The 288358-nt window shown below is 38.7% G+C and overlaps 1 protein-coding gene across 1 annotated transcript; it reads left to right on the top strand.

Annotated features, from left to right (window-relative positions):
• The first annotated feature begins 75708 nt into the window (after positions 1–75708).
• Positions 75709–270203, top strand: LOC105490425 (phospholipase C like 2). The gene is made up of 6 exons (XM_011756026.3): positions 75709–76121; positions 188641–191127; positions 193674–193877; positions 221734–221809; positions 247653–247762; positions 269330–270203. The coding sequence occupies exons 1-6, from the start codon at positions 75795–75797 to the stop codon at positions 269507–269509; spliced, it is 3384 nt and encodes a 1127-aa protein (XP_011754328.1). The 5' UTR covers positions 75709–75794; the 3' UTR covers positions 269510–270203.
• The last annotated feature ends 18155 nt before the right edge of the window (positions 270204–288358 follow it).

The following is a 288358-nucleotide window of genomic DNA, read 5'->3' as shown; positions in this document are numbered from 1 at the left end:
GCTGCGAATAGTAGGTGATGTGGTTCATTGGGGGCCACCAATGTAGCAGTTTACCACAGCCATAATTTACCCAGGGTTGCACAGCTATTAAGTATCAAGGCAGAATCTGTGGTCTTAATCAACATTCAGCTGTCCTCAAGTAGTGTTTCAATGATCTATTCTCAAACTAGGGACTTAAAGCAGCACATATTGTATTATGCTCATTGATTTTGTAGGCTGTAAATTCAGATAGCTCACAGCAAAGATGGCTCATCTGTACTTCATAGTGTCTAGAACCTCAGCTGGGATGGCTTAAATTTCTGAGAGCTGGCTGAGATGGTTCAACCAGAGTCATATGTATGGAGTCTCAGTTCTCACTGCCTGGTGGCTTCCTCAGTTCTCCTCCATGTGACCTTCCCACATAAGCCCTAGCACCTGGGCTTTTTCACAGCATGGTGGTCTTGAGTATTCAGATTTCTTACGTAGTGGCTGGCTTCTCTTTAGAGAACAAGGTGAAAGCTGTCAAGCCTCTTAAAGAGGTCATATTCTATTGGTCAAAAAATGTCACAAGACCAACCCAGAATCACAGAAAGGAGAAATGGACTCTTGATGACAGAAGTAGCATGAATGTTCACAGAGGGAAGGAATTGATGGTGGCCATATTTGGAGACTTTGTACCACAGTATGCTTAAGGACTAAAATCCTTAATACTAATTTAAGACTTTTTAAAAATAGAGTTTAGTTTTTAAAGAATTATTAGATTCACAGAAAATATTGAGAGAGAGGTACAAGGATTTCCCATATATTCTCTGTTCCCACACATGCATAGCCATCATCAGCATCCTGAACAAGTGGTATATTTATTACAGTTGATGAACCTACACTGACACATCATTATCATTCAAAGACCAGAGTTTACATTAGGATTCACTGTTGGTGTGCATTTGTTTAAAACATTAGATAAATGTAAAATGACATGTATCCACCTTCACAGTATCATACAGAGTAGTTTCACGGCCCTAAAAATCCTCTGTGCTCCTCCTATTCATTCCTTTCTCTCTACTAACCCCTGGAAACCACTGATCTTTTTGCTATCTCCATAGTTTTGCGTTCTCCAGATTGTCATGTAGTTGGAATCATACAACATGCAACCTTTTGTCTTCTTTCACTTAGTAATATGCATTTAAGTTTCCTCCATGTCTTTTCATGGCCTGCTAGGTCATTTCTTGTTAGCGCTGAATAATATTCCATTGTCTGGATGCACAGTTTATCCATTCACCTACTGAAAGACATCTTGATTGCTTCTAAGTTTTGGCAATTGTCAATAAAGCTGCTATAAACATTTGTGTGCAGGTTTTTGTGTAGATAAAAATTTCAACTCTTTTGGGTAAATATCCAAGAAGCACAATTGGCTGACTTGAATTTAAGGTTTTAAAGTTAGTCAGGCTGAAGAAAAAAATAAGTTAATAATGTGAGACTGAGCCACTTGAAAATTTCTACAAAACTGTTGGAAATTTCTGGTTTTGTAGATCAGGTTCCAATATTGGTAGGTTTATATGGTTCAACCTGGAAGTACAGGGGTCCTAGGATACGGCAAAGATCTCAGTAGTGACATGCAAATAACTAAAGTTTGGGAAACATCTCCTAATTGAAGTATTTTACCTCCTAGTGACTTTTATTCCCTCACGTGTGTTTGACTAAAACTTGGAAGATGCCTATTTGGACAATGTGTTTTGTTGTTGGTGATGGTGGTGGTGGTGGTTTAGAAAAGGGGTGATGTAGACTACAACATGTCAGGTGCCTATTGAACATACACATTCATCAAAATGTCCTTGGCCCAAGGGACCACAGACTTCCCTGGGTTTGCTACAAGCCAGACACCTGAGACAGCTGGCAGACTCTTTGAACTTCCTGGGGAAAATGTCTTTGATTCTTTTTGGTTCCCAATTTTCTACATCTTCAGATATGTCAACAGAAACTCCATCAACTTGGTGAGACATGAAAACCATTTTCTGGCATAAGCAGGTGCAAGACATTGGAAAATGAATCATTTGAACATTTGGTTATAAGGGGTGTGCATCTGAGGAGATTATTCTCCAAAACAGACTGCCCAACAGTTGAAGAGACTTCTCAGACTAGGCTCTGACGATGAATCAGAACTTCAGAGATTGTGAGGGTAGGATTTAGACACTTTACAGAATTTTACTCTGTAGTTAGTCTCTACTAGGTTAAAAAAAAATTTCCCTCATCACCATCCTCATTGTTTTTCAGCCTGGCAGTCCATCGTCATGGAAAGAAAGATTGTAACCAAATACGCTGTGGATCTTCAATTAAAATATTCCAATATTGTTTGAAGGTTTGGAATTGGTAAAATAATTTTAGGGTTGCTTTCTTTCATCTCAACTCTTTCTGAGTGAAATTTGTAGGAGAAAATTTTTATTCAAAAATAGTATCCAGAATATTTCAATGTTCCAAATAAAGTCAGCACCAAGTCCACAGCCCCCTCCAAAAAGAAAACAAAAACAAAACCCCAAAATACTCCAAACCGTTTTTTCTAATGGAATTTCCTGAAGAAAGACTTCAAAAGGTCTAACTACCTCCAAGACAGCTTAAGTCACACTCTTCCCTTAAGTCTCAGTAATGTACTTGCCTCATATTCTCAGTTGCTTCTCAAGTTATTTTGGCTGCTCAGCTCTGACAGTTAAATAAAAACTTGATGATAGAAGAGGTTTCGTTATGTGTGTGAACGTATTTTCTTCAGCTAATCAGTGAACGGCAGACTAGAAGTCATTCAGAGGCAGGAACAATAACGTCAAAGCTAATTCAGTCCCTCACAGGTCAAGACTGTGACCATAGCTATAACCTTTGTCAGACAAACAAATGCATAGCACTTCTGTGCGCATCTTTCCTGTTCAGAAAATCACACCTTAAAATAAGTGGGCATTGATTTCTCTTGCTCCCATCTGTGTTTATCTTAGGTTCTTTCACTGGGGGTAAAGCAGAGATGGTGTTGTTCCTGCCTGGCCAGTAACTCTTCCACACTTTTCACTCCTACAGCATTTCAATAGCACATGTCAGGATCACACTTGTTATTACATGCTTATTACTCATCACTGATACATTTAATTTTATTTTTATTTTTATTTATTTATTTTTGAGACAGAAGCTCACTCTGTCACCCAGGCTGGAGTGCAGTGGCACAATCTCAGCTCACTGCAACCTCTGCCTCCTGGGTTCAAATGATATTCCTGCCTCAGCCTCCCAAGTAGCTGGGACTACAGGCGAGTGCCACTACATCTGGCTAATTTTTGTATTTTTTAGTAAAGACAGGATTTCTCCATGTTGGCCAGGCTGGTCTCGATCTCCTGGCCTCAAGTGATCCGCCTGCCTTGGCCTCCCAAAGTGCTGGGATTACAGGCGTGAGCCATCACGTCTGGCTGATATGCTGAATTTTCATATCACATTATTTTTCTCTTATATGAACATCCCCAAATATCAGAGTCTTTGTTTAAGGATCTTTATCTTTTCAGAAAGATAAACTGATTTTACAGTTAAATTCTGGAACCAGTTATTCTTAATTTTTCTCATTTTTGATGCAAGTTATATAGAGATGACAGATTTTATTGTGATTGCCCTGGACTGTCAAAATGGTCTTAAATTTAATAATTCCTTCATCCAGAAGTTGTTTAAATATATATTTATTTAGCAAACAAAGCAAGAGTATGCAGAATAACAATAAAGCTTCCTCAGGGATTACACACGACTAATTTTTTTCCAGTGAATGCCAACTAGAACTAAAATCGCCTAGTGAACCATGTTCTGCCTGTGTCATCATCTTAATTGCCAAATCTTGAAAACCTAGCAAAGAAAAATGATGTCTGTAATTTCTAATTATAAACATGTAAGGTGGGGTGACCTTGAATGCTAAATTTCCAATTAAGAGATGCAAATAAACAGTCACATCATGTTTCACAATACCAGCCATCTGTTCCCAGAGACTCTAGGTTCTCCCTTGCTGTAAGAAATAGTTAAGTAAAAGAGAGAGTGAGATATCTTCTTTTATAGCCAGTATAGATTAGAAATCATACCACACATATTTTAATGAATATAATTTTATTACTCTAAGAATATTTTATTGCTTTTTAAAAATGATGGCCAAAAGATCCTTGTTTAATATTTAGAAATGTATGAAGTAAAAAGTGACAGAGTACCCTGTAATTTCTCTATCCCCATCCCTACTTCAGATAGAACCACTTTAGACTCTTCAGAAAATTTATTTTTCATCCTTTTGCTCACTTGAAAAAATGAGTTCTGCCTTCTTCCTTATTGATTTCCAAGAGCTCTTTATATGTGGCATTTAACTACATGAGATTTGTAGGTGTGAGACTAAATGCTGTGAATAATAAACAAATCTTGTGTAAATAGGAATAGAATAAACTCTCTACTAAGCAAAATGTTTTGTGGAAGATCCTTTATGTGTTTTAATTTTGTATGGAAGTTTACCCTCGTTGTTAGAGAACACCCCTTCCAAAGACTGGACACAGTGATTACATTTTGTTAACATCTTGGCTTGGCTGTTTTGGGGATAATAAGGTTTCGAATTGGAATCTGTTCCCCAGCAGTTATTGCCTGCATGGTTATACTTTACAAAATGCATGCTCTGCCATCAAGGAGTTGGAGGATAAGTCCCATCTTTTATATGTGTGCTACACATAGGGACTGCCTTCCAAAGAGTACAGTATGGACAGGGAGATAATGTAAATTTTCAGTGGAGAAACATGGCCAGCATGACCGCCGCCGTGTAATCAACGTTAATATTAGTAGTGGTAAGTCATGCTCACAGTATACAGCGTAGATATGATGTGATCAGAATGGCACTTTACTTCTGTGGTCTCTCTCTCCAAAACTGATAACCACAGTCTAACCATGAGAAAAACACACCGAACAAACCCACACTGGCAGATATTGTACAAAATATCTGATTAGTACTCCTCAAAACTGTTAAAACAGGTCATCACAAACAAGGAAAATCCAGGAAACTGTCACAGCCTAGAGGAGTCTAGGGAAACATGACTACTAAGTATATATAGTACAGTATCCTGGATGAGATTGTGGGGAAGAAAAGGGGCATTGCTAAAGTTGAAGGAAATAAAAATAATGTGTGGAGTTTCATTAACAATAATGCATCATTATTGGCTTATTAGTTGTGACAAGTGTACCATAAAATATAAGATGCTAATAACAGAGGAATCTGGGTGTGGTAACTCTGTACGATCCTTGCAAATTTTCTTTAAATCTTAAACTATGCTAAAATAAGTGTGCTACAAAAAAGAATGGCAAATATTTGAACTGACTCATTTCCCCAGTGAAGCTATAAACCTGATTTAGACTGATTGTGACTATGACACCCTCCAAGGCTGACCCTGAACTTTATTAATTTAAGAGCAGGAGCAACGAAACAAAATCGAACTTTGGAATGATTTTCTAGGGAAGCTGAAGTTAAGGTTAGTAGTCAGTGTGGCCGTATGGCCAGACCAGTGAAAATACTGAGCTGGTAGAGACCATAAAGGTGACTCCACTGAACCATTTCATTTTGTAGGTGAAGCAATTGAGGCCCAGAAAGAAGGCATTCACCTAGGGTTTTGTGAACACTGACATTGAACCCATATTTTCTGCCTCCTATTTCAGAGTTCATTCTCCTCCCTCATGCTTCTTCCTGAACCCTTCTGCTCAACACAAAAACTTGCTTTTGCTTTCCTCCTATTTTATCCAAAGAGTGATGGGGGTGCCACATATCCTAAACATTGTATTTAAAAAAGAGAGAAAAATAAATGAAATTTGGGATTAAGTTGAGACGGGTCTGAATACCAGCACTGTTTTGGTCTCTGAGCCTATTTTCCTCACCTACAAAAATGACTCCAATAATCCCTGCCTCTCAGGATTCAGTGAGATTCTGTACATAAGACCTAGTACAGAGTCTCGCCACCCAGGACCCTCAATAATTGATGGTTTCCATAAAAATACATCTTTGTATACCAATGGCAGTGATAAGATGCCATGGGCCCTTAAATAGCACATATGAATTACGTACTAACTGTATTCATGGAAGCTTTTCCTAACCAGGGATCTTCCATAAAGCCAGCTACTTCTGCAGGCCTTCCTCCTCACCACAGTGTTCTCTGTTAGAATCAAGGCTAGTGAATGGGGAGATTTACATGGCAAATTAGTGCATGAGTTTCAAGAGATAGCCTCCTCCTGCATGGGGGCTAGGAGACAGCAGTTTGACTAAATGCATCATTATTAGGATATATTTTTTAAATCACAGGTTGGAAGCAACATAATTTGAAGCCTTGGAATGTTCAGCTTGGTCTCTAAATATTACATTGATATTGAATTGTCTCTTTTCCTCACAGCTGATAAAAAACTGAGACTTGTGTTTCAGATGGCAATTAATAAGGATAATCTCCATTCTTCATTTGTATTTTAAAGCAAAAAGCAGCGTGTGCATTCTATGAGTGATCTTGTGGCTTGCCTTTGATGGCCAGCCCCAAACACTCTTACTTATCGTAGAGGCAGGCAAGGAAATGTGGCAAGACAAACAACTATTGCATAGTTTGTCAAAGCTTAAAATATTTTTAAAAAGTAATGGATTAGCAGCTTTCATCATGGAGTTCTTTAGGAGAACATTTCTAACATTGCAGAAAGGTCTTATGAGCTGTTCCAGAGGATAATTTCCTCAGGCTCTTCTGTTCTGTAGATCCCTGAAAATCTTGTCTAGACTGAATATCTATTAGTCAGGATAGGCTAAGTTTTGCTGCAATAACAACTTCCAAACCTTGGTGACTTCAAACAACAAAGGTCTATTTCTCAGTCATATTACATGTCCAGTGCAGGACCTAGGTTGAGAAAGAACCCACCATCTGGAAAATTGTCAATCACTCTGGCAGAGGAAAAGAAAGTTCTGTGGGTCTTGAACCATCAATTGATGCCCCAGATTAAATGGCATGTCATTTTCATTCACAACTCATTGGCCAGAGCAAGTCATATAATCCCACCTAACCACTAGGGGAACCAAGAATTTCAAAGAGAAAACCTGGATATTAGTGAGCTGGTCTGTTAATATCAGTTGACATGATCACTTATTCATTTTTGCTCATGAATTTATTCAACAGATGTTTTAATATCTTCTGGTAAGTCCTGGGCATATAGCGATGAGCAAGAAGGCATGATTCTTGTTCTTAGGGAGCTTACTTACTATTTGCCAGTAAATGACGATTAAAAGAACAATGACAGTGACAAGATATAAGTGTTCTGATAAGGAAAGAACAAGATGCTTCAACATTAGAAAGCAAACAGTTTTCATGGGTATCAGGGAGATAACCAGAACCAGAGTATTTGTTTGAGTTAAAGAATCCGGAATCAGCACTGGGATAGGAAAGCAGGGGCTTTTGTTTATTCCTTCAATCTCTCCATGTGCAGATTTGCTCCATTCCTGAATGAAGCCCAAGAGAAGCGTTTAGCTAGCCCTCCATGCCAAGTGGTCATTCTGACTGCAAATGCCTTGGGCAGGTTCCTGGAGGTTACATGGACACTTGCCTATGTGGTCACACTAGCCCATGCTCACAAGATTCTCCATGGTACCCTGGGCTGGTGTTCCTGACACAGAGGCCGAGCTGGGCAGCAGGTGTGCAGGCCCGTCTGGATTTTCACACTGGAGCAGCCAAGAGCCCAGGGTCACTTCAGTGAGTCTCCATGGCATTGTGGATGGAGGCAGCAGGGAGGTGCCTCCAGATCCTGCCTGGATCGCTCTTGCTCCCTTCCAAGTTCCCTGGTACCTTGCCCTTATCTTCTGACCTGCCCATCCACAGAAGAGGACATGTGGCTGAGTGTCACAGTTCAGTTCCTGTTATCTGGTTTAGGGGGTGTCTACCAAGTACAAATTCATTAAATCCCCATGATGTGATTCTTTTTCTTTATCCTTCCCTTTAAATTCATTAATTCATTTATTCATTCAAAATAGACATGCTGGGAGACAGCATGACAGTTACAAGCATGGACTCTGAGGTTGGACTTCCTGAGTTTGCATCACAGCTCTGCCACTTGTAGCGTGTGACCCTGAGCAAGTTACTTAACCCTTCTGTGCCTCATCTACAAAGTGGGAATAATAATTTACCTACCTCAGATGCTTGCTGTGAGGATTGCATTTGTTAATAGAAGTAAAGTGCTTTGAAAGGTACCTGGCACATAGTAAGCACTCAAATTAGCTGTTATTATTTTCAGTATTGTCATTATTATTGTTCCTAAGTACCTGCTGAAGAGCTCAGCAGCACACTTTTTAATTAGGGCTGAGGAAGATACGAAGTCAGTGAAGCAGCTGTGTAGCATGGTGGCTAAGGTCCAAGCTCTGCAGTCAGCCAGACCTGGATTCAAGTCTGGGCTCTACCATTTACTAACTGTGTGACTTTGGGTAAATTATGAAGCTCGTTCATGTGTAAAATGTCGATATTCTCATGGTTTTCATGGGAATTGGCTGAGATGATGCATGTACCTCAGCACTTAGCACCTACTGACCACTCAGTCTGGCTATAGAAGCAGCACTAGGGGGCAAAGAAGACAGTTAGTGGATGCTAGACAAGGAAAGAAGCACGTAATAGATGGCTGTTCTTGAGATGCGGAGGACAGTGAGTTGGAACCATGCAGGGCAGAAGTATGGGCTCCAAAAAGGAAGCAGGGATTTCTGAGGGGGTGATCATAGAAGGTTTTTTGTATGAGATATCATGGAACCTGGGCCTTGAAGGGTGGGTAGGGATTGGTCAGGCAGGAAAGGAGGAAGCAATCCACATATAGGAAGAGGCAGGCCTTGAAGCCCAAGCTAATGTGATCTCATCTTATTGGGTAAACAATGGGGAGCCATTGAAGGATTTTGAGTTGGAGAGTGACTTGGTCACTGAGATCAAAGAAGGAAGTGGGGGAGTAACTTCACAGAGCAATGGGGCAATGGGGCCAATTGACATGTATTCAAGTAGAGCAGATACAAATCATAACAGTGGCATTTAGAGCACTTACTGTGGGCCTGGTGCCATCCTAAGCCTTTACTTGCATTAACTTGTTAAATCTTCATAGCAATTCCACTGAATGGGTATTCTTACTATTCCCAAGTTACAGATAACACAGAGTGGTTAAGTGACTTGCTTAAAATCACACAATGCAAAAGTCTAGGTCCAGGATTCAAACTTAGATAGCCTGGCCCTGAGCCCGTGAGATGCCTGCAGTTTTGTGGGCACCAGAAAAGGACAGAGCGAAAGGGAATATACAGATGTTGGGAGATGTTGCTTCTCCAAGGAGGACTGATGGGAAGAGTGATTTAAAATTCATCTTGGGATATAGGAGAACCCTGTTTCTCTGAAACGTTGAAGAAAGGGGAATTATGAGTAGAAGAAGGCAGTGTAGGATGAGGGCAATTGAGAGACCTCCTGGGAAGTAGCTTAGATGTTCTGACTCGAGGAAGAATTGAGAGGGAGGTGGCAGAAGGGTGGTGCTTATTGGGGGCTTATTTAAAAAAGGGAGCTTTTGAAACAGAGCCCCTGACCATATAACCTAACAAAAGGTTTGTTGTGCCAGACTAGGCACTTTCTGAGAAGGCAGTGCAGCCAGAACTGAACTGGCTGCCCAATTCCAAGCTCTGTCATTTTCTAGCTGTGTGACTTCGGGCGTGTCACTTAACTTCTCCATGTCTCAGTGTCCTCATTTGGAAAATGAAGCTACTTACCTCATAGGGTTGTTGAGAGGATTGGATCTGCTAGTTAATGGAGATCACTTAGGGCTTAGGATAGTTAGCCCTGTGCAAGTAGTAGCTATAATTATGGTTATTGTTATTTTTTTCTACCATGTCAGAAATATTTTTAATAGCTTTACTGAAGTATAAGTGGTATACAAAGAACTACAGATACGCAATATGCACAATTGATGAGTTTGGACATATGCAAAAACCTGTAATACCACCACTGTGATCAAAATAATAGTCACATCCATTACCTCCCAAAGTTCCCTTGTGTCCGTTTGTTTTTGGGGTGTGTGTGTGTGTGTGTGTGTGTTAAGAACATTTAGCATGAGATCTTCCCTCTTATCAAAATTTGAAGTGTCTCATACTGTATTATAAATTATAGGCACTATGTTGTACAATAGATCCCTAGAACTTAATCATCGAGCAGAACCAAAATTTTACAGCCATTGAACAACAACTCTCCACTTCCCCAATCCTCAACCCCTGGAAACCACTATTGTATTCTATGCTTCTGTGAGTATATTATAGATAGCTCATACAAGTGGAATCACTGGCAGAAATCCTGACAGCTCAGGGCAGAAAGGAAATAGTTGTAGCTGGTGGCCCAGGGCTCTCAGGGCGAACCCCACAGCCTGGTGGCTGGAGTACAAGAGCTTCCATGATGCTTCAGGTTGTAGGTGTGCAATGACTACCTTTGGTCAATGCACTTTCTTCTTTTTCTGGTGACAAATTCCAGAATCACCAAGGAAGCCTTTTGATTCTAATTCCTGTCGTGAGAACTGATGTGTTCAGTAGCATGCTTACAAATAAGATACCAAGCCCAGGGGAAACATGGAGGCTTATGAAAAAATGCCAGATACACTAACAAAGGAACTTGGGTAATCTGTGCTTCAAACCACAGATGCTACCACCCCCTCATCAAGGTTTCAGTTGGTTTAAAAGCCTTCTCCTCAATTTCCTGTTTCAGGGCAGATCTTCTATCTTATTTGCCTTTACCATCTGCCATCTCCCCGCCCTCACTCCAGGGGCATTAGAGATTCTGATCACTAACAAAACTGAAGGTGTTGGGACAGGTGACTTACAAGGCTTACAGACAGCAAACCTTCTGTGAGAGATGGAATTCAAAAGGATTCCATTTTAATTTGAGAGCATACTGTGTTACATCTGTAGGATGTGACACACTCAATTGATAACTACTCACTATATCAGCAATATTTTGTACTCAATCTGCCAGCATCTCAGATGAGATTAATTTCAGAGGTACTGTCTTTTGATGCTGGGGAGCCACATTGGCGACCCCAGTTCACCTATTGACTTGGGTCATTGGAATTGGCAAGAATCAGGCAGGTGGAGAAAATGTACCTCTCAATTCTCCACTAGATACTCCCATGCAAACACACCTCCACAGGCTTATTCCACTAATTAAAAATTATTTGGATTTACAAATACCTGTGTACCTTATGGAATTCTTACCATTTGTCTTTCATTACCCAGTTGAATCAGAGTCTCTAGGGGCCACCTGAATTTCCTAAAGCCAGGGCAGAGGTGAGAAAAGAGGTGAGGAGGTTTTCAGAAGCATTTGATCTTCTTTGAAAATTTGCCCAGGATCTTTTGGCCTTCTATGCTGAATGCCACTGAAAGATGACCACAAAGAAAATGTCATAAAGAAGTTACAGAATGAGTACTTATGTGCAGAAGAAAGCATCTGAATTTCTTTAAAATTCAGTCACTCAGAGGACCATCATTTATTTAATAAGCATTTATATTCAATGCTCTCAGCCTTGTCTGCACATTGGAATCACCTGCCAATATTTTAAACACTCTGATGTCCAGGATACACCTCAGACCAGTTAAACCAGAATCTCTGGAAGTGGGATCCAAGCATCCATGTTTTTGGAAAGCTCCCCGCTAGGGAATTCCAAGGTGCAGCTGACATACATGGTGCTGAGTCCTTTTTTGCATGTATTAATCCATTTAATTCTCACAGCAATCTTATAAGAGAGGTGCTGACGTTGTTCCCATTTTACAGATGAGGAGACAGAGGCACAGCAAAGTCTCATGCTTTGCCCAAGAACACACAGCTGATAAATTTCAGAGTGTGGATTTGAACCCAGGCCATCTGGCTCCAGAGTTCATGCTCTTAGCCAACAGGTTCATTTCCTCTCACTACATGAGAAACACAAGTTCCTGGCAAAGCCTCTTACTGTAAAGTAGCCATGGAGCCAGGGATGGAGGCCCTGATCTGTTTTCCGGGAAGCCGAGCAAAAGATCTTACCAAGCAATGCCACATTTATAATTAGTGGTTTCAAAAAATTTCTACCAGAAACTGCAAACTTTCCCATTCCTCCCACAGACTGAGGGTAAAATTTCCAACTTTTCCTTTCCTTTCCCATATCCACCCAAAAAAAGGTCGAGAGCTGGGATCCAGCCGGAATTAAGTGGAGCGTGGGTGTAGTTCGTCAGCTGGGTCTTCTATTTGTGGTTGAGGTCCAGCCCATCAGGTTGAAGGCTTACTGACATGTGTGTGGGAATGAGAGGCTCATCATATGCTTGTCTTAAATTAGTCTGCTGCTTCATTAGATGGACTAAAGAGCTAAGGAAAGAGGATGGGGCTGCAAGGGGAATGGTATCTGGTCCCAGTTCCTCCCCCAAACCAGCCCTGGGACCTTAGTGAGTAACTTCACTTCCCTCTGGGTTTGGCCACCTCTTCTGTAAAATTAAGAGTTGGATTCTATTCGAAGTCACATCTCAGTTCAGCCAAGAGACATGCTTTTCTTGGCCCCACAGTGTTTTCAAATTTTTTGAATTAATTGCCAACATTAAACAATTGGAATCATTGACATAAAAATCTAGATTTCCAGCTTCTTTTGAAAAATTGGAAGAGATGTTCTTGCCACATTGGGTCCTATAGGGCAACCATGAACTGAAGTTGAGAGCCATCCATTCTCTTTAGATGGGACATACTCTCCCCAGGTTTCCATTCCTCACGTAGCCAATGTCATTGTTTACTTACCTGCCTGGCCCCTATAGACTACAGGGAAATCTGATCATAGTCCCTTCCAGAAGTCGAAATACCTTTATCTGTGGGATCTTATAACCTGTAAGGCAGGGATGAAGTCTTATAGATTCGGGCTTAGTCAAAATTTTCATATAAAGATAAGGACGATCAAAGGAAAACTAATAAATGGTAATGTTCTCTCTTAGATACTTGCCTATGCTTTATCTTTAACCTCAAAACATATAATTCATAATGTTTGGCATACTTTCTGTGTATTTTTATATTCTGGCTCACTTTTGGAAGGCATAAGCAGAGGCAAAACAAAAGCCATAAAAGGTTATAAAGAAATTGCGTGGTCAAGAAGAGAGAGGACACCAGGATAATGTGTTCACAGAAGAACAGTCTGAAATTACAGAGGAACTACCCGTTCTTTAAAACAAAATAATCTGAAATAAATTCCAAGAAAATATGCCAGGTGGGTGCTAAATCTGATGTTTACACACAGTCCACATTAAATAAAATTCTATTCTCTGCTAGGATGTGAAGTTTTTAGGGAGCTAGGCTATTTATTTAGAAGCTTTCATTTGACCAAAAGTCACTAGAAATCACACATAAATTTAATTTTGTTGACTCTTCAAGCTCTTCAGATGGACAATAATAAAAATACAGCTAGATGCAAATAAATTACTGTAATGTAGCCTGACCACTCACAACTTTGTTTTATGAATTTTGTTTATTTTTATTGAATATTTGTGAAAACAAAAGTAATATATACATACATAAAATACAGTAGAAAGGCAAGAAATGAGAAGTAAATGTCTCTTCTCCTTTATCTTTTATTATTTATTGTAGTAAAATACATATAAAATTTACCATCTGGACCATTTTTAAGTGTACCATTCAGTAGTTAAGTATATTCACATTATCATGTTTTCTCTCTTATTTTAACCCTTAATATTAACCCCAGTTATATTTTTCTATATTATTTCAGAAAAATATATGCACATTTTAATTATTCAGACAAATAAATTTCCTTGAATCTTCCAAAGCTTTGACATCACCATAGACCAATCTTGCTTGTTCTTTGCAATGACTACAGAATACTCCGTTTTTATAAATAGAACACAATTTACTTAACCAATTCTTTATTAGTGGATACTTAGGCCATCTTGAGATCTTGGCTACTACTGAAAAGAAAAAAAATCCTATAGTAAACATATTTGGTCCATACATCTTGACCTATGTACAAGTATGTCTTGTGGATAAATTCTCAGCAGCCCATAAACTGAAACATTTGTTTGGTTGAAACTTTTCTATCTGAACATGGATATAGTTGCATAACACTTTTTAGAATGGGTAGAATACTCATCATAAACTATAACGACATAGGTGATAAATTTCAGTGGTAGCTTGGACCCTGGGATTAGATGACTTGCCTGCAAATCTAGGCTTTCACAGACTAGCTGTGGGGCCTTGGAAAACTTGCTTACAACATCACTTGCTTCAACTTCCTCATCTGAAAAATGGGATTAATAATACTACCTGCCTCTGAGGGTTGATGGAAGAATTGCTGAATGAACAATACCTGGCACATAGTAAGCATTATATGCATTAGCTATTATTTTAGGTCTCTTAATCATAAAATTTGAGCTTGATATTTTAGACATGATAGCTCATCAGATATTTTCAATTAAAAGTTTTCAAGATCCCAGCATTTTATTCTATAATTCTATTCCCAAGGCATCTGTAAAATAGATAAAACCTCACAACATGCAAAAACTAAATGGCCTTACCTGTACTCAATCAATTCTTGTTTTCTTATGTTTCTTTAGGAGTACTTTGATTTCTCTTTCTTTTTTCTTATATTTGGCATGGAAATTGCACTTAATTTTCCTAAACTTACTCTGGGTCAAATGAAAACCCAGGATGACTTTTTGTGAGAACAGTTCTTTACCATACCCTAAATGTCTGATAATCTCCTCCATACTTTGCATAATAATTTTGACTTTGTTTTGTTACTTATAATGACTCATTTCTTTTCATAATGAGGATACAGCCAAAAGAATACCTATGATGTCCTTCTCCTCAGTTTCCCTGAGTTGGGTGGGTGAGAGAAGAAACCTGCAGATTTACCAATAGCTCATCTGATGGGTGCCACTGGCTACCTGCCCGGATTCTGAAGGTCTTACTTTGTGTCACGGAGCCCAAACCACTCACTCTTTGTTCCAGACTAGTTCTTCCTTGCTTATTTTTATCTTTACAGAAAGCCTCTCCTGTCCCTCTCTATTGCTCTGATTAATGGTCTTTTGTTAGAGTGACAAGGATGATTCAGGTGAAACAACAGAAACACTGGCCAAGAAGAGGTTGGTTGGCAGGAAAGATGGTGGGATGGCATGTGGACAGGTCTTGTGCAGATGGATTCTGTCCAGTGTAGTGGCCGTAGCTGGGTGCTGTGGTGTGCACCTGTAATTCCAGCTACTTGGGAGACTGAGGTAGGAGGATCCCTTCAGTTTAGGAGTTCAAGGCCAACCTGGGCAATATAGTGAGACGCTGTCTCAAAAAAAAAAAAAAAAAATTCAAAGGCCTCTTAGCTCCTGCCGTTACTTTGTGGCCACAAGGGGTCCCTCTGCCCTAGATTGTCAGGTGATGGCAAAACATATAGTCTTTTTAAGGTCAAAGAAACAATAAGGGATTTTGTAGACCTCCATTTTAAAGCCTCAGATGCAAGCTGACTTGCTGTGAGTAATTACAGTTGGAAAGAAGTTTTGTTGCTGTCCTTTGTTGTTTCTTAGTAACAATGCTTTGAACTGATTTCTGAAAAGGTGCATATCCTAGGGCAGTGGCCCTAATGCCCTGAACTGCTCTGACTGAGCTCTGGCCTCAACTCCAGGCAGAGCTGAAGGATTCATGCTGAAAGCTAACAAAGAACCTAAATATTTTTTGAGCACTGATTATGTGCCAGACTTTGTTCTAGAACCTGAGAAGACAGTGAACAGAGTGGAGAAAGCACCAGTGTTCAGGGAGCTTACTTAGTGGTAAGAGCAGTTATAGACAGATAAATAGCCAATAGAATTGGTAATGGTAAAGAACAAGAAAAATAAAGTGGGATAAGAAAGGTCAAGAATGACAGCAATAAGAAAATGAAGTAAAAGACATCATATTGAAAAGGAAGGTTTGAGATGACATAATTTTATATGTAGAAAATTCTAAAGAATCCACTAAGACACCATTTGAACAAATAAGTTGTTCAACAAGTTTGCAAGATACAAGATCAATATACAAAACTCAGTATATTTTTATATATTTTCAATGAACAATATGAAAAAATAAGAAAATAATTATATTTATAATAGCATCAAATAGAATAAAATATTTAGGAATAAATTTAACAAAAGAATTACAAAATATGTACTCCAAAAACTGCATAATATTGTTGAAAGAAATTAACAAAGGGCTAGATAAATAAAAAGGTGTTCCATGTTCAGGAATCAGAAGATTCATTGTCAAGATGGCAACGCTCCCTAAACCGATCTACAGACTCAATCCCTATCAGAATCCCAATTGGCTCCCTTGTCATCATTTACAAGACAATCCTAAAATGTATATGGAATTGCAAGGGACCCCCAAATAAATAAAATAATCTTGAAAAACACGAACAAAGTTGACTTTCTGATTTGATTTAATTTGATTTTGAGATGGAGTCCCTCTCTGTCGCCCAGGCTGGAGTGCAATGGTGCGATCTTGGCTCACTGCAACCTCCACCTCCCGGGATCAAGCAATTTTCCTGCCTTAACCTCCCGAGTAGCTGGGATTACAGGCATGTGCCACCATACCCAGTTAATTTTTATATTTTTAGTAAAGACAGAGTTTCACCATGTTGGCCAGGCTGGTCTTGAACTCCTGACCTCAAGTGATCCACCCGCCTTGGCCTCCCAAAATGCTGGGATTACAGGTGTGAGCCATCCTGCCTGGCCCACACTTTCTGATTTTAAAACTTACTACCAAGCAACAGTAATCAAGATAGTATGATACTGGCATAGTATAAACATACAGGTCAACTGGATAGCCATTGCAAGTGAATGGATTTGGATCTTTACCTCTCACTACATATGAAAATTGACTCAAAATGGATCAAAGGCTTACATGTGAGAGCCAAAACATAAAACTTTTAGAAGAAAACCCAGGGGTAAATCTTGATCTTGAATTTGGCAGTGGATTCCTTGATATAACATTAAAAGCACAAGCAGCAAAAGAAAATATACTTAAAATGTACTTCACTAAAGTGAAAAACTTGTGGGCCTTCAAGAACCTCAAGAGAGTGAAAAGACACCCCCAAAGAATGGAGGGAAATATTTACAAATCACATATCTGATAAGGAACTTAAATCTAGAATACGTAAAGAACTCTTGAAACTGAGTAAGAAAAATCCAATTAAAAATGAGCAACAGATCTGAATAGGCATTTCTTCAAGAAAGATGTACAAGTAAGCACACGAAAAGAGGTTCAGTATCATTAGCCATCAGGGAAATGCAAATTGAAATCACAATGATGTGCCACTTCACTCCCACCAGGATATTTATAATTTAAAGTCAGATAACAAGTGTTGACTAGGATGTGGAAAAGCTGGAAAAAATGTTAAACAAATATTAGTAATTAGACATTACTAGTGTGAATACAAACTGGTGAAGCCACTTCGGAAAACAGTTTGGCAGTTCCTCAAGTGATTAAACCTACTTACATTTGGCACAGCAATTCTCCTAGGTATATACCCAAGAGAAATGAAAACATGTCCACACAAAAACTTGTGCATAAATATTTATAGCAATATTATCCATAATAGCCAAAAGATGGAAACAACCCAAATGTCCATCAATTGATGAATAAACAAAATGTGATATATCCATACCATGGAATATCATTCATGCATGAAAAAGAATGAAGTACTGATACATGCTACTATGTGGATGAACCTTGAAAACATTATGCTAAGTGAGAGGAACCAGTCATAAAAGGCCATATATTATATGATTTCATGTATATGAGATGTACAGAATAAACAAATATATGGAAACATATATAGAGACCTAGTGTAGATTAGTGGTAGCTTAGGCCTGAGCTTAAGGCTGGAGTGAATTTGAGAGTAATAGCTATAGGGGACAGGGTTTCTTTCTGAGGGGACAAAAATATTCTATAATTGATTGTGGTGATGTCTGCACAACTGTGAATGTAATAAAATACCATTGAACTGTGTACTTTTAAAATGGGTGACTTTTATGGTAGATGAATTATATAAATATAAAGCTATTATAAACAGAGAGAGAGAGAGAAAAGGAAGAAAGAAAGAAAAAAGGGAGGGAAAGTGGGAGGAAACATGTCAGCATCAGAATTTGAGGGAAGTACCAGTAGCTTGAAAGAAAAAACTAAGGGAGTGACAAGGGTAGAGAAGAGGGGACTCTTTCAAAGGGGAATATGCATCTTAAAAACCTCTTTAATAGGGCGACATTTATTTCAGCTGAGACTTTTAGGAAGGGAAGAAATGAACCATATGGATATCTGGAGAAAAAGAGTTCTGGGCGAGCGATTAGCAAGTACAAAGGCCCCTTGGCAGGCATGTGAGTGGTGCATTTGAAGAGCAGCATGGAGATGTAGGTGGCAGAGGCAGAATGAGTGAGCGAGGCAGGGAGCATGATGAGGTCTAAGGAGCAGCGGGGGCCGGATAATGTGGGGCTGGCAGAGCCCCATTGGGACGACTTTGGATTTTTACTGAGTAAAACGGAGAGTAATTGCAGGGATTTGAGCAGATAACATGCCCCGATTTCCCGTTTACAAAGATAATTCTCACTGCAGTGTGGCGAATAGGCTGTAAGGGATGGAATGTGAGGGAAGTGGCAAAGCCAGGGAGGATGCCATTGGCACAGTTCAGGTGAGATGGCTTTCTGTTTCTATGCTGTGCTTTAGTTTCTCTCTTATAATTAAGGGGACAATAGAAACAGAAATTTAGTAGGAACAGAACCTACAGTCTGAAAGCACACACCACTTAAAAGCAAAATTTCCTGGAAGAGTGTGGACAAATGGCCATCATTCACAGTGCATAAAAATGTTTGCTTCCAATTTAACACTCTGCATGATGTCAATTAATGGCATAAGTATGTGTTTGATGTCTTTCTCCCCGATTAGGCTGAAAGCTTCACAATGGTCAGAACCATGTCCATTGTGTTCTGGGACATTGTGCTAAGTCCCTGGTGACTAGGAGACGGTCTGACACAAAATACATACTCAAAAAACAACAACAACAACAAAACGAAAACAAAAACAAAAAACAAAACTCATTGAATGAACCAATAAACGAGCAGTTGTCAATCATCTTGTCCCTAGTTATTTCAGTGTGTTCTAAAGGCAGTAGGTGACCACCAAGCATCTGTGTCCTCCTCTATATTTCCCAGCCTTCCTTGCAGTTAGTTGTGGCCATGTGACTGTTGATGGCCAGCAAAAAGTGAGCAGAAACAACAAGTACTAAGATGGTAGCTGGAGTGTATTCCGCATCATTCTATTCTCTTAGGAGACGGTCTTGCAGGCTACGAATTCTAGATGGCAGAGCCACAAGATGGAGTAGGACAACCTGACCTATGTAAGATTTAACAAGCAAACTTTTTTTCAGTTTGTCCAGTTAGATTTTTCTTTTGTGGCAGTAAATATTATTGCTTTAACATATTGTTTCCCCCACATTTTCCGAGTACAAACCTTTGTAGTATATGCCAAACTGCTGGATTATTTTGGATAATGACAGTTGGAAATTGCCTGCTGCCTCTCAAGTTTAATTTTTCTTGCCACTGTCTCCTTCTTACAGGGCAAGATGTTAATGCTTTTCAGATATTCGCAACACATTTGGAATCACAATAGTAGCAGAGTGGCATATTTCATAATTTCTGTAAGGCACTCAGTGGAGCTGGACCCAAGGCCCTGGTGATAATAATGGAGGCCACCTAGTCAAGTTCTAATAAATAGGGATGGACATCCTCTCATAATTTTTCCAGCAATTGGAGGTGAAAGTGTGAAGTCTTCATTCAGCTGGGAAAAGACATTGGCAGATGTTTGGAAGAGATGAACTTTGGCTGAGCTCCATTGTAAATGTTCTTGGCTTGATTTGTTCTCTTCATCTCTTTATTCTGCCCACTCAACTCCTTTCTCAGTTTCTTGTTACCCAGAAAGTAGTCTGTGGGATCTAGTGATTAGGATAACTAATGTTTTGTGTTTTATTTTTAACACTAAGCCAGCAAATCCACTATTTTTACCTATTATATCTGGAATAAAAGAACACAATGAGAAGTTCAATAAAAATAGTTTATTTTAGTAAGAGAAGGAACAGCCAGACAGGATAGAATTCACCCCCGAGAGTATTTAGAGTTCTACGTTAATCTTTTCATCTACTAGTTACCGTGTACTGACCCAAGTACTGTAAACAGCTTTTCAACAGTAATAGCAGTTACCATTTTTAAAAACTTGCATACCTCCTCCTCTGTACAGAGCAGTTCACTCAAATAGTTCCTAAGGGACAAGTGGTTTCTGGAAGCAGCTGAAAGTGGAATTAGTTCTGGTAGCCTCAGGACTACCCCAAGGCACAGAGAGGGTGACCCAGGCTGCGGTGGCACTCCATGCTGCGGCACTCCGCTGGCTGCTGGCTTTTTCATATCCCTGCAGGATACTCTGAACCATGGAAGGAGCCTATGCAAGTGAAGCATGCCCTGAAGCTTAAGCTTAAGCTTATTAGTTTCCAGGTAAATTCACCACTGCTCTCAACACACAAGGATCCGTTGATCCTATAAGGCAGGGACAAATTGTTCACCTGAAGACTTTGACCCACAGGACCAAAATATTTGTTCCTGTAATCCTTCCATGGCCCAGACAGTTCATATTATTACCGACACTTACAGGTCAGGAAACTAAGGATCATGGAGAGAGGTATCTTTTCCCAAAACCCACAGCCAAACAGTGGGTAGGAGTGCCGAGATTCCCACCAGCCTCGCCCTTTGCACACACTGAGGTTCGCCGTCACTAGTTCCATTGTTGGTCTTTCTGGCCAGGAGAGGACGTGAGAGAGCAGAGGAGAAGCTTTGACAAGGGAGGTGATAGAGAACCTTGGAAGTTCCTCCTCACAGCCTTCCTCCTGCCCTGACTTCCCATCAGCTGAAGAGTGTCTCCGCTTCTCCACATGCATATTTGTTTGTGCTTTATGAATTTTTTCCTTCTGATGAGGTCCTTTGTGAAAAGTTTACTTCCTTTGTTCCTGTAAAATTGGTAAGGGTGACATGCCCCAACTGCAAACCCAACAATCACCCACACTCCTGGGGCTCCCCTGGGTCCTTCAGCCAATGTGATTTGGCCCAATGCCTCCCACCCCCTCACCCAGCAATGGGTTTAGGCCCTGTACCCTACATTCCTGTCATGATCTTATTCACTCATTCATTCATATATTCAAAAATATTTACTGGCTGTCAACTTTGTGCCTGGCACTATAACAAGAATAGCTGGGAACACCATGACACTTCTTCAGTGTGGAAATATTTCACCCTCCTCTGTGATCGTCAGGTTTGTATGCGTATGTTTGCTTGTTTGTTTTAGAGACAGGGTGTCTCTATGTTGCCAGGCTGGAGTGCCGTTGCTATTCACAGGTGCAATCGTAACACGCTACAGCTCCAAACTCCTGGGCTCAAGCAACCCTCCTGCATCAGCCTCCCAAGATGCATACCACGTCACCCGGCTCTGTGATGGTTAGTTTTATGTGTTAACTTAGGCCCAGTCCCCTGTTACTCAATCAAATATTAATCTAGGTGCCCCAACAAAGGTATTTTACAGATGGTAGTTGAAGTCCAAAATCAGTTGACTGTAAGTAAGGAAATTTTCCTCAATAACCTGAGTGGCCTGATTCAATCAGTTGAAAAGTCTTAGGAGCAAAGCTGAGGTTTCTTTGAAGAAGAAATAATTCTGCCTAAAACTGTAGCTCCAGCTCCTGCCCAAGAGTTCAGCCTGCCAGTCCTCCTGGACCTGTGGATTTTAGACTTGCCTACCCAGCCTCCAGAATCACATAAAGCAGGTCTTTGCTATAAATGTCTTAATATATGTCTCCTATTGGTTCTGTTTCTCTGGGTAATCCCCACCAATACACCTTGCTTGACACCTATGAAGTTATCCATTTCGATCGTGCTCACTTTGTCAGTCTTTGGCTTGCAGAGAAAGATAAGCGAAGTGTTAAAGTTGGCAAAGTAACTTGGTTGCCTTCGATGGTGATCTCACCTCAGTAAAATCTGAGGCAGGTCACCATTTTAGGTGACTTCAAAGTTTCTGGGATAGGATGGAAAATGGGACGGGAGCTTAGAATGGGAAAATCAAATGCCATGCCATTGCTGGCCCTAGTTTGATTAGCCACCAAGAGGCCACTGGGCCTCCCAAATCTGTTCCAGGGAAGTCCTCTCCCATCAACAAAGCAAAAGTATGTGACACAAAGTGTGGATTACTCCCTGAAAGGCCCATCTTAGTTGCTTTTAAGTAACAAAGGTGTCTCTACTTAAGACTTTAGTTGGTGCCTGGCTCATACATTGTTAATGTCTTTGAGGAAAACAACTGAGGAATAGTATTGTCAAAATCTGTCATGGGCTCTAAAAACTCGGATTTCTATTTCCTGGTGTATAAAATTTGAGGAGTGGACTTCCCAAGTTCCTTTCCAATGCCAACATACTTATGTTTCTCTTTGATAAACCTGTCAGTTTTTATTACCAATTAGAATAGTCTACAAAGTAAAAAATGTTTGGCAATGGATTTGAGTGGGCACTCCTCAGAGAACCTGAATTGTGGAAAATCAGCCTTATCAGGAGGCCTATGCCAGAGTGGGAGAGCCAGCCACAGTCCCCTAGAAAGTTACAAGCCTACCTTCTGAGAGACATTTGCACAGTTACGGGAATTCTTCTGAAACGGAGAACTCTGCCAGTTGCTGTTTATCACAGTTTCTCGGTTTGCTTTTCAAGTACGAGATTGTGAGAGAATTACCTTCATTGCTAAGACAATATTTGTTTCCTTAGATTCTCAGTGAGTGAACCCAAGACCTGGGGCCAATATGTACAGGACTTTGTAGAAAAGAAAGATTTTGTGAGGGAAAGGAAAAGGGGGTCTTCTAAATTTGGATTGACATTAGTTTGATGAGTAATGGAAAACAACCAAAACCAAACTAATTCTTTGTCAAATCCTACCACAGAGGCACATTTCAAAAAAAAGACATCAATGCTCCTGAAATCGGGGAAAGCGCCACCACAGGAATTTCAAATTTCCATCACCACAAACATCCTCCAGCGGTCAGCACCAAAGCCAGATCACATGACCTCCAATCCATCTGTAGCCTGAAAAAATAACTTGTTTCAGTTATTACAAAAATTTAACAGACTTTATACGACTTGTTCCCAAATCTATATAGATGGTGTGATAAGGAACCAAATATAAATTATATTTAAAAGCCCTACTGATCCCTAGTAGCTTTCAGTCTTTTGACCACTCAGATCACTGAAAGCCTAACTGCTTGTACACCAAGAACCATTTTTGACTTTGAAAGAAGGTCCTCTGAGCACAAAGTGAAACTGCCTTTGCAAAGATTGTAACTGAGGAGATTATGACAGTGAAAGAGATCAGACCTAACCGACTCCATCTTGCTTCTAACCTTTAAACTGTCCTTGTTCATTCCTGGGCATAGGGAAAACTAACCTTAGAAAGAAATGTAGTTGTTTATAGTTTAACTCTGAAACAAACTTAATAATAGCCCTTTGCCTGGAACCAGTCTGCCTTTGTAGGACTAACAGATTAGCTACAAGATGAGAAATTACGGTTTAGGGACGATGCAACCTCTGACTACAAGAGTCTGAACCTCCTCAAATTGCTCCTGGGAATACCATCAGTATTGTAAAAGTTAAGATTAGTGCCCGAGATATTTTGCAGACTCTGTACTTCATGCACCAGCTGATACCACCCAGACCAGTAATCTGGCTCAACCAGTTCTTTGATCCCACCCAGGAACTGAAGACAGCAAGAAATACTTACTTCAACCCCCTATGATTCCATCTTCAACCTGACCAGTCAGCACTCCCCACTTCCTGAGCCCCTGCGTCCCAAATTATCCTTAAAAACTCTGATCCCCAAATGCTCCGAGAGATTGATTTGAGTAATAATAAAACTTCAGTCTCCTGCAGAGTGAGCCATGCGTGAATTACTCTTTCTCCATTGCAGTTTCCCTGTCTTGATAAATCGGCTCTGTCTAGGCAAGGTGAACCGTTGGGCAGTTAAAAAAAGTTGGATCCATTGTATTGTAAATGAGGAAGAAGCAGCTATGCACTATCAGGCTTGCCTTGCTGGCCGGCCCTTGGCTTCGTGGAGTCCCGCCAAGCCCACAGTTGCTGGTTCTGTCCACACACTCTCCCACCCCAGTTGTTAGACATGAAAGACATCCCCAGCTGTCTAGGGCGAGAGGGGACACAGAGAGGAAGCTGCAAGGCCTGCCTGTGTTTGTGCCTTAACCTTTAAAAGCAGGGCCCTGCAAAAGGACAAGGGCAGTTTAATTTAGATCTTTCTGGAGCTTAAACTCAGCTCTTTTCTTTTGTTTTTTGGATTCCACCTTGTTGCTCTTTCCTTTCTTGCTGGGTTGTGTTTGCATTTTCTCCTGAATGTGTGGTTTCTATCTCATCCAGCAGATCTAAGGTAATTTCAGTTTTGTTTCTAAAAATGTCATTGTCTGCTTCTTTCCCACCCTCTGTCTTTTGTCTTTGGATTATGTGAATATTTAGCTGCATAACACATAGAGATTCTCTTCCCAGTGCTTTATTTTAGGACTACCCGGATCAGATGTAGTCAATAAAACACTCATCTCTCAGTTTTTAGCTCTAATATGATGTCTAATAAATAGGTTAAGTGACATTACATGAAGCAGAATTGTGGGCTACTGCCTTTTTTTTCCTGCATATTTTTTGGTACAGGAGAAGTAAGACACTAGATTTTGGATATGCTTTCCTATTTTCTTAAACAAACTCTAACAGTTGTTATCTGTCAAACCTAGGGGACTTCAAATGCTGATACTTTGTGGCTTCAATATGACTACATACATAATCTGGAAATAGTCTAACCTTCATTTAGTAAAAGCACACATTGTTTTTTTGCTGCAGCATCTCAATGTTGGAATAATCTCTTATTCTTAGACTTTATGTCTTTCCATTCTTAAGTCATCCTGAAACTAGCTCAATACATTGAGCTGGCTATGTTGTTTTTCAGATGGATTTCCTGAATTGCTAGCATCAAGTACTTTGCTCTCTTTTCATGACACCCCACTTCTATTTATAGCCAACAGATGATCAGAAGCCAGGGTCAAGGACAGTTGTTGTTTGGTCGAGCCCAGCTGTTGAACGCTGATTGGTAACTGGCAAGGTGTGGCAATTGCCATCTGGCCATGCCAGGGTCCTGATAGCACTGCCAGCATTTGTTTAATTCAGGCAAAGCAGCTAACTTCAGCTTGCTCTGCCGAAGCAAACCTGTGTTGGACATCTCAACCAGTAAAATTGGTTCCCAAGCTTAAATCCAGCTTGAAAATTTAAAGCAGCACCATATGCGTCATTGGGGTCTATCATGACACACTTTATGTACCCCTTGGTTAGGATTCAGAGACAGAAGCATGTAGTCTCAATTCCTTTCTGACAAACAGCATTGAGTACTTTTGCAGAACGTAAACTAGAAAACCAATTTCTGTAGCTCAGAAAGATGAGTATTTTTATGGCTTTCCATACTGGAAGGGAGAGATGCATTAAATCAATCAAATGAATTAACATGGCATCGCGGAGCAATATCCTCCAGAAATTAGATCAGCCCCTAAAAGAAATCAAGTCATTGTTAAATGGTGGAGTGTCATTTCTGTTAGTGAGTGACCTGCCACTTGTGAGGGTTGATGGACTGGTGGGAAAAATGCCACTCTTGGTTTAAACTTTACTGGAATTAGTATTCAGAACTCTTGGCAAGATTTATGCAGATCCTTCTTTGTACTTGCAAATTACTTTCACAATAATTTCAATCATTATTAATCAGCAGGCATTGTGTGAATGACAGATGCTATATAATCTCTACAAAACAGTCCTCAGGATCTGATATTCCATAGTCATTTTCCCCATGCAAGGACCAACAAAGCCCAGCATCTTCACCATCTTTCTGAGTGAGGTTGGAATGTTTTCCCTTTTTTAGGGGAGGAAATTGAGTCACGGTAAGAATAAATGCCTCTCTGGGAGCCAGGATGACACCTGACCTCAGTTTCTCTCTTAGAAGTAAAGGACCCAGGCAAGTGTTCACAAGGAAATGCATTTCCTTCCTGGAGACAGTGATTTTACTTTGAGGATAAAAATTAGTAAGATGTCTTCCTCATAAAAATCTTATTGAGGCTCTCAGAATATAAACCTTGATATTCTCATGTTCAGAGACCCTGCTTTTAGGGACCTTGTGTGGTTTGGTGGCCAAGAGCATCCACTTTGGGGCCCACGCAGTCCAAAGTTGAATCCTAGCTCTGCTACTCACTTTGTGACCAGATGCTAGCTGGGAGAGGTGGGTGTCCTTCTGAGTCCTGAGTTTCTGTTTGCATGGCCTGGGCTCAGAGGCTCGCTTAGGGCAGAGCACAGGTCAGATGGGCTGTGGGTTACATCTGCAGCCTGGGCTCTGGTTGTTCCCACCCCTTTCTTTCTCACCCATCCAGGACAGAATCTGTGGTTAAGAACCGCTGTGTGGACACATAGAGTGAATCTTTGTCAAATATAATATTTAGTAGCTGTATAATTAAATTTAAAGGCATCTCTGACAAAATCCCAAATAGTCTTACCAGTAGCCTTTCCAGTTGTGTGTAGGAAGTGATTGTGTTTTTGACTGGTTTTGATATGAGAAATATCACACACAAAAGAAAATCCCAACCATTAGGGTATTTGACTGATAAAATATCTTACTGTAAGGATCATGAAGAGATAATTCAATACAGATGGTTAATGAAGATATTTTTACTTTATTGGTAATTTCAAGAAATACAAATTCAAAGAACTACAAAATCAAATTTTCACCTGTTACGTTTGTAGATTTAAAAAAAAATTGACTACTGGTGAGGATGCAGAAAGATGCACAATCCCGTTCATGGTTGGCCAGAAATTTGATACAATTTTTATTATACATTGACAAATAACTAGGAAGTTATCCTCCAGAATATACAGAACAAAATAGTACCAGAACAAAAATAGTACCAAACTTTCTTCCAGTTATTAATACTGAGTGTTATTAATACTGGGAAGTTATTTGTCAATATATAACAAAAACCCTTTAAAATGTTTATATCCTTCAACGGAGTCATCTATTTTAAAGAAAAAATAATTTTATAAAGGAAACAAAAAGTTATACTCAAATGTATCCATTGCAGTGCTACAATTTTTAATGGTGAGAATTGGAAACAAGCTGAGAACAATAAAAGCGTGGGTGGTTAAATATGCTACTTAGAATGAAATATTATGCTGGCATTAAAATGAAATTTTAATAATAATCTGTGGTCATAGCTACCATTTATGAAGGGTTTACTATATGCCAGGCCCCAAGCTAAGCACTTTGAATATATATTATTTTATTTAAATCTTATTACAACAGATTAATTACCTCCCAACTTCCAACAATTTTATTTATCACCTCATTTAAACTCATTGACAAATTAGCAAATGGCGAAAACAGTGTTAACATGAGTGAATTCTCTTGATATTCCTTTAAGCAAAAAAAAAGAAGAAAGTATACAAAGTTGCATGCACAGTAGTCCCCTCTTATCTGCAGGGGATGCCTTCCAAGACCCCCCACTGGATGCCTGAAACCTCAAATAGAACTGAATCCTATATATTCTCTGTTTTTTCAAACTGACAGCCACAACAACTACTAAGTGATATACATCATGGATACTCTGGACAAAAGGATAGTTCACATCTCAGGAGGACCTAGTGGGACAGTGTGGGAGTTCATCAAGCTCCTTAGAATATTGCACGATTTTAAACTCATGAATTGTTTATTTTTAGAATTTTTCATTTACTATTTCCAGACTGCAGTTGACTGTGAATAACTAAAACCTTGGAAAGTGAAGTGCAGGTGAGAGGGGACTGCCGTAGTTTCAGCTCAACTACAGAAGTACAATAAACCCACTCATAATCTTATAAGTAGGGATAAAACTCCAAACTGCATACAGTGTAGGTTTGTATTATTACCAAGTTCCTGAAGTATCAGTGGGGGCTGGAAGGTAGAGGACAGCCACATCGCTAGTCATGTTTTGTCCAAATGCATTATTCTACAGCTGTGGATACATGAAGTTTAGTGAGAAATTTACCGAGATGTTGAGTGATTTTTTCTCTGTATTGTAGCATTATGGGTAATTTATGCTTTTCTGGCTTTTCCAAATTTTTAAAGCATTCATTAAAAATGCTTTGAAAAGTTTAGAAAACTTAAAGCAATTTGTTTTACTAATTTTTTAAAATAAGGGGGCAATGGCATCTGTATTCTTTACAGTCCTTTTAGATCTGACAGCTCAGTAATTTAGACAGGAGAGGGAAAAGGCAAAGCCCAGTGGTCAGAGGGAGATGGGAGGCGTGTCCCTTTCCAGCTACAGTGAGGGGGCACGTGACGCCTGTGGCAGCATCTGTGGTCACATATGTTACAAGTGAAAAAAATATCACAATGCGGTTGGTAAAGCCTTGGGCATTACCCAACCTCATGTAGCTACCAAAATGCTTATTAAAAAACTATTTACAAGAGAAAGAAAGACACTATTAAGGGGTAAAACTAGTTTTCTGTATTCTCTATGAATAGAGATGCTCCCCCAAGTCAGCATGAGAGGCTAATTAGGGAACAGCGCTCTTTGACAAGAAACAAGAAGCAGGCTGGTCTCCTTCTGCTGTCTGCAAGATCTTTGAAAACTGAACTGAAGTTAACTTTGAGGCCGGCCCAGCATTTGTTAAATCTGAGGTTCTGCAGCTGCCCCCGCTGCAAGGCGTGCTTCCAGCTCCTGCAGAAACCCAAGCAACCAGGGGAAAGTGCCGGAGGTGGTGAGCAGAAGCAGGAAGAGGGGCGATCCCCCTGCAGGATGGGATGCCAGGCCCAGGGCTGGGCCTTACAGGAAGTGCCCAGCTTTTGTTGAGGTGGCTGTGCCAAGCAGCAGAGGGCCCGCCCTTGTTTGCTGGGGTTTTCCTACTGGGTTCCGTAATGAGGTGGCTTAAAAGCAGAAGAGTCAGAGAACCCTAAACCCTGGCTCAGGCCTGAAGGCTGAAGTTAGGTGCATTTAGAGAAATCGTTCATGTATGCAGGGGGCAGCTGGAGCAACTGGGAGACAGAAATGCCAAGTATTAGGTTCCAGATGGGCTCCTAGCAACATCATGTTAACTTTCCAGAGTGCTTTCACCTTTCTTCAGAGCCACTCATTCATTCCTTCAACTGATGTTTACTCAGTATTGTTATAGGCAGTGGAGAAGCCAAGAGAAATAAGACACCTTTGCTGCCCATCCAGGTAGGAGACAGAGAACCAACAAACACATTTCAGTGTGGTGAGTGCTGTGGTGGGCCCAAGACCAGGGCACTGTGGGCACTCCCTGGAGAAGAACCTCGCCGAAGCCACGGGTTCAAAGAAGTGATAATATCTGAGCTACGTCTTACTTTGATGCATCCCGGACTGTAATGGATGCAAAAAGCACTTGCGCATCTTGTTAAAATGCAGGTTCTGATTCAGCAGGATTGGGGTGGAGTCTGAGATTCTGCATTTTTAACAAGCTCCCAAGTAATGACAGTGCTACTGGTCCAAGGTCCACACTTCAAGTAGCAAAGTCCTAAATGGTGTCTAAGAAGGAGTTAGCCAGGTGGAGAAGTGGGAAAGGATATTCCTAAGAGAAGGAACATCCCATGCACTCCACTTAGGAAGCAGGAAGGGTTGCCCCTTGAGGGAAGCTGGGGTTTTGCTGCATAGGCTTGAAATTGCCCTGGGCTTGCCTCTTTATTCTATTAGGGGTTTAAGTCATTTAAAGTTTGAATCATTCATTCGAGTCTTTAAGGCTCAGCCCTAAACCTGATATTCTGAGAAATATATTCCTAACACTCACCTGACATGTGTCCTTATTGGTGCCTAAAGATCTTTTTTCCTTAGTGATCTTTTCCTATCATGTAGATGATAAGATCCTCGGAGCAAACCCAGTGGTGATGATCCATCAACATGATTGAGTTCTCAGGGTCCTAGGCTATAGCTGCACAAGGGAACTCATTGCCTGTTCACACCATAGCTAGCACCGTGCCTGCTACACACAAGAAGCTAGTGCTCATTACATACTGAGTTTAAAATGAATGGATGAATTAATATAAATACCTCAGGCAGAGTTCAGTAAGAAAATAGCAGAGTGGTTGGGAGTATAAGCACTGGAGTTACAATGCCTGGGTGCAATCCTGGCTCTGCAAGTGCTAGCTTCATTAACCTGGGCACATCCTATAAACCCTTTGTGCCTCAATTCCTCATCTGCAAAATGAAATTGATAGTAAATGCTGCCTCAAAGGATTGTTGAATGCAATAAATAGCATAATACATATTGATTACTTCCAACAATTATAAACATTCAATAATTGTTATCTGTTATTTTTGTTAAGGGCTGAAGTTGACATTAGCCAACCTGTCCACATATTGACTGGGATAGCTTGGTGAGGATGGAAATGTTTGTCTGAGGCAGGGATTATGGGTGAACTTATGAATCTTTGCCATGGCTGCCCTTCATTAACACATATTATGTATTATTTTTCATAAAATACTTATTTGAAGCTAAAATAGGAAATCACATACATAACGATAAAAGCAGAGGTCTTGGCAGGATTCTTCAAACGGGACCCTCAAGTATGAGCTGGTTTCATGAGACCACCTCTAGTTATTAGGGGTTGCTGTGTGGGAGAATTTTATTCTGTCTGCCTGTGTAATCACCTGAGCTGGCCTTTTGGAATTTTAGATGATATAATAAAAATGAGAATGTTTGGTCAACAGGCAGCCAGTAGATATACACCTGGCTGAAATTGTATGTCATATGGATGAGAAGGCTATGGAAACTTGTGACTTCACAGCTCAATACTTTTGTGGATTATTTACAGTTTAGAGTGGCTATTGAAAGACTCTAGGGTTGACACTGTCTTATCTTCTTTTCTTTTTTTATTCATAAATACTTAGACCTGCACTGTCCGGTACAATTGTCACTAGCCACCTGTGGCTATTTAAACTAATGACAATTAAATAAAATTAAAAATTCAGTTGCACTAGACACAATTCAAGTGCCCAATGGCCACATGTGGCCAGGTGTCCCTAAACTGGACAGCACAGATAGAAATATAGGACATTCCATTGGACATTACTGTCAGAGTGTGAGCTGTAGACTTTGAGAGTTGCAGGTTGTAACTGAGTTACCCAGAGATGGCAAAATCCCAGAACTCATGCAATAAGGATGTTGCAGAATCAAATACGAAAATTAGGAAATGTAAAGGGCAAGTTTGTGTTACCTTTAGACAATAAAGTTCGACTCTACAGAGTTTTGTTCAATAGCTATTAAATAACCAGGCACTTTATGTAAACTAAACAAAGGGCTCTGGGGAAGAAAGCAAAGCCTGTCAGAGACAATCACTGGCCCTAAACTGCTTGCTGGTGAGTTGGATAGATACTGAGTGCATAGAACATAGTCCAAGGAGGTATGTGAGGAAAAGCTGATGAAATACTGAGACTGGAGTGAGTTCAATACAGGAGGTGATGCTTGACTTTAACATGATAGGAGGCACAAGTGGGACTGAGTCAAGGAGACGGTAATGGGTACAGCATGCTGGGGAAACAGAGAATAGGTAACTCCAGATGAATTAAAAATATTAATAGGACTCGAATGTCAATCTAAGGTGATTAGACATCACTCTACACAAGGTGGGAGCCATAGAAGGATTGGGAGCACACGAGTGCCATCATGCAGGTAGTATTTCACCAAGTTGAGTCTGGCACGGCTAAAGAGCTGGACTGGAAGAACCAGCCATCTTTGCTGGGATACCAGCCCAGAGGTTGTAGAGCAAATGCAGGCAAGAGGTGAGAAAGGCCTGACCAAGGTCAATGGAAGGGAAAATGAAAAGGGAAGAAATAAAAAGGAAAATTCAAAAGGTTTTGACTGATTGGAAAGATAACTGGCAGAAATGTAGCCAAAATGGCTTACCTGTTTTGGATGTTTAGGGTTCAAGAAATACCTGATGGTTTGGAACTTGACAGGTTGCTTCTCAATGCAATTTCACTGAGTCCTATTACACCTTCTTAGACTGCTATCTAATGTTGTTGTGTGCATTTGGTGTCCACCTAACTCCAGAGTAAGCAATTTGGGGCCAGTGATTATGTTTGCCAGGCTTTGCTTTCTGCCCCAGAGCTCGTAGTTTAGTGCCATGCGTGGAAAAAGTGCCCAGTTATTGAACAGCTGTTCTACAATTAACTATAGTCAAGCCCTATTGTCTAAACTTATCCTTTAAATATACTGAGGTAAAGAGAAGGAATTACTCATTTTAAAATAAAAATTCTGATAAAATATTCCATTATTTTGGTAAATAGAGATGATTGTCTATGAAATGCCAGTTTTCTGAAAAATGGGGGTACAAATACCTACCTCATAGAGTGCTGAGAATTACATGAGATGCATGCAAACTAGCATGTGGTGAGCTATCAGTAAGTGTTGGTTCATTCTAATCTAATGAACTGAATTCTGCATGGGATCGAAAGACCCACATGTGATTTTATACCTGTTATCTCCCTACTCACTCGTTTGTTGGGTGCCATAAAATGAGGGATGTTCTGGGGTTCTTCCAGATCACTCCAGGCAGAATTGTTAAACACCTTGTTTGCTCAGTGCTGCAGAAGCCAGGGAGGGGCCCCAGAGATAATTGCTCACCCCAGTGTCTGGCTTTCCCCTCGCCTGTTCCTGCTTTTGTTACTCTTCTGGAGTGGGATAGTTGTCAGGGGAGCACCACGGGATAAGAAACATAACAGTAATAAAGAAAACTTTCCAGGAGGAAAGGATGCAGTTTTTGTATGTGATGCGGCTGGTTTTCATAAGCATCAGAAAAACAGTGTCATTGCCCTCAAGTTCAATGTCAACTTCTGCCAGAACCCACCCCAGGTAGGGCCATGGCACTGTGAGAAGGGCCACAGCTTCTTCCAATCACTGGAAGTTGGGTGCCTTCCAACTAGTTCTCCCTTATCTTATATATTGAGGTCAGACAAAGCTATTTCATAGACTATCTTCAGCTTGTCGAGAACTCTCGGGGGCCCCCTTTTGCCTAAACAGGAGGCCTGAACTCCAAAGCTTTGTTTCTCTCCAAAAACCTCATCCACCATGTAGACTCAATCTTACTTTCTCATTTTCCAAGTCCATCCCTATCTTCCATAAGGAAGAAGTTCACTATTTCATGTACCGAAAGATCCAATACCCACTGCCCTTCTGGCTTTGGCCACAGCCCTCACCCCGGATGACTTCTCTTTTGCCTTCTGCTTTGCTGCATTTCACTCATCCTTCTACAGAGCTAAGACCCACTTCTTTCAAGATGCCTTTTAAAATTATTCCAGCCGGTAAGCATGTCACCTTTTTCTGGATTCCTACTGCACTTATTTACAGTGACAAAAATTTACTACTCTCTAATTGTCTCTTGTTTCTTACTGCTGTTTTTTCCAACTAGATTGAAGTCAGGGTTTATGTCTTGCCCTTCGATTCACATTATCAAAATTGAAGGTGAGGGCCCTGTGGCATTTAAAAAATCTTAATTCTCCTTTAGGGCTTTCAAAGCGACCTCTCAGAGACTTGGCCACGGGGCAGAGCTTCCATCTTTTCTCTCCTTCCCCCACCTATTCCCAGTCTTGGCTTCTCTCAAGTCCTGATTTTAGATGCTTTACATACTGAGTAAACTTTTGTCTGAAGAAAGGCTTCCTTCGCTAAAGCTTGAGAACTACACAGGTCCCAGCCATTGGAAACTTGAGAGTTGGCTGACTAGTTATAGTGGTGAGGAGTATTCTAGATTGACCCATTCTGCCTCATGTGTATCTAAAAGCTCAACTACTTCAGGGAAGTAAAGTAGAGAATGGGGCTCAGCCCTTGGGAGATGTAACCCCACACATAGAAAAAGTAATTTGTTGCTTGTAGTAAAAGTTGGAAAGCACAAAAAAGTATAAAGAAAATAAAAACAATCTCGAATCTTCCTACCCAAAAGGAACACTTAATCTTGGTGTACTTTTTGGTTTTTCAGTCACACACATTTCACATCAATATAATTTGTCCCAGTTGGGATCATCCCACATATTGAATTTGGTGTCCTCCTCTTTTCCCATACAATTATACCACGATCACTAAAATTCCTCTTAGACATATTTGTGATGGCTCATTGTTGCAGATTGGTTCACCAGGAGGCAGACTCTGAGATACAGACTGGCATGGAGGATGTTTATGAAGGACCGCCCTTGAAATCAACATCTGCCAAAAGGAAGAGAGGAAGAAGGGTTAGACAGAGGGAGAGGCTGAACTGTGATGTAGGCCTTACCCAACCCCATAGGGGAACTCTGGAATTGGGATGGCCCTCTCAGCTGTCCTAGATTGGAGCAAAGGGGCCAGACCTTTATATCTCCAGATGGACTTCTCATTGGTTGCTGCCCCAAAAGAACACATGCTCTTGGATGAGGCAGTCTCCAAAGAGAGTTCACAGCTGAACTCCATTTGGGGCAGCAGTCCCATCATCTGGGAGAATAGTCCCTTCATTCCTGAAGGGGGATCAGAGCAGCATGTCACAGCCTCCACCGCACTCATAACACTACCCGTTAACATAACACTCATAACGCTATGCACTGTAGTGCATAGTGTAGTTTACTGTGCTTTCCATAATGGCTGAAATTGAGGACTTACTATACAGCAGCGTTGTGCTGGGTGATCTCACTTAGACCCCAGAACTGCCCAAAGAGATTATTGTTAATGGTATCCCCTTTGACTGATGTGGAAATAAGACCAGACACTAAGTGGGTCCCACAGCTGATAAGTGCGAGAAGCCAGGACTTGAACCCTAAGCCCTAGCTTTATTTGTTTTAGTAAGTACCTAAATGAATGTTTCTAGGTAAGAATTTCAGTTTCTATGCAAAAACGTTACTGCATATTAAATGAAAAGATGCATACTGTTCTGCATTTCCCTTTTATCTTCAGAACAGACTAGATAGATGATTTTCAGAAATGGTAAACACGATCATTGCTAGTCCAAGGTGAATTAGAACACTTAAATAACATGAGGGCATACTTTCAAAAGTTGTGAATAAATGACAATAAGAACTGTAAGGGTTTACTTACATCACCTTTGATTTAAACTGATTTATTCAAAACACAAAGCAGCAACTGCATGTCGATGTGAAACCTCAAGCTCAACCTGCCCTTTTTTTTTGTCTACTTTGTGTGTAAATTATTATTTCTACTACATGTAAGCAGGAAGGGTAATGCTAGGCCTTCTATGTGGCTGTCTAAGAGCCATTTATGCGCATTGCAATTAGTGTCATTTTTGAAAAGCTATTTCAATTAAGGGATGATAAAAATTACCATTTTATTCTTCATATTATTGTAGAATTTAGGATTTTTTGGGTTAAGTTTACTTTCCATTCTTACCTTCATACAACAATTTTATTAATTTTTTTCAACCAGACTACCTAGATTTTTAAATATTTTTTAAAGAAAATCTTCCAAAATAGAGGTTTTACCAATTTTTTGCATTGCTCTATTTGCCATACTATAATCCACACGTGCTGCTGATGAGTCAAAATCAATACTCTTTCAGGGTAATTGCATTTATTTATTTATTTATCCCACTTATGCATCAGCACAAAAATTAAAATTCAGGGTCAGTTATTGCTGGGGAGTGTTCTCCGCAATGTAATTTGGTTGCTAGGCAACCTGTGGGCGGGCGTTAGCAAGAGGAAGAGAAAGCTCCTCCGCCAGCAATTCAATAGCAGTATTGGCTTTCATTTCAAACGTGCTAAATAATAGGGCCCTGCAATTTGCCTCCGTCAGCCCAAGTTGCTTACTTTTCTTCTTGAATGGAAAATTAATCTGGTTTAGTGCCGGGTAACATTTGCAACAATACTTCCTCTGCCAGGCATTACAAGTTTCCCACTTTGGGAAATAAGAAAGTTCTGTGTCTTTCTTCATGTTTTATCAGGTTTTGTTCCCCCTTTCTTTTCCTTTTCCCCCTCTCTCTCTCTTTGTTAAGAAAATGCATCTGTTAACAGTCTTGTAGCGCAAGATCAAGGCAAGATGTAGCAGAGCTCAGGAAAAAGAGATCAGGACAGCCCTTTATTTCTGAGGTGTAGGTAGGGTTGGGTATAAGGAGTCCTCCTAGGGTCTGAGGAGATAAGAGAATTGACCTAGGCATAGAGAGTGCTTGGGGAACTTGGCCAGAGGTCAAAGCCGACCACATTTCTATATCAGCTCAGGTCCGGCATATCCTCTACTTGACCCCCGTCCACACATAAAGCAGAACATAACACCTGGCACAGAGTAGGTGCTCAAGAAACATGTGTTGGCAACACACAAATCCTAATGGAATGAGCCTGGATACAGGAAGTTCTATCAGAACAGCTGCAGTCAGTCATGGCATTGTTGGGGAGCATGTTTTAGGCCTTATGTAATTTCCTGTCTCGGGATGAAAAAAAATGGACTAACAGCCAAGGCTGGCAAGCTGTTCCTGATTGAATGTGAACCAGGCTCCAGTTCTGCATCACCAAAAACCCTCCTATGCTTTCCCCCTTTTGAGTAAATTAATTTTCATCTGCCTGCTCTGAGTTTGCAAGAGCTATTGAGAATGGGTCAGGGTTACCTTCAGAACAGATTTAACAGGATCTCTATGCCTTTGCAAGATTTAAAAACCTGGTCCAGGCTAGGGATACCAAGACATTATCTTGAGGTTCTTTGGAGACGTGTCTTCTCTCCTTTCTTCCTTTCTGTTGCCGTAGGTAATTTAGAGCCTTATTGTCTTAGGGCTAGCTCAATCCAGCCTACTAACTAGGCTTCCTCCTGGGACACTCCTCTTCCAGTCTACCCACTGTGTCCTCACAACCTTCTTCCTTCCATATGAGGTCGTTGGTAGAATCTTCTCCAATCATTTGTCTTTTCTCTTGATACTACGTGCATCCACTGTTGTTTCATAAGATCATATCAGCTCTTTTCAAAACCACAGACGGCAGAAATCCCAGGTCAGTGTGCCTTAAAATGGAAGCCAAGCCACCTTGGCGGTCTTCAGAGATTTTCTCTAGGGGCTGGGAGCTCTCAAAGTTTGAGTCCCTGTGCCCTTGTAGTTTTTCACTTGAGCAGCTCACCCTCTATAGTGCTTGTATTATTGAATTTTTGAACTCAAGCTTGTGGTTTACACTGATCTTATAATGGGCAGTCAGAGGGGAGAGGCACAAATAGGAGAAAGAGAGAAGAAATCAGAGTTAGATTTTTAGAAGTTAGGCATGCAAGGAAAGAGAACAAACGGAACCATCAGAAGAATAAAGAGGAAACAAGATGGAAGAAGCCAATTAGGGCCACTGTAAGGACTTAGTGATCTTAGAGCAAAAACCATGCTTTCAGATGATTAAAGAGAAATAGATGGCAGAATAAGAGAATCAGGAATGCTGAGAAGAGGTGAAGGCCCTGACCATATGGATTTGGATAAGCCTTTTGGGGAGAGGGGAGTGCATATTACAATTAGCAGGCATTGACCGGGGCAAGACAGATCACAGCAACTGGAATCTCTCTTCCTCTCATCCTTTCTTCCACTTCTGACATTTTCCATTCTTTTTTCTTCTCTTTGGGGTATCTTACATTTCTTTTCTCTTCTGTGAATGAATCAATTAATCAATCATCCTCCCTTCTCTCTTAAACGTGTTTTTGTGAACTGTAGGTCTTGACCTATTAACAGGTGATGAAATCAGTTTTGAAGCATTTTCAAAACATTGAAATACAATAGAATAGTAGGCTAGGTGCGGTGACTCACGCCTGTAATCCCAGCACTTTGGGAGGCTGAGGTGGGCGGATCACCTGAGGTCAGGAGTTCGAGACCAGCTTGGCCAACATGGTAAAACCCTGTCTCTATTAAAATACAAAAATTAGCCGGGTGTGGTGGTGTGCACCAGCTACTCAGGAGGCTGAGGCAGGAGAATCACTTGAACCCAGGAGGTGGAGGTTGCAGTGAGTCGAGATGGCACCACTGCACTCCAGCCTGGGCGGCAGAATAAGACTCCCTCTCAAGAAAAAAAAAAAAGAAATAGAATAGAATATAGAGAATAAAAGACAATAAAATAGAAAATATTTGTGTGCAACTTAGGGTCAGGGTAAACTTGTTTCAGTTATGTGTGTGTAAAATTATTTCAATCAGTCAAGAAAAGTTTGAAGGCAATGATATAATTTACAACTGAGGAAATTTCTTTATTTTTTGGTGTAATTAGTAATGTTTTCGATGAGAACTTTTAAGAGGGTCATGTTGATAACGTTTTAATATTTCTTTCTCTCAACTTCCTTCCCAAACAAAAATAATCTTGAATTTTTAAATTACTTTTCCCTGAATTTTTTTTTTCTTGTGTATTAGCACCCCTGGAAAGAAAATATGTTTTGTAGGCGAAAAACGTCCTAACACTCAGAGTTTACACAGAATACGGACTTCAGTTAAACCTGTAGGCAATCTCCATTTGCTGGATACAAATTAACTGCAATGGGTGGGTTGTTGGCTCAGAGAAGGTGAGTTTTATTAACACTCTCTTGGATGCAGTCATGGCAGGCAACAGAATGTTGAGACATGCAATCAGTTAATTTTTTGTAAAATATGGCAGGCATGGCCTGGAACTAGGAGAGATAAGTGGAGAGTAACCAACCCTGCCTTCAAGAAACTTTCCTCCTTGACCACAAATCTATATTTTACTTCTGGTTTACTTGATATGTTCCTTTTCACTAAACATTTTAATAACATACACCTGTATAGTAATTTCACCATCATTTTAAATTTTTTCTGTTTTGTAAATTATAAAAGTGATATGTAATATATAGAAATATATATATAACAATTTGTTATATATATAACAAATATATATATATTTGTTGAATCAAAGTCAAACAATACAGACGTGTAAAGGAAAAACTCAAAAAATCCTCTTCTCACTACTTCACCACTACCACTCCCCCACCACACACACATACATAGCCCCCTGTTTCATGTCTCACTTCAATATCCTTTTGGCTTGTATCCCTCTAGATAGAGACAAATGCTATGAACATTTTAATGTGCACACAAGTCACCTGGGATCTCGTTAAATACAGGTTCTAACTCAGCAGGTCTGGGGTGGGCCCTGACACCCTACATTTCTAACAAGCTCTCAGGTGATGCTGATGCTACTGGTCCAGGGATCATGCTTTGAGTAACAAGGGGCTAGACTGTTGCACTGTCCTATACAGTAGCTAATCACCACACACGACTATTTAAATTTAAATTTCAGTTACTTAAAAAGGAGAGAAAGTATTCTTTTACAAGCTGCCTCTTCTTTTTCTTCTTAAGTTGTATATATTACCTTCTAATCTCCCCCAAATGATTTTTAAATTTTATTTTTATTATATGTTTACATACAGTATTTAACAGAAAAATTGAGATCACACATAATTTTTGGTGCATATCTAATTAAATATTTATAGTGAGAGAAGGATGATTATCTGCTTATCATTTATTCAATTATTCATTCATTCAATGACAGTTGTTGAGTATCTACTATGATCATCTAGACAAAACACAAACCTTGACATCAAATTATTTTCAATCATAAATTGAGAGCTCAAAATTTGTAGCCTATCTCCATATCAGTAAAACTACCCACAAACTATCTTTTACCCATAACTGGCTATCCTCTGTTTAAGGAACTGATACGCTCATAGAATAAGATCCCGTAGTCTTACAAGGATGGATATGATTTAAACCCAAGTGATCTTAACTGGATGAATTCCTGAACCCTGATTTGTGCCCAGGCCAAAAAAGTTCACTTTAATCAGTTGCTTTTATGGAAAGAATATTCTTGTTGCTTTTGACTTATAGAGTAATGCAAGTTTTCTTTTTAGAAAGCACTTAAGAATTTTTAAAATTTGTTATTAATCAACTTATTGAGGCATGATTTACTTACAATAAAATGCACAGCTTAAAGGTATATCATATGATGAACTTTAACAAATATATACCGTTGTGTATATTCTGCACTATCCTGATGTTGAATATTTTTGTCACCCAGTATAGTTCCATTCTGCCTCTTTGCACTCAAGCACAACTTCCACTCCTACTCTCCCTCCCTGCCCTAAGAAACTGCTGTTCTGATTTCTATCATTATAGTTAAGTTTTGCAGGTTTTAGAACTTTTCATAAATGGAATCATATTACAGTGTATACTCTTTTTTTTGTCATTCAGCATAATGGTTCTGAGAGTCATCGTGTTGTTGTGGTGTTGGTACTTTGCTCCTTTTTATTACTGAGTAGTATTTCATGATATGAAGGTATTACAATTTATTACTCAACTGTGATCAACATTTGACTTGCTTCCAGTGTGAGGCTATTCTGGATAAAACTGCTATATACATCAATGTACATTACTTTTTGTAGATATGTGTTTTATATCTCTTAAACATCTAGAAGTAGCTGAGTCATAGAGTAGATAAACATCTACCTTTAGAAGAAGTTACCAAATTACTTTCCAAAGTGGTTGTACCACTTTACATACCCATTGGTAATGTACCAGCGTTCATTTCTCCACATCCTCATCAACATTTGGTGTTGTCAGTCATTTTAATTTTTACCAATTCTAGTAAGTTTCTCATTGTGGTTGCAATTTTCATTCCCGTGATAACCAATAATGTTGAATGTCTTTTATTTTCGAGCTCTTTAGCATTTGTATAATTTCTTTTTGAAACGGCTATTCCAATGTTTTGCTCATTGGTTTGTTTCTTATTAATGGATTGTAAGAGATCTTTTTGAAACGGCTATTCCAATGTTTTGCTCATTGGTTTGTTTCTTATTAATGGATTGTAAGAGTTCTTTTTATATTCTGGATACAAGGCCAGGGTGAGGTATGTGTATTACTAATGCTTTCTCTCAGCAACTGGTTTATCATTGCATTTTCTTAATGGTGACTTTTGAGAAGCAGAAACTTCCTAATTTTGATGGAATATAATTATCTCTTTTTTCTTTTATGGCTAAAACTTCTTATTTCTTAAGAAATCTTTGCCTACCCCAAATGGCAAAGATATTTTCCTGGAGTTCTTCTAGATGTTTTATAGTTTCAGCTTTTACATTTAGGACTATGATCCACTTTGAGTTAATTTTAGTGGATGGTGTGAGATAAAGGTTGAGATTCAGTTCATTCCACATAGATATCTAGTTGTTCCAGCATCATTTGTTTAAAAGACTATCCTTATCCTTTTCCATTGAATTATCTTGGCGCTTTTGTCAAAAATCAGTTGATTGTATATGTGTGGCATGATAGGTATAGTTAAGCACTGGTATATTTAAGCCCTAGTATATTTGTATATTTTTTTTCTGTCTTAAAATCTTGAATGTATTCAAGCCTGGGGTGATGACTGGAACTGACCTAGATGAGAACAGTCAAGCAGTGTGCATTGCAGGACATTTCCTACCAAGCTCCTCATTTTCTGATGCTCCTCAGTGCTTCCACATGGAGATTCTACAACAGGCAAAACCCTGAGCTCAGTCTGAGAGGGGCCTCTTAAAACTCTGTAGTCCCATTCCCTCACCCATCACCTCATCCTACCCCTCCTTCAAGTCCTGAGAGTACTAGAGGAGAGGACCTCTCATGCTTTGAGGCAGAACCCAGCACACCGGTGGCAATGGTCTGGATGGAGCCTTCCTCATGGACCTGGAGACTTCTCTCTGAACCACCCTTTCTGGCCCTTTCTGTTGGGTTTAAGGGGGGCCACAAGTTGTAGGAGACAGTTGGGGTATATTTAAATCCTGCTCTATAGTAAGTCCTACTTGATGAGGTTGTAAATCGTGGTTCATTGCTTCAGTTGCTTTGTTTGTGTTAAAATACTCACTAATTTCATTCAGCAAAGAAGAATGATCTAAAGAAAGAAACTGAAACTTGGAGTTAGATTCCAAGACTTGGATTGGACTTCCAATTCTTTTACTTTCCTAGTGTGCACTCATCATAAATAATAGGAGTGCTGTTAGTGACACACAGGATTGTTGTGAACATCAAATAAGAGCACTCTGCAAACTGTGTATTCAAATGATATTTTAAGCATCTTTCCTTCAGTAGCCCCAAAAGTTGCTATATTCAAATCTGAGTCATTACTTAAATAGGCTTTGTTGAAATAAAGTGCATAATGACTTTGAGTGGATCCACTCTCTTTAAAAACTCAGCGAACATTTGCTTCCTGAGTGATTCCCCTGGAACCTTGAAATACATGAGAAATGATTCTACAGAGGATAACTGCTGCAAGCCTAGGTCATAGTCAACTTGTCATTTGTTAAGGATTAATGCTTTTGCTGAAAAAGTATCAAAAATATTGGCAAGACCATGGGCTGGACATAGAGTACTTTCTTTATGGCATATAAACAAAAACAAAACTTTTCCCCAAAAGGCTACATAATACCTTACTTCATGTATTATAAAATATGTATCATTATATTTCCCCGATATTAATTAATTTCAGTAAATATTTTGTTGGTAAACATTTTTCCCTAACTATAATAGTGATGCAAACTCATTATAGAAAACTAGGAAACTATAGACACGTATAAAGTTGAAATTGAAAATTGCCTAGCATCTTCGCACTGAGAGGTAACCATTACTAACATTTTAATGAGTATTTTTGTAGCCATTTGTACTCACATATACACGCATTTTTAGAATTCATATTTTTGATATAGTTTTGCACATTGCTTTTTTTCTCATTATAAGCAGATTTCAATGTCAATTAATATGTTCAGAAAAATAATTTTGAAAGCTGCCAAATATTTTATCTATACTTAGAATTTCTAAAAATTATTTAAATATTGTTTTTTCTAATTATTGTTAAATTAAATTTATCAAAATTACATTTTATCTACTTAAATTTGTAACTGTTGAATTTCAGTTGCTGAAATAATTCTGTTTACAATAAGAAAAATAAAATATGTCCACTCAAATACACACACTAATTTTAAAAGTAGATCATGCATTCTTAGCAGGGACAATATCAACTAAAAGGAAGTAAAAAATTGGTTTTGAGTAAAAAGAGCTTTCTTTTTTTCATGGATAAAGTATAGATATAATGTACATAGAGCATATAAACAGATATGCAATATATCAGTAGTATTAAAATTTTGTGGAGGAGAGAGATGATTAGGAAAACAAAGTCTAAAAAGATTTCTTAGGATGTGATAATGAAAGATAGATTGAGAAACACAGATAATCTGGTAGAATTAAAATCCTGTAGGGCAATGCAATTGCTTTAAACTTATGCTCATTTCAAGGAAATAAGCTTCCTCTCTAACATACAGAAACTTCTGATATTCTATCTGGTAACAGGTGGTCATTTCTTTTTGAGTACAGGATGCAGAAAGAAGAAAATATTCAAGTTAAATTAAGGTTGAAATTTCACACGTTGTAATTCCATTTAAATAATAGCACTACATTTTAACACACTATTCATTGTCAAATGGAAAACTCATTTTCTTACCTTAAAACCCAGAATCAATCATTTGCCTCTTAAAACAAAGTATTGTGGTTATTTTATTTGTATTTGAATTTGACAAACTTCAGTGGTTTTCCAAGAGTATCAATTGTAGTTTTATATGCAAATCTAATAATTGAAAAGACACAATCACCACAGGAACAAAAATGGTAGCAAATGACTTAGGTTGTCTTTTAATAATAGCTTTATTGAGACATAATTCACACCTATAAAATTCCACCTTTTAGAATGAACTATTCAGTGGTTTTTAGTATATTTACATAGTTGTATAATCATCAGCACTATCTAATTTCAGAACCTTTTCATCACCCTAAAAAGAAAGCCCACACCTATTAACAGTCACTCCCCATTTCCCTTTCCCCACAGCCCTTGAAACCATTAATCTACTTCCTATCTCTATCAATTTTCTATTCTGGACCATTCATAGATTTGGAATCATACAACATATGACCCTTTGTGACTGGCTTCTTTCACTTAGCACAATGCTTTCAAAGTTCATCCATGTTGTAGCATCCATCAGTACTTCATGCTTTTTTTGCTCTGAATAATATTCCACTGTATGGTTATACTATGATTTGTTTATCCATTCCTTAGTTGGACATTTGGGCTGTTTCTACTTTTTGGCTGTTATAAATAATGCTGCCATGAACATTTATGTATTAAGTTTTGTGTGGACATATGTTTTCAACTTTCCAGGTATATACCTAGAAGTGAATTGTCAGGTCATAAGGTAATTACGTTTATTTTGAGAAACTATGAAACTGTTTTCCAAAGCAGCTGTAACATTTTACAATCCCATCGGCAATATGTGAGGGTTCCAATTTCTTCACATCTTTATCAACATTTGTTATCGTCTTTTTAATTTTAATTACCCTTGTGGGGCTGAAGTAGTTTTAATTTGCATTTCCCCAATGAGCAATAATATTGACTGTCTTTTCATGTGCTTATTGGCATTTCAAATGTCTTCTTTGGAAAAATGTCTATTCAAATCCTTTTCCCATTTTTAAATTGGGTAATTTGTCTTTTTATTGTTGAGTTATAAGAGTTCTTTATATATTCTGGATATAAGTCCCTTATAAGATATATGATTTGGAAATATTTTCTCTCATTCCTTGGATTATCTTTTTACTTTTTTGATGATGTCCTTTGAAGCACAAAAGTTTTAAATTTTGATAATGTCAAATGTATCTATATTTTCTATTGTCACTTGTGCTTTTGGTGTTATACTTAAGAAAACATTATTTAATCTAATATCATAAAAATTTATTTGTTTTATTCTAGTAGTTTTATAGTTTTGCTTTTACATGTAGGTCTTTGATCCAGTTTAGGTGACATTTTGTGAAATATGGCATAAATCAGGTGAGAGTCCAACGTCACTGTTTTTCATGTGGATATCCAATTATTGCAGTGCCATTTGCTGAATAACTTAGGTTTTGAATCAAGATATAATAATGGTCGATTAACAGGTTAAGATCCTTGTCTGAAACAACCTTTCTCTTTTTCAATTCTATCACCCTTTTTTCTTCCTTTCCTTATGTGTAAAATGCCATTTATTGTAATAATATTTGGAAGTCATATCTTTTACTGAAGACTATTATTACCAAAGATGGGAAAGTGAAGTGTTCTGGCTGGTTATTTCCTCATCTACAAAATTCAGGGCTTGGGCCTAGATTTTTGAGCTCACCGATACCCTGATTAATATGAATTTAGCATACATCTCATCCACATATTGTCACTTTAAAAATAATTAACATGTTATAAAATCCTATAGCATTAAAATTGCTATCAAGTAATATAATGTTTCTTCAAAAGGACTAAATTTAAACTTGGAAAAAAAATAGGATTCTGGTGATGGTGAGGGAGGGTTTTTAAGGGAGAGACAGTGAAACTTATCAGGTGCAATAGATAATAATCTCCAATAAAGGAGCTCTGGATTTAGCAGCAAGGACATCATTGGTGACCTTTGAGGGAAATCTCAGTAATTGGTGAGTGAAATGAGTAATTTTACGTGTCAACCTGGCTAGACTGTAGTTCCCAGTAGTGCCCACCTAATCTAATTGTTGCTCTGAAGGTATTTCGTAAATGTACAATCAGTTGACTTTAAGTAAAGGAAAATTTTTTTGATAATCTGGGTGGTCCTCATCCAATCTTAAGAGCAAAGCTGAGGTTTCTCTGAAGAAGAAGAAATCCAGGCTGCTGGCCTGCCCTGCAGATTTCAAGCTTGTCAGATTCCACAACTGCATAAGCTAATTTCTTGAAATCTCTCTCTTTGTATGCAAATACATATATATGAATGTACATACACACATAAATGCTATTATATAATATAATATACCTAATATGCAAACATAATTATATGTAATATATAATTATATATTATGATATATTCCATACACACATATATACACACTGATTTTATATATCTATAAAATATATCTGATTTTATATATTTATCTATAGATATTATCTATCTATCTATCTATCTATCTAGACAGAGAGAGAGAAATGTTTGCCAGGAAAATAAAGGGGAGACCAGAGGGCAGCAAGTAAAGCATTTTGGTTATTTGGGAGAGTGAAGGGGTTTCAACTAGTTGAATGTAACAAAGTATTGTATTTAGACACTCCACAATAGAACCCTTTGGTTATATTTAATAAAGGTTTTTTTAATAGAACTAACTTTTTTTACATTTATCTCCCTTCTTTTTTGTAAATATGCATGGAGTAGTTTAACTTTATGATCTCATGGTATAATTTTAGGATCTGGACTCCCATTAAAAGTTTATCTTTTTCACTGAGTGCCAACTACTTGGATTGCACGCTTAGTAGCAAGAAATGATCAGTCAGGCTCCATAACATTTTCCTTATAAATTCCCCCTTTTTACATGTTAGCAGGCATCATTAAAAAAGTCACAAAAGAATCATCGGGGGAAAATCATAAAAACAAAAACTAAAAATTGTAACTTGTATACTAGCCATGGAATCATGGCTATCATGGAATCATAATTAATCATGGAACAACATAATTAGAAGTTCATTGGATAAAGTCAAGGAAGTATGTTCTTTATAAAATGTAAGGAAGTACTGATAATGCCAGAGAAGTAAGGATTTTGCCTTCTTTTTTTTTTTTTTTTTTTTTTTTTGAGACGGAGTCTCGCTCTGTCGCCCAGGCTGGAGTGCAGTGGCGCGATCTCGGCTCACTGCAAGCTCCGCCTCCCGGGTTCACGCCATTCTCCTGCCTCAGCCTCCCGAGTAGCTGGGACTACAGGCGCCCACAACCGCGCCCGGCTAATTTTTTGTATTTTTAGTAGAGACGGGGTTTCACCGTGGTCTCGATCTCCTGACCTTGTGATCCGCCCGCCTCGGCCTCCCAAAGTGCTGGGATTACAGGCGTGAGCCACCGCGCCCGGCCGGATTTTGCTTTCTTGTCTAAGTCCACAAAATGATACAGTCTTCTAATTACACGTTACAAGCGTAAATTTACATTCTAAAGTGCATGCTGTAAGGGAAAAAAGAAAGGATTTGGCTTACTTTTGTACAGAACTGGATACAGTAGTCTACAGACAAGCTGGCATATGTTGACATAATTTGATTAAATACTGTCTAGCTATAATTTAAGTCCTGTTACACTCTATTGATTGCATCCTAGGGCTATGCTGGCTTTGAAAAACTTCAGCTTTGTTGATGAGCATCAGGTTTACTGGCTACTAAAAAAAATGTAGTTAATAAACCGGTGAAACTGCCTGAGTCTGGTCGTGGAGTTTTGTTCCAGAAGAACTCCATGAACATATTATATAAGCATGAAATCTGAATTTTCTTGAGTCTAGTGACTTTCAACCTTTTTGATGTCTTAGATATTGTTGTGTCATGCTTAGTTCTCAGCATGAGAGTAGAGTATTTGTCAGGGAAGACTATGGCAATAATGTGTATATAGATCTCCAACTGATTTTAAAATTTGAAGAAAGCCTCCATTAATTTGTTGAGATTATATGTTAACGGATATAATTCATAGTAATCTGGGGTCTTTACTTTTCTTGAAAATTTTACTTTTTACATTAAACATCATATAAATCACTGAGTGGTGTGTACTATCATTAGCTAAGAGGTTACTGGTTAGTTAGGTTATATTGTTAAGTGCATTCTTCTTAATAATTTTTAGTGTTTATCCTTTGGGAGGACAGAAAAACAAACTGCATATGATAGAAGCCCTTTAGAAAGGCTGATTTGTGTTGTCATGGTTTGATAAAATGGATTTTAACAGACAAATCTGTTAAAGTAATAGATTACTGAAAAGTAATATATTAGTATCAAAGTTTTTCTATGAGTAGCTGTATAGAAACTTGTTGCTGCTTGATATCTTTTAATTGTGACAGTTGCTATAAATAATATGAACTAAACCACAAAATTATGCTGAAATACAATTTGTTAATTTCTCATGAGAGAAGGTGGAGATTATAAAGTTCTTAATGGAAGGGACTCTAATTTACCTATTATTTATTGTCACTGGTAGCATAGGAACTGGTACATAATAGGCATTATACATTTTTATGAATAAATTAATAAATTGTTTTTTGTTAAATCACAAATAATAATAAATTTATGAATAAATTAATCAATTGATTGGAGCCATTGGCTGAGGAATATTTATTCTGATCCAGCATTGGCCCTAATAATTAGTTTTTAATAAGGTGATGGGTTGATATAAACTCTGGCTTTCAACTATGAAACTGTATGCACTCTTAGCTCAGAGGCCAGATTAAAATTCAATCTGATGAAATTGGACACCTGTTATGAGGTAGTGAGAACTCAACTGTAGACATATTGGAGAGTTGACTGATTAAAGGTAAAAAAAACCTCAATAGCCTCATCCAGTCATCCTCCTATTGTAAAATAGAGGGGATTTAATGACTGTGTGTTTGGTGTTCTCTTGATGAAGAGCAGATATCCATTGTTTGACAGACTGAATATTATGCTCATTTGGTCAACCCACTCTTTTCCTAATTTTGCAGGGGGTAGATATTATTATGACTGCATTCTGGCTTATTCTTAAGATATGCTACTTTCATCAGTCTGCTAATATTCCTCTCTCCTAAGTTCAAGCCCCAGAAATGGGCAGTTCACAGTAAGTTTTATTAGATTTTACAAGAGATGTTAAACACTTAGAGAGCAAGCTTTCCAGCTTTCCATCTGGCATCCTTATTTAGGCAAATTATTATATGCAGTTGCCTAATTGTTAGTCACAGCAGGCCTAAAACTACAAAACCTGCTTGAGATATGTTTGTCTAGAAGCTGTTCAATTTCAATTGTCAGCCTCTAACAGTAATGTTGGTAGAATAATCATGATGCATTTCTAGTATACCAAAACTAATCTGTAGTAAAATTAATCTACTTATTTTATTTGGTCCTTTCACTCAACAAGTACAAATGGCACACATGCATGGCTAAGTCCAAAAGGAGATACAAAGTACGAGAAACAGTTCCCGCCTTTCAAGAATTAAATTCTAATTGGTTGATTTATCTTACCTATTGAGAAGCTAGGGTAGCCCCATTAATGAGAGTTTATTTTGGCAAAAACTACCAAAAGAAGTATAATTTAAGTCTTAGAATATAATTTTAAAGAGAGAATCAAGAATAAAGATATTTGCTATTTTTGCTAATTTACGTTGTTATAGAGATACAAACCAATGTAATAAGATAAGAAAAAATATTATATAATACAATTAAAAAAACAAAATAGAAATAAACATGTATCTTTGAGTATGGATAGAAAACTATCTGAGAGAATAAACTAGATGATTAAAAGTGGTTGTTTTAATAAGTGGGGCTGTGAAGTTAAAAGGAAATTGACTTTTACTTGTTCTCTCTCTTCGCTTCAGTAAAGTCTGAATTTTATGTTCTACCACAAATATGTATAATTGATTGCATTTCTGAGTTAAAAAATCAAGGAATTAACATAAGCATGAAATGGTAAGCCAGAAAGAGAAAGTGGGTCATAAAAACTGAAGACAGGTAAGAAGCAGATTTTTTTATTTTTTTATTTTGTTTGAGACAGAGTCTCGCTCTGTTGCCCAGGCTAGAGTGTGGTGGTGCAATCTTGGCTCACTGAAAGCTCTGCCTCCTGGGTTCACACCATTCTCCTGCCTCAGCTTCCTGAGTAGCTAGGACTACAGACTCTCAAACCACCCCAACTGGCTAATTTTTGTATTTTTCAGTAGAGATGGGGTTTCACCGTGTTAGCCAGGATGATCTCAATCTCCTGACCTCGTGATCCACCTGCCTTGGCCTCCCAAAATGCTGGGATTACAGGCGTGAGCCACCGCACCCAGCCAGAAGCAGATTTTAAGGGCTGGCGGATGGAGTCAAAGAGTGGAGAGCTGGTAGGGCGAGAGCAGAAAATTATCACTAAAACGGAAAGGGTGACTGGGGACCATCCACCTGTGACAAAACTAGGACAATGAGCTTTTATGTGCATCATGAAGTCTGGTGTGCTTATGTGTTTAAATGGTTAGAGTAAGGCTGAAAATGGGAATGTGCACAAATTAATCTATTTCAAATGCTTAAGCATGGAAAAGTACAATCTGATTTACATTTTCCTATAACCTCTGTATTTAAAAATATTTTAAACATATAGGAAATTTGAAAAAAGGTACAGTGAACATCTATATACTCTTCATCTAATTGCACTAAATGCAGTTGCCTAATTGTTAGTCACAGCAGTTGTTAATATTTTGTGCCCTCTATGTCTGTTGATACACATTTTTCCCAAAAACATTTGAAAATAGGTTGCAGACATCATGGCATTTCACCCCTAAATATTTCTTCATATATATAACACATATAACTGTCAAATAGTAATACTATCTATTGGTTTTACGCCTCTTAATGTGTTCCTGACCCTGTAATAAATACTTTGCATATATTAGCTAATTAATCCTCATAATAGTCCCTTGAGGAAGATCTGACTGATGTCCATTTTATTGATGAAGACCAAGATGAGAATCAAGCTGATCCCTGACTGACTCCAAAGTCCCTGCTTAAAAAAACAAGGTAGAATATAGTTGAGGCCTTAGTGAGTGAATTGACACTAAGTTTCCATTGAATTTCAGAGCAGGGAGCAATCATGGCAGACCTCAGTGAAGCATTGTTACTGCTTCATCCTCAGATTCCACAGTGGTTTAGAAATGTTTTCCAGAAAGGGATACCTTAAGCTGAACTGACACAGACGGTTTTCTCTCTTTTACTGTTATTAGGAACTTATGGCCTGAGATCACTGACATTTAGATATCTATTTTCCCTTTTCGTTTCCAGAAGTAAAATTAACTCTATGTAAACATTTTCTTCACATCAGCTTCTCCTTATGTATAACTGCAATTACATGCTCCCAAATCAAAGGGAATTACAATACATATTATATGAAATTTATGTTACTCTGATGGCATTAACTATTTTCCTGGGGAAAAGTAATAGATTACTATCAAACATTTTCTTTGAATAGCCGTGTAGAGACTTTTTAAATCATAGGAGCTGTCATAGCAGGTCTCTTTCTAATGTATATAGTAATGTTATGTGTGCAAATATATCATCTGGAATGTACAATATCATAAGTGCGAAACTAAACATGGTTCATAACTCAACAAATCAAAAGTGAGACTGTGCCAAAACATCTTTGCTCTTCACATTTCCCATTGCAGAAACATTTAAAGAAAGATTATTTCTGAAAATGTTCGTGAGTCAGAAGTGGGGAATGAGTAATTCTGTGCTTTGGACTTTATTAATGTTTTACTGCTGAAGAGATATCATCCAGTTTTTTCAGTAAAGTGCTGAGTGACTGCTTCATCCTCAGATTCCTCTGGATTATTTAAAAAAACTTGAAGATAATTTGAACAACTGAGTTACTGTTATCCTCTGAATTTAGCACTGAGTTTTCTTGATATGTTCTAATAAAGTGAACAATTATTTAATCTAATTTTTTCCTGGGTGGAAATGACTACTAGGGGCTGAGGGTTACAATAACCTTAGAATATAATAGGTCAACAATATTCTTTAGCAAGTAGAAAACAAGGTTAGGTTGACTCATTCAAAGTCAGAATATGCATAAAAATATATTAGTTTGTTGACATTTCAGCTTTTTTGGTGGATTTTAAGAAATCCATCATAATGAAAAGGTCAACAAAAACTATTCATGAGGCCCATGATGGGAATGAATTTTATGTCTTATAATTTGTACATTCTAATGGGATTTAAAAGTCTCTAAATCTCATTCTTCTGTATATTATTTATCCCCATCCTCATATTTCCCCCATAAATAATAGCATTTTTGGCTCTTCTTATAAATGAGTCAAGGAATTTTTTCAAAGACCCACTTTGAGATTCCATATTTTAAGACAGTAGGGCCATGCTATTTTAATTCCTAGTTAACCACTTATTACTGGGCATCAACTGTGGTTCCAGCATTGGAATTGGAAAAGAAAACAAATCATCTATTTTTTTCCCTTTTCATGCTTAGAGCTTACAAATGGACCTCATTTTCCCATTTGGCACACCCAGGCTTTAGTACAGTGATCCTGGCTTGCTAATAGCAATGGCAAGAATGAACACAATCTTTTCAGGGAAGCCTTACTTTTAAGGTGCTGAAGCAGAACAAGGGTTTTCATGTTAGAGTAAGAGGCATCTCCTAAATTGCATAGTGGGGACTAGATTTTAATCTATAACTTCATCATGCCATTTTGTTATTGGGAAGAGCTAAATAACACAAAGACCTATCCCTTGAGAGTTATGTTAAAAACAAAATGTTTTCCCTCCAAATACATAGCCTTTGAAAGCTGAAGCGGGTCAGGGCTGTCATAGAACTGAAGAACCTATTCCTTCTGCTGTTGAGAGCACTATCAGCAGATGGCCCTTAGCCCTATGTAGAGTTGACCTTCGTTGGAGAGAGTCACCTCCCCCAGGTCAGGCTATCTTTCTAGGGCAAACCATAACTAATAATTGGCCAATGGAGAAGTATAAAACCTGGCACCATTGCCTGCTCCAACTTGGGACAACTCTGAAGGGCCAACTCTGAAGGAACTCTGAAGGGGAGTCAGCTCCTGAACTCCCCAAGGAGAACTCAACCTCTCCTCTTCTGCCCAATCCTGCTGTTTTTTTCTTCCCCTTTTACAGTTGTTTATCCCAAGAACACTCCTAGTAAACCTCCTACACATTAATTTCCATCTCAGAGTCGGTTTCCTGAGAATCATTCTCAGACAATGACTGTGTGAATGAGAATTCATTCAATTTTTGACAGAATTTTGTAAAACACAAAATGAAGGATCCTTGGCTATCAACAGCTTTGATACATATTTCTTCATTCAACTTCTTCACAGTGGACATTTCCTTTTTATTTGAGTTTGATATGAATAAAACCCTTTTCATGATGTGGTACTGACAACCTCCCCCACCTCCCCACCTCCAGTTTTCTTATGTTTTTCACAATGCTGAATACTGTTTGATGTAAGATTCAAGGCTAAACTTTCAGAGTATGTGATGATTTGAGGCTTGATTTACTGCTCTTTGGCCTTGGTTTGTTTCCGTTTGATTTTGGAGGATCATTAATCTTCCCGGGAAAGCCTCCAGGGGTGGAAGGTGCCCTGGCCATTCGTTGATGTAAGCAGAATTATTCAGATGCTCATGTATCTTCCCCTCTTCTGACAATCTTTATCTTGTCTCCAAATGTGGCAATATTTAAAAGGAGAAAAATAACGCTAGAGGGCAAAGGCATAATTGTTTGAGGTTTACCACAAGGATGTAACTGGGGCTACCACTAGTTTGTTGGTGAGATGACAAAGGCCGCTGAGCTCTGGCTCACTGGCAGTTGTTGACCCAAGGCTGGAGAAAGTCACTTCACAGGGCACTGGAATTGCTCATCATGCAGCGAATCCCTCACAGCCCGTGGACCCACCAGTGTGCTGATATGCCGGCTCTAGAACCTTATAGGTGCCTCTGCCCTCTCCAGATTTCTCCCCTGTGGACGCTCTTACACCTCCACATGACCTCAGTCCTGGAGTCACACTGGGAATCTGAACCAGATTAGTGGGACCCTATACACTGAATTGTGGGGAACAGCATAGCACAATGGTTAAGTGGACATACACTAGAGCCTTGTTTCAATCTTGGCTCTGCTCCTAACTGTGTGATCTTAGAAAAGTTATGTAACCTCTCTGTGCCTCAATTTTCTTGTCTGCAAAATGAAGATGATAACTGTCTAATTTACAAGGTTGTTGTCAGGATTATATAAGTTAATATATGTCTAGTACTTAGAAAGGCACCTAGTACATATTCCTCACTGAATGTACTTTTTGAAATATAAGTAAAAATCTGTATAAGTGATAAAATAATGCAGCAAGAGGTACATTTGATGTGGAAATATAATCATAGAACTAGCTCTATCAACAAGCCCAGAAGTCTCCACTGATAAATTCTAAATAGAAAATACAGACATAAAGTAGAATGTGGACCCTAATACTCTGAAGTTCCTCTACTAACTGCATTTGTAATAAAATATAAATCAGAAAAATAATTCTAGGGGAATGGTGGATGCATGGGCATTCTAATGTTGGCAACATGGCCAAATTTATGTAGTATTAAAGTTGGACTTTAAGAGCTAAGAAATATAATGACATCCAAAGAAAATACAGTTTTTCATAGCCAACAGAAACACAAGTATAGAATGATTAATTTTGGTATATCTCAAACTTGCTTAAATCAACATATCTTCTACTCCTGTTAATGGTATGATTAAATATCATGATGCAAATCACTTACCCATGAAGCAAATGAATCCCAGCTGGTGACAATGAGCTGGACAGTCATAATAATTTGTTTAGTATATATACACCCATTATGTTTTCAGACAAAGGGAGGAAAATGAAGCACAAATTTTTCTTCTTAGCAAGGCATCATTTAAGCATAAACTAGAATATTCAAGATGTTCAGGCTTAGAAAACATGAGTATGTCTTGGGAGGGTGTATGTGTCCAGGAATTTATCCATTTCTTCTAGATTTTCTAGTTTATTTGCATAGAGGTGTTTATAATATTCTCTGATGGTAGTTTGTATTTCTGTGGGATCGGTGGTGATATCCCCTTTATCATTTTTTTGTGTCTATTTGATTCTTCTCTTTTCTTCTTTATTAGTCTTGCTAGTGGTCTATCAATTTTGCTGATCTTTTCAAAAAAAACCAGCTCCTGGATTCATTGATTTTTTTGAAGGGTTTTGTGTCTCTATCTCCTTTGGTTCTGCTCTGATCTTAGTTATTTCTTGCCTTCTGCTAGCTTTTGAATGTGTTTGCTCTTGCTTCTCTAGTTCTTTTAATTGGGTTGTTAGGGTGTCAATTTTAGATCTTTCCTACTTTCTCTTGTGGGCATTTAGTGCTATAAATTTCCCTCTACACACTGCTTTAAATGTGTCCCAGACGTTCTGGTATGTTGTGTCTTTGTTCTCATTGGTTTCAAAGAACATCTTTATTTCTGCCTTCATTTCGTTATGTACCCAGTAGTCATTCAGGAGCAGGTTGTTCAGTTTCCATATAGTTGAGTAGTTTTGAGTGAGTTTCTTAATCCTGAGTTCTAGTTTGATTGCACTGTGGTCTGAAAGACAGTTTGTTATAATTTCTCTTCTTTTACATTTGCTGAGGAGTGCTTTATTTCCAACTATGTGTTCAATTTTGGAATAAGTGCGATGTGGAACTGAGAAGAATGTATATTCTGTTGATTTGGGGTGGAGAGTTCTGTAGATGTCTATTAGGTCCGCTTGGCACAGAGCTGAGTTCAATTCTTGGATAGCCTTGTTAACTTTCTGTCTTGTTGATCTGTCTAATGTTGACAGTGGGGTGTTAAAGTCTCTGAAGAGACCAATAACGGGCTCTGAAATTGAGGCAATAATTAATAGCCTACCAACCAAAAAAAGTCCAGGACCAGACAGATTAACAGCCGAATTCTACCAGAGGTACAAGGAGGAGCTGGTATTATTCCTTCTGAGACTATTCCAATCAATAGAAAAAGAGGGAATCCTCCCTAACTCATTTTATGAGGTCAACATCTTCCTGATACCAAAGCCTGGCAGAGATACAACAAAAAAAGAGAATTTTAGACAAATATCCTTGATGAACATTGATGCAGAAATCCTCAATAAAATATTGGCAAACCAAATCCAGCAGCACATCAAAAAGTTTATCCACCATGATCAAGTAGGCTTCATTCCTGGGATGCAAGGCTGGTTCAACATATGCAAATCAATCAACGTAATCCATCATATAAATGGAACCAAAGACAAAAACCACATGATTATCTCAATAGATGCAGAAAAGGCCTTTGACAAAATTCCACAGTCCTTCATGCTAAAAACTCTCAATAAATTAGGTATCGGTGGGACATATCTCAAAATAATAAGAGTTATTTAGGACAGACCTACAGCCAGTATCATACTGAATGGGCAAAAACTGGAAGCATTTCCTTTGAAAACTGGCACAGGAGAGGGATGCCCTCTCGCAACACTCCTATTCAACATAGTGTTGGAAGTTCTGGCCAGGACAATCAGGCAGGAGAAAGAAATAGAGTATATTCAATTAGGAAAAAAGGAAGTCAAATTGTCCCTGTTTGCAGATGACATGATTGTATATTTAGAAAACCCCATCATCTCAGCAGAAAATCTCCTTAAGCTGATAAGCAACTTCAGCAAAGTCTCAAGATACAAAATCAATGTGCAAAAAACACAAGCATTCTTATACACCAGTAACAGACAAACAGAAGCCAAATCACGAGTGAACTCCCATTCACAATTGCTTCAAAGAGAATAAAATACCTAGGAATCTAACTTACAAGGAATGTGAAGAACCTCTTCAAGGAGAACTCCAAACCACTGCTCAATAAAATAAAAGAGGACACAAACAAATGGAAGAACATTCCATGCTCATGGATAGGAAGAATCAATATCGTGAAAATGGCCATACTGTCCAAGGTAATTTATAGATTCAATGCCATCCCCATCAAGCAACAAATGAATTTCTTCAGAGAATTGGAAGAAACTACTTTAAAGTTCATATGGAACCAAAAAAGAGCTCACATTGCCAAGTCAATCCTAAGCCAAAAGAACAAAGCTGGAGGCACCACGCTACCTGACTTCAAACTATACTACAAGGCTACAGTAACCAAAACAGCATGGTACTGGTACCAAAACAGAGATATAGACCAATGGAACAGAACAGAGCCCTCAAAAATAATACCACACATCTACAACCACCAGATCTTTGACAAACCTGACCAAAACAAGAAATGGGGAAAGGATTCCCTATTTAATAAATGGTACTGGGAAAACTGGCTAGCCGTATGTAGAAAGTTGAAACTGGATCCCTTCCTTACACCTTATACAAAAATTAATTCAAGGTGGAGTAAAGACTTAAATGTTAGACCTAAAACCATAAAAACCCTAGAAGAAAACCTAGGCAATACCATTCAGGACACAGGCATGGGCAAGGACTTCATGCCTAAAACACCAAAAGCAAAAGCAACAAAAGCCAAAGTTGACAAATGGGATCTAATTAAAGAGCTTTCACACAGCAAAAGAAACTACCATCAGAGTGAACAGGCAACCTACAGAATGGGAGAAAATTTTTGCAACCTACTCATCTGACAAAGGGCTAATATCCAGAACCTACAAAAAGCTCAAACAAATTTACAAGAAAAAAACAAACCCATCAAAAAGTGGGTGAAGGATATGAACAGACACTTCTCAAAAGGAGACATTTATGCAGCCAACAGACAAATGAAAAAATGCTCATCATCACTGGCCATCAGAGAAATGCAAATCAAAACCACAATGAGATACCATCTCACACCAGTTAGAATGGCAATCATTAAAAAGTCAGGAAACAAGAGGTGCTGGAGAAGATGTGGAGAAATAGGAACACTTTTACACTGTTGGTGGGACTGTAAGCTAGTTCAACCATTGTGGAAGACAGTGTGGCGATTCCTCAAGGATCTAGAACTAGAAATACCATTTGACCCAGCCATCCCATTACTGGGTATATACCCAAAGAATTATAAATCATGCTGCTACAAAGACACATGCACATGTATGTTTACTGCGGCACTATTCACAATAGCAAAGACTTGGAACCAACCCAAATGTCCATCAATGATAGACTGGATTAAGAAAATGTGGTACATAAACACCATGAAATACTATGCAGCCATAAAAAAGGATGAGTTCATGTCCTTTGTAGGGACATGGAGGAAGCTGGACAGCATCATTCTCAGCAAACTATTGCAAGGACAAAAAAACCAAACACCACATATTCTCACTTATAGGTGGGAATTGACCAATGAGAACACTTGGACACAGGAAGGAGAACATCACACACCGGGGCCTGTTGTCCGGTGGGGGTATGGGGGAGGGATAGCATTAGGAGATATACCTAATGTAAATGACGAGTTAATGGGTGCAGCACACCAACATGGCACATGTATACATATGTAACAAACCTCCACATTGTGCACATGTACCCTAGAACTTAAAGTATAATAAATACATTAATTTCAAAAAAGGAAAAAAAAGGAAACATAAGTGTCAGATAATAATTATTTCCAAAAACTAATCCCAAGAAAAACAGACTTCTTGTTTTTATCTTCCCTTGCTTGGTGAAAGAGCTGCAGTTTAAATTATTTTAAAAATAGCAGGTGTGATGAATACTCCTACTGACTGTTAATCTTTGAAGAGGTGCAGGTGCTGGCCACTGGTGGAATCAAAAATATGCTCAGAATTGTTTTGACATCTGTATTTATAAAACAAACGGTGGCAGGGAATTGGGTTTCTGATAAAAGCAGCTCTTTTTTGTTATAAGTTGCATGTATATTAAATATTTGTTTACAGTCTTTGTTTTTTATGCATTCAAGTTTAAGTAAAACCAATACAAAAGAAATAGATGAATGAACATATGACTTTAAGATTAAAATTAGTATTAAAATGTAAATAAAATGTGGAAAGTGTTCTAAAAAGAACAACAACAAAATAAGAGGCCTCTTAACGTCCTTTGAAACCTTCAAATGCCCTAGATGATAATGGTGGGAACTCACCCATCATCATGTTAACTATATTAACCATACTCCCAGTCAGTGATAATAACTTCACTTCTACTGAAAATTAAGTGAGTTTCTAACAAATTTGCAATAAAAATATTCATTGATTTTGTTTTTCCCTTTTTATATTTTTGAACCAATATTTTATTTATTTATTTAAGATCTGAAACATTTTCTATAGCCTGTGAGAATCCCCTAGCGTTTGGGCATTGCATCTATGGTGTCTACGGAATAAAACAGCCCAGTTATGAAGGTTTCTGGATCGTGGTTTCCTCATCTGTGAAGGGAGTGTTTCTCAAACTGAAATATAAAGCAGCTGTTAGCATGTAGACTCTATTGTGGGCTCTTGATGAGGGGTCAGTGGAGGTGGGAATGAGGTGAGTTGGCATTACAGCTTCTGAAGAAGTGTAAGGTAGAGAATGTGACTTTGGTGAAGTCAGTGTCTCTAGGACTCTAGTATAGCCAATGTTTTCCTGAAAAAAATTCTGAGAGGTCAATTCACACCCCTTGATGACTCTCCTTAGGTGAGACCCTAAAATTCTCTGTGGCCACACTATCTGATGTGCTAGCCACTAGCCACATGTGGCTAGTTAAATTTAATTAAAATAAAATAAAATAAAAAATTTAGCTCCTCAGGTACACTACCTAGGCAGATTTCACATGGTGATAAGCCACACCAACCAGTGTCTACAATATTAAAGAATGCAGATACAGATCATTTCCAACATGGCAGAAAGTTCTACTGGACAACACTGTTCTACAGTCTTGGTGTCTGGTTTTCTTTCAGAGGAAACCACTTGCTCTTTTAACAGATAAATAATTTTTTTAAAAGAATTTCATTGAGGTATAATTTATACAACCTAAAACTCACCCATTCTAGGTGCATGAGTCAATTTTCAGTAAATTTACTAGGAATCTTCTTCTGAACCACAGAACACAGAAAATGATTGTGGTGACTGTTTTCCCAATTCTCCCAAAATGAAGAAAAAAAAATATGATAGCTAACACAATCCTAGATCCCAAGGTAATAAGTTAATATTAATACATTACATACTATGAATGGATGTCTTAGTGAATTGGGACTTATTTCTCCTGGACTCCTAGGTGAGAAAGACAAAACACAATTTGGCAGCATTTAAAATTACATCAAATAGAGATGAGAGTAAGTACAGCTGAATTTTCCTAAGTGATAGCTGTGGTGCAATTGCACTGTATAACCAAAATTTGGTAACTGTTGTGGTCATGTTGCAATATAGCATAGCATTTCCTTTTCTTTCTTCATAAACAGAAGTATCTTTATAAAAAAAATGAGACTTTAAACCCATTCAAACATGGCTAAACTACTTTGAAACATTTAATTCATGTAATAGTATTTAGTGTAATAGTACACTACTGTATGTACATACTGTAATAGTACAGTATACTATCACTTAATATAGTATGTAACAGTATCCCACACTATACCATTATGGCAATATCAATATTGCATTCTTTAAAATTCAGGTGTTTTCTTTGTCATCTTTTCTAATTTTGCACCTTCCAAATGCCTGATTTTTGCTTATTATATATTCCTTTATTTTTTCATCTGGGTTTTACTTTTTTTTTTTTTTTTTTTTTTTGAGACAGAGTCTCGCTCTGTAGCCCAGGCTGGAGTGCAGTGGCCGGATCTCAGCTCACTGCAAGCTCCGCCTCCCGGGTTCACACCATTCTCCGGCCTCAGCCTCCAGAGTAGCTGGGACTACAGGTGCCCGCCACCTCGCCCGGCTAGTTTTTTGTATTTCTTTAGTAGACGGGGTTTCACCGTGTTCGCCAGGATGGTCTCGATCTCCTGACCTCGTGATCCGCCCGTCTCGGCCTCCCAAAGTGCTGGGATTACAGGCTTGAGCCACCGCGCCCGGCCAGGTTTTACATTTTTTTTAGTCAATCTATTCTGAGTTGATTTTTGTTAACTTTTTTCATAGTTTTAATCAAAACTCTGTATTTTCTACTGGTATGCCATTAGTATAAAGAAATACCCTTGGGGTTGGGTGTGGTGGCTCACACTTGTAATCCAGCAATTTTGGGAGGCCAAGGCAGGTGGATCTTGAACCAGGAGTTCAAGACTAGCCTGGGCCGCATATCAAGAATCCATCTCTACAAAAATTTTTTGAAAAAATTAGCCAGGCATGGTGGTATACGCCTGTACTCCCAGCTACTTGGGAGGCTGAGGTGGGAGGATCACTTGAGCCCAGAAATTTGAAGTGGCAGTGAGCTATGATTGCACCGCTGCACTCCAGACTGGGCAACAGAGTGAGATCCTGTCACTAAAAATTAAAAAGTAAAAAAAAAAAACAAAAAAAAATGGCACTGAATTTTGTGACTCTGTTAAACTGTCTGATATTTTTCTGAATTCCTTAATGCTTTTGTGGCTTGTTGTTTATTTCTAGTTTTTAGACATAGCTGCATTAACTTGCTAAAACAGAATTTATAACAAAATTTTGTTCATTGTATTTACATATCATTGTTTCCTTTTAAAGTACATTATGCTAGTATTTATATTTGGCTTTTACTGTTAACGCATTTATGCTCTATTAAGGCAGTAATCCTTATTTACTTTGCTGTATTTATTTTGCTTATTTTTGGTGATTAATTTTATTACATATTTTATTCTAATATACTAATGATACATTCTTGGGGTAAATCCTGCTTTTTCCATATTGGACAATTTTTTAACCTATTACATTTCATTTGCTAAAATTTTGCTTAAGGTTTTGCACCTTTGTTTCATTAATGATTGTCTAGCCCTGACAAGCTTGAGGCTCAACAGATTTACTTTAGAAACATTGTTCCCTAAGGAAACCTAACACCTTAAAAATATTTTTGGAGAGCAATTTAAGCAGCATAAAGCATTATTTATTAAAATTCTCCAGTTACTGCATCAGGGTCATAATATCTAACTTTTCCTATGTATGTTTCAGGAATTGATCATGTTTTTAAATTGCATATGCTTTTATTACCTGTTTGTGAGAAATCATATGAACATGATCACTCAATTAGCTATACACTTATATCTAAGAACAACACTCTTTAACACCTAATAAAATCTATGCTGTTTTAATTGTCTTTTCCCTGATTTCACTAACTTGTAATTCCTTTTTCATTGGGTCAATATATCAATTTTGTCCGTTTTGTCAACATGCAAACTATTGTTTTGTTGGTTTATTCCTATTGTTCCTCCTTTATATTTAAAATGTCTGTTGTATTTTTATATATTCCTACTTTGTTTTGGTTCATTACATTGTTCCATTTTAGAATTCTTTAATACAGAATTTATGAATGATATTCTTATTCTCACTTTCTTATTAATGTATATCTAAGAGACAAATTTCCTTTTTAGTACATTTTTGCTAGCATCTCAGGCTATTTAAATTTGTTGTTACTATAGCTTTACACAAATTAATATGAAATTTTTAATGTTTATCTCTGTGTAATTTGTTTCTGTGCAATTCCATTTTTCCTATTTAAGTATAATTATCTTGTTATGTTGTCATATGAGAATACGGTTTTGTAGGTTTCATGCTATTGTTTCCTGCACTAACTCAAGTGCATTTTTTCTCTCCCAGTATATGATTAATTTGTATAAGTAGAATCTTTACAATCCCTTGCCCTATGATTCCATAGTTTCCATGTGTCTATTTTTCTACTTTATTCCTAATATTTGTCTGCTATAGTTTCTCTTTTATTTGAGCACAGATTCTACCATTATAGCTTTAGTACTGAGAGCTGCAATTACAATTCTATGAGTTTCTTTTTATACTTGGCGAGCTTCTCCCAGACATGTCTTGAACAAGGACTGGCTTCAAGGGTGACTCATGTGGGCGCACAGGGTCCTGCTCTCAGAACTCGGTTTAATGCTCTATTGTTACCTTCTTGAAATTCTCAGTAATTTCTGAACAAAAGGCCCTGAATTTTCATTTTGCAAAGGGCTCCTGCAAACTACGTAGCTGGTCCTGCTCATTCCTTATGTTCTGTGACTATGCTGAACTCGTTTTTATCACAGGCTGATTGGGGAGGATTTGTTGGGTTTTCTGGATAAGTCATTCTATCATCTAAAACACAATCCTCTTCTAGCCAGGCAGCTTTGAGAAAGTCCCCTGGTGAGCTCTTCCCATTTCCTCATCCCCAGGGTGAAATCGCTGCTAAAAGTTCTCTTCTTGTGTCTCCTTCGCTTCATGTCAAATGTTCCTTTACTACAGTAGTCCTCCCTTACCTGAAGTTTCGCTTTCCTCAGTTTCAGTTATCCATGGTCAACTGCAATCCAAAAATATTAAACTGAAAGTTTCAGAAATAAACAATTCATACGTTTTAAATTGCACAACATTCTGAGTAGCTTGATTAAATCTCTCAACATCCCCCTCCATCCATCCCACGGGAGACATGAATCATCCCTTTGTCAAGCATATTCACACTGTATATGCTACCTTTCCATTAGTCAGTAGCCTTCTCAGTTATAAGATTGAAAAAAATTGTGTTATATATAGGGTTCAGTACTATCTGCAGCTCAGGCATCCACTGGGGACTTGGAACATATCCCCTGAAAATAAGGGAGTACTACTCTTCTTCCAGGGCAGCTTGAGGTCAGGTGCTAAACCCATGAGACTCACCTCAGGCTCCGCTAGGGCTTTTGCCTGGAGCAGCAGCAGCAGGAGCAAAAGTCAACTCTGCCCCAACCTCTCTCCCACAGCCAAGAATCCTCATCCCCCTCAGCCTCATAACACAGAGGACTGGGTTTGCTCCTGTGCACTGCATTTAAGGCTTACGACCTTTTCTCCCATACTCCTCTCTGCCTTAGCTTGTCTTCACTGTGGTTAGATCTTGGGCAAGTCACTTCACTTTTCTGTGCCTCCTTAGCCTGTCCATCTGTAAAATGGAGAAAATAAAATTAGCTGTTTATCAGAGTTTCTGTCAGGGCTAAGTGAGGTGAAGCATGAGAAGCTCTTGAAATAGTGCCTGGTGCATATTGAATGTTCACTGATTCTTCACTGTGATACATGGTTAACCCTCAAGGATACCCCAAGATGGCAGTACTATTTGAACACCGATGTGTTTTTTTGTCTTTTTGTACAGGGACCTTAGGAAGGGAAGCAGAAAGGAAGGGATTCGTGGAGTGCAATTCTCCAAGCCCAGGTGCCCCGAGCAAGGGAATAGCTGACCAGGATGACTGAACTGGGTCTCAATCTGCTGAAGATAATAGAGATGTAGAGGTGTTCACATAGCTACCATTCCTTTTGGACTGGACTTTCCAGGAGGGTGTCCTGGCATTTTTTTCTCCTCAGTATTCCACAGTGGTAAAGTTAATGGACTTCGGAGCCATACTTGGCCCTGAGCAAGTGATATAACTTTGATTATGCCTCAGTGCCTCATCTGTACAATGGGAATAAATATGTTCCACCTGCTCCTCTTTCTCATCTCAGCACGGCATTCCTCCTTCCCTCTCGCTCACTGAGGGAGACAATGTGGCTCAGAAGAAGGTGAGCGTTCTTTGTTATCACTGATAGACCAGATACCCTTTGCTTCGCTTTTCTATCTTCAAACTTCTCTATTTTAGTATAGCTGCTGCTGAAGGCTTACATTACACTCATAGGAATCTCACCTCCAAATCCTGGAAACACAATTTTGATGAAATAAGTCTGTGAAACCTAAATCTCAAAGCAGGCCCACCCCAGAGTCCCTCTGTACTCCCTCTGAAGGGCCTGTGTTCAGGGATGTGAGGCTACCTCTCTGATACCCTGCTTAGCTCATGATGCCTGCATGTCCCATCCTGAGGGCTGGATTACTATAAATTGACTCACACAGGGAAACAAAATAAGTTTTTGTTGTTTCATCTCTGCCCCGTATTCCACGCATGCCAGAAACAAGTAGGGCTCCCAAGCCAGCCACACAAGGAAAGTCCTAATTCTCCTGATACTTTCTTTCATTTTGATGCTTATGAATAATCTTATTTCCAACCCATGAGCCCTATTACTTGCCCACCTTTCTGGATTCGGAAATGGTTTTCCCCATTACAGTCTCCGGTTCTTGAGCTACCCCAGCTCTTTGTTGATGAGATTATGATTTAGGTTTTGTATTCTCGATGTTTTACGTTTCATTGTCTTCAGAATTATCAGCTTGTATTTAAAACTAAGACTTTTTATAATATGCTGTGTGCTGAGGCGTGAGTGGGTATACAAATAATCCCCCAAGCCAACTTAATACACAGGAATCAGTTGCCAATAGCACTGCAAAGAGAATGTAGTTGGTATGTACTAACAAATATCCATATTCTGTGATTGAACAGACATTTTATTATATTCGAAATGGAAATAAGGGGGTCACTGGCTGGGGCTCTGGAAAGTGGGTACATGGACATTTTTATCCTGAAATATTTATTGCACCCCAAACTCTCCTTTAATGGGACCAGGGAGAAGGGAATTACAATAAATATAGATGAGGCCGATACTTCCTATGTGTGCCAGAGATAGCTTGTGGGTCTGTCTAATTGACCTTTGGGGAAATTATTTGTGAGCTCCAGTTGCTGTCTTTCCAATCAGCAGTCACACTGTCCGTTAAGGTTTGCAAATGTTGGTCTGCATCCACCCTGGCAGGCAGATCTGGCGGCAGGTCAGGAGACAGGTCACCATTTTTATGCCTGTGTGGCCAAGGAGGAAAATGAAATCGCAAAGGTTTAAAGTATTTGCCTTATGCCAAGCAATGACCAACTGGCAAGGGTTCTGATCCATACTCTCAGCTAGAGTATCTCGGGTCTGGGGGCCAAGTCACATAGCCAGGCTGCTTCCTAACACCCAAAATTAGACAGAAGGTTTGAATTTCTCTACAAGTAAGAGTGAGAAGAGTAGACTGTTGGAATGAAATGTTTACTCACCACTGCAGAGAATAGAGCTTATGAAAGACTTAAGATTTAAGCTGAGTGTTTAAAAGGAAAAGAGAGACAGAACAGAGATAGTTGAGATCATTTTTATGGCTGAAATGTCACTGTAGATTAGCAAGGTCTTCTTAGAGGAACAGATGAATAAAATAACATAGAGATGGTTCAGTGTACAAAGTGTTTATGGAAGCAATAATGCTGAGTTTGACACTGGAGAATACGATGATAAAAAAAAAAAAAAACCAAAACACTATTTTGGATACAACATAGAGTTAAAACCCCAAGGTACCCATCATCAGAATTGGAGATTGAGGGTGATTTAAAATTTCTCCATGTACTCTAACAGCATTAATATTGTACTCTACCAGACATTTTACTTGCCCCTAACTATTACAAACACAGCAAATGTACAGCATCAAAGAAGTTACCATGTTAGGAAGAGGGTCATTCTATAATTCTTTTTTTTTTTTTTTTTTTTTTTTTTTGAGACGGAGTCTCGCTTTGTCGCCCAGGCTGGAGTGCAGTGGCCGGATCTCAGCTCACTGCAAGCTCCGCCTCCCGGGTTTACGCCATTCTCCTGCCTCAGCCTCCCGAGTAGCTGGGACTACAGGCGCCCACCACCTCGCCCGGCTAGTTTTTTGTATTTTTTAGTAGAGACGGGGTTTCACCATATTAGCCAGGATGGTCTCGATCTCCTGACCTCGTGATCCGCCCGTCTCGGCCTCCCAAAGTGCTGGGATTACAGTATAATTCTTCAAGTGGAAAATCTACCCCAAGTAGAGAACATCCTGAGATCTTTGGCTCAATGATAAAAATAAACTAGTGAACCTAATTTAAAAGGTAGAAAATTGGACCAGCTAGATGAAACATGTGAACTCAAACTGCAGGAATATATGATTACAAAGGTATTCCATTTCAAAACAGTATATAGGCAATTGAACACCCCCGTGAGAAACACGTGTTTGGAAGAGGGCTGAAATGTTTCATTACACCACACCACATAGTAATTCCACGAAAATGAAGAGTAAGAAAACTGAAAAAAAAAAAAAAATTCTAACATCTAATTTGACTTCAAAAAAAGTTTTTAAAAATCTGTGATTAAACACCCAGAATCAGCAGGTCAAAGGGAGCCATTCATTATGACCTTTGCCTTCAGGCTGGAACTTTTTATACCATCCCTGTAGATAATTGTCTACCTTCTTAAGGTTCTTGTGAAAAGGAAATTCCAAAGCCTTGTTGGTAATGCATATCAGTGTCTGATGTCAGAGCAGGGACAATTTCCTTTATGTAGCGCCCAAAATCCCTGTGGCTACAGCTTATCCACTTCCTCCAGTTCTTGTCCTTGTCCCAGTTGAGTTCAAGATCCTCTATTTACAGGGTCACACGATTTTAAAAGAACATTTAAGGCCTCTTCTTCTTCATCTTGTCTTAACTAAGGTTTAATAGTGCAAGAAACATTTGCATAGGGACTAGTGAGTAGAAGAGGAACTTAGATGTGTCTTCGCTTGGGCTACCCAGCTTCCCTGGAATGACCTTCTGACCCCTGTCCAGCAAGCCATCTCCATCACTTTCTCCAAGGCCTAGGTTCTCTCAAGTCTCATTGCCCTCCCAACCCTTCTCTTAGGTATTTCTCTGTCTCAGGGCAGACATTGAGCCAGACTATAAAATCGCAATGTGGCTTGCAACCTCTCCTCACTTACCCAAGCTCCCCTCTAAGGTTTTTTGGAATAAGGGTTTGGAGGCAGCCCCCCTGAACCTTGTCCTGCCACCTTCTGGGTAGCAAGATTAACCTGTCTTTTCTCTCTCATGTGAGTGCCATATGTCTCTGCCAAAAAGAATAGGGTGACATTTAGCTCATTTTTTGCTAATGAGCGTAAGTGGGAGCTGTCTAGGGAAGCTTCCTTTTGCCAGGTAATTTGTACATTTTAACAGCAACCTTCTGGAGATTGTGTCGTCTCTTGTGTTGTGTATTGTTGATGGTTAGAATTTCCAACTAATTAAGAAAGGAGTCGGGCAGTGTGCCAGGCTGAAGGGGTGATGTTTTTGGTCTGGTAAGGCTTTGTTAATCTTACGTCTCAGAGATAGGTCACAGTTTTTACGAACTCATAGCAGGGCCGGGACTGTTCCCTTTATTATTTTTAACTACTTTAAAAACTGGAACTGTAATGCATACATAATGAAAAATAAGCCTCCCTTCTCCTACCCCAAACTCCCAGTCACCTTCCCCCAACAGCATCAAATACAGTCCTTTTCACACAATACATATATAAATCATAAATACTAGCAACATGATATACTTATTGGTATTAGTTAATAAGGAAAAACAGGAAGAAAAGTTGGAAGGGACAGAATAAAACATATTCAGCTGAACCAAAGAAAGAGGCCTTATGAAATAAGAAAGGTTTTATAAGCATATGAAAGGCAAAGATGGATTTTAAAACAGGCTTATTAATTAAAATCAACAAATGTATGGAGGATATATGATATGTCAGGTCCTAGGCTGGTGTAGAGAGTTTGAGGATTAATCCTATGTAGTGTCAAACTCTGATGAGCTCATTTAGTATGGAGAAAAGATTTGTAAGTTATACTCTGTTGATCTCAAGCTCATGTGGGGAAAAAGACTCATACATAAATAATTGCAATATATTATAATGAGGGCCATTGTTGAGGTATGTACTAAGTGCTTTAAGAGCCTAGAGGAGCAATTAATTTTCTGGAGTCAGAAACATCTTATCAAAGGAGGAAGCATTTGTGTTTTTTTGAAGGATGCCTCTGAGTTCTTCCGATGGAGAGAGGGAAACAGGAATTCTAAACCTAGCAAACACCATAAGCAAACACACTGAGGTTGAGACTGCATGGCCTTTTCAGAGAAGTAGATCGACATGACTAGCATTTATGGAGCATATCTAGGTAGGAGACCATGCTAGAAAGGAAGATTGGGCCAGGTTATGATGGAACTTGTGCATCTCCTAAAGGGAACCAAGTTTGTTTTAAAGTGAACTGTTGGAGACTTTGGGGTTGAGTAGTGATCCTCCAGGACAATGCAGATGGTGGTTTGAGAAACAGATTGAAGCTGGGAGGGAGTAGAGGCAGGCAGGGTTGGGAGGTTATTGCAGAAATTCAATAGACAATAGTGCAATGAGACAGTAAAGCAGGCCATTCTGGTGGGAATGGGTTTGAAAGATACTTCTCAGTTGATTTACAATGCCTCAATGGTTAACTGGAATAAGAGGCCCTGGGAGTGGAAGATGATGCTAAGTTCTTCATTCAGTCTACAGCATGGATAGCATACCAGGAAAACAGATGTTTAAAGGGCAGATTCAACAAATTAAAATGAAGGTATGTTGAGTTTAAGATTCCTGGGGCACAGTCAGGCCAAGAATCTCATCAGGGAAAGAGAGAGTTTCAACAATAAAAGGAGAGTTAGCAATACTAAATGTTCCCTAAACGCCAAGACAGGTAATGACTAAAAAGTAGCCATTGAGTTTGTTGATTAGGATTTTAACCATGATCTTTGGGAGGACAGTTTCCGTAGAAGGGGATGGAAGCCAGTTACAATAGGCTGGTAACAAAAAGATATAGTGAACATCAGAGAGAAAAGAATTTTTTTTTTTGACAGAAATTTCAGTGTGAGGAGCATGGAGAGTGAGAAGGTGTAGCTTGAGAAGGAAAGAGAGTTGAGGAAAAATTTTTATGAAGGGATGTCTAGAATGTATTTATATGTGGAAGGAAGCAAAAAGCATAGAGAATGGACCAAGAGAGGTGACAAAGCAAGGCAGAAGAGCTGGAAGAACTGCCTTGGTGCTTCAAGGTTTACAAAGGAAAGAGAAGCTCCCTGAGGGGTTGGTCTACTCTGCTTACCACTTGCCTCTTTAACTCAGAGACTTACTTTCCCCTGGAATCTCACGCTGCTGCAGCCATCACACTGGCTGTGGGGGTGGGAGAACGAGTTCCTCTGTCTTTCAGAGGCCGTCACTTTATCCATGATGGTACAGCTGAGAGGAGCTATTAATACCTAACTCCTCTTTATTAACAACTTGGGGGAATTAGACCATAAAAGCACATTTAAACACAAAGTCCCTATCCTCAAAGCCCACAGGCTCAGCTTCATGGGGTTTCTGATGAAGGCAACTTCTTCCCCTCCTGGCTCTTGGAGGTCCCAGTCTTCTCCTCAGTCCCTTGGATCACCCATGAAGACTCAAGGCACCAGACCCGAGAGACAGTGGTCTAAGGCTGTCTTCCAAATCCCTGACTCCTTCCTGCCCTTGTATGATTGAAGCTGGGATTGGCCACTCACTCAGGGTAGACCCCATTCCAGCTTCTGCCCACTAGAGGGTAACAAAACCCCTTGTTCCCAAAAGATCAATCACATCAGAGCAGAAGAGTCCAATAATCATAGAAAACATACATAGATGGTTTCTGATTTAGGGTTAACCTTAGACAGCAGGGGTGGTGGGTGAAGTAAGGATAAGTGGAATGGAAAAAAGTTAAAGCAGTTTATTTTTTGCTGCATTTTGTGAAGCAGAATCCTAGGACAACTGGTGAGATTGAGAGCCAGTGGGTTAGTTGGGATTTGAAGAGTAACAGTTTGGAGAATAAAGATTTATGCCAATTAGCAAAGGATAAAATATTGTTCAATATACCAGAGGCTCTGCTGAAGACAGAAATCATACAGATGTAACACAGCCTAGCTATATGATTTTTTTTCCAAAGCAGAGTGGCAGCTGGGGGCATGCATGGAGAAAGCCATAGTTAGATTTATTCAAAGCTGTATATTGTCAAGGTGGGCACAGCAGAAGGACAAGAATGTGAGGGATCTATGATGCTAGTGAGAATGTGGTTTAATTGAAGGTCTTGGTCATGAGGCCCAGGCTAGGCTGGGGGAAAAAGTATAAAAAGGGGTGCTGATAGACTAAGGGATTGGGAAGGCGTGGAGAAAGTACAGGTCTTGCTAAGACTGACAGGTGGGTTTGAGGGAAGTAAGAGAATGGGACTGATGAAAGCGCAGAGTTTCTGGCTAGACAATCAGTCCCTGAATTTCAGATTTCAGAGATGAAATATTCCTGGGGTTGGGATTTGGGAGTGGGTAGATGAAGGGAAGTAGTTTGGGAGCAACACATCACATATTGGGATGTGTAAAATGATGTGGTCATCAGATATTCTGACTTCTTAAAACTCATGAAAATAAACCTGTCAATAAAAAACAGATTGACAAGACCCAAAGAAATGCAGAATTTGGAAGGCATTTGCTAAGCTTTGCTTATCATGCCATTTGGAGGTGGGACAGGAAAAAAAATAGGTCTCTCTATAGAATTCATAAAGAACAATACGTGAAGACCTCAATTTGTGGATGTCCTTCCCTTAAGAGAATGAACTAACTAACTAAATAACACGTTTTATGTTCCAGATATCTGGCTTCTCTAGAAAAATAAGATGGTCTTGGCAGCACTTAGCCAAGATTCCCTCAAAGTAGCAATAAGATTCCTCACCAGAATACCTGAATCTAACATTCCATGTTGCCATACTACACCTGGCTGGGTATCAGTTGCTATTTATCAGTACGTTCACACATCTTTTTTAGAGTTAAGAGGAAAGTGAAATATTTCTTGTAGCAAGGCCCTAACAAAATTAGAAAGCCAGAAGTGAATCAGGAAGAGTATTACTCTGATATGCAAAGTATATCGTTGTTGAAAAAACATGAATTATGATGCTATTATGAAACAAATCCCTCCAACTTCATTTATTACATTACCTACCTGGCCCCCATACACATTTGAGTTTGCAATGACTCCTGTAATAAAATAATGGTAGACATACAATCAAATACATGAGAGAGAATTTATAAAACCAGTGTAATAAGTAACAGTTATTTTTGAGGAACTCATTAATACAGTCCCTCATATTGTATCCTTTTGCTGATAGAATGATCTTTTCAAATTCCCATTGATTAACAGATTCCCTCAAAATGCTACCAATAGCCACTGAAAAAACTTAATGAACTCACAAAGTAGTTTCTCAGTGGCTGAAAAGCATAGCTGTAATTCCCTGAGTGCCTAACTTCTTGGCAGCCATAGACACTTGTGGAGGATGGATCCAAGGAAAATGGGTGAAGGATCTTTAGTGTCAGAAGAGAGGAAAATATGGAAATGAAAACTTTTGGCAGTCCTAACTTGCCACATTACTGCTCAGGAAAAAAGGCAATCAATTGCTACATATTTCTTGTTGTTGAGGATCATGATAAAATAAATATAATTTAAGCTGTAGGAGCATAATAGATTAAAATCAGCCCCTTGGATTGACTCAGGAAGCAAATGAGTAGCCAGCGTGGACTAGTACATTGATATAATCTGCTATTTCCTTAAAGCATTTTGGTCATCTACTTTCTGCTCTAGTTAGCATTTATGTTAAGCATATGAACAGCAGTTGAATATGAAGGCTCAGAGGTTGAACTGCATCTTTGGAGAAATAGAGGAAATAACATGTGATTGAGGTTTGAGAAATGAAAATTGTCATCATACATTAAGGAAGAAAATAATCTGAAAGCCAAGTACTTACTGAATCAGAAAAAAAAGTTGGAGAGTCCTAATATTGGAGCCTGTGAACTGGAAACTAGATATGAATTCATAACCTACAAGGGTATAAATGATGGCAAGAAGTCAGTAAACTGAGTCAGTGTTATTTTGAGAGACTGAAGGAAGGTTCTTATGGAACAGGGAGTCTGAATAGTTCAAGTTCTGGGCATTAAATTGATGATGCAAATAGAAGACAGTTTGGTGAAGAGTGACAATGATTAAAATCTGAGATGGATTGAAATATGAAGAAAATTTAAAAGCGACAAAGCCATGTACTGTTGGCATGATACAGTGAGATTTTAAAGGTATCTACTTTAAATATTATGAGCAGGTTGCTCACCAGAATCCAACCATTAGCAAATAGATAAAATAAATTGGCATAAGCATCATGGAGCTATTTAGAATGGGCATTTTATTAATGTCTTGCCTATCTTTTATTGCCCTGCTCTGAAATGTCTGAGGGAACCATTAGACAATATTTGCTGAGGAGTGACTATTATATTTTGGCTCTTTTTCTAACTCCAACTTCTATGAATTTCACAATGCCATGAAAACACTTCAGCAAGAATTTTGGCAAAATAGTTACAATTTCTTCAATAATATTGCTTGTGTAATATGAGGAATGGACAGCAACCACTTAGTGACTGCAGAGAGACAAGCAGGAATGAGGAAAAACAATTACTTACTACACTATTTGTGATGAAAAATCTGAGTTTAGCTTATTAAAAAGACTGTTGTGAGCCAAGCATTGCACATGTCAGAAGAACATGCTGCTTCCCTTCACCATGTCTGAGATATGGTACCTACAGTTGGGCTGTTTGTGGGATAAAGAAGTACTGCTATAACATCAGCAGGTGTGTGACCAGTGGCTTGTGGGAGACAAGCACTTATGGGGATAAAAAGGAATCTGGCACAGGCCTTGGGCCTCTGGCATCATTGGTTACAGGTCTGCCAAGATGCTTTGGGAAACATTTTAATTTAAATGTCAAGTCTATTTCAACGAAGCTCCCTGGTTTGACCTGTTAGGAGTCCAGAGTGAGATGGATAGGTGCTCATTTTGGAGGGCACTGGTGAATCAGCTGGTGCTTCTATAAAAAAGCATCCTGGGGGTTAAACCTCTGTTAAGTCCCTACTCAGCCCAGGAAACTCACAGTGAGAGCCACCGGATCTATGGCTGTCATAGCATTTTACTAGTGACTCCTAAATGCAGGAAAGATTAGATACTAACAGAAAAGGCAGAGACACCTCTGGGTGTTTATTAAAAATATCCAAATTAGGGAACTTGAAGAATAAAGACGCCAGCATTCTTTTTTTTCCTCCCCCGAAGCATACTCACAGGCTACTATGACTATAAATTTAATAAAGCAGAGTTAAGAGCCTGATTTGAATTATTTCAATATTTTTTCCTCCAAAACTATCACAAGACAGAAAAAGAAAATTTTTTTGAAACACAACTAGAAAAAAAAAAAAAAAAAAGAAAAGAGATGAGACTGAATAAAACACTAAAGCATTGTCCTTCGATGTAAAACTATTTCTGTTAGTGTGTAGGCCCAGGTTGGAAAGAGATGTACAAAAGCTCGTCTGATGGGTTACAAAAACACGAATCCAGAGGATCTGAAGAATTAAAACGCCCCCAAGAATAATATGAAAGTATTTTATGTCGCTTCAGGGGCAAGGGCGAGTATGTATAAAGCCCATTTCCTCAGAGGCTCCTAGGCAGTCTGTTACAACACCACGCTAATGAAAGTCAGGTCTTTAAGTTCACTCTACTGCGGACTATCAGTTTCTCCTTCGCGCCCTGCGGGGACTCCATTTCTGGAAAAGAAAGCACACGAGTTGGGGAAGGGCTGGGGTGCTAGAGAGGGTAGGAGGCTGGAGCCCACGGAACCTGGGATGGAGAGGTGGATGAGCCCAGGCCTGGGGCGTGGGGTGGCGCGGGGGTGGTGGTGGAAGGGCTGGGGTCTCACGCTTCGGAGTTTTGGGTCTTGTCTGGCTCCAGGGAGGGAGATCCAGGGGAGATATTTGCGAGCGGAAGCCACACGACCACTGTGGACTTTCAGGCCAGTCACTCCGCCTTAAGTGGGTGCCGGAGAACCAGAGGAGGGGCTGACTGTAACGCTGCAAGTGGGATCCTGTCCCAAAAGATGAGCCTGACCTAGGCTGGGCCCCGCAGGCAGGCAGGGCCAGCCGGCATCCCTGGTAGGGGAATCGGGAAGGTCTCAGTGATAAATCTCTGTGTGGAGACTCAGAGGGCACGAAATAGGCTCTGCTGATGTCCTCTGCCTCTCACAGCCTGCCAGCCACCCCAGCCTTCACCCCTGCCTCAGCATCCTTCCAGCTAGTTGAATCAATCAGGAGCCCAACAGAACGGAATTGGTTTCAGTGTATGAAATGGGTCTGACCCACTGGGGAAGTCAGAGAGGAGCGTCCCGAGCTGGGTGGGAAGGAAACGAGTTCAGTGCGCGGGGCTGGGGCAGGAATGAGGCGCAGCGGCCGAGATCCTAAGCCCCAGGACCCTGGTTCCGGACTCCGAGGCCTGCGCGGTAGTTGCCCCTCGGGGTTCCGGGCGGGTGACTGACAGTTGCAGCAGCTCGGGGGAGGCGAAAGATAGGCAAGGAATTGGGTCTCCAGTCCACTCGGCTTTGAGGTACCCGCGGCCCGATGACCCGGCCTCGGTGACAGCAGCCGCGACGGCGGCAATCTAGAGCGGGAGCTGGGCGGCTCGCGGTGGGTCAGGGGGCGACCGAGGAGGGACCACGCGGCCTGTAGGGGGCAGCGCCGAGCTCAGGAGGAGACAGCAGCCGGCGGGTGGGGTGGGTCTGGGCTGCCCCCTCCGGGAGCTGCCCTGGGGCCGCACGGCGATTGTCACACCCGGCCGCCCCTGTCCACCGTGCGCTTCCTCTCGGCGCCGCGGGCCTCAACCGGGGCTCTGAGGGACGTGACAGAGCTCGGCACGCGGCGGCCTTTGGGGAGTTAGGGTCCGGAGAGACCCGCGCGTCGCCCCCCGCCCGCCCGGGCCGGGAGACCTTCGGGAGCCGCCTCCGTGTGTCCAGAGAGCGTCGGGGCGGCCGCTACTTCCCCTCGTCCTTCGCCGGAGGTGGGCGCCTTTTCCTGCGTGGCGGGTGCTCCGACCCCAGTTGCTCTGAGCCCCGGGGGAGCGCGCCCCGAGCCCCTGACGTGGGCGCCCTGTTACTTCGAGCTGGGTGCCTGGGGCCCCTGAGGTGGGCGCGGGTTGCCCCGGGGTGGGCGCCCGGCCCGCGCGGGTTATTTTTGGCGCCCGCAGAGGCGCGTGTGTTGGGGCGTGTTTTCCTTCCCCAGGTGCCGGGAGCCGGGGCTCCGCCGGCGCCCGAGCTGACTCGTCTCTCTCTTCTCTCCGCTGCAGGAATCTTTCGATAATTCTGTCGCCGCGACTTTAACCGTGCACAAGGCGAGAGCTCGAAACAAACATCACATCTAAATTAAAAAAAAAAAAAAAAAAAAAAAAAAAAAAGCGGAAGAAGCGGCCGAGGCGGCGGCGGCGGGAGGAGGAGAGGAGGAGGGGCCGCGCGCGGCGGCCCGAGGCGGCGGCGAGGACGCGGGGACGCGAGGACGCGGCTTTGTGCAGGCGGGTCGCGGGGCGCCCATGGCGGAGTGCGGCCGGGGGGGCGCCGCCGGCGGGGCCCTGCCCACCTCCCCGGGCCCGGCCCTCGGCGCCAAGGGCGCCCTGAAAGCCGGAGTAGGGGAAGGCGGTGGCGGGGGAGGTCGCCTCGGCCACGGGCGGGCGCGCTATGACAGCGGCGGGGTTTCCAACGGAGACTGCAGCCTCGGCGTGTCCGGCGACGAAGCCCGGGCCAGCCCTGCCAGGGGACCCCGCGGCGTTGCGCTCGCCCCGACCCCCAGCGCGGTTGTCTGTCCCGTCCCCCGGGAGAGCAAGCCGGGCGGCCTGCCCCGCCGGAGCAGCATCATCAAGGTAGGTGGGAGAAGGGCGCTCATCGCCCACCGTCAGCCGTCCTTGGGGTCTGTTTTCCCCCCTGGGGGAGTGGTGGTGGAAGGAGGAAGCCCACTGCTAACAGGAACCACTGGAGCATGGGTGCTTGGGGTGGTTGAGCGGGGATTGGATGCAAATGGTATGTGGAAAGAATGGAGAGGTGATCCCTAATGTGCAGGGGGAGCTGTGCTCAGACATCCTCAATTGAACTTGGGGCTGTCACCTCTTCCAGGATTGGTCTGGCATTAGGGCCTTGTACCTGCCTGGGTAGGGCATACTCTTAGGTGTAGCCTAGTCTGGTTAACAGACTCCCTGTAAGATTTCTATTGTATCTTAAACACAGATAGGGATTATATGAAATGTGTGAACGTTTTCTTAAAAATCCCAGGCGGCGAACACAGGGTGAACAGAGATTATTTAATAGGTTTCTTCTGATCTGTATCTAGTTAGTTGTCTCTTACAAATGTTTACACTTGGAGGGTGCAAAATCTCCCAGTCTCCGGTCACTAAGTCACAAAGAAAAATAGACTAGATTTCTGAACATAAATGCAGATTTCCGCTTTCTTCGGCTCGAAAGCTCTGAGAGATTACAGTTCCACATGATTTAATCTTTTTCCTTGCTGCAGTAGGCAGGCCTCGAGTTCTGTGGAAGTTCTTTTGGGCAGTTTGCTTGGTTTTGCTTGCACAGTGTTAGCGGAAGAAAGCCAGCGATTGTTTTGAGCATTTTAAACTCAAGAAGTGATATTAGGAACTCCCGAGTTTGTGTTGGTTTCATTCTAATGTTACATTTTGGTCCGCTAGGTAAAAATACTTCTTGTGACGTGAAGTGCAAAAAAACCCAAAAAGTTGATGAGCTAAGAAGAGCAGAGCCTTAGGCAAGACCAGCTCATTCTCAAGTTTGGAGCAAATGAAAACATTGCTTTCTGAAAATCAAGGAGCTATCAGGACAGGGAGCAGCAAAGCAAATTGACAGGCTGCACCCACCCTTCCTGTGGCTGATAAGTGGTGGGAGAGAGGGCAGAACGTGCTACAGTGATATCTGAAATTTCATTGGACCTACAGAAATCGTCCAAGTACTGTGAAAATGTCTGATGGTGTTATCAACTTATGCAGTCATCTAGTGAAATATACCATCTTGCTACTCTATGTAAGAGGCAGTTGTGAAACTGCATTTCGCTTTGTCATCTGTTTGCACAGTTTATGTCTGGGCAAGGACACAATTTGAAGGGCTTGGAGATCAAGTGTATTAACTACCTGCAGCACACACTTAGAGAGAAACTAAGGAAAGTAAAGTGTCTTTTTGCTGCATACATAGCTTTTAGTGACTTAGGTTTTCTTTTACTCTGTGGCTTATGTTTCCATGGATGTTGCTTTCAACTGTGCATGTTAATCCTATTGACAGAGTTATGTGACATTTCTGTTTTTATTTGTCATAAAATATTTGTGGTGATTTTGCATTTTGGTGTTAATAAAATTTGAGGTGAAAATTCCAGAGAAGATAGATACCAGCCTACCTAATTTTAACCCCTTTCTTTTAATTGTTTTGAGAACTTTTTGCATTTAAAAAAAATCAAACTTTATTAGTGAGATTCATAGTGAGATTCATAGTGTAACTTACTGAATTACAAAAACGTTTGTTTTAATTTTACATTAATGGGCGATGAGCAAGAAGTATGATTTGTTAGTATTTCTGATATGTGGAATTGGGAACTTGTCAATGGATATCATTTCTTCATTGAAGGCTCTAGAAGCACATGGGGGAAATGATTAATTGTTCAAAAATCACTGATTTTAGAAATGATATCGACAACTTACGTTGAATTCTGAAACTTTCAAAAATACTTTGTCATTTTTCTTCTTTGTAAAGAAGGCATTTGGCTTCTTGTTCACCAGTGTACCCCTAGATACAAAGTGCCAGGAACGTAGTAGCAGCTCAATAAATTGCTTATTGAATGAATGGAGAAAGTACATATTTTCTCTGAGTTCTGTTAATTTATAAAATAATTGTTTTTGGATTTACCAGTGTCATAGTTTGTTCATTGTATTGTACCTCCAAAGAAGGCTTGACATACTCCTTTTTCTTGCCTCTATTTTCACTTTGCATTTTCTTAAACTTTTGAAAATTATGGAAGTAGTGTTGAAAGTTGATCAAGACTGGGTTACAGGAAAGAGAGGATGTTATATTTAAATAGCTAACTACTTGGTATATTTCCCCTTGAATTGGTGCCTTGGAGCATCAAGATTTTTGGAATGTATTGTGGTATTTTCTGAAGATAACTTCCAGCATCAGGACAGTATCCTAATAGAAAACAAAGTCTTTAACATCAAATTTCATAAAGCAATGAATACTGCACAGATAGTTTTGTCATGTGAATGGCAGAAATTACGTTTCACTTTTGTTTTTTTTTTTAAAAAGAGAATAAAAAGCTAAAGCCCACGTGAAAAAGCGATAGTGACATGTTTCCATGGTTTCCTTCTTTTTTTTTTAATATAAGGGATGAATGCAGTCAGGTGGTCTCTGAGTAGAGGCAGGAGTAGATTAGTAAGCAAGGTGGTAATTGGGGACTTGAGGGAATAGCAGGGAGTGAATGCTACCTGGGGAACTGAGGCCAGTATATATGGGGTCGTATTAGTTGAAATGTTGGGCTTCTGAACTGTGCTTCTCTCCTAGCTTCCATCTTCATTACAGTCTTGACATCCCTCTTTGATGGAGATCCTTAAATCAGAGGGAGAAATAATGGCCTAAATGTGATATAAGGTGGGCAAAGAAAAGGGACTGTTGCTAAAGTGCAGGGCATATGCAGAAATACACTGCAGGCTGACCCAAATCTTATTCCTCCTTTAAAATAATTGATTTGGTACTGCATCTGTTTTGTAAATGTGGTGTTGAGTAAGAAATTGTTGTAAAACCATATTTTCTGCCAAAATAGATGCACAGATCTATACTAAAAGAGCTCCTTGGTTATGTTAACAGTGTTGATTAAAATTCAGAGTGAGCAGCATTATAGAACCTTTTACAAATACCTTGAGATGATAAAGAAATCATGGAAATCATCACCAGACTTTTCTACTTTTCCTTAGCTTATTGAAAATAACGGTAGACTTTTGCGATTATTTACAAAGGCCCATTACTGGATTTTAGAGAAGAAGCCATTATGTTTGTCCTCTTAAGTAATCTAGTAAATGAAAACATCACTTTCATTTTCTCTTTCCATAATTGATTTCATCACTCTATTCAATATAATCTATGCTTTATTTTGAAACAGTTAATTTGGTTAATTGTTCAGATGGCATCCATTATTTGCAAATAGCTCAATCCTTGAATTCAAGAGCTTGGTCTAAAAATATGAAGTAGCATTTTAGGCCTTAGATTTCTGTTTAAGTTTAGAAAGAAATGAAGTTAAAATGTCTATTGCTGTGGATGATTTATTTTAGTCAGAACTAGTTAAATACTTTGGTTGATACTTTAAAAAATGAGGTATGATTTATATACAGTAAAATTCACACTGGTTTGTGTCCAGTTTTGTGAACTTTGACCAATACATTCAGTCATATGATCACCACCATCATGAAGATATAGGGCACTAACATCACCTCAGAAATCTCCCCCAGGTCTCTTTGTGGTCCTCATCCCCAGAAAATGGCAACCATTGATCTTTGGTTCTTTTTTAATCAGTAGGAAATTCAGCCATTGCATTATTTTGGTATTTAGAAGCAATAACAGTAGCCAACATTTGTTAAACACGCACTACATGCAAAACATGTGAAAAGTGCTTACCGTAATTCTCTGACTTGGTCCTGTGCTAACCACAGAGACAGGAGGAAATCAGAGTTCAGAGAGGTTAACCCCGTGCCCCAGGTGCTGGAGCTACTTCTTGTATCCTGCTTGGGTATGGCTGTACTCCATTGCTTCCTCACATTGCAGTGGCAGTTTGAATTTTCTGTGTAGTCAAGGCAGCATCAGTGACTTGGGACCTCGGATTTGATTGTCCTCTTTAAATGTAGGAGATATTGGAAGAAGGAAAAGAATCTCTGTTTCTGCTGGTGGAAGAAGTTGGCAGATAATATAGCCAGGCAGCTGTTTAGTCACCTGTTGTGGCTGCTTGACCAGGGCTTGCAGCTTCACAGGGACCAATGGTCTGACCTTGCCCAAGGTGGCAGCCCTTATTTTTCTTAATGTAATTATTGCCATTATCATGGTATCTTGTGTAGGAGAAACACTTTTACTATCTTTATACTAATATGTTTACCTATGTCTTGACACTGAGCTCTCCAACATGGACAACAAGCAGCCTTTTCACATCTCTTATACACATTTAAATGAAATAAAAGTTTTATATGTGTCTTGGCCCATGATTTAAGTAAACTAGGCTCCTTGCAGGCAGAAGTTGGGCTGTATTTACCAGTTCTTCACAGATAACAAACACTCAGTAACCATTTTTTAATTGGATCTTAAAAATAATATATGCATTTGACTTTACACATTTTTTTTTTGAATGGGGGGAAACAAAGATACCATATGCCCAGCAAACCTGTGGGCACATCGTAAATAATTAAACAGGCAGTAGCTGGATAACAAAATGAATTTGTCTGGATAGATAGGGAGCCTGGATCATTTAGGTCAGAAACATCTAATGGCCAATCAGCAACTCCCCAATTTACTTTGTGCTAATACATTTTAGACTACACAAGATAACTGTTGAAAGACCAAAGCATAGTTGCTTGTTTTAGCCCGCTCAAAGAGCTTCTGTCACAATTCAGTTTAGGTTTTCAAAAGCACAGTATGTTAATTTTCATACCCTAAAATCTACTTGCTCCCTATGGCTTTCCTCCTTCTCCATTTTCCAGCCTCCCCCAAATGGTTGTATTTGATTTACATTGTTTTTCACCAAATCCAAATAGGCAACTAACAGGAAATTGTTTATTTTGTTAATTGCTGATTTCCGCCACTTAAGTTACTCTCTTAGAATGCTCTATCCCAGAATCTATTCACCTCCTTTTATAGTTCTTTGTGCTCTGCAAGGAGCCTAAACTAGAATGTTACTTTCTTTTTTAATGCTTAAGTTACCCAGGCTTCAATATTCAACAAAATAGGGCAACATTATTTACAGCCTAAATGCAGATATAAATGAAGTATGAACATTTACAGTTTTTCTTCATACTTTATACTTATGTGTTCAAGAATAGATGCTTCCTTCCTTCTTAATACTAAGTTTTGGATGCCAGTTATTTACTTATCTACCAGACTTCTGGATTAGTTTAACTTCTTTTCTGTTCTGTATTGGTGAGATTCAAATATTTTTACCAGTGGTCCACAGGATCTGCGACTGTTATGTTTATAAACTGCCTGCCCAGCTTTTTTCTGCTGATAAGAATGGTAAATCGAGAGGGTTGTGCTTAGCATGAGTGTCATTTGTGACTCAAACTGAAGTCAGAGCCACTAGAGCCAGCCACTATTCTTTGTATCAGAATAATTCCATAGCTTTAGGGTGCCCAAAGTGTATAACTCATTGCATTGAGCTTCAGCAACAATTATGTGAATGCTCCATACTTCTGGCAGGACACTTGTACCCACCCATTCCAGAATGGCAAACCAGGGCAGGTTTTTAGGCCCTCTTAACACTAGCACTTGGTCTCGTTACTGGGGTAATTAGGTAAAATGTGTTTTAGCTAGTAATCTCAGCTGGGCTGCATCCTGGGGTCGAGGGCTGCCCCCAGGCCATGTGTTGCATATCTGGATTATTCAGGAGGCAGAATAGTGGTGGGAACAATAGAAAGTCTGTAGTTAGGGGCTTGGATTAGATCCCGGCTTCCCCGGTTCCTTTCTTTATGGCCTTGGGCAAGATACTGAAGTCTGTATGTCTGGTTACTCCATCTCTAAAACAGGTAGAGTAAAACCTCCTCTCATAGTATTGTTGTGAAGATTAAAAAAGATGATGTGTGAGCAGTGTGTATCACTTAATAAGCATTAGTGTGTTTTTCTGATTTTTAGTTTCTGTTGTTTAGAGTTACCCTGAGATGAGCAAACTCCTTTAGAGAGATGAGCAGACTAACATGGCCATGCTTGTTTTGGAAGTTTTGTCTTTTGAAATATGCAGAATGTGCCTAGGGAAATTTCTCAGACATGTTCCATAGATGCTCTCAAGAATTGTTTTGGTGCCCTTCTAAATCTGATACCTCAGTACAGCTGCGCATACATGTAAATAGCCCCAACTATGAAATCAGAGGGTATTGAACATACAGTTTCATTGTGCCAAGCACCAACTGTCTTGCTTTGCCCAGGACAATCCAGATTTACATCTTTTGCTGTGACAAGATTATTAATAGTGCCTCCTTTAACTCTCAAAGGCATCTCATCTTGGACGATAAATAATATGGTCATACTTGTAATCTTTTCACAAACTGCCTTACAGCCTATGCTGGAGCGCCATGAGGTTCCCCTGTGTGCCTAAACTTAGCCTTTATGGTGACGCCTCTCTTTCCTCAGGTTTCCTTCTCTGTTAGTCATCTTTAAGGTTTTCCTCAGTTAACCACCTCCCAGTTAGAATGAACTATTTCTCCGCCTTCCAGGCACCACTCTCCCTGTATCTCTATACAGTCCTTCTGCCTCTTAGGCAACTACATCTTATTCATCCTGAATTTATGAAAACACCTAGTTTAATGTCTTGTGAAAAGTATGTGTTTAAGTATATATTTGTTGAATAAATGTGTGAATGGATAAATAAGGGGACAAGAATGAGTCTTAGGAGTTGGATGAAGATGTTACTTAGACTTAACTCCAACTGGTTTTGATTAGATTATAAAAGTCAGTGGGATGTGTGCTTCAAAGAAGAAGTATATTCATGTACATAGTTTTGAAAACAAAGGAAATACCTTCATTTAAAGTTGAATCTAGGAATTTAGTTGATTCTGTAACTGTTCTGTAAGATGTTAATATAAATGATCTCTCCCTTTTGTGCCCTGAAACAAGAATAGGCCTTTGAAATTTTCTTTTGATTTATATTCTACTGTCAGAGTTTACAAAGGATGGCAAGAGAGCATTATTGTTTGCTAAGGGATTTAATCTCTTTTCTGGTATTTGGTTTCTTTAAGTGATACCTGTAGTTTTTGCTCAGTTTTTGTTTATTTTTGAGGAACTAAATTACTTAAACTTGATTGTCATTAATATTGGCTAGTCACATGGTATTCATTGGAAGTGCTATAAAATTAATAATTAGAAAGAAAATACATAAGGAATCTGGAGTACTGATAGAGTTGTACTCTATGACAAAACATCCCTCAGCATGTTTTGTCACGTAATGGTAGAAATTCTGCCCTTTGTTGCAGTGCAAGGATTGGGTGAAGAAGAGATGCTAGGAGATGCTTTGTATGCATTATCTCATGCAAGTCTCACCAGAACCTGCAAGGAGACATTATCATTCTCCTTACAGACAAGGAAACCCATTCTACGAGGTTTGGGAATTTCCACGCAAGGTTAGAGGCAAAGCCAGCTGCAGACCAGGTTTGACTGTCCACGTTTTGAACTGCTCCATCACCCTCTCCCACTCCATCCTCTGGATTACTTTGATTTTTTCTTTCTTCTCCTACTTGCCCAAGCCATTTTGACTTCTTGATCTTAGCAATTTCTACCGGTACTAAAATAGACAACTAATTTTTAATGAGAAAAGTTTAGCTTTTTGTGGCCGAATCTTGCGATGAAACCAGTGTGTACCTAACCAACATGAAGCCATAGCCATAGTCCTGCCATCATGCCTGAAGTTTCTGTCGGATCCACAAACTAAGACCTTGTCCTTTTCCTCTCTACTCTCTGATGGATTAGAAATTCTTTAAGGAGGGTCAGTTTCCATTTTTGTTTCTTTTTTAACAAAAAGTCAATTTATAGTTCTATGCATTTTAGGGTCCTGGAAGGTAAAGCAGGTAACAATTAGTAGCAGTTTGTTTTTTAGGTGGGCTTCTTATGGTATCTATTCCAATTATTGTTTTGGAATTGTCAACTAATTATAGAATTTTAGAATACAGTGATACAACATATTACTGTGTAGTCAATATTCAGTATATTTTTGGAGTGTGCTAAATGTACTGATTTGGATATTGCAGATATTAACATCCCAGAAACCAAGCAGCTGGGTTTTAAAGTGATTAATAATGGAGATTCATGAGATTTTCACAGCGGAAAGAGATCATGTAAAATTCTTTTGTAGTTAGAGATACACAAGGCCATACTGATTAGTACATTTAGCTCCTAGCTATGGTTGAATTCATTTATTTGCATATCAGCATAACAGAATTGGAAAAATTTGTTATGTAATACTGCAGTATGTGAGTATTAATAGAACAAGATGTGGTCTTCTAGACAAAAAAAAAATAGACAGCTATTTTTTGTGAATTTGTTTTTTGCTATAGATAGCTGCATGTGTACACATGCTATACCTGTGTATGCATATACCCTGAAGACTGTTTATAAATAGTAAAGATTAAGAGCAAACCAAATAATGTAGTGGTAGGTTGACACAAATCCTGTGTCTCTCTCAGAGACTGATGGACTGATGGGTAGCAGGCGTATGCTCTTTAAGTTGAAAATGCCCAGGAGTGGGTAGGCTGTTTCCTATGAGCATTGCTGATGAAGGCTCTGTTGCTTTTGACCAATTAGTGTGGTCACAGAGGGTTAAGTGACCTCATTTGCAGCATCAGAATTACAAGCCATATGACTCTCTCCATATGGTTTCTTGCTGCCTTTTATTTTTTATTCTAAACTCTGATATTCTGTAGGCATAGTAAATGTATTTTTTCAAGTTATTTATATGGTTTAATGTTTATTATTGAAAAAAATAAAGGATATTGCTTAGATTTTTATTTCTGTCAATCCATGCTAATATCTTATATTAAATGCCAATAAAATTATTCAGATGTTTTCATATTGAAGCCAATAGAATTCCTGTTGAAATACTGGTTTTGAGAATGTCTTCATCTGTGGAGTATTTGATGGTTTGTTGAAAGAGATCTGTATGCTCTTTCAAAGCTTTCCCTGGTTTATATATATTTCCAGAAATAATTTTCTATACATTAAAAATATTATTAGCAGTAGAATTATTGTATCATAGGACATGTGTATATTCAGCTTTAGTAGATACTATTAAGTGATTTTCCTAACTGGTCCAGCCAATTTACACACCTATCAGGTTATATGAATACTAGGTGCTCTGAATGCACACATTTGGTATTATCAGTGTTTCTTTGTCTTTTTGCCTTTTGATTGTAACTATTGTGATGGTTAAAGAGTCAGATTGTTTTTATTTAAAAAAAAAATGGTATGTAGGGCTTAATTTACATTTTCTGAGTATGTGTTTTGTGATATATGTATATTCAAGTTGTTTATATGGTTTAATGTTTATTATTGAAGAAAAAGCATATTGCTTAAATTTTTATTTCTATCCATGCTAATAACTTATATTAAATGCCTATATAAGTATTCAGATGATATGTATGTTTTGTGATATATATATCACAAAAGACATTTTCAAGATGTATAGATATGTTGAAAATGCCTTCTCCTATTATGTGACTTGCCTTTTCACTGTCTTAAAGGATATATTTTAATGAATAACAATTCTTAATTTTAGAGAAGTTCAGTTTATCGATATTTTTCTTTATGGATATTATTTTTGTGTCCTTTTTCAGAAATGTTTACTTAGCCTAATTCTATGAAGATAGTCATTTATTTAACCACTAGAGTCTTATTGTTCTATTTTTCATGTTTAGATCTGGATTTTATTTTGTGTGTGTGGTGTGAGGTAGGGTTAAAGATTTTCTTTCCATATAAATATCCAATTAATTCAGTACCATTTATTTGAAAATAGAATCTCTTTCCCACTGCACTGCATTGGTCCTTGGTCCCAGATAAAGTGGCCATTTATGTGTGGGTCTGTTTTTGGAGTCTATTTTGTTATATACACATAAAGTCCTTATGTACTTACCACACTGTCTTTCTGGCTAGGTATATACCTAACAGAAGTTACTCCATATGTATATTGAAAGACATTTCCAAGAGTCCTTAAAACAGCATTAATTCTAACAGTCCCAAATTGGAAGCAACAACTCAAATGCGTATCTTATAAAATAGCGTATCATACAGTGGTATTCCTTTTCCTATGAGGAAAAGGAATAAAGAACACAAACAGCAGATGACTACCCCATGCACTGATTGAGTCTCCCAAGCATAATGTTAAGGGAAAGAAACCAGCCACAAAAGAATATATATTTTTGATTATACTTATATAAAGTTCAAAAGCAGCTGAACTAATTTGGAGTGGTAAAAGTTATAATAGTGGTTACACTTGGGAATAATAATTGATGGGGAAGCAAGGGACCTGCTGGGTACCGGTAATGTTTGGTTTCTGCATCTGGTTGGTGATTCCAAATGTAGGTTCACTTTGTAAAAATTCATTAAGTTTTACACTTAGGATTTTTTTCTGGAAGTCTATCATATTGCAACAAATTAAGTTTATTCAAACAATTAAATTGTGAGCATTAATCAAACTCAGATACCAATTGGTTACTTCCTCCTCCTGCACTATTTAGGGCCGTGCCTTTTACAGTTTTCTGCTGTCTGTGGATCAGCATGTGAAATGTTTCTGCTGCTGTGGACACTTGTACATGGTGAGACCTGCTAAAGCCCTGCGCTGGTTGATGGCCTGGAGAGGGGTTGGGTGGAGAGAGGGGCAACTTGATGGAAGAACCTGAGGACTGGATCTTCCTTGGAATATACTGAAATCAACAAAGTAGCTGGGCCTGGGTGGAAAGTTGGCACAGTAGTGAAGAGTGTGTTGGTCACTGTAGTCGTTTTATACTGCAGGTGTGATTGCTTGGAGTTTTTATGATTTGTTCACTGTAGTTTTCAGCTTCAGGTGCATTCGAAAGTTTTAATATTTGAAAATATGCTGCTCATAATAAAACTTTGAGAACCACTCATTTGTGGAGCATCTGCTCTTCACATAACAGTTTTCTAGACAGAGCTTTTTGGTCTCAAAAGCAGTTAACAGACCAAAAACAGTTATTCAGATATATGGACAAAATGGAGAGTTGTTTGATCACCACTGAGTAATAGCATCCTAGGATCTCAGGTTGTCGGTCAACAGAGAGTTTTAGCTTTACTGAACACTTATGCTCTCCAATCTAAATATTCTTTTGGGTAGGAAAGGAGGAAGGGAAAATAATAAATCTTCAGATGGGTCATTTTAAGACACTGGAATTACCTGGATTCTAAAACATAGTAATGTGAAGACCCCACCTGGCTGCAATTGAATCAGAACCTCTGGGAGTTTCCTAAAGTGCCCTGGGAGATTTTCAAGTATAGCCAGGGTAACAACAGCTGTGAAACCTTTCTTATCCGTTGAGTTCTCGACTTCCCTGTGTAGCTCTCTTAGCTATGAGAGAACAAGCAGCTCCCGGAATCCTGCAGATGGTAGTTGGTGACCATGTGGCTGGTGGGGTGTAGGGGGCAGGATTAAACCTTAACTTGCCTCAGTGGAGTTTTTCTTTAAGGGAGTCGAGCTGTCCTTTTTTGGAGAGGATATAAAATGTCAATGAAGGGGAACAATTCCTTAGTCAAATTTGGAGAAATAGATTTTATATGTGAAAATGACAGTCTGCCCTGTGTGTCATATAAATGTATTTTTGATCTAGGTGAAGGTAAAAATTATGTCAAAATTAAAAAAGAAAACAGCCCTGGGTTGGTTATTTGGAGCCTTAATCCCCCTGGATTAATCATCACTGTGCAGCTCCTAGTGCCTGTAGTTCCTGGCGAGTCCCTGGGCCCTTGTCCATCCCTCACAAGAGAAAATATATCAGTGTACCCATGGCATTCTGCAGCATGTAGGAGGAGCTTCCCCAGGAGAAATTGTCTTTGGAAAGCATAGGTTGACAGAGGCACGAGCACTATTTCTAGAGAGAGGTGATTGGATGTTTCACTTTGCTAAAAGAGTGTAGTAAAAACGCTGTTTACTCACAGAAGATTATAAATCGGCACTTGCCAGACAGGTGTCTGTTTGTAAGGGTGATTTATGCGGGGAGGATGTGACCCAGTCTGGTGATGCTCCAATGCCCCTCCTGAGGGTGGGCTGACAGCCTGGGTTGGCACGTCATGACCTTTGTGTGAACGTGTACTTTCTGAATTCTAGAGCATTTTCCTCTTGCCATACCGACCTTTGCGGTAAGGAGGAATGAACACTGAACTCCTGAAGCATCTATAAAACACATTTTATCGGCTGCAAAGCAGTAACATGAAGATTTCAGTCATTACTTGTTTGTAACCTTAATTATACGGTGTGTACTCATTTTCTCCTCAACTGGACTGCACAAGTTATTAGAGGTTGTCATTCCCATTTATTTTTTTAGGTTGGTTTTTTTTCTCTTCCGCATTGACAAAGATGAGTCTTCTAGCCAAGAAGCTTGTGCCCCTCACTTGTCTTGAGTAGGCACCAAGGAAGAATAGTGCCCTGCGGGGAAGGCCAAGTCCTTGGAGACTCCTGTTTAGAGGCTGGAGAGGCACCAACAGTTTGGCAGCAGCAAAGTTTTCTGAAGCTGTCCCGCTCTTGATTGTGACCCAGTTGTTAACATATATGCCTTTGACAGGCAGTTTTATTTATGTATTCTAAATGGGAGGCATAGTAGAAATGAACTTTAACATTCTTTGGGGAGAGAAAATCTACAACCTTTTTTTTTTTTTTTTTTTTTGGAACATTTAGTACTCAGTAATATTTACCAAGTGAAGAATCAGAGAGGTTTCCTTTCCTACAGCATAATTAGCCAGATCTTCTTACCCATCTTCATTGTTAGGAAAAAAAGTATGGTTGAAAAAGATTTTAAAATAGTTAAATAGCCCTTTTGTCCTAAAGAATAGCTGCTGGGTATGAATGCTACCCAGAGGGGTCTGGAAGCAAGAGAGTGAAACAGTGCAAGAGAAACAGGCACATAGCCACCTAGCGAGCGTTCTGCTGGGCTCCTTACTGGGAAGTTGGTGAGACGTGTGGCCTCTGTGGCAGTGGCCCTGACCTGTCCTCATCATTACTGGTTGCCAGACAGTAAAGTAAGACAAGGTGGAGGATGGCTTAGAAGATATCACCAAAATAACAGGGCTTCATAAAGCTCCTGTCCCCAGATACAGTTTGGCAACTCTCAGGGCCATCATTCCTGGGAACAATAGGGCCACAGGATCTATTATGTTCTAAAATGGCACTTAAAACCTTTCCACACCAGGTCACACATGGAAAATGATACAATTGTCTAGATAACATGAGGAGATTGCTTGGGGCCAGAGGCCCCAACCAGCTGTGGCAGGGGTTGGAGGGTGGAGGGGGAGGGGGCTGCAGAGACCCATACCTTGGCAGGCCACTTGGCAGTAATACTTGGCAGTAACCACTAGTGCTGTGCTGGGGCGTGCTTGTCAGGAGGTTGTGCCTTAAAGGTGGTAGAGTGAAGAACGGAGGAAAAATGAAAGGTACATTAAGCTGCAGAGTGCTATGTATCTGTCACTGTCGAGGGGATGCCCTTTGCACCATGATTCCAGTGGCTAACTCACTTTAGTGGTGAGTTGAAGCTTGGCCTCAAGGCATGTCATGGAGCTGTAGCCACTGTGGAAACAATACTGGCGAACAGGTTAGCCTGTATATGGATGGAGCATCTCAGCAGGGAGAGGAACAGTTGAGCATCTACCTTCACAAGAGGACTGCTTTCCTATATAGAGAGGACTGTTAGTCCATCCTTGGGCTTTTCTGCTGTATCTAAACAGAGCAGACCATTGGGGTCATGTTTGAAAACAGCAACAACAGAGTATCAAGTAGGTACAGAGGCTGAATTCCCTGAATTTTTGTGCGGAAGTTCATACCAGAGACCTGGACACTAGTTGGAGAGCTGGCCTGTGGAGACCAAGAGCTGCAAGTTGAGAGTCATGAGTTCTGATTCGGGTCTGCACCTCTGCTTGGTTAAAGTGTTAAATGTGTCAAGAAGACTGTGATTTCTCCTCTTTTTTCTGTAAAAAGTGTATGAAATCTTGTCTGCCTGATTTCTTGTATGTCTTTTTGGGACCAGGGCAAGTACTTTTTGCATGACTGACATGGTAAGTAAAACCTGTATGGATCTTGGGAAGAGCTCTTGGTCTGAATGAATCAGTTTTTGCTATTTTACTATTGATTTGATCTTTGTGTGAGAAAGATCTGTGCTGTTCCTGAAAATTCACTTATAAATCCATTAAAATATCCCCCCGTCAAAACACCCTAACAAGAAACTCTATCCTATTTTAGAGGGCACGTTTACTTTTTCCCATCTCTTATTTGAAATATTGTTTTCAATATTCCCTGCTTTGCTTTTTAAAATATCATGTTTTAGTTTTTTATTTTTATTTTGGTTCACTCTGGCTTTGGTTTAATTACCCTTTTAAATGGAAACATGTAACTGCAGGCCCAGTCCATCGTTTGTATTAGTTTTCAGCACTCTGAACTTGGGTGGGTTGGTCATGATTGTTTTAGTTGCTACCGCAATAAGACTGTTGAGATCTTAATCTCAGAGTCTTGAAGGATTCTGTTACTGAGGTAGCAGCGACTGTGATACTAAAGAAAATAGCCTTCATTTTTTCTTCTAGACAGAGGTAAAAATTCAGAGAAGAATTCAAGGAGTTAGGGCAATAAGATTAATTTAAACAGTTATTTCTATATGTTGTTTATTGTCACTAGACTTAAAAAGACAATAAAAATTTTAACTGATAAAATTACACATTATCTTTGTTTTCTTCATAGAGCATATCAAATTCAGATGAAAGAAGATATAAACTTTCCATCTAGCATGTATTTTGACTTTTAAGAAAATCAGTTAAACTCTCTATCTCACCGTGTTCTCTCTACAGTATATTGAAATAAAGCTATATGTTGATTTGCTCATTTCATTAGGATTATTATCCTAATGTTTTAAAAGGTTTTTAAAGCTCCTGAAGCAAGATGTTATAAAAATGCAAAAAACTTCATAACCAAAAAAAGTCTGGGAAAGTTCATTTGTATGCTAATAACAGCTCATATTTGCATAGCTCTTTTATCCCTACAGGCCAATTTTAACATCAACTCAGTGGGCTCTCACAATGCTCCTGTTCAGTGGACATCATCAGTGGCCTCCATTTTACAGGTGAAAAAGTGGAGGCCCATATAAAATACACGTGGTCCCACTAGACTTTGGCAAGGTTGGGCTTTGGACTCAGATCTGCTGGTTACTCTCCAAGCCACTTGGGTACCTTCTCACATTTTATATGTGTAAATTGGGAAGGTAGCAATTCATTTCTCTGTCACTTTAAAAATAGAAACTCAGTATCATCAAAAGATAATCTTGGGGTGGCACTGTTTGAGGTGGTGAATTGTTTGCTAGTTGAGAAACCAAAGAGTTGTTTTTCTTCTATGAAAGGAGCTGAAGTTTAACGCCTTGATCATGTGTTGCTGGCCCACTGGTACTTAGAAAAATTAACTGCTCCACTGCTTATTTTGATAAGGCAGAGCATCTGTTTGTCCTTGAAGTTTCAAAAAATTATATTTATGCACTAAGTTTATTTGGCAAGTCAGACCTGTTTGTTCCAGTAAAGCAACAGTATCTCCCCTGGCCATTCTGGAAGCCACCTGTTGCTTTCAAGAGTTACATGGAAGGGGCTGCTCCTGAGATACTGAAGACTCTTCAGAATGTCGGGGCCACATACTGGGGCCATGTGACCCAGTGGGGAGCTGGTGCTGATGAGGTCAAGGTCCCAGGCTGTCCTCCTCTGTGCAGGGAGCTTCGCAGAGAGCAAGACTCCACTCCATAGTCCAAGTCTGCATCCTCGACTTGGGCAGTGTCCACACAAATGGGCAACTGTTGGCAAGGGCATCTATGTATGTCCAACCTGTCACCACTCCCTTACCATCCTTAGCATATAGTCTTACCACTTGTGTCTCAGAGAAGCCCTTTAGCCTTTGTCTTGAGACCTGTACACTGGTCTTCCTCTGTTAATTAACAGGCAGGGATCTGCCTCTCCTCCCAGTTGTCCCTGCACTGTGGATCGCATCCTCTCCCTCCTGTGTCTTTAACTTCTCTGTCTGTGCTGTGTTTCCCCCATCAGCCTGTAAGTATTCTCAGGTTCTAAAAAACAAGAAAGGTAGCAGTAGCTTCCCTCCACCCTCCTGAGCTCTCTGTTCAGCGATCTCCTAAACTCTCTTCTCCCTATTTTCAGCTGTATCTGAAGAGTATCTGTGATCTCCTTCTCCGTTTGCTTTCCTTCCATTCACCCCTCCACTCTGCCCTGCTTGTGAAGGTCATCAGGGCTCTCCATGCCACACAGTGAATAGGCCTCTTCTCTCATTCCTTGTCTTATTCTGGACAGCTCTTCCATAGCCTTAACTGCAGTTACCCATGGATTCACTGGTGACTCTCACATTGATGTTTCCAGCTCAGATTTGCCCTCTGAGCCCAGACACTGCTGTCTGCTCAGCATCCCCTCTAGCATGCTCCCAGCCATCTCACTACAATATATTCACATCCAGCCTTCCCTGTCTTATCCTGCCCCCTCCTCCTATCTGGTCCTTTTCTGAAGTTATTTAGTTTGGCAAATGACACCACCATCCATTCTGCTTTCTTTGTGGCCATTGAATCGGACTAGATGAAAGAGAGAGTATTTTTTAAGGAGTTGGCAAGGTTAAGAAATTATAGCAAGCTCTTCTTTCATAGGCGAAGTGCATTTACGTTTTTGAAGAGAAATGATCAGTTCTGATAGGGGCTGCTATTAAAATTAAACAATCGCATGATTTCCATGCATTTACCTTTTTCTAGGAGAAATGATCAGTTCTGATACATGCTGCTATTAAAATTAAACAAGTGCACAATTTCTATAGCAAGAACATGGGCTGAACTGAATTAAAGTGATTTAACTCTTAAGTGTAACTTTCTCTCTAAAATGCTTTGGGGCCAGGCACGGTGGCTCACGCCTGTAATTCCAGCACTTTGGGATGCCAAGGCGGGTAGATCACTGAAGATCAGGGGTTTGAGACCAGTCTGGCCAACATGGTGAAACCCTGTCTCTATTAAAAATACAAAATTAGCTGGGCATAGTGATGCATGCCTGTAATCCCAGCTACTCAGGAGGCTGAGGCAGGAGAATTGCTTGAACTCGGGAGGCAGAGGTTAGAGTGAGCTGAGATCACACCACTACACTCCAGCCTGGGAGACAGAGCTAGACTCCATCTCAAAAAAAAAAAAAAAAAAAAGAAGGCAGTGTGTGTGTGTGTGTGTGTGTGTGTGCACGCGTGCGTGCATGTGCATGCTTTGGAAGGAATCATACAAGTATGTAGGGGTTAGCCTGCCTCTACCCTCAACCTTCGTTAATCTTTGAGTCTCTCTTACCATCATTTGCCATGCATTGGTTAATTTGAAATACAAAGCAAATGTAATTGGGATCTGGCTCAGATGCATTTGTTTTTCATAGGAAAGGTATTATAAGTTAGGAATTGGGCATTATTTGCATGCCAGAGAGGGACGATTTTTAAGTATTTTGAAAAGGAGTATTCAAGTGTAGCAATTATTTTCTTTTAAGATTTCAATTTCAACTGTGATCATCTTTAGACTGGGATATCAGTTCTCATCCTGGTACCCATGATTAACAGTTTTTTCCTATTGACTTCTTTCTTGTTATTTTGAAGTTTATTTGAAAAAAATTATTTTTTATGCCAAAGATGTTACTAAGGTATTTTGCTGCAGGTGAGTATTGGGTAGGATGCAATGACACTATGTGTGGTCTGTAAGTTGTCATGGGGGTGACTTTCATGTTATGGACTAGTTTAGTTCCTCTTCGATAGGCACTGAAACAGGCCTGTCCTACCATATCATCACAGACATCTGTCTCTTATATTGGAAAAATGCTAAGAAGGCAAAGTATACCGGAGCTCCTGCCCTTAAATTTTACTTTCATTGCTGAATATGATGAGGCACAATAGCCCTGTTGCTGGTTTTACAGCAGGGTTCTTGCCAATGAAAGTGTGGAATCGGTAGGAGTTCTGATGTGTCCAGCAGTGAGTGCTCAGATGTATGAGAGGACCGAGCCCCAAAGGTTCAGCAAAGTCATGTGTTATATGGTCAAGTGGGAGAAGTCACACCTAGTTGGAGAGACCCCGTGAAGCTTTATTTCTGGGAAATGGTCAGGTTGGTTTTGTGGCTGAGTATAGAAGGAAAGATTTGAAGCAGTTTCTGGCACATGATATCATACACACTCAAGGTTGCTGGCATTTCTTCTAATATTCTTAAGCAGGTTTTGGCAGGACAGGTCCCTTCAGCCTGCACGTGGGTGAGCCCACTGGCATTCTTCATTACAACCACATGGTAGTTTTTGTTGATTATGTGCATGTGGAGACTATCAAAAAAATTCAGCGTTTGTGATCTTTTTTTGGGAAGTACAGTGGCAATGGATATCTTTGAACTCTAACATTGTGATGGTAAGAAAACTTTGGTCCTGTGAAGGAGGAGCACTTAGATGTTGGGCCGCTAATCTGGCTTTGCTGTTTTGGTGAAAAAAGTCCCAGGTGTTGTGGGAACTTGGAGCTTTCTACATCCCTGCTTAGTTTTGTTAAGCCTGCTGGCCAGTAATCCTGAAAAACATTTGATGCGTTGACTGCCTGCACAGTTGTCAATTTGGCCAGAGTCAGAAACATGAATTTTAATCCTTAACCTTTTCAGGAGATCTTGACACACACACACACACACACACACACACACAAAAAAGCAAACTTTGGAGTTCATTTTGTTAACACTTAGGTTTACTGGTTTTCTAGAGAACCGGTTTGGGGTATGTGTGTGTGGCGGGGGTGGGGAGAGAATGTGCTTGTGTTTTAAAAAAGGGAAAACTGTTTTCACAGGGAGGAGTTTACCGGTGGGTTGGCTTATTTGGTGCCTCTCTTCCCTTTGAATGAGGCTTGTCTTTCAATTCAAGGCTTTGCCATCAACATGATGTATGCTGCTGAGAAAGTAGGAATGCTTTTGCCTGGCTGCCATCCTGGAAGCACAGCCTGAGAGCAGACAACCAAGTGCATCTGCTGGCCAGTCAGAAATTGATATGGTTTGGCTGTGTCCCCACCCAAATTTTGTCTTCAATTGTAGCTCTCATAATCACCACATGTCATGGGAGGGACCCGGTGGGAGGTAATTGAATCATGGGGGCGCTTACCTCCTTGCTGTTCTCATGATAGTGAGTGAGTTCTCACGAGATCTGATGGTTTTATAATGGGCTTTCCCTCGCCTTAGCTCTGTACTTCTCCTTGCTGCCGCCATGTTAAGGAGAATGTATTTGCTTCCCCTTCTGCCATGATTGTAAGTTTCCTGAGGCTTCCCCAGCCCTGCAAAACTGTGAGTCAATTAAACCTCTTTCTTTTATGAATTAACTAGTCTCAGGTATTTCTTCATAGCAGCATGAGAAAAGACTACTACAGGAATGGTACAACTCTGGCGGTCTTTTTGCAAGCAGAAGCCTGTATACTCCAGGAGAAACTAGAGAATGCTTTTGAGGGTTATTTTGGTTCTGAGAGTCCCATTGAAATGTGGACTGAATCCTCTCCTTCATGACACAGACAGCATCAGTGGTGCTGTCCTTGCCACAGAAGGCCCCAGGGTGTGTGGGCACAGCGAGTGATGCAAGTGATGTAACCAGAAGAGGTTTTGGGGGATTTTCACACTTCTTTACACATGCTATCCTAGCTTGGCAAAGTGGTCTGTGATTCCCCCACTCAGTACTACGTCTCTGTCTTTTATCATTAAAAGAAAAACTAGAAGTCAAAGCTGATTGGCTGTCAAACACCAGGCTCCAGTTTCAACCTCCGTATCAAACCAAAATAGCAGCCTTCTAATGGAAATTTTCTTTTAGTATAAAATGTACTTTCTTTTTTATCTGTGCTATTTACATTCATTTTAATTTTTTTGAAAGCAGCCAGTTGATTTTTGCATTTAAATGAGAGAAGTGTAATTATTTACAAAAATTTAAAATTTTCTATGTAAAGGAAATAAATTTCCAATGACGAAATTGTGTACCAAAAAATTAATTGCAAAATTTTGTAGTTATGTGCCTGTGTTTCTGAGAGGTTTTCATCAGATTTTCAAAGGGATCTGAAATTAAACAAGCAGCCAAACAACTGATTCAGAGCAAGCTTCTGCTGTTGCAGCAGCTCTAGCTCACAGTTTAGACCTCCTCAGAAAAGCAACAGCATACAGGGAACCTATTAGTTGTGTACCCCAATCTTTGGTGAGCCTGGAGGGAGGTAATTGACGGGGAGGCAGGGGCCCTGAAAATGGAGTAGGTGTTGATGAGTGCCCATAACTCTCCAGGCCCAGCCAGGGCACCACTAACCATCTTCTGCTTTGGCAAGAAATCCAGATCCACCTGGAGAGGCTTTTGGGGTAGGGAGGACTTTATATGCAGCAGGACTGCATTAATGACTTTCAGGCCCTTTTCCTTTGTAGGCTCCTTCCTCCATTAAAAAAAAATTGAAAATTATGACTGTGTTAGTCAAATCTGTTAATATTATGTATTAAAATGCTTTATCTGAGCTAAAGGTCCTTTTTTCCCTTCTGATTTTAAAAGAAATTAAAACGTTTTTGTGAGCCCCTAAAAACATTGTGGGGCTGTAAGCATTGTGCCTGTTGTACCCAGTGAATAAGTTGGCCCTGAAGTATGCAGATCATCCCTTGATTTTTTTCTAAAATGTATAAGGAAGATGTGGAATATACAAGCGAATATGTTCTTTTTACTCTCAATCTATTATTTTTGAATAAAGTTGAGATAAATCATTAGCATATTATTAATTTGCATTTTGAAGAATTTTGAGTTAATATGGAACTTATATCTTTGATATAGATTTCTTATATTGTTAATTTTTGCAAAGGTAATCATTTCAAAATTTTAATCAAATTTGAGTTTTTAAAACTAAAATTTTACTGTATTAGTATCAGTAATGAATATTCTACAGTTGGAAAATATTTACTCTTCTGAGTGTATTTGCAATGAAAAATATTTTAAGTGTTCTTTCCAGTTTATTTGTTTTGTGAATATATGTAATACTTTTTACATAATACATTATTTTCTAAAATAAAGGTTCATAAATTAGTTTTATATAATAACTTATATGTCTTTTCCTGATTCTGAGAAGTTTTCTATGAATTCTTTGAGTAAAAATCTATTTTAAAAAATAACAGGCAATAATTTGTGACTAGGAAATTTCAGAGTGGCCAGGAAAAGCATGCTAAAAATAGAAACTGTTTGTTTACTCTGTGCTCCACCCATTCTAAAACACAGCCGTGTGGTTGCAGACTTGGGGAAGGCCCTGTGGTAACTTGGAAGGTGTTTTTCCCCCACCGAGTTGCAGAGTTTAAGAGATCATTCTTATAACTTCTGAATCCTGTTTCCTTTGTTTAGCAACTCAGATAAATGACTTTTGCAAGCTGTTATTTGAAAATGAGTTTGACCATATTCATTCAGTTTTTAGTTTCTTATCATCCTCCTTTCTTCTTATATATTTAATTTAAGCCCTGTTTCGTGAAAGGAAATTTTGAGATTGGAGGTTTTACCAATAAGTTATACTCTCAAAATTTGTCAGTTTATAATTTAAACTTTCAGGTGTTTTTCATTATAGTCTAAAAAAATAGCCACTTATTTGTTCATTTTGTTACAAAAGGGGCTAGATTATGCATTTAGTTCTTGGGTAGGCTTATCACCTAGGAACAACACAACTTTATAGGACTGAATGTTAACCAGACAAGCCTGTGATTTATGTGCACAGAAAACACAAACCATAACCACCAAAAAGGCAGCCCAGTGATATCAGTGTTGGGTCAGCCACACATTTTATTAGTCAGATGCTTAGAGCATCTACCACCATTCAGGACTCCTTGCCCAAATGCTGCTGCTTTATTGACTCTGTGCCAAGGTGTTTGGGCACTGTGATGCCCAGTTCCCCAGAGCACTCCATTAGGGGCTGGTGTGAATAAGACTGGGGGGGGGGGGTCACCTATAGGCCTTAGTTTCCTTATCTCTAAAATGTATATAGTGATGAGATTAGCCTCACTGGGGTTTTGAGAGAATTAATTGAAGTCATGCAAGTAAAGCTCAGCTTTCAATAATTAGTAGCGTTTTTTTGTTTGTTTGTTTTGTTTTTTTTTGGTATTAACTTACAGCATAGCAAAAGTCTAGATTTACTTTAGGAGTTGTGCCCTTGAAGTAGAATTTGGTTGTTTGCTTTACCTGCCTTCATGATGACTGCGCAAAAGAAATAAATATCAGTTCATTTCATTGTATTCAATTTGTTTTGTTTCAAAACAAGTTAAATGAATCTTCAATTTTTTTGTTCCAATGATATCTATTCATGTCAATATTTTATTCCAGATGATGTTTAAGCAAATATAAGTGAAAATACTGTGTGGGCTGATTTGACACTGTTTGTCATTCCTATTGTATGTTTGACTCCCGACCTCCATTTCATGGGTTTTCTGTCTCTCTATTTAAACTTTTTATTATCAGAAATGGACACAAATAGAGAGAATAGTATGGTAAACTCTTATGTACCCATCTCCCACCTTTAGCAGTTAACAGCTCATGGCTAATACCGTTTCCTCTGCGTTCCTATCCACTTATCCTCATCCTGTGTTATTTTAAAGCAAATTCCAGACACCATATTATCCATAAATATATTTTTTTACCATCCACAATATTATTATTATACCTGTAAAATAGTAGTAATTCCTCAATATCATCAACTATCAATAGTGTTCCAATTATTTTTAAGAGACATAGCTTAAAAATTTAGTTTAATTTAGGGTCCAGTTAAGATCCCATACATTACAATTGGTTGACGTGTCTCTTTTTTCTTTTAATGTACCCCAGTCAGTTGCTCATTGCCTGTGGGCAGGGGGATATAACATCCCTGGATTAGCTGAGAGCTGTTAGTAGCTAACACTCAGGGCAGTTGCAGGGATTTGGACAGGGCACCCACCACATGCACTGCTTTGGGGGGTGGTGGGTAATTTTCAGGCACAGGGAACAGCATAATCAGAGACCCATGAATGCACAGCACAGCATGTTTGGTGGAGTGACAAAGGTTGGCAGTGTGGGAGGTGGGCAGCTCAGGTTGGGGTGTTGGGGATTGAGGCTGTGTTCCAGGTGTTTTATTATACATTTTTGATGGTGGGCTTAAAAATAGCTTGTTTGTTCAGATGAAGATGAAATTAATAAAAGTGTAATATGAGTAGAGACTATTGGAAATATATAATGTATCAACATACATTTATTTTCTGATGTGTAATTTGGAAAATTATGGTAGTACTTGAGAAGCATCATGACATCTTAAGTTAACTAGATATTTGGAGCAAAGTATGCTTCAGCCTTCTTTCTATTTTTTCTCATATTATAAAAGTAGCATTAGTATATGATGATATGCCAGAGGGCAGACCATGGTTATCAGTGTGTCTCAGGAGTGGTATAAAAGAGCTTATGTTATCTGCCTGCTGCACTTACGTAAAATAAACATTTTGCTTACTCAAGAGAGCAGTATTTTAATGTTTTTTTCCAGTACATTTAAAATACTTGAAATTGTTATCCTTGTTTTGAGTTTCAGTTCTTGGTGTGGTAACTTAAAATGTACACTCTCAATATACAGGTTTTTGCTGTTTCTTAATAGCAAGGACCTGTGTTCAAATTTTAGCTCTGACACTTACTGTTTGTTGAGCAAGTTATATAACTTCTTGTAGCTTCCTCATCTAGGAAAAGGGAATCATAATAGTGTTCCTACAGAGGACTGCTGTGCTGATTAAATGAGAGTGCATCTATAACATTTAGCAAAAGGTTTGGCACACCAAAGCACCCAATGGTTTTAGATATTGCTGTTTTTACTATTAGTGTTTTCTTATTAAATATATTTCAGGATCATTGATTTAAGGTACACTAAGCAGATAATGTCTAAGGTATTAAGAGGATTAGGAACAAAAATATTAACTTGTATGTGTCCTGGGATTGAAATTTGCACACCACAACCCAGATATTCTTTTATTAATATATTCTGTAACTTCCTTTCTATTCTATAACTGATATAATATTTCTCTGGAGTCCCATTTCTGTTCAGCAAAAGCCAGGGAGATGTTAAAAATAATTCTGTCTTTTTTGGTTTAAAACAACCTCCATTAGCTTAAATGCCGTCTTTTTTGAATAATTCAGAAATTTAAAGATCAGGATGGTTTCTTCCTACTTTAAAGGCTCTTCCCCTCCCTTCCCTAGGAAACAATATAATTGGTCTGACTGATTACCATTATTGTTATTTGGCTATGGCCCACCATGATCACATCACACCCACAGATTCTGCTTTCTGTCACCTTACCAAGATGAATTAGCAGCTAATTCATAAGCAGCTCTCCCCACCTCTCCTGTAGCACCAGTTTTCACTCTCCACTGGATTATTCCCATCAGCATCAAACATTCTGATATTTCTTTCATATATTCTTGATGCGACTTCTCCTGCTGGCTACTGCACAATTTCTTTGCCCCCTTTGCAGCAAAAACAATTTGAAGAGTTGTCAGTGCTCACTGTCTTCAATTCCTTGCTCCTGTTTTTCTTAAAGCCACTCCCTTCAGGTCCTCACTGTCACTATTCTCCAAAGCCACTCTTGTCAAGGTCACCAATAACCTCCAAGTTCCTAAATCCCTCAAGTCAGTTTGCAGTCCTCCCCTTACTTCACCCATCAGTAGTGTTTGGCCTGGCTGATCATTCCCCATCTTGGTACACTTACTTTGCTTGGATGCCAGGGCTCTCTACTCTCCCAGTTCTCCTCCTGTCTCACTCATCAGTCTTTTCAGTCTCCTTTGTTGACTCCTTCTCTTTGCTTGCAGCATTGGAGTGATCCCAGCCTTCTTTCTATCTGTTCTTTTCTATCTGTTCACACTACCCTGATATTCTCATCCTGTCTTGTGGCTTTAAGTGCCATTTATATGCCAACCACTCCCAAATTTACATCTCTACCCCGACTCTCTTCTATGATCCAAGCACATATATCCTACTAGATTTTCCACTATATCGCACTAGATCTTTCCACTTTTCATACCTGAAACACAACCCCCCTCTTTTCCCCACCCAGCCTGCTCCCATCTGTAGCTTTCTTTCTTAGTTTGATGATATCCTTTCAGTTGCTCAGGCCTTGGAGTCTTCCCCACCCAGCCTGCTCCCATCTGTAGCCTTCTTTCTTAGTTTGATGATATCCTTTCAGTTGCTCAGGCCTTGGAGTCATCCTTGACTCCTTTCTTATCTCATGTACTACATCAAGTCTATCAACAAACACTTTTGGTTTTATCCTCAAGATTTACCTAGTGATAGCGTACTGTAGGTATTATTCCCAATATAGAATTTGTAATGGGGCCGGGCACGGTGGCTCACCCTGTAATCCCAGCACTTTGGGAGGCCAAGGTGGGTGGATCACTTGAGGCCAGAAGTTCAAGACCAGCCTGGCCAACATGGTGAAACCCTATCTCAACCCAGAATACAAAAATTAGCTGGGCGTGGTGGTATGTACCTACAATCCTAGCTACTCCGGAGGCTGAGGCAGGAGAATCACTTGAACCTGAGGGGCAGAGGTTGCAGAGAGCCGAGATAGCGTCCCTGCATTCCTGCCTGGGCCACAGAGCAAGACTCCGTCTCAAAAAAAAAAAAAAAGAATTAGTAATGGGCACAGCTCTGATTTGAATACAGGTCTGTCAGGCTCCAAAGTTTTCTCCATGGTTTTGCATTAATATATTTTTAATTTTATATTTGCAAAGTTATTTTTATTTTAATATCATAGCCTAGTGGGAGAGTAGGGACACTATTTAAAACCAAGGAGCAGAAAAAGAATACTCCAGAGTATCTTTAGAATTTACTTAGTCTCCCTAGTTCTAGGAAATCTGAATCTAACTCATATATTAGATTGTATTTTCTTTGGAACAAACCCAGATCTTTAAGAAAGAGGAGTTCAGAGCCTCCTTTCTCAATTAACTAATCATCTATAAGCTTTACTTTTGTCATACAAAGGTGCTGGACTCCCAGAGTTCATGCAGTCACAACTCAAATGGTGAAGAGGAAACCTGAACTGTCTCTAGTTATTTTTAGGTGTTCCTGATAATCAATTTTTATGCAAAATGCAAATTATCATTTATTTGTCCCTTTGTTTTCATGAATGCAGGTTAAGCATCTGTAATCCAAATATCCAAAATGTTCCAAAATCTGAAACTTTTTGAGCACCAACATGATGCCACAAGTGGAAAATTCCTTACCTTACAGCGCCTTTGCTTTCAGTGTACATAAACTTTGTTTCATACATGAAATTATTAACAATATTGTATAAAATTACCTTCAGGCTATATGTATAAGATGTATATGAAACATAAATGAATTTCTTGTATAGACTTGGATTCCATCCCCAAGATGTCTCATTAGGTACATGCAAATATTCCAAAATCCAAAAAAATCTGAAACACTTCTGGTTCCAAGCATACCAGAGAAGGTATACTTAATATGTAGCAGTATATGGATGCCTTGCCTCATAGTCAGCCTCCCCAGTGGTTTAATGCAACCGTTAAATTATTTTTGTTTTAAAATATTTGATCTGGGTTAGAATTTATGGAAATACTTCACGTCAGTTTTTTGTTTTTTTTTTTTTAAATAGCCAAATAGTGTTTCAAAATTGTATCAAGATTGTGATTGGTGTTTAACTTTAGAAGCAAAACTGACATGGAAGGAAGAAAAAGGTAGGTAAAATGGTGAATTTTGGTATTGATGTGTTTGGACATCTGCATCCTTATCAAAAGAAAGAATGTATATAGTTGGACAAAATTGAAGGTCCATATGATATATTTAGAAAATATCACTTGTTAGTGGTTTAACATGTGTATAGTGGTTTTACTTCAAGCACTTTCAAAGATTTGAGTTTGTTTCTCCCCTCATAACTCTTCAACAGTCATATTAGTTTGCTTTACCATTTTTCTTTGAAGGGAACTGAGACTGATTCAGTTGTGCAAGGTGATGAGCAACATTGCTCAAAAAGCCAGAAATAGATTTGTGGGCTCCTGACTGTGAGACCAGGTGCTCTCTCCACTGAGTTATTCTGCTTTCTTTGACTGTTTTCTTTGCTTTAAAAAATATTAATGCACAATTCTGAATTACTGTTGACTGTGAGATAAATTCATGTTAGATCTATAAATAATGCACTTTCCAACCAAACCAGTCAATGGAACAAAAACCTTTTTGAGACATTGGTGTTGAAAGATGGCCTCCTCCCACCAGCTGACTGTATTCTCATCATCCCCCACATCTGTCCCATTGTTTCTGATGCTAGTACCAGGCTCCTGTCTCCAACACGTGCTTAGATAATTACAAGAATTAACCTTTCTGTTCTTCTCCCTTTCCCCCAAATCCTTTTTCACAGTTTCCAGAATAGTTCTCCTACAGCACTACTTTGTGAAATTCTCTCAACATGTTCTATGATACCCTTTGCTCTGAGGCTGAAGCTTTAACCTTCCTCTTGGTTTCCAGGACCTCCCATGTATCATCAGTGCTCCTGTAGCATCCTCTTCCACTTCCCACCAACCTCTGTCTTGGCCAGACTGGGCCTCGCAAGCTGACATTACTTCACCTCCCTTGTAGTCTTGTAATCTGTACCCTATTCCAGAATTACTCTCCCTCTCCTTTTGGTTAGCAAGCCCAGCTCTTCTCTAGGGACTTTTCTTACCCATTTGCTGGAATTTGGGTTGTAGGTGTTGTAGGTGTGCCCTGTATCTTTTATCTGGTAAGAGTCTTCTGTGGGTTTACTAATATTTTCATTTAGAAAATAGGATCACTACCTAATGATGTAAGGTGTGGTGTAAAATTTTTCTCAATTATATTTTCAGATTATTGCTGGAATTCTGTTATGATTAGTAAGCAAATGAATTAATATTTTAATGGTTGACTGCCTTCTGATATGTTTACCTCAAATATTTTAAATTATAGATTTAAATTTTAAGAAAAACAGATATTTACATTTAGTCAAAGATTTTGTGAAATGTAGTGACCTTGTTTTGAGAAAGAGAAATGAAGTGCAATTACTGAATGGAATATGAATATATAAATGTATACATATGTGTATATATGTAAAAAATAGCTGTCATGTAGTCACTATTTTTGTGAAGTGTGTTGATAAAAAATCTTCATAATAATTTTGAGGAGAACACTAGAGGTGCTAGATTTAGAAATCAATGATTTTATGGAAGAAAGGTCTGCCTGTAAATTTTGCTCCTGTTATGAAAAAAAGGGAGACCCTTATTTCAGATTATTGAAATACAAGGGACTGTAGCATTAATGTAACACCCACTATAATTTGTTTTGTTTAAAAATGTTTTCTTCAATACCCTGTGATATGTAACTTGCAATTCTCTGATCCTGGGGACCTTTAGCAACCATGCTCTGTGTTGTCATGTTTTAAATTTGTGGCTCTAAAATGCAATTCAATTGTGTTTAGCCAGTGTTGATCTTTTTCTTTCTTCTTGTTTAATTTGGGACTTTCAGTGTATGCCATTATTTATGAGAAATGCTTTAGTTCTGAGTTGTGGAGAAAGTAGTTGGAGATAAAATTAAGGTAACTCTAACATAGATCTTAATATAGTCTATAAAGTTTTCATGAGGATAATACAGTGAGTTTTATATGTGGAGAAATATATAGAATAGTGAGTGGAGGAATTAGGGAGCAACATATTCAGTTTAATTGTCTTAAGCACTAATATGATCCAAGAGAAAGGTGAGTTTTCAAAAGATGTATTTCTTAAATTCATCTGTCATTAAAATTAGTATGTTGAATTGGATTCTCAGCTCATGAATTAAAATGTAAGTGTACTTACATGATAAATTGGATTTAAATTTCAAGGTTTTTTTTTTTCTCTTGGTGGTCCAATTTCATTGTGTTAAAATATGTAGGTATCTGTCTTTTTGAATAGATTTGGTAAACTTTGGTTTTCATGAAGTTAAAATGAATGATTAAAAATTTGTATAGAACTTGTTACAGTCTTCCTGTTACAGGATTTAGGGGGTAGGTGTGATTTAAAGATTCCCAAAATATTCCTTTATTTATTTTATGTATTTTTTATTGTTTTTAGAAACAGGGTCTCACTCTGTCACCCAGGCTGGAGTGCAGTGGCATGAACATAGCAGCCTCAACTTCCTGGACTCAAGTGACCCTCCCTCCTCAGCCTCCTGAGTTGCTGAGACTACAGGCAAATGCCACAATGTCCAGCTAATTTTTAAATTTTTCTGTAGAGAGGAGATCTTGCAGTGATGCCCAGGCTGGTCTTGAACACCTGTCCTCAAGTGATCCTCCCACCTCAGCTACCTAAAGTGCTGGGATTATGAGCCACTGCCGCTGGCCTAAAATATTTGTATAAATTGAAAGACAATACTTTTGAGTTTAAGGAAATGAAGATTTGATCTGCTTATAAAGCTGTCTTAGTAGATGGATGTTGGAACAAAAACATATCTTTTATAATGTGGTAAAGAAAAATTAACGTAAGCTGAACAATGCATAACATTAGTGAACATTCTTCTCACTATGAGGTTCATGCTTTTGATAAAGGTCTAGAAGTTGCTTCAGACGTCATTGAAATTTGTGTATTTACTCTCACCTTGCCTATTTATTTATTTATTTACCTTGCAGCCTTTTTTATTTTTAAGGTGAGAGATTCTGGGTGCTAATATCCACACATTCACTGTACACTGATATTTAGCCAAAACATGAAATAGAAAAAGCTGGCATATATTTACTGTTAGAATCTTTGAAATTTTTCAGTATTTCCTATTATACTTATTCATGCTCCATAATTTTTTGGCACTGGAAACAGTTACTTCCCTGTGGTTTAGATATATTTTTTGTAGTATAGGTAGGTTTCTTTGCTGCTCTAATATTTTTCCTTTTAATTTTATTATTTTTTTCCTCTTCTTATTCAGATAGTGTTTCATCTCTGTCATTAGGAAACTACTTCTCATAGATTTATTCTGTTTATGCGTTTTTTCCTTCCAAATTTATCAACTGAACTATGAAAACATTGTTTCTTAAAAGGTTATTTTGACATTATTTGGGTCAGGCCAGGTTTGACATAGGGAAAAGGACAGTGCTTCTCCTTTGCCTTCCCATCCACCACTAATGAAAGGAGAAAGAAGTAGAGGGAAAGGATAGAGAGAGGAGGATCACCTCGTTCAGCTTACATTTCAGATGCAGGGAATGCAATAAATAACATGAAGAAAGTCCAGGCTCAACTCACTCACACCTCAGGAGGTGATTCACAAGCATGTAACACAGCCTGCTATGGTTTCCATTATTCATAAATAATCAAATCAAAGCATGCTTAGTAAGGGCCCATAATCTTAAAAAGCATTCTGTGTTTTCATCTGACTAAAAGTTTTTCCTTTGCTTGTTGCAGATGACAGCCTACTTTAATATTATAGCACCAGCACAGTACAACTGACTCAGTAAACCTGCCACACTGTGGAACAGAGGTTTGGGGAAGAATGTGGAATGTGAAATCTAAGCTTATTCAACCTCTTAAAACAATGACTATCCATATATTTTGCTTTTGAGCTAGTAGTTTCTCACTTATTTTGGTTAAAAAAATATAACATCCTTTGTTGGGTTATAGGTTTCACTGAGGCAGATGGGTTTCTGTAGAGAATTAGTCCCGACATCTACTGAGAGTATCTTCCCTCCAGCATTGAAGAAGGGAAATAAGAAAATGGCCCATAGCATAGAGGAAGGATCAGGTGGGAAGCAGCTTCTCCTTAAATTATTTCTTATGGAAAAATATATTTTGGAGCTTGGCATTTGAGTTACTTATTGCCAAAACTCCAGGAATAACTTACTGTCAAGAGCACCCAGTATGTTAAAGAAAATATTCTAAAATAAGTAAATTAGTACCATCCATGTAAAGAATCAGTGGTGTTGTGGCCTCAAATGAATGTGCTTCATATGATGGTATCATCTTTTTAATTAAGAGGAAAAGTCGAAATAATTGATGAACATTTGCAATTATTTTGATATCAATTACTTAAAGAGACTTAAACCGTAAATATATTATCCACAAAATTTTGAAAGATAAAAGATAAAGATAGTTAAAATCCTTGATTTTTCCTCTTTGGTATTCAAGGCTGTGTGGTAACTTATATCTTTGGCTTCCTTTTCTCTTTTGTGGTCGCACATTATCCATGTGTCATCCTGTACCTCAGAGGGTAGAGGAACAGCTTGTGTGTTCTTTATGTCCCCCCTCCCCTAGCCTGTGTTCTTTGTCTTACAAGCCCCTGGGAGACTCATAGTTTCCTCAGTAGGTTGCCTGGCAGTAACCGGAGAATGAGATAGCTATGCTATAAAAGGCTCTTCCTTCCTTCGCCCATCCTTTTCCTGGTACTTAGCCCCTTTCTGTCCTTCACATCCGGATGTACATAGGACACGGTCCCATTTTGTTAAGGACACACATCCTCTGTGTAGCAGTGGATTCCTCTTCCTTTCAATTAGAGTCACGTCTGAAGTATCTTTTTAGTTTTCTGGACTATCTGGTTACCTAACCAATAAATTAGAATAATTAGTCCTATTACTAGGCTCAACAGTAATGAGGAGTCTTAATAGCTTTTGTTTTAGGTCAAAACTTGCTCATTTGGTTATCTACAAACTATATAACACACCACCTCAAACTTAGTGGCATAGAACAGTGACCATTTTATTATGATCATGGATTCTGTGGATTGACAGTTTGAACAGGACACATCAGAAATGTCTTGTCTCTGCTCTCTGATGTATTCTGATGACTAGAAACTGGAGGGTTCACTTCCAGGATGGCTTCCATACTCACATGTTGGGCACTTTTGCAGGGACAGCAGGAATGTTGGGCTCAGCTGAGAATGTCAGCCAGTGTGTCTATGTGTAGCCTCTCCACTTGATGGTCCCAGATAGTTGGATGTTCCCCAGAGTAAGCCTTCAAGGAGAACTAGATAAAAGCTGCATGGCGTCTTCTGACCTAAGCTTAGAAGTTACACTGAGTCACTTCGACTGCATTCTTTTAGCTACAAATGAATCATAGACCAGCACTGATTCAGAGAGATGGAAATGAGACCCCACTCCTTGATGGGGGAGTGGCAGGTGCACACTGAAGAAGATCATGTAGGATGCAATATTGTGGTGGTCATCTTGGGAACTTATGCAAAAGGGAAACTCAGTCATCTTGATGTTTTGATTCCATAATGCCAGTCTTCTATTTTCTTATGCGAATCATTCAAATGTCTCATTATTTGAAAATTTGGTATTATGTAGAAAAAATTTGGATGAGTACCTGAATATTCCCCTTTTTACCTATGTGTATTACCATCTGACAGATAACTTTTGTATTACTGCATGAATCAAAGGAGCAGTGTTCAACACAGTCTTGGTTCATACCCTTAATCTGAGAAACTAAAATAAGACTGTAAGATTGTGCCAGGTTATTGTAAGGAAGAACAGATTATCACTGTGAACTTTACAGTCAGCAAGGCATTTAAACCAGGAAGACAAAAGGAGAGAGATGTTAAAACAATAGATTTTGTGCTTTATATGAAAATCTCATCTTTTAAGTAGCTGGTTATTGAAAAATTACATATTTATGACAGAGAAGACTTTTACCTGTTAATAACAAAATTCAATTTGTGTCTCAGCGATAAAACAGTTTCCTCCTCTTCTCCTATTTATGATAGATTTTTATGTATGAAAATGCAATTAATTTAAAAGAATAATAGGTGAGTCTGGTAACTAAATAGGAAAATAGTCTCTTTTTACAATGGAGGGAAAGTCCCCTATTGCTAATGGCTGTACTGTAAATAGCCACAGAGAGATGCATTTTAGGGTTTGAACATTAGCTTCATATTACTGTAATAGTTAAGGTAATGGGACAGAATTGTGTTCCATAGGATGTAGAATTATAATAACTTTATGTGTTGAAGGAAGAAGTCTAAGCCAGTATAATGACCTGGGCAAGGATTTCACTTTGCTGGGTCTCAGTTTCTTCATCTATAAAGGGCTGAAACCTCACCTAGTTATATAATTCTTTGACTTTGTTGCTCTTTGCACTCACTCACTGGAATAAAGCAGTCAAAGTTAATGTTAAATATAGGAGTACAAAGGTCATTCAGCTAAGTTTCAGAAAGTTAACAAATCCTTATCACTTTACACTTGACAGCATATATAAACTTGTATCCATTAATCCCAAAAGTTAAACAGAAGTACTTCAGGAAAACTCTGGATTAAATAAATTATTTTAAAATATATGGACATCATTCTTAAACTTAGAGCAGTTGTTAACCATAATACTTAGCTGTGAAATATTGTAATTAAAATTTTTAGTTTTATTCGTTTGAACCAAAAAACTGAATTCACTCATTTGGAGCCAAAATTTAAATTACTAAATAATAATTTAATAGGATATATTACAGATGAATTTCTGAAACTTGTTCTTCTGAGTTTAAAGTGTCTTTATATACTAGCTAGTTTGAAGTCTAGGGGCTGCGATATTTTTGTACTATTTGGTTATAAGATGTTAGGAATTTGTCCATTTCGCCTGCGTTTTCCGATTTATTAGCATAATGTTCATCAAATTATCTCGCCTTTTTACAACCCACTGCATATGTAGTTTTGTTCCTCTTTTCCTTACTAGAATTGTTTGTCCTTTTTTACTGATCAGGTATGCCAGAGATTTATCAGTTTCATAATCCTTTTAAGCATCAGTTTGTGGCTTTGTTGATTTTATGTATTGTTCTGTTGTATCCCTTTTCTGTTTCATTAATTTCTGTTTTTATCTTTATTATTTCCATTATCCTTATTTCTTTACTTTTTATTTCTTTGGGTTTATTCTTTTTGCTATTTTTTTGACTTTTAAAGTTGTATGCTTAGCTCTTTAATATTTAGCCTTCCACTAGCTTATGAATTCTGCGCCTATATAGTTGGCTTACAGAAAAAGTATACTCCTTATGACTGGCCTTTTTTGGAGTCTGATTAAGGGGACACCTGTTTTCTCGGAGGTGCTTCCCTCCGAGTGAGGAAGAGTCACCTGAGGTATTGGCACATGAATAAGTGTTCTTCTTGGGAATCCTCATCGCAAAGATTCTGTGAACATGGACTTCTGAAATGGTATTTTCTGTAAGCTGTGGGGTCAGAATTAGAGTATAATCTTGTCAACCCCAATTTTATTTTCCTGACTGCCTCTGAGAGTAGAAATCAGTGAGGCAAATATCCTGTGTGTTTTTACACAAATTGAAATTATTTTTCCATAATATTTTGTTAATGGTACTAGTTGTGTTTGTAGTTGAGTTACTTTGTCACCTCTAAAGCATCTTCCGCACTGTAGCATGTGAATGGAACAATAGGTACTTGAGTCACTTGATCATGGATTCCAGATTCTGGAACAGCCTCTTTAGAAGGCAACTGAGGATATTATTTACTGATTTGAGTGGCTTTAGAATATCATTTAACTTTTTAAAATTATATTTATTAGATGTGATCTTAATCTTTACATGTTTTTCTTTTATAAATGAGATAATAATAAGGCATTATTAGTGTTGTATAATTCTCAAGGGTATTCCACATAAACATTAAAAGTTAATTTATAAAACTTAATTTTATTGCTTACTATGATTATATGATAAATTCTCGCTTATTGAGAATCTGAACCGGAAAGGTCAACCAAAAATTTAAAAGCAGATATGTAAATTAGGGTGAGAGATAACAAGAGCAAGTGCTTTGAGCCCTGTAAGTGGCTATTACATACTAGCAAGGCTATTGATGAGGGTGGAGAGGACCTTTAGGGAGGGCATGCTTAAAGAATGCAGGAATGAAAATGCTTGTATGGTGTTTTAATTCATTTTAAAACTATATTTTCTTCTCATTTAACCATAGGCCACTCAGTTCCTCAAATACTATGAATAAATAGGATTTTATTGGATTGATAAGCACTGTATTACAACCACTACGAGATGAGAATACAGTAAAACAGTTTGAATACTAATTTCTCGCACCAAATCATAATCTATAAACGTGTTTTGGTAATTCCACATTTATAACTTTCCTTTATTTTTGTCCTTTAAAGGAAGTTTGGTGTGGTAATGGCCATTAAAACTATTTCTCATTTCAGTGAAAGTTTGAATTAGGAGTTTTATGCAGATGAATCAAATAGATTAAGGCCATTTCTTAAAAAGGTGCTTAACATTTTGACTGAAAAGCATCTTTAAACATTACAAGTTTTATTTTATTTGTGGGCCCAGCTCATATGATAAGTTTTCCTAAGGACATGGAGCAGAGCTCTCAGCTTCTTAAGTGTGTTTATAGCAACAAATATATGCTCAATGGTAGGGAGAGAGCTAGTCAGATGTTTTAGTCATATATTTTTTAAATGGACAATTCCAGAATAAGGTTGCCTTTGAAAAGTGTCTTTCAAATAATTAGTGTCAAGTACATTATTTTAGTTTTAATGTAATCATCTGTTTCATATATAAGAAAGCTCTCAATATCGTGACCAAGGGATTGGGGCGGTCTGATGTATTGGAAATGTGACTTACTTGCTCCAGACACTTTGAGAAAGTGTGAGTTGGTGAATTTCACATCCATTCTTGGCAAGCTGATAGAATATCTAGGAAAGGGTAAGATTATTGAACACATGAGCTGAGAATAATCTTTTGAGGGAAACAGTATCTAGATTTTCCTAAAAGGGGATCTTATTTCGGCAGACTTTCAGCATTCTTCAAAGGCTGGGTGAGGATGTGGATGAGAAAAACAGGAGATGTACTGCTCCCTGTATAATACAACAATGTGAAATAAAAGTATGGCAGACTTTGAGGGAACAAGATTCTAAATTCCCAGAATATCACTAACTTATTTTCATATACAAGTGCAAATTTTTTTTCTAAAGACAGGTGTAAATCATTCTAGTATGATCTTTATAACCACCACCTTTCTATTAATCAGGCAATCATCAAGAACGAATTTGATTGTGAAGGGTACAGGTTGAACTGTTCTTTAAGTAAGGACACAAGAAATATTAAGATAACTATGGAAAAATCTCATCCAAGAAACTGGAAGCTATGGGAAAAAGAAAATTAAAGATTCTTTGATTTTAGTAGGTTGGTTGAGTTATACTTATTTTTAGCAGAGCAAAAAAAAAAAAAAAAAAAAAAAAAAAGAGAGAAAATAGTTGCATGCTACTATTTAAAAAGAATGTGATACAACTATTTTTAATCTATGTCAGGGTAGGAGGAAAATTTATACTTTTTAATAGTTATGAACTTTTAAAATTCCTATGAAGCAGAATCTTTACTGCTAGAACAATTTGGCTCTGCAGTTTTTGTTATGTTAAAACTTATTCAGGAAGAATTTCAGTATTCAGAATTCAGCACTCTGATTTACAGTTTTAATAGGAATGCAAAGTCAAACCTATTTTAAGCATATAACCTCCCTCAAAGCTTTAAAACAATTCTGAAATTTTATAGAGTTCTAAAATTGGTAACTTTAAAGATTTAAAATCACTTCATGCTTTTCTAACTGGATGGAACTTTCTTTGATACATTGTGTATCAACTCTCATGAAAGATTATTTCCTTTCTCAAAAGAAATCATTCCTAAGATCTCATAATTCCACCATATATAACTATGGAGGAGGCCAAATTAGGGAAATACGTCTTCCTATGCATGTATGTGTTTATACTCTAATATTGTTTAATACAGGGCTTAGAAACAATATTAGGTGCTGTTGAAGATAATCCTGTACGGGATATTTCTGTCAGTATTGTACCAAATATCATAATTGGGAATGGGCAAATGAAACTCTACCTGTGAATGGGCATAGAGTATTTTCCTAGCCCATAGTAATTAAAATAGAAATATTATGTTTTAAGAAAAAAATGTTAGAGACAGCTAAGTATACCACCTCAAGAGGGTAATCATAGTACAGGGTTTAATAAAAGACAATCCTTCCCTCACCCACCCTCCATCAAGGCACCCATTAATACCTTGGACAAACAGAAAAGCTTCTGGAGGCAAAATATTACATATCAAACCTTGATTTCCCTGTCAATACTTACTGTAAAGGTGAAAAAAAGGATTCATTAGAGAAAACAATAACCCCTCTATAATACATATTTAAAATATAGCAACCTCTTTCTAAGAATGAATTTAAAAGATCACTAAGTATAATAAAATATTTTTGAGTGTCAAAATAAGCTTGGCTCCCCCACAACCACCAACCAGCCATTAAAATGTGATTTGTGTTGGAATCCCTGACCAATCAGAGTGACTTAGACTCTACAACATCTAGGGTAGGGGTCTCAGTCTTTTGTCTCCTGTTGGAGGGATAAGGGAGAGCTCAGTCCATAACAGTGGCTGTTCACCACCCTGGTGATTTGAGAGTGGAGGTGGGGGCAGTCAGCTGGTCAGCTGGAGGGCAGATATCACATCAGGTGATCTAGCAGTGAGGAGAGGGGAAGATCAGGGAGGTAGCAGCATAGCTGCAAAAGGAGCAAGGGAGCAATGACAGCAGAAGGCTGAAGGCCGGTGAAAGTGGCCAGGGTTGCACAGGTAGAGGCTTGGATTTCTACCTGCCATTTCCTCTTGCCCTCTTCAGGGTCTTTAGCACAGCACCCACCTCTCAGTGGACTTTTATTGACAAGGAATTCTATTCTTTCAGACTTTCACTCTTCTTGTGTCAGAAACACCTGGTGGCATGGGGTTTGGTTCATTTGCCCTCATACACTCACATAACCACTTCTGTTAGTACCACCCTTAATTAAATATTTTTTTCATTTGTCATCAGATTTGGGGAGTTTTCAGCCATGGCTTCTTCAAATATTCTTTCTGTGCCTTTCTCTCCTCTCATTATGGAACTCCTATTATGCATATATTGCTATAATTAATGGTATCCTACAACTTTCTTAGACTACTCATTTTCCTTCATTTCTTTTTCTTTCTGCTGCTCAGATTGGGTAATCTTAATTGACCTATCTTCACGTTTGCTGATTCCTTCTGCTGTTGAGTCCTTCTGGTGAAATTTTCTATTAAGTTATTATACTTCTCATCTCCAGAATTTCTGTTTGGCTCCGTTTAAAAAGTCGTTTTGATCTATTTATTGATCTTCTCTATTTGGTGAGACATCATTCTCATGATTTCCTTTAGTTCTTTGTGCATGATTCCGTTTATTTCTTTGAGTGTATTTAACATAGTTGATTAAAAATCTTTGATTAGTACATGCAATGTGTGGGTTTCCTCAGGCAGTTTTTACTAGTTGCCTTTTTTCCTGTGTACGGGCAATACTTTGTTCCTTTGCATATCATGTAGTTTTGTTGAAAACTGTAATTTTTAATATTATAATGTGGCAACTCTGGAAATGAGATTTCCCCCAGGGTTTGTTGCTGCTTATTGTAGTTGTTGTTTTTGATTTGATTAGTGACATTTTTATACTAATTTTATAAAGCCTGTATTCTTTGTCATATAGGTCCGTTGAAGCTCCTGTTCCATTAGCTTAGCAGTCAGTTAGTGATTGACAGAAATTTCCTTAAACACCTGGGACAAAATACCACAAACAACTCCTAGTCTTTGTACTTGGCTTCTGTGTATATGTCAAAACATGTTTTAATACAAACCAGGCAGTTTACAACTCTGCCTTAGCCTTCACTTCCTATTTGCACAGAGCCTGGAGGTCAGCCAGAGGTGAGAGTTTAGGGGCGTCTCAGGTCTTTCCTGAGCATGCGCTTGGCCCTAGCAAGTTAACTTTTCTACAACTTACAGTCACTCTCTGCTGGACTATACCAGTTAAAGGTCATTGGAAGAGAAAATGCAGAGTGATAGATTTCTCCTTTTACTCTATAAGGAACACTGCCCTGTTTCCAGCAGCAGCATGAAGGTAGTTTACTAGCATTGTTCAGTATAAGTCAGTGATTGCAAATAACCATGATATTCTTAAAGCAATGATTTTTACTAGGTATTAGAGTATACCTCTAGGTCAGGATTTTAGATTTTATTCAGCTTGATTTCATGTATATGGAATTTAAACCTACAGAATACAGGGGTTTTTTTTTAATGTAAAATGATTTAGGCCAGTATGGTTAACCAGCATGTACACTTAGAATTCCAAAATTCTGTTTGCACATATATTTATCTTAGTCAGTTCGAGTTATAAACATGAGCTCTATTGCTCTTTTTCTTTATTGCTGCTATCTAATATGATGTTTTTAATTTCTTGAGATGCAATTCTCATACCATACAGTCTATTTTTTAAGAGCATACAATCCATTAGTTTTATTGTATTTATAGTTATGCAACCATTACCACTATCTAACTGCAGAACATTTTCACGTCTCTTTTCATACCTTGCCCAATAACAGTTACCCCCAGTCCCTGGCAACCAGTAAATTACTGTCTCTCTGAATTTGCCCTCCCTAAACATTTTATATAAATGGAATCATACAATATATGGCCTTTTCCAACTGGCTTCTTTCATTTAGCAAAATATTTTTAAAGGTTCATCCATGTTGCAGCATGTATCAGTACTTCTTTCCTTTTCATGGCTGAGTAATATTCCATTGTGTGGGTATGCCACGGTTTATCTATTCATCAGTTAAAGTACATATGGGTTACTTCTACCTTTTGGCTATTACGGACTATGCTGCTGTGATCATTAATATACAAGTTTTTGTGTGGATGTATATTTTAATTTCTCTTTGGGTATATATCTAGAAGTGGAATTGATGGTAACTCTATATTTAATTTTTTGAAAAACTGTGAGATTGTTTTCTAAAGCAGCCCAATCTGCTTTTAGGTGACAAGTTCAAGTTCACAAAGAAAAGGAGTGGGCCATATTGACTTATACTTCTATAAATGAAGTGTTTCAAATATTGACAATTTGCAAGGAGAATGTCTGCATGAAAACAGCTAAAATTATTTTTTTTGATCAGCTTCCCCAGGGCTTCTGAGTGTTACTGCCATGCTCATCAGAATTACGTCTTTTGCTGATTCTTCATGATAATTGATATTTCTATTTAATCAACTTTAAGTTGCTGTCAAACAGAAAAAGCCCATTATTCATAATCAAATGCTCCAGAGTCAGACAGATGCAAGGGCTGGCTTTACTACTTCATAGCACTGTCACTTTGAGGAATAATGCCTTTTCTTGAAGAAAAACTTCATTTTCCTCCTCTATAAAGTGGGATTAACAGTATCTACCTCTAGGTGTTCCTGTGTTAGAATGAGGTCATGTATGCAAAGCAGTTGCCTGGCATTTCCTAAGTGCTAAATAAATGTTAACTATTGTTGTTATTATTAATGTTTTGTCATTATTTAAATGTAATTTTTGAAAGATAAATAATGTCTTAAAATACTCTCTGAAACTACTTAGAGACAAAGCCTATTTTAATATAGTGATCAGATTTTTAATCTAGCAAACAAAATCATTTGTAATCAAAACCTTTTTTTTTTTTTTTTGAGACAGAGTCTCACTCTATCACTCATGCTGGAGTGCAGTGGTGCAATCTCGGCTCACTGCAAGCTCCGCCTCCCGGGTTCACGCCATTCTCCTGCCTCAGCCCCCCCAGTAGCTGGGACTACAGCTGCCCACCACCACACCTGGCTAATTTTTTGTATTTTTAGTAGGGACAGAGTTTCACTGTGTTAGCCAGGATGGTCTTGATTTCCTGACCTTGTGATCCACCTGCCTCAGCCTCCCAAAGTGCTGGGATTACAGATGTAAGTCACTGCGCCTGGCCACCCTTTTTTAAGGTGAAGGAAGAATGGGATGTGGGTGGCTGAAAAAAATCAATTTAAAATATTTCTTTGCTAGTTATTCATTTTGTCCTTGATATGTATTTAATTTAAAGCAATTTATTTTTCTTTTCTTTCTTCCCTGAAGCAATGTAATTTGAACACAGACTTATTTTTTTTATTAGCTAAAGTGCAATATTAAACAAAATCGTCATCCCTTTTAGCACTACTTTTAAGTTACTCTTTAAGGAAGAACTGGGTAAACCCTTCACAGAATGTTTGCAAAACATCTGATTGCACAATATGGTGTAAACTGTCGCATTTCTCTTTAATTTTTTAATAGTGACCAAAGTGAATTTTTTTCCAGTGATTGCTCCATAATATTATGCTAAAAATGTGTTGTAAATAAAAGATTGATAATAAAATACAAAAAGCATGAAATAAACAATAGAAGACAAATATGAAAATAGTCAAGAATGGTTAGCAAACATTCTGATTAAACCTTTTTTGTTAGTTTAAAAGGAATGCATCATTGCTTAGTCTTTGTTCTAAATGAGATGTCCCATTATCTGTATCTGGAGCATCAACAAGTTTTTATGGCTTGGTGGCATCAGAAGTTTAAGAGCTAAAAGGGACTTTGGTCGTAAAGGTTGGTCTAGCACAGGGTTTCTCAGCCTGGGCACCACTGACAATTTTGCGTTGATAATTATTTGTTTTTGGGGCTGTTCTGTGCATTGTAAGATGTAGGCTCTACCCACTAGATGTCAGTGGTGCAGGGTTCCCCCTGCCTGCCCATTTCCCCTGCTCCCACCACACACAATGAGAACCACTGATCTGGAGTTTGTCAAAGTGTACACTCCATGCAGCACCACTCATGTTGGAGGGGCTGAGATACTCCAGGAAAAGATTCTGTTGTCAACTAAGTTTAGGAAACCCTTATTTAGACAACAACAAAAAATTGTCAGAGCTCTCAATGTGATATGTAAAGTGAATTGCCAAGAGGCGAACATGCAGCATGTCTCAGCTTATTTGACAGCAGCCCGTTTTTCAAAGGCAGCTTGCAGGATGGAACATACTCCCATTCCTGTGCTCCAACTCTCATTTTCCAGGTGAGGAAATTGAGGTCTAGGGAGGTTATATGACCAACCAAAGACTCTGCATTACCTAATTTCATAATTGCTGTGTGAGCATGTACTGCACGCTAGCTCCTGTGTTAGGCACTGGAGAGGCAACGGTGATACACAGGATAGGCAGACAGACCCAGTAACTACAACACAATGTGGTTAGTGCTAGGAGGGAGGCCCTCCAGGAGGCTGAGAGAGCACCTCGAAATGGGCACTTCATTCAAATTGAGTAGATGAGCTGAGTCCATGTTGTGCATGTTTTAGCTGAGGCATCTGTGGAGATAGACCAGTTTGGGAGACCAGGCAGTAGACTGCCTACAGAGGCCGATTTTGCATTTCTGTGTATAATAATTGAGGCAAGGGACCATAAGAGAGCCCTCTAGGGATGAGAAGCTGAGGGTAGAACCTTGGGGAAATCCATGTTTAAGGGTGCACCAAGGAAGAGCAGCCCCAGATAGAGACCACAAAGGACATAGGAGAAAGTACTGAGCCACGCAAAGGGTGCAGTCTGATGTTGCAGAGAGGAAGCTGCAACCTGCAGGGTTGAGGGCCTGGGCTCTGGAGCTGAGCTGGTGTTTGAATCCTAACTGCCTAGCTCGCAGGGTGTGTGATGTTTGTCACCTGTTGCATTACTTCCCAAAGGCTCAAGTTATAAAAGGGGTGTAATTGTAAAGCCTACTTCATCTACTTGTTGTGAAGCCTAGCTAAAGTATGGGAAGTATGGAGTACCATGCTTGGCATATAAGAAATGCTTAGTAAATATTGGGTGATGCTATCCTTATTATTATCAAATGACATGAGGACTCAGAAACATTCATTGAATTTGCTATCATGGAGGTTGTGGGTGACCTTGGCAAAAATCCATTTCTGTGGAGGGACAGATGGTTTGAGAGTGAGTGGGAGGTGAAACAGCAGAGGCTGTGAGTTTAGAAATTTTCTCAAGGTTAGTTGTGAATGGGATTGGGCGGGGGGGTGGGGGTGGTGGTGATTGCTGCACGACAGACTTGGAATTTGAGTGCTGGGTTAAAAGAATGCCACAGGGGAGGCTTGGGAAGTTTAAATCTGAGGGTAAGACGCCGGGAGAGATGAAGATGGTGATGCTAAGCAAGGAGTGAGAGACAACTAGGAAAGCAAGGAGCTTGGGAGGGAGGGGAGGAGGGAATGGGGCTCAGGGAGGAGGAAACAAACTGCCCTGCACTAGGACTTGCCTCAGAGCCTATGGAGGCTACCAGAGTTAAGATTTGTAGGTTCCTGAAAATGAGGATTTAGTGGACCATTTTGACCTTCTGTCCTTAATGATAACATATTTTTAAATCCTGAAAGGCAAGAAAAGAGAAATTTCCCAAAAAGACTTCTGAGAAGGCGGGCAAGAATCAGAGCCTCCTGGTGAAGTTATCAGACAGTCTGGGAGTTAGCTTGGAATGCATACTCAACTCACTTGCAATCATTCTTAACTTTTAGAGAAAGCCTCCCAAATTTAACTTTATTGAACAGCAGCCATTGGCTGTTTTCCTGATTTCTCTGTGCACAGATAGAACTTCCAGCATCTCCTCCTTTTCTGCTGACCCTTGATGTGCTGTTTTTCTGACCAGGAATAGCAAACTTTCCTCTTTCTCAGTCTCCTGTACTGGGCAGGAGGAATTCTCGCCATCTCCAAATCTTGGAGGACTGGGGAAGTTGAGTCCTTCTGAAGCTTGAAGAGAATGCTCTCTGCATCCTGACATAGGAACTATTTGAGTATAAAGAAGATGCTGCATGCATACATTCAAAGGAACTAGTGAATAGCTGGCATGCATTTTGATACTGTGCTAATTGGTAGCCCTGAGGTCTTTGGGCTTTGTTTAGAGACTTCTCCCAAGACCCTCCAAGTAAGGCCTGCATGTTACTTCTCACAGGCTCTCGGAGAGTCTTGGAAGACAGAGGCCTCTCTTTTAGACACGGAGAAGTATTGTGGGAGGTGACTTGCCCAAGGACACACAAGACTCCTGTGACTTTCAAGTTAGAGTGGTATTATGCAGCCAGAATTCGCCTGGTGTGACTTCTGTCTCAGAACCTAGAACAGTGCTCTTCTGCAGTAAAGATTCCTACTTTATTCCCTTTTCTCTTAGTATAAAAAATTTAATGTGGGTTGGAGGTTTTTATTATTTCTCCATTTAACTTGAGAAAGCAACCTCATGGGTTCATATTTTTGTTTCCCTCCTTTTAAAGGCAGGCGAGATTTCACGAGTAGATGAAAAAACACCCAAATTTGAGGGAGTGTTCCAAGTACATAAATACTTGTGGCTGAGAGAAAACAATGGCCCTCCCTCAAATACTGCAGGGAAGAACCAGTATTGGGAGCAGCTGTGTTTGAAAGTCTCCTAATTGTTATTTATTCTATCTGTAGATCTATAGTCCAACCAATGTATGAATAGGGCCTTGGCTGATTATATCTCTGTTTTGATCAGAACTGCTATAAATAAAAGACTTGTAGTATACTGTTTTCTTAAACTCCTAGGGTTTTACCACAAATCAGAGTTGTTTCTTGTGATTCAGCCTTCTTCAGCCTCTGTTCATCTCTAAGAAATTGAACCTAGAGTAGTAAACAAGTGATACTTCTGTAAACTCCCTAAGGGATGACTCCTCAGATCTGTGAACCCCATCATCCCTCCTAATCTCAAGTCACTTATTTTCTTATGCTTTGTGGAGTTCTCCTATAAGCACCTGAACTCCAGCATGTCCCAAATGATTTTCTCCTTAAGTCTGCTGCTCCTGCATGAGTTCCTATGTCCATTAATGGCATTCTTTATGACACAAGCAAGAAATCTTGGCACCATCTTTATCTCCCTTTTTGCTTACTCCAGTGTACATTTGACTACTCCATTTTCCAAGATGATATTCTAGGCATGTCCGTCTTCTATTTTTTCCTCTGTAAAGGCAGGTAGTAGGGTAGGATCCATATCTTTACCTTCAGTGCCTTTTGCTTGGAAGATAATGCTTCCTGCTGGCCAGTTCCCATTCCTCAGCCCAAATACTACATCTTTGGCAAGCCATTCCTCTCTGAATCTCCTTCCCAGGAAGATGCATTCACTTCTTCCTCTGGATTGCCAATTTTTTTTTTTTTAACTCTAATGCTCATGAAACTTTGTGGTAAATTTTTATTTGAAGGTCTGGCTCTTCTGCTACATTCTGAGATCTTTGAGAGTAGGAACAGTAGATCTGTGTCTGGCACATATGTAAGCACAAAAGCTATTGACTATATTTAATTGACTTGAATTAGAAAAAGATGTGTGAAATAAAAGAGGAACAATTAAATGCTTATTTGTATTTGATCTCATTTTAGTATTTTTCTCTTCCCATTTCATTCTCTCCTCTCTCTTAGAAAAAAGCATGTAAATGTTCTGTTCCTATAAAAACAATTTAGAGACTTTCTTTATCAGCAGACAGAATAACCTGGTTACATTGTCAATGTTCTGTCTAAATGAAGTTTAACTAACAACTGTTAAACAGTTAAAAATATTTAATTAACAAATATTATTTATAGGGAGCAGGCATTGGTCTTGGAGTCTGAGGGTCCAGGTTCCAGTTTGGTTGCTGCCATTTATTACGTGAATGACCCCAGGCAAGTCTCTTTTTCTAAGGTTCAGTTTTCTCCCTTGCAAATGAGAATAATACCTCCCTGACAAGATTATTTTAAGAACTTAATGAGACATTGGATATGAAAGCATCTTGTATAGTGTAAAACACTAAATTCTGAGATAGAAAAAACTTATGATTGCATATTTGTGTCCCCCCAAAATTCATACATTGAAATATAATCCCCAGTGTGATGATTTGAGATAATTAGGTCATGAGGGAGGAGCTCTCATGAATGGGATTAGTGCCCTTATAAGAAGAGGCCAGAGAGCTAGCTCACTGTCTTTCTGCCATGTGAAGATATAAGGAAAAGGTGGTCATCTGCAGCCTGGAGAGGGCCTTCACCAGAACCCGACCACGCTGGCATCCTGATCTCACACTTCCAGCCTTCAGAACTGTGAGAAACAAATTTATGTTGTTTTAAGCTACCAGTCTATGGTAATTTGTTATGGCTGCCAGAATTAGGATAGCTCTTAATTTTCAGTTGAATCTGAATTTATATGTATTTCTTAGGCCTGGATTTGAAAACCATTCTGCTATATGGTTTAGGTAGTATCAGCTGTTAGCATATGCATTGTCTCAAGGACTGACTTTTCAATGTCTATCTTTATTTCAGGTTAGTAACATCCTTTGTTTGGTAATAACATGCATATTATTTCACCTGATGTTTTCCTAAGACAATTAGATTGAATTTTTTTCTTCTCACTTAAACATTTTGGAGTACTATTAGTCCACTTCCATGTTTCAGATAATATTGAATTCAGGGTGTACTTTTTAAAATCTTGGTAATTAAATTTAGCAGTTTTGTTTGGAGGTATTTATTTTCATCTTAGTAATAAGACAAGAAATAAGATGTTTCATAATTATCATATTTTGTTTGGGATTTCTTCTGAATTTTCTCTCTCTCCATGACAGTTCTCTTTTGGGAGAGGGCCTTCTCTCTACAGTCATATGCTGGTAGATAATGCATGGTAGCTGATCGGTGCTAGAAAATACAGGAGATCCAGAGCATCTTACTCCCTTGAACGTATCTTTTAGCCGCAGGGAACAAATCGAAGGCATGAATGACAACTTATTAGCTGTAGATGGAATCCGTAGCCCAGTACTGCTTAAGAAGAAACAGCCCCACTCTGTCCTGCCATGATGGCTATTCCAAGTCAAAGGAAAGGAGAAGTCTGTTGGAGAAGATTTTCTTTCTTTTTTTCTTTTTCTTGTTTTCTTTAGTTCATCCATTCATTTTTTTTCTAATATTATGGTACCCAAAAGCAGAATTTGTAGTTAGTACTCTTGGCTGTAGAAATTCAGTTTTGCTTTTCCTTTAAGGGTGATTCCAGCACCACTTTATGAGAAAAAACTGTCATAGTTTCACATTGCCTCTAAGAAAATGAAACGCACCTAAGTATTATTGGACAGCAAGAGTATTTTTACAGTGGTTACTGCTCAGGAAATTTGAGTGAAGGACTGCAAAAGCGGAGCAAAGCAGACCTGAGAGAGAAGGCAGCAGTGCTCCCCTGCGACATGCTCTGTTACTGGGCAGGGAAGACGCTGCTGCTACGTCTGCATAGCTTCGTTCAAGAGCACTGGAAATTGTAAGGTGTTTGTTTTGTTTCATTTTGGGAGTGGTGGAAGATTAGCCTTTGTGCTTCTCCTCTAAAGAGTTTTGTCAAACACTTACAACTACTTAGTTAAACAAAATCCAAAGTAAGCTATCATTGAAATATGAAATATACTAACTAAGCCAAACAATGAAAGATTATACAGGGAAAGGCCTTCCTCCCCATTTTGACTTCAGCCACTCAGTTTTCCTTCCCACAGGTGTGTCCTTCCAGAGATATTTGACTCAAGAATCACCACATATATTCATGTGCCTGCTTTTTCATACACTGTAGCAGCATATTAGAATATTGTTCAGCATTTTTTCTTTCTTTTTTAACCTTACACTATTTCCTGATGTTTTCCAAGTAAATATTTTATTCTTTTCTTATGATTGTGTAGTAATCCATTGTATAGATGTATAATTTATTTAGCCATTTTCTTGAGGAATATTTAGGTTGGTTTTCATCTTTGATTATTACCAAAGTTCATGGAATGAAGGAGCTGTTATAAAATTATCTTCTTGGTGAAAGCTGCCCTTTAATGTGCTCTGTTGACAGGATTGATAATTTGTCCTAGATAGAAGAATAAAGAGAACTATGCAGGAGCTCTGTTTCCAAAACAAGTAAAAATTACATCTGATGAAGCATAAAGGAGACTGAACAAGGACACAAGAACCACACAAATTGTGTATAAAATATGCAGCTTCAGTACATTGCTGCCTGGTGTCTTGCCCTCTCAGACAACTGACCCCAAGGGTATGTCTTACAGAATAGTTGAACATGTTTAACAGAAACGTTCTTGGTGTTGTGGACCTCAAAAGACTTGATGTGGCCGGCGTGGTGGGTCACACCTATAATCGCAGCACTCTGGGAGGCCGAGGCAGGCAGATCACCTGAGGTCAGGAGTTCGAGACCAGCCTGGCCAACATGGTGAAACCTGTCTCTACTAAAAATACAAAAATTAGCCAGTCATGATGGTGGGTGCCTGTAATCCCAACTACTCAGGAGGCTGAGGCAGGAGAATCGCTTGAACCCAGGAGGCGGAGGTTGCAGTGAGCCAAGATTGCACCACTGCACTCCAGCCTGAATGACAGAGTGAGACTGTTAAACAAACAAGCAAGCGAAAAAGGTTTGGTATATGAATAAGGAAAGGAGCCCTAGATATTGGGCATGCAAAGGCTTTTGTGTTCTCTGAAAAGGTCATGCAATGATAGAAGTTACCTGAGACACCTGTAAACTAACGACCCACAGTTAAATCCACATAGTGTGGCTAGTGCTGTGGTTTTGGGTAAATGCAGGATGCTGTGGACAGTGGGTGCCTAGAGCTACATTTCATTCAAGTGCTGGAGAAGCAGGAGAGGTTGACCCTCAGGAAGTGCCTGCTAAGCTGAGCCCTGGAGAATGTGAGGAGTATAAGTTAGGAAAGGGTAGGATAGTGTGAGGAACTGTGTTCTAGGAGAGGGAACAGCAGCATGCCCAGAGATCATCATGGCCCATTTGAGCTTCAGAAGTGTGCCTGTTGGGGGTCCAGAGAGGAGACTGGCAAGGTAATCAGGCATTGGAATCACCATAGTTCTCAACAAGTGTCAAGGAGGTTGGACGTAAGGCTATGGGAGGCCAGTGAAGACCTTTATCTGGAGTGGGAGATTATTTGATTTGTGTTTAAAAATCTCATCCTGCCTGCCAGGTGGAGAATGAACCAGAAAGGGGTGGGATGCTATGTAGGAAGCTGTTGCAGTAATCCAAGTGAAAGGTGATGGTGACCTGAATTAGGAAATGGCAGTGCAAGTAGGAAGAAGTAGACATAGAAGAGCTCTTCAGACAGTGGAATCAACAGGAGTTAGCAATTTTGAGACACGGGCATGGAGGCAGAGACCCTCAGCCCTCTGGTGGTTCACTTTTAACAGAAAGATTATGTGCAATGCATTTAATATTCATGCATGTTTATGAAACCATCCTTGCTATTTCTTTTGGACAAACCTGGAAATAGACTTGCTGAGTCAAAGGAAAGATTTTGAAATCTTTCAATAATGTGGTCAAATTGCCTCCAGAAAGGCTGATATACCAATTTACATGTCCATTACCAATTAGGGCACTAACTTCAGCCTCACTGAGTATTATCACTTTGAATTGACACCAATCTGATAGGCAGAAAATACATATCTTTTCTTTGTTTTAATTTGCATTTCTCTGAGTACTGGCAAAGTTGAAGTTTTTTTCATGCTTATTAAAACTAATTATATTTCCACAAATTACATATTCATATTTTTGCTTATTTTCCCCCTGGGCTGTTTATCTTTGTCTTTTTTATTTCTAAGAGCTCTATTGCTGTTTAGTTGCCTAACCCTGTGTCTTTTTTAAATTTGTTGCAGGATTGCTCTCATTTATTTATGCTTTTGTTTATGTTTTGTGGATCGGAAAGATTTTTTTAAATGTATTAAAATATTTTGTTCATGCTCTATGCCTGTAGTTCAATGTCAAGAAAATTATTCCTCAACCCCAGGTTGAGGTATAAATATTGAGATTTTTATAAATATTCACATTTATTTTCATTTTTTACCTTCAGGTCTTTAATTCATCAGGAATTTTCGGATATAAGATGTGTTATAGGAATCTATCTCTTTTTGTTCCGAATAATAAATTTTTTTTTCTGAACCAAAAATTGGGACAGCCTAGTCTATGTAACAAAGAACATTTATGCATTTGTGTGGCAGAAACAGTCTTAGAGAGTAGATGCAATAATATTGGAACTTCTGGAACATTTGATGTTATATATGTTGATAGATTATAGAGAGATAAGATTTAAGGACTAATACTTATACCTGGGCAACATCAGGGAACCTGTGCCATTATTAAAAAATGAAAAAAGAAAGAATGGCTCCCAACACCCATTCAGAATAGAATGTTCGAAATCCAGAGTGCATGAGAAAGTTCAGGATCCAGATCGTAAAATATTGCCAATGGTTTATGTAGCGCAACCTGCATTTCACCGATAGCTCATCTTATCCTTCCTATCTGAAGCACTAGTTCACATCAAAATGACTTTTCAGGTCCGTGGTGTCTCTAATCTTTGTATGTTCGTAGGTTTCTTTCTATGTAGAACATCTGAAGACAACTCATTCTCTTGAGGCCGTCAGAGCAAGACCAAAGGTTGTAGGGCCTTGACCACAGTACTAAAGCAAAGCCTCAAAATGACTTAAGGAATCGTAGGAAATAAAATGCCACAGTCCTGGACATTTATCATTTGGCAGCAAGCTAAACATTTCCTAAAACTTTTAGAAGTAATTTAGGTGCCTAATGGAAATTTTCTATTTTCAAATTCTGGAGTTGCTTAAACTGTTTAGGAGAAATTTAGCTGGAGTCTGGTGATGGGACTGTTTGTATGTGCTTGACTGAGAGTGGCTGTGTTGTCCACATTAGCATGACCGTGGGCTCTTTATTGAAGCCCTGGTTCCGGTTCTCAGTAAGGGCCGTTTGCAAGAGTGAGGTGGAGTTTGGTGGCTTTCAGGCCACCCAGAGTGCCATGTGTATCTGTTTGATAAACTCTGTGGTTTGTCTTTTCTATGTGTTTTTGCCAGATTGTTTAAAAAAAAGAAAGAAAGAAAAAGCAAACAAGCAGGCATCATATGTTAAAAGTTTATCTTTTAGTTTTGGAAAATCTAAGTGTAATTTTATTCCTGAAAGAAGAAAAAGTTGTTTCCCTGGGGAGATAATTTTGGGGTGCATAGATATTTTTAAGGCTGTAGATATGAAATGAAAATGAATATATGACTTTGTCAATACTTTTTTTCAGTAGGGTAAGCCATATTTTTTCAAAAAAGCAAGGCTGGAATCAACTACTCTTAGCATATCAGAGATCAGGAAAAAATGAGTATTGGAAGCCATTCTTTTTTTTCTTCATAACAGCATAGGCTTTCTGATGTTGTCCAGGTGTATGTATTAACCCTTCAGTCTTATCTTTATAGTCCAGGATTTTTCAACCTCAGTACTGTGAACATTTTGAGCTGGATAATTTTTGGCGGGGGGAGCGGGGACTCTCCCTTTGTATTATAGGATGTTTAGCAATATCTGTGGTTTCTACCCACTAGCTAGTCTCTACCCACTAAATGCCAGTGCCACCCCCATCAGCCATGACAACAAAAAAGTGTCCCCAGGCATTGCCAAATGTCTCCTTAGGAGCAGATTATACCTGGTTGAGAACCACTGGCATAGCCAATGCAGAGGAAGCAGGATTGGTCAGATTGGAGTTTGTATTTGACTTTTATATGGTCTATTTTCAAGTAAATTGTCTTCAGAGCAAGAATAGGCTACCAGGAGGAAACCTCTAACTAAACTTCATGAAAATATAATTAAATTTCATAGCATTCCAAGGCACTAACTAAATTTGTTATATTGAAATGGAATCAGTGAACTGAGACCTGAGGACAGGTTGAGAACCTGGGAGGTTATTTTCTAGAAAGACTGATCTCAGTTGATTTCAAGCAAAGGGCAGGAATCATGTGGTATTTCTATGGTGAGTCAGTTGTGGTCATTAAATTTAGTTATTTGCTGTGCTAATAGCATAAATCAAAGAACAGGAAACTTCCTTCCTAAAATATCCGCCTGCCCTGCGAGGTTGTGCTGGCTGCATCAGATTTGCTGTTGTGGCCTTCTGTGGATGGTTGACCAATTCAGATGAAGCATCCCCCTGCTGTGGAAAATCTGGAAAATCAGCCAAAGTTTGTTTCAGAAACCTTACTTGACTACATATTTTAATGACTCCACGTTATACACTTGACTAGAAATTAGTGGTGTGTGTTTTCCTTGCATATGGTTGAATTTCCCCCTCCCCGTTGCTGACTTTAAAAGATGTTTCTTTTTTATGAACACTGAGAGTACAAATCAAACAAAAGCCAAAGGAGCCACATCACAGGCTCAGTCTCTAGCAGCATATGTTGTACTTGCATTAATTTTGGATAACAGGTTACAGTTTTAAATTGGATTTTTTTTATAATGCAACAGAAATTACTTTATGAGAAGTTGGTTTGAAAGGTGGCAATTTATGTGTAATTTGATGTTCCATATTAAAATATACATGTCTTACATAATTTTTAGTACTACTTTCAAGCATAACTACCCATATAATGCAATCGTGGTAATTCATTGTTACATGTATTTTTACTAATTACTGAACTGGAGTGAATTATAAATCTCTGCCAAAAACATTGCCTTGCTTATACTGGGCAAGCAATTAATCATGTTTGGATCTGTTCTTTAAAATTTTTGATGATTTTATAAAGCTTTTGGATAATTAAATTAAGATGAACTACTTCCACGCTGTGTAAAATACCTTGTAATGCAGTTTTAAAGGGCTATAAAATAATAATTAAAACTTAGAATTACCAGCTTCCAATGATCATTTCAATAATCATTGCTGACAGAGGAAAGAAGAGGTATTATACAAAACAAGAAAGCGTTTGGAAAGAAATACAAGAAGCCTCAGCTATCCTCATTTTCTTTCTGTTCAGCCTTACTGTGTTGTATCTGCAGTAGGAGTTGACTGGATGGTAGAAGGGGAAAGCCATAGGCTAAGGGAAGACAGTACACTTATGGAAGATTGTGTATTAACCATTTTCTTTCCCTAACAGATTTTGATTGTCCCTTATTTGAATACATTTCTATGTGAAACCAAGAAATAGTAATCTGTTTTTTTTGTTGCATGTATAGTGCAAAGGTAGCTTGAGAAGCAGTATGATAGGATGGCCACCAGGATGTCATAGCTGGAAGCCTTCTTGGAAGTACAGGGAGCAAGAACGTCTTTTGAGCTTCTTTTGCCTGTACCTTTTCTCCCTTTGTTTTGTGCCCCACCCAGGCATGAGTTCTTTAAATCAAGGATTTCTATTCAGTTTACTGTTTTCATATTTTTACCTGAAACAGAGAGAGATAGCTAGCACTGTTACTCTAAAACTAGAGCAAAAGAATTCAGAAATATGAAGAAAATTTATGTAAGTGTTTGAGGGAGAATATTAGTTTTGTTTCTGACTTTTATTCAACTTTAAAAACTTAACAGCTAGCTGTATCATCTGACCTTGTCTCCATCTAAGTATAGAGATTCCTAGAAATATTGTGAATCCATGCTATATATTTTGGTTTCCTGAAAATCAACTAAGGCCCATACATGCTGTGCAGATGTTGAAAGTACAATTCTCCCTGTAGATAGTGAAGGGTAAGCGGGTAATCACACACTCTTTCTTGTCATATTTTCTTTTAGGGCGAGAGTCTAGTAGCCACTGGAATTTGGACTAGTAGTCCAAACTACTAGTGTTTAGTCTTCTAGAGTTTAATAGGTCTATCGATATAGAAACAAATATAAATCTTTAGTCTGTGCATTATTATCTTTAAATGCTTATTTTAGAAAAATCTGCTGGTTGAGTTTATTGGGACATGGAACTAATGAGGTCAAAGTCATGGGTATGAGCTCTGCTGCTAGCACTTAGCTTTGCCAGATTCTGTGATTACATAGACTGCCTTGAAAGAGGTGGTCTTCAAGGGAGCAGGTTTAAAGAGAGAATCTTTCATTCCACAGTTATTTGTGAATGTTGTGCTGGACAGACACCTGTAGACAAAGCAGACCACAAACACATAAATGTGAAAACTATCAGATATGAGCATGCAGAGTATTAAAATTGGGTGAAACAATTAAAAAGTAGTTATTTCTATAATAAAATTTATAAAGATGGATTAAGCTTCAGTGGAACAAAAATGAGGATACAGTTATAGAGCCTCTGAATATACACAAATCCAGGTCTCATTCTGTTTACACTGCACAAAATATTGGGGACAGCTTTTCTTGGGGAGATCCTTTTCATTATTTCCACTCCATGTTTTCCTACAAAGTAACATATTTAGAAAACCTCAGAAAAACGTTTGTTTCTAGGACAGCATAGAAGGGGAAGAAACAGTCTATTTTCCTTGTGGGGCATTGGGGGAACAGAGGGAAGACCCAGGCACATGAGTGGTGGGTGGTACCTGAGGGCTTGGGGTCTAAAGAAGAAGAGTCATACTATTAAAAAACATCCATATTTGAGACAGTGACATTCAAAGCCCTAAACGAGTGGGGTTTGGAGGAGACCATGGAAAGTAAGAAAAGGACACACAAAATGACAGGAAGTCATGGGATGTCTGGATTACCATCTTGTGTGAAGTTCCTAGGCAGCACCCTCCCTCGTCCAGATGTCCCTCCCGGCGGGCCAGCACCTCCATTGAGTTCTGGCTCCTGCCCTTCCCCATTGTCCTTCCTGCCTCTTCTTCAAAAAACTTTCACTAGAATGACTTTCCTTGCAGCCTCTGAATCTGTTCACTTCTCACATCCGAAACCAGCCCTTTCTTCCTCTGTTTAGTTTCTCTCGTGTCCTTTTTAATCAAAAAAAGGTCAACTCTCTCTCTCCTTACTCTTTTCCTGTGTTCCCACAACTGTGTAATCTTGCGTTTGCTTTTGCAAAGGCCACAGCTAAGTTCCATGTTGTAAACTGAGTTATTTTAAAATAGACCTTGCAACAGTAGGCACTGGGGGCTACTGGGTGGAAGAGGGGCGTGGGTTGAAAAACTACCTATCAGATACTGTGCTCACTACCTGGGTGACAGGATCAATCGTGCAGCAAACCTCAACAACATGCAATTTACTCATGTCACAAATGTATTTCCTAAACCTAAAATAGACGTTGGAAAAATAAAAATAAAATAAAATGAAATAAAATAGGTCTTGGCATCAGATAGGATAGAGGTTCGAATCTTGGCTCTGCTACAAACTGAGTGATATCAGGCAAGTTATTTAACATGTCTAAACCTCACATTATGAGATATGATAATAGCTTCTTTTATTATAAAGATCAAATGTGATGAGTATGTGATATATCATAAATTGTCCAATGCACTTAGCATTGTGCCAGCCCACAGGAAGTGCTTCATGAGGGATGGCTGCTGCTCCTACTTCTACTAAACAGTGTTGTTGCAGTTACTACTAGTGGACCTGCTGCTGCTTTTAATTTTGTAGGCCTGCAGTCCTCTTTATGCTATGAGCCCTTGGCTTCCACGTCTGTACTCTATAGACTTGCTTATTCTAACCCTGCCTGCAGCTTTCCTCTCCTTCTGACCTCCTTGGCCTTTTCCCACTACTGAGAGAAGGGGGCTCCCGTGAATTCAGTTCTTGGCCCCCTGTTCTCACCACTTTGCCATCCATACTCACCGCTTTAACTCCCTTCTGTATGCTTATGACTCTCATGTTTATCTCTATTGCCTGCTGACATCATTACTGGGATATCTCATGTCTCCTTCACTCATCACATGTTAAAAACCCCCATCACTTCTCAATTCCACTGTTGCATTAGCCTCCTGACTATTCTTTTTTCTTCCATTTTTGGCCCTTTTTAAACTAAGTTGCCCCATAGCCAGAGTGATTTCTGGAAAAGGCCAATCAGATGATTCTCTTTTAAAAACTGTTCAGCCAAGCACCCCACTCTAGCCCCAGCCTTAGCAGTACCAGCTCCAGAGTCTCTCCGTGATAGTCACGACGCCACTGTCTACTTAGCACCCCATGTCACAGTATGTGCTGTGGAAATATCCATGCCAGTAGGACAACTGAGTATACTGCACGCTTTTTGCCTCGAAGCCTCATAATGTTGGCTCTGCCTGGAATATCTTTCCTCCTCTCTACTTAGCTCACTGTGATTCTTCTCAGCACAAACTTCATTCATAAGGCCCTTTCTAATCTTAGTTGGGCTGAGGGCCCCCCTCTGTTCTCCCACAACACCTCAACTATCTCTCAGCCTATAATTGTGGCCCATTTTTTTTTCAGTTAAATAAAACCCAACAGAATGGACTAGAAGAGAAAATGCTGTTTTGTATATTTGTCTGTACTTGTATACAGGATTGTGGTATAAGTTTTTTCAAGGTCACAGTGAAAAAAAAAAAAAGGGCTTGGAAAACAGATTTGTGATGCTATACTGAGATTATCTGTTCATGTTACTCCATGATTTGTAAACTCCTTAAGAACCAGGACCATTGTTATCTTTTTAGCCCTAGTGTTAAGCAAAGCTTTAGTCAATAAAAACTTGTTTAATGGAATCTGCTAATTCTTGAATAAGCAAAGATGAGGAGAAATCGTGAAGTATGTGAATACCTAGGATGAAATAAATGATTTGTGAAAAGTTACTTCTCTGAGTCTAAATGGGTTAGTAACTGTGGGCCCCCAGACTGAGCCTCCTTGTCCGGTGGACCAATAGAACCCTATATAGGAAATCTGGAGTGAGAATCTGCTGAGGAGAGTGCCTCGTTCTCTTTTGTCAAATGTGTGTATGCAGATTCTGCAGTTACATAGGGGAAAGTCAGCTGTTTTTATTTGTTTAGAGAGACCGAGCTCCTACCACATTAGACTGTGTGAATGGCTTTTCCTGCAACCAGGATGGTGGAGGAAGGAAAGGGTGACAGGTGAAAGGTTTCATATCAACTTCCCCTTACCTTTTCCTGCGGGCAGGCTAGAAAACAAGCTGTGAAGGAGAAGGAGTGCATCCTTCCCTCTCGGGCTCACTGATGCATTTTCAGCACCGAAGCATGTGGCAGGAGATGCAGGATGCTCCTTTAAGAGGTCACCACATTTCTTCTTTCCTAGCAGGGAGCCAGACATGACTCGAACACGCTTGCCACTTTTCCATTCTTCTCATTGTTCTATTCTCTTTTTCAAATTTTTATTTGTTCTTAATACTTTTATTGCTTTCATGTTTTCACTGCTACTATGCCTTTTTCTTCCTCATTTCATCCCATTCCTCCCTTCCACCTCCCTAAAAGCAAAGAATAAAATAAACAACTGTAAACAACACTTGTAAAAGAGAAATTAGTTATCAAATGACTTCCACTTAATTTGGGGACCTCCACTTAATACAGGGAAACAAGTTTTAGTGTCATAGACCACGTATCTAAAAATGATAGTGTTCCTTAAGGGGTCATGCCTAACTTATCTTTATCCCTGTAGGCATAGTATGGTGCTCTGCATAGAAAAATTAGCTCAATAATTGTTTGTTGTCCAGCTAGATTGAATTAATAAAGATTAAGTGTGATGCTACAGCTACATTCTGTTTGACTTGCCCTGAAACAGTTTCCTTGCTCTCTCTCTCATGTCCTTATCTGCCTCCTTCTTTTAAACATTGTGAGTACTTTATTTTATACTCCTGACACGTTGACATAAATGACAGTCTTGACAGATTTGATATTATTAAAAACACTACTGAATAATATGCTTGTGCTTCTTGAAGTCAGACACTTCATTTGTGAAAAGTTGATTCTCTATTAACTGTGAGAACAATTATCCTCTGTACTAACTCTAAAACCCTTCCATTGACAAATGGCCTCCTGAGTGTTGCTTTAGGTATCCTCAAAGCCACCTAACAGGAATTGCCCCAAGAAGACTTGAGTGCCAGCCTATCCTGAGGCCCCAAGCTGGGAGAAGTTTGAGTAGCAAATTATAAAGGAAACAGTTTTCAAAGAACTTTCTCGATTGGCAATAGCATTATTTTCAGATTTTACAAACAATGCATATTTACTATAAAAATCATACTGCAGAAAGGCATATAAAAGAAAGTGAAAATTACCTGCTTTCTATGATCTGTCCTTTTTAGTGTATACTCATCTCTGTTTTTGCATACATATATATTTTTTAAAAAACATTGTTCTAAAATGTTATTATCTGCTTAAAAAATAACACAGATATCCATGTAATCAGTGTAGCTCTATATCCTTGTTTTTAATGGTTGTAAGGTGTTTTATTGTAAGGTTATTCCATAATTTTTAAACTATGTTTAGGTTGTTTCTATTTTTTCAGCATTATAAAATAATTTTCTAATTAAGATCTGTTCTAGGTAGCTTGATTTGTGCAAATAACTTAATCACCATTTGGATCCTTGCTTACTTCTGTGAAAGGTGGAGTTGAGCTTGAGCTTGATGATCTCTTAGGTATTATGTTTAAGGTCACTTTTTATTACATATGGTTTCATGCCTTTAATTCATAGCTTTCCTTGGCAGAAGTGGAATAAGCAGTGGTTAAGGGCATGACTGTTGTAATCACAGTGCTTGGATCCAAATTCTTTTTATTGCACTTACTAGCTGTGTGACCTTGGGAAAATTGTACAACCTTTTTGAGCCTCAGCTTCCTGATCTGTATATGGAGATGGTAGTACTAACATTATAATGATGATGTAAGGATTCAATGAAGTGTAATGCACATAAAGTGCTTAGCATGGTGCCTTATATACATACTAAACACTCAATACAGGTTAGTCAATCTTTTTATTATCAGGATTTCCACTTCTAATGTGTCAGAAGCCTACCCATTTTTCAGTGGGGAGCCAGATGACTCTCCATCTTTCCAGGTGGTCAGGCCAAGAACATTGGAGTCATCATTGACACCTGTTAATGAGCTGAACTGTGCCCCCTCAAAATTCATCTGTTGAAGTTTTAACCCTTAGTGCCTTAGACTGTAACTGTACTTGGAGATAGGGCCTTTAAAGAGGTAACTAAAGTTAAATGAGATCATTGGGGTGGGCTCTAATCTAACATGTGTCCTCATAAGGGAGATTAGCACAGGCACACAGAGATAAACAGACATGTGAAGACACAGAGAGGAGATGGCTATTGGCAAGCCAAGGAGAGAGGCCTGGGAAGAAACCTGGAGCACCTTAATCTTGGACTTACAGTACCAGAACCATAAGAAAATAAATTCATGTTTTTATTTTTTGAGGACTTTAGTTAATAATAATGTATTCCAGGTTTTTGTTTTGTTTTTTTGACAGAGTCTCGCTCTGTCACCCAAGCTGGAGTGCAGTGGCATGATCTTGGGTCATTGGAATTTCCACCTCCCGGGTTCAAGCAATTCTCCTACCTCAGCCTCCTGAGTAGCTGGGATTACAGCCACCCGCCACCACACCTGGCTAATTTTTGTAGTTTTAGTAGAGACAGGATTTCACCATGTTGGCCAGGCTGGTCTTGAACTCCTGACCTCAGGTGATCTGCCTGCCTGGGCCTCCCAAAGTGCTGGGATTACAGGTGTGAGCCACCGTGCCCAGCCTATTCCGAATTTTTTAAAAGCACACATTGCTGTGTGCTTCCCAGTTTCCTCTGCCTGGAACACTCTTCCTGCAGATAGCTGTGGTGCTCAACCTCACCTGGTTCAGGTCTTTACTCAAAAATCATCTTCTCAGCAAGACTTTACCCTATCACCCTGTTTAAAATTACACACACACACACACACACACACACACACACACACACACACAGCACTTGTCTTCTCTTTCTTGCTTTCCTCCATAGTATTTATATTATATATCTTACATGCCATGTATTTTACTTGTATTTTTAAATATTGTGTTGGTTTTTTATTGTAAGTGCCCTGAGGGGTGAAGTTTTTTTCTGCTTTGTTCCTTGTATATCCACAGGATCTAGAACATTGCCTGGCACATCGTCAGCACTCCATAAACATGTTTGGAATGAATGGACTTGTTTTTTGGCTCCCTTCCAGTCTCCTACTCTCACTTTGTGTTCCTATAGCACCACCTCTCTTGTGGCTTTTCATATATTCTGGCTTTACTATAGTGTGTTGTCTGCCCCAACCCCAGACTGCAAAGTCCTTGATCAGAAACAATTCCTCATATTCCTTCTACTGTCCAGTGGCACACTCTGTATAGGAGGTGCTCAATAAACAGTGTAATGAATATATTAACATCAGCAGTCAGCAGGAATACAGTCACTCCGTTTCCATTTCTTTCCCCCACACAGCAAATTTGTAGACCCTGGGGTCATGGTTCCACTTTATGAATGAAGTAGAGACCTTTCTGACCCAGCACACATTTACCCATCACTTCGTTTTATCTTCTACAGGTTTATTCACATCCTCTCTACCTTTCCCTCCTTTCGCTTTCTCTTAGAACTCTTCTCTAGTTATGTCATAGATTTCACTACTTTTCTTTTTTCCGCCCTCACATTGGATCCCTTTCTTAGCTAACAGATGCCTATTACTAAAAAGAACAAGAACAGTGGTGGTCCATAAACGTTAATCACCAGAGAAACAGTATAAACTTTTGAGAGCAGTAGGCTTTTGAGTCCAAGTCATGAACCTTCCAGACTGAGGTAGCCTTTGTGGAAATAGAAAGACTTAAATTGGATGTTGGAAATGGGAAGGATTTGGATAGAAGAGAAGAAGGGGAAAGGTGGTTTAAATAGCGGGAAATGAGAAGCAAAAAGGAGGCAGCGGAGAGCGCACCTTGTTCACCAGCTTTCCCAGTGCCTCAGTGGGCCTAGCGGACCCTTCAGAATTCCACAGGAGAGGATTTCCAGTCTTCACTCTCCTTCAGTTACTATTATTTTTCTTCATATACTAGATGGAGTAGGAGGATCAAAATGAAAGCTTTAAAATTTATTTTTAATTGAATTTAAATTGTTTTCTGTTTGGTTTAACTACTAGTATTTCAACAGTAAGTTTCCCTTACTTTTAAGTTGTCTGCCTACATTATTTCAGCTACATTGTGGATTAAATAGGCTTTTCTGGGTTGGTCTGAGATTATAAGGACTATTTATATTACAGCTTTTATGGGAGAATGAGTTCAGGGTTGCAAACAACCGACCTATGTATAAACTTTTGGAATACAACTTAATGGCAGACTGTTTTCTTATAACTGTTTTAAATTTTGTTTTGTTTTTTTATTTTGCTTTTCTAGTCTATAAATGGAATATGGTGTGTCTTCTTTCCTTTGATTCCATTGTTACTCTGTGCAGCTAATTAGAAAGTTTATAGAAGTTATAAGCCCTGTCGTAAGTCATTTTACTTCAAATTTCTTATATTGTAATATTTTAAAATAATTAATACTTTCTTTCCGCCTTTTAATCAGATAATCAGGGAGAGCTTTTCTTTTATATTAGTTTTCCCACATAAGAGTAAATGAATGAATATAAATTAAAGTTTTATTCTTTTTTTTTTTTTTTTGAGACTGGATTTTGCTCTGTTGCCCAGACTGGAGTGCAGTGGCACGGTCATGGCTCACTGCAGCCTCGACACCCTGGGCTCAGGTGATCCTCCCACCTCAGCCTCCCAAGTAGCTGGAACCACAGGCACATGCCACCACAACTGGCTAATTTTATTTTTTTATAGACAGGGTCTCAGTCTGCCCTCAAACTCCTGGCTTCAAGCGATGCTCCTACCTCAGCCTCCCAAAGTGCTGGGATTATAGGCGTGAGCCACTGCATCCAGCTAAAGTTTTATTCTTATGAGTCATCATTATTTTGTGTGGGAGCTCAACCTAAACTGCTAAAAGAGCAGTAAATAAAGATTTTCTTAAACTCTCACAGTTGTGAGATTGGACGACAGAAGATTTGAACTCCTCAAGAGAAGTGATGGTGTGGGTTCCTAAAACCACACTCAGAAAATGGGGCTGGAGGAATAACGATTCCTACTGTGACTGTCAGAAAGGCCCATCTGCAAAGCCTTTGGGTTGACACTTCCTGTCTGTTTGGTGTTTTGCTCTTTTGGGGAGTATTCCATCACATCCATGGGGTAGGAGTGTTTTAGAAACAGAATATCCTCTGCTTTTCAACAGTTTCGTCTCCATTTATTTTAGTATTCCAAATAATTACAAAATTTACCCCAAGTCAGAGAAGAAACTACCTTTGCCACCAAAATGTTCATGATTACCTCAGTGACTGGCAATATTTTAATGCTCTACCCACCCTACTTTCCAGAAAGCCCTTTCATTCTTTCTCTAGAGAAATTCTAATCAAAAAATTAATTGCTGGTTGAGAGTATTTCTCCAGTTACAAAAACTCATTTCTTAAAATTTAGCATTTAAGAGAAGGCTAATTTGGAAGTTAATTATGGTTAATATGATATCAATAATTATTGTCTTTTCATTAGTTTTATAAAATAGCTCATTTGATTCATTAAGGATTGTTAGGGATGAATAAAGAAAAACATGTATTTTAATTGTCCTCCTTTCTAAATCATCCAGCAGATATTTACATTGCGTTGTTTTCCTTAGAAAGCATTTGAATTATGCAGGAGTGTTTGTAGCAGCATGATTGTTAATATCTCAAAAGCAACCCAAATATTCATCAACTTATTAATGGATAAATAAAATGTGATACATCCCTACCATGGAATATTTGGCCATAAGAAGAAATGAAGTACTGATGCATGGTACACAGTGGTTAAACCTTGAAAACATTATACGAGGTAAAAGAAGCCAGACACAAAAGGCCATATATTTATAAATCCATTCATATGAAATGTCTACAATAGGACAAATCTGTGGGGCAGAAGGTAGATTACTGGTTGCCTATGGCTGGGTTCGGGGTTTCGGGGGACAAGGGGAGTGACTGCTAATGGGTGTGGAGTTTATTTTTAGGGTGATAAAAATGTATGAAAATTGATTATGGTGATGATTGCAGAACTCTGTGAATATACTAAAAGTCATTGAATTGTACACTTTAAATAGATGAATTGTGTGGTATGTGAATTATATCTCAATAAAGCTATTGTTTTTAAAAAGCATTTCTTAGTATTCATTCACTACTTTCATTTAATGAAATGGAAGAGACTTTAGAGGTACATAGCATGGTCAGTGAGAGAAGTAAATATACAGTGAGTACATGAATTTACTAATCTGAGGAAAGTTCTCAGCATCTCTTTGAAACTCTAGTTAGGTGGGAATGAATAGAGAACAAATTCCCTATTCCATGAATTTGAAAATATCATTGTACTTGTCTACCAGAGAGAAAATCCCAGAGTTCAAATGTACTGAGAATTTTTATGTAAAACCTGAATGAAATGTTAAAAAAAATCCAATGTATTTAATGAAGGTACATAAACTATTTCTGCATCTGATTTAAGATGCTATGCATTTGTCTCCCGGCCAACTATAATATCATAGTTTGCCATAAGCCATAAAAGGCAGTTCAGACAACACAACTGTTGGGTGCATTTTGGACTGCTACATAGCATTTATTATATGCATGTATGACAAATAATATGTATATATCTTAATTTTTTAACCATTCCCCTATTGATGGTCATTTAGGTTTTTACCTAATTTGGGCTATTATGAGTGGTTCAGTAGTAGAATCCTAGTACACGACTCCTTGTGAACATGCATGTGTAAAGCTCTTCTCTATAATAGAAAATGAAAGAATTGCTGGGTAGAAGCTATGTCCATTTCTACTGCCAGGTTACCCTCTCACAGATGCCAATGTGCTCTCCCTCTGGCAGCTTCCTTACACACTTGCCAACGCTTGATATCGTCAAACTTTATCTGTGGTATAAAAAAAAAATCTTGTTTTGATTCGCAATTGCCTTTGCATGAGTATTCATGAGGTTGTTTAATGGCACTTCAATTTCCTCTTCTACAAATCATCCTTGATCCTATATCCATTTTTAAATATGGGTTTATCTTTTTCGTATTGATTAGTGGGCATTCTTCATATAATTTGGATATTAATCTTCTGTCTCATAGGAATTGTAAATGTTTCTTCCTCTGTGGCTTGCCTTTTAACTTTGTTTATAGTATCTTTTGTCAGGCAGAAGTTTTAAATTTAGATGTAGTCAAATTTATCTTTCCTTGTGCTCAGAAGCCCCTCCATCCTCCTCCCACTTTGTTTAATTCTCTGCTGTTGCTGTCTTGAAAGTCTTGCATTTTCATTTTTCACTGGGCACACAAGTAATGTAGTAATTTCTGCTTCTATGTTATTTTAGGCTTAGGTCTTTAATTCCTCTGGAATATTTTGGCTGTGTGTTGACTTGTGTGGAAAACAGATCAATTATTTTGTATTTTTTGCAAATGGACAGCCAGTTATTTCAATACCATTTGTTTCGTAGTTTATCCCTTTCCCATCATTTGGAATGCCACCTTTCTTATATTTTGAATTCCCTTGTATTCATTGGACTGTCTCTGGAATATGCATTTTGTTCTATTAATCTGGCCATCTATTCCTGTACCAGTATCATGATGTTTTAATTACTGTATCTTCACAATGTTTTTTGGTATCTGGTAGGACAAGACCTTTGTTCTTCTTTTCTAAGATTACTTCAACTATCTTATATTTATTTGCTTTCCTTTTTGGTATCAACCTCTCAATTCCTTGCAAATTCCATTTGGGATTTTGTTAGGGATTACATGAAGTTTATAAATTAATTTTGGGGAAAATAACATCTTCATAATACTTAGTCTTCCCTTACAGGAACAAGATATGTCTCTTCTTTAATTACCTTTTGTCCTTCACTAAAGTTTTATCTAGTTTTTCTTGATAGGCTTGCATACCGAGCATTTTAAATTGTTATTTTGAATGGAATTTATTTCTAAGTTTTTTAAATTGGTGGTTGTTGATGTATTTAAGAGCTAATAATTTCTGGTTTTTGTTTTGTATTTGATCTCCTTGCTGACATCCTTGTAGATCTAATGTGGATCTCTTAGCCTGTTGATTCTCTTAGCTGTTCATGTAGAGATTTTAAAATACTGACAGTGTTGTGTCTTTATTGCTCATATTTGTTTTATTTTGCTTTTTTTCTGATACTGCTTTGGCTAGAATAAGTCTTATTCTTCAACTGGGAAGCTTCTATCATCTCATCATTAAATAAAAAGTTTACTATTGGTTTCTCCTAGATTCTCTTTTTCAGATTAAAGAAAACTTCTATTTCTAGCATGTTGGAGTCTTACCATGAATGTGTTTTGCATTTTATCAAATCCTTTTCTCTACAATAATTAATACAATCATATGGTTTTTATCTTTTAATTTGTTAATGTAGTCATGACCTTCCTAGAATTTTTCTCTTCTAAAACCACCATTGTATTTCTGCTTGTTCTTGATATATTGATTAGCCAGGATTTTATTTAGGCCTTCTGAATCTTCGTTCATAAGTTTGAATGATCTATGGTTTTCTTTTTTTTTGTTTTGTCATTGTCTGGTTTGGGTATGAGGGCTATGATAAACCAAACAATACACATGACAGCCACTCCTCCACCCCAAATAATGATTCTGTCTAAAATGTCAACAGTGCTAAGTTTGAGAAACCCTGTGCTAGACTCAAAATAAACTGAGTGTGTTTCTTTTTTTTCCTGAGTAGTTAATGTAACATAGAATTTACCTACTCTTTCAGAATATGGTATAATTCGCCTAAAATGACCTGAGCATTGTGCCTTTTTAAGAGGTAGATCTTTGAGCACCTTTTCTATTTTTTCTTGGATATCCATCTCAATGGTTTGCTTCTTGAGTTAATTTTGGTAATTATATTTTCCTGGAAAATTGGTCATCTTTTTTATTTTTTAAATTCATTTATATTAAATTTTAACATATTATCCGAATTTCGAAAGTAATAATTCTATCCTTTTTCTTTTTGAAATTCATTTTGCCAAAGATTTGACTGGCGTATGTGTCTTTGAAATCACCAGGTTTAGGTTTTATTCAACTCTACTATTTTCTGTTTCTTGATTTCTCATTCATTTTTTATAGCTATATTAATTTCTCTTTTCTATATATTTCTTTCCCTTGTTTTTAACTTTTTGAATTGAAAATTTTGGCCACTTTTTATTGTTCTCATTTTCTAAACAGGCATTTAAGGCTATAAATTTTCCTAACTGCTACTTTTCTAGTAACACATAGGATTTAGTGTATAGTGCACATATATCATTCATTTTTAAACTGCTGGTGATTTTCATTTTCACTTTTTTACTTTGACCTAAACATTTTTGAAGTGTTGTTAAATTTCCACATGTATAGAATTCTTTGAGTTGTTTAGATCTGTCAGGTACTTTGGCCTGTATGTTTTCTGTTTGGGAATGTTTTTGAGTGTTACTCTGTGGCCTAATACAGTATCATTTTTTTGTGAATATACAAAAAATTAAAGCTTGGCAAATTATTATTCAGATGTTTCTCATCATCTGATGAGACCCTGGTGCCTGCCATGGCCTAAGTGAGAAGCCATCTATGTAGATGGGGTTCTATGTGACAGATGATAGAAACCTGAGGACTTATGAATATATCATCCATTCATTTAAAGTAAAGAACCACACACCGCATGTTCTCACTCGTAAGTGGGAGTTGAACAATGAGAACACATGGACACAGGGAGGGGAACATCACACACCAGGGCCTGTCGGGGGTGGGAGACAAAGGGAGGGAGAGCATTAGGACAAATACCTAATACATGCAGGACTTAAAACCTAGATGACGGGTTGATAGGTGCAGCAAACCACTATGGCACATGTATACCTGTTTAACTCAAGGAAATACAAATATAATCAAAGACGCTTTTATGCATTATTTGTAATAGTGAAAAATCAGAAGTAAATGTCTAGTGGTTAAATAAATGAATAAATATGTGGGCTTTAAAAATCATATTTAAAAAGAATATTTAAGATTATGGGGGAAATTGTTCCTGGCATCTTTATTTAATAAAGCAGGATACAAATTTGCATATGGAATGATCACATGTTGAGAAAAACAATACATGTACATTAAGTATATGCATACAATAAAAGGTTATTTTTGAGTTATTTCTTGAGTGATGATATAATTTAATTTTATTTATATTTGTGTTTCTGAATTTTTACAATGATTATTTACGTTGTAATGAAATACATGTAGTTGGAAGCATCTTTTGCGAAACAATTTCTTTTGTCTATCTTGTGTATAATGCAAAATTGCAACTTGCAGAGGGCAGCTTAACAGGATGTGTTAAATTTTGAGTATTTATATTCTGTGACCCAGGAAGTTCACTGCTTTGAATTAATCAGAAGTTCCTATAAAAGTACAGAATGATTTTACTATCTTGTTTGTAATAGTGAAACATTGAAAAAAAAATGTAATTCTAATACTCAGTATAAGCCTAGTCAAATAAATTGTATTATATATAAAAAAGGAAATAATAAACAAGTCTTAAAAATAAATTGGAGCTTTATGGGTAATGACATGAAAAACTGACCAAGATATATTATGTGAATGAAGCAAGGTGCAAAACACTATGCATAGTATGATTCCATTTGTGTAAAAATGGGGTGGTTGTGTATGCATACATCACATGTAATGCATTATAATTTTCTGGAGTAATACATAGGAAATAGCAATACCTACCTGTGAGCAAAGGGCTGAATATGTATCATTTCACTTCATGTATTTCTATCATTTTGAATTTGTACAGAAAACATGAATTACTTCAAACAAATTTTAATAAAAATTAAATTTAAAAGGTAGAAAATTATATCACTGTAATACTATTTATGTATTTCCTTTCTGTGTGTGGTAGTAGGCCCACCTGTGTAATGAGCATGTAAAATAGATAGGATCACTGCCCTTGAAGAGCTTGTCCTCTAAAAATCTCTTTTTCATGGATATAAGATATTAATGTTATTATTTTTGTGATGGTAACATGATAATTTGCTAGAAGTCAAATGGTTGGAATTTAGTCGTTTCTGACTTCAGTAAACAAATGCTGATTTCACTGAAATTTATCGTGTACAAGTTGGATAATCCCAAAGTGGGTGTTACTTGTCTGAGAAAGGAATTTGATGAATTAAAATTAGTACCATTAATCCAGACTTTAAAAAACTCCATATTTTTTTTTATCAAACATAATAGAACTTGTTTGCACCATTGTATCTTTTATAGTAGACACAGAAATAAGTTTTAGGAGAATTTGTTATTTATGATGGGTCATAAGTATCATATAAAGTTAAAAAGAGCCAATGTAAATATTTCAATTTTGAGTTGATTTGATGTAATGTAACTGATGAATTTTAAAATACCTGCTATTTCACACAATATTAAGATACAATTTTTACTCAGTGACATATACATTTTTTGAGCAGTACTGTTATCCTTTCTTTAACGTTTATCGTAAAATTTTAAGTGAAAACCAAGCTTAGAAAAGGATGAACAATGAACCATTAATTGTAGATAATTATGAAACTAGATTTTTAAAACAATGTTTGTAAAAATGTCCTATCAATTCAGCTTATATACCCAGCATTTGCATATTTCCTCATTTTATTTCTGGTATCTGAAAATGCATTTTGAATACAGTAAATGTGGGTGGGTACAACATTCAAAATAAGACTGTAATAAAGCAAATTAAAAGTGCAAGCAAAAGAATTCCATCTGCTATTTAACTTAGTAGATAGGTTAAAACCATTGTTTAGGATCATTGGCATGTAATTGAAATTAGTGACATTTTGAATGATGATACAAATATTAGAAAGAAAAAAAAACTAATGGACCAATTTAATGTGTCAAACTCTTATATATAAAAAATAAAGTCACTGTGAGTAACTGCAAACCTTCCACTTTTACTCCCTTTTCAATTCATGCATTAGATTTTATCTGACTCTTTTTTTCCACACCTGGAAGCTCTACATTGGTATTTGTTTTCTATAAGTATTTGTTTAACGAACTGTTGAGAATGCACAGCTGTGTCAGGAGCAATGATGAAGGCTGGGTTTACAGAATTGCCAGATCAGGCTGCTGGTTCCCTTTGGCTTTGCCCTCTGTGGAGCTGGATCCTATGACTGTTGTAGACCTTTCCCCTTAACTTGTGTCCCTCTTTTGAGATTAGTTATCTTTGCACTCTGTTTTCCACTACCAAAGCTACATTTCTACACTTTGCTCATCAACACCTCAGACCATCTTTGGCTTTATATTAATAATCTTCCAGCTTCCCAACCAGTCGTGGAGCAAAGGGTGCCCCAACTCTGCTCCAGTGCTAACCCCTTCACCTGTGTTTGACAGTGTCACCCTTTCCACTGCAGCTCCTGCTTCCACATTTATCCTCACCCTCAAAGATCTCTGGCCCATTCTCTCTGAATTCTACCATACACCCAGGCTTCCCTGTCGTAGTATCTTGTGCCTCTTGCCTCTTAGTCTCTTTTGCTCCTTTTTACTACAAAACATGTTGAACAGGTGGTCCACTCCCCTATCTCTGCGTCTCTCCAAACCAATTTTCATTTCCACCAATTTACTGAACAACTTTCTTCACTGTTACCCTTGATCTTTATTTTATGAAATTCAAAGGTCTCTTGTTCATTATTTTTTGCATTGGCCTTTCCACAGCACTAATGTTGCTGACTGTGCCCTTTATGAGAATTTTTGTTCCTTGTGGCTTTTCTCGCATTATCTGTCTCAGTTCTCTTCCACCTTTCATAGTCTTCCTAGCCTTCCTTGCTGGTTACTTTTCCTTCTCTCTGACTGTGCATGCGTCACAGACCTTCCCTCCTGTCCGTGCTCTTTTCTATCAATATGTTCCCCCTTGGAGAGTTCTCACAAGCAGCAGATATCATCACCTCCACACTGATGGCTTCCTCATTGTAGTCATATCCTCGAACACCTACTTGGACATCAATACCATATCCCATCTGTATTCAGAACTTTTCAACCAGATGTCCCACTACAATGTCTCTTCCAGCTTGAGAACCTGTTATTCTTTAGATATAAGAAGGTCGGCTGGGCGCTGTGGCTTATGCCTGTAATCCCAGCGCTTTGGGAGGCCGAGGTGGGTGGATCACGAGGTCAGGAGATCGAGACCATCCTGGCGAACACGGTGAAACCCCGTCTCTCCTAAAAATACAAAAAATTAGCTGGGCGTGGTGGCGGGCGCCTGTAGTTCCAGCTACTGGGGAGACTGAGACAGGAGAATGGCATGAACCCGGGAGGCGGAGCTTGCAGTGAGCTGAGATTAGGCCACTGCACTCCAGCCTGGGCGACAGAGCGAGACTCCGTCTCAAAAAAAAAAAAAAAAAAAAAGTTCATCTTCTCCATAAAACTAGTTCATTCATCAAAATTCTTTCCTTCAGCATATCACCACCATCATTCAGATATCTGTAAAGAGGACAACCTTTATTAGTGATTTAGCTGCAAATCTAGAAGTCTCACATAAATCAACCCACTCCATTGTCCTCTATGGAGTCCCTTGCAGATTTATGTCAGCTCCCCCAGCACAGTGCCGCCACACTGGTCCATCTTACCTCACCTGGCCTTCTGCCTGTTAACTCCTGTCCCCGTCCCTCAGGGTCATCACTGCCTAGTGACAATTTCTAAACACCATCGAGAAGCACTAATCATCTAGCTGTTCCTTATTTGCTTTGACATTTGCTTAGCTCCTGGACCTGACTCTCAGGGCCCTTGGGAGTTTGTCCCTCCCTCTGTCTCCCACCTACTCAGCACCACTTGACATTTGGTGAGCTGCGTTTTTTCTTTTGGTAATTTTACTTACAAAAGCCCTTCTTGTTTGTATTGCCTGCTTCACTCCATTCTTAGTCCTACCTACCTTTCAGGGACCACCAAAATATCTCTGAATCGACAACATCTAAAATCAGTCCTGTAATTGAGTATTTTTCATTTATGTCTTGTATGTGGATAAATAAATGGTCCCCTCACCTTCCCTCAGAGGCCTTTCCATATACTACCACTTCCTAAAAAATATTATAGTCTCCATTTTCCTTACTGTGCTTTAAACTTAAGGGTGAGATTATATTTCATCCCCTTCTCTGTCCCCTCTGGAGTGCAGTGGCGTAATCTCAGCTCACTGCAAGCTCCGCCTCCCGGGTTCACGCCATTCTCCTGTCTCAGTCTCCCCAGTAGCTGGGACTACAGGCGCCCGCCACCACGCCCAGCTAATTTTTTGTATTTTTAGGAGAGACGGGGTTTCACCGTGTTCGCCAGGATGGTCTCGATCTCCTGACCTCGTGATCCACCCACCTCAGCCTCCCAAAGTGCTGGGATTACAGGCATGAGCCACAGCGCCCAGCCCGCCTTCTTATATCTAAAGAATAATTTCAGTAACTACTTCATGGTTATTAATTGTTGAGTATCAGTTTAAATACTTAGCAAGTTGAGAAAATATAAAGAAAATAAGATTTCAAACAATCCAGTCATCTGTATTCAGCAAAACACAAAAAGTCTCTGTGAGATATGACAGGGCCTAGTGTTCATGGAATGAAAACAATGTTTTCTAAATGAAATATATGCTGTTGAGGTATGTGTCCTCGTGTTTCAGTGGAGACGGAGACCCCACACTTTCCTTAGGATAACCTTCTAACATTTAAAACATAAGATGATTTCATTGTATACTCATGGTATTTAGTTTATACCACTAGCAAATGTTGAGACTGGGACTAGAAGTTGAAGTTCTTATATCAAATCCAAAGACCTTTCCACTGCACATTTCCATATATTCTATTCACTCATTTATTTATTCAGCACACACTTAGTGAGCACCTACTATGTGTCAGGCCATGCTGGGCAATGAGACAGCCTTCAGAGAGCTTAGTCTACCGATAGAGACTGAGGAGTCAACATAAAGTTGAAATGCAGTGGGATATGAAGTGGAGAAAAACTTTATCTTAATGTTTTGTTTTCAGACAAGGATTGAAGGAAGTTTAATGCTGAGGGAAAATGCTAATAAGGGAGATGACAAAGATTCAGGTGAAAAGTAGCTGGCAGAGTGGTGTCCCTTTGAAGGCTGTGTGAAGGGAATGGGGCGCAGGGCGCAGGTAGGGACATTAGCTTCCTGCCAGAGAGGAGTGGCATTTCCAACCAGAGTGGAATTCAGAAAGCAGCACCAGAAGCGGAGGAAGCATTCTCATTTGATGCCTTCTATTATAGGTGAAATAAGAGACAGGCTCATTGAATAGCAATGAGTGGTGGGACAGGGAGGAAGGTAGAGTGTGTGAAACCCCCATGTAGGAATTAGAAGAGTCTGACCTTCCCAGGACCCAAGAGGGGCAAAGGCAGGGAGGGAAAAGGGCCTGAGACAGCTCTAGTGCATACCTGGCAGAGGAGTAACACCAGGTGGATAAGGGTTTTGCTTGGTAAGAGGTGAACACCCCTTTCATGTTTGGAGCACTGACGGGTGCCCAGCATTTCAGCTTCTGCCAGGAGGAATCTGGGACTGATGAGCAAGTTGAATGGCAGTTGAAAGATCCAGTATCTGCAGGGGTTATGGGGAAGCTCAGGGAGCATGCAAGCCCAGGAGTAGGTCAGGATAGCACCAACTGCAGGGATAAATAGACATTTTCCTCTTACGGCAGTAGATGTCTAAGGAATAGACAGTTAGTTGAAGGAATAAAGAGAAAGGGATATTAGAGAACATATTATTTTAGAAGAGATTTATTTTGAAAGGGCATGGTCAGTTGATTTAGTATTGAAATGGAGAGCTGAGCTAGCAGAGATATCCTGGTAAGTTCTGGTCAGTACAAGATGCCTCTCTCCTTGAGTGATGACCAACCTTTGCTGCTCAGCCTGCCCCATGACCCACCTGTTAGGTTCTCTGGAGTCTCACTGCAATCAGGAGCCCCATCCAGGAGCTTTCTTTTTTATTCCCAAGGACCTTTCATGTTTGATTCTTATGCTATTATAGTTCTCCGTATTAATAATTCAGAGTCAGTTGTTTTTAATAACCTAACTATAAATAATTTGTGAAGATAATTAAAGGAATGGATATACTCATTGATATTTTCATAATCCTTACCCTGCCCTGTGGCATTGTCTGTTACTGATAAAACTTGATATTGTAAAAATTTTGTATGATGAAATTCAAATGAGAAGGGGGGAAAAGGATTACAACTGCTTTGAAAAAGAAAATGAAGAGCACAAAAAAGAATTACTAGGGCCTTTCTAAACCAAAAAGAAAAATTCATGAATAAAAGATTTGGAAAAAATCCCTCAAAGTATTAAAATTTCCTTCTTATTCCCAAAGATAATTGGAGCTAGTAGTAAAAAGCAAAGAATATATGTGTGTTTATATATACACATACATACATATGTACATACACACATTTGTATGCATAAACACTTGCAAGTATTTGAACCAATATATCTTTTCAAACTTAAAAAAACTAATGGGAAATTACGATCAAGATTAAATAAAAATAGCTTCTCTTGAATTAATAGTATATTGGGTAGATGTAGCTAAGATATTTTTTCAACCATGAAAAGCAGTAAGGAATAGTTTGGAAAATAATTGGTTTTGATTGTTTTACATATTTATGTAAAGATTTTCATTATCACAAATTTTAAATACTATAAATTTGAAATTTTAAAAAGTTTTGATTATTTAGTGCTAATGAAGGGTAGAGTGACCTAATACATAGGTAATGCTAAAAGATTTCTATTTGTCTTTGAATTAATTACATTAATTTAAAATGGATCACACATCTATGTACATATATACATACACACGTTAGTATTTTAAGCAATGTATTTTAAACTTTGAGAAATATAACAAGCCATCATAATCATGAAGATGAAAAAATAGCTTGAGAAGCTATTGAGATATTTAATAGCTTATCTTGAGAGAAAATGTGTATTAGTAATTCATGAATTATGTTAGTAATTCATGAATAGATATTATAAAATCAAATAATAAAATTGCATGTTCTGATCCTATGCCAGCAAGTATACATACCTGAGTATAGCATTTATGACTTTAGATTAAAATTATGTTTACTAATCATTTTCTCATCCTTGTGACTGAATTCTTTGAAAGTAGGATAGAGAGCAATCTTATTTAACTCCCAGCATATACTCATAAAAGTACTCAAAAGGCCCTGTGATTATAATGCTTACACTTAGAATATCAAGTGTTAGACTAACCTATGACCATACTTTAATTATTATCACCATTCTACAAATGAGTTGAGGCTTGAGAAGGTTAAGCAACTTTTTTTTTTTTTTTCCCCCCAAGTCACACTGCTCCTAAGTGGCTGGTCAGGAATTGAAACCTAAATGCTGGAACTCCAAAGCCCACACTGTTAACTACTGAGCACAGGCAGGAAATGTGTTGGCTTATTTTCTAATACCTGGCACTGTGCTCAGACATTGTAGTCAGTCAGAGTGTTTGAAATAAAGAATGTAACAGTTATAATAATTAAAGTTACCCAGGATTAGCAAATGATTTTTTTTAACTTTTAAGTTCAGAGGTGCATATGCAGGTTTGTTTTATAGGTGAATTGAGTGTCATGGGAGTTTGATGTGCAAATTATTTCATTACTCAGGTAATAAGCATAGTACCTGTTAGGTAGAGTTTTGATCCTCACCCTTCTCCCACCCTCCATCCTGAATTAGGCCCTAGTGTCTGTTGTTCCCTTCTGTGTATCCCTCTGTACTCAATGTTTAGCTCCCACTTATAAGTGAGAACATTCAGTATTTGGTTTTCCTGAATTAGTTTGCTTAGGATAATGGCCTCTGGCTCCATTTATGTTGCTGCAAAGGATGTGATCTTGTTCTTTTTTATGGCTGTATAGTATTCCATGGTGTATATGTACCACATTTTCTTTATTCATTCTACTGTTGATAGGTATTTAGGTTGATTCTGTGTCTTTGCCATTGTGAATAGTGCTCCAGTGAACAAACACATGCATGTATCTCTATGGTAGGACAATTTGTATTCTTTTGGGTATATATCCAATAATGGGATTGCTAGGTTGAATGGAATTCTGTTTAAATTCTTTGAGAAAACGCCAAACTGCTTTCCACAATGGTTGAACTAATTTACATTTCCACTAGCAATGTATAAGCATTCCCTTTTCTCTGTAACCTCAACAGCATCTGTTATTTTTTGGTTTTTTAGTAGTGGCCATTCTGACTGGTATGAGATGGTATCTCATTGTAGTTTTGATTTGCATTTCTCTAATGATTATCGTTGAGCATTTTTTTCATATGCTTGTCGGCCACTTATGTATGTCTTCTTTTGAAAAGTGTCTGTTTGTGTCCTTTGCCTACTTTTTAATGGGGTTGTTTTTTGTTTGTTAATTTGTTTAAGTTCCTTGTAGATTCTTGATACTAGACCTTTGTGGGATGCGTAGTGTGCAAATATTTTCTCTCATTCTGTAAGTTGTGTGTTTATTCTGTTGATAGGTTCTTTTGCTGTGCAAAAGATCTTTAGTTTAATTAAGTTCCATTTGTCAATTTTATTTTTTGTTGCAGTTACTTTTGGTGTCTTCATCATAAAATTTTTGCCAAGACCTGTGTCTCAAATAGCATTTCTTAGGTTATCTTCCAGAATTTTTATAGTTTTAGGTTTTACATTTAAGTTGATTTTTGCATATGGTATAAGGAAGGGATCCCGTTTCATTCTTCTGCGTCTGGCTTGCCAGTTATCCCAGAACCACTTATTGAATAGGGAGTCCTTTCCCTATTGCTTGTTTTTGTCTACTTTGTTGGAGATCAGATGGTTTTAGGTATGCAGCATTATTTCTGGGCTCCGTTCCGTTCTGTCGATCCATGTGTCTCAAGACAGCCAGTACCATGCTGTTTTGGTTACTGTAGCCTTGCAGTATAGTTTGAAGTTGGGTAATTTGGTGTCTCCAGCTTTATATTCTGTTTGCTTTGGTTCAACAATCACCTTGGCTATTCAGGATCTTTTTTGGTTCCATACGAATTTTAAAATAGTTTTTTTTCTAATTCTGAGAAGAACATCATTTGTAGTTTGATAGGGATAGCATTGAATCCATAAATTGCTTTGGTCAGTATGCCCATTTGAATGATATTGATTCTTCCTATCCATGAACATGGAATGTTTTTCCATTTGTTTGTGTCATCTCTGATTTCTTTGAGCAGTGTTTTGGAATTCTCATTGTAGAGATCTTTCACCTCCCTGGTTAGCTGTATTTGTAGATATTTTATTCTTTTTGTGGCTATTGTGAATAGGATTGTATTCTTGATTTGGCTGTCATCTTGGTTGTTGTTGGTGTATATAAATACTACTGATTTTTGTACATTGATTTTATATCCTGAAATTTTGCTCAAATTGTTTATCAGATCAGGGAGATTTGGGGTAGAAGCTATGGGGTGTTCCAGGTATAGAATCGAATGTCTGCAAAATTTGGATGCCTTTTATTTCTTTCTCTTGCCTGATTGCTCTGACTAGGACTTACACTACTGTGTTAAATAGGAGTGGTGGGAATGAGTGTTCTTGTCTTATTCCAGTTCTCAAGGAGGGAATGCTTCTAGCTTTTGCCTATTTAATATGATGTTGGCTATGGGTTTGTCATAGATGACTCTTACTATTTTGAGGTATATTCATTCAAAGCCTAGTTTATTGAGGGTTTTTAACATGAAGGATATTAGGTTTTATTGAAAGCCTTTTCTACATCTAATGAGATATTCATGTGGTTTTTGATTTAAGTTCTGTTTATGTAATGAATTGCATTTACTGATTTGTATATGTTGAACCAACCTTGCATCTCAGGGATAAAGCCTACCTGATCATGATGGATTAGCTTTTTATGTGTTGCTGGATTCAGTTTGCTAGTATTTTGTTGAGAATTTTTGCATCTATGTTCATCAAGGATATTGGCCTGAAGTTTTCTTTTTTTGTTGTGTCTCTTCCAGGTTTTGGTATCAGGACGAGGCTGGCCTCATAGAATGAGTTAGGAAGGAGTCACACCTCTTCAGTTTTTTGGAATAGTTTCAGTAGAAATTATACCAGCTCTTCCTTTTGCATGTGGTAGAATTTAGCTGTGAATCTATCTCGTCCTGGGCTTTTTCTAGTTCATAGGCTTTTTATTACTAATTCAGTCTTGAAACTTCTTTGGTCTGTTCGGGCATTCAATTTCTTTCTGGTTCAATCTTGGGAGGTTGTATATGTCCAGGAATTTATCCATTTCTTCTAAGTTTTCTAGTTTGTGTGCATAGAGGTTTTCATAGTAGTCTCTGAGGGGTTTCTTGTATTTCTGTGGTGTCAGTGATGATATCCCCTTTGTCATTTCTGATTGTATTTATTTGGGTCTTCTCTTTTCTCTTCTTTATTAGTCTGGCTAGCAGTCGATCAGTCTTATTTATTCCTTCAAATAACCAACTCCTGGATTCATTGATCTTTTGTATGGTTTTTCATGTCTCAGTTTCATCCAGTTCAGTTCTGATTTTGGTTCTGTTCTTCTGCTACCTTTGGTGTTGATTTGCACTTGTTTTTCTAGTTCTTCAAGGTGTGATGTTAGGTTGTTCATTTGAGACCCTTCTAACTTTTTAATGTGGGTGTTTATCTGTGACCCAGAGATTCTGGTATTTTCTTTGTTCTTATTACTTGCCAAGAATTTCTTGATTACTGCCTTAATTTCATTGTTTACTCAAAAGTCATTCAGGAACAGTTGTTTAATTTCCGTGTAATTATATGGCTTTGAATGATTGTCTTGGCTTTGACTTATATTTTTATTGTGCTGTGGTCTTGAGAGTGTGGTTGGTATGATTTTGGCTTTTCTGAATTTGTTGAGGTTTGTTTCATGGCTGATTTTTGTTGTGTGGTCAGTTGTAAAGTACATGCCTTGTGCAAATAAGAAGAATGTGAATTCTGTTGTTTTGAGGTGGAGAGTTCTGTAGATGTCTGTTAGGTCCATTTGGTTAAGTGTCAAGTTCAAGTTCCAAATATCCTTGTTAGTTCTCCGCCTTGATAATCCAACATTGTCAGGGGGGTGTTGAAGTTTCAGTGTTGGAGTCTCCCACTGTTATTGTGTGATTATCTAAGTCTCTTCATAGGTCTCTAAGAAATTGCTTTATGAATCTGGGTGCTCCTGAGTTGGGTGCATATATATTTAGGTCTTCTTGTTGAATTGAATCCTTTACCATTATGTATTGCCCTTATTTGTCTTTTCTTGGATCATTATTGGTTTAAAATCTGTTTTATCTGAAATTATAATAACAACTCCTGTTTTTTTTCTGTTTTCCATTTGCTTGGTAGATTTTTTCCATCTGTTTACTTTGAGCCTATGGATGTCATTGCATATGAAATGGGTCTCTTAAAGACAGCATACAGTTGGTTCTTGACTCTATCCAGCTTGCTACTCTGTGCCTTTTAATTGGCGCACGTATCCCATTTACATCCAAGATTAATATTGATATGTACAGATTTGATCCTGTCATCATGTTATTAGCTGATTATTATGCAGACTTGATTGTGTGATTGCTTTATAGGATCAATGGTCTATGTATTTAAGTGTGTTTTTGTGGTGACCAGTAAGTCTTTCCTCTCCATCTTAAGCACTCCCTTAAGGACCTCTTGTAAGGAAGGTCAGGTGGTAATAGATTTCCTTAACATTTGTCTGTCTGAAAATGACCTTATTTCTCCCCTGCTTATGAAGCTTAGTTTGGCTCTGATATGAAATTATTGGTTGGAATTTCTTTTATTTAGGAATGCTGAATATAGGCCTCCAATCTCTTCTGGCTTATAGGGTTTCTGCTGACCTGCCCCTTCTCTCTAGATGCCTTTAACTTTTTTTTTTCCCCTCATTTCTACCTCGGAGAATCTGATGACTGTGTCTTGGGGATGGTCATCTTGTATAGCATTTCACAGGGATTCTTTGCATTTCCAGAATTTGAATGTTGGCCTCTCCAGTGAATGATCTCTTTAAACTACATAAATTGCTAGGAATCTCTGTATTCCTTAAATACTTTAAAATTATGCTTTAAGATAGTAAAGTGGAAAAAATGAGTTTTAAAGAGTATTGCTCATGAAAACACTGAGAACCCTACAGGGTGATCAGGAAGAATCACCAGGGGAGTGAGAAGACTGCTAACTTAAATACCTCTGCTGCTGCTGTCAGTATTCTGTTGTGACCTTGGACCATTTACTTTCATATACTCATTCATTCAGCAAATTTTTATTTAGGTTTGCCCGTTTTCATTTAGGTCTATACTGGTAAATAGAAATCGTCATGATTTTGCTCTCAAGGAGCTTGTAGTCTAGTGGGAAAGACAGACATTCATTATATAATGAGAGAAATAGATATAGAATTGCAATGATGACAAGTATTACACAGAAGAGGTATATGGTATTGTGAGAACATGTAGTAGGAGAGTTAGACCTTATTATGGAGATCCAGGTATTGACAATTGTTCTGAAATCTGAAGATTGAGTAGGAGTTGAACTAAGCAAAGAGAGGAGAATAAGGAAAGGGCATTCTAGGCAACTAGAGCAGCACAGGCAAAGGCTCAGTAGATGATGGGCCTTGGGAAGTATCAGGGAGAGTGGTGGGGAGAGTGAGGCAGGGCATGAGCCAGGACTTGGCAGGTAGGGACCAGTCCTTGCGGGGGCTTGTGGGCTATCTTAATGAGGGTTGTCTCTATGATGAGAGGGGAGGAAAATGTTAAAGAGTTTTAAGCAGGCAGGAATCAAGATCAGATCTCATAGCTGAAGTGGAAAGTGGACTAGAGGGCAGGACTGGGTGACACTAGCAGGCTAGGAGGCCATTGGAGGACCTCAGAGACATAACGTCGTAGTGGAAAGGATAGAAGTGGATGGGTTTCAGCAGGATTTAGGAGGTAATGTCAATGGAAGGAACAGAAGGAAGAGTGGGTTAGTCAAAAATGCACCTAGGCTTTAGAAAAATGGATAGTGGAACTCATACTGAGATGGGGAACTCCACCAAAGACCAGCTGTGTCTAGTTTACTATATCCTGAAATTGAGGTGACTTTGAGACTAACAAAAAGAAATGTCCAGGAGGCACCTTAACACACAAGTCAGATGTTCTTGAGAGCTCCAGACTTACATTTCCCAAAGGGACATGATCTCTCCTGCCTGGGTCTTCACAGCACTTTGTATGTCTCTTGCTGCCACCATTAACGATTTCTGTTTTGGATCATGATTATCTTTCTGTGCCATCTATTATTTACCAAGTGAAGTCTAAGTCCAAAAGTGTTTTCCTAGTAGCACTAAGATTTAGTACCTTTGAAAATACAGTTATGTCTCACTTTACATTATAGATGAGTATTGGGTTGTCTTGAAATTGACCTTACAAAATTGAATATTTGTAGAGGGGAAGGGCTTAAATCCATGGCCCAGACACTTGGAATTCCTCCGGAGTCTCCTGCTTCCATTTAGTTTCAGTTCTGGTACTGGCGCTTTTTCCCAATTACAGGCTTCTAAGGTGAGCAGGTCTGCTCAAGTAGAGGAAAGGTTGCTTACTTCAGGTCTGGCCTGTCTAGATGGGGCAGTAAGGCATGGAGAATTTCAATCTGAGCTCCAAGACTATTACCTTCCTCTAAAATGTCTCAAAGAACAAAAAAAAGTTCTTCCCTTGAGCCTCAGATTAAACTAAGGCAGAGATAGAAAGATGGACCCTTGACATACAGACTTGTCATAGGGTTTGTTTGGGGCCAGCTCCCCAGGGAAGTCTTGGTGACCTTTCTAAGTAATAAGAGAGATTGAATCTATGATTTGGTTCCTTATTCGCTTACTCATGGCATAGCTCAGTGAAGTCCAGAATCACTCAGATTTCAGGCCATTGCTCTTTTAATTAGTAGGTTCAGCTGCTTTGAAATATCTAGTTTAGAGCATAATAGCAGCTTATTAGGCACTTCTGTTATCATAGTTTGGGACCCTTGTGAGGGATCAGAATTCCTAATTACAGAATCCAGAGGATGTAGCTTTCTTGACTGTTCAAACTGGCAGAAGGCTCTGAGAGGCCCAGATGGGATAAGACTTGTTGGTGGGGCTTCTAGGTCATGGTGATGTCAGACACAGGCCCATATTGGAATTATACCATGGAGGTTATTCCAAGTGGTTGGGGGATGGGGTGGCAGGGGTGTGTGTGTGTGAGGAGGTGTGCCCTTAGCTGAAAGGCTGGAAGACTGGTTGGACCGAAGTCCAGGATGACTGCATTGGGAAAAGGAAGTCACTGGACTGAACTCCTCTGAGTGCATGGGGCAGAGTTCATCCTGAGTGCCATCATGCCCTGCCTGAGACAGCAGGACTCTGCTAGGCCCCATTTGCCAGAAGGGAGGCTTCTGCCAATCTCTGTGGAGGCCTAGCTCTCCTTGGCTCAGGTCTGGTATGGTGAGGCTGCTGGTGGTACTCTGTATTAGGTTGGCTGAAGCAGGCAGTGCCTGGTAGTGCCTTAATTCCCATTTTAGAAAGAACTGGTAGGACAGGGAGGGAAGAGTTCAACTTTGCCCATCCAGATGATTGCTTCTGAGAAAGAAGTGGGCAAGGAAACAAAATGAACATCTCAAACAGCTGTTGAAAAAAGGAGGGATGGCTCTAAACGAAGTCACAGTCCAGATCACAATTGTATTAGTCACAGTTCTACAGTAAAACAGAACCAGTATGATATTTGCACATGTATATATGTGTGTGTGTCTGTGTATGTGTGTGTGGAGAGGGGTTGGGGAACATGGAGAAATTTTTAAGAAATTGGCTCATGCAGTTGTAGGGGCTGGCATCTCCAAAATCTGTAGGGAAAGTTGGCAACAGGCTGGAGATTCAGGTAGGAGTTGATGTTCTCTTAAATCCAAAGGGTGGAAATTCAGGCAGATTTCCTGTATTTCATCTGGAGGCAGAATTCTTTCTTTTTAGGAGAAACCTGTTTTTGCTCTTAAGACCTTCAACCAATTGGATGAGGTCCCATCCACATTTATGGAGGTTAATCTGCTTTACTTAAAGTCAATTTATTTACTGTAAATGTTAATCCCATCTAAAAAAATACCTTCACAGCAACATCTAGACTAATGTTTGACCAAAAAAATGCACACCATAACCTAGCCAAGGTGACATGTAAAATTTCACAACAATGCCCGTGGGACATTGTCATCTCTTAAAGGAAGAAGGGTCATTAGGTAATCATTTTACCCTTGAGAGAGTGGGGAGATGGAGGAAGGGACAGTGTTGTCCTTATTTGTGGGGCTTATTTATTTCAATCTTTAGCTACTTTTTGAACTTTGAGTCTTCCATTGGCCTGCACTAGGGTGGCATTTTGGTGGCTGGCCTATCATAGATCATTCCCTTCTTAAAGGCTGCTATCATTGATATTAGCCAGAGTCCTAAACTCCTGGTCCTTGGTTGGGGCCCATCTATATACATGAAAATACCTTAAGGATAGAATCCACATCTGTTCATCTTGGTAGTCCGTGTTGCCTAGTACCTTAGTACTGAGTCTCATATATAATGGACATTATTCATTAAAAAAATCAAAGTCTTCCAAGTTCACACAAGGCACTGTGATAAGTGTTGGAGTAACCATTGAATACACACATACACACACAAAATACATATACGTATATATACACATATACACACATATATACACACACATACTTCTGTATTTATTTATCAAGTGAATTATTTCACACCACTTTATGTTATGATTTGTATTTTCTTTTTCTCCTGAGTAGTGGGGAATGATTTCAAGCTAGTATATCCTAGAACATAGTCCTGTAAGTACTTACTCCCTGGCTGGCATTCATAGTTCCTGTGATTTGCCTCAGGTTACTTTTCAGCCCTCACTGTTCCCCTGTCAGAGCCTGAACTCAGACCACACCACACTAGCCTCCCTTCATAGTCACTCTGGAAGCATTTTCACTCTCATGACATTCCTTTTACCTGAAATGACGTTTCTTGCCAGTTCCTTCCTTTTTTAATCCATTCAGATCTATTATTCCATAGAGGAGTTCAGGTATCCCACTCTTTCTGAATTCTGTACATCACAGCCCTTTCAGAAACCTCTCTTACTTATGTTAGACCACTTAGATATTTCTTATAGCCTCTATAAGCTTCTAGAAGACAAGGCCTGTGTCTCATTCCAGATTGTAGCCTTGCTCAGTACTTTGTACTTGGCAGGTGTTAATGAAGTAAAACTCACTGGAGCCTGCAGTAGTCCTTGTATTATGTTTGATACATGCTTAGTCTGCTCAGGCCACCATTACAAAATATCCTTGACTGGGTAGCTTATAAACAATGAAAATTTGTTTCTCACAGTTCTAGAGGCTGGGAAGTCCAAGATCTAGGTGTCAATAGATTTAGCAGAGGTCAGGACTGCCCTCTGCTTCATAGATGGCACCTAATCTTGCTGCATCCTCACATGGTGGAAGGGACAAACAAACTCCTTCTTGCCTCTTTTATAAGGGCACTAATCCCATTAATAGGGCTCTGCCCTCATGACCTAATCGCCTCCTACAGGCTCCACCCTTTAATATTATCAACTTGGGGATTAGGTTACAACATCTGAATTTTGGTGAGACATAGACATTCAGAACATAGCAATATGTAAGTTAGGAATCTGTTCAGCCAATACATATAATTTTGGACTGATTACCCAGTTTCTGGACTATTTCAAAGTTTGCTTTTCTTTGTGTATTTAAAATGTAGTAAGAGGACAGGAGAAGAAATGAATACCCTACCCTTTTTATTGTTGAGAATGGACAACTTAGAAAAATTAATCACAGATTTAAAACAAATGATGGCAAGACAGATTAAAAGATATTGTGACTTATTTATCTGTTGTCCTCAATTTCATCAACACTCACAATTGATTAAGATGCTTTGCTCTGGAGGCTGGTAACAGCAATCCGAAACTTTATTTTTCTTATAAATAAAGTGTTTCAGTTAGCTGCCACTTAGGAACTCATTGTCTGGTGAGATGAGAGGACAGAAAGAGAAAGGCATATAATGGGAAGTAGCAAAGGGGTAGACTGAAGTCTGCCTTCATTTTTTTGCAGTTTAGCAGGTTTGGGTCTAGACTAGATATCACCACTGAAAGGGAGATAACTGGTCTAACGGTGGGGAAGTTCTGGCGTCCACAGTGTTCTTGGCGATGTAATGATGTAAGGACATTCTTAAAAGCTCATCAGTTTTCTTACCATAGAGGCATTGGCATGCTCAGATGCCAGAGGAAATTGTGTCAGTGCAACAGGCCCAAAATCCTGGCAACCATTTTAAATGTCGGAACCTTATTGAAAATGACTCTTTTCACATTAGGAAGTTTTGTTGGCAGAGAATGAAGCAGACTTTGCCCTTTGCCAAAGCATAGGAAAACTTGTGCGCAATTTTCTTTTAGTCAGCCCTTGTTGTTCTTTTAGAATCTTCGGTAGATGTGGAGATACTTGCCCAAAGAGAATAATTGTCAAGAAAAGGTAATTCTAAGGAATTATGCCTTGTTTTTGGAATGTTTACTCATTCACAGCACCAGCAATTTGTTTTTGTTATTGTTGTTGCCTTCCTGACTTTTGGATGGTAGTGCTGGACCATTCTAAGCCCAAGTAGGGATCTCTAAATTTGATTAGTATTTCAAAATCACCTCATGATGTGACTTATGCATTATAGGCCACATGTATTTTGTAGTTAAAAGCCTCAATTAAATCTACCGCATGAACTGTCAGTTTCTTTTCATTCTCATGGCTATGTTCCCCTCATCCCCCAGGGTATTTTGCATATAAGAACCCTATTTAAAATGTGGTTTAATTTGAACTACGTCTTTGAAAAGTAAAGTTTATCAAATCACTTTCAACCATGATTATCATAATTTATATTTACTGGAAATATGTTCATTAACCAGTAATATATTGATCAAGTAGCAAAAATGGAAACAAGTACATTTTCCCCCAGGTTACTTTCCATTTTAATTTAAGTGAATTTTATATCAGTTAGTTTTTTTTGTTTCTCTTTTAAAATCACAACAAATGTCAAAGGTTTATATTGATGATCTAGAAAAAGAGTCAACAGTAATCTAATGACTAAAATTGAAAATCCATCTTCATTTTCACTGACTGGGAGAAATGTGTAACGTCAGTGTTAATGGGGCATCATATGGAGTTTAAAATAGTAATCAGGTTTTCTGTAAGTTTGGTTATTTGGTTCAGTTGTAATTTTTCTATCTTTGTGTACGTGTCTATAGGGGCATCTTCTGAAAAATTATTATTTCGTTTGCAGCATGGGCAAAAACTGTATTTGAAAGTTAATTTAATTGCTAACTTTCACATATTTGGGTTCCCTTTCCTGAGTACAAAAGTAGTTGTGGTCCACTTTATTTCACAGTGCTGTTTATACAAGAACCATGTGGTGAATTGCATCTTGAATTTAGTTCCTGAAAGTCTCTGCAAGGACCTTTGCTTGTTTAATTTTGCTGGGCAGTTAAAGATGTGTAACCCTGTGTATTGCCATTTGTGACTTTTCTGTCACAAAAATTTAGTATCTATTGCTGTTTATTCTCCTCAGGAGTATGGTGACATCTTATCCCAACGCTCCTTTTAGATGTTCTATTCCCTTCATCTTAAATTATCCTCTTTTATATTATGCTGTGACCATAGGCCTCTCCAGATTCTTTGTAAGTAGGCTGGGTACGTATTTCTAAAAATACGTTTTCTGGTTAATAGTTTGATTTCTATGGAAGTGGTGCAAGGGAGAAATATCTGAAGCAGAGAATGCATTTGCTTTATGTCCAAAAACCTAGAGTCTGTTAGAAAAATGTATGGCACCTGGGAGACACTTTGTAAATATCTGTCCAGTTGAAGTGAATATGCCACATAAATCTTTCTCCAAATTTTTAAAATAAGACCTGTCCTGTGTTGGTGCCTCTTTGCTTCGTATAGCCTCTGCCCTCTTTTTCATCTTACCAATTTTACAGCGGGTTTTTAGGAACTGTTGTTTATTCCCCAGAGAATTCTGTGAGTACTTCTGAGCCACAGTGTTCAAGTGACTTGGCATTTTTTTCTTTCCCTGTTTGGGGGTGTATGTGTTTTCAGGTGGAGGGGATGGTATCTGTCATCATCAGTGCAGCACATTTATCAGATCCCATTAATACAACCCAAAGCCAAGACAGAAATGCACACTTCTGTGTAAGGGATTCTCCAAGATTTTTTAATTGAAAAGCAAGTGTCAGAAGTAAATAGAGCTGGGATGGGGTATTGCCTGGGCCTGCCTGATTTGGTATAGTAGGTAGTGTCTAGCGATTATATCTCCTCTTTTTCCTCTTCCTTAAGAGCCCCTTAACATAGTGGGATATGACTTCCTTTCTTAACAGCATTGACCACTTCTGCGTCATAGCCAAATTTTCTTCTCTTTCCCTTACTGAAAAGAGAGAAGCTATTCTACAGCTACATATTTTCTTATTTAAAAAATAAAGGACAAAAAAAGCTATATTCTTGGTTGTTTCTAAAAATTAAATCCCTTCTTCCTTCTTTAATGGCAAAAATAAATTTAATTCATGAGTATATTTTTATTTCTATATAACTGTGGCCTCACCCATATCTACATTTCTGTATTTTATGTAAATACTAATCTGTTATCTACCATTAGTGGGCTTTTGTTTTGAATTGTTTTTCCATGGCAATAGTATATTTTTGTCTTTAAGTTTTTTTTTATTAATTTAAAGATGATATAAAATATATACTACATAAAATTTTGAAGAAAAAATCCCACTAGGTCTAATTTCTCCCAAACTGCTATTTTCATTTGTGCATATTACTTGTACACATATCGAGCATAGTTGTTACTAAAGGATGTGTTTTGTTTTCTTTAGGGTTTGACTTGTCATGATTCAGCAGTCCCCAATCTATTGCTCCTTTGGGTTTACAATGCCTAACCAAGTTTAAATGTCTATAGTTTATGGCCACGGTTCAAAGCAGAGCTAAGTGACTCTTGTGGGAATAAAGTCACCCATATGGGATATGAGCTTTGGTGTCTTTAGAACTTTGCTTGAACTTGGGCCTGGCATGGTGGCTCATGCCTGTAATCCCAGCACTTCAGGAGGCTGAGGCAGGTGGACCACCTGAGGTCAGGAGTTCAAGGCCAGCCTGGCCAGCATGGTGAAACCCCATCTGTACTAAAAATATAAAAAATTAGTTAGGCATGGTGGCAGGCTCCTATAATCCCAGTTACTAAGGAGGCTGAGGCAGGAGAATCACTTGAACCCAGGAGGTGGAGGTTACAGTGAGCTTAGAGGAAAACTCTGTCTCAAAAAAAAAACAAAAAAAAAACTCTGCTGTAACTCTAACCAAATGAGGTGGTGAGAAATGTCCCCTACTAAGTCATTTTATAATGCTAATAATGACCAATTTAAACTCAGAAGTTTAATTGGGACAGAGACATTCTCATTATAAAGATCCTTTCTACTTTATCTAGAAAAGTATCCTGAAACATTTACAAGTTATCATTTGAGCACATTCTGATTCCTTAATTAATGTGGAATATGGCTAACGCTTTCATTGCATTTTGCAGTCACGTTTTCAAATGTAATGATTTTGTACGTCAAAGTGGGTCGGCAGCAAATTGTATTTTACTATATATTATGAAGACAATCAAAATATGAAAGATATTTATTTTCAACCATTTAGGTAAATTGTTCTTTACACTCAAGACAGGAAATGGGATAATTCTATAGTTCTGCCAGAAGCTATGTTTTTATGACTTTTGGTTCATGAATGCGTGGAGGGTATTTCTTTACTAATATGCAAAGCTTAAATAATATAGCCCCAATGACAGGTATTGTTACTTGTTTTTAGTAGAAATGAGGAGTAGCCGAAACAGAGCTAATTTGGTTTTTAAAATTCTGATGTTTTTAGAGAAGAAATAAGGCTCTGACAATTCTAAGAATAAGAATAACTTGCCACTAGCTATTTTCACTGGTTCTTCCTTTCCACTCTGCTTAGTAGACTTGTAATTGGTTGTAAACTTCTGGAATTTCAGAGAAATAAGGTTTTATTAAGTAATAAATCATTTCTGTGTTACTTTGATTAAAAGACTTTCAGTGTGGGCAGAATTGTTAGTTTGTTGTTTTTATATGGATCTTTTCAGGATTTATCTCTTTGTATTAATCTACATGGCTTCTAATCTCTGTAAATTAGAAAATGAGCTGATGATAAATCATAATTGACATGGAAAAGTCAGAAAGAAGAGGATGTCACCAATAGAAAACGGATTATGACTTAAGGGTTATTATTTAAGAATCAGACCTGGCCAGGTGCACTAGCTCATGCCTGTAATCCCAGCACTTTGGGAGGCCGAGGCAGGCAGATCATGAGGTCAGGAGATGGAGACCATCCTGGCTAACACGGTGAAACCCGTCTACTAAAAATACAAAAAATTAGCCTAGCGTGGTGGCGGGCGCCTGTAGTCCCAGCTACTCAGGAGGCTGAGGCAGGAGAATGGCGTGAACCTGGGAGGTGGAGCTTGCAGCGAGCCATGATCACACCACTGCACTCCAGCCTGGGAGACAGAGTGAGACTCCTTCTCAAAAATAAATAAATAAAAATAAAAGAATCAGACCTATCCCTAACGCTAACAATTTCAGGAATAAATAGATTACTTGAAAGAAGCTAAGATAACTATTTTCATGAAGTATAAGCACAAGAAGTTTCATTCCCTGATTTCTGGGCATAGGATTGTTATCATCTGCAAAGAGAACTGTTTGTGGAATTCTTTACTTCTCTTTGTTCTAGTATGTAGTAGCTTGACCTGTACGTTTTAGTTATTTTAAGGTTCAGGAGGCTCTGGGAAGCATTCTCTGAATTTTAAGGCTGGGAATGGTGGCTCCACTCTGGGTGCCTGTATATTATATTTAGGCATACCTCTATATTAGCTTCTAATTACATAGTTTTGAAATTATTTATTTCTTTCATCTCCACTATATGCTTTTCTAGTACTTCCATAGTACATGGCCCACAATGCTTAATCATTTTTTATTTAATTGAAGTAAACTAAAGGCCAAAATAGAAAACATAAAATAGAGTCTCTTATCTCTAAAGTTAACAATATACTTGATCAGTGTGATATTCGATATTGCACACATAGAAACATCAAAGGGTAAAAGAGAGGGAAATTTTTAGCTTGTTATTCTTATCTGGTATCATTTTAGTTTATTTCCTTAGGGAGCTGAGAGGCCTGTGTCTCTTGTCTGTGCTTAATTTGTATACTCCCTATGCTTTTGTCTCCAAAAGGGACTTTATAGGAGGACATAGTGTTATTGCCTCTATATTACCTGTGCCCAGGCACTGCCAAGAGAAGTGAAAACTGTGCAGTGCCCAAGAGATCACATTTCACTTTATATTAACTTAGTAAGAAGGCATAGGTGTGCTATGTTCACCTTTAGTAAGAGCACATGGAAATTAAGCATGGGATAGTGTACAGTCGTTTCCAATGGCAGCTGCTGAGGGCTAGGCAAAAGAAACAGACCTGGTCATCAACATTGAGGGAAATGGGACAGTTCTCAATATTCCTGGCAGTCCCTCGGAGATACCAGGAGGAAGAGAACGAAACAACAAGCTAGTTCTGTCGTCCAGGCTGGAGTGCAGTGGCATGATCTCAGCTCACTGCAACCTCCACCTCAAGAGTTCAAGCAATTCTCCTGCCTCCGCTTCCTGAGTAGCTGGGATTACAGGTGTGTGCCAGCACACCCAGCTAATTTTTTGTATTTTTAGTAGGGACGGGGTTTCACCATGTTGGCCAGGCTGGTCTCGAACTCCTGACCTCAAATGATCTGCCCACCTCAGCTTCCCAAAGTGCTGTGATTACAGGCATGAGGCCCCTCACCAGGCCCCCAAGGGGTTCTTTGGCTCCTGCGTTAGGGATGGTAGAACTGCTTTTAAAACTCTAATGGAGGAAAAGCAAATGATAACCTAACGATTGACCAAAAACAGTGACCTATTAGAGAAACATGGGATGGAGATCAAGCTGACAATAGCCCATCAAGTTTATCAGGAGCCCTTGTTACATACAGCTCCTAAATATTCGGTATAACTAATCCATGTTTACTTTTTACAGTTCATCTATCTCTTTGCTTTATAGAGAAGCCATTTGATATAGAAAGCTGTGTATTTTTAAGAGGAACTAGAGGAAGAAGTCTGACATTTATGGGGTCTGGGTGCCAGACCCCATAAATGTCAGTTTTTTTTTTTTTTTTTTTTCCTGTACCTTCATTGTGTCATTTGACTTTCACAGCAACCTTGTAGAATAAATTATTATCCTATGTAATGGAAGAGGAAATCGAGGCCAAGAGAGGACAAATGAGTAGCCTAAGGTCATCAGCTCCTAGCAGGCGGAGCCAGACGTGGACCCAGGTCTGTCAGGTGTTAATGACAGTGCTCTCTGTTGGCCCACATTTGCTGAAATTCAGAAAGGCTTCCTAGCAGGAGAGGTTTGAAGAGCAGGCACAGCAGCCCCTCTGCACTGAGTGCTTGGAAGGCCAGGGCTGTGTTCTGCTTGGTGACCCCAGAGCCCAGGACCGTCTGGCACGTGGCAGTCTTTTCAGTAAATATTTACTGAATGAAAGTCACAAGTTAAGGTGGAAAACTATTTCAGAAAGTGATAGATTATCAGCAGTATGAAATTTATCATCTTTACAACATTACTGATTTACTGAAAAATATGGGACATTTATTAATGCAGGCTCTACTCAAGTGGCTCTCCGTCAGTTCAAAGATCTGTGTTTAGAATTGGACAATACGTGAAAAACTGACACTAAATAAGATTCAAAGTATGCCAGTAAGTGTTCTAATGACTAAAGAGACAAATGCTGCCTTTGGAGAAAAGTAAACTGATTACAAGCCTAAAAGTGTATTTTAAAAAGTAATGTGATACAAATTTTGATTCATGTATTCTCTTACTTCTTTTCTCTCAAAGTTTAAAATATTTGAAAGTTACCATTATGGAGATTCAAAAGCAGTATTTATCTTTTAATAAATGTAAAGGACAGCACAAACAACTTTCAATAGATGGATAATTAAAGTAAATACAATAATTTATAAAGTAAACATACTATGCCAGTTCTTGGCCAGATAAATGAAGCTATTAGCTGTGTGCTTTGTAAGGATTTTGATGGACAAGCAAGCTGAACATTGGTATTTCATTAGTAACCATATAACCATGGATTTGTCAAGCCCGGGATCTGATGGAAATTCTGCTAGGCTGAAGAAACCAAGTTTTAGTCAAATGAAGATTTTTTGCTAAAAGTAAAAAGGTCATGGAGTGTCTCCATTCTGCACAACTGTATTGGAATTGATTAAATAACTCAGTTCCTCCTTCCCCAGTAGATAAGGGCATCAACACAAGAACCAGATACATTTAAAAGCAAAATACATCTTTTTCTTTTAATTTGGTCAGGGTATATTTAGAACCAACAGAAACCAACCAGTTCTGTCATGGTGAAGGAAAAAGTGCTTTTTTTCCCCCCAGAGAAAGCACCCTTCCGTGTAAGTGCCTTTAGTGCTAATTGACTTTTCCTTAGAAATTCATTTCACAATCTTAGTAAAGATACACCAAGTATTTTGCAGTTTCATACAACTTTTGTTGAGATTGACCATTTCCTTTTCTTAAGGGAAATGGAATCCCTCTTGAGTTTTATGAAGCCGTGGCTGCGGTCTGGGTAGTCTTTCAGCAGACGGCGGCATCAGTTGTCAAAAGGAACTTGACATTTATGATGTCTGTACCACAGGTTGAAAGAAACTACCATCTTTTCTTTGGCTGTATCTGTACTGCAGTTCTATAAATGGTATAATTTTGTGGCCTTCAGGAACTACAAATTATTTTTAAGTGGTTATCCTGACTGAGCAAGCTGATTTGTATCAACTCGGTAGCTGAAAGCGAAATGTAATTTGCATTTATTAAGCCTTTAAACTTTCAAGCAAAATATGCTTTTCATAACACGGAGGGAAGAAAAGGTATTCATCATGTTCATAAATTAACCTGGTTGTAATATTAGTTTTTAATTCCTTTTCAAGTTATGTTTGTGTCCTAGCATACATTATAGCTTCTTAGATAATATCAGACATATGAGGTCATTTAAATAGTATTTGATGATTTATTTGGTCAATTATTAAAGAGATCAAATTGGAGCTGTTTTTGTTTTCTCTCTCTGACTTTTTTGAGGACAGTTGCTTTCTCTTTATGGCATTTGGGGTAATTTGAGATGAGTGAACACTGGGATTTTTAGCAATTTGTTCATTTGTAATTTTTAAAGGTGTAAGACCCACAAAATGTTATTCTTCAAAAAAAATTTATATTGGCCTCACTTACATATATGAATGATAGTCCCTCTTTCCAGATATTCATTTCTGAGTTCAATGAATATTTGGCAAGTGCTTTCTTTGGGCAAAGCACCACACTAGAAAAATCAGGGTGAATTTGGAATTAAAATATGACAAGTCCCTGCCCTTACAAAGCTTATCATCTAGACCTGCACTGTCAGATACACTAGCTACTAGCCCCCCTTCTGATTATGGAGCCCTGAAAAATGTGCTTAGTCCAAATTGAGCTGTGCTGTAAATGTAAACTATGCTGGGTTTCAAAGACTTGAAAAGAATCCAAGTATCTCAATAACTTTTATATTGATTACATGTGGAAATGATAGTATTTTGGATATTTTGAGTTAAATAAAATAAACTATTGAAGTTTATTTTACCTGTTTCTTTTTAGATTTGTTAATGTGACTAGTAGAAAATTTTCAATTACATATGTGGCTCTCATACATTTTTGGACACCATTGATGTACATATTGTCTCTGCTTCCTCCCAAAACTGTCACTAAGGGAAAGTATTCATCTACCTGAAGATAATTCAGTGTCTAACCCATAAATACAAATGTTTATGACCACAACAAACAATAGTAATAGAAGCATAATGTTTTTTTGTTAGCCCTTTAATTGGCCCATTATTATGTAAATACATAGCTGGATAGCATAGTTTTTTTTTCACTGTATGATAAAAAATAGTAGTAATGCTGAAACCAAGGTTCATAGGTGCTCAGACAGGATAGGAATAATAAGAAAGGAAAGAGTCGGGAAAGGATGGCTATTGTGTAATAGTGATTGCCTGAAGCATGTAAAGATGTCAAGGAAGCCTATCTGGGACTGTCACTCGACTGCGAATGATATAGGCAGAGGAGATAACTCTGATCAAATCCTCACGAAATGCATTATAGGAGAGAATGATGATGATGATGATAGCAGTAATAATGTCAACCACATTAATTACACTTGACATTTATTGAAAGCATCAAAATCTTTAGTGGGAATTTGTATGTTATCTTGTTTAATAACAACAACCCTAGGAAACAGTACTATTATTGTAGTCCCTGTTTCAGGGTTAGCTACACAGGAAGGGCTGGTGCAGAAGACAGACCAGAGCCCGACACCCAGTCTTTTTCACTTAGATGCTCTATAAAGGACTGCCTGAGTTCATGCATTTTAACTCCCTTCTGCATTGGTGGTCAGAGGCCCCGCGGAAGCATTAGAGGCATCAGCCAACCAACTTTCCTTTTATGAGAGAGCAAAGTGTTTGTAAGCTTGCAATGAGCTCTTAAAAGGCAGCTTTGTGTAGTTTTTACTATTTAGATCCAAGAGATTAACTTGGAAGTTAATTTCGGTGAACTCCTTTTTGCCTGTCCAGTAATTCCAGTAAATAAGACTCGAGGACTTGCATTGTAAAATTCTTAGTTAGGTCAGCCTCTACAGTGCTTTCACATTTATTATCTCCTTTGTGCCTTATCAAACCCTGTAAAGTAATTAAGAACAAGTAGTTATTTTCTTCATTTTATAAAGTAGCAGCTGAGATTTTGAGAGGTTTATTGACTTCCCAAGGCTGCACAGTTTGAGCATTGAGTCACTTTGGGTCCAACGGGAAAAAGAATATTTAAAATAGAGATAATTTAATCTAAGGAGTTATTACAGGTAGTGGAAGAACCAGGAGGCCAAATGAGATTGAGATTGGTGACGCTACCCAGAGGTTGTCAACAGCAGATAACTATCCCCACCCACAGGATAGAGAGACAGGGAGCAGGTGGTGGGGCTTTGGGAACTCAGAGGGGATGCAGCCTCAAGAGACACTCACCTTGCCCTGCAGAGAGAGGAGGAGGGAACCGCCCATACCCTAGCTTTGCCCTTTTTTCTACCCAGCCTTCAGTCTGCTGCCAGAGCCTCATGTGCATAACCCAGTGGGCATCCAGCTGAGTTGGGATCTGAAGAAGTCTTCCCTGAGGGCTATCCCTGTGGCTACCGAACAGAGCAGGGGAGGAGGAGGAGGAACTGACCTGCCTGGGCACTATTTAACCTCTGAAATGGGATGGTAGGTCCTGCTTCACAGAGTTGAGGATTCATAATAGTAGCTCAGTAAAGGTTAGCTCACCTCCCCTTTCCCTGGGCACAACTGCACTTACGGCAGACAGTAGTTACCATGTGGCTTGAAAAGCTGAGGTATGTGGTGGTAAGGATTATTAGGATTCTGATCACCTCTCTGAGTGCTGAGCTACTATGGATTTTTCTGAATCATGGGTTTTATTCTCCATACTTTATTCTCTTCATTCTTTGTGAAATGTTCTTTTTAATTCTTAAAGAAAAAGTAATTCATAAAGAAAATCCATTATATCTTCTAACTCAAGGAACCTTCCAATTTTATCTGGAAGTATGGGATAGTGGGCCACAAGACATGACTGCCCCTGGAGAATGGATACAGGCCATGGATAGGGTTGGTTTTCCCATATTCCTAGTTGTATCTTATTTTTTAAAGTGTGTGTTTTCCAGTTTTAGTCTTATTAAATTAAAAGCTGTTCTACAGTAATGTTTTCAAAAGCACAACTAAATTACTTTAAAAATAAATTTATAATTGGAATAAAACATGGTTTAGCTAAAACTCCAGCTCTTTCCAGAGGACAAAATGTGATTTCTGTGTTGCCATTATAATTTTCAGTAAACCCAAGTGAATGTTACCATCATATTTAGATTGAGGGAGGAGGGGAGATTATTCAAATTAGATTAAAAGATAATCTAATTTTTAGATGCATTTCTTAAGTGCCATGAGCCACAGACTCAACTCAGCAGCCCTGCAAAGAATTTCTGAACTTGAAGAGTTGAATTTTCAGATGACTGAGGGATATTAGAGAATCCAAGATTGTCAGTGGTGACATATGTGGTAGTAGTGATGTCATATGTATGTAATACATTAATGTTTTGACTTAAAATGAGAGATACAATACACATGCATATGAATAGGGCAGAGGGATTGGGTGGCGATTGGGGTGGGGTGCTGATGGCCCTGATTCAATCACTAGAAAAACTGACCAGTGATCTCTTAAGGTCACCTGGAACAGCCCAACCATCAGCGCCTTCACCCTTCCTGGCACCTCACCTCCTTTCTTCAGCTCTGAAGACTCACGTTTAGCTTCTAACATCCCCCTTCTACCACTGTGTTCCCTTTGTGAAGGGAACCACTACCCGCCCTCCACAGTGCTCACCACACCTCTGTTATCACATCCAGCAAATAACCCCCATTTGCATCTCTTCCCAATTTGTGGGCTACACAGGCATCCTGGTGAGATAGGTGAGAAGACCAGAGTGTGGGAGAGGCGAGAGCTGAGACTGGAGAATCTGAATTAGAATGTCCAAAGGTGTGTGGTGAGCACAGGCCAGTGCCTGCAGGGCTCCCCTTCCTGGGAGCCAAGCAAGAGCAGGACCCTGCACAGCTAAGCAGGTGGCCACATTGTCCTCCCCACAAGATCCATGCCCATCAGAAGGAAACTCCAGCCAAGGGCTGGGCAAGGACTCAGTTCTAGCCAGGCAGGCTAAGGATTGGATTAAGGATCCATGCCCATGAAGAGGCAGTGGGTAGGGAGAACTGTAGCCAGCCTCAGGAAACAAACACAAAGTAGTCATAAGGATTCAGCCACCATGCCCAGTGATACACATGGCTGTTCATCTCCTGTGTTCAAGGCAGCAAGACTAAGCCAGACTTCACAAGCAGGTAGAAGTAGGTTCCTAGCCTGGGTAGCGTGGACTGCCAGACTGGACACAGTGAAGCCTACAGGTAGAAAGGTGAGGAGACCTTTGGTGAAGCCTACCAGTTGAAAGTGTCCAGACAGACTAGAACTGGGAACCTGCCTGATTGCCAGTCGGAATGAGAATACCCCTGTAGCTGAGATTCTACTTTGATTGTACTTGCATTTCCAGTGCCTGGGACTTAGAACTTAACACTTTATTAATAAGGCCACTTTCAGGTATAATGATCATACGTTTCAGTTTGCCCAGGACAGTCCCTGTTGATGTGGTATGTTAGTTGATACCCACTTTCACTCTTTTTAACTGTCCCACTTTAGATGTCATTCTACCTTGGGGAATATAGTTCACCAGTTGCTGGTGGTTCCAGCCATTCCTGTGGTTTGCAGGTGCTGGGGACCTCATATGTTCCCTCCTGTCAGAACCTTCTGTTGGGACACCATTTCATTCCCAGTGCTCTCTCTCCAAAGGTCTCTTCTCTAAGTAACTTAAACTTTAGTGAGTCAGTATAGAGTTGCATAATGGACTGAAGGGTCAGCTTCAAATCTCTAGAATTACAGCCTTGTTAGAATTGGTAATTGGTATGGCAGCCTGACTCTTGGAATAAGGATAGCATCCTGCTTATTAATAAGGGGATTTGGTAATTAATTTGCAGGTAGAATTTGTCCATGTTTTTAACTTCTGGATAACTTTAATGAAATAAAATACAGTATAATTAGATGTGGCATTTTAAACTTGCATTATAATACTTTTATGTAAAATCTAAGCATGCCTTATAAATGCCTATATTTTATCCTCACACCAGCATCCATATTAATGCAAGGCCCTTCCAGTTCCAACTCTTAAAACTACTACGCAGTGTGTACTTTGTAGGATTGCCTGAGCTTCTTGGTTTTATAGTCTTTACAAAATGGTATAGAGACCCTCTTAATCATATGTTCTGTGCCATATTATTTAAAACATGAGCTAGGTTCAGGAAGCTGTATTTAGAATGAATTTGATGCCTGTGTGAAATTAATTGTACATTTACCACTGGTAATTTTCTCTCAGTAGTTGGGACTTAACAGCAGTGAGGCCTGGTAATGGTGACACAAGATTCATTGAAGCAGTTAAATTGCTTTAGTCACTGGCAGCATATGCCATTTAAAATACATTAATGATGAGATTTTGCTGGTTTTTAAAACTGCTTTTTATTTTAGTTTGATGAGCTAATTAATTTGGAAGGGACTTGTGGTTTTAGAAAGGTATACAGTGATTCAGGAAAATGGCAGAACTGGACCTTCTGCAGTCCAAATTGGCATTACTCTATTTTGCAAGTGCTCTAGACTAATCACTTGAGTCTTCTGGATTCAGGCCATGCAGATATTGACAGTTTTATTGATTTCTTAACCCAAGCGTGGCTTTTAATTTAAAAAAAAAAAAAAAAAAGGAGCTTACTATGGGTATGACGTAAAGTAAATAAATTTATATTGTTGCTATCTGCCAAGTAGATACAGAGACTGTGAGGCATGTCTGTGCCACTTCAGCAGATGTTTGTGTTAGGAAATCTTTCATTTGCATATAACACCCCTAAGTAGAAAAGCAGTGGATTTGAGATTTGCTACAATTTTTAAATTACTCATTAATTTTGCAAAGTGGATTTACAGCAATGTGTATTATAACATTTTGAGATAATTGTAATTATTTTAAAGCTGTTTTAAAAATACGTAGATTTCTACCTGGTGTTTGAAATGGTGATCCTACAAGTGGTACTCTTTGAGTTCATTCATTCATTCATTTATTCATTCATGGGATCAAGAGACTTGATATTTAGCTTCTAATATCCCTCTTCCACCACGGTGTTCCCTTTGTGAAGGGAACCACTACCCGCCCTCCACAGTGCTCACCACACCTCTGTTATCACATCCAGCAAATAACCCCCATTTGCATCTCTTCCCAATTTGTGGGCTACACAGGCATCCTGGTGAGATAGGTGAGAAGGCCAGAGTGTGGGAGAGGCGAGAGCTGAGACTGGAGAATCTGAATTAGAATGTCCAAAGGTGTGTGGTGAGCACAGGCCAGTGCCTGCAGGGCTCCCCTTCCTGGGAGCCAAGCAAGAGCAGGACCCTGCACAGCTAAGCAGGTGGCCACATTGTCCTCCCCACAAGATCCATGCCCATCAGAAGGAAACTCCAGCCAAGGGCTGGGCAAGGACTCAGTTCTTGGGAACTTGATCCCCTCCATGAATTGTTCCAGCCAGAGGCTATTTAAACATCATATGTCCTTTAGTGTAGTTTATTTAGGGTGTTAAGGCAGAAGCAAAATAAATGCCTACATGTATAAGCTGATGATTCTTAGTGTGGTAAAACAAAAGAGATTTCTTCCATTTGTTGACCTTTTAAAATAGGTGGTGAGTTGTATTTGCACACAAAGGGGAAATGCAGATGATTATCAGTTTTGTACATATTTGTATTTGTTCTGTCTGCAGCCCAGGAACATGCACTCTCAGGCCGCAGAGGCCTTCTCTAAGGAGGTGCTGACTCCCCTCACAACAGAGGCATGCTAGCTGTGCTTTGCAGTCTTGCCCAGAACTCACATGCAGCCTCCTTCTTCCTGATCCTTCCCTCAGGCTCCTGAGCTGCTTCCGACATTGCAGTCTCTTTACTACCTCAAATCCATGTAATTGTTGTTCTCTCTGATTGGCTTTCTCTTCTCCGCATAATATATTAAAATCTAATATTTGAAGTTGTGTATTTTAAACCATTTTGATTTTAGTATTTTAGCTGTAGACTTTGGATTGCATTACTAAAATTGGGCTTTTTTCCATCAACAAGTATAATTCTGCCCTTTTTTATGATGTGTTAGACAACTCTGTGTGTAGTGTGGCCTTAGGCTCAGTGGAGAATTCAGTAAGCCAAAAATAATTTTTTTTACGTGAATTCTGCTTCTTAAAAGTGTATGCTCTGGTTGGGAAGGTTTACAGATTTTACAAACACGTGTTGTCTCTATGGTACTGACTTTAAGCACAAAAGGATTCAAGAGAAGAGAAGTTAGCCACACTCAAGTAAAGTAAACCCTTTCACCGGAGGCCTAGGGTTTCAGCAAGACCTCTAGGATGGGGACACATTTGGAGATGAAAGGATAGGACAGAGAATAATATGGGCAGGGAAATCAGCACTGGCCCCAGAAGTGGCTGAGGAACGTAGATATCCTACTCTGGGAAGCTGCGATCTAACCTGGAACATGAAGGTGAGCACAGCTGCTGAGCTGTTCTGAGGCATAGGAAGAAACAAAACACTGAGTCCCAGGCTTAGCACATGGAGAGCACACAAGAACAGACAGAAGTAGCCATTGTTACAGGAATAGTTACAGTGAGAGGAGTGGGCTGAGACTCAGGGTGTGAGGAGACTTAGGCCTTCCAGTGGGCGAGACTGACACCACGTCCTGCTCTGGACTCAGAGCCTTCCGGGTAGACCACTCTCTTCCCTCCCAGCCTGCAGCTGGACACCTGTAGGCAAGTTACCTTATCTCTCTAGAACTGAAGATCTTAACAATACTCGTGTTACAGGATTGTTGAATACATAGTAACTGTGTAATTAATATATTTGAGTTATATACGATTCCAAATTCCTAGGCCAGAAGATTCAGACAGTGGGACCATAAGGGAACTGGGCCAGTGACGTAAGGAAACTGGTCAGGGAGCCAGGATGAATTTGGTTTTACAGGAATTTGAGGAAAGAGCTGAAAAAGAGATATGGTAGAGGCCCAATTTATAAACCAGAACACAGAGGATGCTGTTACAGAAAAAAAAAAAGTTTTGTTACCAGATTCATCTCCATGTGGTCCTTTGGTAGGTAGTGAACATTTTGTTACGGAAATAGTCATTTGAACATTGACTGGTATTGCTATAAAATTGTAATTATTTGATTTTTAAATAAATATTATAGATAAAAACAGCCAGTTGGAAAATCTTAAAATTTAATCATTTACCTATCTGTTCATATACTATCAACTTTGTCTTTGTACTATTTTACATCCAAAAGACCTCTTGTACTGAGATTTTTCGAAAAATTCTTTTGAAGATGCTTGGTATAAAAGTTATATGATCTGTCACCCCTCAATTGAAAAACAACAAAATGACTTATGTTTCTTTTAAAAACACATGTTCCTTACATAAACAGTCATTTTGATTAAGTTAAAGAATTAGCTTATTTTGTCTTTCTGTTAGTTCCAAGGCCATCATTGGCTTTATTAAGATGACCAGTTCATTGAAAAGAATTTCCATTCTGACTGTCAAAATTGGTCTGGCCAGAGGCTATAGAAGATAAGGCCCATTCCCTTTGAAAGTTTACCTTCTACTTGAAGAGATAAGACTAATCCACATAAAACAATTAGATAACTGAATAAGACTGTAATTAATTATGCTAAATTACAGGGTAGACACTATAAATACTGTAAGAGTTTAGAGTAGACAGAACACTGAGGGCTGAACTAGTGTGACTCATGAATGGTTTGGAACTTATGAGTGTTTTGTAGAAAGCTGAGTTTCTTTTTTATGTAATTCATTATTTAGTTTATTTTCTTATTTTTCTGATCTAATTGTCCCCCTCCACACACACATTAATTTCTTTTTTTTTTTTTTTTTTGAGACAGAGTCTCACTCTGTTGCCCAGGCTGGAGTGCAGTGATGCAGTGGCACAATCTCAGCTCACTGCAACCTCCACCTCCCGGGTTCAAGCGATTCCCCTGCCTCAGCCTCCCAAGTAGCTGGGATTACAGGTGCCTGCCACCAGGCCTGGCTAATTTTTTGTATTTTTAGTAGAGATGGGGTTTCACCATATTAGCCAGGATGGTCTCGATATCCTGACTTCATGATCCACCCGCCTCAGCTTCCCAAAGTGCTGGGATTACAAGCATGAGCCACCATGTCCAGCCATACACATTAATTTCATATGCAGACAAACCATTCAATTAAAAAAAGACCCCAGGAAGAAGTTATTTTCCTACAAGACAAGATAGGAAATAATAAACAAAGTGATCACATAATAAATTGTCAGTGGGGCACTTCTCCTTAAAAATTTAATTTTAAAATAATTATGGAATTATTACAGTTTCTGACTAGAAGAAATTGTACTATTCTAGTACAACTAGAAGAAATTGTACTATTTGTTTGCTGTGGTGGATGTGATGTGTCCCAGGACAATGGCTTTGCCCCTGCTTGCTGATGGATCTCTAAGAAGCTTTCCTTCTAACTCCTGCATCAATCCCTGGATTGCATTTTCCCTCAACCCCAAGCAGTGCCAGAGTTAAGGATTAAAAAATAGGAAAATAATTTTTTTCTTCAAAGTTATCCTGAAATAGTGAAGAACCAGCACAGTGTAGGGGAAAGAAAATTGATTGAGAAGGTACTCTTAAAAAAAAAAAAGAAGTTACTCTTAGAATTGATCACATTTTTCACATTATGTGATTCAGCTTGCGTATCTTTTAACATTCAATGCAATTTACTAGACAGTTATTACCAATTAAAGTTATATAACTACATTTTTAAATAGCTGTGTAGTATAGGAAGTCAGCAGGCTCTATAACGTGCTGAATATGAAACTACCATATCCACAGTTGAGAAACAGTTTTCATGCCAAATTTTGCCACTTAGTTACCATTATAATAGATCATAAATTAAAATTTATTAGCATCATTATTTTCACTAGAATCTAAAGGATCACTAGTGTAATTTATAGGAGCTCAGTGTTTACCATTAAGTTTTTCACTACTGGAGAAAACTGATGAATTTTATTGCTGTTTGCATTGGACACAGATGTTGATTGTGGCTTTTATATATTTACTTTGAGGAAATATTTTGGTAGTAGTGAAAAGGCTTTGCCAAAAGAGTGTTGTTGTGAAAGCAGTATTGTATGTCATTATGGTCTTATGATTTCACAATTAGAGATGCCATTGTTTTAAAGGCAGATGTAACTCATTACATTGAATTATTTGGAACCTTTAACCTGACCTTTGAAAGCTTCATTTTACAGAAATTGGAAATTTGTTGTCTTTACATGTAGCTGTTTTGGGTGCTGTAGGTTTATCCACATGGCAAATAACAGGAGAGTGTGAAATAGAAGGAATCAACTGAATAATTCCAGTCATAACGTGCTTTGAGTGAGGTCATTTGATCTTTTTTTAGATAAAAATATTCTGGAGATCATGGGGATCATTGCTTCAAATTTGTACTCTTATGTGAATACACGTACAATACTTAAATTATCATTTTAATTAAATTGATGGGCTTTAAAATTAACACAAGACTTTGAGAAATGTTTTTTTCCCTATGGGTGTGGGGATGCAGCCTTCTGAAGCTTTTTGAGAGGACAGCTGTCTGTGACAGTTTCTCAGTATATCTTGGGCATCACATACGTTTGGTTGTGCATCAGTTAAACAAGACTCAGAGGGAGTGACGTTCATTCTGTTTCTTCTCTGATAGGATTATCTTTCAACAAATCCTAAGTGTTTAGAGTATTGCAGTGACACATTTTGATGGTATTTCTCTTTGTTGTTCTTTCATGAAGAAATAATTTCAGCCTGAAATGTATTTATTGAACAGGATCTAATATAAAGTGTACAAAATTCCAGGCAGTGTTTAGAGCAGTTTTCAAATATGAATTCATCTTACAATTGTAACAACCCTGTGATGTAGGTACCATAAATAACATTTGGGGAATAGGTATTATTTTGATGGCTATTTTACAGATAGAGAAAACCGAGGCACAGAAGACATGTAATGCCAGCTCACATCTTGTGGCGCATAGTATTTCTGTGGGTGATTCCTAAACTAGAAAATTGATAAATTATTGAATTATTTTGTTCTACTCTGGTATAAAGAAAACCATTTCACAGCTATCAATAAAAGTTCTTCGTGTGCTTGATTTTGCTGTTTTTTTTTAAATAAAATTGTATTACTTATATCTATAAATTATGTAGTTTTCATTTTTTCCCTGTCTCCCAGTTTGTCATTTCTCTTTTGGATAGCCTTAAAGTTTCCTTCAGAACTCTATAAAACATTTATCCTCTGCCTTTACTCTGGCATTTAAGGTTGACGTTTTTTCTTAGGAAGTGATAATCTTCCTCTTTGTCTTCTAAAGTTTATTTTAATAAGGCCATGATTCTAAACTTCTTAGAGGAAGGGAGATGAGTTTGCAGATCCCTTTCAGAATCCAATCACAGTCTTGTGGAGCCTCTGAAACTCAGCTGTGGCCTCTCAAAGACTAACATCTAAGCTTAGAGATGCCTTTGTCTTTGAAAGCAAAGGTGAATTTAGGGACTATAGTCCTTTACAAGAGAATAACCTTTCCCATGAAACTATCCATTATACGTAGTACATTTGCAGGCTGGTGGCCAAGTAAACAACTTGTAGATGTAAGTGGATCACCTGTAATCCATCTGAACTAGAATTATCTTTTATTTTTTTCAATTGATTCATTATAATTGTATATATTTGTGGGAGTACATGTGATATTTTGATACATGCATACGATGTAAAATGATCAAATCAGGGTAATTGGGACATCAGTCATGTCAAACATTTGTAATTTCTGTGTTGAGAATATTCCAAATCTCTTTTGAAATACACAATAAATTGTTAATAACTATAGTCAACCTACTGTGCTGTCAAACTCTAGAACTTATTTCTTCTGTCATTTTGTACCCACTAACCATCTTCTCTTTATTCCCCTCCTTCCTACCCTTCCCTAGCTTCTGATAACCACCATTCTACTCTCTACCTCCATGAGTTTAACTTTTTCAGCTCTCGCATATGAGTACATGTGACATTTATCTTTCTGTGCCTGATTTATTTCATGATGTCCTCCAGTTCCATCCATGTTGTTGCAAATGACAGTATTTTGTTCTTTTTATGCGTGAATAATATTCCATTATGTATACTTACACATTTTTAAAATCTCTTCATCCATTAATGGACTCTTAGATTGATTCCATATTTTGGCTATTGTGAATAGCTCTGTGATAAACATAGGTGTGCGGGTATTTCTTCAATGTACTGATTTCCTTTCTTTTGGATATATACACAGCAGAGGGATTACTGGATTATATGGTAGTTTTATTTTTAGCTTTTTTGAGAAACCTTCATACTGTTTTCCATAATGGCTGTACTAATTTGCATTTCCACTAACAATATACCTTTCTTCACGTCTATACCAGCTTCTGTTTTTTGTTTTTTGTTTTTGTCTTTTTAATAATAGCCATTTTAACTAGGATGCAATGGTATCCTCATTGTGGTTTTGATAAGCATTTCCCTGATGATTAATGGTGCTGAGCATTTTTTCATATACTTGCTGGCCATTTGCATATATTTTTTTGAAAATGTCTATTTAGATAATTTGCCCATTTTTTAATTGCTTTTCTTTGCTGTTGTAATTAATGCTTCATTGGACGAATAGTTTGCACATATTTTCTCCCATTCTGTAAGCTCTCTCTTTTCACTCTGTTCATTGTTTCTTTTGCTGTTTTTACAAATGTAATCCCATTTACTTATTTTTGTTTTTGTGACTTGTGCTTTTGAAATCTTATGATAAAAAAAAAAAAATCTTGCCCAGATGAATGTCTTGAAGTATGAATTGTTTCCCCAGTGTTTTCTTCTAGTAGTTTCATAGTTTCAGGTCTTACATTTAAGTCTTCAATCCATTTTGATTTGATTTTTGTATATGGTGAGAGATAGGGAACTAGTTTTATTCTTTGCATATAGATATCTGGTTTTCCCAGCACTTTTTATCAAAGAGACTGTCCTTTCCTTAATGTATGTTATTGGCGCCTTTATTGAAAATGAGTTGGCTGTAAATACATTGATTTATTTCTGGTTCTGTTCCATTGGTCTATGTGTCTGTTTTGATGTCAGTACCGTGCTGTTTTGGTTACTATAGCTTTGTAGTATATTTTGAAGTCAGGTAGTGTGATGATGCCTCCAGCATTGTTCTTTTTGCTTAGTATTGCTTTGGCTATTTGGGGTCTTTTGGGGTTCCATATGAATTTTAGGAATTTTTTTTTACTTCTGTGCAGAATGTCATTGATAAGAATTGCATTAAATCTGTAGATCATTTTGGGTAGTATGGACATCTTAACAATATTAATTCTTCTAATGCATGAACGCAGGATGGCTTTCCATTGTTTTGGTGTATCTTTTTCAGGTTCATTAGTGCTCTATCATTTTCATTGTGGACATATTTCACTTCTTTGGTTACATTTATTCCTAGTTATTTTCATAGCTATCATAAATATGATTGCTTTCTTGATTTCACTGTTGGCATGTAGTAATGATACTAATTTTGATTTCACTGTTGACATATAGTAATGATACTAATTAGTAATGATAGTAATTTTGTATCTTGCAACTTTACTGAATTTGTTTATCAGTTCTAAGAGTTTGTTGATGGGATCTTTAGACTTTTCAAAATATGAGATCATGTCATATACAAACAAGGACAGTTTGACTTCCCTTTCTCTCTTTCTGTTGCCTAATTACTCTGGCTAGGACTACAAATACTATGTTGAATAAAAGTGGTAAAAAAATGGACATCCTTGTCTTATTCCAGATCTTAGAGGAAAGACTTTCAATTTTTCTCCATCATCTGAACTAGAATTCTTATTGATGTTTTTCTATATGTGATTTTCTTTTTTCTTTGGCTGCCTCAAAGCTTTTCTCTTTAATTGGTTTTCAGCAGTGTAACTGTGATATATCCAGATGTGTGTGTGTGTGTGTGTGTGTGTGTGTGTGTGTGTTTGATCCTGCTTGAGCTTCTTACTCTTGAGCTGCTTAATTTGGAAAATTCTAGGACATTATCTCTTCATATATTTTGTTGCCCTATTTTTCCTTTTTTTCCTACAGGGACTTTTTTTTTTCACATATGTTAGACAGCAGCTCTTAGATGCTCTGGTTTTTTTTTTAAATATGTATATATTCTTTTGTTTCCTTGTATTTTCATTTGGATAATTTCTATTGACCTATCTGCAAGTTTGCAGATTCTTTTCTTGACTGTATTTAGTCTGCTTATTACCCTATCAAGGAATTCATCATCTCTGATGTGGGGTTTTTTTAAACCGTATTTCCTTTGGACCATATTTTGTAATTCCCATCTTTCTGTGGAAATATAACCATCTGATCATGCACATTGTCCACTTTTTCCACTAGATCTTTTAACATATTAATCATAGTTGTTCTAATCTTCCCATTTAATAGTTTCAGCATCTTCTGAGTCACTTCTACAGTCTGGCTCTATTGATTGCTTTATCTCTTGACAATGTTTTTTGTTTTTGTTTTTGTTTCATTTTGTTTCTCTTTTTACTTTTTTGGTATGACCTGCAATTTTTATTGGATACGATAATCATGGTTAAGAGAGACTGAAGTAAATAATGTGCTCAGAAATGGGCATGTCTCTTCTTCCAGGTCATTAGTGTAGGGAAGATTGAGTCAGTAATTGAACCAGGTTTGGAATTTGTGTTGCCATTATTGCCTTCATTGTACCACTGCCTTCAAATTTCTCCACTGGTGGGTCACTGTCACCTTGTGTTTAGTGTGTTAAGGAGGCAGGTAGTGTACTAGAGGGTTTACTCAGAGTTCCTGCTCTGCCCTCAGCTTTCAACTGTGAATGCCTGTGTCAGAAAGGGATCTCTTCCCATGTTCTTGTCCCTCCTATAATGGTAGACTGCTTGCATTTTGGTACTAGGCTTCTGGGGGGGTCAGGGAGAATTTTTGGTCCTGCTGGTCCAGTTTCAGTCTTAGGCAGCCCTGTGCACCTGGGCCTCAGGATTGGGCCTTCTCACCTGTCCTAACCTGCCCTGCCCCCTGTGGAAGCCAAACTCTGCCTGTATTTGTTTTGAATTGGGGCAGGTGATAGTTTTCTTCCACTCTCCTGGTCATAGCAGAGCTGTGCTTTTGTTGGTGCAGGCTCCTGATTACAAGAGGTTCTGCTACCCTCTGGGGCAATGGATCTTTGTCTGGTTCCAGAAGTGGATGGATTCTGCTTCTACCCTTTTCCCAGTGTTCCTGCTCAACCCCTAGTTTTTCTCAGGTTTACCCATGGAGAAGATTTACAAATGAGTGCACTCTTCCTGTGTCTGGCACTCCCAGTTACCCTAGATGGATATACTAGGCCACACTTGGCTTTTAGGAATTCCTTAAAATTTTATCTGAGTTCCTCTTACCTGCCTCCATGGTGGCCACATCTTCTTCCCATGCTCCACCAAACCCAAAACAGTTGCTTGTGTCCTATTTCTCCTTGGAGGGGCGTGTCACTCGTTGAATTCAGTTCCCTTGGTTCCTGTGTGACCGTGGCTCTCTGGTAGATATAAGAACAGTTATGATTTTATAGATTATTGGGCTTTTTCTTGTTAGGGTAGAAATGATACTCTGTTTTGGCTTTCTGTATTGTAAACCACCATCTGAACCTTCCTTGCCCCCGCTTCATGACTTTTTAAGTCACCCATAGGCTCTTAAGCCATTAGCAGATCTGAGCCCTCATAGACTCTGCCAAACTGGGGCAGGGGTGAGCTTTTGGAAAACAGAATACAGTAGAGGACATGACAGAAGAGGAGGGCCCACGGAGGAGAGGCATCCACAGGCCAAGGAGTTTCTGTTACTTGAAATAAAGGGCCCTTCCACGTGAGCAAGAAGCAGCATTTAACTGTACCTAGCTTTCCTTTATGTTATTTTATTCTTTTCAATTCATTTTATTTTATAAAATGACCTTCAGAGTGACTGTCTTGCTCCAAATTCCCCCTTTTCTTATTTTTTCTCATCCTGGAGAGCACATCAAAGTTTTAAAGATGTGTGAAAAACCTTGCAAGATAACCCTTATGTGCCTGGCATGACTTATTCTTTCAATTCAGAGTTATTGTTATTGAGCTGAAGAAAGGTCAGGCCTTGCTGTGCTCGTTTAATGGACCTCAAGTTCTTTCTTGGGGTTTTTTGTTTTGTTTTGTATTGTTTTGTAAAAGAGAAATTTTTTTAACCCCCAGTTTCTCAACCATCTAATTCTGGATCCCCCTTGATAAACATGAAGATCCCCTACCTTTCTTTAATGTTACTTATATTTCAAATTAAATAACTTGATTCAAGCAAACCAGAGAGATAAACAGCCGCTTTGTTTTCATACTACACCCTCTCCCCATTCTAAGCCACCCTGTGCTCACACCCCAGCCCCACACCAGAATGACTGCTTAGACTTGGTCACTGTTTGGCCAGGGTATTGAATCTGGATATTAAAACATCATTTGCTCATGATTTTTTTGAGGAATAATCAAACAGAAAATGGGAACAGATGAGTCTTGAAAGACAGGAGTCTTTCAAGTGGAAGTCTTTCAGGTCTTTCAAATGGAATAGGAAACAAGGTAATTTTCTTCCAGCAGGGCATTAACTATCTGTGTGCCCTTAGACAAGACTGCAACTCCACAACTCGGTTTCTCGTTCCTCTTCTCCAGAGCAAGCTAAATCAATTGAATCAGTGCCAGACACTTTGTTGCCAGCAGAAGAAATGAGGTTCACTTATTCCTTATCCCATTTCAGGATGAGAATTTATGAAATTACCCATGCCCATTTATGAAATTGCCACTACTTAAGTATCCCAGATGGTAATTTTAGTGACCTCCTATTTTTAGTGACAACCTTCTGTTAAATAAAGTAGACAGTTATGTTAGAAAGATGTATGTTTTTCCATATGACTCAATGTGGCTATTTGTATTGTTAATGCTAAGTATGAGTTCTATAAACATTTTTATTTTCCCTGAATTTGCTGTGGTGCAGAATGTTTCCCTAGCCTCTTCCTAGTTCATTGCTTTACCTAAAATCATTCCTGGTATGAAATTGTTATTCTGTAAATAAGTGTTGGCTAATGTGCAAATGAACCTTTGTTTCTTTCTAGTTCTAAATTTTATGATTGTCAACAAATGCAAAATTTCAGGGTTGATATGGAGGTAGGTTCTTTGGAAGCAGTTTTCTTCCAGTCCGGACATTTTTTGTGTGTTCTTTCTCTTGAGGTTACTAAGTGCTAATAGAGTAGGAGAATTGCACCAAGTTTCCAACTTTTGTTGTGTTCATCATTCAGAAGCTTTGGGTGATGAGTGCTCCTTCACAATATAACAGCCAACTCTGAGAAATCATTTATACTATTTTTAAAAAGTATTTTGAGGCACAACTGTCTCAGCAGAAACCTGCATTTTTTCCTCTGGTTTTAGATGGTTAATGCATGTGAGTATTATGTATTTAATGTTCTTCCAGTTAGAAAGCTATATGTATAGCACATGTAGTTTGAATAATTTCCATTATTTAGTTTAAACTAACTTGCATTACAAGGCAGCATAGACAATAGATCCCAGCTCTCTGCTTCTGACCAGCTACTCAGCTTATGCAAGTATTTGATCACTGCCAGGCTGAACAATGAAAACCAAGTTGAAATGAGTAAAAGTGGGATAAGGATTCTAGGAATTAGGCAATTTGGGGCTCAATCTCCTGCCATCGAACTCCAGTTCTCCGTACCTCCCACACAAGTGCTTCTGTCCTCCCCTTCCTGTTCTCCTGGCTGTGTAAGACCAGTTCGCCAGCTTCACCTGTAGTCACATCCACTTGTTGCTCCGAGCCAGAGATTCTGGTCCACCCATTGATGAGTGCAAGCTCACATCTGTTTCTCTTCCTTTTTGGCCTCTAAACAAGCATACTCCTCTGTCGGTGTTTTCTGATCACTTTATCTGCTAGTGAGGAAGGAGAAACAGATTCAGGCCTTAGTGTGCTATGGAGAGGACAGACGGTTCTAGGCGACAGCAGATGGAGGGAGAGAAAGAGACAGGAAGTCTCTGCTAAGGGGTGTCCTTGATGTCATTATATCTGCCCGTGCTTGGGTGGTCACCATGTTCATGTGTCTGCAATTGATGACCAGAAGTCTCCATTCAAAGCCTGGGCTGCTTTGTGAAAAGCATGGCGATGTTTTTAAAGCCACGGTATGGTGTTTAAGCTTAAACATATACCAAACATATTTATGGTATGCACCCATACATGGGTATGTGAGCATGTGTGTATGTTATTAACTTACTTTGCTATTAGGCCTTTTCCCTCTTAATAAAAAAGAAACCTATTTATCTGAAATATATCATTTATAACAAATTAGAAAGTGTAACCAAATATTAATCAGCCTATAAAAATGAAAGAATAAAAGATTACAATGTTGAGAAATTACTATATATTTCTTAATGGATCAGTGGATAAATACCTCCATATATTTTTGTAATTGTTCTACTAATGTCGTCTTTGAGACACAATATATAAAGATTATAAAATTACCTTACTGAGTCAGTATATTGCCTTTATCAAAGGTAACTGTGCCTTTTAAAAACTAAAGACATCGGTTGGGCACGGTGGCTCATGCCTGTAATCCCAGCACTTTGGGAGGCCGAGGCATGTGGATCACAAGGTCATGAGATCAAGACCATCTGGCTAACATGGTGAAACCCTGTCTCTACTAAAAAAAAAAAAAAAACTAAAGACGTCATTCTGAAAAATAGAAAATTTATACATTTGTTTCATGTCCTTATGCATGGCTGATTACAAAACTAATTTCATGCTAACTCACTCGAACTGATATAGTACAATCTATGCTTTAGGGATTTGGAATGGCTGTAATATAATGTATCTTACAGATACAATTACCACAGTTTTTATGTATTTTGCACTTTATTGTTCTGAGGATATAGTTGTAAAGAAATATTCTACCTTGTGGCTTTTATGTTTTGTCTTGGCACTCAGATCACAAAAGCTTCTATGGTTCATTTTGAAACTTTGAGGAAAATGATACCCATATGATTTAAAGTTTAAGTTTAATTACCTTCTGCAAATTGCTTTTGGAAGTATAGGTAGTTAGAAAGTAAAAGTGGTTTTAAATTTCAGAGATAGAGTATAGCATAATAGCTTTTTAAAATATAGAGATTTTCTATCCAGAGCAGGAAAATTAGAATTGCCTTTGGATAATATTTAACAATGTTCTTTTCTTTGTCATGAAAGTGATATAATTCCAACTCACATCCCTATTTCTTATTTATGAATACAATGAATACTGAAAATTTGTCATAGATTTTATGCACATACTGAAAGGCAATATCATCTTTTGGGTTTAAAATTGTGAAAGATCTTTTGAGGTAATTTGAGCATTTTTTTTTCAAATAGTAAAGATCTCTATACAAGGAAGGACTTAAATACACACACAGATGTGGATGTCAGCCCCTTAAGATGAGAACATGTTACCTTAAGCAGGAAAGTTGAACAGTGCCTTATTGGTGATGCTAACTTCTTTAGAAATAAGTGCTGCCTGAAGTTTTAAACTTAGTCCTTTTAATAATCTGTTAATATTAAAATACAAGGTGACACTGTTCTAAGCATTGGTGTATAGTAATAGGTTTTAATAAATCCAACTCTATGATTTTAGAAGCTCCAACAACTATAACCTAGCCCTTCATCTCAGACTTACATGTCTATCTGATGTATATTGATGACTGGTCTAGTATGAGACTTTGGAGAGAGGAATTTCTGCTGGAATTCCCATTTAACAGATACTTAATTAGTTGGTACTTAGCTGTTTCTTATCATTTGGTACATCTCTCATCATATGGAATGCTACCTTGAATGTAAATTCCTGGGCACCAGCCCCAGGGAGCTGGTTCCATGGGCCTAGGAATCTGCATTGTAACCAGGGGTAACCCAGATGATTCTGAGGCGGGTGGTCTGGTGACAAGCCTTTGAGAAGCATTGGTGTAGGCGGTGTACATAGAAACAGGGCCTGTTTCATGGTATATGACCTGTACAGTTGCACAGGTTTCACACTGACTCAGAAGAGCCCTGGGCTTCACTTAGCTCTTCTGAAATTCTTAATAATTTTTAATCAAGGAATCCTGCCTTTTCACTTTCCTCTGGGCTCTGAAAATTGTTTCTTTCTTTCTATTTTTTGAGACAGAATCTTGTACTGATGTCCAGATTGGAGTGCTGTGGCAAGATCATAGCTCATTGCAGCCTCAATCTCCTGGGCTCAAGCAATCTTCCCATCTCAGTCCCCTGAATAGCTAGGACTACAGGCACGAGCCACCATATCTGGCTAATTAATTTTTTTTTTTTTTTTTTTTTTTTTTTGAGATGGATTCTCACTCTGTTGCCCAGGCTAGAGTGCAGCGACACGATCTCGGCTCACTGCAACCTTTACCTCCCGGATTCCAGCAATTCTCCTGCCTCAGCCTCCTGAGTAGGTGGGATTACAGGCACCCACCACCATGCCTGACTAATTTTTGTATTTTTAGTAGAGACAGGGATTCACCATGTTGGCCAGGCTGGTCTCAAACTCCTGACCTCAGGTGATCTGCCCGCCTCGGCCTCCCAGAGTGCTGGGATTACAGGCATGAGCCACTACGCCCCACCAACATTTTTTTTTTTTTTTTTTTGTAGAGATGGGATCTCACTGTGTTACCCAGGTTGGTCTCAAACTCCTTGCCTCAAGCAATCCTCCTGCCTTAGCCTCCCAAAGTGCTGAGTTTATAGGTGTGAACCTCTGTGCCTGGCCTGAAATTGTTCTTCTTGATAAATATGAATTGCAATTATCCAATAATGATTTCATACCTGTTGGTATTAGGTTGTCAACTCCAAGGCCAATTCTGAGCTTTGGAGATGAATGAGTGTCATTCATCACAGGACCTAGAATAGGAAATCTTAATAGTATGATTTGTTTTCAAGGAAATTAAATTTCTATTCATAATCTTGAACATGGAAACCTATATTTATGTTATTCTAATATGCTGTCTTTTTTTCTCTCAGGATGGTACAAAACAGAAGAGGGAACGGAAAAAGACAGTCTCATTCAGCAGCATGCCAACAGAGAAGAAGATCAGCAGTGCGAGTGATTGTATTAATTCAATGGTTGAGGGTTCAGAACTCAAAAAGGTTCGCTCCAACTCTAGAATTTATCATAGGTACTTTTTACTGGATGCCGACATGCAGAGCCTAAGGTGGGAGCCATCTAAGAAGGATTCCGAGAAAGCCAAGATTGACATTAAATCCATCAAGGAAGTGAGAACAGGAAAAAACACAGACATATTCCGCAGCAATGGCATTTCTGACCAGATATCTGAAGATTGTGCATTTTCTGTCATATATGGAGAGAATTATGAGTCACTGGATTTGGTTGCCAACTCTGCAGATGTTGCAAACATCTGGGTTACAGGACTGCGGTACCTAATTTCTTATGGAAAACATACACTTGATATGTTAGAAAGTAGCCAAGATAACATGAGGACTTCTTGGGTTTCACAAATGTTTAGTGAAATTGATGTAGATAACCTTGGACATATAACTCTGTGTAATGCTGTGCAATGTATCAGAAACCTCAATCCCGGTTTAAAAACAAGCAAAATTGAGCTTAAGTTCAAAGAATTGCATAAATCAAAGGACAAAGCTGGTACCGAGGTCACAAAGGAAGAATTTATTGAGGTTTTTCATGAGCTTTGTACTAGACCTGAAATTTATTTCCTTTTAGTTCAGTTTTCAAGCAATAAAGAATTCCTTGATATCAAGGACCTTATGATGTTTCTTGAGGCAGAACAGGGTGTGGCACATATAAATGAGGAAATAAGCCTTGAAATTATTCACAAATATGAGCCATCCAAAGAGGGTCAGGAAAAGGGCTGGCTGTCCATAGATGGGTTCACTAATTACCTTATGTCACCTGACTGTTATATATTTGATCCAGAACATAAGAAGGTCTGTCAGGATATGAAGCAACCTCTGTCTCATTACTTTATAAATTCATCTCATAATACATACTTAATAGAGGATCAGTTCCGAGGTCCCTCCGACATCACAGGATATATTCGAGCTCTTAAAATGGGTTGCCGGAGTGTTGAATTAGATGTATGGGATGGGCCAGACAATGAACCTGTGATTTACACAGGCCACACCATGACCTCTCAGATAGTTTTCCGCAGTGTCATCGATATTATTAACAAGTATGCATTCTTTGCTTCAGAGTATCCTCTTATCTTGTGTTTAGAAAACCACTGTTCCATTAAACAACAGAAGGTAATGGTTCAGCACATGAAGAAACTTTTAGGAGACAAGCTCTATACAACATCACCCAATGTTGAGGAATCTTATCTACCATCCCCAGATGTCCTGAAAGGGAAAATACTAATTAAAGCAAAGAAGCTGTCCTCAAATTGCTCTGGGGTAGAAGGAGATGTTACTGATGAAGATGAAGGAGCGGAAATGTCTCAGAGGATGGGAAAAGAAAACGTGGAGCAACCCAACAATGTGCCTGTGAAGCGATTTCAGCTTTGTAAAGAACTATCTGAACTGGTCAGCATCTGCAAATCAGTTCAGTTCAAAGAATTTCAGGTGTCATTTCAGGTTCAGAAGTATTGGGAAGTCTGTTCGTTTAATGAAGTGCTTGCCAGCAAGTACGCCAATGAAAATCCAGGGGACTTTGTAAATTACAACAAGCGTTTTCTTGCTAGGGTTTTTCCCAGTCCAATGAGAATTGACTCCAGTAACATGAACCCTCAAGATTTTTGGAAATGTGGTTGCCAAATTGTAGCCATGAACTTTCAGACACCAGGACTGATGATGGACCTGAATATTGGCTGGTTTAGGCAGAACGGAAACTGTGGCTATGTCCTCCGGCCAGCCATCATGAGAGAGGAGGTCTCCTTCTTCAGTGCCAATACAAAAGACTCTGTCCCAGGGGTCTCACCTCAACTTCTTCACATTAAAATCATCAGTGGGCAGAACTTTCCCAAGCCCAAAGGATCAGGTGCCAAAGGTGACGTGGTGGATCCTTATGTCTATGTTGAAATCCATGGAATCCCTGCTGATTGTGCAGAACAAAGGACAAAAACAGTGCACCAGAATGGAGACGCTCCCATTTTTGATGAAAGCTTTGAATTTCAAATCAACCTGCCAGAATTGGCCATGGTGCGCTTTGTAGTGCTGGATGATGACTACATCGGGGATGAATTCATCGGCCAGTATACAATTCCCTTTGAATGTTTACAGACGGGCTACCGCCATGTCCCCCTGCAGTCCTTAACTGGAGAGGTCCTTGCACATGCTTCCTTATTTGTCCACGTGGCTATTACTAACCGAAGAGGAGGAGGGAAGCCTCATAAAAGGGGCCTTTCTGTGAGAAAAGGGAAGAAATCCAGGGAATATGCGTCTTTGAGAACATTGTGGATTAAAACTGTGGATGAGGTATTCAAGAATGCCCAGCCCCCTATACGGGATGCCACAGATCTGAGAGAAAACATGCAGGTGCGTGCTTGTGTTTAATTATTTACTCAATGGTCTTCCTACTTAGTACATCTCCATAGTTTATAAATATATTGGTTTTTTTAATAATAGTATATTTATGTAGTTTTTAAATTCCAATTAGTTATTAGAATGTTTACCACTAGTCTCTTTTTTATCATTTAAATTCCTAAGTGTACAATTGCTGTTGAAAATATTGATTACATATTAGGATAAGTGAGTCTCGTTGCTGTGTTACACACCTTTGTCCCAGTCTCCATTAATGACTGCTGAAAAGTTCCTCTTTTTTTCTAATAGTATACATAGGAATCTCTGGGATTTCTGAATATTCCTTACCTGGAACACAGATTGATGATCTGTCAAAATAAAAAGGATGTAAGTCAAAGTAAAATGGATGCGATCCAGTCCTTTCTTATGAAGCTGTAATGCTGAGGAGATGAGAAGCCTTTAAATGAACTGTAAATCTATGTGTATGCAAAGTGAGCCTCCTCTTGATTTGAGAGGATAGCTAATTCTGTGAGTAAAAGAGGTGCCTGTATTTATTAGAAGTTTAAGATAGTAATTACCTCTGAAATATATAATGGCTAAAAGCAATCAGTTAGGAATTACATTTTTAACTAAGGATCGCCCACACATCTAGCCATACACTAGGACCCCTGAGTGACACAGAGCTAGACAGCAAGGACCTGCCTCATGGAGACAGCAGCCCTGACCTGTCATAGTGTGTGAGAAGTGGTGTGTGTGTGATAAGTGCTCCATGTCTGTTTATTTTGTATTTCAAAAAATTATATTTTAAAATGACCAATGAGAATGATGCCAACAAATAAAATCTGACTGAGAAAATTCAACATATTTTCCCTATCTACTAATTCTGTGTATACTTCATGAATAAAAAGACCTTCCCACAATAAGGAAATTTGTTTCTTTTCTCTTAAAGTAAAAGCATAACAGACATATGAAGGACTTTTCCCTGTTTCTGAGGGTGAAGGTGGTTTGGTAAACCCTCAGCTCTGAGCAAGTGCATTGTCCACTGCCCAGTGGCTGCTGGGGTGTGTGTGACACAGAATTCCTTTGAGGATTTGTCAGAGCTCAAGCATTGTCTTTTCCAAAGCCTCGTCTGCACTGAACCTGACAAAGCAGTCGGTAGTGATACTGAATGAGCAGCTGCCATGCACAAGCAGTCTAGGCCATGAAGATGCAGTGGTGAACAAACAGATTGACTGCCTGCCGTCAAGGGGCTTGCATGCTAGTTGGGGGCAGGCAGTGGGAAGGGGAAACAGACAGGAGGCAGGCAGATAAACAAATAGAACAACTGCAGATATGAGTAAGTGGTGTGATAAGAGTGACTGGGGAACCGCACTTTAAATATCACAGTCATGATTGATTTCTGTAACTGAATATATCAATGTGATTTGAGCCAATGATATATAGTTTGATGTCCATATTTAAAGCAATATTAATAAAAATGAAATGTTTAAATTTAAAACTAAAGTGTTGTTCATTCCCAAGAACCTGGGTTATTTGAGAGCAGAAGGCACAGGCCTGCAGGGCCTAGATCTACCCCCTCTGCCCACATGCCCAGCCCAGACCAGGACCCAAGTGTGCCTGAAATAGCCCACCTGACTCTTATTATGATTATAATTGGCCTGTTATTACTCATGGTGACTCAAAGCCTGGGCCTTGACATCAACAGCCTTCAGCTAAAATCTTGACTCCTTCACTTACTAGCTGTGTGACCCTACACAAACAGAGAAGGATTATAGCCAAGGCTCAGTCTTCTCATCCATAACATGGCTTGCTGTGTGGATTAAATGGAAGTAATGTGTAATAAGTATGCCTAGTATGGCTTAGCACTTGATAAGTGTTCAAAGAAGGCCAGCTCATGGCATTTTACAGTGTTGAAGGTTTTTCTTTCGTGGATATTTAAATGGCATACCTCTGGTGATTAGAAAAAAGAGAGAGGCATTGAGATCAGCCGTGACTCTAATAGGGGAAGGTCACAGGTAACCAAGGTCCCTGCTGGGCAGACTCACCAGAGAACAGTAGCATCCTCAAAGGTTCTTTAGATTTTGAGCCAGCAGGCATAAATAGATGAGAGATTCAGGTTTCCACCTTGCAAATATTTCTTTCCCTTTTGTATGGCTGGTATATTTGATACTTATTTTAAACCAGATTGGATTTTTTCCCCCTAAATCTTTACCCTCTTTGAATGCAGAAGCCGTTCTCTCTGTTGGCTCGTAGTTGCTTATCCGCATCAGCACTACTATGAACTTTGGGCTGAAAAGAGGCCTTGCCCTTCGGAAGAATTTGACTTATTTGCATTTTCAGTACTTTTGATAAATTGGTGTTACGAATGCCCATAATAGCATTTACTTTGGATAGTAGCCATTTTTCCCAGGATAAAATAATCATTAGCCAATTCTGTTATAACACTGCTAATAACTGTTGTACCAGGTGGTTCAAACGTAAACAGGTATATCAAATATAATATCCATGAGAAATTGAAACCCCCAGTTAATTACAAATGCTTCTTTCTTTCCATTTAACAGAATGCGGTGGTGTCATTCAAGGAGCTGTGTGGTCTGTCCTCTGTGGCCAATCTCATGCAGTGCATGTTGGCGGTGTCCCCCCGCTTTCTGGGGCCTGATAACACACCCCTAGTGGTCCTGAATCTCAGCGAGCAGTACCCCACAATGGAGCTGCAGGGAATTGTGCCAGAGGTTCTGAAGAAGATCGTAACAACTTATGACATGGTGAGTTGTCCTTTGTCTTTTTACATAGCCTGGGTGAGAGAGATGTCCTAAGACAACACATCAGACATACTTTGGAGCTTTTGCTGAAGTGCACTTTCCTATTTCATGCTTCATTCACCTATGCTGGAGAAATAATTCCCCTGACCTTGCTGTATTTGAAAGAGATTAGCGTGTTGTTGTTTTCGAAAGCAGAATTCGGAGACACCTCAGTTGGATTAAACATTAGTTAGCTTCTCAACTATATCTGAATTGATTTTTAAAGGATGCACTATTTTCCACACAGATGTAGGAGAGAGTTTTTAAAAATCTTCTCCTGCAGCCAGTCATTAATTTATTTGTTTTCATTTTATTTTCATTTTTCAACTGGTAAAGGCAAGCAATTTAACCTAAAAATGTAATATCATGAGGGGCAGGTGCCTGTATCACATGACTCTGCACCAGGCAGTGGTTTCCCTTCTTACGGCAGCTGCTCTGTGACACCTGTACTTGTAATCAGCTTAACACTAATAGGGTATCCTCAGGATACCTAGAATATTACATTTTTGTACTTAAGATTTACCTTGAATTTTCTTAATCACATCCTGCTCTTATTGTAATTTTTTATTTACCATAACTCTAAGAGAGATTTTAGTGGGTGAAGGACACCCATTTAAAGTGTATGATGTAGTTGAAGCTGTCAGTGACTCTTCAACCTATCAGGGTTAAGGGTGGTGTTGGACACTCCCCTCCCAGATGGGCCAGGCTGTCTTCCAGTACTGTTTAGAGTGCCTGGGGGTTAGTACCTCATCTGCTACCGCCTCCACTCCAAAAGCACAAGCTAAGATCACTAAGGTTTCTTCTGATGTAGCTTGCCGTGCTCAAGGACAAAACAGGATCAGCATCATAAACCTAAACAGAAATATTTTTGACTGTTTTATAAGTTGTCTGAAAGCTGTAATTTAGAGAGATTTATGCAATTCAAGGGAAAGAAAAAAGACGTTAGGCCAGCACTTCTCAAATTATGACTACTTCATAGGTTTCTTAGGATGTTAGTAAATATCACATACAGGAAGGGTTTCATAGGATATTAGTAAATATCACATGGGGGGAAAATAATTTTTTATTATTTTCCTTGATTAAATAATTTTGGGAAATACTAGTTTGAACAAAAGTAATCAGTTTCCAGTTTCACAAATTGACTTGACCATTGGAATTCTACTTCTAAAAACAAAGGTTCTGAAGAATGTATTTTGGAAAATGCTTCTGTAGTCTTTGGTTGAATAAGTCTAGAAGTACAAGTCAGAAGAATGCAATGTTTTAAACAGCTTATGAGTTTATTACCTTTAAAAAAGTGATATTTGCACATTTCATAGATTCCTATGAAGTAGTCACACATTGTAGTGGGGGCTGTTTCCTTCCTAGCATTCATGGTAACCTTAAGAGACACCAGGAACTGAATACTGGACACTGCAAGCAAATTACATAGAGTGGCACCTTCCTGCAGAGAGGAGGGAGGCCAGGTCAGGTGTCTGATTATGCTCAGGTGCTGAGTGCCACTGTGCTAAGTGCCAAAGGGGGCCACAAAGACTCATACGAACAGCCCCATCCTCGGGGAGCCATCGAGTCCACCAGGAGAGAAAGCAAGGCCGGGGACCAGCATCAACACAGCAAGCTTATGCTGAGATTCCTTTGGTGGGGAAATGGAAAAAGGGGTAAAAATGGAAAAGTTTGAAGAACTTTTACATGCTGTGACCCAGACTGCCTAGATAGTTCTTGACTTCTTAAGTTTTATGAGACACAGCCAAAAAAAGTAACCAATATTTATAGACGTTTTTTAAGCATAAGCCACTAATAAAATCACAGACCTGTTTCATTGACCAAAATCTAATATGATTTACCCCCTAAGACATTTCTTTGGTTTCTGTGATAGTCATACAGTGACGTTTCTTCGTGGCAAGCTTTTTAACAGGGACTTCCTGAGAGTAGGGTGGTAGTCCCCCGTGTAGGTGATAACAGCATAACAGGGCAGGCCAAGTTCAGGGGCTGATTTCTGCTCCATCAGGAGTGTGATCATAGCTGGATTCTCATGGTCTGTGTTAAAAATCCTTATGGCCACCAGCAACCTTTACGGCACTCACAGCAATATTCAGCTCAGGAATGGCTCATTGCTCCTTGGTTCCCTGCTCCTTCCTCTTGGAATGGTAGTTGCTAGCACTGAATATGTAACTCTTATCTGCATCTAACTGTATCATTATATTGTTTTAGAATTGACAAGACAGAATATGCTAGCTTGCTTAAAATTTTTAAATTATAAAATTACTCTTTTATAATGTATAATTAAAATAGCTGTGCAGCCTTATACTGCCTTATTTATCGATATGTTCTGTTAATTCCATCTGACAAAATAAGCTGATAAAATTTAAAATTAAATTCAAATTATAGCTGCCGCAATATTATAACTCTTGTGATATTTTACAGTTCTTTTAGTGACTTAATGGTTTCTTTCCTTGTGACAATTTATTAAAGCTAGCCAGAATAGATTAAATATTGATGGGAAATGTACTAAAGGTCTCGGACAGCCCGTAACTCTAAATATAGCTCTTTATTTTTGTAATGTTATGTTGAGCTTGACCCAAAATTAACCTTAGAAATAAGATCTTATTTCATTCTGTTGACTTCCCATGTATAATGTGTGGAGGCGAATGAGAAGTAAAGGCAAGTTGAGAAACTCCTCCAGAACTCCTGTGTTGTGGCCAGTCTACATGCATGCCTAAAGTGTGTCTTCCTGTGAGGACAGTGCCATGGTACCTCCTGAAATGTACGGATGTGTATTTATGCTATCAAGATTGTGATTACTTTTCAATTTCTAGACTCTATTAATAAAATAGTATTTCAGAAGTGTGCCAGTTTCTTTGTGAAAACGGAGAATGCAGATCATTGTCCTAATGGCTCCCGTGATTACCACCAACAAACAGGCCTTGAACACTGCTGGAATTGTGCTTTTACAGGACTTGTGGTGCTCTTGTGGCTCCCATGGTGGGGTGAGCCTGGGACTTACCTCAAGAAGGCAGGTGTCAGAGCCATTCAGGAGTGGAGAAGAGGAGACGTTCACACACATCCTTAGACTAGGCAGATTAAGGTAGTTTTAGTAGGAACAGGACTGGGATGGAAAGTGGGAATGATCCTGTTAGCAGTGCTGGAGTCAGAGACATGAGTGTGGGATAGAAGACACCTGCTGAACTTGTGCCTGGAGGCCTGGGGCACACAGATGACCTTTCTTCCTCCCAGTGGTGAGCAAGGGCCCTAGGGTCCTCTTCCGCTAGAACCTAGAGCAAGAAAACTGCACGTAGCAACCCTAGGTAGGGAAATTGTAGCAGGGCTGGAAGGGGGCCTCATGCAAATGGAGGCTTACTGGGCCTTTAAATGAGGCATCTTTGTCCACTTAAGCTCAGTGTCCTTAAGTACTTCATCCTATGATTTAGGGACTCAACTTTTGAGGGCTCGTCTTCCTCTGGTCAACTTGTTCTCTCTGCCTCTCTTAATGGAAGTGACCCTTGAGTCCCTTTTTTCATACCTATCTACTTTTTTTCAACAGATGGGGGCTGGGCTCCATTATTAAGGCATGTGGTTGGGCTTTTGCCCACAACTCCATATTTATTGCGTTGAACAGTATATTTTATTATATCATACATCATGACCATAAAGTCAGAGGGTCGAACTTTTGTACCAAATGATTGATTTGCTTTAAAGATGTCATGTTTGGTTGTTTTGAAGTGGCATATAATAGAAATTTAATTGGTTTATTTCAATAAAACAGATACAGAATAAGTTACTGCATTTTTGGTGATGAATTCAACGCCCATTTATAAGCTCTTACCATGTGTACTGCTCACTCATCAACAAGTATTTATTGAGTGCCTACTGTGTACCAGTGACTATTCTAGGCAACATGAGGTAATATAAAGATGAAAAAGACTTTTTTTTTCCCTTCAGGAGCTTATAATTTAGTTGAAGAGATGCTACAGTATGTTTATAGATAATGGTAAGATGATAGACAATAGATAGTAAATAGATATTTTAAAATATATAAATGAATTATTTGAATCTTCAAAGGAGAAAATGGTTAGTTTCAGGTTCAGGGATTAGGAAGATTTCAGTGAAACATTGGCCTTGAACTAGACCTGTAAAAATGAGTTGGAATTCAACTGGTAAAGAGGAGGCTATTGCAAGATGAGTTCACAGGGTGAAACATGCTCATAGGTGAAATATGCTCAAGCACATATTCTGGGAAATCCAGGTTTGCACTGTAACAAATAGTAGATTTTTGAGCAAAGGACTATGCTCAGAATTAGGTATTATGGAATTTGGGAGACTTGGAGTGAAACAGAACTCAGAGACCACCTGTTGAGCACCTTTATTTTGCACATGAGAAAATGGAAACCCTGTAGCACATCAAATTAATGACAGAACTGGAGTTGGTACCCAAGTGGTATCTCTGTCCAATTTTTTTCTGCAATCCAGATCAGAAAAATTAACTGTGTAGAATGTGCAGATGAATGATCAATACAGCAATAAAGCCCAAGTAACTTTAATAATAATAATCTGCAGTTATTCATGTGGGACTCTTGAAGTTACAGGCACCTTATTTTTTGTTCTTGTGGCTGATAAATGTAGAAAATTCTTCATTTTGCATTACTTAACATATATTAAAAGGCAGGTTTAATGCACTTAAAGAAAACCGTAATCAATAGATCAAATTCCACTCAAAGAAATTTGATCATAAATGTCTGAACACATTGTTTATAATTTCAGAAAACAAAAATGTAAATATTTTACTTAAAATATCTATAAATGAACTTGAATGCACCCACTATTGACAATCAAGATCAAGATTGAGCTTGTTCACTCATGTAATTAGGGGCTGGTAAGAGAAAATAAGGAATATGTAACCTGAGTTTAAGAGAGTCCAGTGACTATCTGGATACTCTTCATAGAACACAGTGTTCTTAAGAATGGATCTGCACTGGCATTTCAGTGCATCTTCCCTCCTCCATCAATATTTGTGATTTAATTCATAATCTTTAAAACTGAAGTGACTTTTACTATCCTTTTAATGTTGAGAGTGATAATTCCATTCTCTGCCTATCTTTATTAGATGCACGTTTACCAACTGTTGTAAACTTGAATTTTTAAAATTGTTACGAGATCTGTACTAACCTATAGAGATCAAGGAGTCAACATTCTTCCTCTATAGAGAGAAAACATTGAAAATTTAAATATTTTGTGATGTATTACATAAAAAGAAAGTTATTTTCTAAAGTTTTTTGTTAATTTTGCTGCAGTTTTTCTGTCATGGACTATGCTTTAGTCATTGTAATTAAATTGAAGTCATAGAGAGGAAAAAGGAGAGAAGAGGAAAAAAATAAAGAAAATGAAGCCCACCTCTGTCTTACAGGCAGTACGGTGGTTCTTATACGCAGCAAATGGGCAGCCTCCACCTGTTCAGAGATTATACATGAATTCATTCTCGTCATTGTAGTTCCATTCTCTGTACTTTCCATTTGAAATTAATTTTTTTCAGTCTTTTTTTTGCAACTTCACAAAAGTCTTGATTTTAATTCCCTTGATTTAATTAAGAAAGCATCCTCTGAGGAGTCCATTTACCCAGTAGAGAATAGTATTTTTTAAAGGGCGGAACAAGATGCTTTGTCTGGGAGGATATTATTTGCTCTCTGTGAGTGTTTGTATATAAGTTGCTGAGTAGTCTCTTCTAACACATGACTTTAAATATTTCTTAAATAAAACAAGGTTCTTTAAATAAAATATGTGAAATGAAGATTTTTTTTTTCCTTACACAGAAATGTTGGCAGTTGACATGCAGCATCATGAACATTCTGTGTTAAGTTGTTGGTATGGTTTCATATACTTTTTCTTGTTACTTCTTTATTCAGTGAAGAGATAAATCACACTTCATAATTAATGGAGTATGCTGGTTTGGACCAAGCCAGAGATGATCTGTAATAAGGTTACTATTGATCCCCATCTCCTTTGTGGCTTCTTTTATCACTCTCCTGCCTCAGAACTTGACATTAAAACCTTTTAATTAGAGGTGTCAACTTTACCAACTTTTATAACTGTAGAAAAAAGACCAGATGGAATATTGTGCTTCGGGATAAGAATAAGCTAAAAACGAATGAAAGAAGGAAGGGGGGCGGTGGGAGATTTGGGAAAGGTAGATGCATCCTACAGACTGATGATTTGAAACCCAAAGGCTATTGTTTAATTTGATGACTGGAGAGGTCCAGCCAATGTTTCCAAAATCAGTTTCTCTGAAATCATCAAAACCATTGACGAGCCATTTTGTAATGGTTCAAGTTATCAAGCCAATGGAAGTGAAAATAAATGTTTAAAAGATACAGTGTGCTGGTAGCATCACATATATCATCAGATGAGAAGTACCAGGCCACCACGGAGTAATCAGAAGCTGGAAGATTGGGAAACCTTTGGGAGATTGTGCTTCAAGCATGTAAGTAGTGCTAATTGTAAGATTTTCCTTCCAATCCAGTTTTCTAGCTTAACATGTCTCCACAGAAAACACAGAGGAACACATATTTTAAAGTATTTTTACACACACACACACACACACACACACACACACACCAGATACTAAGCAAGGAACAGGTGAGGAAAGAGTAGCACTTTAGGGGATGACAGTTCCCTTCAAAAAGACTTCATCACATAGCATCACAGAGCAGCTTTTATCAATTAAGTTTGATATCCAGCTCTAAATTCTCTGAGAGGATGACTTAAATAGAGTTCAACATGTTGTCAGATGGTATCCTCAGACAAGAAATGATAAATGGTATTAAGCAAGCCACTATGTCATCTGACATACTAACAGTCTGATTTAAAATTGCCAAGTAAGCTGGGAAACAAGAGCTGGGGTGCCATCCAGCCCTATTGGTAAATGAGAAATGGGACCCTGCTGTTAGCATCACTTCAGTTCCTGGATAGATTTCATTTGAGCCAGCGCCACCTGGAGAACTGTTAGGGGACAGTGGTTTAGGGCCATGTATTTGATAGGGTCTCCATGGTTTTACTTTTCTGTTTGGAGCATTTTTATTGCTTTTTAAAGGGGCAGAGACAGATTGCTTATTTTTCAAACACTTTATTTCCCCGAATCTGGTAGAAAATATGAATATATCTGAAACCCAAAGCTCAAGAAAAGTTAGAGAACTTCTTTCTAAATCTATGCGTTATGGAAAAGAATACTACTACATTTTTTATAAAACTAAGATGTTCAAAGTACTGTAGCCTTTTTTCTTCCTATGCAAAAGTAGAGGAGTTACTTCCTATGTTCCCATCAAATTCTACATTGAATATTGGATTTTACTCCTATATAATTTCTTCAAGGCTTATTTTTTGATACTTTTTTCTTCTTTGATAGTTTCTCTGTGTTTCTGCAGTGACTGAAGGTGCCTCCTAAGTTCTTTGCTAAGTTCTTCTCTCTGTCAAGGACCCTTACAGGTAATTTTTAAAAAACAGAAAGAAAAGGATTTTATACATCTTTAAAATTCTGTTGGTGCTCTGGAGATAATATACACATTTTCTTTTGGTCAACTGGCAGTTTCCAAAGCTGTGAGGAAGTACTTAGCTTCTTTACCCCCATTTATTCAGTAAACTTTTTGTCTTTACTAGACTTTGAATAAATAAACTTTAATTGAGTGGAGGAGGCCGTGCTGGCTGACTTTCCATTTCTGTGGCCCTAATTCTAGTTGAGCCTTTCATCACCTTAGGCTATGCGGCAGAGTTTGAGTTCAAACTTCATGCTCAGTCCAGGTGAAAAAGAAAATGTAACTGTCTTGCCTCTCTTATGAGGGAGGTAGATGTCCCTGGATTTTAATTCTGTTGGTAAACTTCATCTATTGCATTCATTACATTATTCATTTTGGACTGTAAATGCTCAGCTCTTTAGGTAAAATACTCAGTCTCTCTTTCCCCCTCTTCCTTCACAAAGTGGCCACTAGTTGCCTGGAGAGGGTGTGGTTGCAAAGCCTTCTTTTTGTGTTCTTGGCAAAGAATGTCTAAACATCTAAAGCCACCATCCTCTCCTCCACTTTCTGTTCGCCTTGAGATGGGTACATAGTGCAGGGATTTCCCAGCTCCAACATGAGTCACTCAATACTGCAAGAGGTGGGCTTCCAGCTCCTTTCCTCCTGCCTCAGAGCTGCAGTTCCCTTGGCTCAGCCTTTGTAGTTGGAAGGAAGTCTCCTCTACCTTAGGGGATAACACTCTGTCATCTACAGGTTGTTTCTCCATGATATGGTTTGACTGTGTCCCCAACCAAATCTCAACTTGAATTGTATCTCCCAGAATTCCCACGTGTCGTGGGAGGTAGTTGAATCATGGGGCCAGTCTTTCCTGTGCTATTCCTGTGATAGCGGATAAGTCTCACGAGATCTGATGGGTTTATCAGGGATTTCCACTTTGCTTCTTTCTTATTCTCTCTTGCCACCACCATGTAAGAAATGCCTTTCATGCTCTGCCATGATTGCGACACCTCCCCTGCGATATGGAACTGTAGGTCAAATTAATCCCCCTTTTCTTCCGAGTCTCGTATATGTCTTTATCAGCAGTGTGAAAACAAACTAATACACTCAGTATGTCAAAATAATTTAGAAAATAGTTTCCCCTTGATAAATCCTGATTTTCAAGTCTATCATTTTGGTGAGAACCCAAGCAAAAATCTAATTTGACCTTTAAAACTGAGAAATGTCTCTGTGTTCATAAGATAGTTGCTCTTCATCCGAGCTCTGAAACTCGTCCTTTGAATAGGTGGAAAGCCCCAGGGAAAACATGATTCATAAACTATGGCAGCATCTGTGAAAAGAAATAACTTATTGACACTGTCCCCATCACACTTCCGAGACTGTTGAAGCCACCCAGCCTGCAGCCTTTCCCTCTCTGCTGCCGTTCATCCTCTGGTTTGCCTTAAAGACATTCTTCCTAAAATATCACCCAGAGAAGGGCCTGGGTATTTCTGAGAGAGTCCAAGAGGTAGAGTTAGAAGTATGATGTGACAACTTGAAGAACTAAGCCAGGTAGAAGGATTATATTATGGTCATCAAGAACAATGGAGCCAAATTGCTCTGTTACCTTGACTATTTGTGTTAGGTGAACAACATGTTTTCTTAGAGCATCCTGGAAAAGTGGCATCTGTTTGGTGTGTTGAGATTGATGAAGAATTTGAGTTTAGCCTAATAATTGCCAAGAGAGAAAAAAAGGAGGGTGGAGTGTGAGAGGAATAATTTTAAGAATATACACCTCATGCCCGTTTTCTTCTAGCAATTGAATCTTTCCAGCATCCAGATTTTTTATTTACTGTTGAAACATGCGTCAAACACTACTGGCAATAGTATAAAACCTTTTTAAAAAAACGTTTTTATAGCATCTAGAATCTGTGCGATATCTTAAATTGTGTAATTATTTTTGTAGTATTCACAGAATAGTATTGTCTCTACATTCAGTTTTGTGGATTATGATTGTCCTCTTTGTGGAAATTCAAACAGAAAAGCAATGATCAAAGAAACAAAGAACTTAATTGGCTTTCCATGTGTGGTAATTTGTATGTCTTTATGCAGTTTGTGAGTTCCAAATCTTTTCAGATTGACGAAAATGAAGACTAGCTGACCTAAAACATGTGACTCACAGCTCATTAATACATTCAGCCTGCTTCTCCCTTTGAGTTGGGAGCCTCCTGCTCCCTATTACTTGGGACCCAGAGGAGAGCCATATTGCTCCTTGATCCTTCACCCTGTTCTGTGGGCACAGAGGTAGCTGTGCCAGCTTGTGCTGGCTGCTTTGAAAGAAAAACAGATGTGTTCATCTTCATCAATATAAGTTACAGAGACTAGTGATAGAAACCTGGGGAGCTTCCTGAGTGTGGGCTCCATTTGAAACCCCAAGCAGTCCCTGAGCCACACCCTATTGGAGGGCATAGGACACACACCTTTACTGTTGAATTTAATTCGTTGTCCTAATGGTGGCAACTTCTGACCAGGTAGGATGATGTGAAAACTGTCGTGGTTCTTCATTGCACCTGAGAATGAAGGTGGAACATATTCAGGGTAGAGTTTAGAAAGTGTGTAAGTTGCAGTGATAATATAATTTTATTGTTTAGAATCTTGATGTTCTTGATATCATTCCTTGGCTCTATAAATGCAAGATCCATTCATCAGGGATTTACTCAATCTGTTGCCACCCATTCTTACGTAGTTGAGAGAGGTATATGCTTTTTTATTTAGAAATTTGTCAGGGTCACATGTCCAGTGGAGTTGAGTTGGGAAGATTGAAGTTATATCAGAGACTTATATCAAATTGTTAGTGATGAGACATGGGTTTGTTTGTAAGTGCCATGATGAGCTGCTCTGTATTTGTGGACATGAGCTTTTGGAATGTGCAATTACATTTTACAAGAAAACTCTCTAAAAATGGAATTATTTAGATGGAATATACTTTATAAAATGAAGCTATTGAAATAACCAGTTTATATGAGAAATCAGGTATTTCAGAATTGTTTTGTAAATGTGATTGTTGACAACTACTTGGGCCACCTTCTGGCAGTAAGGTATGCTAATTTCTGACCCTTTTTCCTGTCTAAGGTGTTTCCTCACAACCTTTTGAATAATGAGGTAGTGATTTTTCTCCACAGCTGATATTTCTATAAATAACATTTGACACTTCATAAGCTTTGAAGCTCATATTTTGTTGTTATGTTACATTTGACCTCACGTTCATAGGAGATACAATTCAGCATTGCCTCTCATTTTCACATGAGTGGGAAGACTCACCATCGCCCTCACCAAACCTCTCAGAGCAGCACACTTGTCTGGAGGGTGGGTCCCTCCTACGCAGTAACTGCTCTGTCAGTGGGGACTATGGGAACTGTCACTTGTTAGTTTATTTAACAGCTCCTATTTTTCATTGTCTTCACTTCTGTTCCACCACATTGCTGTGAAATAATTAATGCCACTCACCCCACCAAAATAACCACTTTTAATACCAGTAAGCTGATTTTACTACCAGACGAATTTATCAGGAACAAAAATAGCATTTAATAATGTTTTTAAGCCTTTTCTAACTTAATTAGGGCATTTAAAATTCTGAGCCATAAGAAAATTACTCTCACACAGTGGGTGGACAATATGATGTGCTCAGAGTTAAGTTTAACTCTACAAGTTTAATTACCAATTAGCTTAAAACTAACATGTTAAGTAGTTAAAAACATTTGTGTCCCTACCACATTAGTATTAGTCAGAGCTTTAGGGCTAAATGTTAGGGATTTTTATATGGAGATTTTATATGAGATTATTCACCTACCTACAGAAATATTTAATTCAGGTATTTTCTTTGAAATCAATGTTGATCATTCTAGTTTTCTTTGTAATTATATTCTGACACTGGAGAGACATCAGATGGAACCATACCATCATTTATGTACTTCTGTGGCATGAAATAACGTTAGCTTTTAACTCACTTATCTGGGACAGATTACTCATGCTGTAATCCCAACACTTTGGGAGGCCGAGGCAGACTTAATCCAGGAGTTTGAGACCAGCCTGGCCAACATGGTGAAACTCCATCTCTACTAAAATTACACAAATTAGCCAGGCATGATGGTGCATGCCTGTAGTCCCAGCTACTCAGAAGGCTGAGGTGGGAGGATTGCTTAAACCCAGGAGACAGAGGTTGCAGTGAGCTGAGATCATACCACTACACTCCAGCCTGGGTGACAGACTGATACCCTGTCTCAATAAATAAATAAATAAATCGATAATTTATCTTGTATTAGAAAAACCAAAATAAATCTTTGTAAATAGAAACAGCTATTTCATTATTTAGCTAAATATAACTGGGATGGTATGAATTTTAAGCTGTTTTCCTAAAACTAAGCCCTGTCTTTATTGTTAAATGTTAGAATTCTCCATAGCCAAAATTTTTTGGCCAAATATATCATGATATATGTTTATTCTTTTAAAATACCAGCTACACTTGATTTTTCATGTTCTTTCCTAAAAAGTGCATGTAGCATATCAAACTATATTATCTCAAGTACTTTTAGTCCAGTTTTACCAAGTGATGCATCATGTAACATTTTAGAGCAGGAGCTGGGAAACACCTGTTTTTGTGTAGTCTGAAAGCTGAGAATGTTTTTTACATTTTTAATTGATTGGAAAAATAAAAAATAATATCTTGTGATATGAAAGTCATATGAACTTCAAATTTTGCTCTCCATAAATGAAGTGTTTTTGGAGCTCAACCACCTCCATTAAATACTGTCGATGACTGCCTTCTCGCTACAGTGGCAGAGTTGAGTAGAGTAGTTGCGACAGAAACTAAGCCTAAGCCTAGCAGCCTACAGTGTTTACTGTCTGGCTCTATACAGAAGAAATTTACCAACACTTCCAAAAGTGGATTGGGTAAAAGTCCTTAGGGTATTTTGATACAGTGATTTTCAGAGTCACCTTTGCCAACCTAAATTATGACTTTCTCTTTCTTTCTTTTTTCTTTTTCTTTTTCCCTTCTTTCTTTCCTTTCTTCCTTCCTTTCCTTTAAAATGTACTCACTGCATTTTGAATTTTGATCCATAAGAATGGGATTCGAATTGTTAACCTGGTAGGAAGGAGGAGACTGTTATCATTGCCTGAGCACTCCTCTGCTGGAAAAAGCAATGAGCCCGAATGTGGTCCTACTAATTGTTACGGTCAGAAACCTGAAGAAACAAGAGGTGGAAACTAAAAGAGGAAAAAGCCAGTGGAAATTAATGTTTGCTCTGATTTTTATAGTGCCTGTGAGGCAAGCATGCTATGTCAGTGGGAAGTGGTGACAATCCACCTGGGCTGTGTGCTGCAACTCAATATCATTTGTAACTAATTTAACCTCACACATATTTAGTGTGTATGTATAACCATGGTTGTGCTGCTTGGTAATGAGGCATTAAAAATGAGCCAGTCCAAGAATTGAGTTTAAATAGTACCCTTCTGTCAGCGAAATCAAGCATTTCTTGCTGAGGGGCTGAAGGACTGGGTGGAGAGAAGGGAATTGGGTAGAGTTAGTGAGCAGTTCTGCATTGTCTCTGAAAACCTCTCATTTCCTCTCACCCTTTCCTAAGGCAAGGAGGAGGACTTTCTCTCAAACTGTAAAATCCAGGCTGTGCTAACCACACTCAATTTAAAGGAAGGGATTATAAAAGTGCTGGAGGTGGAGACTAATCCCATGAAACCCTCTCCCACCTGAGGAATGGGAAAGATGCTCTGAAACCTCTGTGGATTCGCACACCTTACTGTTGTTTATGCTCTTCACCTCCTTCTTACACTCGTCACAACTTCTAATTATACATTCATTAGCTTGATCCTTTTTTTTTCTTTTTCTTTTTAAGACAGGGTTTCACTCCTGTTACCCAGGCTGGGTTGCAGTGATGAGCTCTTGACTCACTTCAGCCTCTGCTTCCTGGGCTCAAACAATTCTCCTACCTCAGCCTCCTGATTGGCTGGGACTACAGGCACGCACCAGCATGCCCGGCTCATTTTTTTGTTTTGTTTTTTTGCAGAGATGGGGTTTTGCCATGTTGCTCAGGCTGGCCTTGAAATTCTGAGCTCAAACAATCTTCTTGCCTCGGCCTCCGAAAGTGCTGGGGATTCCTTTTTTAAAAGTACCTCTCTTCCTTTCCCTGAAATCTGAGCTCCAGGGTAACAGGGCCCATGTAGCCTATTCAACAATGCGTTCTCAGCACCGACAGCAGAGCCCGGCACACAGCAGGTACTCAAAATCCATTTTTGGTGAATGAATGAAAATAACCTTGATCTCCAGGACACAGATATCAGGTGCCCTTCTTACCATACATGTCTTTCCCATATGTCCCTGTATTCCCCGAACTTGATTTTTATTTCCATGCACACAAAAAGCCTTGGGGCAGGGGGAGCAGAGGGTGGAGTGGCTGCTCTTCCAGTCTTAGGTCTGTATGGAAGCACTCACATTCTAAGGCAGTGAGGGCTGGCTTTGCTAGTCCAAGAAGAGGAGGATGCCTGAGGTGCTTGGACAGCTCCAGATGCTTGTAGGGAGAGAGGGACCAGAGGCCGGAGAGACCAGTCCTGAGAAGGAAGATCTGAGCATCCCAGCTCCTGGATCTTTTACCTCTTGTTCAGACCCTAGATGTCTCCCCACCTTTTACCAGAGGATCCTTTATCCTATCTGAAATTCCCTCCTTAAAGATTCATATGCCCTTAAAAAACAAAAACAAAACAAAACAAAAAAACCATATAGAAGAGCTTAGTGCAGAAGAGAGGAGGAGGAAAATGTGAGAGCCCCTAGTTATTCACCTGGCTACGACAGGAGAGCAACCTGGTGCAGTTAAGCCACCTGAGGTGGGAACATCCCTCATATGTGTACAGTGTTTTCTGAGTTTTCCCAAGCATGCTCATAAATCAATTGTTGCATGAGCTAATAGTCAGAGGCTGTGGTGTGCAATGATGTTAGCACATGGACTGGGTCACACGAGAAAAGGGACGCCTTGGGTAGGGATAGGCTCCATTTGAGCTGAGCAGAGAAATTCTTGAAAGTCAGATAGCCACTTTCCCCCAACTGCTACAGGCCCCCACTCCCCAACACCTACTGACCCTGGTGAGTGAGCCAAACCACATCTCCCAGGGAAGAAAGCCTTGGCTCCCCTTCCCCTCAACCACATACAGCATCCACCAGCTCCAGCTCCGCCTTGGGAAATCCTTGTCTTCATCCTTATCTCACCTGCCACCATGAACTGGCTCCCAGGGCAACAGAAGGTATTCCCTGGCATGTTTTACAAAGGGCATATCTTAATAAGAACAGTGGTGTATTCACAGACCACCCAGCTAGGTGTGCATGGGGTGTGAACACATATGCACAAGACTGCACCCTAGGAAGTAGATGAGCCCCTGCTAATGAGCTAGCTCCTGCACTAGTGCTTACTTGTGTGACTGGGGGCAAGGCTGTTTCTCTCTTTTTTATAAGAAATGGGGTCTCACTGTGTTACCCAGGCTGGTCTTGAACTCCTGGCCTCAAGCGATCCTCCAGCCTCAACCTCCTAAAGTACTGGGATTACAGGTGTGAGTCACTGTGCCCAGCCCAAGCCCCCTTTTAAAACTCTACAATGGACATTAGATCAAAACCTCAAAGGATTATAAATAAGACTACGTACCTGTAAATAGACTAGAACATAATAAATATTCAATAAATCATAGTCATTATGATTGTCACTATTAGTTTTCAAAGGCTGGATGCATATAGCTCCTGAAGCTTGAAGACCTTTGTGTGAGTTTATTTTAACATCACTCCAAATTCCAGAGCCACATTTGTGATGACCCACTTTGTTATTTATACAGAGCATAGTTATTCCATTTCATAAAGTCAGGTTTAAAGTTCAAAATGAAAAGCAAAAGGTAAGTTTTCCCATCATCTTGCTAGGCAAGTTGTCTCTCTGCTCTGAAAAGGGAAGATACTAGAACATGTGAGTTATGTGGTCAACATCAGGAAGAACACTACGGCTGGGTTTATACAGTAAATACTCTAGTAGCTGCTCAGATGCATTCTTCCAGCTCTGTTATTCCTGGAGAACTGTGGACACTCTGCTGTGTTTAAAAAAAAAGTATTGCTTTTCATTACAGAGAAGTCTTCAATTGCTTTCCTCTTTTAACTAACATCTGTACTTAGTTATCACAGACTTGAGAGAAACTAATGATACCTTACAGTAAGACTATGATTAAATTACCTTCTGTTAATTAGGAGTTTCTAAATCACCTTTTATCTCCTTGGAGAAAAGACTTGATATAAATAGGCAGTAATAAAAGTGGTACTATGTTTAATTCAAATTGTATCTTTTGAAATTTAATTAATTTAGTAGTAATAGTTGTAAATGAGCATGTCAGAACTAAAGGGTCCTTAGTGACTTGAAAGAGTTAATGTAGCATCCAGAAGTTCCTAATGTACTTTTCAGAAGTAGCTTGCTCACTGAATAATTGGGTTTAACCAGCCCAAGTTCCCTTTTCCTCCCACAGGAATGATTCAGAGCAGGTTTTGAACCATTCTCATCAGTTTTTTTGGAGACACTACCCTCTATTCAGGATGTAGCCTCTGAACTCACTATCTTTAACATTTCCAAGACCAAGGGAGGGACACTGAGGCCCTGGGCCCTCTTTCCAGGCACTTACTAGAGAGTAAGCCAGCAAGGTGGCTGTGGACTACATCCTCACTGGACTGCACCTGGCTGCTCACAGCACCTGTCGAAAGTTCCTTCTTAGTTGCTAAATCCATTCACCTACCCACATCCCTTCCTCCTTTCATGACTGTAGAGAATACTTGAGCACAAGGCACACATAAATTTCGTGCTGTCTAGGATGGGATGAGGATGTCGTGTAAGCACATCATTATTGTAGCTTAGAAAAGCTGAGAAATGTTCTATAGTGTTAAGAGGCTGACATGACCAAAAGCCTGGGAAAGGATGCGGTTTGTGTGTGTGTACATCCTTGAGGTGACCATGGTGCAAAGCAGTTTATCATGTGCTATAAAGTAGATTGTTTAATGTGAGACTATTGTATAAGGCTTCCCACAGTAATCATGTACAAAATGATATATAGCATACCAAGTTCTCCCCTAACAAGACTTCTGGTCATGTAAGGTTGATAATAAAATAGAGAAGAGGATTATTATCATTTAAATGGACATGAACTCTTCATATAGAAAAGCATAGTATAATAAATTACCACATAAACTGGTAGAAATTATTATATAGCTTTTCTGGATAGTTTCATAATTGCAGCAGAGTTCCTTTGCAGGGTAGTTTAGCTTCTGTTTTGTTGCTCAATTTTCAACTTTTTTTTTTTTTGCTTTTCCTATGAATATTATATTGTTCAGGACCAGAAACTACAAAATCAAATTCAAAACTCCTTCCATTTTTTGAAATTCTGTTTATTTCCTGAAATAAGATTAAATAACTTACATTTCTTAACTAAGTTTTGGTTAAAAGCTAAAATTTGAAATTTAAAAATTTTAAATACTTTCCAAAAATATAGAGTAGGATAAGTATTTAAAGTATATTCATTGACTTCATAACCAATCTTTTGGTACAACTGGAACCCCTCCAGCCCCCTTTTCAATTTTCCCCAAGCTATTGCCTCCGGTCTATTTAAATATGTTGGGGAATACATGGAGACTTCTGGTAATGCTAAATCTCAATTAATCTAGAAATAGGAGTGAATGCCTTTTAAATCTAAGTTTGGTTGTGACTTTATGGCTCATTCAGTTGTCTGCATAAAAATAAAAATTTCTTATCTAATTTAAAAGCACAGTTTTTGGTGACATAAATCACCCTAGTGCATTCATTGTTTTGATTCCTCTAAGCTCTGCCTCTATGATTTTGTCGATTGTTTTTCTTTTAATCCTCTAGATGTGCTTTTTTGTTTTTTGCCCACTATCCTCTTTGTGCTGTTTTTCCTTATCTTTGCTCCTTTTTCCTCTCCTCCCAGCCTAACAAATGTGTATTACTAAGGACTTCTAGTGGCTAATGTGGGAAGTGCCTCTCAGAAATACCCACAACTGTAAATGGTAGGTCCATGCAGTGCGCATTGGACACACAGCACCTGTAGAAATTAGGAACCAAAGGCAATAAACTGGTTCTTTTGACTACGTGATACTATTTATTTCATGAGTGTTATGCTGAATCCAAATGGCTATTGAGTGAATGCAGGAGATACCTATGTTACACTTGTATATGATAAGCATATGCCCGTATCTTATGTTTGTATGGTGATTACATTCAGAAACTGCACTTAAAGTTTAACCTGTGAGATGTGCCTCCCTTCTAAGTGTGTGAATATGATTATATATTAATTTAGGGTGAGAAGTGATAGAGACATTGATTGTGTTAGAGGAGGCTTTTTATAATGTGAAAATTCAACTAGATACCTACAGACAAGACGGGATGTTATTTTATAGGATTTCATCTGAAATGTAGTAATGAGAGGTTCAGGCTGTGTCAGGGTTTAGATAAAAGTTATGTAACAGGAGAGACACATTGGTCCCTTAGGTACTACGCCAGCTCTGAAGTGAGCTTTATGAAAAGTTAGAGTGTATTGGAAAAAGTTAGAGAATAGTTAGCTTCCCACATGTGGACCCTGGGTCACTCTTAATTCATAATTCATTCCAGATTTATATAGCATTTGGCATCTGTTCTCTGGCAAGAAATGATCGTTGGAATAGTTGAATACAGTGTTGAGGCAGACTTGTATGATGCCAAAACCATGCTTTGAAGGTGGCAGAAACTAAGAGTTTAACTTAGACTTCAAATAAAATTGCATAGAAGAATTTTGTAAACAAATTTTTTGGAAATATTTTGAAGTATTCTCCCTTCTATAGTAAGTTATGCTACAAATACTTGTTTTGAACATTCAAACGTGCTTGAATGCAGTTTATATGTTAAGTAACGATTTGAGCATACCAAAAATTTTGCATTTGCGTACGCACAATTTTGTGTGCACAAAACTGCACCTGGATAAACTGAAATTACACACACACCCCTCAGACGTCCACCATATTCTTCAATTCACAAAATGTGTTATGAGCTACACCCTCTACATCTTGTGTTACAATTTTCCGTTAGATTTCAGATCACCCTCCTTCCACCACTTCACAGTGACTCACAAGCTGCAACTCTTCCAACACCCACTTCCACCAGCAACCTTCAGGTCTTTTTCAAGGTTAAGTGCCATGTTGATTGTAGTATTTTTTCATTCTTTAACCATTTAACATATGCAGAACTGTCATATTGTTTTTATTCGATGTCTTTTTTTGTTTATGTGTCACTGCAAAATTTTTTAGTGTTGTGCCCCTGACCCACTTTCCTTACAAGCCCTGTGGTTTTTATGGCACAATTTTGTATAGTGAGGTGAGTTTTAGGATTGCAGAACTGTCGTACTGCAGTTACATTAGGTCCTTGAATAATGTCGTTTTGTTCAGCATCATTTCATTATAACATCGAAGAGGAAAAAATAATTGATTCCCAGCTGGGGCCACTTGTATGGAGTTTGCATGCTCTCCCCACGTCTGTGTAGGTTTTCTCTAGGTACTCCAGTTTCCTCCCACATACCAAAGATGTGAACTTCAGATGAATTGGACAATCTTCAGGGTCTCTGTGAGTGAGTGTAGATGTGCCCTGAGATGGGATGGCATCCTGTCCAGGGTGGGTTCCGCCTTGTACCCTGAGCTGCTGGGATAGGCTCTGGCCACCTTTGATCTGGAATAAGTGGGTTGGAAAATGAATGAATGAATGAATGAATGAATGCATATAAGTTATTGGGAAATAAAAATTTATCAGGTATTTGGCAGTCATCCAAATGCACAGCAATATTTGTTAACTGTTTTTGAGCTGTGTGGTAGTAGGAGGTTCCTCTGAAAATTTTCATTTTGCAAACATTTGTTGATTTAATACACCACCACTATGACTCCTGTCACTTACGAATTCACCACAAATTGAGTAAATAATGATCTTACTTGTTTTCATTAATCTTTCTTAAATGTATGTATAGTTTGCATTTATTTCAGCATTTAAAATTAGAAGTGTTTTGATCTTTATTGAGAGGTTTGATAATGTTTTTGTGACCAGAAATATGCTGTGGAAATTTAACCCTTGTGTGTATCAGTCAGCCTATGGTAAAATTGGTTTTGTTGTACCTTGTTCACTTAAAGTCACAGTTTCCAAGAACCTATTCATGTTAAGAGAGGACTTACTGTATATTTCTTCACAGTTACTCAAGATCACCAAATTACCAGGTCCACAACTTCCAATACTGTGGACTCACCCTCCTTCCAGCGCCTCTCTCTGTACACATCTGTAAATGTTTAGCATCCTTGTGCTTTTCCTGACCACTCTTGCACCTGTCATACTAGTTATTATTCTCTCTGCTTATTCCAGTGATTTTGGAGCATCATGCAGTGTTCATTCATCTTTAAAATTCCTTCCTCAGAGATGTAGACATTCTTTCATCTCAGCTACTACCTCTGTGCAGAAAATTTTTGATTATCCAGTGCCAGAACCAAGTTGTCACATAATTTCTGGTTGCTTCTCAAGATTCTTAGACTTCCCTACTGTAACAACCAGCTCAATTCAACTAGGGTGGAAGTTCACATCCTAAATGCATTAACATACTTAAAGGAACCGTAAAGCACTGTACAACTGTGGGGTGTGTAACATGTTTAGTTGTAAACTGTAAAGCACTCTATAACTGTGGGGTGTGTAACATGTCTAGTTGTAAACTGGAAAGCACTCTATAACTGTAAGGTGTGTTACAATTTTTCTTATCCTGACTAGTTTTCCTCTCTTATCTTGGCTCTCCCTTCTGTGCCCACAGCAAATCAGCCTTGGAGTCCTCCCCCACGTAATCTCTTCATGTCATCTTTCTTTCCAGCCCCTCTACTGCCTCTCATGTCTCTCATATAGCGGTGGCCCCCACCTGCTTCGTGTTCCCACTTTTGTGCCCCCATCTGCCATTTCTTCCTTCACACTGATGCTTGTTCATGGTTCTGAAATTTTACTTTGATCACAACACCTCTGCTTAAAATTGTCAAGGGTTTGTGATTAAATTCAAACTCTACAATGTAGAAGTTCATATCTTATCCAATCTGGCCCTTACTCCTTTTCTATCCATGTTTCCTTACATTCTTTAACACGAGTTGAGATGCCTAGAAAGCTTAACAATATTTTACATGATTTCAAGTCCTGCCCTTCCGCATCATGCCTGCAGTGGGGTTCTGTGTGTGGCAGCACCCAAATATGCTCCTCTATATGTTTGTTAGCAGTTGAGTAGTGCTTTTTATCAAGCATATCTCAGGTTCTCTCTATAACTTTCTTTTATGTAGGTTTTTTCCCCTGTATAAATTGTGTAGTGAAAGATGTGGTAGTGGAAATGAAGTTTCATAAGAAACCCAGGACAAGTTACTCTGGAAACGGTTTGTTATTTAGAAAGTGTTTTCATAGTGACCTTGCTGGAAGAGAGGATGACCACAGTTCTTAATGATATGGCAGACCTCAGCCCCTGGATGGGCACCAGCTCTCTGTCCTTCCCACAGTGGACTGCAGCCACAGTGCTCCCGCCATGTGAGATGGAAAGGGGAGCTGGGTTTCATTGTAGTGCATAGCTGGCCAAAGACCTCTACAGCAATAATCTTTTAGTATTTCAGTTTAAATATGTGACTTTTATATTATGTTCAAGTATTTAAAAGTACGCTGTATTTTCCAACAATAACTTTATAAATGGTGCCTCTTCCATTAGTTCAACTTTGTAAGATTTTTCTGTACTTGGCAGCTTTAGTAAAGGAAAAACTTACCTCTGGATTTCAGTTGAGAAGTCTCAAATCCTGATGTTTTAGAATCAAACAAAATTTTTCACCCACACAGTAATAATTATTTGAAAGTGTTAAAAAGAGAGATTATATTGCTAACTCAGAGAGCTGTATCTTTCAAGAGTGCAGAAAAAAGCACCAAAGCTTACAAATTCCTGAGGGCATCTTGATCTTACTTTCTGTCCTATTCATGGCATTAGTGAACTGACTGGCTTTGCAGCGCCACACAGTACAAGGCTGACCATCCACCAGGGATGCTGAGCTTTAAGAGGCTGTTTTAGTCTATTTTGTGCTTTTAAAACAGAATATCACAGCCTGGGCAATTTATAAAAACTGAAATTTATTTTCTCATAATTCTGGAGGCTGGGAAGTCCAAAATCAAGGCTCGGTGTCTGGTGAGGGTCTTCTGACTGGCTCCTCATGTGGCGGGAGACAAAAGGACACACTAGCTGAACGCTGTGTGAAACCTCTTTTATATAAGGACCTTAATCCCATTGACTAGGGAGGAGCCCTCATGGCTTCATCACCTTTTAAAGGCCGTACCTGTTAATACAATCACATTGGCAATACTTGAATTTTGAAGGGGACACATTTAAACCATAACAGAGGCTGCCATTCAGAAAATTCTGACTAGATGGGAAAAAATTACTTTGGATTGAATTAGTTCCTATTTTCTGAAAACCTTATCCATGATCACATTTGCTGTTTTGTATTCACCCCTGGAGTCCAGAGAAGCAAGTCCTGCTTTGGTCCAATCCTCCCAAGGTCATCCTGAGCCTGGCGGTGCCTGAAGCCACATCTTGCTACCTGGGTGTTTATTGGTCCACTGAGGCCTATCATGGATCTCCAAGGTGATCATGGCAGTTTGGGGGCATTCAGTGGTTAGGGCCAGGTGTATAGTCCATCATTGTTGTAAGTCCATTGGCATGTTTGAGAATGGTAATCTCTACATTTTTTGAGTTTGGAAAGATATTTCCCTGTTATGTGTCAAGTAATCATAGAATCCATGTGAAAGAACAAAGTTTTTTTTACTATCTAGCATTTTTCTTTTATAGCAACTTTAGGACATCTCAGACTTTGTAACTTCGTTAGAAACAGCTACAACAGAAGATGCAGTAGTCACACCTGTGTTGAGTAGGACAGGCAAAGAAAGGAGTTTTGAGATTGGGATTTTCTGTCTGAAACTGAGATTCAAAACAAGATAAAGGGGAAATAATCTAGAATTCAGAAGATGTTATTACTAAAACTTCTTTCACCCAAGTATTTAAAATTATTCACAAACTACTTTTATAATTATTAACAAAATCTGTGTTCTTAAGATGAAGAGCAATTCAGTGAATTGTCTGAAATCAGACATAAGGTCCTTATATAAAATCACAGACTTGCTTATTCTGAAAATGGAATTTTCCTAGTTGATAAGCAAGTTTCAAAACAGAATATGAAGAGCAGTCTATAGAAATCTAGTAATATATAATATATTTATATAATAATAACCCTTAATATATACACATAATATAGCTGTGTCTATAAACAGAGAAATTTACTTTACACTAACATGGGAGTTACTTTCAAAACATAGCACTCTGATGAAAGGCATTTCTGGTTTCTTTCCAGCTTAATAAAATATAAATTTTAATTTTTACTTTGCCTTTAGTTGAAATTTCCTGCTTTTCATCTGCTCAAATTCTGTTTTAAAATCTTATATTAGAGGTGATCAAATTTATGAAATAGATTTCTAGGCTATGTTAAATCCATAGATTTTCCAAACACTTTAGTTCCAGAAATGTAGGAGGTACTGGTAACAGGCCACTAATATAAAATCCATTAGCAACAACTATATAAAAGCATCTTGCCCTGGAAAAAACAATATAAGCATCCATGTGGCGAGTTACTCAGGCTGGCAGCAGGGTGTCTGATTGCTGTGCCAAGGCTTACACCTGTGTGTTTATAGGGGCTTGATGAAATTCATGCATTTGCATTAATGCAGATAATGCTTATATAATTAACCACTCTACTTGGCTTTGCATTCATTAGTGACATATCAATGTAATATACACAGAGAAAACAAGATAAAGTAGTTTTTTCCTTTGGCTCATGCATTGATATTACTACCCACACATCTGCTTTTGTCTAATCTAAGATGCCTATTCTGGTAGTTTCACATTAAATATAAATGATTTATTATTTATAATAATGAATTGTAAAATAGAGACAAGTAATTTATTGCTGTCATTTTAAAATGTTTTCTCAAAGTGCTTTATAGAAATATTATTCTGAAAAAAAACTTTGGGTCAATGTTAGTAGCTGAGATGAGATTACTATATTGTGTGTAGCAGCTTTTAGGAGTTACAAAATTTCCTCTGCTTTTGTGCTTTCTTCTGGTTGGAACATCCTTTCGTCTTCACCTGTGCAGTTGCCACTCATGTGTCAAAACTTATCATGGTTTTGTGGAAAAAGCAGAGGCTTCAAGACCAAACAGAATACCAGTTTCATGACTTACTAATTAGAGTTATTTTACCTGTAGTACCAGATGACCTTGAAAGGTTGCTTACGTTTCAGGTAGGCCTTCAGTGTTCACATCTGTAAAACTAACCTCATAATTACTCACCTCACATGGATAATGTGATCAGTAAATAAAATAGAAAGCACCAAGTACATATTTGATGCAGAGATGTTGAATTACTTTCATCTTGATTCATTCAACCAACACTTGTACTATTTATAATCACAGCTTGTTATAAAGCAGCAGACCCAGACAGAAAGTGGCCCCTGCTAGATCAGCTGGTGGCCCCATGTCATCTCTGCTGCATCCTCAGTGCCATGTGCACTACGTTCAATAATAATTGACGACAGAATGAAAGGGAAGCATCAGTCCACTGAGCAGGGGCCTGAAGGCCCATTGCCTCACCTGTCCTTTAAGCCTGCTGGACTCTGCACCTGGTGTTCCTATGGAGCCTACAGTCCTGAGAGCTTCCTTAAGAGCACCTAGAGGAGCTCTTAGACTCAAGGAGAATTTATGCAATACTGCAAAAGTTGAAGATTAATATATGCCTGTTAAGAACAAGAACTATAAACTGTTAACCATACATTAATTTAATAATAAATATGTACCCCAAAACTATAAAAAGATCCCAACTGGCAGTTCTTCCTTCTGAAGCAAGTAGTACAAATATTTGATAACAGGTGTGACAATATGAATCATCTCTGCTGAGGTCTGCATGTGTTTTCTGCTGCCTTGTCTACGCTTTGCTGATTGTTTACTATGGGCCTGCCTTCTCCTAGGCTGGTTCCCTCTGGAATTCCCTCTAATACAGTCTGCAAATGCCTCCTGCTGTTTACTTTCAAACCTAGGAGGAATGGCTTCTCACTATTAGTGTTCTCCACCCTGATGTATTAGTCATCTTCATATTTTATATACTACTCATGAATGGGGGGCGGCGGTGATATTCACTCTCATTATCAGCAGAGGAACTTCCTGTATTGAAATCTAAGTCACAAGTGGATCCTTCTGTGGGTGTCAACATGGATACCATTACACCGCAAGTACTTCACCATTAAATATCCCACCAAAGGGCTGTAGCTTCAGAGTATTTAATTTTATCACATCCCATAGCTCACAGGCTACAATAGCAATCCCACCTTTTTAGTTATTGTTTATGCATCTGTTTTATTTCTGTACCATAGTCCTAGTGCAGCAATTGTTCTTTTTTATGTATATACTTTAAGTTCTAGGGTACATGTGCTTCATACTTAGCCCTTAGCTCAGGGTCCCACACATAGAGGGCCTCAGTAAACAATTGTCCCAAGAATAAACAAATAATCCTCCAAGTGTTATAGAATTTAGGAGGCAGATGAGCTTCTGTATCTGGACCCTTGAGATGAATGTGCATTTATTCAGCCTTGCATATATTTTATAGCTGGAAGGTACATAATTATTTATCCTTTGGTGATACTTAAACTGGAAGATGATTCTAAGAATAATAATGCAACTTGTTTCTCTGAGCTTCATCACACCCAGCTTTTCAAGTGGAACTAAAATTAGTAATGAGTATTGGAAACATTGCCAGTGAACATATGAAAGGAAGGCATTCAGCTAATTTGGGGCTACCAGAAAATGCTCTGCCAGGCCTCCTGGATAAATGGGGAGTCAACCGTGACAGCTGCCACTTGAAAGTGTCTTCATTGCGCCAGTCGCTCCTCACGCATCCTTTCATTTAGTCCTCACATTATGAGGTGTAATGTCTTTAGTAAGCTCATTTTATGGGTAGGAAATTAGGGTTGTGAGGTTAAATATCTTGTCCTAGATGACAAAGTTAATGAGTAATAGAACCAGGATTGGAACCCATGTAAATCTGTGCTCTTTCTGTTGCTACACCATTCCCCAGATGAGTTTCTTGTCTGCCTGTGTGAGCCTCTGCTTAATGCTGCTGTTTTGTTCTTCTCCACTCCTGCTTTTGCTCCTGTCCTCATTTGTTTCATGACTAGGTTCATTTCATTGATCATATTTTTTTTTCCTTTTCCTGTTTGAATGATGGGGACACAGTTGGCCAGTTCTTTGATACTAAGCTGTGACAATCACCATCCTTGCTTGAAGAAGTCCTTGCTTCTTTGTATCTCTCATTTGGCTTGACATCAAAGCTGAAAAAGGTTACTGATGACGGTATGAACCTTTTCAGTATGCAAATTATGTAATGGCACAAACGACTTTATATCAGTATAATAAAGTTCTTAACGGTTCATTTTTATCGCTGCCTGTTCAATATGTCAAGCTGTAAAATAGAATATTTTAATTTACAGGAATGACTCAGATCTTGAAGAATGAATTTGAAAATACTGAATTCCAAAGTGCAAACTCTGCCATAGGGTGTGGACTTCTTGAGGACAGGGGTTGTATCCTGTAGGTGAGGTATCCCTGGTTTCCACACAGGGACTGCCTGTAGTAGACCCCAGTGATGATTAAAGATACATTATGAAGGCGTAAATAAATGCCTACCTTGGCCTTTAAACTTGTGATGTTTACCATTTTTTAAGAACTGTACAAGTTGATAAATACTGTTTGACTAACCTTAAGAAGCCAGTACACTTTTTAAGAGACATGTTGGTTATATTTTAAATAAGTATAACTTACCAAAATATGGTGGGTTTTGAGTTATACAAATAATCCAACCTACATATATTTAGTTACTATAAAATAATTACTAGGGCCGTTAGTGATAAATGCTATAAAGAAAAATAAGGCAGGCAGGTGCGGTGGCTTATGCCTGTAATCCCAGTACTTGGGAGGCCGAGGTGGGAAGATCACTTGAGCCTAGGAGTGTAAGACCAGCCTGGGCAACATAGCAAGATCCCATCTCTATAGAAAATGTTAAAAATTAGCCAGGCATGGTGGCACACACCTGTAGTCCCAGCTGCCTGGGAGATGGAGGCTAGAGGATTACTTGTGTCTAGGAGTTGGAGAGTGCACTGAGGTATGAATGTACCACTTCACTCCAGCCTGGCTGACAGAACAGACCGTGTCTCTTTAAAAAATAAATAAATAAAAAATGAGACAGAAATGAAAGGAATGGATGGGTGTTTATTACTTAAAATATGATGGTCATGTCAAATAGATGAGTAATATTATAATGCAAAATATTTGGACATTTAAATACAAATATGTAGAATTTATACTAAGGCAGATATCATAATTGTACCCATTTGAGCCATGAGGGTTGTTTCTGGCTATCCCATTTCCTTTTCATAATGATTTTAGAGCCAACAAGATTACTTCAGAGGGATCTTTTCCTAGCTTTTTGGTGAGTAAAATAATGGATCAGCTGTTCACTGATTCTTTCTCTTCTTCAAGCTTGAGCTCTTAAAACAAGCACATGCAATTTGGAATAAGAATTCAAATTTGAACATTTTAAAAACCACTAATAGAAACATAAAACTACTAGTTTTAGAGGTACTATTAGTGATGGATGGTATCAAACAAATGCTATTTTTAATTCTCACTGTATGTTTTAAACTGAATTTCATATGGAGACATTTTGGCTAAAATGAGTGAAGTGTGTAGGTGTTGAAGTTTTCTATAAGATGAAGTTGAAAATTTTGTTAAAGTGGATAACCAAAAATACAGTTTAAAACTCACATCAGATTTGCATGCATATTTGTAGCTTTTCACGCTGAAATGAACTCAGTTCAGTATTAGCTCAGGGTTCAAGTTCAGTGTTGTACTAGCCTCACTGCACTTGGAAAGTAATACTATTCGCATCTTGTTTTAATCATTATGCGGGGATGCGTGATTTTATCATTTTTCACATGCACATTTGAAGTTGAGTAGTGGAAAGTCAGATAAAAAAGCGTTTGATATCATCATATCAGCCTGTTTTAGGAGAAGAGCCTTGTGCATGAATGCAGGAGGGTGTCTAGTTGTCAGGTGTAATCTCATGTCTGAATATTCCCTTTGCAGATGATTCAGTCCCTCAAGGCGTTGATTGAAAATGCAGATGCTGTATATGAAAAGATTGTACATTGTCAGAAGGCAGGTAAGTGAAAGTTTGTTTCCTCTCTTTAAAATAAAATTAATAGCATCATATATTTTGCCCCAAAACTATTTCATTTTTTGGATGCTATATCAAGAAAATCAAATAAGAAAATTGTTTTTCTATAGCTAAAGAAAATACCAATTCAGTGGTTCTCAGCCTTAGGTAACAAACTCACCTGAGGGGACCATTCAGAATACATCAACATTGGTCTGAGGTGTGGGGCTGGGAATTAATAACGATTTTAAATTCCCAGGTGTTTCTAATGTACAGCCAAGATTGAGAAACTCTGCACTAATCTCTTCTTCAGTGTTAACTGTGTTGCCAAAGCTCCTGCTGGTCACCCATGACTCTAGTACACAGTAGAATAGGTAAGGCTTGAGCAGAGGGAGAATGGCTTCTTGTAAAGGAGATAGGTACCAGTTACAACCTCCTGACACTTTTTAACACACGGGCATTTTCAAGTGCTGATAAATTCATTAATTTAACATCCAAATGTTATACCAGATTATAAAATTCTTCTTATGTAAACAATCATCCAGTTAATTTTAGCTGTGGTAAAACCAAAAAATTCGGTATTCTGCATCGTAATAAAAATACACAAAATGGAGTTCTTTTAATTTTCTAATGTTTTGAGTGTTGATTTGGGAGATTCTAATATAAAGAATATTTTCAAGTCATAAAAAAAAAAAATCTGTCCTGACTTTCTAAGGCTTTTTGGTTGCTATTCTTTTAAACTAAGAAACTAAATCGTCTACTCTGAAAAAAAAAAAAAATCCCTTACCTCAGAAATGAACTTGTTTAAAATAGATCAAAGATAAATATATGTGTGACATTTTTTTCCAGTATCTATTGAAAGAATATTCATATTAGTGACTAATCAACAAACTCCACAATCCCCATCTTGTTTTACTAATCTTGTCAGCAAATGTTATTAGCAGAATGATCTTTCTATTTCTAGTCCTTTCCAGGCTAACTTTCCCTACAATCTACATTTAAAACAAGTTCTTCAAACACAATTTTTATCATGTCACTGTCCTGTACAAAATCATCCAGTTGCTTAGCAGGGTCTCTGGTAACAAATCTAAACTCCTAACTTCGCCAGGAGGAGTGAGGTCATCTACCAACAAGCCCACCATTTTGCCAATATTATATAAAATTTATTAAATCATCTGTTCATTCATTTAATAGATGTGTTTTGAACTTCTGTATGCATAAGGTACATGGTAGCCCTTGCATACCAAAACATGAAAAAACAATGATTGGTTACCTTCTGGAGCCTTCAAATTGAACAGGAGATATGGAAGTAAACACAGTAAATATATTGAATACTTACCGTGTGTTACTCAGGAGTCTCAGGTTGGTGTGTGAGGCACTGGGGAGACATTGGTGTTTGTGTAGAACAGGAGAGGGCCTGAGCTTTCAGGTACTGACCATAATAGCTGTGTGCAGAGAATGTCCCTGGGCAGACCTGTTGGGAGGCAGTTGACAGTAGATAAGGAAGGTGCTTCTGGAGAGTGAGGAAGGAAGGGAAGGGATGGTGAGCCATCCACCCTCTGCTTTGGGCTGCCTGTCCCCATTCCCTGTGTTTTTACTTAATCAGATTTTCACATACCACTCATCTGCTGAGACTTCTTTCTCTGTCCTCTCTGCCAATCTGTACTTTCTTCTTTTTCAATTATCTCAACAGTCTTCTAGGAGACCTTTCAAGATTCCAGGATTTATGTTACCTAAAGCATTCTATTGAGCCCTTTAAACCTTTAATTTGCTTCAGTTGGTAGGGCTTCTTCAGTTATTGTGTATTTTATTAATGCATTCCATCTTGTAAACAGGATAATAACCTCCTAAAGCACTAAGATTGTATATCAAGTTGCTCTCTGTATCTTACGCGTGACATCTGTTCTAACATTCTGCGCAGAGTAGTTGCCCAAATATTAACTGACTAAATATGATTTGATTTTAATTATTTGATTCCATTCAATGCATGTATTGCTATGAAAATTATGACCTTTGTGGAATTTGAAAAACGAACTGTTTATCAGAAAAAAAAACTATTCAACGATTTGAGTTATTGTCAATTCACTGGTTTATGAAATTTGATAATTTTGAGTATAATGTGGCTTTCTGTTTATGTTTGATTTCAGTAAGAGATACATGTGCTTGTACTTAAAAAGCTGAAGAATCTTATCTATTAGGGATTTTGATTAGGATGGGGGAAGAATAACCACTGTGTAATGGTTCAAGTTGCTCTGGGTTTAAAGATCTTTAGAAGCATATAAAGATTATCTTTTGGTTTCACAGTTACTGCTGAACGCCTACACAGCCCTTCTGTTATACCAAGTACTTATTTTAGAGTCCCTTGATCTTTTGTTTCTCATGTTTACAATTATGGTAAGGACATATAGTCATTAGTCATATGAAGAATTGCTAATTTATATTGGGCTCAAAAGCCATTTGCATAAGATCTTACTTTTGATAAGTAATTGTTACTCTGCTTGCCAACAGATATAGGTCACCAAAGTGCTGCAAGAAAGGATTATTTTTGATGTATTTCAAATGTTAAAGCACAAACATACATTTTTATTAGTTAAAACCTCATTTAAATAATTGAATGGAAATAAAGAGTCAGACCTCCACCTCCAAACACGTTAAAAAGCATCCCCAGTTCAGAAGGGTTCAGGCTTCTGGCTGTGTAATCTATTTTTTACATAGGGACATGCGTATGCTGATGTTAGTACTGGGAAGAGGAAGCGTGGCAGGAGAGGAGTGCTGAGAAGTGAAGACCTCCAACCAAGGTAGGCTAGGAACCTATGCATCCCAGTAGTGGAGGACCCAAAGGGACTGCGGAAAGAGCAGTGGGAACAACTCAGAGATGCGCAGTTGGAGGCAGCCTGCCTGCATAGTCCTCTCTGTTAAGAAGAGAATGCGGTAGCAGAGAGAGTTGGGGTAAAAGAGAAATTTTAGTAATAAAACCATGTTGCTAGGATTATAAACGACCCAGTGAAGAGGAAGACATTAATAGATGAGACAGAGGTTCAGGATGAAAGATGTGAGGTCAGGAATGAAGTACAGTCATGAAACACTTGACCTTAGAAAGGGAGAAAGGCTCCTCGTCTGAGATAACACAGAAAGCCGTGACATTTAGAAAAATTCTGAAAAAGAGAGGAGTGTTTTCCATTGATGAGGTAAACAAGGAAGTGGTGTCATAGGAGAACACCAACTTCGGGGGTGAGGAAGTGAAAGCGGGGATTCAAGACAGGGGCAAGAGTATGGGGACTTTGCTCAGAGTCAGAGATCAGCAGTGCCAGCCAAAGGGACTGATTAAATATCAGATCCTGCTGGGGTGATGGGATGCGTGAGTCTGGGCCGCCATGGGAGTGAGAAGTGATGTGGCCATATAAGAATGGGTCTTTATAATTCAAACACATGCATACACGTTCTCAAGTAGGGGATTGGTAAGGAACACCAGCAGGAGAGCTGAACAGGAATCTGCAGAGGGAGAAACATCATGAAAGTTCATTTGTTAGACATGTATAAAAGTTGGGAAAAGATGTGTCAAATTCTTTCAGGGCAAAAGTCTTTTCCACTTTCTAACACCTATGTCTTTTTCTCTTTCAATGCCAAAACTGTAACCCATTTTTGGAGTATAATTTCCTTTCTAGTCGCTGAATTGGTATGCTTAATAAAGGATAGGAAGATGATCAAGAAGGAAACCCAAACTGCTTTCCCTCAGTGAGCTAGGTGTTTCTGTCAGGTGATTTTAAATGGAAAATAAATTGTTCTCTGGAGGAGGAAAAAAGCAAATCAATGACATCCTGTTAAAGATGATGAATTAACAAATGCTTTTAATCTCCACTCTAAAACCTCATTAAAATGACAGTAAAGGTGTTTTTTTTGTTTTGTGTGTGTGTGTGTGTGTGTGTGTGTTTTAAAGCCACAAATCCATAAGGACAAAGAAAACGGGAGCAACAAAATTCTAGAAACTGAGTAACAGCTGAACAAGTGATAATTGGCTTAGCTACCCACTCAGGAACCTGAATCTAAAGCTGGTCGTGGGGGGCCTGACACAGCCTGACTCACAGGCCAGGCACCAGCTCAGATCTAACCTGGTGACCGGGTACCTCTGGGAACTGGGATAAAGCTAGTGATAAAAGAGAGAAACTGTCTGGAAGCTGGATTAATTAACACTTAGATTTCTGTGTCCTGACAGTAGGGAGGTTAAAAATAGCAAAATTCCCATCCTTCATATGGGGAATTTAATAAATGATGCTTGAAAAACAATTCTAAGTAAACAATATAAGCATGTTACTTAGAAATATGAACATAAATACTTAAGAAGGGAAATAATCAGCTAAAGGTGTTGAATGTGACTGCTTCTAGGGAGGGAGAATTGTGGACAATTATTTGGTTCTTTATGTACATGCATAATTCTAGTAAAAATAAAAACTAAATTTGAAGAAAAAAAAAAGGAAGGAATCAAGGGACAAAAGCTGCCGCAGGAACTGAGGATGTTCCCAAAGATGTGATCCCACACCCACAAGGCCTGGGACAGTGTCAGGTTGCAGAGGGGCGGAGAGCCTGCAAAGGACCCCTGCTGGCTTCCCTGTGTTCATGGGCATGCCCCAGGCAGAGGTGATGCCTGCATGCCTGGGAGGATGAGAGCCTGGTTCCTCTTTTGGCAGGAGAATCTGTTCTGTGCACTTTCAGAATGACTGTTAAGAGGGAGGATCAAACTAAATGAAAGATGACCCAGCCCTCCCCAGACCGCTTTAAATGGAAGCTTCTTTGCTAAAAGCTCCAACGTATTTTCATGCATGGCCAGGGTTGCATCATCACTGAGTAAAGTGGGATCGAAGAAGATAACTTTCCTAATAATAAAAGCTTCAATTACCCTTCATTTTAATCAATTTAATGGGAAATTTTCAGTGGATCTTATACATCCCTGCTTTCTTAAATTTGATTTGCCAAAAATAATTTGAACATTTGTTTTGAAGACCCAGGATCATCTTGAGATGCTGCAGTTTAATGCAGTGATTTCTTGAAGTCTTTAAGTTTGGAGACCCCTTCACCTGCACACACAGCAGCCTGCCTGCTGTGACTGTTCAGATCTGGACATGGTGTTAATAGTTTAATTCCATCTCCTTTCATTAAACTCTCACTTCCTACTACTTTGTACTGTATTTCTAACTGTCTGTTTGTATACCGCTCTTTTTTTTTGCTCTTATATTTGCTGCTTCCAGTCTGCTGAGCTGTTGATGTCTCCCCTGTGACCAAGCGATTTATCTTACATAAAAGAGGATGAGGCCCCAACACACTCCTGCATGGGGAAAACCGGCAGAATGTCAGGCCAGACCTACATTACCTGGATTTAATTGCTCAGAGACTTTTTTTTTTTTTTCCAAACTCCTCATATCTCAGTGTGCTCCTAGGAGCTGAGGTTATCAGATAAGTAAGCCATCACCATCTGTCACTTGGTTCATGCACATCATCTTGCCCAACATAGTAAAGAAAATCATCTGCGAGATTCATTCTGAAAGCACTTCACAAGTGTTCTGTTTGAAAATACAATTGACCCTTGGACAACACAAGTTTGAACAGCATGGGTCCACATATATGTGAGTTTTTTCAATAAATATACTGAGACATTTTTTGGAGGTTGGCAACAATTTGAAAAAAGACATGAACCATGTAGCATGGAAATATCAAAAAATTTAAGAAGATAGGCCACAAATGCATAAAATATATGTAGGTACTAGTCTATTTTATCGTTTACTGCCATAAGATATGCACAAATCTGTTATAAAAAGTTAAAATTTATCAAAACTTATGCACACACTTAAAGCCCATACATGACATCATTCACAATTAAGAAAAATGTAAACAAATGTAAGATACACTGTTAACTCATAACTACTAAAATTAACTGCAAAACATACTTTGCTACTGTAATAATTTCATAGCCACCTCCTGTTGCTGTTGTGGTGAGCTCAAGTGTTGGGAGTATCTGCTTAAAACGCTGTGTGATGCTAATCATCTCTGACTGAGCAGTTTATCATTCCAGTAAATTGCATTCCCAGTAAAAAGTGATCTCTCATAGTTATGGCATATTATTCATCATGTTTAGTGCAATACCATAAACCTCGAGTAACACCATGGGACCTATATGAAGTGCCACTGGTGATACTGTAAGTGCTCCCAACAAGCAGAGAAGAGTCATGACATTTCAAGAAAAAGTTGAATTGCTTAGTATATACCATAGATTGAAGTGTGCAGTTGACTGCCATTTCAGGATAAATGAATCCAGCATAAGGACTGTTCTAAAAAAAAAGAAAAGAAGGCCGGGCGTGGTGGCTCAAGCCTGTAATCCCAGCACTTTGGGAGGCCGAGGCGGGCAGATCACAAGGTCAGGAGATCGAGACCATCCTGGCTAACACCGTGAAACCCCGTCTCTACTAAAAAAATACAAAAAACTAGCCGGGCGTGGTGGTGGGCGCCTGTAGTCCCAGCTACTTGGGAGGCTGAGGCAGGAGAATGGCGTGAACCCGGGGGGCAGAGCTTGCAGTGAGCCGAGATTGTGCCACTGCACTCCAGCCTGGGGCACAGAGCAAGACTCCGTCTCAAAAAAAAAAAAAAAAAAAAAAAAAGAAAAGAAAATTCATGAAGCTATTGTTGCAGCCATACCAGCAGGTATGAAAACCTTGCACTTCTTTTGCAAAATTTTTTTATCTCACATTGAAAATATAGCTTTTAGATGGGTACAGGATTGCTATACAAAAGGCACACCTATAGACTAATATGATTCAAGAAACAGTGAAGTCATTATATGACAATTGAAAGTAAAGGATCCAAAGCTGGAGAATTTAATGCCAGCAAAGGATGGTTTGATAATTTTAGAAAGAGGTTTGGCTTAAAAAATGTCAAGGTAATAGGTGAAACAGCTTCTGTCAACCAACAGGCAGCAGGCAAGTTCCCAGATGCCATTAAGAAAGTCATTGAGTCAAATTATCCTTGTTAGCAGATGGTATGATCTTACGTTTGGAAAAGCCTAAAGAATCCACCATAAATCTGTTAGAACTGATAAACAAATGCAGTAAAGCTGTAGGATACAAAATAAGCATGCAAGAATCAGTAGCATTTCCATATGCCAACAGTGAACAATTTGAAATTAAAAAGTAATCCCACTTAAATTAGCCCCAAATAAAATTAAATACCTAGGAATTAACTTAAAGAAGTGAAACATCTCTACAATGAAAACTATAAAACACTAATGAAAGAAAGAGGGTACACATAAAAAACTGGAAAGATATTCCATGTTCATGGATTGGAAGAATCAATATTTTTAAAATGTCCATACTACCCAAAGCAATATACAGATTCAATACAGTCGCTATCAAAATACTAGTGGCATTCTTCGTGGAAATTGAAAAACAAATCCTAACATTTATATGGAACCCCTAAAGACCCAGAATATTCAAAGCTATCTGGAGCAAAAAGAACAATACTGGAGGAATCATATTATTTGCCCTCAAATAATACTGCAGAGCTATAGTAATCAAAATTGCATGGTACTGGTATAAAAGCAGACACATAGACCAATGAAACAGAATAGAGAATCCAGAAACAAATCCACACATCTACAATGAACTCATTTTCCACAAGGGTGTCAAGATTATACAGTGAGGAAAACACAGTGTCTTCGGTAAATGGTGCAGGGAAAACTGGATATCCATATGCAGAATGAAACTAGACCACTATCTCTCTCCTTATACAAAAACCAAATCAAAATTTAAATCTATGACATCAAACTGTGAAACTACTACAAGAAAACATTGGGGAAATTTTCCAGGCATTGGATTAGGCAATGATTTCTTGAGTAATACCCCACATGCACAGGTAACCAAAGCAAAAATGAACAAATGGGATCACATCAAGTTAAAAGGCTTCCACACAGTAAAGGAAACAAACAACAAAATGGAGAGAAAACCCACTGAATGAATGGGACAAGGAATTAATAACCAGATTATATAAGGAGCTCAAACAACTCTGTAGGAAAAAGTGTCTAATAATACAATTTTAAAATGGGCAAAAAGTTTAATAGGAATTTCTCAAAAGATGACACACAAATGACAAACAGGCATATGAAAAGGTGCTCAATATCATTGATCCTCAGAGAAATGCAAATCAAAACTAAATGAGATATCATCTCACTGCAGTTAAAATGGCTTTTATCCAAAAGTCAGTCAATAACAAATTCTGGTGAGACTGTGAAGAAAAGGGAACCCTCATACATTGTTGGTGGGAATGTAAATTAGTACAACCATTATGGAGAGCAGTTTGAAGGTTCCTCAAAGAGCTAAAAATAGAGCTACCATACGATCGAGCAATCCCACTGCTGCATGTATACCCAAAAGAGAGGAAATCAGTATATCAAATAGATACCTGTACTCCCATGTTTATTGCAGCATTGTTCACACTAGCCAAGATGTGGAAGCAACCTAAGCATCTACCAACAGTTGAGTGGATAAAGAAAATGTGATACTTATACTCAATGCAGTGCTATTCAGCCATAAAAAAGAATGGAATCCTATCATTTGCAACATGGATGGAACTGGAAAGTCATTATGTTAAGTGAAATAAGCCAAGCACAGAAAGACAAACATCACATGTTCCCAATTATTTGTGGAATCTAAAAATCAAAATAATTGAATTTATGGGGATAGAGAATGGAAAGATGGTTACCTGAGGCTGGGAAAGGCAATGGGAGGTCAGGGTTGGGGAGGTGGGGATGGTTAATGCGTACCAAAAAAAAAAAGTTAGAAAGAATGAGTAAGACCTAGTATTTGATAGCACAACAGGGGTGCTGTAGTCAATAATAATTTTATTGTACATTTTAAAACAATGAAAAGAGTATTATGGAATTGTTTGTAACACAAATGATAAATGCTTATTAAGTGGATAGATATCCCATTTTCCATTATTATGCTTTACATGCCTGTATCAAAACATGTCATGTACCCCATAAGTATATATACCTACTGTGCACCTATAAAAATTTAAAATAAAAATAAAATTTAAAAAACCATTGAGGAGAAAGGATATCTGCCTGAACAGGTGTTTAATGCAGCTATACCCTGTTCTAGGGAGAAAAAAAACGTCACAGAGGACATTTGTTAGTAAGGAAGAGAAGCAAGCACCAGGATTTAGGGCAGGAAAGGATAGGCTAACTATTGTTTTGTGCAGATACAGTCAGGTTTATGATCAGGACTACCCCTATCTATAAAGCTGCTAATGCCCAAGCCTTAAAGGGGAAAGATAAACACCAGCTGCCAGTCTTTTGGTTGTACAACACAGAGGCCTGAACAACAAGAGCTTCTTCTGTATTAGTTTCATTGATGCTTTGTTCCTGCAGTCAGGAAGTACCTTGCCAGTAAAAGAATGCCTTTTAATGTTCTTTTGATATTGGACAATGCCCTTGGCCACCCAGAACCCCATGAGTTCAACACTGAAGGCGATGAAATATGGTCTATTTTCCCCCAAGCACAATATCTCCAAGTCAGCTTGTAGATTAAAGGGTCATAAGTACCTTAAAACTCATTACAGAGGATGCTGTATGGAAAGGATTGTTAATGCTGTAGAAGAGAACCCCTGATAGAGAGGACATCATACATGACTAGAAGGATTCGAAATACTGTTGAAGATACCATTATTGTTAAGAAAAATCCATGAAAGTCATCAAGTCCAAAACAATAAATTCCTACTGGAGAAAACTGTCCAGATGTTCACAGGATTTATAACAGAGCTGCTGAAAGAAATCATGAAAGAGATTGTGAATATGGCAAAAAAAAAAAAGTTGGGGGGTGAGGGGTTTTAGGTTATGGATTTTGGGGAAAATCAAGAGCTCATGGACACCACACCAGAGGAATTAGCAGAAGATAACTTGACAGAGATGAGTGTTTCCAAACCAGTGCCAGACAATGAGGAAGATGTAGAAGAAGCAGTGCCAGCAAATAAATTGACATCAGACAATCTGGCAGAAGCGTTCCTATTATTCAAGACTGCTTTTGACTTCTTTTATGACAAAGATCCTCCTATGATACTGGCACTGAAACTAAAGCAAAAAGTGGAAGAAGGACTGGTACTGTATGGAAGCATTTTTAGAGAAGCAAAAAAGCAAAAAAGACAGAAATTGCAGTGCATTCCTGTAAAGTTACACTGAGTGTGCCTGCCTCTCCTGCCTTTCCTTCTGCCTCCTCCGCCTCTTCTGCCTCTGCCACCTCTGAGACAGCAAGACCAACCCCTTCTTTCCTTCGTTATCCTCAGTATATTCAGCTAGAAGATGATGAGGATGAAGACCTTTATGATGATCCACTTCCACTTGATAAATAGTAAATATGTTTTCTCTTCCTCATGGTTTTCTTAATGTTTTCTTTTCTTTAGCTTACTTTATTTTAAGAATATAGTATATAATACATATAATATACAAAATATGTATTAATCAACTGTTTATGTTACCAGTAAACATCCGTCAGGTCCAAAGTAGGCTATTATTAGTAAACTTTTTGGGGAGTCAAAAGTTACATGCAGATTTTTGACTGCATGCAGGGTCAATGCCCCTAATACCCCTGTTGTTGAAAGGTCAATTATATTTGCAAAAGGAAACCCGAGAGCCTTATAACTTTTTGTTTTGTATTAGTCTGTTCTCGTACTGCTATAAAGAAATAGCTGAGACTGGGTAATTTAGAAAGAAATGGGCTCATGGTTAATTGGGTTATGGTTCCACAGGCTGTACAGGAAGCATGATGCTAGCGTCTTCTCAGCTTCTGTGTAGGTCTCAGGAAACTTACAATCATAGCGGAAGGTGAAGGGGAGGCAGGCCTATCTTACATGGCTGGATCAGGAGGGTTGGAGGAGGTGATGCACTCTTTTAAACAACCAGATCTCATGAGAACTCAAAAGGGGGGATGGTGTTGAACCATTCGTGAGAACTCTGCCCCCATGATTCAGTCACCTCCCACCAGGCTCCACCTCTAGCACTGGGGATTATGTTTCAACATTAGATTTGGGTGGGGACACAGATTAAAACCATTTATTCTACTCTGGCCCCTCCCAGATCTCATGTCCTTCTCACATTTCAAAATATAATCATCCCTTCCCGATAATCCCCCGAAGTCTTAACTCATTCCAGCATTAGTTCAAAAGTCCAAAGTTTCATCTGAACAAGGCAAGTCCCTTCCACCTATAAACCTGTAAAATCAAAACAAGTTACTTCCAAGTTACAATGGGGATATAGGGATTGAGTAAGTAATCCCGTTTCAAAAGGGAGAAATCAGCCAAAAGAAAGGGGCTACAGGGAGCAGTGTCCAGGGGCTGTACAGAGCAGCTGGGCCCTGGACTTGGTCCATGAAACCATTCTTCCTGCCTAGGCCTTGGGTCTGTGATAGGAGAGGCTGCCAGGAAGGTCTCTGAAATACCTTTCAGGCCTTTTCTCCATTGTCCTGGCTATTAGCATTTGCCTTTTATTTATCAAATTTCTGCAACCTGCTTGAATTCCTCTTCTGAAATGGGCTTTTCTTTTCTGCCACATGGCCAGGCTGCACATTTTTCCAACTTTTATGCTCTGTTTCCCTGTTAAATATAAGTTCCAGTTTCAGGTCATTGCTCTGCTTGTGCATGTGAGCATAGGTTGTTAGAAGCAGCCAGGCTACATCTTGAATACTTTGCTGCTTAGAAATTTCTTCTTCCAGATATCCTAAATCATCACTCTCAAGTTCAGGGTTCCACAGATCCCTAGAGCAGGGACACAATGCAGCCAGACTCTTTGCTAAAGCATAGCAAAAGTGACCTCTACTCCAGTTCCCAGTAAGTTCCTCATTTCCATCTGAGACCTCCTAAGCCTGGACTTCATTGTCCATATCACTATCAGTATTTTGGTCGTAACAATTTAACAAGTCTCTAGGAAGTTCCAAACTTTCCCTCATCTTCCTTTCTTTTTCTGAACTCTCCAAACTGTTCCAACCTTTGCCCATTACCAGTTCCAAAGCTGCTTCCACATCTTCAAGTGTCTTTCCAGCAATGCCCTGCTTCTCAGTATCAGTTTCTGTTTTATGAGGCTTCAGGAAACTTACAATCATGGTGAAAAGCAAAGCGGGAGCAGGCATCTTCACATGGCCCGAGCAGGAGGAAGAGAGGGGGAGGTGCCACACATTCTTAAACAACCAGATCTCATGAGAATTTACTCACTGTATACTACCAAGGTGGGATGGTACTAAACCATTTATGAGAATGCTACCCTCATGATCCAATTACCTCCCACCAGGACCCACCTCCAGCATTGGGGATTATATTTCAACATGAGATTTGGATGGGGACACAGATCCAAATCCTCTCAGTTCTCATTTATGTCAGAATGTTTCTCAGCTCTGTTTTACAAAAGTGAAAGGTTCTTTCCTGGGAATTCAGAGACCCATGTTCTGGTGCCCTCTGTACCATGTCTTGCTGTGTGACTTTAGTTTAGTCACTTGACCCCTCTCTGCCCCATTTTCCTTCTTCTAAGTGGCAGTGGATTATGTGATTCCCTGATGGCCCTATGCCTTCTAAATTACAGTGAACTAAGATCAGTTACATAAACAGCAGTTTGAGAATGGCTGGATTACAGTTACTGAAAAAGATTAAACAAGTCATCCCATACAATGTTACAAGACACATAAATTGTAACCCATCATCATTAGTTTCAAGGAGTAAAGTTAACACTTAACTCTGAAGGTGAAAAGCCAACCTTTCTGAAGATGAGACACAGGAAACCTGCATCAGACTCCCATACCCCATTTGAAATCTGCAACATCTTTTCTCTTAAAGACTGGGTATTGAACCACCACATCTTCTTCTAGGCATTTACTAATTAATTAATAATTAGTGAAGTCAAGGGAAGAAAAGAAGTAACAGCGTCCTCAGTGGCCTCTTTCTCATTTTAATTCCCTCACAAGGGACCTTCATCACTGATAAGGGATGGCAGAGGAAATGACCACAAAGACAACAACTAGGCCAACTCATTCAGAGCAAAAACTTCACAATAAGCAACTGGTGTCTAGAAACCCGTCTCACCACACCCCAACCGTCCCTGTAACCTTCACCCTAATTCTGCTCTAAGATTCCCACATCATCTATTCACAGTCATGCAAAGAAAAGAAAGATTCCCACATCAACTTTCACACTAATGCTATTTTTCATATGTGTGGTCAGAATCTCCCGGGAATGCTTGTTGAAAATGCAGTCTCTTTATATCATTCCCAAAATATTGACCATTTGGGAGTGGGACTCAGGAATTTGCATTGTGGTGAGCACATTCAGGTTTTGAGAACTTCTCTTTTGAGGGTGGAGCAGAGCAGGCCCTCTTCTGAGTTCATACTCTTTCCCTAAGCCTCTCTCCTCTGTCTCGCACAGGGACAGTGTGAGTGACTGCTCTGACTCAGACATGCACCAGCTGTGTGATTGAGGGACAGCCAAATTATCTTTCTAGAGCAGCATAGAACATGGCTTTCACCAGTGACATTTCCCCTGTGCCACAAATGAAGGGGAGGGAAGTTTGGGGGATACTTGCCTTTCCTGGGGTACCTGTTCTGTGATTAAATCCCAACACTGTGCTCTCTTGTCACATCTTCCTCCCTCCTTCCTTTGTAAACCCGTAGAGTCTCTGAAAGCATCCCCTTGTATTTAAATAGCAATTCTCAGGGTCATCTCAGCAGGTGTTCTGCTGAAGAGGGGTCAGGAGTAACTCTCAGGCTATTTTTAACTCTGGCACTTGCGTAAATAAACCACTTGGTTATGAGAATTCCCATTATAATTGCTTATTAAAACTGAGAAGAACTATAAGTAAAGTCCACAGACAAAATGAATCACCTTTCTCATACAAATACCAGAAGGTTATGTATATACATACATATGTGTGTATATTAGGTATCCTTACGTTTAATATAAAGTGATTTGGCCCAGATTATCTCTAAGGCTTTTCCAGCTCTCTAATTCTGTGGTCTACAAATACTATAGTATATTATAAATATATAAGGGATTGTAAAAGGGAATATATAAATAATTGAATAAAAGTGAACAAATGCATTCTAAGAATGTTTTAACAGTATTTAGAGGTAAACTTTCTTATAAGAATAAAGAATATAAAGCAACTTTAATCTGTGTTCTTTTATTATAGGTCACTGTATTCTCATAGGTCAGTGCTGTGTCAATAACATATTAACATATTACATTAAAAACACAGTCATGCATTTGTGGAATTTGTTTCATGACAAGTTATTATACTAATTACTTATTGGAGATGCAAAAAAATGATGATAATGTTTCTACCATCATGGAAAGTTATAATAAAACACAACCAAGTGAGTGGTATAGATAACAGGTATAAATGAAATTTGAAGAAAGGAGCAGTCTCAGAGTCTTTTGTTGTTAGGAAAGGAGGCCAAGCTTGAACTAGGGGCTTGAGGGAATGCAGGATTTGTATAAGTTAAGCAGAAGGAACAAGGCATTTTAGATGGGCCAAAGCTTAGCAGACTTTATCATCAAGATGTACTTTCAGTGCACATGAAATGTATTGTCCTGGCTGAAGGGAAATATTTGCTTTTCAGGAAACAGTAAAAATTAGGATTGGAAATACAGGCTGGACTCAATGAAGGAAGCCTTTTAATTCAAGTCTAAAACATTTGGGATTGATTTTTTTTAAGCCAACATTTACTAAAGCCTAATTCATGCAACACTAGTCATGTTCCTTGGGCAAAGGACTTCATCATCACATTTTTATAATGCACCTTATCCCCTTTGGAGATTCTCAGTACACATTATCATGCTAAATATCCTCCAGTTTAACTCAGCATTTCTCAAACTTATTTGGTGATAAAGCCCTTGTCTCAAGTTCTATCTGTCAATTTCTTAAATACTTCGGGAAACTGTTACAAGCAGTGAGGTCACTAGATAGTTTAGGACTCACTCAGGAACTCAGTGATTGATTCTGTCTCTTGTGCCCTCCGTGTTCATATACTACTCCCAGCAACAGAATGTGGATGCCTGAAGTATTCGTTTAGAAAAAAGTTGGTTGTGAAGGTCTGTTTCAAGTGTGACACATATGAGATCACAGCAGGATGGTCAAATGGAAATAGCTAGTAAGTTGTCAAAACAATTAGAGTGAAGCTTCGGATGGAGATCAGGCCTACAGATAGAATTGGCTGTCTTCCAAATAGAAGGGCCACTTGAGTGAATGAGTTATCTGTTGTGCCCATCACTTGTTGTCTGTGTTCCTCCTACTGGACTGGAAACTCCTTGAGGGGAAGGGACCTTTGTTTGTTCATAACGTTTCCCAAACGCCAAGAACAGTGTCTGGCACAAAGCCAGCACTCAATAAATATCTGTTGAGCTGAATTGAATACAGAATGCTTCGTATTTATTTGTTCAACAAACAAGCTCTTTCTCTCCATCTGACCAGAAGCTGGAGATTCCACAGAAAAACGGGATATGGATCCTCCCCTAAGAAGGCTCCAGGTCGAGTATTGGAGACAGGCATCTAAGCCACTCATAAGTGTAAGTGCAGCCTAGGGTGTAAGTGCAGGAGTGAGTGCACACTGCCCTAGAGCCCTGATCACACAGAGGAGGAGTGGGGAGGTCTGTCTGTGGGGATAGTTGAACCAGACTTTAGGGCAGGAGTTAAGTCAAGAAGGTTGTTTGTCTAAGAGCCAAGGCAAGTGGGCACAGACATTCCAGACAAACAGAAGAGCGTATGCAGGGCAATACAGCCCATGCCAGCAGCAGCAGTGAGTAATGTGGAATATCACATGGGAAAGACAGGAACAGCAAATGAGGCTGGAAATGGAGGCCAGGAACTAATACATAATATATAATACATAATATTAAGAATATTAAGAAGCTTTAACATTATATTAAGCAAACAGACTTAGTGTTAGACTGCATGTAAAAGAATTTTGTATGGCAAAAACCAACATTCTGAAGGTTGTGCTAACAGTACTTATTGATGGATTGAATGTGGCATAGGAGGAGAGAAAGAGATGATTTTTGGCTTCCTCTTGGAAGGATGGAGCTGCTATTTACCAGGATGCTGAAGACTGGGGCAGGCCCGGTCTTGAAAGGGAAGATCAGGGGTATGGTTTTGGACAAGTTAAGTTTGATATGCCTAGTTGACCTCCAAGTCTGAAGTTTAGAGGAGAAGTCAAGACTGGAATCAATAAACTTGGGAGCTATCACTGCAAAGGTAATCTTTCAAGCTGGGAGACTGAGCTCATCTAAGAGATGACCGTAGACATAGAAGAGGGATCCCTGGCCCCCGGTATTTATATGTCAGCAAGATGCAGAAGAACAAACAGGAGGTTAAGGTGTTGAAAACATTTGGGCATCCGTCTGGGTTTCAGGTTAAGGTGTGACAGCTAGAGAGGTGGGAGGAGAACACTGATCTTCTGGAAGTCTAGTAAATGAAGTATTTCAAGAAGATACCATTTTTCAGATGTTTGTATTAAAGACCCCAGAATTCTATCACATATAAATCACGATGGATTGGTAAGGATATCGGGGAAGCTGATAACTCAGATTTGGGGGAGGAAGGGCATGTAAATTGTGTGCATGTCCATATCTGGGGAAGCACATATGGGAGTAAATTTCAGAATTTCAAAGTTTATATACTTCCAACCAATCATTCCATTGTTTCAGAGATTATTCTATAAATATGATCAAATACTTCGGGAAAGCCATATATGCAAAGGTTTTTGTTGTAATATTGAGGACAACTTAAATGCTTACCAGGAGGGCCCTGGGACGTACATTATGATACATTCTTATAATGGAACATTATGCCACTGTATAAAGAATAAAGAATTCAAAAATTAGCCAGCTATGGCGGCACATGCCTTTAGTCCCAGCTACTAGGGAGACTGAGGCACGAGAATCGCTGGAACCTGGGAGGCAGAGGTTGCAGTGAGCCAAGATTGCACCACTGCACTCTAGCCTAGGCGACAGAGCGAGAATCTGTCTCAAAACAAAAAGAATAAAGAAGTATATGTGTGTGTATGTGTGTTATATATATACACACTTGTGTATATATGTGTATATGCATTTCTGTATGTGTGTATATATATTTGCGTGTATGTATACATATATATACTTGCCTCCAGACATATGTATACATATATAAGAAAGATCTTATATACATATATAGAGATATAGATAGTTGTAAAAGCAAGAGAAACCGTGTGCGTTATTTGCTAACATTTGCTTTAAAGAGGCAGGGGGAATATGCCATGTGTGCTGTGTGTGCATCTCTCAGGAAGGGTACCTAAGAAGGAATAACAGCGGTTGCCTGAGATGGGGAGGGAAACAAGGAGGCTGGGAGATCGGGAAAGGAAAGACAGTTCCCTGTATATCAGTTTATACTTTTAAAATTGTTAAACCATATGACTACATTATCTGTTGAAAATTAAAATCGAAAGAGGTGTCAAAAAGAAGGAGAAACATGGACAGGCTGCAGTCACGAGGACCTTGTGTGTTATGGTAATCATGCCAGACTGTGGGAGAGCAGGAAAGCATCGATGTGAAAGTGGCGATCCAAACAAAAATGTTCTAGGTCTAACAGAACGTGTGTGGCGATCCAAACAAAAATGTTGTAGGTCTAACAGAACTCCTCTGTGCATAATTGTGGTGAAGACCTCTTTATTTCTCAGTGAAATGAAGTGAGAAGGGTCTTGCTAAGCACATTCTTCTTCTTATCCCACCTGGGTGAGTCACGTGGTCATGTGTTTAGAATGGTGGCGTGGTAATTAGATTCCACAAAGGGCTGAAAGTTATGCAACTTCATCTCACCTAGCTCTACCCAGATGGAAAGTGCTGGCAGAAGAAGAAAACCTCCCTCATATAATTCATTCACAAATTGTACTGCTGTGGATTTGGCATTGCAAGGATCTTGTCATCCATCTGGGTTTCAGGCATATATTTAAGAGACCTGGTTTATCTTTTCCATCTCATGTGGAACGGGATTTAGCAGTGCAAAATCCATCTTAAAATAATTTGGCTTTTGTTAATGCCCAGATTGTTTGGGAAGAAGGCCAAGAAAAGGAGGCTACCAACTGGAACTATCTGAAAAGCAATTAGGCATTTCCACATCTCCACAAGGATTAGGATGTAAACACCCGCAGGTCGGCCACACACCCAAACTTCAGACCTCTGGAGTTTTGAGGCAGAGCATATAGTTTACAAAGCCTGTACATTTAAACAGGTACTATATATAAATTATACATATTCTCATAAAATTATCAGATATCCATATTTTGTTCTCTAAGTAGTGTGATATCATACGTACAAACCATGTTACGTTAAGGTATGTTTAATACCGTTGACATTCACCTCTTGAATGAGGTCCCAAACACACCTGTGTCATATGGTATTCCATCTTTCAGGAAATAATCCACTACACCTAACTTGGGGAATTTGAAATAAATTAAAAATATAAATATATATTTTGTCACCATTTAAAAGATTTTAGCTTTTGCTTTTAATTGTTTTTTAATCTACACACAAAAATTTTTGTACTGATTGTGTTTGTGATAAAAGAGCTTTTTGGGACAGCAAAGTAAATTTTCAGTTGAAAAACTAATCTTTAAGTGTATCCATTTAAGATCAATATGTCTCCTCATGAAGAATTTTTAAAATTATATTTGCTTCTAAAATTTTAGCCATGTGCTACATGCTGTATTTTATTTTCATATCATTTAGATTGGTAGAGAAAATCCTAACCAGAATGTTTGAAAGGTCGTCTGCTTTACGTTTGGCAAGAATAAATGGCATTCATTTCATCGAAAAAGGAGGTGATGCCATGTTTCTGACTTGGCCCTCACTTCCTTTCAAAGCAAAAACCTCTTTTTGATATATTTTTATTGTATATATCATATTTTTATTTTCAGGGCTGTTTGGTTTTCATCTAAGTTTGTTATCTGTGATGGGAAGCGGAAAACTTGATAGAAGTGGAAATTTCTCTTCACTATTTCCCAGTATAGTTGTATGCAGTTGTACTAAATGTTCTGAGTTAACTATGCCATCTTGAAAATTTTGCACCCATTTATTAATTTTTACAAAACCTCACATTTTATCAGCATTATAATTCATTTTTTGTCATTAAGCTTTTAAGCCCTTCATGAAAAAACTATTTAAAAGATTTAAATTATAAAATATTTTGTAATAATAATTGGAAAATTATGTGTAATCAACACCTACACATATAACAAATCTGAGCTGTTTAGATTTTAGAGATAATGCTGAAAGAAGCAATAAATTTCTAAAATGTTTCTTTATATAAAAATTCAATAATATAATTTTGTGTGGCCATACCAATTTTTAAAATTTAACATTATAGCTCTAAAGCAAAGGTTACATGATTTGTGTAGTCCTCACCATGAAATGATGGCTTCATTCTGTTCTTTGTTCGCACAACCTGTATCTTCCATTCCCTTTTGATGAGAACTGAATTAAACTCTCATTGACATCACCTAAGGATTTTCCATGTGTCCTTTCTCTGCTGCTTGATGACCTACTATTTATACCCTTAGTTCCCAAGTTCATTATCACAAAGAAATTGCAGCAGGTTTCCTCATGGTTAACATTCCAGAAGAAAAATAACCCACTGCTTTTCCCTAGGAACAGAAACTTGGGGTCATTGAGTCAAAGGAACTTAATGGTTGGGTCTTTGGCACAGAGCAACTGAGGCTCAAAGACAATCATTTTGTTGAACGAGCGGCCACACCAGGCCAGCCAGGTCTGTGTATGAGACACTGATCATTTGTTAATCTCTGAACATAATTTACCCCTAAGCATTAATCCGTATTCCTGCATGTTTTATTGGATTCATGTAATATGCTCACAGCCTTCAAACTTTGATGTCTTTAAACACACTGTATATTCTGACTGTTAAATATATCGCACATAGCAATTGTGTCACACTTCCAAAGGACTGTTTACCTAGTTAGTGTTGGTTTTCAATGACGTTTTTTCCATTTCTTTGGCTAGAATTAACTGTTACCTCTTCTCACTTGAGTGGCAACATGGTTGTAGAATCAAGGAATCCTAGTTCCTTTCCCTCCCTCTTTAATAGCTGCCCCAAAATGTTATGTTTCACTTTTAAAGAAAACATGGACAAGGCCATATGACTTTTATAGTGCCACTTAGTTTAAATTAGACTAGTATATGGGACATTGGCTAATAGAAAAAACACAATTATTTTGTTAAACAGTTAACTTCAAGATAATATGAACAGCTATACATGACTCTAAAATATACAAATTTAGGATGCAAATGTGTTGCTACAGTATTTGGAAGATATTGGAAACATACAGATAAATGAAACTTGTTTTTGAAAAAAAAAAATCCTACTTTTTATCCCCTCATTATTATTGGCCTAGTTTCTATTTGTGAACCTGAAGATTGTTTTCACAGTGGGAATTCTTGTTACCATCACTAAGCAGAGGCAGCAGCAGCAACCTTGACACCGTCCCGAATCTGCCTTTCTGTTTATTCTCCCCAGTGTCTGCCTGGTGGCTTTTCATACGTCCAGCAGGCAATGCTCTGGCCACATAAGCTAACAGCCACACTCTGTAAGAATATTAGGACTCTTTTGGCTTAAATCAACAATTTTAAAACTTCTAAATATGACCTAAATATGCAGATGATCATCACAAAAGAAATTTTCTCAGGATCAATAAAATTCCGATTATTTTTATTAAGTATATAGGTTTTTCTTACCTATAATTCATCAATGAAAAACACTTGTGTCTCTTTCTCTCCCTTCCTTCATTCCTTCCTTCCCTCCCTCCCTCTCCTGTTTCCTTCCTTCCTTCCTTCCTTCCTTCCTTCCTTCCTTCCTTCCTTCCTTCCTTCCTTCCTTCCTTCCTTCCTTCCTTCCTTCCTTCCTTCTTCCTTCTTGTCTTTTAGGATAGACAGTCTTACAGTTCTTAGATTTTCTGAAATACCCCTCTAATAATGACCCTCTGATACCTACTGGACATGGACTTTGCATCTCTCTGTCCCATCTCCCCATCTTCCTAATCGGGTTTTCTTCAAAATGATCCCTAGTCCTCTTGCATGGAAATCTGAAAATGTTTGTGGCTGGGCCCACTGCAGACCTCCTGAATCAGAACCTCCAGGGAGATGCAGGAACCTGCACTTTAAACACACTTCCAGCGATTCTGTTACTCTTTGAGGTTTGAGATGCACTCTCTAGTCTCCATGTGATTTCTCTGTGCTGCCTGTGCCCACTATTCTCTGACAAGTTCCCCCAGACCCTCCTCACATGCTCTTTAAATTATCTGGATTACTGTAATCCACTTTTGCCTGTTCCACTGCAGTCACAGGTTCACACAGCTCCTTGCCCACCCACAGCTTTTACCAACACTGGGTCATGCTCCATTCGCATCCCCACAGTGGGAGTCCCTCATCTTTTCTCTTCCTGTAATTAAAGTGCAAGGAGTTTTAAAATAAAATGAACTTGACTTCTTGGGGGAGGAGAGAGGGAGTGTGACTTAGTCTTAAGCTTTTTATTTCTCACCTGATTTTCACCAGCTACTTTAAAACTCACTCTAGTCTTTAGACAGAATAGTATGACTTACAGAAGAAGGGATACTACTCGTTAGCTTTTTAGTAAGAGAAGGACTTTTTCGTTGGGCTAATGTTTCTTTGCTGAAAATATTTTGAAAAATGAAGTGGTTACTTCTAACCCAAAGAAGTTCTTTATACAGCACTGTTGTTGTAAAGAACTCTGAAGACCTCCTGTGACATACTAGGAATAGATTTCCTAGAAATTTAGTACCGAGAGAATAATGCAATTTGCATCTTAGATATCTTAATGGATTTCTTTTGTTTTATATATATAGACTGATCCAGTTCAAATGTATAATCTCATTCTGTCTCTCTCTCTCTCTTCCCTTCTAACTGGTACCTGTGCAATAGCCCTTACAGCGTTCTGCCCACAGAATAATTATTTTACACGTATGACTATATTAGACAAACCAAGATTAAAATCCTTCTTTGCCACTTCCTTAGGAAAGTACTGTAGCCTCTGTCTGCATTTCTTATACAGCATATGTGAAGTGCCTGGCAAGTTGCCTTGCGATTCCCTTGGTTGTGTATCCTTAGTCCTTGCCCTGGCCCGAAAGGTCAAGGTGAGAACCCTTTTCCTAAAAAAATAAAATCAATATATGCTTCAAATTAGGATTAGCAAAATCCACTCTGGTGGATTAGCAAAGATCAGTCATTTCTAAGTTAATAACACAGAAATGTTTAAAAGACCAGCCTGACCAACATAGTGAAGCCCCATTTCTACTAAAAATACAAAAATTAGCCTTGTGTGGTGGCAGGCGCCTGTAATCCCAGCTACTTGGGAGGCTGAGGCAGGAGAATTGCTTGAATCCAGGAGGCAGAGATGGCAGTGAGCCGAGATCACACCACTGCACCCTCACCTGGGCAACAGAGTGAGACTCTGTTTCAAAATAAAAAATAAAAATACAATAAAGACTTATTTAACAGAAACAGATGTATTATGCAGCAACTCAAATAATTAAATAAATGACAATGGGATTGATAGTCTGAGTTTTTTATTTTTAACTTAGTATTTCCAGTGTCCAATTTATTACCTTTTTGCCTGTTTTTTAAAAGAGCTTCACTAATAAAACATTTTGCATGTCCCTGTGAACTTTTATTGGGCTAGAGGTATTTTAAGAGGAGTAAGATAAGGGAGAATGGTCTCATTTTTTTCATAGACTTGTAAAATATGAGCTTTTTAGATAGCAGCTATGTATGCAGCTACACTTGTTTCTTTAAATGTTTCCCCATTTCTTCCTTATCTATATCATTTTTTATCCTTTCAACTCTGTTTCGTCTTCAAGTCCCCAGTCCTTCTCAAGGCAGCCTGTTCTGTAAGAGCCTCTGGCCCCTAGGCTCATACTTTCTAAAGTTTCTGAAAGGTGTTTTTTTTTTTTTTTTTTTTTTTTTTGAGACAAGAGTCTCGCTCTGTCGCCCATGCTGGAGTGCCGTGGCACGATCTCGGCTCACTGCAAGCTCCACCTCCCAGGTTCACACCATTCTCCTGCCTCAGCCTCCCGTGCAGGTGGGATTACAGGCACCTGCCACTACACTTGGCTAATTTTTGTATTTTTAGTAGAGACGGGGTTTCACCTTGTTAGCCAGGATGGTCTCGATCTCCTGACCTTGTGATCCTCCCACCTCGACCTCCCAAAGTGCTGGGATTACAGGCGTGAGCCACCGCGCCTGGCCTGAAAGCTGTTTTCTTAAGAGTAGCTGTTTGTCTAAGCTCAGCATTCCCTTCTTCTGCTGTTCCATACTTACATTATGTGAGCTGGAATTAAGCCCAGCATACCAGTTCCTGTCATTGCCTCATTACCTTACAGGTGATCAAATGTTCAGCAAGGCACCATAAACAGTCTGCCTCTAGCATAATGAGGCTTCCATGCAGATACCTTGATGTTAGAAAAATCCCTTACTATTATTGTTACACCTTGTGCCAGTTTTGAAATGCCATAAAAAGCCATCGTGAAGAGCCCACATTCGGTCAAGCAATTGTAATATGTGGTCCTGCTTTAGTTAATATCACTTCCATTTTTCCTCCCAGTTTCTTTTCCCATTCATCTTATAGTCCATGGAGTCATATTTCTTGTTTGTAGAGAGCTACCCCCTCCGTCCCACTCTTGTGTCTCTTTCCTTTCCTATAATTCCAGTCATGGATTCCATTCTGCAAACCTCAGTGATACTTGTGAGAATATGGTAGCTTCTGACTGCCAGAAACATAATGAGTATTAATTATTCCTGTTTGGAAATCCAGAACTCTTGAAGTCCAATATTAAAACTTAGAAAAGCCAAGCACATCAGTCTTATCATTAGGGCCCCAATGGGTGGATCTGAGTCATGCAGCACACTCCAAGGAGTCTTCTAGAGGTGAAGAGTGGGGAAAGTGTGTATGTGGCATTGGGGTGGAGGGGGCTTATTCAGTTAACCAAGTTGGGATGTTCTCAGGTACCATCATCAGCAAAAGAGAAGTTGGAGAAAAGGGGAGTGGTCCATGCGTTAGTTCCCTAGAGAGTGGAATGAATCTCACTAGTTACTGTTCTTTCCCGAAACCAGTGAGGCTACCATATCTTATTAGCATAACAGGAAGTAGGACCACAGCTCCTGGTTAGGTGAGAGAAAGAAACACAGAAGTAAAAAGACTAAATTGGCCATTTATTGTATTTATGATATGTGTGTCAGCTTTTGCTTGATATTTGAAGACACTAAGGAATAAAGTTGTTGTCAATCACCATATAAAGAGTTGCTTTGAAATGGTGTTGCATAGAAAGGGAATTAGAAATCGGAATGCCCAACTGAAGAGTAAAAGTGTGCAAAAGAATGTACAAAAGGTCTTGTAAAATTTACAACAGTGCCAAATTATTTGTAATAGCGAAAGTTTTTAAACCATGCAACGTCCTTCAGTAGTGAACTGGTTAAATAAATGCTGATTCATCTACACAATGGAGTCTGTAACTGTTACAGAAAAGAGTGAGGAAGAGCTCTATACGCTGACATGGAGTGAACTCCACTATGCAACTGTGTGAGAAAAAGAAAATAACCAACGTGCAGGACACTGTACATAGTATGCTACTTTCCTGTAAGAAAGGAAGATTATGAATAATATGTACACATTTGATTACATTTACAAAGAGAATACAATAAAAAACTAATAAGAACATATACAGGGAAGAAAGATCAAGGTAGAGAAGACCATAATTGAGGCAAGACTTATCTGAATTCACCTCGATGTGTAGTTTAACTTTGGAATTATGTATGTTTTGGCATAATCCATAAAACAAATTACATCAAAAAAAAGTACTCCCCCCACCACATACATGTAAAATGAGAAAAAAGAAACACATGACCTAATTGTACATTGTCAGTAACATAACCACAGAGAGAAAAGAATTATTCCAGCTGACCCTAGAACATCATATTTTTCACTGAACATTCTCAAATACATATACCCTTAAGGACAAAAAAAATGCTAAGAATGTTTAAATTGGATTCAGCAGTCTTACTATTAGCAGTTATATTGGTGTGATTAGGAATTAAGATTTTTCCATCTAATGGAAAAAAAGCATAAAATTTTTAAATTTATGTAAAAACCCTGTGAACTAAATTTGAATTAGAGGATCTATAGATCTTGCAGAAATTATTTTGAACAGCAGTAGGGAATATTTATTTATTATATAAATTCTGGTGTAGAGTTGTAGCATAAATGCAGAGTTAGAGTTCAAGGTCTTTCTCCACTCCCCTCGTTGTACTGTGGGCTTGGTCTTTGACCTCAGATTGACCCTTTCTGTGACAGAAAATACATTACTTTGCATTCTTTCTATCCCTGGTCTCCACTGTGTCCTCAGTGGAGCTGAAATCCGCCTTCTGAAAGTCCAGATCCAGATGCTGGTCCCAGCCCTTCTTTCTGCTCCCTCGCAGTCTCCCATCTCTGAAGCTTGCTGAGCTTCCCTTCTCTAAAATAAGAATAACAGTGATCATAGGTGCCCTGTTTCCCTTCAAAACAATGAGGAACAATTGCTGACTTCGAAGATGCCTTCTGCCTTGTTGTTGCCATAATTTTTCAGTGTTTTGTCCCCATTATTACATTCTTGAATGGACACATTTATGAAATTCCACTGGAGGTTGGAATCATTTTAACTTTACCTAGAAAAAGAAATATTTCCAGTTCATTACCACAGATTGGATGGGAGGTAATATACTTTGTCTTTTTTATTTCTTTCAGCCATGGAATTCCATGAACACTTGCACAGCATAGGCACCAAGGAAGGCTTGAAGGAAAGAAAGCTACAAAAAGCAGTGGAGAGCTTTACCTGGAATATTACCATCTTAAAGGTATCTACAGAGTTGTTTCTGATGCTGGCGATTTTGCAGTCTTTTACAGCATGCTTCCCTCTCTTAGTATAACATGTCCTACATGGTACATGGTCAGCCACTGAGATTGTAGAATGGATGCATAAATCACATGAAGAACTCTGCCCTCATAGAGTCTGCAGGCACAACAGTTTGGCATTGTAAATCAGATGAAGAACAGGGGAACTTCTATGATTGGCACATTGTAGGTTCTGATAGATAAAGCACTTAGTCATTTTATCCTTGAGACATTTTAAAGTTCATAAATGCCAGTTGCTATATGTAAAATAGAAAATATTGATTACAGAGGAATGATTGAGAATTTAAAGATTCTAGTTACTCAAATTTCATTTAACACTTGAAAGTATAATTATAGCTATAATGTTCATATAATACCAGAAATAAATAGAAAAGAATTATATGGCGCATAATCAAAGGAAACACATAAAAGAACTGTTATTTAAAGAAATATTTCTTGAAGGGAAATGCCATCTCTATGCATATCTATTTTGGCATAACAGTTTTTAAAAATTAACTTTTTTATTTTTATTATAAAATAATATATTTTCATTGTCAAAAATGTCAAAAGAGCAATAATCAAAGGTAAACACAATCCCATCATCCAGAGACAGTTACTGTTGGCTTTTTGCTGTGCAGTCTCTCAGGCTGATTTTCTACTTTATATGTAATATGACATAATTTAAAAAATAATGCGGTGTATGTACCTCGAAACTTTTGAGTTTTACTTCAATAGTTCTTCTCAGTGTTATTCGCAGAGCATAAATAATAATAACACGGAAGTTATTTCATTCCAGATCTTGGACAATTAATAAATGTAATATCACTCTCTGGTGTTTGCCTTCCAAACTTTCTCCTTAGCTGAATTTGTAGGGAAGAAAGGAAGGCTTCCCTTTCACCCTCTGAAGCTGCCTTGAAAACGAACTGACAATTGACAGATTAGCAGGCATAAAAAGACCTACATATTATATTTATTTAAGGTGCAGAAGCATGGGGAATGACAGGAGGATGATTACCTAACAACCCAGTGTGATCATGATGCTTACAAACCCTTCTTCGTAGTGCAGGGACATGGGGGAAATGTGGCCGTTTTTGAGGGGTAGTAAATGAATTTTAGGGGAAATGAATGGGCCCAGTGCTCAGAAATGGGATAGTAAATGATTCTCTTTGGGAATCGAATGGTCTGAGAAGGAAAAATAGTTTGGGAGGAAGTTCTTTGTGCTGTAGTTGTGGTGTTAAATTTTCTGTCTCTTCTTCTGTAATACAAATTTTAATCTTCTCTGGTTAATGAAATTTCAGAGAGGAAATCAGAAGCATTTGTGCTCCTCTGTGGTGGGTTCAGTTTCTAGTTAGATAAGGGAATTTGAACAGCCTCATCTTTGGGAGAGAGAGGACTGAGAGATATGTGGTGGGGGTGGTCAGAGAAACCTTGAGCCTGCTTCTTTAGGTCAGCATGTCAGTGTCATCTTTTGGGGTATTGTTTTCTGAGCCCCAACAGATTCAATACCGTAAAGACATTATCACAGCTGCCATTTTAAATTTCCTCATTCCCCCTCAAGTTAAAAGCTGCATCCCTGGAGCTGACAATAATTTTCAGATTTGATGTAATAAAAAGTCTCTTGCAAAGCTAGTCTCCATTTGCATTTTTCTCATGTTAAACCTCTACTTATTTTTATAATTAAGATCATTTTCTTGACTTCTTCAGACATTTCCCTCTTTACTTATGTACTTTTCTTATATACCTATTTTGCTTAGAATTTAACCCTGATTGTTTGCAGATCAATAAACAGCAGACGTAAGAATTTACAACGAAAAAGGATTTGGCTTTATAATTTGCTGATTCACTCCTGGTCAGAGGTGGGGGGCACACTACAAATTTCCTGTAAACTCAGAAAATACAGCACAGCAGATTAAGCCCTGTGGTAGGAACAAATGATCACTTTGTTTTAATTTTATTAGAGGTAAATAAAGACCTAGGGACCAAACTTTGGCCTGTCAAGTACCCTTGCTACTCCTGTGCGGTCCGGGAACCAGCAGCCAAGGCCTCAGGGGGGAACTTGTTAGAAATTGAGAATCTCAAGCCCCACCCTGGTCCTGCTGATTCAGAACCTACATTTTTAAAAGATCCCCAGGTGATTCTTAGGCACATTAAAGTTTGAGAAGCACTGGGCCGAGAGCCACCAAAAATGGGAGCCTGATGTACATATTAATGAAAAACAGCTGACATAAAGCAGTGTGCCATATTTTAGAAGTAATTGGACCAAATAGATACACTGAAGAAACCTACTTTCTTTTGAATTGTGTCCAGGAGAGAGAATTAACACCTCAGACTTATGTTCATATGGAAGTAAATGTATAGGATGGGGTAATAGGTCTTTTTTTAATTTCCAGGATAATATTTGCTACAGATGGTGTTTGAGGATGGTAGAACGTAAGTGAGGGATGAGGAAGAATTGGAAAGATCTGTGTGTCATTTCTGTAGAATGGGGGGCTTTTTTCATTCCTGTATGTCACTGGTTTAAACTTTCTTTAGAAGAATGAGTGCTGACAGGGAATCTTGAACATGAATTTAGGTCTGAGTTGAGCTACCAGTATTTTCCTGGCAGGAGGGCATGGGATCTGTTGAGTTCCTCCCATCACTTTTTCTTTGCAGTGAACTTGGAGAGGTGGCAGTGCTCCAGGCAGATGGCCAGCAGTAAACACACAGCGGGAGGCTCCCAGTGGCACAAATGCTTAGGGAGGGTTTCAGATGACCCCGGAAATGCAGAGAAGAGGAAGTGAAGGAGGAAGCCAGGAAGACTGCTGAAGGAGCTCTGAAACAGGCCAAGGCTTGAGAATTACCTGGGATGCTTAAAAATGCCCTCCCCTAAGCCTAACCCCAGCCTTCCCAGACCAGAATCTCCAGGCTTGGAACCAAGGGATCTGCTTATTTAACAAGTTTCTTGGGGGATTCTGAGGCACACTAAAAACAAACCTTATCATTATTGTCCTAGAATCAAAAGCTTTCCTGATGCATCACCATAGTCATTTGAACCATAAGGAGGTAGGGTGGCCAGCCATCCCAGGAACAAGACATTCAGTGCTAAAACCAGGACAATCTGGGCAAACTGGGACCATTGATCACCCTGAGAGGAGTTCCTGCCACTAAAAATGTCCTTTCATTAAAGGATGTCTGTCCCAGTTTTTATGAATCTTTACTTGCTTTGTTTAGTTTTTTTATTTTGAAGGTTCTTTTAAAATTCAGAAATGAACAAAGAAGAAATAAAGTCATCTGTAACTGCCACGCCCAAAATTATCTACTATTAACATCTTGGCATACTTACTTCCAGTCTTTTTTTTTCTTGAAAAAAAGGCATTCATTTGTTATTGTAAATCTTATCTTTTTTAAAATAGAAAAATGTTTTTAAAAGACCCAAGATTATCCCTCTGAGAAATAACCATTATTAGATGTAGGTGACCTTATTCCAGGAACCTTTCTATATTAATATGTCTGGATGGATCAGTACATATTTTATTGATTCTAAGTCATACTTTTTTTTCACACTTTCAGTATCTTTGAAATTAGCGTACATCTTATAGTCCATGGCATCTTTGCATTATATCCTGGTTAAATTGGCAATGATTTTTCTTTGTTAGTGCTACATAAAATACTGGCACATCTCACAAGCACTAATGTCTCAGATATTATGAAATAAGTTATGTCAGTAGTTATAATTGTTTTTTTTCTTTTTCTTTTTTGAGTTGGAGTCTCACTCTGTCACCCAGGCTGGAGTGCAGTGGCACAATCTCGGCTCACTGCAACCTCTGTCTCCTGGGTTCAAGTGATTCTCCTGCCTCAGCCTCCCAAATAGCTGGAACCATATGCATGCGCCACCATGCCCAGCTGATTTTTGTATGTTTAGTAGAGACAGGGTTTCACCATCTTGGCCAGGCTAGTTTCGAATTCCTGACCTCAGGTAATCTGCCCACTTCAGCCTCCCAAAGTGCTGGGATTACAGGCATGAGCCATCGCACCTGACCAATAGAATTCTAATATAATTGTTCTTTAATATTTTTTAAGTACTAAATTTCATTTTACTTAACCATAAAGATGCTAAATGAATTGGTGAGCAATTTCTACCATAACAAAGATTTATTTCCATTTCCCAAAAGATCCCTTTGAGGTTAAGAAAAGGGATTATGAAAAATGTTAATAGAAGTCATTTTGTCGGGTATTTTTAAAGCTACATGTTTTAGTTGTAAGTATTGTTGGTTGACCTGCTATGAAAGATGACAATATGGGCTGGGCATGGTAGCTCATGCCTGTAATCCCAGCACTTTGGAAGGCCAAGCTGGGTGGATCATCTGAGGTTAGGAGTTCAAGACCAGCCTGGCCAACATGATGAAACCCCGTCTCTACTGAAAATACAAAAATTAGTTGGGCGTGGTGGCGGGTGCCTGTAATCCCAGCTACTTGGGAGGCTGAGGCAAGAGAATCACTTGAACCCAGGAGGCAGAGATTGCAGTGAGCCAAGATCGCACCACTGCACTCCAGCCTGGGTGACAGAGTGAGACTCTGTCTCAAAAAAAAAGAAAGATGACAATATGAGCATTCTCTAATATTACTAGATGGAGCATATTGGGTTTTTTTATTGTCCATGTTAAAAGTATTCATATTTGGTCTTAAAACTATAATTGCCATGTCACTTGAAGTTCAGTACTTAAATTGATTCACTGTCACCATCAATCTGAGAAGGCACCCATGCTTTCCTGCAGCCTACAGGAATAGCAGGGAAAGGAAATAAAGCCAGCAGGTGTCATTGCCAGGCTTCTTATGATACTTGGACCCAGCTTTCTCTTCTCAGAGTTTGTAAAATGTCCTGTTCTAGGGTTTCTGCTGCAAACTGGGGAGAGGGTGTAATCCATTCCCACAGGCCTCCAATTGCTTCTTTGATTTAGAAACCAACTTTCAAACCTCCCTCCATTAGATAGTCTACATCATTCTTTTGTGTGTGTCAACTTTGAGACATAATGTTTGTAAAATAAAATTCACCAATTTTGAGCACAAAATCCTATGAGTTTTGACAAATGTATGTAAAGGCATAGCTTGGAGACTGCTTTTTCAGTTCCAGACCATGGCAATAAAGCAAACATCACAATAAAGTGAGTCACATGATTTTTTGGGTTTCCCAGTATATATAAAAGTTATATTTACACTATAATATGGTCTATTAAGTGTGCAGTAGCATTTCTGTCTAAAACAATGTACATAGCTTAATTTAAAAATACTTTATTGCTAAAAAATGCTAATAATCATCTAAGCCCTCAGCTAGTTGTAATCCTTTTGCTGGAGGAGGGTCTTGCCTCCATGTTAATGGGTGATGACTGATTAGGGTGGTGGTTGCTGAAGGCTAGGGTGGCTCGTGGCAATTTCTTAAAATAAGACAACAATGGAGCTTGCTACACCGATGGACTCTTTCTTTCACCACAGATTTCTCTGTAACGTGCAATGCTGTTCAGTAGCATTTTACCCACAGTAGAACTTCTTTGAAAATTAGTCTTCTCAAACCCTGCCATTCCTTTATCAATTAAGTGTATGTAATATTCCAACTCCTTTGCTGTAATTACAGCAATGTTCACAGCATCTTCACCGGAGTAGATTCCATCTCAAGAAACCACTTTCTTTGCTCATTCATAAGAAGCAACTCCTCATGCATTACAGTTTTATGATGAGATTGCAGCAATTGAGTCACCTCTTCAGGCTCTATTTCTAATTCTAGTTATCTAGCTATTTTCATCACATCTGCATTTACTTTCCCCACTGTTGTCGTGAACCCCTCCAAGTCAACCATGAGGGCTGGGATCAACTTCCTCCAAAATCAGCTTCTTCCAAACTCCTGTTAATGTTGACATTCTGACTTCTCCCATGAATCATGAATGTTATTAATGGCATCTTAGAATGGTGAATCCTTTCCAGAAGGTCTTCAATTTACTTTACCCAGATTCATCAGAGGCATCACAATCTATGACAACTATAGCCTTACTAAATGTATTTCTTAAATAATAAGACTTGAAAGTCAAAATTACTCTTTGATCCATGGGCTGCAAAATGGATATTGTATTAGCAGGCATGTAAACAATATTAATCTCCTTGTGCATCCCTATCAGAGCACTTGGGTGACCAGGTACATTGTTGGTAGGCAGTAATATTGTGAAAGGGACCTTTTTTACTGAGTCCCAGCTGTGGGCTTAAAATATTCAGGAAACCATGTTGTAAACATGTATGTTGTCATCTAGGCTTTATTGATCCATTTATAGAGCACAGGCAGAGTAAATTTAGCATAATTCTTAAGGACCCTAGGATTTTCAGAATGGCCACTGAGCATCAGCTGCTACTTACAGCCACCAACTGCATTATTCCCTAACAAGAATATCAAACTGTCCTTTGAACCCTTGAAGTCAAGCATTGACTTCTCCTTTTGAGCCATGAAAGCCCTAGATGGCATCGTCTTTCAATAGAAGGCTGTTTCATCTACACTGAAAATCTGATGTTTAGTACAGCCACCTTCATCAATGATCTTGGCTAAATCTTCTGGGTAGCTCACTGTACCTTCTACATCAGCACTTGCTGTTTGCATTGCACTTTGATGTGATGGAGATGGCTTATTTCCTTAAACCTATGACCCAACCACTGCTAGCCTCTAGCTTTTCTTCTGCAACTTTCTTACCTCTCTTAGCCTTCATAGAATTGAAGAGAGTTACGGCCTTGCTCTGGAATAGGCTTTGGCTTAAGAGAATGTTGTGGCTGGTTTGATCTCCTATTGAGACCACTTAGACTTTCTGCATATCAGCAATAAGGCAGTTTAGCTTTCTCATCATTCATGAGTTCAGTAGAACAGCACTTTAAATTTCCTTCACAAGCTTTTCCTTTGCATTAACAACTTGGATAAATGTTTGGTGCAAGAGGCCTAGCTTTTTGCTCATCTTGGCTTTTGACTTGAACTTGGCCTTCCTCAGTAAGCTTCATTATTTCTAGTTTTTTATTTCAAGTGCAACTCTTCTTTTCACTTGAACACTTGGAGGCCTTTGTAGGGTTATTTTTTTTTGGCCTAATCTTCATATTGTTATGTCTCAGGGACTTTTCATGTCATTAGGGAGGCCCAAAGAGACAGAGAGAGATGGAGAGTGGCCAGTGGAACAGTCAGAACACACACAACATTTACCAATTAAGTTTGCTGTCTTATAAGGAAGAGCACACCTTATAGTGCCCCAAATCAATTACAATAGTAGCATCAAAGACCACCAATCACAAATCACCATAACTGATATAATAATAATGAAAAAGTTTGAAATATTGCAAGAATTACCAAAGTGTGACACAGAGACACAAAGTGAACACATGCTGTTGGAAAAATGACACTGTAAACTTGCTTGATGCAAGGTTGCCACAAACCTTCAATTTGTTTAAAAAAAAAAAATGCAGTATTTGTGAAGTGTGATAAAATAAACTATGTCTGGAGTCATGCAACCCCCAGCACAATGATGATAGGTGTCACCCTGCTCCCCCAAATTGCATTGTGCCCCTTTGTAGTAAAATCTTTTATGTTGGCAACCACTTATCTTATTTCTGTCTCTATAGTTTTACCTGTTCCAGAATGTCATATAAATGGAATTCCATGGCATCCAGTCTTTTCTGCCTGGCTTCTTTCATGTAGCATAGTGCTTTGAGTCATACAAGTTAATGTAGGTTTCAGTACTCCAGTCCTTTTTATTGCTAAATATTATTCTGTTTTATGGATATAACACATTTTGTACCAATTTGTGGACATTTGTGTGGTTTCCAATTTTTAGCTGTTATAAATAAACCTTCAATGAACATTGACATATCAGTCTTTGTATGGACATGTTTTTATTCTTCTTAGGTAAATGAGAGTGTGATTGCTGGGTCACATAGTAAATGTATGTGAGACTTGATAAGAAACTGCCACAGTGCTTTAAAAAAAAAAAACTGATGTTCCATTTTGCATTTCCTCAGCAGTGTTACAAGGGTTTCAGTTGCACCACATCCTTGTCGACACTTGGAATTGTCAGTTTTGTCATTCTAGTAAGTGGATGGAGGTTGAGCATCTTTGTGTGTATATGAGTTTTTAAAAATATATGACAGGCTCTGATGTGGTTTTCTTTATGTTTCTTCTGCTTGGGGTTCGTTGAGATTTTTAGATATGTGAATTTATAGTTTTTAACAAATTTGGAAACTTTTTGGTGATTCTTTCCTGAAATGTTTTTCTCTCTTACCCTTTCTACCATCTCCTTCTCTAACTCCAATTATATGTATAAATATACTGCTTGATATTATTATCCCATAATCACAGATGCTTATTCATTAGTTTTTAAATATTTTCTGTGGTTTAAAAAAAAAATTTTTTTTTGAGACAGGATCTCACTCTTGCCCAGGCTGGAGTGCAGTAGCACGAACACTACTCATTGCAGCCTCAACCTTCTGAGCTGAAATGATCCTCTCATCTCAGCCTCCTGAGTAGCTGGGACCACAGGCACATGCTACCATGCCTGGATAATCTGTACATTTTTTGTTGAGACTAGTTTTGCCATGTTCCCCAGGTTGGTTTCAAACTCATGGCCTCAAACAATCCTCTCACCTCAGCCTCCCAATGTGTTGGAATTACCTTACTCAGCCATTTCCTTTTTGTTTTCCTTTTTAATTCTTGATATTTTTATTTCTATGGCTTCAAGCAATATTGCTATATTTTCAAGCAATACTTCTGTCTTCTGTAATATCTAATGTGCCATTAATCCTATTCAGTTTTATTTTTAATTTCAAATTTCTCATGTTTCTGTTCATGCTAGTCATATCCTCTACCTTCTTGAAGATATGTCATATATTCACAATAGCTGTTTTCCAACTCCTTCCTCTCTGCTTCTCAGCCCCTCATATTCTAGCCACTGTCGACTCCCTGAACTCCACACTGTGTCTTCTCACCCCAGTGGAACTGCTGGGCTCTGTTTGAGTTCCCCTTTCCTGCACTGCACCTGGAAACTGCAAGCAGTAAGCTGGACACAATTGTTTGTATTTCTTCTCTCAGGATCACTGTGTTGTACTATCTGAAAGTCATTGTTTTCTGCATTCTGTCTGGTTTTCTAATTGTATGCCAGCCACATTTCCAACTTTTCCTGGGTCATTTCTTTCTTCCCACCCTCTGCCCCATCTGCTACTCCATGAAACAGAGAGAATGTTCGCTTAGTTTTCATCTCTCTGGTTTGGTTGTATTTGAGATAGAACTTTCAGGACTTTTATGACTTGCCAACATGACTTCTATGAGTTTTAGTTTATAGAATGATGTTATACCCTTTTTTTAGTTTGGTTGCTGTTTGTGGCTTTTTGCTTGGCTTTATTTTTGCTCATTTCATCAGGAATGTGGAATGGAAATTCTGTAATGCATTTTCAATCCACCAGCTTAATCAAGACTTCCTCTACCTTTATTTTCCAGTTGCCAAAATATTCACTGTACTGGTGTAATTTTCACTGTGTCGATTGATTGCCACTCCTAAAATGGTAGAATCTCATACTAGAAGAGTCCTGTTTTCATTGGTCTGTTTTGGTTACCAAGAGTAGAAACTCTCTCTGGCCAGCTCACAGAGGAGTGGCCACAGATGCTGGCTGACACAAGGGATCATGAGAGGGACAGGGACCTCAGGGAACTTGGAGACCGGAAACTGCAGTCCAGCCTCATGACAATAGCAAGCTGTCCGAAAACCTGGCGGCCCCGAGGTAGCTGATCCTCTCTGTGGAACGGGGTCTTTCTGCTTATCTTTCTGCCTCTTCTCCATTCTGCTGCTTCTGCTGGCTGGCTCATTCTGTTCACTCAGAGTTTCTACGGCTTTATAACTTTTTCTGGCCTTGATCTGTTCTTTACCATACCTTCTCAGCATTTATTTCAAGTACTCAATCTATTTGTATTTCCTACCTCAGCCTAGCCTTTTAGCTCCAGACCAGTGGTCCTGATAAACCTCCTCTTGTATTAAGTGTCCTTGGATCAGGTTCTTTCCCTGCTTTAATCCACTTTGTCCAGGAAGGTATTGTCAGATAGCACAAAATCTGGCTCCTTTTGGTGACTGTTTCAGTTGTCTATTGCTGTATAACAAACCACTACAAAACTAGTGGCTTAAAACAACGACTTCTTATTTCTTGTGATTCTGTGGGTTAGCTGGGCTCAGCCAGATGGTTTTCCTGCTCCATACAGTGTTAGCTGGGATCACTTAAGAGATTTTCTTCTGCTGGGAACTCAGCTTGGCCTGGAACATCCAAGAAGGCACTCACATGGCTGGATCTCACTGGGGTGGCTGGGATGGCTGGGCTTTTTTTATAGCATCTATATCATATCTTGGACTTGAATTAAGCTTGTTACAGCCCAAGATGTTTTCCAGATGAATGGCTGCCAGGCTAGCTCTCCTGACCTGTGCCCCTTTACCATCAGAAACAAGACTATCAATAAACCCTGAAAGTAATTAGAGATTCATTCTCTTTAGGAACCTAAGACTTCTGCCAAAAAAATAAATCAATAAAACAGATGGTTTTTGCATCTGGTAAGACATTTGTCTTGATTTTCTTCATTTTCACCTGAGGTACAGTGCTTATCTTGAAGACTTAAAAGACTGGCATTTGTTTCCTTTTTGAAGTTACCATGATAGTTGATGTATGACTCCTTTTATTGAGGCTCATATCTTTTAGTTGTTTTTATTTATTATAGGTAGAATATTATGTTGTCTCTTTTCCTGAAAAGCTATAATTGACTGAAAGCCATTTCTCTATTTAGTGTGTGAAAATGCCTCATAATGGCTCAGAAAATCAAACTACAGTAGCATTTGTCATTAGGCAGGCTGTTCTTTCTGGTCCATTTGAAACACAGTAAAACCTCCAATATTGGGACCCCACTCATGTGGAGTTTGTGATTACTCAGCTAATGTTTGACTGTGTAAATGGTGTGCTTGGAAGATTAATAGTGCGAAGGACGTGCTTACGTGTGCGCTATTTTCCCTGGTGTTTCCAAGGGCTCTTACACCCATGGCCCAGCCCCACTTGCCTCTCAGTGTCCCCTCGCTCTCTGCGTCCTCTCTCTACACAGCTGGGCCACCCTCCCCTGCCCTCTGGCCCTGGTCACTGCCTGGAACCCTCTGCTGACACCCAACCTTCTGTGCTTAGGTCATGGCTCACCTCCACTGTCTGGAGATTCCAAAGGCTGCTCCTGAACGCTCACCCTACCTCTGCCACCAGAGTTGCCAGCTCTGTGCCAGACGAGGCCACTATCGTACTGCATGGTGGACTTTAGCCCTTCCCATGGCCAGGTCTGTAGCAGAGGGACATGCAGTCAAAGTCAGAACCTAGAACGCTTTGTAGCATAGAAATCATTCTGCTAAATGTTTGGGCTCCAGAGGTGCCGTGTGTTGGAGTCACGGTCACTCCTCTGTGGCAGGCAGAATCAGCCCCTGGGCCTGCCGCCATCCTTTCCTGCCCTGAGTTTCCCCAACTCAGACACCGTCTCCTCCGTGGTGCTGCTGAGGAGCCCCCAACTCTCTGTCTTTGGTGAAGGAAACGTAAAATTGTTTATAAGGAGGAAGGCATTCATTCTGAATTTAAAAAATTGAATATTATATGTAAAATTACTAACTTTTGTACAAACCTCTGAGCACAGCCTTGGGAAAATTGGAGACTAACTGTAAAAGTGATATAGGCAAAAGGTGTGGCAGGCAAAGGAAGCCACACGGATAGTCAGATCCGTGCAGCCCACTGTCCTTGCATCATCCAGACACTGCCTCGAACCACAGAAACATCTCTTTGGATCCAGAAAAAACCAAGGGCAGGAGCTGTGCTTAGAGGGCTCTCCTTTCTGCTCCTGCACAGAACCCCTTATCCCCCTCCGGCAGCTTCTTTGCACCCTTTGGGGTGGAAGTCAGGGTGGAGGGAAGGCGGTCTTCCTGCTGTGGGGAGACAAGCTGATTTGCAGCTCATGTTCCATGCCCATCAAACATGTGAGTGCACATACAGGAAGCCAAAAGGACAGACATCACTCACTCTTAGAATGAGCCTAACATCCTGTACAATAGCCTGTGTGCTGTTGCTCTAGGTTTAGGTGACTCTGATGATCAGGGAGTCTTTTTTCAACCATAAGAGTTGAGACTTCAGTGGGAAATGGGCCTGACCAAGCTAGGAGGCCTTCCTTAATTCTAATGAATGTGCCACAATCTCAGCCAGCCTCAAAAGAGCTCTTGAAAGGAGAACTGTCAACGTATAATCATGAGAGGTGATTTAGAATCCGTAGCCAAGACTCCTACAATCCATTCATTCTTTTTTTTCCCCCCTCCCCCCAGACAGAGTCTTGCTGTGTCCCCCAGGCTGGAGTGCAGTGTGTGGTCTTGGCTCACGGCAACCTTCACCTCCTGGGTTCAAGTGATTCTCCTGCCTCAGCCTCCCGAGTAGCTGGGATTATAGTCGCCCGCCCCCGTGCCCAGCTAATTTTTGTATTTTTAGTAGAGACGGGTTTCGTCATGTTGGCCAGGCTGGTCTCAAACTCCTGACTTCAGGTGATCTGCCCACTTCGGCCTCCGAAAGTGCTGGGATTACAGGTGTGAGCCACCACACCCGTTTCATTCTTTTGTTCACTCATTTCCTCATTCAACAAACACACATTGGAAATCCATATTTCTGTTTCTGCTTTTAATTACAGGAAGAGTGAATTGTCTACACAGTTTTTGATGTGCTGGGTACATGAAAAATATAGTGGACATTTCAACTTGCTTGCTTTAAAATATTGTATGCGGTCTGTGGGGTTCAACTCTCTATAGTTTTGGCCTCACAGTTTAGTTTATCCAACAGGAAAATAAAACAAACACACCAGAGAGAAAGGTGTGTGTGTTTCAGTGTGATTTGCTGTTCAGACTCTACCTGTAATCTCTCTAAACTCAGTGTCCTTTTTATGAAACGGGAATGGTAATAGCTCTTCCCCTGCATCCTGTCTTTGTGGAGCAGGTGGTATCAGTGAAGGTACCTAAATTCTGCTGGGTTCCTCTCTGTGTTCCCAAATAGATAAGAAAGCCAGGAATGAGGAGTATTTTCGTGCCTCAGACTCCCATAATGGTATGAGTACCCTCCTTCTTCTCCTCGCTCACACTGCATGTGATTTGGAAGAAAAGTGCCTGCTGGCCCCCAGGAAATGGCAAGTGCTAATCTTTGCTTTCTTCAACACCCAAGCATGTGGCCATTACACAGGTGGCAGAGGGCAGGGGAAGTCTTAGCTGCCACACTGGATCCCTCACCTCAGAAGTAAGACAACTGTTTTTCTCTAATAGATAGTTGGACAAAAGGACTTTGAAAACATTAGCCAGATGTAGAATCCCTGTTGTTTCGCCCCTACGTCTAAATAAAAGCAATGACTTGTACTTGCTAATTTTGGCTCCTAAAATGTAGCACTAACAGATGTGTCTTGAAATATTTTTAATATATTAAAAACTAGAACATCTTTTGTGGTCATACAGAAAGTATGGTGATTAGCCAGGGGTTGAGCACAGCTGGGGCGTGGTTCTGGCATTTGGAGCTGCCATCATTCTTTTCCTGGCTGCTGTGGCCTCTGTTCCAATCCCAGGTAAGCCACAGGCTCAGCCAGAAAAAGCATGGTCACGCCAGACTCGCAGCAAGAGCCGCTGGGATCCAGCCACTGCCCTTAGTTACATCTTTTAAAGATTACTAAGTAAGAACCTTAAATATTTTGACCTAAGGTTGTTAAAAACTCTTTGAAGATGAAAACCAAATAGAATAAGTTAAAAAAATTCAAACCAGAATGTGTGAAATCAAATGACATTTGAGTTGTTCAGCTGAAAACATTGCAAAGCCAGCTTTGTGGAAGGAGTCTTCAAAACCAGACACCCTGTGTCAGTGGGTGGCAGTGTTTTAAGTAACCTTTGCTCTTTTCAAGTCTTTTGAATCTATGAAATATGAACACTACTACAACAAACACCCCCACCTCTTTCAGATTTTTTTTTTTTTTTTTTTTTTTGAGACAGAGTTTTGTTCTTGTTGCCCAGGCTGGAGTGTAATGGCACAGTCTTGGCTCACTGCAACTTCCGCCTCCTGGGTTCAAGCAATTCTTATGCCTCAGCCTCCCAAGTAGCTGGGTTTACAGGTGCCCACTACCATGCCCAGCCAATTTTTTTGTATTTGTAGTAGAGACAAGGTTTCACCATGTACTCCTGACCTGAAGTGATCTGCCTGCCTTGGCCTCCCAAAGTGCTGGGATTACAGGCATGAGCCACCATGCCTGGCCAGAATTGTTCTTCACTCATGCTACATGCCTTACCTCCAAGACATCTTAAACATGTATTTTTAGACACATAGAACAAACTAAAAGTGATGTGGACAAAGTTCAGCAGCTTCTCAAGCCCAGATTTATTGCCTTTGGGAGTCCTTTGTGTCTTGCCTTGGTAATGTCCAAAGGCCTATTCTGTTCAAGATACCATGATGACTTCTCTGAAGTTGAGAAATGTAAGATTCAACCAGATGAAGAATTCTGCTATTACCACATTAATTACCGTATGCCATCTGGGGATTTTTGTTTTTAAATACCCTGTCATCATGTGGTAGATCTATATATGCTGACATGGAAAGATCACTAAGACATAACTTTTCGTGAAGAAAAAGGGAAACCAAAGAACAATATAGATTGCTTGATTGTATTTACATTAAAAGTAAAATAAGATGGCCGGGCGCGGTGGCTCAAGCCTGTAATCCCAGCACTTTGGGAGGCCGAGACGGGCGGATCATGAGGTCAGGAGATCGAGACCATCCTGGCTAACAAGGTGAAACCCCATCTCTACTAAAAATACAAAAAAATTAGCCGGGCGTGGTGGCAGGCGCCTGTAGTCCCAGCTACTCAGGAGGCTGAGGCAGGAGAATGGCGTGAACCCGGGAGCTGGAGCTTGCAGTGAGCTGAGATCGCGCCACTGCACTCCAGCCTGGGCCACAGAGCCAGACTCGGTCTCAAAAAAAAAAAAAAAAAAAAAAGTAAAATAAGATAACTATTTGTAATATACATATAATGCCAAGAAAAAGACAAAACTCGTTGTTTAGGGGGCAGCTGTGAGATTAAAGGGGAGACTTTCACATTTTACTTTAATTACATTACTTTAATTGCATTCAACAGATGGTTATGGAGCCCTTACTCTGTACCTGGCACTGTTCTAGGCTCTGAGGATTCAGCATTGATCAGAAGACAAAAATTCCTGCCCTCGTGAAGTTTACATTTAGTGGAAGAGACAGACAATAAACCAAGCAGTAGAGTAAGGCAATAAGTATTATGGAAAAAGCAAGGCAGGGAAGCAGTAAGGAGAATTATGGATGGGAAGTGAGAGTTCTAATTAGACAAGATGGGGCTGTCAGGGCACTGCTGTGAAGAGGGCATCAGAGTCAAGATGGCATCAATGGGAGGGGAGGGAGCTAGCCAGGTGCATTTCTGTGGCAAGGGCATTCCCTGCAGAGGGAACAATGAGTGCATAGACATTGAGGCTGGACTAAAGAGGACCTGACGCGTTTGAGGAACATTTAGGCGCGTACTATATCAGAGGCTGGGTGAACAATACAGGGTGGGTGGGTGGGTGAAGGAAGTCAGATGAGGCTGTGGGCAAGGACTTTGACTCTCACTCTGAGTTATTTGGGGAGCTGCTGAAGAGTTTTAAACAGAGAGGAAGGGATGTCCTGTGTTTTAATTTGAGCTCTCTGGCTGGCTGTCATGTTGAAAATGGAGAGGGAAGACCAGTCAGAATAAACTCCAAGAAAGATTATGGTGGCTTAAAGCACAATGGTGGCAGTGAAGATGGTAAGAACTGGTGAGAAACTTTATATATATGTTTTGAAGATTATGACAATAAGACCTACTGACAGGTGGGATGATATATGGAAGAAAAAGGGAAGAGTAAATAATGACACCAGGGTTCTTGGTCCAGGTCAAGAATGGGGTTGCTTTGACTGAAGAGTAGCTGGTAGTAGGAGTAGTAGCAGGATATCAGAAACTCAACTGGACATGTGATGTCCAAAGAATGATGCCTAGATAGGCATTTTGGTAGGTACTAATTGTTATTAATAAAAATAATAAGAGCATACATAAATGAAATTAAAAACAGAAAATGCATAGAGAAAAATCAATAAAACCAAAAGCCACTCCTTTGAAAACCTTATTAAAATCAGTAAGTCTTCAGTCAAGCTAACTAAGAAAAAAGATGATACAAATTACTAATGTCAGAAATGAAATAAAGGATATCACCACAGATTTTATGGACACTAAAAGGATAATGAAGGAATATGATGAACAATTCTATACCCACAAACTTGAAAACCTAGATGACATAGGCCAATTCCTTGAAAGGTAAAATCTGCCAAAACTCACATAAGAAGAAATAGGCAATCTGAATAATTCTGTATCTATTAAGGAAATCGAATCAATAATTAATAAGCCTCCAAAACAGAAAGCACCAACCCGGATAGGTTTACTGGTTTCTACTAAACATTTAAAGAAGAAATGATACCAATACTCTACAGTCTCTTCCAGAAAATAGAAGCAGAGTGAATACTTCCTAACTCATTCTACCAGGCCAGTTTTATCCTAATACCAAACCAAAGACATTACAAGAAAAGAAAACGATAGACCAGTATCTCTCATCAACAGAGATGCAAAAATCCTTAACACACTATTAACAATTAAAATCCAAAAATGAATAAAAAGAATTATTCACCATGATCAAAAGGGATTTATACTGGGTATACAAGGCTGATTTAACTTTTGAAAAATCAACTAATGTCATTCATCATATCAACAGGCTAAAGAAGAAAAAGCTCATGGTTATATCAGTAGATGCAGAAAAACCATTTAACAAAATTCAACACCCATTCATGATAAAAATTCTCAGTGAACTAGGAATAGAGAGGACCTTACTCAACTTGATAAGGAACATCTACAAAAATCATACTGCTTACATCATATTTAAAGGTAAGAAACTCAAAGCAATCCTGATAAGATTAGGGACAAAGCAAGGATGTTCTCTGACACCAGTGCTTTCAACATTGACCTGGAAGTCCAGTCCTAACTAATGCAGTAAGACAAGAAAAGAAAATAAAAGGTATACATCTTGAGAAGGAAGAAATAAAACTTTGTTCACAGATGATATAATCATCTATGTAGAAAATCCAAAAGAATTGACAAAAAAAAATCTCCTGGAACAATATAATAAGCAATTATGGCAGGGTTGCAGGATACAAGGTTAATATACAAAAATCAATTGATTTCTTTTTTTAAGAAAAAAAATTTTGAGACAGGGTCTCACTCTGTCACCCAGGCTGGAGTGTACTGGCATGATCATGGCTCACTACAGCTTTGACCTCCCTGGGCTCAGGTGATCCTCACACCTCAGCCTCACAAGTAGCTGGTACTTCAGGTGCACACCAACATACCCGGCTAATTTTTGTACTTTTTTGTAGAGATGGGGTTTTGCCACGTCACCCAGGCTAGTCTTGAACTCCTGAGGCTCATGTCTTAGCCTTCCAAAGTGCTGGGATTACAGGCATGAGCCACCACACCCAGCCAATTTATTTCTTATATACCAGCAAAGAACAGGTGGAATTCAAAATTAAAACACATGACCATTTACATTAGAACCCCCAGAAATAAAATACTTAGGTATTAATCTAACAACATATATATGACTTATATGAGGAAAACTATAAAACTCTTGTGAAAGATATCAAAGAATTAAGTTAATGGAGAGATATTCCATATTCATGGATAGGAAGACTTAATGTTCTCAAGGTATCAGTTCTTCCCAACTTGATATATAGATTCAACATAATCTCAATCAAAATTCCAGCAAGCATAAAATTAAATAAATCAACCAAGTTATTTTGTGGATATTGACAAACTGATTCTAAAGTTTAAAGAGAGAAGCAAAAGACCCAGAATAGTCAACACAATATTAAAGGAGAGAATAAAGTCAGAGGACTGACTTTATCTGACTTTAAGACTTACTGCAGAGCTACAGGAAATAAAACAGTATGAAAAGAATAGACAAATAGATCAGCAGAACAGGATAGAAGAGCCCAGAAATAGACCCACATAAAATAGTTAATCGATCTTTGGCAAAGGCAATACAGTGGAATAGAGACTTCATCTTTTCAACAAATCATTCTGGGAAAACTGGACATCCACATGAAAAATTCAGTCTAGGCACAAATCTTACACCCTTCACAAGAATTAACTCAAAATAGATCATAGACATAAATATAAAACACAAAACTATAGAATTCCTAGAAGATAACACAGGATAAAATCTAGGTGACCTTGGATATGGCAGTGATTTTTCAGATACACCACCATAGACAATCCATTAAAGAAACAATGGGTAAGTTGGACTTCCTTAAAATTTAAACCTTCTGCTCTGTAAAAGACAATGTCAAGAGAATGAGAAGAGAAGCCACAGTCTGCGAGAAAATATTTGCAAAGGACACACCTGATAAAGTACTGTTTTCCAAAATATGCAACGAACTCTCAAAACTCAACAGTAAGGAAACAATCTGATTAAAACCTGGGCAAAAGTCTGAACAGTCACCTCACCAAAGAGGATATACAAATGGAAAATATATTAGCACCACATGTCACTAGGGAATTGTATGTTAAAATAACAATGAGATACCAATACACATCTATTACAGTAGCCAAAATAGAAAACTAACATCACCAAATGCTGGTGAGGATGTGAAACAACAGGAATTTTCATTTATGCTGGTGGGAATGCTAAAAGGTGCAGACAATTTGTCAGAAACTGTCGAACTGTCTGTAGTTATTACGGAACTAAACATACTCTTATCATATGATCCAGTGATCATACCCCTTGGAATGTACCTAAATGAATTGAAAACTTATGTCCACACAAAAATCTGCATACAGATGCTTATAGCAGAGTTATTTTTAATTGCCAAAATTTGGAAGCAGCAAAGATTTCCTGCAGTAAATGAATGGATAAATAAACTGCAGTGCATCCAGACAATGGAATATTATTCAGCACTAAAAAGATATGAGCTATCAAGCCATGAGACGACATAGAGGAAATTTAAATACATATTACTGAGCGAAAGAAGCCAATCCAAAAAGGCTACACACTGTGATTCCAACTATATGACATTGTCAAAAAGGCAGAACTGTGGAGACAATAAAAAGATCAGTGGTTGCCAGGGGTTGGGAGTGGGGGAGGATGACTAGCAAAGCACAGAGGAATTTTAGGGTGATGGAACTATTCTGCATGATCCTATAAGGGTAGATAGATGTTGTTATACATTTTTCAAAACCCATGGAATATACAAAACCAAGGGTGAACCCTCATTTAAGCAATAGACTTGAGGGGATGTGGCAACATAGGTTCGTTGATTGTAACAAGTATGCCACCGTGGTGCGGGTTGTGGCTACTGGAGAAGGTTTGCATAGGGAGGGAGCGTAAGGGAGCTCTGTAGTTTCTGCTCTGTTTTGCTGTGAACCTAAAACTGTCCTAAAAATTAAAGTTTATTAATTTAAAAAAAATAATATTTGGAGTTTTAAAACACAAATCAAAGACTAGTTACAGTCTATTAAGACTGTGAATGTATGTAGCAATTCTGCTTGTGAAGGGAAATACACTATTTAACATGAAATTATACTCCTGACACAATATGCTATATATACAGGAACCTCATAACTAGTAAATTTTCAACATGTGAGTTCAGTGACTAGTAAGAATGAATAAAAATGAAGCTCCTTTAGTTAATCTAAGCAAGGGAACATCTATTTATAGTTACTAATTAAAGGACTCTGTAAAGCAGGAAAACCATGCATGATAAGTGGTAAGCAGCAAACTTCTGTGGATTTGGGCCTCATGATGGTTTAAAATTGCCTTGCAATTTGATCTCGCCAGTGGTTGACATTTGACTGTAGTCCATTTGCCAGCCAAGGTAAGTCCCTACCCATTGCTGTCTGCAGCTGGCCCCAAGCTCTTGCTGGACAGGAATGCCTTAAAGGGAACGCACACTGGGAGGCAGTTCAGAAAGAGGGAAACAGGGAGGAGGTGTAAGTAGGACAAAGAAGAGTCAAACTACAGAGGAATCATAAAGAAAATAATAGAATAAATTGAGAACCCAAGGGGATGGAAAAAAATAGCAAGCAAGGAGAATAAGAAAGAAGAAAAGGTAATAGTGTCAGTAGAAAAAACTGTTAGTGGAAGGCAGGTTAAACTTGGAAGGAAAAATGAACAAAAAAGCAAAGTAGGAGTTTTGGAATTTACAGCAATAGAGCACCACATCATCTCTTCTGCTCAATAATTTTGGAATTGTTGGCTGATGCATTAGCCCAGTGTTTCTCAACTGGGGGTATCTCACCCTCCCACTCAAGAGACAGTTATCAATGTCTGCAAACATTAGGGTGTGCTAAGGGTGCTGCTCAATATCTGAAAATACACAAGACAGCGCCCCACCTCCAAGGAATTCTCTGATCCAAAATGTCAAGAACAAAGAGGGTGACAAACTGCGTTGGCCCATTGTCAGCACCAGTTCCAGACTCCAAGTGACTGTGCTTCAATTCACCCACTGTTTTCTGACCTATATCGTGTTATACTGCGTACAGATCAAGTCGATGGTCAGACCTCAGCAAAGAAATTAAAATTTGGCTGATAAATATATCCTGAGTAAAGAATCCTTTGCTTCACTCTTTCTTTCAGCAACTGCTCAGTGAGGACCTGCTGTGTGCCCACGGCTGTCAGCACTTACCAAAGGCTGTGTGGGCTTCAGAGACGGAGAACAGATTAGTGGTTCTTCAGAGCTGGAGAACAGATCAGTGGTTGCCAGGGTTTAGGGATGGTGGAGAGGAGGGAGTGGGTGTGACTTCCCAGTGGTGGTGGCGCAGTACTGTGCCTTGGTTGCCATGGTGGTTACGTGAACCCACACGTGATGAAGTCACACAGAAGCGTAGGCACACTTCGTACCCCTGTCAGCATCTTGGTTTTGACATCGTGCTATAGTTATGTGAGACATAACCACTGCGGGAAATTTGGGAAAGGGTACACAAGACCTCTCTGTACTACACTTGTATCCTTCTGTGAATTTAAACATTTCAAAATAAAAAGTTTTTTTTTTAATTCAAACCTTAAAAGGGAAAAGACAAGACTTTCCAAACAACGAATGAAAGATGTAATTGTAACCAGGACAGACAGGAATAGTCCATGCACACAGAACCCCATGCAGATCTATAAACAGAAAGGGCCAGAAAAGCAGCATACTCTTGGACTATGGTATTGAAACTGGGAAAACAAACTCACTTTTTATTAAAATTGACCTATTCAGATGCAGTGCCAATAAGAAATAATTATGCCCTCTTGTGGAATCAAAATACTTCTATTTCAGTGAAAGGTATGTATTGCTGAAGTCTAACACTAAGTTATGTCTTATCTAATACTGTTTAATTGCATGTTTTGTTATAGGGACAAGCAGATCTTTTGAAATATGCTAAGAATGAGACTTTGGAGAACCTGAAACAAATCCATTTTGCTGCTGTTTCATGTGGACTGAATAAACCGGGCACCGAAAATGCTGATGTCCAGAAGCCACGCCGGAGCTTGGAAGTCATACCTGAAAAAGCGAATGATGAAACTGGAGAATGAGGAAACTTACAATAAATCATTATGGAGTTTATAACTCTAGGACCAATTGTAGTCAGATGGGACATTTGCTTTGCACTCACTAATGAGAATAATATTCGGGATTTTAAAGCACAACTGGAATAGCTAATTACAGTCTATTAAAACTGTGAATGTATGTAGCAATCCTGCGTGTGAAGGCAAATAAACTCTATAGCAAGCAATTATATTGCTGGCCAAAATATGCTATATTTGTATACAAAGACATTCTAACTCAGTTCCAGTATGAAGAACAGATCATTCACTCTAGCTCCATTGAGAAACATTTTCCTAAGTGAAAACAATTTCTTAAGATGGAAATGGATTGGATTGTCAAATTACTATTTATTGGAGAAAAAACTTGATCTACGCATTTTTACTTATGTGGGGTTGCCAGAGTATCTGGGTTCTAGATGATTTTGGTGGCATGCTTGCTGAGCCATAATTACTAAGGAGAATGTAAGTGGACAGGTTCCCTGAATCCCCGGGGTCCTTGGAGAGCCATCGAGGAGAATGTGCAATTGGACTGAAGCTCCCTGGCTGAAGACACATGCCGAATCAGCACATGGGTAGAGATGATGTAAAAGCAACAAATCTGGAAACAATACATTGTAAATAGTTTTTCATTGTATGAAGTAGTGTTCACATTAAAAAGATGTTTTATGATATTTCTCCAATAGCAGTACATGTGTTTAATGAAGCCTTAACTTTTAAGATTTCTGGTTCAAAATATTCTACTCTTAAGCGTGGCCACTTACTTGTTGAACAGCTTTGTCAAAAATAAGTTGCTTGTCTGGGCTGACCTTATTTTGCTTTTGGTAAGGTTTCAACAGCTTTAAGCAACAGCAGCTGACTGTAAAGTGAACCGAGATACTCACAGCTGCCCTCTTGATGCTTCTGAATCAGGTCTGTAGTGATGTGCGCCTCAGAATCTGGCAAATAGGAAGTCAAAAGCAGTTACAGGGCAGGAGCAGGTGTAGCTTTCCTCCAGTTCTACTGGCAGCAGATTCCTTCAATTTATGTTTGTCTAAGAAAATATCTGTTTTTCCTCCACTTTTGAAAGATAATTTTGAGCCAGCTGAGTTTTTAATCCAAGCTTTTATTTTCCAAATCAGTGAAACTTCATGCTTTCAAGATACTGAACACGGCTGCCTAATTACTGCTTCTCCCAAACCAAAACTGCTTTCAAATTTTGGAAGGGTCAATATTTACTCTAAATCTTCAACAATCCCTTCTTTTCTGTTCAGCGACTCAGGTATATGAGCCAGATAAGTGTATGTAATCTTCAGCTGAGTATCTTATTAGTGATTTCCTCACAGTTCAAGAGATGCTCAGGAGCTGATGTTGCTCATTTGTTTCTGCCCAGGCTCCTCAGCATCCTCTTAAACAATGCTTTGCTCAGTTGTCTTGTCATTTGCATTCTAATAACGTGCTTAAGTTAAGGTGTCCATCTCCACTGCCCTTCTCTGGATATAATTTGTTAGAAAATAAGCCTGTTACTTGGATAGTGGTGCTGTTCCCTGCGCACCCAGCTAACCACCAGCCAGTAGCTTAGGCTCTTAGCCCAGAAACGAACTCTACAAGGGGTAAAAATGAATAGGAAATAGCAGAGAATTAAAAGTAAACTTATAGAATGAGAAATGAAATAATGTGTAACCTAGATTATTGTTAAAAATACTTAGCTGGTAAGTAAATAGCAATATTCAATTTAAAGTGAAAAATCCAGAAGTCATGAAAAATGTCTTTTAAAGAATAATGAAATTGAAAAAAAAAATTTACATGTCTAGTAATGACAGGCATTATCTAATATGTGACTTGAATAACTTTGATAGCAAAACACATGTAATTTATTGTAGTTTATACAGGCTTAGAATCGATTTTAAAATTGAAGGAGTATGAGAGAACATTCAGTCTTACACTTTCTTTTTCAGATGCCAAAGTTGCAGATAAAAATAAAATGCATTGCCTGATGTCAAAAAGTCTGTTAGGGGTAGTGTTGGTGCTGAACCCAGCCCAGGGTTTGCTCCACCTTTCCATGATAAAATGTCAACCTTCTTTTGACCCATTTCATCAGAGAAATGAGCCAGGTGATGGGAATAGCAGGCATGCCTGCGGGGAGGTGTTCCCAGAGCTGCAGCGTTTCTCCTGTTTATCTAGTAACTGCACCATCCTTCCTGAGGATGACTCCTATCAGCAGAGCACAAATTCATGGCCAGTTGAGCTATTCTGTTCTTTTTTTCCCATTCATATGGAAACAGAAAACATTCATTAAACTGGCAAGGGCCAAGGTTGTGATTTCTGGACCTCTCTAAACAGCTTTTTCTTACAAAGGACTGGTCCACTCTGGATTAAACCTGAGGAGGCCTTGTTATAACCCCACAGGTCAAATAAAAGTGAGATCCCTGCTCCTGGGTTGCATAAGTTGTGGTGACAGCAGGGGTAACATGTTTGCTTCCTCCCGTTATCTGCATTCCTTAAATAGGCGTGGGGGCACCCATTTAAGTTACTCATTGTAAATACCAGTAATTCCTTGTGAATTTGACTAATGCTTACGTAGGGCACATTATAGACACACACACACACACACACACACACACACACACACACACACACACATTGCATTATTCCCAATTAGGAGGAATATATACAGTCAGAGGTAGCATGAAAACAACTGGTAAATCTCTGCTGAGGACACAGGAAAATTCAGAGTTGGACAAAAATGCACAGAAATCATGGAAAACACCTGGTCAATTCAGTAGGAAATGAAACGTCACACTAGCAAGCCCAGTGTCACGTTTCCAGCAGTTGTGTTGATGTCAGTCCCACAGGGTAAATCCTGAGGCCTCTAGGAACACACTAAGTACATTCTGCTTCCTCTTTGCACATACATATTCAATGTATCCTTTCAGCTACTTAAAGTCTTGTAGACATTGGTCTATTTTCTGCCCTTAGCAGGCATGGCTTCTAAACAGTGGGAAAGAAGCCATCTAAACACAAATGCTTACCATCTCCGGGTGGGTGTGACCCAGGAACCAGGGCAAGGAGCAGAGTTCTTAGGCCTGGTGGTGGGCAGCCCCTAAGGAGGCTGCTTTTCCTCACCTACATGGAGTTGGGCTGTGAAGCACTGAATGGGGAAAGCCATCCAGCTTGCAAATGTTTCCACATGCAATCTTTGCCATGTGGCCTCATTTAGTATGTTGAGGTACTTTGAATTTGTTGAATCTTCAATCAAGCGTTTTAAAAAGTTATAAATGCAAATTTAGTACAGTTACAGCTTAGTTCTGATTTACCCATCCAATAAGGAAGAACGCCCAAGCTGGATATATCTGTCCACAGGTTCAGTGGCTGCTCATGTCTCGGCCAATATTTGCTACGAACAGACCTAACATTTGCTGTCAGTTGTAAGAATTCTCTATTTCTAATATTTGACAGTGGGATTCTTTGTTGGAGCTGTGTGCCAAGGACTGTGTCCAAGACACTTTGCACATATCATTTCATCTTCTCAACAACTGGCAAAGTATTTGTCTGATGTTACAGATGAAGAAATGAAGACTTTAGACAGGTTAGTTAACTAAGGCCATAGAGTGCTCAAGTCAGGATTTAAACTCAGCTTTGCTTGCTCCAAAACCTATATTCCCAACCATTCTTTTGAATTCTAGATATATATGTATCACCTCTAAACTACAAGTTGGGTACTATCTTGTAAAATGAGGCAGTTGGCATTTTCTTCTTTTTTTTTTTTTGAAACAGAGTCTTGCTCTGTTGCATAGGCTAGAGTGCAGTGGTGCAATCTCGGCTCACTACAACTCTTGCCTCTCAGGTTTGAGTGATTCTCCTGCCTCAGCCTCCCGAGTAGCCGGGACTACAGGCATGCACCACCACGCCCTGCTGATTTTTGTATTTTTAGTAGAGACAGGGTTTCACCATGTTGGCCAGGCTGATCTTGAACTCCTGAACTCAAGTGATCCACCCACCTCGGCCTCCCAAAGTGCTGGGATTACAGGCGTGAGCCACCGCGCCCAGCCTTATTCTTCTTTAATGTGATACATGGACTCTCTAGAAGCCACTGAGATTCTGATTTTATTTAGCACATTTTAGACACCAGGGATTCACTCTGGACAAAAACAGGCATGGTCCCAGCCCCCATGGAACTCACAGTGTAACTGGGAAGAGAGAGACATTTATCCAAATAATTCCAAAGATATAGGTGCAATTAAAACTATGGAAAGTGCTATGAAGAGACCCCACTGAGAGGCTACCTGGGTTCCATCCCATCACTTCCTAGCTGAGTGCTGAGGGGAGGTGTGCTTAACCTACCTTACCTCTGTAATTGTGGAAGTATTTTGTTTAGTGCTGCTTTCCCATACAGGGGTCTTATGAGTTGTTTGTAAAGCACTTAGACCAGCACCCAGTTCTCAGTGGACTTGTTGTAATGTTGCCATTCGTTATTGATAGGTGGGAACATGAGGGTGTTTAACGGGGCCTCACCACTCTTGAGAAGATGGAGGGAGTATTTACTGCTCTGTAACACAACCCCTAAAACCTGAAACAGTCATTTGTTCTCATGTCTGGGGCTTTGTGAGTTGACCGGGCTCATCTCAGTTTTCATACTTGGGGTCTCTTGTGTAGGCACTGGCAGATGTTAGCAGGGGCTTTGGCTATGTGACTGGGCTGAACTGCCGGCTGGCTCACTAGCTGGCACAGCCACCGCAGGGAGCTCGGCTGGGGCTGTGAACCAGGGCATCTGCACAGGTCTCTCCATGTGGCTTGGACTTCTCACTGCAGGACACTGCGTTCTGAGAGGGATTGTCCCAAGGGCAAGCATTCCAAAGACCAACATGGACGCTGCTCTTCTTCCTGAGGTTCCTGGAGGCCTATCTTCAGAAGCCTCAGCATGTCCCTGAGGCTACATCCTATTGTTTAGGCAAGTCACTAGGTCCTGCCCAGGTCCAAGGGGGTGGAGAACTCAACCAGGAGGTGGCAAGGTCACATTGTGGAAGATGATATGGGATAGGAGATGTTAAGACTATTTTTGGAAAATACAGTCTACTGTGGAAGCTTCCCTGAGAAAGCGGTATTTGAGCTGAGACCTGAAAGCAAAGACGCTCTCTCTACTTGCCCCACCCCAAAGAAAAGGGTCAGCAGCTGGGGATAGAAGAGTGGAAAGCAATTCAGGCAATTTAGACCAAGAGCCCAGCATTCTGCAAAGGCCAGTGGCAGGAGGGAGTGCAGCCTTGCTTGAGGACCTGAAAGGACAGTGAGACTGGGGTGCAGAGAAGGAAAAGGAAAGGGTGTGGAGTGAGTGGCAAGGGCACGGGGGCCTCTCAAGGACGGTTTGGCAGTCCTTGTTAGGGAGTTTGTTCTTGTTTTCCTAAAAGATTAGTGCCAACCATTTAGTTGTATTATATGTAACCCACTTTGCATTCATTTTACTTAATTACAAAAGAAGTACATGCTCATTGTTAACCAAAAAAAGTCAAATGCTGACAAATGTAAATTTAAAAAGTGCATGTGCTCCCTCACTGCCCTTCTCCCGCTCCCCACGGGAAACAGCATGGCCAACGCCTCCTTACACGGTGATGTTCAGATGCCCCAAAAAATGCCCTCCTCCTCTCCCTGAGAAGTTCTGACTTCTACTGTCAAGGAAACGCTTAGCTCTTTTTAAGGATCAGAGAAATCAAAGTATTGAGTATTTAAGTAAAGGCAATGAGCAATTCAGTTTTATCAACTAGAATAGTTATGTATTTATTCAAAGCCACAGATGTTAGGTAGAAAGTAGGGATCAACAGTTTAACAACTTATGTTTAGATGTTATTCAAATGTACAAGAACAAGTGTCTCCCCTCTAAAAATATTTTTAAAGTCTCACACAACACTCTAAACCAAAAACCATTGTAAAAAATCCTTTGGAAATGGACCATTGCAGCCATTGAGATGACAGGTCAAGGTGAGCATTCTGAACATATAACAAAATATAAGATAGGTAATAAATATTCAAAGCATGAAGGAGGTATAATATGAAGAGTAAAGTCCTCCCCTCATCTCCCCAAGCTTCAGTGCTAAGAACTTATCATGTGTAATCATTTCTGATTTTGATTCTTCTGCTAATTGTCTCCCAAACTCTGGACCAGTGCTGTACAATAGAACTTTCTATGATGATAGAAACATCTAAATCTGTGCTGTCTAATATGATAGGCATGAGCTACATGTTGCTATAAATTTAAATTTTAATTAATAAAAATGTAATACAATAAAATATGTAGTTTCTCAGCTGCACTTGCCATATTTCAATAAGTCAGTAGCCCCATTTGGCTAGTGGCTACCATAATGGACAGTGCAGTGATTGATAATACGTTTATACCTCTGCTTTCTGCTTTATCAACTTTAGAAAGACATACTGACATCACATGGAGATGAAAAATGTGGCTCATTTCACTACCTCTTCTCTTTGCTCTCCTTCCATTCCCAATCCCTATTAAGAACATTTTCATTTTAGTTCTACTGGATTACCTTAATAACTTTTAATAATATAATTAAAATTGCTTATTGATGCATCAATTGTTGAATTTCGTACTGTCATTCACCACCATGTTAAATAAGAAAATTCATGTTCTCTATTGTTTCCCTGCAAAACTTCTGCACTTTTAACTCCCAACCACCTGCTACTCTACTTGCCACATTGGCAGTCTCTAGATACCATTAATATTCTTTTCTGTGACTATAAACTCTCCATGCTTCTCTAAGATTGGTTCTAAAATTGGAAAGTAATAACCAGCCTTTATAATATTATAATTGCATAAGAATTAACTTGTTACACAAATAGTGTGGCCAAACCTGCAAAAAAGGAGACATTTGTGATCCTATGCCACCAAACTTGTGCCATTCAAAAGTGAATATGCTAACTTCCACCTTCAGCCAAGGTAGAGAACAGATTTTCCACATAGAACAACCCAAAGCAGAAAATATATATATGAAACAATAGTTTTCATAACCCCAGACCCTTAGCATAGAAAGACAGTAATGACTTAGAAAAGGGAAATAAATGGGGTGAGCTCTGTGATTGCCCCAGCTTATAACTTTGAGTTTCCAGGCCATGGTGCAAGAAGGAGAAAGCCAGGCAGAGCCTAGAAGACCCCCTGAATTGAAGCAATGGAGGTGAGATACCTGGGAGACCTAGGTGGCTAGAGTTTTCAGGACAGAGCACCCAAGAGGAGAGAGCCACACAAAGAAAGAGCAGGCATCTGCAGAGTGCCCCTCTGGCATCCAGCAGAGTACTGATCACCACACCTGTGAGAACACTACCTGAGGCAAAGCACAGAACCACTCAAAATAACTGGAGCAACAACCAACCTTTTAACAATTATCAACCCTCATGGAAGTCATTTTAGACATTTTCATAATCATTCTCCCCCATGAAATTTTTATGCCACAAATATTAATGTATATGTGATCCATTATGTATATGATATATATATATATGAGATACAGATATGTATACCTTTGCTTTATGCATACACAGTTGAATTTTTTCCCTAAAAACTAAATTTTGTCCCTTTGGGAGCAATATTGCCATCTTTGAGAATGTATGGATTAGAGAGAACAGTACACAGTACATAGGGCCAGGATAGTGTCGATCAGAGATCCTCGTAATTCAGAAGGGTTTTGTCTCAAGTAGGTAATAATTGGCCCCAAAATATACACTGCCCTGGTCCTACCTAAAACATTTTAAAGCAAGACCTGAAAAGATCAAACTGTTTTTCAGTAACTGAACTGCTTGCCTGATTGGGACCCAAAATGGGAAAATTCACAAATGTCTCCAAAACAGAATTACCAAGCATGCAAAGAAGCAGAAAAATATGACCTATAATGAGGAGAAAATTAAAACCAACCCAAAACTGGCATAGATGTCAGAATTAGTAGACAGGAGTGTTAAACCTTTATTGTAGTTGCATTTCTTATGTTCAAAAAGTTAAGTAGTGATATGGATAATATTTCTTAAAAGGCCCAAATCAAACCTCTAGGGATAAAAACTTCAACATGTGAGATAAAAAATACAATGGATGGGATTAATGACAGAGTAGATTTTGCAAAAGAAAAGATAAAACCTGAAGACGCAGCAATAACACAAAGTATCCAGAATAAAGCATAGACATAAAACATAAACCAAAAAATGAATGACCATCACTAAAAGGAAGACAAGAAGGAAGAAGGAAGAGAACACCAGAAAACAAATAATAAAATGGCAGGCATAAATTGCTGCTTATCAATAATAACATTTAATGCAAAATGGACTAAACTTTCCAATCAAAGACGTAGAGTGGCTGAATAGATGAAAAAATAAGACACAATGATCTGTTGCCTACAAGAAACATGTTTCACCTATAAAAATACACACAGACTGAAAATAAAGAGATGGAAAATGATATTTTATGCCAGTGAAAACCAAAAAAAAAAAAAAAAAGGGCAGGAGAAGCTATACTTACATCAAAAAAGTAGATTTCATGACAAAAACTGTAAGAAGAGACAAAGAAGGTCATTATACAATGATAAAAGGGTCAATTCAACAAAAGGATATGAAGATTGTAAATATATACACACCCGACACTGAAGCAGCAAGCTGTATAAAGCAAATATTATTAGTGCTAAAGACAGAGATAGACCCCAATATGATAGCTGGAGACTTCAACACCCCACTTTCAGCATTGGCCAGATCTCCCAGACAAAAAAATCCACAAAGAAACGTCAGACTTATTCTACACAATAGAACAAATGGACCTAATAGATATTTACAGAACATTTCATCAAATAGCTGCAAAATACACATTTTTCTCCCCAGACCATGGATCATTCTCAAGGATAGACCATATGTTGGGTCACAAAACAAATTTAAAATATTCAAAAACATTTAAATAATATCAAGCATTCTTCTCTGACTACAATGGACTAAAACTACAAATCAACAGCAAGAGGAAATTTGGAATCTACATGAACACACGGAAATTAAACAATATGCTCCTGAATGACCAGTGGGTCAATGAAGAAGTTAAGAAGGAAATTGAAAATTTCTTAAAATAAATGATAATGGAAACACAACATACCAAAACCTATGGGATACAGTAAAAGTAATACTAAAAGGGAAAGTTATAGCTGTATGCCTACATCAAAAAGGAGGAAAAACTTCAAATAAATGACCGAATGATCCATCTTAAAGAACTAGAAAAGCAAGGGCAAACCAAATCCAGAATTAGAAGAAAAAAAAGAGGTTTTAGTAAAGGTCAGAGCAGAAATAAATGAAGACAACAATACAAAAGATCAATGAAACAAAAAGCTGGTTTTTGAAAACATAACAAATTGACAACCTTTAGCCAGACTAAGAAAAAAGAAAGCAGGCCAAAATAAATAAAATCAAAGATGAAAAAGGAGACATTGCAACTGATACTGCAGAACCTCAAAGGATCATTAGTGGCTACAATGAACAACTATATGCCAATAAACTGCAAAATCTAGAAGAAATGGATACATTCCTAGACATGTACAACCTACCAAGATTGAGCCAAGAAGAAATCCAAAACCTGAACAGAACAATAACAAGTAATAAGATTGAAGCTATAATAAAAAGTGTCCCACTAAAAAAAGTCTGGGACACGATGACTTCACTTTTGAATTCTACCAAACATTTAAAGAAGAATTAATACCAATCCTACTCAAACTATTCTGAAAAATAGAAGAGGAGGGAATACTTCAAAACACATTCTTTAAGGCCAGTATTAACCTGATCCTAAAACCAGACAAAGAGAGTTCAAAAAAAGAAAACTACAGGCCAATATCTGTGATAAATATTGATGCAATAATTCTCAACAAAATACCAGCAAACCAAATTCAGCAACACATTAGAAAGATCATTCATCATAACCAAGTGGGATTTATCCCAGGGGTACAGCGATGGCTCAACATATGCAAATTAATCAATGTGATACATCCTATCAACAGAATGAAGGACAAAAACCAAATCATCATTTCAGCTGATACTGAAAAAGCATTTAATAAAGCTCAACATTCCATCATGATAAAAAAAAAAACCTCAAAAAACTGGATATAGAAAAAATATCCCTGAACATAATAAAAGCCATATATTACAGAGCCATATATTACAGTATGGCACTCACAGATAGTGCCATACTGAATAGGGAAAAATTGAAAGCTTTTTCTCTAAGATCTGGAACACGACAAGGGTATTCACTTTCACTACTGTTACTCAACATGGTATGGGAAGTCCACGCTAGAGCAATCAGATAAGAGAAAGAACTAAAGGGCATTCAAATTGGAAAAGAAGAAGTCAAATTATCCTTGCTTGCAGATGATATGATCTCATATTTGGAAAAGATAATGACTCTACCAAAAAACTGTTAGAACTGATAACCAAATTCAGTAAAGTCACAGGATATAAAATCAACATACAAAAATCAGTAGCATTTTTATATGTCAGCAGTGAATAATCTGAAAAGGAAAGAAAAATGTAATCCCACTTATGACAGCCACAAATAAAATTAAATATCTAAGAATTAACCAAAGAAGTGAAAGATCTCTAGAATGAAAAGGATAAAACATTGATAAATGAAATTGAAGAGGACACCAAAAAATGAAAAAGTATTCCTTATTCATGGATTGGAAGAATCCATATTGTTAAAATTTCCATATGACCCAAAGCAATCTACAGATTTGATGCAATCCCTGTCAAAATACTACTGGCATTCTTCACAGAAATTGAAAAAATAAATCCTAACCCTTACATGAAACCACAAAAGACCACCCAGAATAGTCAAAGTTATTCTGAGCAAAAAGAACAAAACTGGAGGAATCACATTAACTGTCTTCAAATTATACTTTGGAGTTATAGTAACCAAAACAGCATGGTACTGGCATAAAAGCAGACACATAGAGGAATAGAACAGGGTACAGAACCCAGAAACAAATCCACACACCTACAGTGAACTCATTTTCAACAAAGGTGGTAAAAAACATACACTGGGGAAAACATTGTCTCTTTAATAAATGGTGCTGGAAAAACTGGATATTCATATGCAGAAGAAAAAAACTAGATCCCTATCTCTTGCCATATATAAAAATAAAATCAAAATGGATTAAAGACTTAAATCTAAGACCTTAAACTATGAAACTACTACAAGAAAACATTAGGGAAACTCTTCAGGATATTGGTCTGGGCAAAAATTTCTTGAGTAATACCCCACAAGCACAGGCAACCAAAGCAAAAATGGACAAATGGTATCACATCAAGGTAAAAAGCTTCTGCACAGCAAACAATCAACAAAATGAAGAGACAACTCACAGAATGGGAGACAATTTTTGAAAACTATCCACCTGACAAGGGACTAATAACCAGAATATATAAGGAGCTTAAACAGGTCTGTAGAAAAAAATCTAATAATCTAATTTTAAAATGGGCAAAAGATTTGAATAGACGTTTCTCAAAAGAAGACATACAAATGGCAAACAAGTATATGATAAACTTCTCAACATCATTGATCATCAGAGAAATGCAAATCAAAACTACAATTAGATACCATCTCACCCCAGTTAAAGGTGTAAGGATAAAGGACTTTATCCAATATCAGGCAATAACAAATGCTGACAAGGATGTGGAGAAAAAGGAACCCTCATACACTGTTGATGGGAATGTAAATTAGTACAACCACTATGGAGAACAGTTTGGAGGTCCCTCAAAGAACTAAAAACTGAACTACCATATGATCCAGCAATTCTACTGCTGAGTATATACCCAAAAGAAAGGAAATAAGTATAACAAAGAAATTTCTGCACTCCCATGTTTATTGCAGCACTGTTCACAAAAGCCAAGATTTGGAAGCAATCTAACTGTCCATCAACAGACATATGGATAAAGAAAATGTGGTACTTATACACAATGGCATACTATTCCGTCACAAAAACAATGAAATTCTGTCATCTGCAATAACATGGATGGAACTGGAGGTCATTATGTTAAGTGAAATAAGCCAGGCACAGAAAGACAAACATCACATGTTTGTGGGATATAAAAAAATCAAAACAATTGAACTCATGGACATAGAGAGTAGAAAGATGGTTACCAGAGTCTGGGAAGGGTAGTGAGTGGGTGTCGGGGGAGGTGGGGATGGTTAATGGGTACCAAAACTAGTCAGAAGGAATAACATGTAGTATTTGATAGCACAGCGGGGACAATAATAGTAATTTAAATGTACATTTCAAAATAACTAAAAGAGTATAATTAGATTGTTTGTAACACAAAGGATAAATGCTTGAGGGGATGGATACCCTATTTTTCATGATATGATTATTATGCATTGCATACCTGTACTAAAATATATCATGTACTCCATAAATATATACACCTACTAGGTGCCCATAAAAATTTAAAATAATTATTTTTTAATGAACAGAGTATCAGTGAGCTGTGGGACAGCTTCAAGTGGCCTCATGTAAATGTAATTGGAGTATCTGAAGGACAGGAGTGAGTGGGCAGAACAGAAAAAAAAAGTTGAAAAAATAATATCCAAACATTTTTCATATTTGGTGTACATTGTAAACCCACAGATTCAGGAAGCTCAACAAATCCCAAGCATAAGATGCATGAAGAAAACTACACCATGGCACATACCATAGTTAAATTGTTTAAAACCCACAGTGATAAAGAAAAAGCATTGTATAGGAAGCTAGAGAAAACAGGACATTTTATATAGAAGAGCAAAAATAAGGATGGTAGCAGTTTGTCTTCAGAAACAATGTGAGAAGGTAGTGAAGCAATATCTTCAATGTACTGACTCCAATAAGAAATTCTTCCTAGATTTCTATACCAGCAAAAAGTGCCTTTTAAGAGTAGAAAAATAAAAATTATATTTTGTATGCACAAAAGCTGAAGCAATTCATAACCAACAGACTCACATTGAAAGAACAGTTTTTTAAGTTCTCAGGAAGTAGAAAATGAAACCAGATAGAAGTATTGATCTACTCACACAAAAAAAGAAGAGTACCTGAAATGGTAACTACACATATATTAAATAAATACATTTTAATTTTTTTCTTATTGCTTAAATCTCTTTAAAAGATAAGTGACTTTCAAAAATAACAATGCAATGTGGGCTTTATATGCATACATAGTATGACAACAATTGCACAAATTTCTAGAGGGGAGAAATGGAAGTATATTACTACAGAGTTCTTATGTTGTATGAAATGGTATAATTGCACTTAAAATAGGCTACTATATGTTAATGATGTAGACTATAAGCCCTGAGAAACTACTAAAATAACAAAATAAAGAGTTATAGCTAATAAGCCAACAAAGGAGGTAAAATAGAATTTAAAAAGTACTTAAAAGAAAGCAGGAAAAGAGGGAAAAAAGGAGCAAAGAATACATGGGACAAATAGAAAAATAGAAAACAACTGGCATTATTAAATACAAAAACTTCATAAATTTGATTTTAAAATAAACTTCTGCCCTTCAAATGACACTATTAAGACAAAACTCAAGCCACAGACTGGGAGAAAGTATTTGCAATACTGTATTTGATAAAGAACTTGTTTCCAGAATATTTAAAGAACTCCTACAACTCAACAGTCAGAAAGCAAACCAATATGATAAAAATCATAGATAAAGGACAATTGATATAAAATATAACAATAGCCAAAAAGCACTTGAAAAGATGTTCAACTTTGTAAGTCATTAGGGAAATGGAAATTAAAACCACAACATATGTCACTCCACACTCACTAATATGGATAAAATTTTAAAGACTGATGATATGGTTTGGCTGTGTCCCCACTCAAATCTCATCTTGAATTTCCACATGTTGTGGGAGGGACCTGGTGGGAGGTAGCTGAATCATGGGGGCAGGTCTTTCCCATGCTGTTCTCATTATAGCAAATAGGTCTCACAAGATCTGATAGTTTTATAAGGTGGAATTTTCCTGCACAAGCTCTCTACCTGCTGCCATCCATGTGAGATATGACTTGTTCCTCCTTGCCTTCACCATGATTGTAAGGCCTCCTCGGCCATTTGGAACTGTGAGTCCATTAAACCTCTTTCCTTTGTAAATTGCCCGGTCTCCAATATGTCTTTATCAGCAGTGTGAAAATGGACTAATACAACTGGCAATACTAAATGTTGGTGAAAATGTAATTCTCATACATCACTGTTGGAAAGAAAATGGTACACACTTTGGAAAATAGTTGGACATTTTTAAATATTGTATAACATACACCTGACCTATGAACTAACAATTCTAATTCCAACTTATATCTACTGTAAGACTCACACAAGAATATTTATAGTAGCTTTATTCATATTTATAATATTCAAAAACCTTAAACTACCCAAATGACCATTAATACAAAAATGGAAAAACAAATTGCGCTATATTCAGGAAATAGATGTATATTCAACTGTAAGAATAAGATGGTACCTGCAACAAACATGGGTAACTCTATAAAACCTCTTGCTGAGTAAATAAGTCCAGACATTACAGACAACATACTGCATAATTCCATTAGGTCTACAATAGGCAAAACTAAGAGAGAGTAATAGAAATCATGTGAGTGGTTTCCTAGAGTGGGGTGGGTTGTAGTGGGAGTTGACCCCAAAGGGAACTTCCTGGAGTGATTTACATGTAATATAGATGTAATAAGTCAAAATCATGATTGGTGTAGTACACCTGGTTTCAACTAGTATACAACTAGTACAAATAGTACTAGTGTACCTAGTTGTAGTTACAATGTACTTGACATTTGTCAAAACCCATTGAATTGTACATTTGATATCTTTACATTTTATTGTATGTAAATTATACCTTAATAAAGCTCATTTTATATCTTATAAAGAAAAATATAAAAATTAGGAGAAAAACAATTGGAAGTAGGAATGGAGTGGGGAATGTACTATATTATTATTACTATTATTTCATGCCTTTCCCTTATCAGTAAAATTTTTCTTATTTCTTAATCATGTAATATGTTACAACTTATTATTATTATTATTTGAGACAGAGTCTCTCTCTGTCACCCAGGCTGGAGTGCAGTGATGTGATCTCAGCTCACTGCAACCTCTGCCTCCCGGGTTCACATGATTCTTGTGCCTCAGACTCTGAAGTAGCTGGGATTACAGGCACCCCCCATCATGCCCAGCTAATTTTTGTACTTTTTGTAGAGACAGGGTTATGCCATGTTGCCCAGGCTGGTCTTGAACACCTGAGCTCAAGAAATCCACCCGCCTCGACCTCCCAAAGTGCTGGGATTTCAGGCGTGAGCCACCACACCTAGCCTATAGCTTATTTTCTTTTGAAGATGTTTTTTTTCTCTGAACTGCCTGATTTCTTGCTTAAATTTGGACAAATTACTTGTTAGGCATGCTGCACAGGTTTAATTCGGGAATTCACTTTTAGTTATTTCCATGCTGACTTAATTTGAGTATATATTGCTCTTTCTTGCATTCTATTTTCTTCTTTTTTTCTTCTTTCTTTTTTTTCCCCCTTTTTTTCTGAGTACATTTGTGAGTCATTCTTTCATAAAGTGTTTATAGAAGGCAGATTTTCTGAGTCTTTCCACATTCAAAAATTATTTACTGTTCTCATATTTGATTGAAAGTTTGGCTGGATACCTAATTCTAGGCTCAAAACCATTTACTCTTGGAACCTTGAAGTATCACTACATTTTTTTTTCTAGAACCAATATTGCTTATGAGAAAACAGGTAAGTTTCTGATCTTATTCCTTTGTAAGCAATCTGTTTCATTTTCCCGAGAACTTTCTGGATTTATTATTGCTTTTTTGCTGTTCTAAAATGTTGTAATGATACATATAAGTTTATTTATTCATTCAACAAACAGTTATTATAGATATCGATTGCTAGGAACCCTAGAGGCTGGGAATGAAGCAATAAGATTCCTGTTCTTATGGAGGTTACATTCTAATGTGGGAAATAGACAATAAAATATAAACAAATGAGCAAAAGAGAAACCTTCAGATATTGATAAATACCAAGAAAATACAACAGGAGAATGGAACAGGTCATTGTAAACTGGTGCAGGATGAGGAGGGTGCTTTGGATGAGGTGATTAGGGATGGGGAGCCTCTCTAAAGTGACACTGAAGCAGAGCTCTGAATAATGAGAAGGAGCCATGTAGCGATCCAGGAAGGAGCACTAGGAAAAAGGGAACACAACCCCAAAGGACCAAGGCAGGAATGGATTGAATGTCTGGAAACGGAAACATGCCAGGATGACTGGATAACTTTTAATCAAAGCTTGAAAGGGGTAGGAGATGAGGTCCGAGAGCCAAATAGGAGATAGACCCTGCAGAGCTTGCAAGGAACTCGGATCTTATTCTGGATAAATTAGGGAGGAATATGAACTGATTTCTACTTTAAAGATCACTCTCGCTGTTGTATGGAAAATGGGATTATGAAGGGTCTAGAGGAGGAACAGGAAGATCTGTTAGGAAGCTATTGCTGTCAACCAGGCAAGCAATGATGGTGGTTTGGAATAGAATGTGGCCATAGAGATGGGGAGATGTCATCAGATGTGAGATCTTAATTGGATGCAGGAGGAAGGGAAATGAAATCAAGGATGGCTCCTTGGTTTTCACCTGAGCAATGAGCTCAGGTGAAACAGCATGTCATTCAGTGAAAGCAGCAAGACCTGGGGGAAAGCAGGTTTGGAGAAAAACATTAAAAGTGCTGTTAGGACCTGTCTAAATTGACGTGCCAGATAGACTGATGAATCCAGTGTATATGTCAGATGGTCTAGGCAATGAGACGTCAGGGACACAGGCTTGAAGTCTTCAGTGTGTCAGTGATATTTAATGTCCTGCTTGATCACTGATAGGCCCTCTTATTATGAAATCTTGTGTGTCAACTCTGGAAATATTTTTCTACTATTTATTTAATTATAATCTCTCTATTCTGCCTATTCTTTCCAGAATTCCTATTACAGCTGGCCTTTTGTTTCCATGGAATCCACATTTGTAGGTTCAACTAACAGTGGATAGAAAATATTTTTGTAAAAAAGATGTGCCTCTAATTAATCATGTCCAGCAAAAAGAATTAAAAATAAAAATAAATAAAAAATAAATGAACAAAGGATGGTTATGTCTGCACTGAATGCATACAGACCTTTTTTTCCTGTCATTATTTCCTAAACAATAGAGTATAACAACTATTTACATAGCTTTTACATTGTATTAGGTATTATAAGTAATCTAGGGATTATTTAAAGGATACTAGAAGATGTGCATGGATTGTATGCAAATATGACACCATTTTATATACAGAACTTGAGCATTCATGGATTTTTTATGTCTGCGGGGGTCCTGGAACCAATCCCCTGCAGACACCATGGGGATGATTGTAGATGGATGTTAAATCTCCTAGATCAGTCCACAGGGTCCCTTAACTGTCCTTCATTTTGTTCATCTCTTGTGCTTTTGTTCCATGTCTTAGGAGACTTTCTTGATGCTTTCTTGTTCAGTTCTTAGATTGATTCATGTGATGCTGGCTTTAATATTTCCTGTTTTAAGACCTTTTTGTCTGATGATTACTTCTTTTTATGGGAACCATTCCTATTTTGTGATTGTAATTAGGACCCATTTAGATCCTTCTAAATTTTTTTCTCTCCATTACTACCTCTCTGGACAGTTGTTCTGTGTGTTTGTCTTGGTCCTTCTCTCTTTTGTGGTGTGTCAGGAGCTCCACAGAGCTCTGTTCCTTTTTATCAATGCAGAACTGCTTGCTCGATGTTCATGACTGGGAAGGTTTTCATGCAAGTGTGTTGTCTGGGTCTTTCCCCTGAATGGGGGAACTGGTGTAGATAATAGAATGTGTCTACTCTCAGGCCTCATCATAGGGGCACAAGCAGGAAATGGCAGTCAAGCTGACATCTAAAGTGCTTTTAAATTTAGTGGAATATGAATTCTTCTGAGAAATCACATCATTATTATTTAAATAAGGAATAATGAATAACAGTTACCCCTCCCTGAAAACTCATGCCCAGGTACATATCACTAGCTGATAAAGTCCCTCGCGAGGCATTGAACCATCAGTGATGTCTGCCATGGGTGTGGGAGGGAAGGCTCGTAGCAAGAGGCTTTCATGCATCCTTCCTTTTTCAGCCCACCCACCTGTCCAAGTCATAGTTCAGACCCAGCCTGGAGCAGGCGGATTGGGCTGGGGCCTATATGACAGTTATTTCAGTCAGTGGTAACTCATAGTGAAATTTATGTAAACGTACCTTACTCCCTGCTGCCAGAATGCTGACAAGAGGGCTGCCCTGAGAGAGAATTAATTTGAGCATGAAGTAGCCACATGCATTATCCTTAAAATGCATGTGTATGGTTAATTGAGTTATTATATTCCAAGGTTGATGCAAGTTATTTGGGGGAATATCTATACCTCTGTTACCTCCACGGGCATGGTTCATCAGAGTTCACTGCATATAACCCTATTTTAATGGCTGATAAGACAAATATATTGGCCCTGCAAAGGAAACCAAACAGGATGTTATCGTCAGTAACTTGGAACGACAGATTTGAATATTTTAAGACTTCAGTTAAAGGGGACATGTATCAACAGATTTTATATCCACAAGGATAAACTACAGCTATGAACACAGGAAGGACAAACAGTCCAAACGCAAGACAGGCCAGGGCTGATTCATCCAGGGTTAGCAGAGCACCCACTGCAGAAGACGTTAGCGCATTACCATTGTCATGAGTCAGTGAGGCTAAAGGTCAATTAGAAATATTCAAAGAGAAGTGTAATGGTGGGATAAATGAT

This window comes from Macaca nemestrina, chromosome 2 (assembly GCF_043159975.1).
Source record: "Macaca nemestrina isolate mMacNem1 chromosome 2, mMacNem.hap1, whole genome shotgun sequence".
Lineage (NCBI taxonomy): Eukaryota > Metazoa > Chordata > Mammalia > Primates > Cercopithecidae > Macaca > Macaca nemestrina.
This window is presented reverse-complemented; position numbering and strand designations above follow the sequence as displayed.

Excerpts from the sequence above, each read along its gene's own strand:
- LOC105490425 (XM_011756026.3), top strand. The coding sequence starts at position 75,795 with ATGGCGGAGTGCGGCCGGGGGGGCGCCGCCGGCGGGGCCCTGCCCACC. Across the intron at positions 221,810-247,652 it reads TGTACATTGTCAGAAGGCAG|CCATGGAATTCCATGAACAC; the intron begins GTAAGTGAAAGT and ends TATTTCTTTCAG. Across the intron at positions 247,763-269,329 it reads GGAATATTACCATCTTAAAG|GGACAAGCAGATCTTTTGAA; the intron begins GTATCTACAGAG and ends GTTTTGTTATAG.